Source organism: Rhinolophus hipposideros (genome assembly GCF_964194185.1).
Source record: "Rhinolophus hipposideros genome assembly, chromosome: 18".
In the NCBI taxonomy this organism is placed as follows: Eukaryota; Metazoa; Chordata; class Mammalia; order Chiroptera; family Rhinolophidae; genus Rhinolophus; species Rhinolophus hipposideros.
The window spans coordinates 22,453,963-22,742,320 of record NC_138064.1 but is presented as its reverse complement, the minus strand read 5'-3'; the positions used below and the strand labels follow the sequence as shown (position 1 = coordinate 22,742,320).

Here is a 288,358-nt window from a genome sequence, read left to right as displayed (position 1 = left end):
AGACACTGCATATAAATGTCCTGAAATGTTCTTATTCTCACTGTGTTCATTCAAGCAGTCCCTGCTCCTCCAGAAGCTCTATTTTCTAAGAAGCCTGTCTGAGTCCTCTGTTTTGTGTCCTCCTTGCCTGCTGCTCCCCTGAGAAGTGGTGGTATCCCGTGCTGCTAACTAGAGCTCAGGAACAAATTTGGGGTTTACTTTCTATGGTGTCAATGTCCTGAATGGTGAAAAGGTCATGGTTTGGACTTTGGGACCACAAGATAGGCAGCTAGAAAGTGGTCAAATTCTTATCGAGATACTAGCAAAAGACTGCCTGCTCCCAGGTCTCTGCTGAGGACTCAGCTGATGGGGATTGTGAAAACCAAGAAGCCTCACTGAGGCCTATACAGGCTGTGCCTAAGAGATGCACAGATCATCTTGGTATTTTCTGTTTCCTGGTCCTTGCCCTGAACTTCTATATTCTGGACTCCACGCCAAGGGAAGAATGGCCCAGACCCACACTTTATCTGCTGAACATTGTGTTGCCAACTGAGGACCCAAATAGCTACGGGAGACCATAATGCGGGAAATAGAAGAAATATAAGAGAGCATCGACTTAGCACTTAGAATGTGCCTGGCACCATGGTAAGCACTTTACATTTTATTTAGGCCTTGTAGCTATTCCACAAGGTAGATAATATTGACTTTGTTTATACATGAAGAACCCTGTTTCAGGGAGAAGGTAAGAAAATGCTCATAGCTACTCAATGTCAACCCAAATCTTTCTTACCCTAAACCCCATGGTATAGCCACTGAACACTTTTACCCTTGAAATATTGTTACTTTTCTTAAAATAATGAAACAGAAATATATCTGAACACTTTTTTAATATTTCTTGATATTTTCTGCAAGTACTACCGCTTGGGATAATGCCTCAAGTCTCTCACCCAGTGTTTCTGCCAGTAAATGGTGGAGAGAGAATTTGAACTCAGGATTGGCTGTCTCCAAAGCACCCGCTCTTTCTCCTACACATTATTTTATATAGTAAAATATAAATGATTTCTATATTAGCCACCCCTCAGTTCTCTTTAATTAATGTATATGTAATTAAGGGCTGATACTGTTTAGAGGAATCATTGGGTTAAAGTAGATAAAAGCAAATTTTTTGTGTCTTCCTAACCGTAAGGAAATTCCTGGAAAGTTCTGACCACCTGCCTTCATGCATCCCAGTTATTGCTCATTCTGAAAACATGATGCCTTGAGTTGGGTCTTGGAAGATATTAACTATTGGCAGCAGAGTTGGTGAGGTGTTTTTGGCAAGAATCTGTACATTCTCCCATAACTACCCTAGTCCTTCCAATTTATTATATTGATATTCTCAGGAGTAATTATCATTCCTAATACATTGGATCTTGTCCAGGCCTAGATTCTTGGACTTCTCTGAATCTCTTATGATGGCTCCAGAACCAAACTCTATTAACTGCTAAGGACCACCCAGGAGATCAGTAGCATTTAAACTGGATGTAGCCATATCAAATTTCCCAAAGCTCCTTCAAGCTAAACTGGGTCACCCAGGACCACACAGAGACAGGACAGGAGACCTAATAGGGTTCTGGTTTGGACTCAACTTACAAAGAATGTGTGATGTCTTCTCCAGCATTGAGAAAACAAGCCAGAAAGGCTAGAGCCTATTCATTCATGGAAACAGTTTGGACGCAGTATATCTTCCTACCATTTGGCTTCAATGATGTATATGAGCATCAGCTGTCCTCCTCTTAGATCACAGCCTATGAATCCTAAACTGAAATTTCTAAAAATTTTGCCATCGCTAAATCTGGCCTACTTCATAGGTTGAAGAAAGCCTTAACTTTTTTTCCTTTGATTGTCTTTGATTCTTAATAAGCTCATAATATTTTACCATATAACACATGGCAATTTGTAGGTCAAATATATCACCTATATTACAGATATTGACATTGTCATTCACTTTATTTCTGCCCATGAATTTTGGGAACAACACAATCAGAAATATCTATAAGATAAAGATAATACCAGGGTGAATCCTGTGAATTGTCAGCAGTAGGTTGGCACATTTTTTTGTTTGTTTGTTTAAGTCTGTGCAGGTACAGTTGTTTAAGTTACATTTAGTTGTATGTTTTTGTTTTACATGAGCAAAAGTGGAATGTGATGAATGAGCATACTGAACCATTCCCTAGCTGAGAATTTTTGACCTTCTGAGTACATATTTGCACTGCCATATTCCAAGTCTTTCTATTAAATCCCTTGAGCAACCCCAAATTGATATTATTATTTAAAAGAAATTTTTCTTGTGTAAAGAGATACGAGTATAGTTACACTGCAAGTCACCATATAATCTGACCTAAGCATAGACATGCCTCCAAAAAACTCAGGATGCTGCTTTTCCTCCAGCTATCCATCAACCCAAATGACTGGGAATGTAAGAAAATTCTATTCATGATATTCCGCTTTCCTCCAAAACCAAAAACAGAAGGTTTCATCAGTTATGAAATATTTAAAATTTCATCTTAGATAAATTGATGCCCAAGTGATAGTTCTAGTGAAAAAAGAAAATTCTGCTAGATTTATTTGTCTATTTCTTGCATAAGAGGAGGGGTTAACCCAAGAGTCATTTGTCAACCACCATGTGGAATCACTTATGCCAGACCTAGCCATCAATTAAACTGGAAAGCATTGCCCTATACTTTCTAGATTGTAGGGGAAAAATGCTTATACAAATGAGAAAGAGGGAGCAGCAAGACTATACCTGGTTGATCCAGTCCCCCGAGTTCCTCCAATTCTATTACTATAGATTGTCTTTCATCACCTCCTGGATTTTCACCTACAACTGCACTGCAATACCAGCATCCAGTTACATATCCACACCACTGGTTAGCAGACAGACTAAGAAATCTCTCCAATTTAGTCATTTATGTGTCAGCAAGCAGGGAGCTCCGCTTCCTTCATTGCCAGAAAACTTACTTCTGCAGCATTGGAGTGATGGCCAGACATTTACAAGCCATTTTCTTTGGCTGACAATTTTGTTTTTAAACTCTTAATGGAGCATCTGCAACTACTGTTTTATTGAACTAATTTCAAATGCAGTTGTGTTTCCAGTAATCTATGACAGTTTTAAAAGTTTGAAGAGACCAGGAGTTGGAGACAAGAGTAGAGCAGATGTGTTTCATTGGGATTTGTTAACATCTTACTAAACTATGTTATAGAGATATTTCAAGAGGCAAATAACAGGTCAAGAAATGATGACTCCTCTTTAAACATACATAATTCCATGTCAAGTGATAAAACACACAGGCTAACAAATTCCTAGTTCAGTATACAACTATGATATATATATATATATATATATACATATATATATATATATATGAGAGAATGATTTTAAAAGCCTGGAAAATGCCACAACAGATTAATTTTAAATACAATACATTCATTCATTAACACATATATGCGCACACACACACACACACATATACACACACACACTATTCAGCACCTATTATATGCCAGACACTGTCTTAGATTCATGAAACGGACTCATCAGTGACTAAGGTATCTGAGTTCAAGAAGCTTCCATTCTGGGTTAGTGAAAGCAGACCAAAACAAAGATATTAAAAGTACAGGGATTGGGGAGGGATGTCAGGTCACAGAATTTCAGTGGACAGTATACTATTTGACAAGGTGATATTTGTTCAAATATGAAGGGTGTGGGGATTAACCATTATATTTAAAATAGGAAATTATCAATTAAATATGAAGTCTAAAAATTTAATTTGGTAAATTATACAACAATCTGATAAACAGAGCTAATGACTAATGTTAAAATGTCAGAGAGGAAGAAAAATTATAAAAATACACTCCTTCTCAACTACTCACTTTGCTCTTCCCAAATGCTTCTTTTCTATAATTCCCTTATTCATTTCCTGTGTTGCTCTCTTATTCCTTCACTGACAAATTCATGTGCTTCCTTTCTATATATACATGTATTTTTTTAAAAAAAAGTTATATGAATAGCTAGAAGTGTTTCTAATAATACATGACTATTTTTCCAGGAAACCAACACTCCCTCTTAAGTTATTCTTTCTGAAAACACTTTTTTTCCTCTGATGTGACCGTCATAGTAAAGTCTACACACATCATAGTAAAGTCTATTAATGATTTGAATTTTGTTTCTGAAACCCTTGCCCTAAACTAAAAGGTCATAAATTGAAAACAAAATCCACTAATTTTAAAGAGAAATTATGAGGTATATTAACCCAATCTAAAATACTCAAACAAATTTCAAAGATTGGTACATATATGTATCAAATCAACAATAAAAACAAGTTTATATAAATAATAAAAGTATGAAAGTAAAATACAGGTTGAACATAAATTGTAATAAAGTTTATTATATTCATCAAAGAATAAAGACATTGGATAAGGGGTAACAGTTGGTGCTTATCCTAAGATAGGCATTATCCTAAGACAGGCTTATCCTAAGACAATCAAAATTGGACTTGCTGTATATATTAGTTTTTAGGATTGCCTTAACAAATTATCACAAGTTGGGTGGATTTAAACAACAGGAATTTATTCTTTTATGGTTTTGAAAGACAGAAGTTCAAAATTAAGTCCAAAAGCCTTGACAAGGTGTCTCAGGCTCTGATGGAGAACCTGTTCTATGCCTCTTGTCTAGCTTCTGGTGATTGCTGGCAATCCTTAGCATTCTTTGACTTATAGATTCATCAATCCAATCTGTTTTCACATGGTGTTCTTCCTCTGTGTCTCTGGGGCCAAATTTCTCTCTAACAAGGACATCAGTCACTGAATGAGGACCACCCTCTATTTGAAGCTCATCCTACCCTGATTACATCTGCAAAGACCCTATTTCCCAAAAAATGTCATATTTACAGGTAACAGAGTTTAGGACTTGAAACTTATCTTTTCAGTGAACACAACTCAACCCATTGGATAAGGATTTTCCTTGAGACTATGACAAAATACAGGTTAAACCTGAGAATAGTTCAAAATACATGGAAAACACTTGTACAAACCAGATTGAAGATTCAGAATATTTTACTACCTGGTATACTAACCTGGTATACTAACTCAGAGCAAAAATATTTTATTTCATCTTAAGGTGAGGCTTAATTTGAATTTATTCCATATGATATTCTTTTATTAGAAATTATTATATTAAGTAAGTAAAAATATGTTATTTTGAGAAAAGTAAGATGTTATGGTGAAAGTGGTTCATTAAACAGTCATAATGTGAAGTAAATATGTACATCAGATTCAAGAGCAATTCAACTGTGATCCAGATACATCATATAGTTTTGCAATAATGTACTAAAAAAATATTTCTAATGTATGCTATTGAGTAGGCTCTTAAAAATTCTTAAATACCTCTGTAGTCTAGTATTTCCCTAAAAATGGAGGAGGAAGAAGAAAGAGGTTGTTGCAATGTGGATGCCACAAGTTTATTTTCTGACGAAGTAATTCGCATACCAGCTGTTATAGGTTGAATTCTATGTTCAACCTCGAAAATATGTTGAAGTCCTAACCCCCCCCAGTACCTCAGAACATGATCATAATTGGAAATAGTATCTTTGTAGATATAGTCAAGTTAAAATGAAGTCATTAGGGCCCTAATTCAATATGACTGGCATCTTTATAAAAAGGGAAAAATTGGACAGAGACCTTGTATAAAGATTAAAGCTGTAGGCTTTTATCTCATCATGTAGGCTGAGATTGGGGTGATGCATCTACTTTAAGGAATAACAAAGATTGCCAGGAAACCCCCAGGAGCTAGGAGAGAGGCATGGAGCAGATGCTCTCTCACAACAAACCAACCCTACTGACACCTTGATCTTGATCTTCCAGCCTCCAGATCTATGAGACAACACATTTTTAATTTTTAAGCCACTTAATGTGTGGTACTTTGCTATGGCAGGTCTAGAAAATTAATATACCAGACTGGGTGTAAAAAGGGCTAAAATTTATGTGACATGAAAATTTTGAGTTATTTATTACATGCCATGGACTTTCAAAGTTGGTCTTAAACAATGGAGATATCAAATGTTGAATGACCAGTGTGTGTCCTATACTGGAGTTTCCCTCACAATCCTTTCCATACTCCCAGAGGAGTGTAGCCTAATTGTTGCTCCATTAACAATGGGAGATGAAAATCAGGTTCCTATAACAAGAGTGGTTAGTGGATTAAGTTTTGTCTGTTCTCTTTTGCTTTGTGTAATTGACTCCAAAAAGTCAATGAGAGGGAACTGAAATGTCACATGTATGTGGCAGTCACTCTTCACTACCTGCATAATACCCATATTTTTAACTATTTCCTTTGTAAGAGAGGATAAGGGGAGGCAATGTACCCAGCTAAAAATACATTCCTCAGCCTCCCTTGCTCAAAGGATGGTCAATAAGATGTCAGCCTATATAAATGGAATAAACAGTTGGATGAGATGTCTAGAAATGTTTATTAAGCTGACAGATGCCCTTTACACTTCCTCCCTTCCTTTCTATTTTCCCAAAACATAGTTACAATGTCTTGAGGTCCAGCAGCCATTTTGGGACCATTAAGAGAAAGCTAAGAGATTTGTCCCAGAATCCCTGACATGCTTGTGCTATTAAACAGATATCAGTAAATGCCTTTCTCCATATTTTACTGACAAAAATAAAACCATAAATAAATTACTCTAGTCATCAGATTGTCACTAGTAGCCAAATACAATTCTTAATTGATATAGAAACACAGTATGCATGCCCATGGTTCCAAGGCTACAGATAGCTTAATATAAACTTGTCATGTTTTACCCTAGCATTCTTCATTTTTGTCATTGAAATAATGTTTCACCATGAGAACATTACTACACATTTCAAGACATTCTAATGAAACCACAATAAATGTGTGTTTTTTTTATTTTGAGGTTTACTTTCATTTTATCTGGCAATTACTTCAGAAATAAAACACACACACACACACACACACACACACACACACACACACAAAACTTTGAAACTTTGACCTGCTTTAAAAGTTTTCATTAATCAGAACAAGTAGTAATAATTTTCAACAGCCACAAAATGAGTACTACCTACTTGTTTTATGTGAGTTTAAGAGAGTTTTAAATTTTGTGGGCTGCTAAAATATATGAAGGCTGGCAATGGTCATTCACTGATTCACCGAGACCTCTCCAAATAGTTTCACTAGCAGAGGAGCAGAAATGTGGGAATATAAAAAGGAAGAACTTGAGGGACCTTTTATTCTTGGGTATATTAGCCACTCTTTTGGAACCTAAGGAATGTCTAGGGCATAATTCTAAGAGAGTATAGGTAGTTGTAATATGGAAAACACTTTACAAGATACGCTAAGAACCACTGACTTGGGGACTTACCAGGTTTGTTTTATTTATAGTCCTATCTATAAGAGAATAAACAGAAGCCACTCATTGTTTTTAATAATTCCTGTTTCTTTTCTCCATTCAATGACAAATGAAAGGAAATAGAGGAAAAGGAGACTGTCATCTGAATTCCTTCTGAATTGAAGTTACAACATTGCTAAGATTACATTTGTATCATCTTTAACATCATAAAATTAAAAGTAGTCAAAATGCCTTTTTTAAAAACAGAAAAGTGCAGTTTTAAGAGATTTTCCCATGCTGTCCTAGTTAAAAGGGCTTTAAAAATCTATGCTTTTAAAAGCAATTTCCCCCTAAAAATTTCATTTCATTTAAAACATCTTAGTTCAATTCAATTACTTGAATGACTTGGCGTTGTTTCATTGAGGGTGTCATCTTCCATGTGAAAAAAACAAGTTGCCAATTATGAGCAAGTACCTGAAATGCTTCAGATGGTTTGGTTTTTCTTGGTGGCTACAAAAAAAATTATCTCTTTTAGTCAGCAGCCAGCAATGCATGCAATGGAAAGATATGGCTTGAGTGGATTGATGGATGCATAAAATGTAGTGTACTGTTATCTTAAACTTACAAAGAAATCGGTCTTTTTAATAAATGAAACTACACTGTACATTTCTACCTTATACAAGCTATTTATTTATTATGTCATCCCTGCTTTTACTATATGTTAATGTTAGTTTAGGTTTTATATGTTATTTGGTATGATTTGGTAGGTTAGTTGGGTTTGGGGATGTTCAAAATTTTTCCATTTATATTAATGGTAATTGCTCCTTCATGTTATGCCATTTCAGCTTACAAAAGCTTTCTTAGGAACACTTTATTTCCAGATAGCACAGAAAACCTGTATTATTATCAGTGAAAGTTTAAGAAGGTACTAAGGTATAGAAAAAATATCCATTTGAAATAAACAATGTGTATTATGTTACACTTGACAATTAGGTCACTTAGCAAAACTATAATATTCAATGCCAATCATTTCAGATCTATCACAAAGCCATTTTAAAAGTTGAACAACTGACAAAAGTTTCCAGAGGTATTCTGTGCCTGAATTATGTGTTTACCTTAGAGAATTTTATGAAGCCAGGTACAGGATATCATAACAACATCTGCTTGAATCAAAGGGGTTTTGCTTCTAGATTTACAAGACATTTGGCTTATATTCTTTGACCCTCTATCTCATCAGTTCTTTCTAAGGAGACCTATATTGCCACAATCTTGGAAAATGGTCTACATGGTTAGCGAAGGATGAAGACTAGTGGCAAACATCCAGTTTTTCTCTTCTGTTCTTCCAATTCCTACTTAATTTTAGCTCCATCTGTAGTCATGAGAATCAGCCTAGCACAACTACAAAAATAAGGTTGAGTAAGCACACCCAGAGCCTAAAGAAATAAAAACAAACTTTGTAGAGGAGAGTATAAGTAGCTGTAAGCTTAGAAATCATGTATACCTGTATTTTCTCTTGAATATTTTTTCTGTTTTTCTTAGCCAATTTATGGGAGAGAAGTATACTGAGTTTACACATTAGAGTAAAAATGTTAAACTTTCTTTCAAACCAAGATGTAATTTGTTAAATCAATTATCCATTGAATAAATATTTATTGAAAGCTTATTCTGAGAGACACTGTGATAAATACCAGGTATATGATATGAACCAGACAAGTCTGGTCTTGTATTCTTAAAGCTTACAGTATGATGAAAATATACAAACATAAAAATAAAAATTAAGTTAAACATAAGTGCTACAACAGTGAGAATATAGGATTCTATGAGAGAATTTAGAATAAGACATTCCCATGGGCATATCTAGAACTAAATACAACCCACTGTATATCAGTTTTAACTCAACTCGAAATTTTTCCTGCTCGTATGAAAGTATCTAGGAATAAAAATAAATAAGGGTGAAATTAGTGTAAGGATAACCTTGAACTTGCTATAATTCACAGAAAACTGTAGATTATTAAACAAGAGTCCATTAACAAATTTTCTCTTTTATTAATTGCAAGGTGGTATATTGTAACTATATTTATGATGCCATCTTTCTAAATATGAAGAGATTATTTTGAACATTACCGTAGACTACTGTTTTATGGAAATAATCAAGACATACTCTTTTATACTAATAACATTTTATAACAGTGCAACTCTGCCTTTCTTGGTCCATGTCTTAATTTGGGTGCACTTAGGGTGTAATTCCATGAAAAAATAAAGCAAACAAAAATCTATTAATATGGTTGGAGATGGACAGCTACAACGAATGTCCATCTATATAAAAAGTACTAAAGACATTCTATTATTCTATGAAGTGGTCAAATTTTTTTGTATGGTCATCCAATAGACATTTTCAAATTGCTCACTTAAATTCATTGTTAAGAAGCTATACGTAATAGCATGACACTGAGTCTAATACTCAAATAATAGTAATAAAATGGAGCACAGTACAAATTACTTTTATAATTCACCAAATACATAGTGTTTCTATGAGAAATAGCCAAGAAACCGTTAGAAAGCTTCCATTCTGATTTCACAATGTAATTTCAGGAATAGAATTTCTTTTTGCGGTACAATCCTTAAATATGCACTGCAAAAAATCATAGCTTTGAGTTTATGTCTTGAAAAACAACAATCATGTTGAATGGACAGTAACATTTAATTCTATTTATGGATCTATACTGTTATCAGCTGGTTTAGAAAAATTTTCCACAGGAAATTTATTCTAGTCATTAAGATAGTCAACAACTGGGACAGATGATAAAAGATGCTCAAAGATTAGCCAGCTGGATTTCCAAAGTTTTTCCATAATTTGAGATGCCTTTCAATTTTAACAGTAAGAGTTAAGTCTACTGAATTTTAGTCTTGAGTCAGGCCAGTATTACAATGGTACAAATTTAATAAAGAACTACTTTTCTGAAGACTTATTTCTTCCTTGTTTTTCTGCAGAATACGTGTCTACTTTATCACTGGTGAAAATTTAACTATAGAGGATCCATGGAACTGACAGGGATCACAGTCCCCAAACCACAGAATCTGAGCAAATGTTTGCTAAACTCGGGTTTATATCAGTCCAAAATAAATACTCTCTAATTTCTCCATCTAGTCTTATCTTCTAAAGGGCTTACAATTCTGACAGCTGCTATAGCTACAGCTATAGCCCAGTCCATTCTAGAGCAGATAACACCAAAAAAAAAATAAAACAAATAATACAATGTGGTTTTTTTTTTTGATGTTCACAATTCCCAAGAGAGTAGTTGTCAACTGGCCAGGGAATGTGTCCATGTGGGCCAAACCACAGAGAAATACTCTTATCTAGTGTATATTTATTTTACTATTTGGCATATCATAAATATGATCCAAATTTCCCTTTCTTCATGAAATGTTAATATATGTGTTCTGATCTAAGGCCAGAAATCTCAGCCCTACCAGTGCTTTTAAAAGATTAGCAAAATAAAAAGTTCCATATTATATCCAGATATTTTGACTTAATGCATTTTTTAAAATTCTATATTTATATAACTAGCCTCGATAATATTTAAACTATGCATAATATTCAAAAATAGGAGAATATTCTTACCCTTTAAATACATTTCAAAAGAAAGAATTCTAATTCTTAAATTAAGTAATGTACTTTCTGTGAATATTTATGTCTAGTATATGGCACATAGTACATGCTGTAAAAAGATTGCTGGATTTATTGAAAAAACAAATTAAGTATATTATTATATATAAATATATAATCATATTAGGATAATGTTATGTGTGATATTCCAAACTTTCATATATCCAGCCCAACGTAAAACCCTTTTCTACTAATCCACTTTTAAAACTCCACTTTCAAAATAAAGAAAAATAAAGGATGCTCACATAAATTATTTTAATTTTTTTGCTGTCTTCTATTTTAAAACTTAACATATTAAGAGTAATTAAAATGTGACTATTTATAATTTGTAGCTTAAGGAATTTGACTGAGCACACGTATTTGCTTTCCTTTCCTGTTTCAACCCACTTAAAATGACAGCAATAACAACAAAAACAATAATAAAGAATATAAGTACACTCATAACAGTGAAAGACATGGAAGCAGAATGAGTAGTATACTAGAGAATTAAAAAACAGAAAGTAGATGAAAATTCTTCACGTGGCAGTTGGGCAGCCTAGCTACCCTAACATAACTTGCCCTAAAAATAACTAAAATTGCTGGTTACAATGTACATAACATCAGTTAAATTTGTGAATGTGCTACAAAAAAGTAAGGATTGTTAGAGGCCAAAAATGAAGTGAGAGAAACTAAGTAAATATTTTGTTTTTACTTGAAGATATTTGCCAAACCCAGGTAATCTCGATGTCTAGTTTTCAAGGTTTCACAGATCATGGGAAACATGAAATAAACCCCAGAGACAAGCCAATGTGGAAAGTCTTATAGATGATTTTCCTGCATAAACTGGAGAAGACATGGTGCCATATTCATACATGTATGTGTATATATATATATATATATATATATATATATATATATATATATGTATATACAGTCAATTATAGTTGACATTTAATACTATTCTATTTCAGATTCAGCTGCACAGCACAATGGTCAGGTGGTCAGGCATCTACACAATCTTTGAAGTGATTAAGTCCAGTACTCATCTGGCACCCTACATAATCTTTACAACATTATTGATTATATTCCCTATACTGTATTTCACATCCCCATGACTATTTTGTGACTTAACAATTTGTACTTTCTAATCCTTTCATCTTCTCCCCATCCCCCAACCACCCTCCTGTCTAGCAACCATCATTGTTTTTCTCTGTATCTCTTAGTCTACTTCTGTTCTGTTTGCTCGTTGATTCTATCCTTTAGATTCCACGTGTAAGTGAGATCGTATGGTGTTTGTTTTTCTCAGTCTGACTTATTTCACTTAGCATAATATTCTCTGGGTCCATTCATGTTGTTGCAAATGGTAAGATTTCATTCTCTTTTATAGCAGAGTAATAGTCCATTGTATAAATGTACCAGTTTTTTTATCCAGTTGTCTATTGATGGGCATTTCAGTTGTTTCCATATCTTGGCTATTGTGAATAATGCTGCAATAAACATAGGGGTGCATATATATTTTTTCAAATTAGTGTTTTGGATTTCTTTGGATAAATATCCAGGAGTGGAATTGTTTGGTCAAAACATAGTTCTATTTTTAATTTTTTGAGGAACCTTTCATACTGATTTCCATAGTCCACCAACAGTGCAAGAGAGTTGCCTTTTTTCCACATTTTCACTAGCATTTGTTGTCTGTTGATTTACTGATGATAGCCATTCTGGCAGGAGTCAGGTTGTATCTCATTGTGGTTTTTATTTGCATTTCTCTAATGATTAGCGATGTTGATCTTTTCATATGTCTATTAGCCATGTGTATGTTTTCTTTGAGAAATTTCTCTTCATGTCCTCTGCCCATTTTTTAATTGGGTTTTTTTTGTGTGTGTTTTTTTTTTTTGTTTTTGGTGTTGACTTGTATGAGTTTTTATAAATTTTGGATGTTAACCCCTTATCAGATGTATCATTGGCAAATAATCTCTCCCATTCAGTAGGGTGTCATATTCTTGGTTAGTATACAGTTAGAACACAACGTCCTACTCCCCCCCCCACCAACCCCTACACCTTCCACCGCCTACAACTTTGCTGCTAATGTTAAAAAGAAAATTGCCTATCTTGAAACTTGGTGCTGGTAGAGAAAAAAAATTAACTCTCTTAATAATTTATAAACACAAATACACTCTCATGTGTTTTACAAACCCATGCTATTCTACCTGAAATGCATGAAGAATTTTAAGCCATGAATTTATTTTGAAATTGTCCTAAATTTGTAGTAACTATAGGCACTGGCAGAAACAACTTCATATATGTTCTGAGGGACACCAATCTTAAATCAAAGCCTTAAGGAAATACCAGATAAACTTCCAAGAAATTTGCACTCATACTCAAAAGTCACCATACGTGTAGGAAATCAAGCGCCATGAAGGAGAACCAGCAGAATTAGCGCCGTGAAGGAGAACCAGAAGAATTAACACATAGTGGAATCAGATCCTCAATGGATCAAACAAATGCTATAAATATATTTTTTTAACAAAACAAGAACAGAATCCATGAGTAAAGAGCAAAAGCCTCTAAAAACAATAAAGTAGATTGAAAAATAATTAACTTTAATTTCTTTAATAAAAAAATGGATAACAATGGTTGACTTTTGCTTCTGGCCATTAGAGTATAAGGAACTAGCTTTAGCATCCCACCTTAAATAAATAAAAAAAATTACAAAATACATTAAATGCTAGTTTGCAGACATTATACACTAGATAATTCAGATCTTTGATCCTAGAGAGAAGGGAAATTATAATAATAAGGAAAGATCTATGACTGCCTCGCCTGTAGGCAGTTTCCACCTCATAGTACAGGAAGGGGAAAACCCAAACAGAGCCTTGTGGTGTTACTGAGTTGAAGAGAAGGAGAGTGAAATTTGGGGAGGACAAAGCAGCTAACATTTATAGGAGAAAATACGAAAGAAAAAGGAGCTGCATAGAGAGAAATCTTCAGAGAGTGAGTATTTGGTGGAATACTGATCTGTGCATACCTGACATGAAACTGCCTGAGATAGAAGACATAAGAACGGGAAACCATTAGGCCAAATAATTCCTGGAACTTTATACACAAGGCTGAGAATAGTGTTTCATTTATCCAGAGAAAAAATACCCCATAATACATGAAGCATAGGGAAGAAACACCAAAATTTATATATAAAAATATTACACTATACAATATTATATTATATAATATTATATTATTAACATAATATATTATATTGTATTATATTATGTTATATTATAAATTATATCATATTAAAGAAAAAACACAAGATCTCAATTGATAATTCATCACCAGTTAGTGATGCAAAGTATTTGAAAAGTGTAATACCTATCCATAATAAAACCTGTCAGCTAAGAATAAAGGGGAATGTCTTCACCATAATAAAAAGCATCTATGTCAAACCTCCAAGTAAAATAATACTTAGTGAAAGATTAATGCCTACACAGTAAGACTGGGAAAAGACAAAGATGTCCTCTCAGAAAATTTTTATTTAACATGGTACTGGAAGTTCTAGCCAGTACAATAAGGCATACATACATACATACATAGAAAAATGCATATACATCGAAAAGGAAGAAAGTAAAGTTGTCTTTACTTGCAAATCATATGGGTCATCTATATAGAAAATCCTAAGGAATCTACTGCTCTCAAAAAAACAAAAAACCCAAAAACCTACCTTCTCAATAAGAAGAAAGAAAAACTATCAGTTAATAAGAAAAATAGACAAATTATAGTATATAAGTTCCATATACAAAAATCTATTTCTATATATTAACAACAAATAATTGGATATTGGAATTTAAAAATAATAACATTTACAACATTATCAGATCAATGCAAATATTTAAGGATAAATTTACCAAAATATTGAAAACTATAAAATGTTTCATGAAAAACTAAAGAGCTAAATACATTGGAAGCCTCAATATTGTTAACATGTCAGTTCTTCCCAGTTTGATCTTTAACTTAACCAACCAAATTAAATTATATTATACCTTTTTAAAGTAAAAATTAACATGGTGATTCCAAAATGTATATACACATGCAAAGGACTGTAATAATCTGCTATATTAGTCCATTATTTGAAAATTGAAAATAAAGTTGAAGGACTTATAGTGCATGATTTCAAGACTTATTTTAATGCTGCAATAATCAATAGTGCAGGATTCTTATAAGACCAATGGAAGAGAAGAGTTTAGAAATGGACTCATATATGTGTGATTAATTGATGTTTAACAAATATATCAAGGTGACTCAATAAGGAAAGGATAGTTCTCTAACAAAATGTGGTGGCACTATTGACTATACATGGGGAAAATTAACCTCAATGATTTGTTAGCTAATGTTCATAACAGCTTTACTTATAGGAACCAAAAATAGAAATAACAAATGTCCATTAACCATTGCCTATATAACAAATTTTGTGTTATCAATACAATGGAATGCTACTCAGCAACAAGGCAGAATAAACTATTGATGTATACAACAACGTGGCTGAATGTCAGCAGCATTATGCTAAGTGAAAGAAGCAAACACAAAAGACAACATGGTTTATGATTATATTTATATGACATTTTAGAAAAGATAAACTCTACAGACAGAAGCAGATCAGTAGTTTCCCAGGGGCTGGATTGGGAGAGGGTTGATGACAAAGCAGTATAAGGGAAGGGACATTTTGGAGTGATGAAAATTATATATATTTTGATGTGGTGGTTATATGACTATATACATGTTTCCAAACTCATCAATTTGGAATGATGACTTTACTTAACGTAATTATATTACAATAAAACCATTATTTTTAACCATTGGGGGAAAATAATCAGGCAAGTCAAACCATCAATGTGAAACCAATTCAAGTGACAAAAATTAAGAAATTATTTAATACTAAGCATTACAGAATAGGTAGATCAATGCAGTCCTTTTATATTTTTGGTGGAAGCATCTTTGGGTTCCACCACACTGTAAACACTTTTGCATTATCTTTTGAATTTGAATAATCATATATCTTATAGCCTAATAATTTCACCATATAAGTGTATCCATGTTAACTCTTACTTGTATGAACCATGAAACATGTACAAAAATATTTACTTTATCACTGTTTGTAATATGAAATAATGAAACTATTAAATGTATATCACCAAGATGACAAATTATAGTACAGTAACACAGGGAGAATTATACAGTAGTAAAAATAAGTTAACCAAAGCCACATGTGCAAACATAGAATGAATCTTAGGAACATAATGCTAAGAAAAGGTTAGTCTCAAAAGATTATATATACACAGTAAATAAATTAATATAATCTGTAACATCAACAGACTAAAAAAGGAAAAATATCACATGACCATATCAATAGATGCATGCAAAGCAGTTGACAAAACCCAACACCCATTCATGATAAAAACTCTCAGTAAACTAGTAACAAAGGGGGAATGCCATCAATTTGATAAATACATATGAAAAACCTACAGCTAATATACTTAATGGTGAGAAAGTCTCAGCTTTCCCACTAAGATTAGATGTCTCCTTACCATTTCCCTCGACATTGTACTGGAAATTCTAGCTAATGCATCAGACAATAATTAACAAACAAAAGGTATACAGATTGGAAAGGAAGACCAAAACTGTTTTTGAGTTCAGATAAAATGATCATCTATGCAGAAAACCTTAAAGAATCAACAAAAAACTCCTGGAACTACTAAGCATTTACAGCAAGGTTGCAGGATTCAAGATTAATTAATATTCAAGAGTCAATCACTTTCATATATACCAGCAATGAATAAATGGAATTAAAAATTAAAAATACAATACCATTGGAAGTGGATCTAGTCAAGATGGTAGAGTAGGTAAACTCCGTGCTTGCCTCCTCTAATGACCACATCAAAATTACAGCTAAACTGCAGAACAACCATCATTGAGAATCACCTAAGTCTAGCTCAACTGAAGTCCTACCTCTAAGGACATGTAGAAAAAGTCACCTCAAGGCTAGTAGTAGGGGCAGAGATGTGGAACAGGCTGCTCCCACATCTACATTTGACCATTAAAAATCAGGAAGGATATCTCAGCTGCAGAGGTCCGCCTGGAGAGCAAGGGGTCCCAGCCCCACACCAGGCTCCCCAGCCCAGGGTTCCAGTGCTGGTGACAGAAGTCCGCACAACTGCTGACTGAAAACCAGTGGAGATTGTGGATGAGTGACACCAGTGCAACTATAGTCCCAGGCATTCCTCTTAAAGAGCCCACACACAGACTTACTCACTGACAGACTCACTCGCTCTGAGCTCCAGTGCTGGGACAGCAGATTGAAAGGCACAGGGGACATACAGGGAGAAACTAATTCTACTAGCTTCGGGGTGAAGGCTGGAGGGGCAGCTTTCTTCCAGAGAGAAGTGCTGATATAATCCATTTTCTTTGTTGAGCCTTCCCCTAACCCAGTCTGCACACACAATTGGCCACCATATCTGAGTCACCATCAACCTGGCTAACATCTTTCTTCTGTTCTGCCCTGCTGATTCCCTGAGACCCACCCCACCTAACTATTGGGTCCACCCAAGCCACTTCTCCTGTTTTTTTCCCTATAAATGCCGTACCTTGGCTGACACTGAGGACTTTCCTAAAATCTCTCAAATATTCATAAAACCCAAAACAGGCAGCATCTGGATTTGGCATGCTCTTTACCTCTTGCTGAACAGCCCAAGTCCAGTAACAGTGGCAGCTGACCTCCGTTCATGGCTTGGCCTCTCAAGGTATCTTCAAGCTCAACACAGATGGCAGCCATCTGCAAATTGCTTTGTGGCTCATGCCAAGTGGTCCTGAGCAGGGCACAGGCTGTGGTTGAACTTGGCCTACAAAGGGGCCCCTCCCATGAGGCCCTGAGGCAGGAACACCTGTTGGCCATGTTCAGACCCAGTCGGAGCTTCACCAGGCTGCCTCCAGGGATGACACATCCAAATGGCAGACTGGGCAGGCACCAGAGCCCTGCTAAAGTGAATCTTGTTAAGTAGGGTCAGCCCCTGCATAATAGCTCCTCCACTGTGGTCATGGCCAGTCCCCATAATTAATGAGCTTGCAGGTTAACCCCTCCCATTATGTAACCAAATATTTTCCTTCTTCAAATCTGAATCTTTCCCCTGACTAAAGTATTCATCAATTTCCTCTAAATTCTGCCTCTCATAATATTATATATAAAGCTTAACTTTTTCTTCAATCTTTTCTTTCATAAGAAAAAAACCAAGTTTTTTTAATCTTACCACAAAAGTCATCTTTTTTTCTTACATGCTAAACCAAAGTATTTTGCCAAAAGTAAAGACCTCTGAGTAAAAATATACAAGTGGAATTTGAATTAAAATATTACGAAAGAACTAAATGCTCCAATCAAAAGCTATAGTGGCTGAATGGATATGACAAAAAGACCCTTATATGTGCTGTCTACAAGAAACCCACTTCAGATTGAAAGACACACACAGACTGAAAATAAAGGGGTGGCAAAAAACATTTCATGAAAAAAAAAAAAAAGCAAAGAAAGCTGGGGTAGTAATACTTATACCACACAAAAGATATTTTAAAACAAAGGCTATAACAAAAGACAAAGAAGGACTCAGTAATCCCACTTCTAGATAATTATTTGAGGAAAACTAAAACACTACTTGGAGGGGACATGTGCATCCATATGTTCATTGCAGCACTGTTTACAACAGCCAAGATGTGGAGGCAGCCTGTCAATCAATAGATGAATGGATAAAGAGGGTGTGGTAAGCAATGGAATATAGTAGGGCCAGGGAAGACAGTGGGCTCTTGCCATCTCCAGCAGCATGGGTGGACCTAGAGGATATTGTGCTGAGTGGAGCATGTCAGATAGAAAAAGACAGATGCAATGTGATTTTGCTTATATGTAGAATCTAAAGAAACAAAATAAACAAACAAAACAGAAACAAACTCATAGATACAGAGAATATTCTGATAGTTGCCAGATGGGAGGAGGGTTGGGGGTGGGTGAAAGGAGAAGGGGTTAAGAAGTACAGACTGGTTGTTACAAAGTAGTCATGGGAATGTAGGGTACAGCATAGGGAATACAGTCAATAATATGGTAATGACTATGTATGGTCCCTGGTGGGTACTAGACTAGTCTGGGGAATCAATTCTTAAATTATGTAAATGTCTAATCACAATGCTGTACACCTGAATTAATATAAAAGAATACTGAATGTCAACTGTAATTGAAAAAAATTTTAAAGGGTGGGAAAAGGTGAAGGGGAATAAGAGGTTCAAACTTCTAGGTATAAAACAAATAAGTCATGGGGATGTAATGTACAGCATAGGGAATATAGTCAATAGTATTGTAATAGCATGGTACAGAGTCAGATGGTTACTGGATTGATGGTGATCACTTCTTTAGGAACATAAATGTTGAATCACTATGGTGTACAACTGAAATGTATATTAGCTATAAAAAACTTAAAAGAAACATGATACCATTTACATTGGCACCCAAAAAAGGAAATACTTAGGTATAAATTTAACATAATAGGTAAAAGACCTATATGAGATAAACTATAAAACTTTCATGAATGAAATCAAAGAATTTAAATAAATGGAGAGGTATTCTGTATTCCATGAATAGGCAGAATCAATATTGTTAAGATGTGAGTTCTGCCCAACTTTTTCTATAGATTCAATGCAATCCCAATCAAAATACCAGTAAATTATTTTGTGGATATCAACAAACTGATTCTAAAGTTTATATGGAGAGATAAATACCCAGAACATCCAACACTATAGTGAAGGGGGGAAAAATAAAATTGGAAGGCTGACAGCACCCAACTTCAAGACTTACTACAAAGCTACAGTTTCAGGACAGTGTGGTATTCATGAAAGAATTGACAGATTGACCAATGGAACAGAGTAGAGTTCAGAAATAGACCCACATAAATATAATCAACTAATCTTGGACAAAGTAACAAAGGCAATAGAAGGAGAAAAGAGTCTCTTCAACAAATGGTACTGGAACAACTGGTCATCTATGTGTAAAAAGAAAATGATTCTAGACCCAGACTCTACACTTTTCACAAAAATTAACTCAAAAAAAAAAAAAAAAGAAATAATAACAGACCTAAATGTAAATCGCAAAACTGTAGAATTTCTAGAAGATAACATAAAAGAAAACCTTGGGTATGGTGAGGACTTTTCAAATACAACATCAAAGCCATTATTCATGAAAGAAAAAATCTATAAGCTCAACTTTATTAAAATTAAAAACTTATGTTCTGCAAAAGACAATGTCAGAGGATAAGAAAATAAGTGACAGACTGGGAGAAAATATTTTCAAATAACACATCTGATAAAAAACTGTTATCCAAAACTTAAAAAGAATTCTGAAAAGTAAATGATAAGAAAAACAACCTGATTAAAAAATGGACCAAGCGCCATTAGAGACACTTCACCAAAGATGGTATACACCTGGCAAATAAACATATGAAGAGGTATTCCACATTAATGTGCAGTCAGGGAAATTCAGTTTTAAATGAGATATCACTACAAATTATTAGACTGTCAAGAACAGTCCAAATGCTTGTCTTGATGGGAATGCAGAATGGTACAGCCACTTTGGAAGGCAGTCTAGAAGTTTCTTTAAAAGTTGAACACATTCTTACTGCACAATCCAGTAATCGCTATCCTTAATATTTACCTAAAGAAAATGAAAATTTAGATCCATATAAAAACCTGCACACATGTGTGTGTGTGTGTGTGTGTGTGTATATATATATGGCAGCTAATTCATAATTTCCAAAATTTGGAAGCCACCACATGTCCTTCAACAGTTAAATGGATAAATAAACTGTGGTGCAGCCAGACAATGAAATATTATTTGGCACTAAAGTGAAATGAGTTATCAAGTCATAAAAAAAATTGAAGGAAACTTAAATGCATATTATTAAGTCAAAGGAGCCAATCTGAAAAGGCTGCTTACTGTATGATTCCAACCATATGACATTCTGGAAAAAGTAAAAATTATGGCGACAGTAAAAATCAGTGGTTGCTATGGGTTGGGAGTGGGAAGAGATAAACAGACAGAACGCAAAGAATTTTTAGATGAAACGTGATGATGGATACATGTCATTATACATTTGTCCAAACCCATGGAATTTACAACACAAGGAGTGAACCGTATTGTAAACTATAGACTTTGGGTGATTATGATGGGTAAATGGAGGTTTATCATTTGTAACAAGTGTATGACTCTGGTGGGTGTGTTGATGGAGGAGAGCATGCATGTGGGGGAACAAGGGGTGTATGAGAAATCTATGTGCCTTCCTCTCAATTTTGCTGTGAGCCTAACGTTGCTCTAAAACAAAGTTTTGGTTTTTAAAGATAAGGCTTAGGGACATTAATGTTTTAGATTAAGAAAAGACAAGTAGCAGAACACAAAATTAAAACTTACAAGTAGCTGCCTTTTTGGAACAGGGCTGGAGGTAGAAAGACGTGTGAGTCAGAGAACTGCTGTTTTTCATTATAAGCCCTCCTGTACTAGGTGATGTTTTTCCTATTAAAATGAACCACTTTCATCTAGATCAAGAAATGAATAAACAAATAACACAAAACCAAAATAAAATGACTCTTGTTCAGAATTTTTATCATTCATGTAACTTTTGGCTACTACAGCCTTACATTACATTCTCCACTCAATATTGTTTTTAATCCTGTGTCGAGATATGCTATCCATATCATGAAGTATAATGATATTTATCTTTCTTTGCATGAAGAGAACCTAAATAAACACCAGAGCTGAACTGTAGGAAGGTTTTTCAATAGCTTGTAAAATATTTTATAATCATCACTGTAAGGGAGCTGAGTTGTCAGTGTCAATCATGGAGGAAGAACGGAAAGAGGCAACTGAGAGTTCCTGGAAGCATTCACAGTCATTTACAGCCAGAGCACATCTGAAATTTAGAGATCCCTCAGGGCTGCAGAGATGGCAGCTGAGCCCTCTAAACGGCACTGTCCCCTAATTGGAACATGAGAGACAAGGACGCTTTAGGTCTGAGGTTCACTCAATGAATCTCTCAGTGACCCAGGACCAGCCAACAGAGAATTGAACTCACCTGAATCAACCCCATTCTGTTCCTAGTTAACCTTGCACAAAAATTCATGAGGTTTGTTCCTTTTTTTTTTTTCAGGCCTCACAACTGAAGAACATCTCTGAGTACAAAACACCTTTTTCTCCCCCTTGTCTTCATGTAGAAACAGGGATGACAAGTTGTGAACCTGTCCTCTAGCGAGGTGGTCGAGGCCTCACTGGATGGCTTGCCCCTTTGCTATCAAAAGGACACAGCTGTCTAGATGTGGTCAAACAGTGTATAATCTCCCTAGGAGGCCAAAAGTATTCTCTTCCTCCTACAAGCAAAACATGTAAAAGGAAAGTTCCAATCTTGTCTTCGTATTGCTAGTTGTAATTCAGTCTTCCTTCCAATTCTCTTTTCAAAAGACTACTCCCAGTACATAGCAACTCAGAAATATGGAAACCCAAAGTCACACCTTTCAAAAACTAGCCCCTGTTTGCAGGCAAGCACATAGTGTAGTAGGGAATTGTACCAAATGGATGATTAATATCCTAATTTTGACTTTCCTATATCTTATTTACTGACTCACCACGTATTTCTATGTCCTGTCTTTAACTGTATAATCTCTAAAGCCTTACTTTTCAGAACTGAATGTATCTTGTGTTTTGTATCATCTTCCAAACTACGCAAAGAGAGATGAGGAAAAAATTTCACAGACTAGGTTTCCCAAAAAGAAAGGATTAGTAAGAAATCATTGCCAGTGTTGTGATGAAATCTGTTTATAGTTTGGAGTACTTAACATACTGTAAAACATTAGGATAATATAATCACTCTGATGATAAAATACCCACAAACACATCAGAATCACCTCTCACCTCAGTGTAACTGCTGATACTTTCCATTCTCACGCAGAGAAAATTTCAAAGAGCGGTTTACCTAAATCTGAATTGTGACCAGTACCCCTTCACATTCAATGACAAAACTATGTTATTGAAATCTGGATTTGCTCCAAATCTCTCAGGCATTTAAAAGTGCTTGCATGTATGGAGGGTATGGATACACTTGTACACATGTGCAGATGAAATTAACATACCCACAAACATACACGCCCCAAACGCTGGCCTCCATGAAATTCCTGCAGCACACCACATGTCCCCTTGGCTCGGAGCTTTGCACTTACTGTTCCTCTGCATGTCATGCTGTCCTGAACACAGCAATATGGTTCATTCCTTCCACAACTTTATGCTTTGTTCAAATGTCACTGTCTTAATGGGGTGTCACCAAATTTAAATTTCCAACTCCCCCATCCCAACACTCCATATCCTTTTTCCCTGTTTCATATTTCTCCACAGTACATAATACCTTCTACTGTATCTATAACCTACTTATTTCTTTTGTTCTCTAACACTAATATGCCTGGTACATCAAGATGCTAAAAAAAAATATCTGAATGAATAAATTCAAAGATGATTCAAATGATGTTAGCTTGGTATCCTGATAAACTTTTTAAAGTGTTAATTTTCCACTAGAAACACGCATTTTCTTCTCTCTTTTAGTAAAATTATATGTTCTTTCAAATATCCAAATGTGTCTGTTTTTTTCTCTCAAGGGACTTCTTCACTTCCCCAATTTTCAAATGCTAACATCTTCTAGTCTGTCTTCATCCAGTGTTTATTTGACATTTCCTAGTTCACTGAGGACTGCCTCAACAAAAAGGGGTTTTCCAAGCAAAAAAAAAACCCACAAAGATTAAAAAAAAAAAAAAAAAAAAAAAAAACAACCCTGCTACCGGAAAGAAGAGAATTTGCTGCAAGAGATCACGTAAGCAAAGTGAACAAAATGGAATTATAGGCAGTGGTCCACCCGGAAGGAGAAAGAAATTAGACTGCCCAAGGAATCCCTTGCTCCCTGTCCTCAGATGAGATGTCACTGGCAGGGCTCCCAGCTACCCCCACTGAAAGGGCCATAATTTTCCAGGAGAGCCATTTGGACACATGGCGACTTTCCAGTCACTAGAAAAGTTCTCCGGCAAACGTTCCTGAGAAGATGTCTACACTGTAGGTATGATTTCAGAAGATGGATCTGCCTGTATGATTTCTTGCCTGCACTTGGCTGGGACTTGTTTCCATCTATTCTAATTTTTTTCAGCCTAGATTTTTATGAGTATTGAATAATACGAGTATTTTCAATGTCTCTAGTAGCTGAGATCTAGTCTTAAGACAAAAGACTGCTAAGACTGAAATATAAATAGAGAAGAGTTCAGGATGACATCATGTTGTATGCACACCAGAAGTGACCACAAATAACCTACAATAACCTTTAAAATTAGTTTTTTCCTGACTTCATAAAACAATATTTTATTTGGCAGGCATATATTGGCAAGCTCTTTCAAAAGCTCTATTTGTTTTCTGTATCCAGGAAGACACAACCAGTGTTTTCACATAGGTTTCCTTCTATGCTGTGGTTTTGCCATTTTCTGCTTCTTTATGAGTAGCTGCTGCAGAATATTTTTCTTTGGGACATTTATTAAGAGGAACAAGGATATGAATGAAAAACCATCCTTATAACAATACAGGGTGGGTTTCTGCTTCCATATGTAATGCTGACAAATCTAAAGGACAGAAGTAGAATATATCAACGGTGATATGGTTGCTTTACGCTGAGGTTATATAATAACATGCAGCTGCATAAAAATATATTATAGTACATTGAAGGAAATCGGTTCATGTGCCTTTGATGCATTAATTAAATCCAAGGTTAGAAAGAGAATGTAAAATCATAACATAGCTCTGAAAAAGGTATAAAATTATCCAAGCCAAATTAGTGTGCAGCAGACAGTAGGAAAACACAATTTCAAAGTCATTGCATAGGTTAGCCAACTGTTCTAGTTTTTTTTTTTTTAAAGTTCCCATTATAAAATAAAATATATTTTTTTCTAAATATTTTAACATATTATAAAATCCTTTCTGAATCTGATTAATTTCATATCACTCACGTTTTCAAACTTCTACTTTTTCCTAGAAGACAAAGATGAGTAAGTAAATCTTTTCAAATATAATGAAAACAATATCAGTATTCCCCAAATAAACTGTACTTCTAGAGTAAGTCACTATATTTCATTTTCTTCTTTTGGTTACTAGTATTCTTTTACTCTTACACAGGCAAAAGAGGGAGGTTCCAATAATTAACCTTGTGCTGTTGACCTAACCAAAATTAACTGGCTATGCAACAATTTAGTTGTCCATATAAAAACAGGAAGAGAGATTTCCCCAAGTAACCCTTATTCACCATGAGAAAAACAGCTGGTGCGCTCTCTTTCTATGTAAGCCTGTGGGGCATGGATGAAAGGATGTATATTTCTGATATCCTCTCTTGTAAATGGGTGGTTTGTTCAGTGGAAGTATGCCAACACTCAGTTCCTGAGAGGCGGGGGCCCAAGAAAGTCTGGTCAAAATATTTAGAATTGTAGCTTTATAAGATGAGGTCTGTGAAAATGAACAAAGTTTCCTCACCAGAGTTACAGGAATAATCACTGTAAAAGAATCGTGGAAACCTATACCTTTTCCTCCCACAAAAGGAGGGACAGATTAATAAGAAACACTGCCTGTCCAACAACAAAAATCAAAGTTTTAGTACCAGACTTCTTTGTGTCCTGTTTTCCAGTAGTTCTGCTACATTTCCCACAGTACACTGCTGGGATTTTTTATTTTTTATTTTCGCTACGCATGCTCACACATCTGTTGCACATGTGTGATCAACTGACGAGATTTTTGAGCCAAATGTCCTGTTAAATGGACAGAGTGGGCAGAGCATTCCTTTGAGAGTTAGATTCGGCCTCTGGTGGATTGCCTCCAAATGCAATGGTGTAATAAAGAAAAGAAATCTGCTCATTTGAATTGCATTGAAATGAACTGTGTCCTCCCCTAAAATACCATATGGTAATGATCCCTGGAGGTATGGCCCATAACACCTAGGTCTGGCAGACTCCATTGGAAGGCTGTAAACGTCCCTGTGTAGTGAGACTGTGAAAGGCAAGATAGTTGACAAGAAGCATGCAGGGTAAAACAAGAATCCTATCTGATATCCTTCAATCAACTTGAAATGAAAGAAAGTAGATTGAACAAAGAAATCCTAGCAAGTCGTGTTAGAGAAATCCTTCTTCTCCCATTAAAAAGCAGTTTTTGGATCTCACCTCCAGGAAAGTGAAACCGTATGGAAAGAAAGCTGTTTCACCTGAGCAGTAGCCAGAGTTTCTTTGCAGCAAATTATCTCAATAAGACTCAAGCGTATGTCTGCAAAGCAAAATGCCGTCTTCATAATCAAACCTCCACCAGAGCTGAGAGCAGATGGACCCAGTAACCGGAGATGCCGAGTCCTGCCTCTGCTTTGGCTAGCACTCTCAGTGAACCTGATCTTACCACAGGTAGTAGCTATGACCTGCATGCCATTCGATGAAGTCTCTCATGGGGGACACACACACAGACACACACACACACACACACACACACACACACACACACACACACACCAGTCCTTTTTAACGGGGAAATTTAGGTAACATTGGTGGTAAGATAGTGAAACATCTGTATGCCAAACAGAAAAGAATAGCTGATTTTATCCCCTAGGACAATAAGGCACTGTTATAGAAATAAGAACAGGGTATTTAACTACAGTCAAACCTCAATAGCCATTAGTGCTTTTCACTTATATCAACAGTTCAATTCTGGTCTTTTCTTTAATCTTTCTTGAAAAGGGATAAATTTTCCACTGATTTAGTCCATAACCAAATATATTAATAGAAATTATATGGGAAATTACCTCAAGGCATGAAGTTATTCCTACCTGAATTTTTTTCTATTCTAATAAATTAATCATAAGTGGTGTATGTCTGTTAATGGGGTGAAAGAATTTCTGAAACTATAGGTTCTACATCCTCATTTTTCTTTTTCGAGAAGTTTTGACAACTAAAAAACGTCCATCCACATACCCAAATTTAAGTATTACATTTTATACTTGTCATTCTTAACTTTCCTGGAAATTTAAGTTTTATTTTTTATGTCAAATGTGACGTTGTGTTTTGATTTCCATGATTCCTTTGTGATAATTTTGAGGAAACTCAGTTAATATTAATAAAACAGATATTGTATAAAGAAGTGATAGCAGCCAGTGCATACCAGGCAGTTTTATCTTAAATTAGTTAATAGTAACTCATTTAATGTTAACCATATTCCAGTAAAATGGGTCTTATTATTAGCCCTGTGTTTTACAGATGAGGAAATTGAGATTTATCAGCCTCAGATCAAAAGTAGACAGTGTAACTGAGGTGTAATCCCATCTTGTGTTTCCAGAGCCAGAGTACTGAAATGTTTATTACACCATCATGTTTGAAGGGTTTTGTTTTGTTTTGTTTTGTTTTGTTTTTTGAAATCCAGATTCTAGAATGATCATTTCAAACATGTCTTCACTACATTCTAAGACCATCAAAAGGAAAAATTCTATTTACCTCAACAATTTCATATTACAGTTTTAAAAATCGTGTAACCAAATATTTTTCTTCTGCAAATCTGAATCTTTTCCCTAAATAAAGTATTGATCCATTAATTCTAAATTCTGCCTCTCGTAATAGTATATGTAAAGCTTAACTTTTTTTTCAACATTTTCTTTCATAGGAGAAAAACAAATTTATTATTCTTACCACAGAAGTCATCTTTTTTTTTCCTACTTTCTAAACCAAGGTATTTTGCCAAAAGAAGAGACCTCTGAGTACAATTACATAAATGGATTTTGGTTTGAAATATTTTCAAAGAACTCAATGTGTTTTAATTGAAGTCTTCATGTTGATAAGGTTTCTTCTTTGTTTGAGTCATTTTTACTTGAGGACTTACTCTATGAATATCGGGACCAAAAAAAAAAATGGCTCTTGGAAATCATGTAGCAGACAACTGACATTTCCAGTGATATCTGTACTTTAGAATAATCCTCATAGTATCAACACAGATGTTTCTTTTTTTCATTAACTATAAGATCTTCAAATTTGATATCGAAACACCAAATAAATGTCAGCCCCTCTTTGTTGTTGATAAATAGGACATTGGATTCTGAAGCATTACTCAAATCCATATATTACAACCCTGTTTATCATTTCAACAGAGGAGTTCTGAGTGAAAAGTATGTGAGAAGAATATTTATCTTATTTTTACAGATCAAAAAGCTGATGCATAGAGATTAAATCATATTTACAAGGTCAATGAAATGATCAACAAAATTGTGATGAGCCAAATCTGCATTCCACAAAAAGTCTAAAAATAAATTGGACTTCCAAGTGATATGTAACTAACATTCTAAAAGATCTCATAAAATTAATGTATTCATATATGCAAGCCTTTCATTTCAGCTCTAATTTAGGCTATCAGCATTTTATCAGATTAACAGAAAATTCCCAGCAGTTTGTCAACTGATCTAAGAGCATAAAAGTCCAAAATACATACATATGAGTATATGTATTTTTTTAATTTGCAGGATGGATATGTATAAAATGCACAGTATCATCTATGCTAAGTAAACCTAAAAGTATTAAATTTGCTTTTAGATAAGGACAAGACTACAGAAATACAAATTCTCATATTAGCTCAGTTCTAACATCTATTTTTTGGCCATTTTAATAATGCTACTGTCCTGGATGTAAATTTGGGCATAAACGTATTTCTTTTTGGATGTTTGCTATCTTTCTTTTAATCATTTCAAATCTTAATGATTCTAATAGAAGCTTGATTTATTCTTTTGGGCACTCACATCAATGATTCCTGGTTCTTGCTGAATTTAAGTAAAATTGTTACATATGTTTCAGTTACAGCAAATATCATTCACTACCTATTAGCATCTCCAAGATTTTGAAAAATAATGTCCTGATCAGATATACAAGGGTTGTCTAACAATATTCTTGAAAATTCTTCCTGAAATTTCATATTTGAATTAAAGTTAAGAAATTGACATTTATAGCCTCACTCTTCCTCTCTCTCTCTCTCTCTCTCTCTCTCTCTTTCTCTCTCTCTCTCTCTCTCCCTCTCTCTCTCAGAGAGAGAAAGAGAGATTGAGAAATAAGAAAATAACCAAAAAATAAGGATATTTGCACGCTAGCTTCAGATGGATGTCTCAGAGACTTTTCAGTTCATCTGTTTTTTCTCCAGTAAGCATACAATGTGTTATGTGTGAAACCAAGAATTGGAGCTCAGCAACACTTCTACTTACTTTCTTTTCCCCTCCCTTCTCTTCCCAAAGTTCTTTTACTTCCTAATATGCCAAATCAAATGCTAAATCAGGAGCATAGCCTACAATTAGCTATTTCAATTAAAATACAGAGTTCAAAGTTGACTCCAGAGTGAGTAACTGGTTTTGAAAACCACAACCAGCAGGGAGCTGCCAGATTATTACAACAGTTTATTTAACCTCAAAACATCTGATCAATTTTATTATCTCAGCAGAAGGGAGATATGCTGGAGAGTAGGGTTTAAAATATACTACTCATTCTAGATGAATAAAAATTCTTCAATGCTATAAATATCCTTTTGCCATCACCTTGAGGAGAAAACAAACTAAAATCACACGTTTTTCATTCGAAAGTCAACAGAAATAAAGAAACTGAACGCAAAAGCATCATGACATCATCTGGGGCAGGAGTGTAGGGAAGGGGGCCAGGAACAGACAATTTACAAAATTACAAGGTTTAAAAACATTTAAACATCCGGCTCATGATGTTTGGGGTTTTTATTCATTCAGAAAGGAGACACAGAGAAGGCCGCCAACCTCACCAAAACAAAAAATGTCATGTTTCCAGAATCCTGATTTGGCTGCCTCCACAATGCCAAATTTATTATTCTAAAATGCTCTATGGATTGAGGGATGAAGTAGATTAAAATCTCATTATTCAAATGGGATGAACGACCCTCAGAACTCCCGCGTCCATCCCAGCAAGGCCAGGGCGCACAATATTATAATACCCTCCTGCCCTCCACAAAATGGCGCCACTGAGGATTTCTCCCAACTCCATCTTCCTGACCCTTCCATCCCCATCTGCCAAACCTCCCTTACAGATCTTTGCATGCATTCTCCCCCACTGCTTCTGCAAGCCCATTGCAACCTATCACATGAAGCAGGTTGATTATTTCACCTTCCCTACTCACTTCAAAGAGGCAATATTGGGTAAGAACATTAACTCTTTAACAGTCTTCCTGGATTCCAATCCCAGTTCCACTATTCACTAATAGAAAAATCTTGGGCAAATTACTTTATTTCTCTGTGGCTCAGTTTCCTCACCCATAACCTTATCACTTTGCTGCGAGGACTGAGTGGTGGTTATGTGTCAAGTGCAGAGAACTTCCTGGCACATAGGAAGTGCTATGTGTATTTATCATTTGCTCAGGATGCAGTCTTTATTTCGCTTTGGCTCTGGACCTTGTCTGTTAGACAGTTCTCCCCAACTCTCAGGCCCAGCTCCCAACTCTTGGGACATCTCTTCAAATAGCTTGAGATGAGAGGTCAAACAGCTAGCTACCTGGGTTGTTCTTGGGTGCTGACTTTGGGTCATATTATAAGAATGCTTTAATATAATCATTTATTACTCATCTGTCCGATAATTTAACTGGACCTTGGACAATGTCCCAGATAGACCCAGAATACAGGTAACTCCCAGTTATAGTTGTCTCCAAAATAGATCATCATTCACAGCCACACAAGTGTAGCTAGATACTAAATCCCATCACTGCATTTGAGGATTATAAGTATAGCATCTTGTCTGCCCATTTCAGTAACTGTCGACTTGAAAGAAAGGAAAAAAAAAAGCATTCAAAGAACAAATCAATTTACAAAGTGTTCATGGGAAATACAACATTCATTTTTACAGAAAGACACCTCAGTATCCCAAACAATCATGAAAACACTGTTTAAATGCATATTCTGTCTTTGTGTTTTATTTTCTTTCATATATTTTCCCCAATCCTATTTCACTCTTCCTTGTAGAACCATGCTACCGTGTTTCCACGAAAATAAAACCTAGCCGGACAATCAGCTCTAAGGAGCCTTTTGGAGCAAAAATTAATATACAACCTGGTCTTATTTTACTATAAGACTGGGTATAACATAATATAATATAATATAATATAATATAATAATAATACCGGGTCTTATATTAATCTTTTGCTCCAAAAAAATACAGTAAAGCTGATTGTACGACTAGGTCTTATTTTGGGGGAAACACAGTATTATATTATATTATATTATATTATATTATATTATATTATATTATATTATATTAATTATATTATATTTATTATATATTGTATATATTATATACATTATAGATATGATATGATGATATGATATGATATGATATATGATATGATATGATATGATATGATATGATATGATATGATATGATACAATATGATATGATATGATACCCGGTCTTATAGTACAATAAGATCAGGTCTTATATTAATTTTTGCTCCAAAAGACGCATTAGAGCTGATTGTCCTGCTAGGTCTTATTTTCGGGGAAAAACGGTAACATATTTAATAGACTTGAATTCCCAGGAATTCTTGGATAATACATAATGTTTTGTGTATATGTGATGTAAAGTATGTTGGTTTATATAACCTAGCAATCAATAAAAGTTATTGATTTATAAAGAATTTGAATGATTCTGTTTATTACTTTTAATCTTTCAGCCGTGTTCTTACCATATATTCATGCTATTTTGTATACATCTAGTTTGTTGCTTTTAATTACTGCAGAGTACTGTAATGTGTGCCCATGACATTTTTTTACCTAACCACTCAATGCTTGCCATTTAATTAACAACAAAAATCTTAATACCCAATAGTTAATCTCATATTAGATCATCCTGCTCTAAAGTTATGGTGATTCTGGTAATTCACTGAGGAAATTTGGTCTTCCAATCTTTTGCATAAGAGTTTTCCGACTGAATTATTGAGACAAATAATTCTTTCACTTTCTAGTAAAGATACACTCAAAGAAATTAGCATTTTTGTTATGAAATTTGATTTTTGGCAACCAAAATGTTTTGTTGATAAAAGTGAAAATCTTTCAGAGACACAGAAAAATATAAAACACAGACATCTTAAAAGCTTTGTGGAAATAGGCCATGAATAAAAAGTAAATAATAAACCAGCCAAGATTTCAGCATCTACAGCATTTTAATTATAAAAATGTAGGATATGCACAAGATCCCAAACATGTTTATCCTAATTCCTGCCTGGCAGCACGATTTGATATAATGCAATACTGGAAACAATTTAAATACCTATCAATAAGAAACTGGGGATTTTGTAAAATTTCCAAAAAATAAAGTAATTCTGTAAGTTCTGACACAGAAATATCATAAAATTACACTGTTGTTGGAAACAGGAAGCCACAGAAGAGTATTTTTCAATGATTCAATTTTTAAAAAAGAGTAAAGAAAATATACATGTTTAATAATGTGAATATATACAAGACTGTATAGAAAATATCCGGGAAGATTTAAATTGCACAGAGGGATAGCAAAGCCTAAGAGAAGGAGAAAAGAAATGTTACCTTTTAATTTTTGTCCTTTAGTACCATTTACATAGCTTTGGTTGTTGACAAGTATTAACTTCATACTAAACTTTTTAAAATATAAATAAAATAAAAAGAATACAAATAAGTCTGGCTTTGAGAAAGATGGGAGGTTGGTTTTATTTACAAATACAGTAATGGAGGAGCCAACCCCGTGACAGCATCATTTAGGCAAACAAAAGCAGATGTAAGAAAGGAACCAAAGAACAGATAAAGAAGTCAATCCTACCCAGAATCTCTTACTAAAAGGCAATGTAAAATCTGCTTCCACGTTGACACATCACTTACAAGGTTTTTTTTTGTTTTGTTTTTTTTTAATTGTAATGGGAAAAAAAGAAAAAACTTCAAACTAAATAGAAGTAACAATTTTTAATGAACTGAGAGGTTCGGGGAAAAAAAACAACTCTTTTGTGGCCATTGATGCTGATAGCAGGGTAACCAAAATAAAATAAAATCGGAAATGTTTTTTCAAATATTTAAGATGCTAAGAAATTAATTTTTCATTAAAAATATATTTGTAATAACATACATGCACTCCTTTTTCCTTGATGAAAATTATGGAAATACAGTTGAAAATGTATTTTGTCAATAAAAACTTATCTCAATTTTTCATAAATATTTTACTTCTGAGCTTTTAAAATGATATTTTAATGTTGAGTGCTTCAAAATAGATTATAAATTACTTTTAGGTTTTTTTCTCCAAATATTCAAACATAAAATGTTCAATCAAAAACAAAACTTGAAGACTTACGTCATAATTTGACTATATTTCAAATTATTTACACAAACTGGGAAAAACATATGAAATTTCTAACTGATGTATGAAAATAAAAAGAGTGGTAAATGCAGAACCACCCACTGTAGAATGAGTAAGAAGTGCTTTTTTGCTAAAAATATTCATTTTAAATTTCCCTGAGACAGGTAAGCAATTTTTTTTTTTTTTTACCGAAGAATTAAACATTGACTTTGTTACTATATACCTATATTCAAACTAGTTATCTAGTGAAATAGTTTATCTTAAATGTCTGGGAAAGCTATAACAGAAAGTAGCAGACTATCAAGAAAATATTGCAATTATATCTGCGGCAAATAAAACAACAGATCTAATAAAATTTGGTGAAACATACTCAATGTAAAACCAAGATGTTTTACACTGATAGCTATAACCAACTGATCTGGATTCTATTTCTACACAATGTAATTTAGTCTGACCACTTCATGTGTACAAATAAAAATATTAATATTATACACTATATAGTACACTATTTTTTAGCAAAATTTGTATATACGTATCAGAATGTTTCATAAGATTTTAATGAGAAAAATATTAAAGAGAATATGAAATGAAGTCCAGGTATTTGCGCTTGAATCTTGCTTTCCTGCTAGTTTGCCAGAAGCAAGGCAACTGAAAGAAAATATTTATGATGTTATACTCCCTCTAGTGGGCATTTTAATACGGACAGTTCAGCAACCTCCCTAGGTAACTTCAATTCACTTTGAGCCTCAAGATTCGCGAGATCCTGAATGGGAAGGGTTTTTGCAGATTGTCCAGAGGCAGCCAGCTCACGCTTGATCTAAGGTTCATTCCTCCAAGACAGCTACTGTTTCTATCTTGGGATCATTATCACTAGCTAGTTATGTTTATATTGACTCCAAATTCCACTCAACAACGGGCACTTTTGGACCTCGTGAAGAAACTGGGAAGAGTTTACTCCCTTTCCATTTTGCCCATCCTTAAAGTATATTTAGAAAAATCTCATCATAAGAGTAGTCACTAAACAAGTGAAAAACAACAGCATTAAAAAGCCATTTTAAGTACATAGTGTTTCAGGCAGGTCTAACAAAATAAAAATGTACTATTAATAATCATAAAATTACAAACATACAATGGTTATTTTTCTCATTATATCATACCATTGCTCAGCATATCCTAAACTGAGTGTTGTATCCAATAACAGATAGTTATGCAGACAAATATGCCCAATAAATGTTTGTTAATTTGCACTTTAAAAAATGTTCCATTTACTGTGTATGAAAATATATAAGTCATGTCTATTGGATGGCAGATCTAGTGCAAGCGACTATTTTTGCTACCCCACAATGGAAGAGGGGCTCTACATGGAACCTGAAAGATCTTAAGGGATGTACAACCCAGAGGGTGAAAATAAATATATGTACAAAGTAGCAGAACTTAGTCACAGTAAAGGGACTCAAGGTGTACGTATCCTACATCTGCTCAAGTTCATCTCCCCAATTTCAAAACCTTCATACTGACATCCCAACCATTGTGTTGTTACACACCCCTTGAGCAGGAAACTCCTCCTGTTCCTTTGCCCCTTTTAGCTAGCATAGAACCTACAATTCAGTAGGTATGTAAGTCATGCTGACTTGAAGTTGATAAAAATGAAGCCCCAGGCCTTAATGCTTGAGTTCAACAATATTCACTCATTCCCATTCTACCATCTGACAGGTTAATTTGCCTTTCAGATTATCTGCTACATTTAAAAGAATTTGGGAAAGGTACAGAGAGAAATGAGACAAAGCACAGGTCTTAGGGTATGTCATGGTGGGGAAATCCTTGGCAGACATGTCATTACCAATGTAGGATGGAAGAGTGGTATTGACAGAAAGAGGTAGGAACACCAAACACACGTGTCTAGGGCAGCCCAGATCCCCTATCCCACAGAAAAGGAAGTTCAGCCTTTTTCAAAAGCCAAGTGCTACTTACCCCAGAGGAGAATTACAGGAACATTTCTGTAATAATACTAATTTTAACTACCCTAGGTCTCCTGGGAAGTATGACTGTAAAATCATTACACAATTGCTGCGGTGAGGAGCAGGTATGAGGCAGAGGGGAGGTGCTGGGGTATGCCCAACGGTAGCAATTTCCTTTGTAGATTAGATTGGTTGGTCAGGTGTTGATGTTTGTACAACTAGACAACTTATATGGGGGAAGAGAAGAAATGGGAGTGCAGGAAGGTAGACTCTAAAATATCAACTACCATGGGACAAATCATACATAAACTTCTATAAATCCCTTAGAAACTGCCATTTGGAGAGCAACATGTCCTCTCAATTAGATTTCCCTTCTGTGTGGGAAAGGAATTTGGTTTCTCTGAATAAGCACTAGATTACATATTTGTCTAGCATTTAGAGGCCATATTGAAAAATATTTATTTTTAAATTCTAGAACTACCTTGAGCTTGAAGAAATTACACTCTGAGGAGGCATGGGTAAAACTGAGAGCAGAAAAGCTGAGGAAACAGAAGTTTAAACTCTTTTGCTAAACCAGAGAAAGTGCCAATAAACTGAAAAGATAGATATGCTGATTTATTAGTTCATTCACTCAGATATTGAGCAGCTACTATATATAAGGTGTTGTGTTTAATGACTTGAATATCAAGACAATGAGTGAAATGAATTAATGTGATCCAAACCAATGAAAATTTATTGTATTTCCAGAAATAGCATTATGAAAAATTATGAACTTAATGTGAGAAAATTTTCAATAGATATTTTATTTGGTTGATTCTTTAAAATGTATTAATGATCCTAGTTAAGTAAAAGAAAACCAAAAGGACAACTAGGTAGAGCTAAAGACATGAGTTTGAATTATTCGCAGTTGATAACAGAAGGAAAGCAAACACTCCATTTTTCTCTAGGAATAAGATCTATTTCTATATTCATTTTAAAGTATCATGGCTTATTAGCCTATTGAGTTGGTATTACCATGTTTCCCCAAGAATAAGACCTAGATGGACCATCAGCTCTAATGCATCTTTTGGAGCAAAAATTAATATAAGACCGGGTCTTATATTAAGACTGGGTAGTGTATTATATTATATTATATTATATTATATCCAGTATTATATTATATTATATTATATTATATTATATTATATTATATTATATTATACCCGGTCTTATATTAAAATAAGACCAGGTCTTACATTAATTTTTGCTCCAAAAGACTCATTAGAACTGATGGTCCAACTAGATCTTATTTTTGGGGAAACATGGTATTATTTAAATGTATTACATCCTTGTAAACCTGGCATACAATTCTAAGAAGTAATCTATTGAGAGGTCTACTTCCATGTATATCTGGGTCTGGGGGCTTAACTGTATTCTGTGTTCCTTGAATATGCGTGACTCCATCATCACCCCAAATATACCTGACAGCCAATGTGCTCATCAATAATACCACAATATAACTCAAAAGCTTCTTCCCATGTCATTATCTCATGGAAAAATTTATAAAGCACCAGTCTCTGAGTGGGTTGTGAAATGTCAACAGTTTTCTGGTTGAAAAGCAACAGAAAAGTATCTCCCTAACAAACATCATGCATCTCAGAAGAAACTGTAATATAGTGTGGCCAAAGTGATCGTAATTAAAAACACACTTTCTATTCCTAAGGTCAACTGAAGACATATGAAAGGGCTATGTGAATTTATGCTTTTATTTTCTAAGCACTATTTCAATCATAAAACTAGACGAGAATTGATGAAGTTTTCCTTTTTGCTATAAGAAGTTCATTTTCAAATTGGAGAGAATATTCTGCAATGTATTTACGTAAAAATACTTGATGTGTGCATAAATCCATTTATATTGATAAATTCTCAATAATCTGACATCTAAGCTTTCACATTTAACTCCTAATTCCCCACTACAGATGGACTATACTTCCTTCTCAACCCCTTCCATTTATTTTATTCTCAAAACTCCATATGCTATAAATATGAACCAGTGTCCTTACATCTACAAGCACCACTTTAAACTGTGGCAAATCACCTTTGTTAATTTGAGAGTTTGTCCATATGTTATTTTTAAATCTAAGTAATCTATGCAGAGACTATGGGAATCTTGGAGAAGAAGGGAAAGTTTATCGTTTGATACACCTACCTATCATTAGTCCTTTTTACCATACCTCTCCTATATGCCAGCTCGTGCTTCTCTGCCACACCATAGGAGCACAGTTCTTTAACCATGACCTTCTTACCGTGCTCTTCTGGGTTAGAAATGGATTAGCACAATGATTCTCAAGACAAAAGAGAGAAGAGGAGAAGGGAGTGGTAAGAATCTTGCATTGTTCTAAAAATTAAGTTTTAGTACTATAATGTTCTATCATGAAAAAATTTATGTATTTTTTCATAACAAAAACATCAGAAAAAAATCTTCAACTCAAACTTCTTTGCTGGTACATTAGCTTTTTGTTGCTGTAATAAATTACCACAAACTTGGTAGTTTAAAACAGCACAAATGCATTATCTTATAGTTCATAGGATAGAATTCTATCACAGACCTCACTAAGCTAAAATCAAGGTGTCAGCAGGGCTGCATTTCTAGAAGGCCTAGGGGGCTAATCTGTTTTCCTTGCCTTTTCCATCTTATAAAGGACACTTGCACACCTTGGTTTGTGGCTCCTTCTTCCATTTTCTAAGCCAGCAATGTTGCATCTCTCTGACCATACTTCCATAGTCACACCTCTTCTCCCTCCTCCTGGTCTGCATTTCCACTTTTAAGTACCCGTGTGATTATTCTGTCTACCCACTTAGTCCAGAATAACTTAGTTAAGGCTGGATGATTAACAACCTTAATTTCATCTTCAATCCTAATTCTCCTCTGCCCTGTAATATAATATATTCATAGGTTATGGGGATTAGGATGGAGACATCTGTGGGGAACCATTATTCTGCCTCCCACAGCTGGCGAGGATAGTCATAGCATGGTAATTAGTAATCATGGAAGACGATTAAAAGGAGATACAAATGCCAATCAAAAAAATGGTAGGGCATGAAATATTTAAGTTCATTAGAGGGGGGATCGGGTTAGGAAACTCGGATAACACTAGCTTAGTAGTAATATTGACTGTTCGGGAGGTGGTTTGATAGGGTGGAGAAGGCAGTTATTTATTTATGCAGGAGCCTAGATTTTAGCCTCCCATCTTCATCTGAGGAGTTCTGTGCCCTCATCACAGTCACTCTGTCTGGAGTCTAGTTTGCTCTGTGAAATAAGCAGTTGGGTGTCATGATACCTAAAACAACTAAAGTGATCTCAAAGTGAAAAGAAATACTGTAGCTTCAGATATTTCCCAGGCCAGGAGTGTGCATTTTAAAGAAAATGAGACCTTTAAAATGAACATCGGCCAGTAGTTAGGAAAGATATTACTTTGCTCTAAATATTGTACCATTTGAAGTATACCTAGTCCACCACTGAGAAGGTGTGCAAAATTACAGAGAAAGCAATTTTGTACCTTTTGTTTCAGTTGTTTCCTTCCTTCTAGTGATAGTTATTGACCCACCCCTCTTCATTTTCTCCTTTGACTAGACTCTGAAAGTCTCAGATAGATATCACAAAGGAATGGTAGCAGTCCAGAAAGCTACTCTTACAGAAGCCAAGCAATAAATGGAGGCAGAGTGTGAGACAGTGATGGGTAGTGGGACTGATGGATAATTGGAGTGTGTGCCCATGTAACCTCAGGTGAGATCACTTGCCTTGCAAGAAAAAAGGCCCTTCCTTGCTAGATAGCTACATTTTTATAATGAAATTTCCCAACTTTCAAACATAAGAAATTATTTCATATTTTAATACAAACACACAAAAAAAACGTTATCTGTAGTTAAATCCTGCTGGAGAGTTTCCAGTGTTAAACTCTGGTGAATTGTCTAGTCCATACTCATAAAGCTAAATGCTGCAAAATGACACTCAACATCAGGGGTGTACATAATACTGCTCTCACATGCTTGTGAGAAAGAACATACTCTTGTACTGAGTAAAGGACTGGACTATCCAGCTTTAAGATATGAGATGAGTTCATACTTTCGAACATGTCTCCCTTTTATTTTTATGATTTTATATGAATCATAAAAGACTTTAAATTCTCCCTTTACTGTCAAAGCATAAATCGAGTCCTTTCAAAAAGCAATTCTGATATAAGACCGGGGTGAGAGGAAAAATTTAGTTTGTGATCCTCACAGTAAGATTATTCCGGTCATTGCGGAGAGCCCGAACGTATTGAAACACTTGTAATAATCAAATGCTGAATGTCATGTTTTCTATGTCAATGTCAGTAAAATAAATAAGCACGTCACAATTTTTGTGACAAAGGAAAGCCTTCAAAACACACACACACACACACACACACACACACACACACAATATGTATGTGTGCATATGAGAAATGTATACAGATTGTGTTTCCCTGAATTGATCTCAATGCATATGAGATCCAAACAAGAAAAGCAAATTCTACCACCAGGTGGAGCTTAGCTTCCATTAAAGCAGCAGATACATAAAAAAAGATTTCAAAAGATTGATTAAATTCTTTGCATGTCTTAGGAAAAGATAGAAGTAAAGGGTAAAACATCAAAGGAGCTTGAGTGTTTTAAAAGCCTGTTACAGATGCCGGTTATAAGGACTTTAAGCTTCTTTATGAGAGTACTCAACTGATTGGGTACTCAGTGGCCCACTCATAAATGATTTGATAACTGATTTCCTTTCTGTTCTTTTCCCTTTCTTCGTATGAGAACACTGTTAAATTCCTATACATTTAGACACTCACCTTTAAATACAAATCACAGACACTGCTATAATAGGGCTGGAGAAGTAAAATTACCAAAAGGAATAGCTTATATTATGTGAAGATTGAACTATTTATGTCACACTCCAGAACATGTATTCTCTATTAGAGGAAACAAAATTCAGTGCATAAAGCTCTAATGCAGAGTCTGACTATTCAGCTGATAATACAATTACCTCTGACATATTCGCAAAGGAGACAACCATTTCATGATTAATCCCTACCAAATCAATATTTAGGTGTCTACAAAAGGCTCACTGTGCGTTCAAAGTGTTTCTAGATCTTGTAGAGCAGCCAGGTGTAAACTGAGATGTGGTTTGTCCTTAAACTGAAGAGAAAATATGTTACAAAAATCAGTATGTAAACTAATTGTCAAGACATGAATTTACACCTTGTATGTACAATAAGAATAAAGAGAGGTCAGGGAATGTATATTATTTGAGCAGAAACAGAGATGAATATTGTAGGAAAAATGGGGATGGAATCAATAGAGGACAGGTGATACGTTCCAGGTGAGAGCAAGGAAATGAGTCAAAGTTCAGAGCTGGTGTGTGGTGGGGTAGGGCATCAAGTTTCATTCCACTACATGTGCTTTTTGGCCTACAGGGTAGAACTAGACTGCAAATAGTGAGGTACACTGAGATGGTGGGCCATAATAAAAGACAAATGAGGGATTTACTTGCTAGAGAAGTAAGTTGAGACTTATTGAAGACTGTGGGTCAGGAAGATGGAATGAATACATTATCTATGTGGCTTATAATGGGAAAGAAAATTTGAGAGGTTCATTCAATATTAAGCCTGACTGCCTTCTTTTATACCTTACCAATGTTTAATATTCTAGATTCAAAGAAAATAGACATGCGTAAAACGCCCTCTACTCTAAGTTGTCTAGTGGTAATATACCGTAGGTTCTATAATAGTGAGAAAGTATTACATACATATAGATGTAGAAGAAATCCAGATCTTGGGAAATGTATCAATATTCACACTATTTTGTGTTTAATTTCTTGTACATATGAGCATTTCTCTTAGAGAGAATGGATGACAGTGCCATCACCCATTCTGGGGAGTGTCTAATCTTAATACAAGAAAGAAGCTAAATTCTTTAGGTGGGGATGTAATAGAGAGCAGGCACTGCTGGTCCAGGCATAGTTGGGCCCAAACATCCAGGAATCTGGGAGAAAGCCAAGTGGAAACAGGCCAGACGTGAGTGGCAAAACTACCTTTGCTTCCCTTTGGTGGCAGCACATGCCCCTGTAGCAACAGAAAGATGATTGCAGTTTCAGGGAAAGTAGAGGCTCTACTGCCTTGAACTGCATGCATCTGAGATCAAGCTCTCTGAGTGAGCTGGGAGAACATCCAAGACATACCCTGAAAGCAAAAAACAGTCCTTTCTCTGGGGCTGCAGTGAGACATACAAGGACAGTTAAGACTGGAGATGGCTTTCTCAAGAGGGTCATCAGCAACAGACATAGCAGCATAGCAACGATGAATAATAAAGGATAAAAGAGGTACTTATTCTAGAGCATGCGTGAAATTGCTGGGTAGAATGCTGTGAGATTAGTTACCTGCAAAAACCAAGTAGGTTCATATTTTATTTATTCTTGTTTAAGAAAAACAAGACTGTAAAGTTATTTTTATATCACAAGCTAGTGGGACCACCAATATTAAAGTTATATAATCACTTAAAGATTGTGTTGAATCTGCATTGCTAATGAGCAGTTAATTATGTGTAATTACTATGTATAATATATATTTATTACATATAAATATATACAACAGATTTTCTATTCTCCCAATTTATTTTAAAATAAACTTTACTAAATCAGTGATACCTAATTTCTGTAAGTTCTTGTATGTGCACAGTTTACAATGCAATTGCTTTAAAACAACTCTTTCAAGAAAATGTTGACATGAAAAAAATGTGTATTTTTCTCTTCATATTTTTTCTCTTTCACCCTACACACACACACACACACACACACACAGAGAGAAAATCGAGAGGAAATTAATGATGATATAATGGTGAAATTAAACGTATAGGTTATCTTTCTAAGAGGAAGTTTTACATTTAAATTTTAACTCTGGGTCGAAAAAATGAAAAGACCATAATTTTCAATTCATATGCTGAGATAGTTGTAAAAAAGAGAAGAATATGTATAAGAAAGCTCTTGACGAAAAACCCCAATTTATTAAGCTGCATTCACTGTATCCTCAGATTTATGTAGATGTGTAAAGAGAGTCATTAATTTTTTATTAATGATAAATAATTTATATATTATATCATGTTTCCCCGAAAATAAGACCAGGCTGGACACAATCAGCTCTAATGCGTCTTTTGGAGCAAAAATTAATGTAAGACTGACCCCGTCTTATTTTACTATAAAACCCGGTCTTATATAATGTAATGTAATGTAATGTAACATAACATAATATAATAATATCAGGTCTTACATTAATTTTTGCTCCAAAAGATGCATTAGAGCTGATTGCCTGGCCTGGTCTTATTTTTGGGGAAACAGGGTAGATAACAGGGTTGATATTAATATTTAGGATGCTAAAACTATAAAACAGTGGCTTCAGAGTTGAAAGTCTGTTTATATTGAACAAAAATTAAAAGTTAGTAAAATAAAAATAAATTCCATTTAGGCAACATACATAGGTTTTGGAAAAAGTAGTATTATGCATGACTCCATAATTAACCCAAATCTTTTAATATCCATTAAGATTCCCAAACCAGAGCCAAGTACATTCGGTCTATAAGAGTTGCTTCTCACTGCTATCTTATTATAGCATACTGCACTTATCTTAAATTCCTGATTTATGGTAGAACTTATGTATATCCCCACTGGGATCCTCAAAACTCTTAATTTGTTTACATACTTTGGCCTCTTTCCAGATTTATGTGAACAGTAACTGATCCAAGAAACAAACAGGCGGAAATGTCTTTGAATAGCATTCTTTTACTATCAGGTCATACATATCTCCATTCAGTAAAACAGGCAACTGAATTCCTGAACTGGGCAGTTCAGCAATACATTTTTAAAACTCAGGGGGGATTAAAGAGAATGATTTTCTATTCAAACAAGAAAAGAAAAAGGAACTATGAACTTAACAGGGTCTTAAAAACACACACAGGATGGAAAAGAAATTCCTCTAAACTATTGAAAAAAATTAGTAACATGCAGATTTTATCATCTACTTCCTGCTCCCCAAAGGGATGTTTTGTTATCCACTTAGACTGAAGAGCTTGCTTTCAACCAAATTAAGGGCTCAGATGTAAAGAATAGAAAAGAAAAAAAAAAAAAAAAGAAAGAAAAACCTGACATACCAACAACCCAACCAATTTCAACAGTCCATTTTATAATGAGGTAGAACAAAGAACAAAATGGATAGCTCCAAAATGGCAAAGCTCCAGAAACCTCATTCAGTTAATCTACTAGATGTTTTGCCAAACCTTATCCAAATAACCCAATTATTACAGTCTACAGACTAAGGGAAATTCTTACAAAATTGGACTCCATTTGGAATCTCAAATCATGTCTCCTCTTGGGTCAAAACGATCACTATGCTTGCCTTGTTGAAGCTTTTCCCTCTAAACTTAACGGCAATTTTGCAAAATAGAAAATGAGGGACTACATCCAGGTAAAATTCTGGATGTAGATATAAATTAGATTTTTTTAAACCTTAAGTAAAGAACGGTACCTCCTCTTTGTAATCCAATTCCCTGAAAAACTGTCCAAAGTGGAGTCAGAAATTCTGCATTTCCAAACTCAGTTTAGCTTCCAGTGTACTGGATGATTATGAGCCCTTAATCTCTGCATCTGCCTTTTTTGCAATTATCATATAACAAGGCTGATACAGTACTACCTCACAGAGACCATGCAAGGATTAAGGTTGAACTAGAAGAAAAAAAAAATTGCATTTGACAAGTCAGGCTTCATCCATGCTGCTAAATAGACCCAGATGTTTTAACAACTGTTCAGATTATTTGGTAGCTTCCTAAGCAAAGAAGAAATTTGCATAATGCATTTCAGCTGTGAAGACATTTTTAAAAATCAAAGATTCCAATATATCAAATGGGAAGAGAAAAACAATGTGGCTCCACTCAGGTTGAACTCATCATACTGGACACCATTCACCCCAAAGTTTTCCCATCGACCAAACACTGTGAACATATGTGCCTAGGAGAGTCTCAAGGCCAGGCAAGACTTCATACTACTTCCTCAAGACCTTCCTTTCTCTTATAAATGGATTTCAACTTCTCTTCATGTCTTTTGTGTTGCTGAGACACAAATGGCTATATGATAGCAACTCTGATTGATCAAGAAAGTATTTGCTCCCATTTTTTTTAATCTTACACTTTTGTTATTCATGTATGTCTGATCATTCATTGTCTGAGGAAATCCCAACAACTTTAGAACTCACAGAGATGGCATTGATAATAATTGTATTTGGGTATCAGTCTTTGTAGATTTTTACTGACACATACAGAACCAAGGATTTTCCAAAATATGTGTTGGAAGTAGTGATGGGCAAAGGAAAGGAAGAATATAGAAGCACAGGTAACGGGCTTTACTATTTTCTTTCTCTTGATACTAAAGGAAAAAAAATTATACTTTAGATTCTCACCTTTGAGGGTCATTCTTTAAAGAACCTTAAAATAGTATGTTTTGTAATACTGTATAGCACTGTACTTAAGAATATAAGCTCTAAAGTTAGATAACCAAAATTGAATCTCATTTCTCCCACTTGCTGTTTTGGTGACTCTTGAATAAGTTATTCAAAATGTATGTGCCTTGCTTTCCTCATCTTTTAAATGGAGACTGGTATACTACCTAGCACATAAAGTTATTATGAAGAAAAAAAGTTATGTACATGTAAAGCACTGAGAACAGTTTCAGGAACATAGCAAACATTGAATAAATTTTAGTTATTTTTATTATCTACTATTTTAAATGACCATACTTTAACTCAGTATTATTTCAGGCCTAAGAAAATTTAATCCCTTTTGAAAACTTTTCTAAAATATTCAGGTCTACTTTTGTGTTTTAACTATTGTATATGGAAGGATGCAATCCTCACAACCTTCTAGAACTTTAGGACCATTGCTCTGACCATATTTCTCCTGATAAGCATTGTGCTTTAGCAAACTGTACCTCCAGATACATGCTCGACTTGTGAGGGCAAATACACCGCAGATCTTTCCTTGGGTGCCAACTAGTGTGCAATAAAGAGATTCAACACTCCTGATTATTAGAAAACAGTGAGCACTTGTTTTAACTCACCTGTCTGCTGGAGGTCAACTGAACTGGGCTAGGTGGCCCTGCTAATCTCTGCTGGGCTTGTTCACCCATGTGTTGATTAGCTGGAGATCAGCTAATCTGGGCTCTTGTTTTCCATTTGGAGGCAGCAGGCCAAGCTAGGCATGTGCATCTGATGGTGGTGGCAGGAGTGGAAGGCAGTGAGCATTAACCTGAAAGGTCTCTTAGGTCTAGTCTCAGTGATGCACTGCCATTCTGACTCACTCTGGTCAAAGGAAGTCACATGATGACTCCCAAAGTCAAGAGGTGGACATATATTCTTCCTCTGGAAGCTAAGTGGAGGGAAAGAATATTTCTGAAAGATAAATCAACCCACCACACCCATACAGACATTGTTCAACAATCACAACACTCTTCCGTTGTGTCTGAGTATAGCTTTTATATCCTTAGCCACCACTATAATTGCTAAATGAGAAGGAAAGAAGAAAAAAATCTAATTGAGACTTTGGGTTATGCAAATATTTAATATATATTTATAGGATAATAGATCTGGATCTCAAATTCTATCAATACTATAAAATATTACATTGTTCTATTTTTCAGAACAAATATTATATTTACTTATTCAATTGTGACTGAGTTAGTTTGAACAAATATGCACATATACAATAAATATCAATGAAAATTGCCATTGTCTTTTAAAATACCAATAATTTACTTAGTTATTTATCAATTACTTACTTTGTTTTATAAAGAGAATATATTGAGAGTCTTTAATAGTAATGTGCTACTTTTACTTAAAAAAAATCCATACATTTTTCACAATTTTGAAACCAAAAATGTATAACATAAAGTTACAATGCCAAAACCACTAACACAGCCACTTCTAGTTCACTTATTTTAAATTATACTAATAAATACTAAAATGATATGTATTTTTCATCTATTCTGTTTATTTTTGAATTAAACTTTTAAAATAACTTCAATTTTTCTTCTTCCAAATGGCTTTCTTAATATTTTAATTAAAATATTATGATTTATGCTTCCTTGACATAATTAATTTAAACAATAAAAGGAAGTACAAAATGCAGATTCACTGTAAGAAAATGTTCCACTGCAACTTGATTTTTATAAAATGATCATTGTGTGTGTGTGTGTGTGTATATATTTGTATACATACAGTAAATATATACATACGTATACATGTATACATATATATATAAACACACACATAGTAAAATTTAATAGTTATAATTATAACAAACTACCATGGGAAAAGAGATTTCCTGTTAAACTAATGCAAAATGCTTAAAAAGTAACTACAGTAAGAATGATTCTGGGTTGAATATAGGTGTCTGATTTTTATCTGTAAATAAGTATATTTGCAACAAGTTATCTGTCACATCGAACACCTTTATATATATATAAAGAAAAACCTATTACCTCTTACCAGTATAAGTCATTAATCAAACCACTGATCACACTGTTAAATTCCTAAAAAGGCTATCTTTAAATTACACTCAATTAATGAGCATACATTTAGAAAGCAAATAATCTTTTCACAAAATTTTTCCCAGGTAGAAAGCAATTTCAGCAACCCTGAGGCATAATTACTATTATTTAAGGGATTTTAGAAAACAAAGTGAAAGACAGTTCTCATGAAAGTAATTAAGTTTACAGACACTGTGATGAAAATGTAACTGTAAAGTTGCCTCTGGATCTCTTAAACAATAAAAACAACTAATTTCTCTTTCTTTCTTGGTCAATAATTCTCTCCATTCCTTTCACCCTTAGCTACAATTTCTGTATGTTGAAAGATGGCTGGACAGGCCAAAGCTTCCGGACTTTCCTCTGGTGACTAGGCGAGCTGCCCTCCTAGTCTTTTCCTCCACAGCTCATGCAGAGCTTCAGGCTTATTTCCCACAGCCTCTCTGCTGGATGTCCCTCACCAGCAATCATGGTTACAGGGAGATGAGCTTAAAACATTATCAGTGGTCCTGAGTTAAAGCCCTGCCTTTTGTTATTAAGCAGCCAAATGGCACTGGGCAAAGCAGTTCAGATCCCTGCACATCACTTCCCATCGAAACAGTAAAAGATGTGGGGAGATTGCTTTATGTTATTTGCAATGTTGTGAACCACTTGTAAGCCATAAAGAAAAATAATTTACATGTTATGATGATGGTGGTGATAAGTTTGAACACAATTTAATATTTTATTAACTAAATTTCATTACACTAAGTGTTTCTAAAGCCTAGGGTAAAGTCATACTAATTACTCCTGAATAAATTCTTGTCTGGTGTAACATTTCATTATTAAGCTGAACTCTTAAGAACTTCGCCAGTATTCAGTCAATAGAATGATTTTGCTGTGCCACTAGATATGCCCAGTTACCTGCCTTGTACTTAAAGACACTCACTTTCTCTTTAAAGCTTGATAGCATTTCCCAATTTGCATTTATGAGCAATTTCAAATTCTTTTTTTTTAATTAAAGTTTGTTGTGGTGACAATGGTTAGTAAAGTTATTTAGGTTTCAGGTGTACAATTCTGTAATATATCATCTATATATCACACTGTGTGTTCAGCACCCAGAGTCAGTTCTCCTTCCATCACCATATATTTGACCCCCTTTACCCTCATCTACCATCTCCCTCCCTGCTTACCCTCTGGTAACCACTAAACTACTGTCTGTGTCTGTGAGATTTTGTTTCTTCATTTGTTTGTCTCATTCCTTTGTTGTTTTCAGTTTTGTATCCATGAAACTTGAGATTATTATGCTAAGCGAAATAAGTCAAACAATTTCAAATTCTTAAAACATTTTTACCTGAAGCCTTCTTCAACAGGCACAAGGTGAGAACCTTTCACAACATAACTGACCCACTGACATAGACATTCTAACCAAAATCCACACATTGCCCATATATTATCACCCTCAAGATTTGAATGAAATGATTTATTTCTTAACATTCTTAGAGAGAGAGAGACAAAGTAACAAGCCCAGGAACATAGGTCCAAACTACAATGAAGGAACACATTTCATTCAGGACAATTAATTATAATAATTACTCCATGTCCACTATTTTCTACCCACTATTACTTAAATGTAAAATATAAACTCTCCTACTAATATAGATATTTGAGAAATATAGAAAAAAAATCATTCAGTAGGTTAGGAAGAAATTCCACAAGGTAGATATTTTATAGAAAATGTTTCATGCAACTTTTATAGTTACCATATGCAGCCTTAGCGCTGGAATAATCTGATCCAATGTATTTTTAGAAGGTAAATGTAAAAATGGAATAAGAGGCCTCTCTAATGGCTGAATGTACATAATTATAAAATGTAATGTACGGGGAAATCATCAGCATTTAAGATATGTATACACTAGTGGAAATTTGAAAGAATCAGAACTTGATTTAAAAAGAGAGCAGTATTGTTTAAAAAAAATAAATTATTGGATGTGGAATGACTCCTTGCCTTTTAGAAGAGGACTAAAACTTGGGATTCACCAAAGTAAGTTCAATTTTATGAAGCTTTCCCGTCTTCTTTTAAATTTATTCAGAAAAATCAGAGACCGTTTTAAATGAGTCAAAATTATATTTCAGAAACCGAGGAACACAGCCAATTTTAAAACAGTAGAAAAGCAGGAGAAAAACATGGCCTCTTCTTTAGGGATCAGGAAAAATGTGAAGACAATGATGAAGATATCTGAACCAGAGTTCCCTGCTATTTCCTTCTTTTTTTTTTAAGTGCGAAAAAATTAGAACACAAGTCAATATCTCATGGTAGAGAAATATTTCAGAATTAAGAATAATTCTGAATCTGATATATTAGTTTCACCTTAGTGTGATTTACTAATTAAATGGAGATAATAGTTCAAGTTTTCTAAATTCTCAATTCTTGAAGGATTAGCGCACCCATCATTATTTCTATTTGATCTTTCACTCCTTGAAGAAAAGATTATGTGAAGGCTATTATTTTCCATTTATCTATTCCTTTCTGGTTTAGGCAATTTAATTTGACATGCACAAAAGTGAATATTTTTTTCATAGATATAAACACAGATACACTTTTATAACCTAAGCACCATCTTCTAACAATTGTAAGACATAGAAGACGAACATTCTACCATATACAATAGGGAGGGAAGCACAAAAGAGATACTTAGGTAAGTGGTTCTGAAAACGCAGGAGGTAATTGTGCTCTTCATGCTACCAGTAGCTGACCAACCAGTCCAGAATTTCTTTCTTTAATTAATGTAGCAATAATAGTGGCACCTTGCGTTAAACTGTCCTGTAGCTTCTGCTCATCCTGAAAAGAAAGGATAAAACAATCATTACTTCTGAAAGAAAAGATATCACACATTAAATTTTGTAGTTATTTTTCGTTTTCAAATTTATGTATTTATCTTAAAGTAACCCTCCCGCACCACCTCCCCCTGCAGCTTTATAGATATATTTCACACACAATACTGTGTAAGTTTAAGGTATACAACATAGTCATGTGATGTATGATATACCTACATATTGTGAAATGATTAAGACAATAGTTATAACCTATCACTTCATAGAGTTACTGTTTGGTGAAGGAGGGTGTGAGAACATTTAAGATCTATTCTCTTAGCCACTTTCAAACATTGTTAACTATAATCACCATGCTATACATTAAATTACCAGAACTTATTCACCTTATAATTAGAAGATTGTACCCTTTGACCAACATCTCCTCATTTCCTCCACTCCTCTGCACTTAACCATGACCATTCTACTCTGTTTCTATGAGATCTAGGAACCACTTTTCAATGTCCACTGGTCTCTGGACTCAGCAGTCTACAGAACTCAGGCCATAACCATAGGCATGGACTTGCTCCCCCAAATAAAGGAGAAATGCTCCTGGAAACACTTTTCATTGACGACAAAAAAATATCTGCTGAAGATACTAAGAAAAATACTGACACAATTTCAAATGCTAAGAGTATGAGTCAAAATATTATTTTCTTTCAATCCAATATCTGACCAACTTTCATTCTTCACTGAAGTGGGAATATTTCACCGATGATGCAAGCCTTTTCTTCATCTTGTTTCTGAGCGTCCTCCAACAACAGACTTTGTTATAAACTGTGAGCGCTGGTGTGTGTGTGGGGGGGGGGGGCAGTAGGGAGAACCTGCTTGTTTATGAAGCAAAGAGCCGCCAAATTTGTGAAATGAATTATCTCACAAGTTGCTAAGATGTGGTTTAGCCTTTGAAAGCATATTGCCTATTAAATATGTTTATGAGGCTTCTTGAAGCTATGAGGGGATGATACTATGAAGGGAAAGTGGAAACAGAGCTAATATCTCTAAGGTCTCTGTGTTATGAATTGTGCTACGTTCAAAAAGAAAGATCTGATAACCAACCTCCAAACTTGGCAGCAACATTAATGCCTTATCCCAGTGTTCAATATATCACTAGGCCCTACTACTTCTACCTCCTTCATGTTTTCTGAATCCATATACTCCTCTCGAACTGCTGCTGCTAGCATACGAACTCCCTCCTGAATTAGTGGAACAATCTCATAAACAGTCTCTCTAAAGTCTTATATACTGTTCTACCCTATTTTCTACACAGCAGTCAAATACTTTTTTAAAAAATACAGATCTGATCACGTCACAATCCCACCTGAAATCTTCTGAAGACTCTCTTTAAACTTCAGGATCAAGTCTGAACTCTTTACCTGGTAATGAAAAGAGTCTCTTATCCTTCCAGCCTCTGCCTTAAAACCATGCAAATCTCCAGGCCACACGGAACTATTTAAGATCGCCCAAGCAAACCATTTTCTTAAGCTTTCATCCCTTTGTACCAGCTAATCCCTTTGCCAGAAAAGCTGTCCCACTCCTTTCCCAGCTTAGCTGACCACAGTTACTCTTTGTGGTTCCAACCCAGATATCAGTGACTCCTGAAACCTACGCTGGCTCCTATCCTCCCCTCAATTTGGGTGAGGTGAATGTGTTTCCACAGCTGTGCTAGAATTCCTCTAGCACTTTGACTTCTAATAGTCTTTATAGTTGACCACTTATTCCAACAGATGATTCTTCTTGATGTAAAGAATTTTTCATTTTATCTTTGAATATGAAACACTTAGCTCAATGCCTAACACATGGTTAGCACTCCATAAATTCTAACAAATTCAAAGCAAAGGAGGCTCTATGATCAAGATATCATCACCCTTTCAGTTTAACCCATTTGTTAACAATGACCACTATTTCCTTACTTTGTGTACTCCTATTTGCATATTTAGCCAGAAGCCTTGGCAATAGTACAAAGAAGAACATCTCTAAGCCTTACCACTGTCACCACACTTCCACCAGCCCCGGCCCTGGGCTCCTCATCTATGAGGATGGTGATGAGAGACCACCTCTGTTAAGCTCCTCTTTTCCATCCATTTCTCTTATTTAGTTCTAAGGGATGAAGCTGGGGAAGACACACAAGAAGCTGATGGTGGCTACTTGGCTTCTTGCATGTGGGTTTTAAATGACATTTCAAAATTGGATTTCAAATGTTTCCAGAATATCACAAAATTTAGATCACACAAAAGCAAATAATTCTAAAGCCAAATATATTTGGGTTTAAAATGTGATTCACTTCTATAGGAGTAAATATCACCCATGCCACATCATAAACAAAGAAATATGTATGCTAAAACTGAACAAAATACAAAACTGCTATAGATACGTATTTGTCACTCTTAATGATGAATTAATCACAATGTTGCAGGGTTAATACACATGTACTCACAAGTCACATTTGTTAAATTAAGACATGCAACAGATGATGATAATTAAGGTTTTCCCTTCAAAAATAAACCGAAAAAGGCTATCTGTAGTCCCTCTTTAAAACCAGTTTATACTTGTCAAAATGAAAGCAGCCCAGTAACAAACGAAGATATGAAAGATGGGGGGAAAAATCTGTTTAAGATTCTGGGGCTAGAAAAATCACATTTCTGTATCTTAGAATAAATCTTCTATGCTTATTTTGATAGCTCCATAATTCAGATAGCTGCAGCTAATAAAGAATTTAAGTAAGAATCTTTTTAATGATTCATTTACTTCTGTAGTTTTTTTGTAGGCATCATTTGGAAAGATTATAATTCAGTGAGAAGAACCTATGTTATTGCTTTCCCTTCTGCCTCAGCTCTATTGATCATTTTATCATTGAAAAATATGAAAATTTAACAATGTATTACACAAAATGGTGAGACACACACATACTCAAAAAATTCTGGTATGTACAGAAATCAACTGGTCAAATAATTTATGGATTTCAAACTCATCTCACAATTCCCTATCTCTATAAAAGTATTGATAACACAGATTTAAAAAAAAATGCAAACTCAAATAGATCTTTAAAATGCATTTCTTGATGCCCGGGGATATGCAAAACAGTGTTTTTAATCCCTGAGGAGACTGGGGAACAAAAGGGCATTGTATGTGGTCATTTTATCACCATTCACACATACATATATGTATATATACATAAATTCCTTTGTGTGTTTCAAACATTATGCAATGTTTAATGTTAACATTAAGTAAGCAAGGTCAACATGAACACTGAAAAATTCTGTTAATAATATGCACCCTTGATATGATGTGATGCAAATGGCATTTATCGTTGTGGTCTTCCTCTCCAAACCCATAACTCCAGTGTAATCATGAGAAAAACATCAGATGAACTCCAGTAGAGGGGACTTCATATACTTGATCATTACTCTTCAAAACTGTAAAGTTCATCAAAAACAAGGGAAGTCTGAGAAACTGTCACAGCCAAAAGGAGACTAGGGAGACATGACATCACTAAAGTCATATGGTAACTTGGAATAAAAAAAATAATACACTAGGGGAGGGGCTTATCACTTTGTCAGGGGTGTAAATGTCTAACTCTGACATTTCTTTGTACACCTGAAACCAATCTAAAAAAAGCAAATATGTGAACATCTAACTAGGCTATGTCAAATAAATTTGGATATAAAGAGGGTGAATGAAAGGTACAAAGAGGTACAAAAAAGGCAAAATTATGCAAAATCTAATAAAGTGAAAAACTCACCTTGGGTATGAAAAACAAATGTCATAAACAAAACAAATGGCTTTTAAAAAATAATACATTAGGTAGAACACTAAGGAAATCTGAAAAAACTATGGACTTTAGTTAGTAGGGGAAACTGGGTGCAGGGCTTATGGGAACTCTGTATGATAATCTCAATTTTTCCATAAATCTAAAAAAAACAAAGTCTGTTATTTTTCAAAAAATGTAAGCATGTGTACAACTGCAGAGTCCATAATGGACAAGAAATATGCTGGGAACAAGAAATCATGACTAATTTTCATCATGGCATATTAATATGACAGCTAGATCTTATAGTAGGCATTGAAAGAAAGTGGGTACCCAACTTCCACAATAAAACAATAAAAGGAAAATTTACCAAAACTAAATTTACCAGCAGTTTATTAATTATCTGTAATGCTAGCAATTTCCAGGTTTAGATTTTTTTTCTAGCAAAAAAAATCAGGTACCTTGATTTCTACACACTGGGCATAAACAGCATAAACTCTAAACCCAGTACACCAATGTTTATACACCCACACATAAAAATCATACATTTGTTGAATTTAAAGAAAAATAGGTAGATATGTAATGATATATGATGTGTGGAAGTCTGCATTATTGTCATATTTGTAATTACCTGTTTTATCATCCTGTTCACTTCATAACAATGTCAAACTTTATAGAAAAATGTTCAAAATTATAAAACAATAATAACATAACTTCTAGCTGAAAAAATTACCACATGTATACTTTTCCTTGAGTACAACTGGATTATATAATAGAAACCACTCAAAAGGGAAAAACAATATAGTAGTCATGTCTTAAAATACTGACAGGGAAAGTATCAAAATACTAACACAAGAATAATTTTTGGGTGATGAATTTATGGTTATTTTTGTTTCCTCTGTGTTTTGTTACATTTTGAAAAGTTCCATAATGAACAAAATGTATTCTTCTAACAAGAACAATCAGTTATTTTAACACTTAGTTTCAAGACTTGTTAAATTCAGGAAACTAAATATAATTTGTTTTCAGATAAAATCAATAATGAAGAACACTGTCCAAATTTCCAGGGAATATTATCTCCTTAAAAATCTTCAAAAAACTATACAAAATAGAACACTTTTGTTTGAATATTCTAATTTTCAAATGAAAAGTTCAAGAAAAAATCATATTAATAATTCACAAGGTCTTAGCTATCTGCTTAGAGTTTAAGAAAAACATCATGGAAATCCAGCTAAAAATGACAACAAAAAATATGTACGTACTTAATTTTACTCAGTATGTTAACAATTACTCATTGAGAGCTTAACATTTCTAACAGCTGAATTTTTTAAAATATTAGGAAGAATATCAGACAAATTATCAATATAAAATAGCTATTTTTAATTTTCTGTATCTTCAAAGTAAATTACTTAGGATTAGAATTCATCATGGATTTTATCTAGAAAATTATCATAGTGAGCTATTTCTCTATTCCTTGTAATTTCAAGATCAGGATAAAATATACTATGGTTAGATGAAATATGCACAAAAGTTCTTATTATCATTATCTTTTAAACATATAAGATAATTCAAAATTTACTCACTAGTAATTAAGTCTTATCAATGGAATCTGGACTTTAGTTTTCTAGTACATGCGTGTGTTTTTCTTGGTTGATAGGTAGGTTTCCTTTTGAGGGTTTTTTTATATATACAGATGGTGCCAAAAAGATGTATACACATTTTAAGAAAGGAAAAAAACTTTATTAAAATTGTAATACTCAATATATATACATAACAAAAGATGAATACAAGTCATGTGTGTATGTGTACATTTGTGTGTGTGTGTGTGTGTGTGTACCGGAGGTGCCAAAAACTGTATACAAGTGGACACTTTGGTCAATATTGCTCAAGCAGTAGTTCGCCGTAATCAGAAGTGTCTGGACGCTGAAGGTAACCACTTTGAGCACCTCTTGTAATAGCAGAAGTCAAATGTGACTTTTATTCATCTTTTGTTAGCGGTATATACTGAGTATTACAATTTTAATACAGTTTCCATTTCTTAAAATGTAAGTACATTTTTGGCTATATATACACACACACACACAGACACACACACACACACACACACACACACACACATATACAGTCTTCAGTAGAGGAGTGAAGTCTTGATGCAGAATTCTCATGGGACTTCTAAGCCTTTGGCAAGATTTGGGAAATCAGGGGAAGTAGGAAATTTTTTTATTTTCACAGAAGATTAAGAATGACAGCAGCACCTTCATAATTCATAAAAACTCTTGTTTTGCCTCCTTCCCATCATCTGCTTCACAATTTGAACAAGTAAAGCCTACAATTCTTGAAGTAAATTACTAAGAAGTTGCACCTTTTAAGTGTGTACAAATAAATGGTCAGTTTTCTATATTGCCTATATCTTCAAAATCCCCTACTTAATAACAGTCCCTTTCAATTTTCTCAAAGGACAAATTTTGACAAAATTATTACCAGTGTACATAAATTTGCAGAACTTTTTAAAAGATATATTTTAAAATATTAAATCCTATCATTTTATTACACAGCTCTCAGTACTTGCACTAAGCGGTGTAAACAAATTTATGGTATGTTATTAGAATCAAATTTACATGGATTTTACAGAACACAGTCTCAAAGAATAGCAGGAAAAGCTATAACATCATGATTGTCCAAATCTTTATAGACAACCTGAAAGGAAATCTTTTAGAGATATTCATCCTCCATATACATCATTTCTAAAAAACACAATGTATTCTGTTAAAAGGAAAGCTATAAAGTTAAAACATATGTATATATATTTAGGCTTTAGATATCTCAGGAGATTACACAGCCCTTCTTGTAGGGTAAACATTACGATGTCTCAGCAAATCCCATACCTCAATCTTAATTTAATTTCCATGAGTTACAAAGCTGTCCTGAAACTCAGATGCTTATGTTTTGATATAAATATTCTTCCTCCATCCATCTTTGTTTTGATGAACTCATGCAAAAATTATCTAAGTAAATGTCACAAAATTTCAAAGATTCTAAACAAAGTGTACTATCTATAGCTATTTGTCTACTCTATCTATACATATCACAATATCCATCTATCCATAAAACATACAATTACAAAAATCCTTAGTTGTAGACTTTATAAACCTTTTAACCATTTTGTTACATTTATAAGATAATATCAAATAAAATTTTTTTTTTAAATAAAACTATACATTTTGCTGATATGGAAAAAAAAATCTAAAGGTAACACACTGTCCCCTAGTGGAGATGAAAATAAATGTTTGGTGTTTGTAAATTTCCAAAACTACAGGAAAAAGCAGTCACCTATTAATAGATTTTGAGAAAAACAGAACAGTCATCTCCAAATAAAGCATGTTCCTCTTTCTCATTTGAGTGAAACAACTGTCTCCCAAAACCTAAACATTAAAATACTCATGAAAATGCACTTGGATTTACTTATTAACATAATCATCACACAGCAGTTTTCAAGTCCTGTATTCTCTGTGTCTAGTATGATGCCTTCCATATACTGTAGGAGCTCCGTAAGTATTTGTGGAATGAGGTAAATAAGAAAAAAGAACTGGTCAGTAAAACTCTGGGGGGCAGCACTGCTACTTTGCTAAGTAGGAAAGACCAAAAACATGCAGTGCTCAGAGTCTAAGTGCAGTGGGGTAAAACAGGGGCAGCCAAAATCACCAGACGTCTGGCCTGAGAAACAAGCAGTTCATTATTGTGTCAATTATTTCTAGATCTGGGACTTGTCACACTGTCATACTTTATTTTCATACAACATCATTCATAGTATAAATTCCACAACTTAATAAAGTGAAAAAGCGGTCTCAAACACAATGTCCCTTTTAATTAGCAAAACTGTTTTGATCCTACACAACTCACCCAACAGTTACCAAGTCCTGCTAGTTTCCTATTGTGACATCCCTCATTATTCATACTCCAACCACTCACAATCTACATCCACACCATCCTGTATGTACCTAGCTTCCTCTAGGATGCCCTAACTGGCTACTTCTCTTTGCCTTTGGTTACTGTTCGAACCTCATTAGAACAACCATTTTCACACTCTCAAATCTACAAACTTCAGCACAAATTTAATCTTAGCATTCAAGGCCATTCACAAACAACCTAATCAACTCTCTAACCACAGTTCTCACACCTTTACTATACAGAATCCACTTTTGTGGCCACACTGGTACAATCGTTATTATTCCTTCTCCATTCTAATGGTTTCCCAATAATTGTCTTTATACTTCACATCGATTTTTAAAGACCTGACTGGGATGGTTTCCTCCTATGAGATCATCTCTTTCTACTGAACATCAGTAATTTACATTACCACAGTTCTCATAATCTCTTACTAACAACTTTTTTAGGTTTACATATGTATCAGTCTTATTTTCTTAGCTAAATTGTAGATAGTAAAAGACAACTCTGTCGCATTAAATTCTAACCTCAAATAAAGTACTATACCCATAGTAGGTATTCATTAAATATTTTCTCACTGCATTAATTTGCTAATTAATTCTATAAAGATCTACCTTTATATATAAATATTAAGACATGTTTGAAACATCAAAGTTTTTAGATAAAAGATACATCATTGTGGAAATAATCCCCTAAAAATAAAAATAAGATAAAAATCTTGTATCTGTACTTGGAAACTAAAACAATGTCAAAAGCTAGAATTCTGTGCTATATGATTCCACCTTCTATGAAAGAATGCCTGGTCTGGGAGATAAGTGTAAGGGACATTGATAAAATTACACTAATATGCCCCCAAGTTAGGGGGATAAAGGCACATGATGAGGTGGCATTCTCTTAGATGAGGGGGCTGCATAAGCAGAAAAGCTACATATTAGGTGTTGGAGGACAATGGGCACTGTTTCTAGAATGCCTGAGAAATGATAAGTGAAACAGAAAGATCATTCAGAAGAGTTTCTTCTTGAGTAGATGGCCCAGGTGTTAGTAGAAAAACTATTGATATTTTTCCTGAAGCAGAAATACTGGTTAATTTTCCACATAAAATATCGTTTCAAATGTTTAATTACAAACTTAATGCAAGGAAAGAATTAAAATGGGCAATTCAAACATATCTTCTTGGTAGCAACACACATGCACGAAGAGAGAGAGAAAAAGAAAGAGAGAGAGAGAGAGAGAGAGAGAGAGAGAGAGAGAGAGAGAGAGAGAGAGAGAGAAAGAGAGAGAGAGAGAGAAAATTACTGTTAGAATGGTTTTGAGCAGTTAAAAAAGAAAAAGATTACTGGTTAGTGACCATTAGACTCTTAAATATTAGTTACATGGGTGAGTAGTTAGTGTCCAAAGTCTTAATCTCAGAGTTTCACAGAAAAGTATTTATCATTGAATTGAAAATTCTAATTCCTTCCAAGAAGGAAGCTTTGAATCACAACCTACAAAAAAAGAGTTCTATCCTGATCAGACCAGTGCTAATTTTTGTTAGTCTTAGCTAGCAAAAAACTAGTCAGGCAAAGCTTTCTCCCAGAATTGAGAGCAGATACAGTTCTTTTTCCTGGAGAAGGCCACAGTTGGTAGATTGCCTACAATACTTATTAGAAGGTAGAAACAAAACAGCCAATATGTGAAGCAATTTTCAAGGTGGGAAAAACTTTCTAGAATCATCAGAATTAAATATTTTCTCTGAACTGACACTATGAAGTAAAGACAACATTTTAGGTATTTTCTTATTTTCAATTTCAGAAAGATTTAAGAAGATGATTCAACCGTAGAAGCGTACACAAAATAGGAATAATTTTGTGACAAAATATTTCATGTATATGTTAAATAAATGTATTTTGAATTAAAAGCCTCATTGGGAGTGGTATAAAATCTGTTTTTTCTATATAAAGCTGAATTAGATAAGTAGAAGACAGACTTGAAAATATCTAGAAGACAGAAGAATAAAGAAATGAAAATAATAAGAGAAGGATCAAGGCTTTAATTAAAGAACTAAATTATACAAGGGAAATCTGTGGAGGAAACACAATAGATATTGCAGAAGACATTATAAAATGTAGAAGAAATTTCCCTGATTTAAATAAAGATCCAAGTCAGCAGATAGACAGGTATAATTTGTGCCTTGCAAAAATCACTGAAAGCACTTTCAAAAGAAGACATATTCAGATGACACATTCAAATTTAAAGATAGCACACAACACTGATTATTTTATTTTAATTAGATAAGAATGGCTGATGTGTTACTTTTTTGAATGCTAAATACCTCCAGAAAATGGGATTTAAGAAAAAAATGTTTACTCAAGAATCCAGGCCAACTGTCAAAAAAGCAAAAAAGAAAACATTGTGAAATATTCAAGGCCTCTGAAAACATACCCATGAGTGCAGTCGTCCTTAAAAAAAAAAAAAAAAGAAAAGAAAAGAAAAAAAAAAAGAGTATTTAAAAACTTAACTGATACAACAATGGAATAAGTGAGAGAAAATAAAAACGGGGACTCCTTTCAGTAACTTAACTTCGGGCACATAGCTAATACCAGGCTATCAGCTATATATTAAGATGTAAATCATCAGATAAAAGGTCTCCTCTCCCCCTTTATGGAATATGTAGTCAGTCAAGAAAGATAAACACATAAACATATAAATGAATCCATAATTACAAGAAGTAAACAACAAACCAACTTAGTATCAAAAATAAATCTAGCATTAGAATTTTCATGCACAAAACATTTTTTAAACTACATAAAAATATCGAAATAAATATGGAATTACAAAAATGAGCAAGTAAGACTAGACTATAAAAATATTTACATACTTAGGGCTTAGGCGATTGGAGCTCCATGCTCCTAGTGCTGCTGATGGCTACCAGTTCAATTCCCACATGGGCAAGTGCCAGATGGCTCAGTTCGTTGGAATACTGGCTCTCAAACACAGGATTGTTGGTTCGACTCCCCGACTCCAGCAAGGGATGGTGGGCTCCGCCCCCTGCAACTAACAATGGCGACTGGACCTGGAGCTGAGCTGCGCCCTCCACAACTAAGATTGAAGGGACAACAACTGGACTTGGAAAGAAGTCCTGGAAGTGCACACTGTTCCCCAATAAAGTCCTGTCCCCCTCCCCCAAATGAAAATAAATAAATATTTACATATTTAAAAATAAAAAATAAAACTTTCACAAATGAAAATCATTGCTGAATTTAAACAAAGAAAAATCTCAAAGTATGGGTCAAACAACAGATTAGACAAAACTGAAAAGAGAATTACTAAAACTGAAAACAGAGTTGAAGAAATTACTGAGACGTCAAATCAGAGAGAACAATAGAAAATGTAAATGTAGGATGAGATTTGGCAGACATGATAAAATTTCTAATGTATATTTAATCAGAATCCCAGAAAAGAAAAAGGAAAACAATAGGAATACGGAGAAATAATAGAGCAGTTATTGCTAAAAAATTTCCAGAAGTTATCAAATACATGAATTCATTCATAAAGAAAACCCAATGAATTCAAAGATGAAAAAAATAAAATAAACAAAATAAAAACTCAACAAATAGGGATGGCGAGATGGCTCAGTTGGTTAGATCGCGAGCTCTGAACAACAGGGTTGCCGGTTCAATTCCCACATGGGCCAGTGAGCTTGCCCTCCACAACTAGATTGAAGACAATGAGCTGCCACTGAGCTTCCAGAGTGGAGGTCTAATGGCTCAGTTGGTTAGAGCATGAGCTCTCAACAACAAGGTTAACAGTTCAATTACTGCATGGGATGGTGGGCTGTGCCCCCTGCAACTAAAGACTGAAAATGGTGACTGAACTTGGAGCTGAGCTGCGGCCTCCATAACTAGATTGAAGAACAACTACTTGGAGCTGATGGGCCCTGGATAAACATACTGTCCCCCAATATTCCCCAGTAAAAATTAAGAAAAAAAACCTCAACAAATAGACATAGTGTAGGAAAACCGAAACACTAAACATAAAGAGACAATCTTAGTGGAATTAGAGAGAATAAACCAATAGAGGACTAACTAACTTAACAATAGTCTTTCTTACAGAAACAATGATAATAAGAACACAATGACATATTTGTGAAGTGCTAAACACAAAATGCAAAAACTAATGCCCTACAAACCAGCAACAAAAACCTGTCAACCTAGAATGCTTATATCCTTCCACAAATACTCTGGCACTAAAGAATGTACCTCAAGGGCACAAGGAAAGTAATTTTTGAAGAAAGCTCTAATATGGCAGGAAGGTATGGTAAATAAAGAAAAAAGCATTAAAACAAGTACATATGAGTAAATCTAAAAAAAAATTACATCTCCAAAAATAATAAAAGTAACATTTAAACACAGAATAAAAGAACAAAATAAAAGTACTTGATAAGAACAGTAGCATAAAAGGTGAAAGATGAATAATCAAACAAAATATTCTAAAATACATGAAACTGTTGGGAGTGTAATTAATATACTAACTTCAGATTTCCATATAAATATGCAAAGTCAGATTTCAAAAGACATACTAAATATCTAACAATAGAATGTGAAACTTCCAAATCAGTAGAGAGAAAATGGATTTAAAAAACCAAATGGGGTTTTCAGGAGGCTAAAGCCAATGGGGGGCTCCTTTAATATTTTCTCCAAAAGCTTTACTGAACAAGAAGAGCAAACAAAACTATACACACACACACACACACACACACACACAAACACCTTCAGTATAATTTGAAGACAGAATTTCCAAACTTCAAAATAACTGTAAGTTAAAGGAAAAACAAAACAAAACAAACAAACAAACAAAAAAATCACAGGAAAATTGTCAAATTTCAATGAGCAATTTTTCATACTCCTCTGCCCTCATAAGCCTTTATGGCAACTAAAGGCAGTCTGAGAAAAACTTGGAAACAAGGAACAGGGGAACTACTGCTGAGTATAAAGTTGATCTAAAACCATCACCAGAGCCTGCATTAAGTGTGAAAATATTAAAAAGTGTGGAGGTATAACAAGAATGGCCATAGTAAAGGGACTTACAACTATGCTTGATTTGAAGTGGCAGTCTTCTCCTGGGAGAGACAAACACAAAATGGAAGAGAGAAGTAATCTTTGGCAATTGAATAGAAAAGGGAAAAAGAAGCAAAAGGGGAAGTTTTAGAGTCCTGAAATGCAAAGGAGAATTAAAAAGTTGGAGGACACACAACTCCTTCCTTTACCATTAGAAAATAACTAAAGAAACTGGATTTTGCTACATTGACAGGAGAGGGCGGCATTGAATTAGGTATCTTGTAAACTAGCCAAACCCACAAAGATGAATAGGAGAGAACTTAGTACGTCTATACAGAGAATTACACAAAAGAAAGAAAGATTCAACCACCTCAATTAATGAACTACCTTCCAATCCTCCTCCCCTAACCCCAAAGAAAGCAGCAACAACAAAAAAATAAAGCAGATAACACTCCAAACTGAATAGATTTTTTACAAATTTCTGACTTTCAGAACAATGTTAATCTTGCACACATTACAAAAAAAAAAAAAAAGAATGCACCAGGATGCAGGAGTAATCCAAAATGGATTAGTGACAATATCAAATGAACTCAAATGTATTATAAATAAATAACCAAACTGAAGAAGGTGGTAAAGAAAATAACTAACCCAATTAACTTTGAAAAATAGTATTTTGATTCTGTACTTTAAGACAAAGATCTGTATACAATCATTGTACTCTAATTAATAAATTTGTTTTCCCAGAGGTATGGGTTAGCAATTCTGAAATACACTTACGTGTATTCCAGGATTGAACAAGTAAATATACTGCTGATAATGAAAGCCAGATTCCTCATTTTTGGAGAAAAGGGTTACATAAAATGAAAAGGAGAGCCTAGAAAGATCAAATCATGTTGGACTGTATATAGAGATGTCAGTATGAAGTCATGGTTTACTTCAGGTAAACAATATATTACACACAAATAAACACAGACAGACATAGAAATAGGTATATAAAAATACACATATTTCCTGGCAATATCTGCTGAAAGGGCTTATAAACACTCCAGGAACAATGAGCACCTTTGTTCTCAGATCTTGGTTTCTAAATACCATTATCTAATAAAAGAAATTTGGGTTCCTTGAAGAAATTGCTGATTCCAAGCATGCGGGGGGGGGGGGGATGACAAGATGAGCCTAAAACATCTATTGTGTGAAAAAGGAGGTGATTAAAATCTGATATTTTGAAATACAACAGAAGGTATTAGGTTGGTGCAAAAGTAATTGCATTTTAAAAGGTTAAAAATAATTGCAAAAACCGCAATTACTGTTTCACCAACCTAATAACATGAACAGGCTCATAACGACCAAATTTGGAACAAATGGAACAATAAATAATGAAATTATTCAGCAAAACCTATAAAATAAGACTAATATCCATGAGTACATTTAGATAGATAGCTAGATAGCTAGAAAGATGATAGATAGATAGATAGATAGATAGATAGATAGATAGATAGATAGATAGATAGATGAGAGAGAGAGAGACAGAGAGAGAGAGATAGCTCTTTTATTAGATAGATAGGTAGGTAGATAGATACTGTGTTTCCCCGAAAATAAGACCTAGCCGGACCATCAGCTCTAATGCATCTTTTGGAGCAAAAATTAATATAAGACCCAATATTATATTATATTATTATATTATATTATATTATATTATATTATATTATATTATATTATATTATATTATATTAACCTGGTCTTAATATTAAAATAAGACCTGGTATTTTATATTATATTATATTATATTGCATTGCATTGCATTGCATTGCTTTGCATTGCTTTGTATTGTATTGTATTGTATTATATTATACCCGGTCTTATATTAAAAGAAGACTGGGACTTATATTAATTTTTGTTCCAAAAGATGCATTAGAGCTGAGGGTCTGGCTAGATCTTATTTTTGGGAAAACACGGTAGATGGATAATACATGATAGATTAGATAGATGATAGATAGATAGGTAGGTAGGTAGGTAGATAGATAGATGATAGATAGATAGATAACATACATACATATACATACATACATATGTAATAGATAGGATAGAGAGGGAGAGAGACAGAGAGAGGATGGGGGGAGAGACAGAGTGACAAAGAGAGAGGAAAAGCTTTTATTGTAGAATTCCAAATAATAAATTTGGAAAGAATGATAGAAATAGAAAATCACCATGTGACAAGCACCACCATATAATTGCTTCCAGCCAGAATCAACAACAAATACTAACATTAACATGCAAAACTATGATAATAACTGGTACATTTACATAGTCTCAAGGTATCTCCTCACAAGACACTTATTAATTATAAAGGGAAAAATAATAAAATTTCAGTGAAGAAACCTGGCAGGCACCACCTTAACTAAGTGATCACAATAACATCAATTGTAGTGAGACACATGGACATCATATAACCCCTGATATAATGCACTGAGAAGAATACAACATTATTTCTGCAGTGTTCTTGCCAAGAATGCATAGCCTGGATTTATTCATGAGAAAACATCAAACAAATTTAAGTTGAGAGACATTATACAATATAACAGGCCAGTATTTATCAGAAGTGCAAAGACGTGAAAGACAAAGACTGATGATATGTCCCAGATTAAACAAAACTAAACTAAAAAGAGATGACAACAAAATGCAACATATGTTCCAGGATTGGATCCTGACCAGAAAAAGATAATAGTGGGAAAACTGACAAAATGTAATAAGATTTATAGATTAGATAATGTTGTCGCATTAAGGCTTATTTCCTGATTTTGTTACTGTGATGATGTAAGATGTTCATATTGGAGATTCTGGGTCAAGGATATACAGGATTGCTTTGCATTATTTTTGAAACTTTTATTAAATGTATTGGGGTGATGTTGGTTAATAAAATTATATCGATTTCAAGTTGATTAATAAAATTATAATAAAATTACATAAAATTATATAATACATCATTTGTATATTGCAAATGTGTGTTCATCACTCAAAGTCAAATCTCCTTCTGTCACCATATATTTGACCCCCTTTACCCTTTCTATCTTGTCCCTACCCCCCTTTCCCTTTGGTAACCATTATACTGCTGCCTGTGTCTATAGTCTTTGTTTCTTTGCTCGCTTTCAGTTTTATACCCCGCATTTGAATGAAGTTAGATGGTTCTCAATTTTTTCATTGCTCGCTTTCAGTTTTATACCCCGCATTTGAATGAAGTTAGATGGTTGTCAATTTTTTTTTGTCTGACTTATTTTACTTATCATGATAGTCTCAAGATCCATCCATGTTGTCACAACTGGCAGTTTTTCAGCTTTTCTTATGGCAGAATAGTATTCTATTGTATACATGTTGCACATCTTCTTTATCCAATCATTTATCCAAAGACATTCAGTTGCTTCCATGTCTTGGCCACTGTGAATAATTCCGCAATGAACATAGGGGTACATATATCTTTTTTTATTATTAAAATTAATTGAGGTGACAATAGTAAAATTACATAGGTTTCAAGTGTACAATTCTGTAATATATCATCTAAATATCACATTGTGTGTTCACCACCCAAAGTCAGTTCTCCTTCCATCACCATGTATTTGACCCCCTTTACCCTCTTCTACTATCCTCCTCCCCCCTGACCCTCTAGTAACCACTAAACTCTTGTCTGTGTCTATGAGTTTCTGTTTCTTTGTTTGTTTGTCTTGTTCTGTTGTTGTTTTCAGTTTTATATCCCACAAATCAGTGAAGTCATATGGTTCTTGACTTTTCTATCTGACTTATTTTGCTTAGCAAAATAATCTCAAGATCCATCCATGTTGTCTCAAATTAGCACTACTTCATCTTATGGTAGAGTAGTATTCCATTGTGTATATATACCACATCTTCTTTATCCATTCATCTATCAAAGAACACTTTGATTGTTTCCATGTCTTCCACCGTAAATTAAGCTGCAATGAACATCAGTGCACATATACTTTATGGGTGAATGTTTTCAGATTGTTTGGGTAGATACCCAGGAGAGGGATTGCTGGGTCATATGGTAATTCTATTCTTAATTTTTTGAGGAACCTTCATATTGCTTTCCATAGCAGCTGCACTAATCTGCATTCCCACCAACAGTATATGAGGGTTCCTTTTTCTCCACAGCCTCTCCAACACTTGTTATTATTTGTTTTGTTGATTATAGCCATGCTAACTGGTGTGAGGTAATATCTCATTGTGGTTTATATTTGCATTTCTCTAATGATTAGTGATGCTGAATATCTTTTCATATGTCTATTGGCAATCTGTATGCCCTCTTTGGAGAAATGTGTATTCAGGTCCTCTGCCCATATTTTAATTGGATTGTCTTTTTGTTGTTGAGTTGTATGAGTTCCTTATATATTTTGGATATTAACCCCTTATGGGAGGCATTGTTTGCAAATAATTTCTCCCATTCTTTGTTTTGTCGGTGGTTTCTTTTGCTGTGCAGAAGCTTTTTAGTTTGATATAGTCCCGTTCATTTATTTTAACTTTTACTTTCCTTGCCTTTGAGGTCAAATTCATAAAATCCTCTTTGAAATCAAGGTCCATAAGTTTAGTATCTATGTTTTCTTCTATGCAATTTATTGTTTTCGGTCTTATGTTTAGGTCTTTGATCCATTTTGAGTTAATTTTGGTACTCAGTAACAAACAGCATTCTAGTTTCATTCTGTTGCATGTGGCTTTCCAATTTTTTCAGCACCATTTATTGAAGATACTTTCTTTTCTCCATTGTGTATTTTTGCCTCCTTTGTTGAAAATTATTTGCCCATGTATATGTGGGTTTATGTTTGGGCTCTCAATTATGTTCCATTGGTCTGTGTGTCTGTTTTCTGCCATACTATACTGTTTTGATTACTGTTGCGCTGTAGTACAAGCTGAAGTCTGGGAGTGTGATACCTCCAGCATTGCTCTTTTTTCTTAGGTGTGCTTTGGCTATTCGGGGTCTTTTGTGGTTCCATACAAATCTGATGATTTTTTGTTCTATTTCTCGAAAAATGCCAATGTGATTTGATGGTGATTGCACTAAATCTGTATAGTACTTTGAATAATATGGCCATTTTAATTATGCTGATTCTTCCAATCCATGAACTAAAAATACATTTTTATTTATTTGTGTCATCTTCAATTTCTTTTAATAATATCTTATAGTTTTCAGTGTATAGGTCCTTCACATCCTTTGTTACGTTTCTTTCTAGGTATTTTATTTTGTTGCAATTGCAAAATGATTTTTTTTTTCATTTCCTTTTCTGAAATTCCATTGTCACTGGATTTTTGTACATTGATTTTTGTATCCTGCAATTTTACTGTATTTGTCTCGTTTCTAATAGTTTCTGGTGGAATCTTTAGGGTTTTTCTATATAAAGAATCATGTTGTTTGCAAAAACTCACAATTGGACTTCATTCCAAATTTTGACGCCTTTTATTTCTTTCTCTTGTCTGATTGCTCTGGCGAGGACTTCTAGTTCTGTGTTAAATAAGAGTAGTGAGAGTGGACATCCTTGCCTTGTTGCTGATCTTAGAGGAAAAGCTTTGTTTTTCACCATTCAGTATAATACTAGCTGAGGATTTATTGTATATGGTCTTTATTATGCTAAGGTACTTTCCTTCTATACCCATTTCACTGAGTGTTTTAATCATAAATGGATGTTGTATCTTTGTACTATTTTTGATTTCTCATTTTACACAAAGTCAATCCAATATACATTAAATTACCATTGACCCAAAGTCAATAGGAAAGGAAAAAATATGCAAAATATGCAAAATTCAATACACAATCAGTAGTAGTTTGAAACAAGATTATACCTTACAAAATCAGTAGGAAAAAAAAGTAATGAAAATGTAACAAACCCTATAAAGTAAATTCCATTACTTAGACACTTAAACCAAGAAGGGTTGAATAACTGTCAAGTCACATAGATAATGAGTGAAAAAATTAGACTTGAAACCAAATTCAGAATCTATACAGTCAAAGCATTTAATAATATTAAAGACATCCTTATTTAAGAAAACATAATCCTAAATTACTATTTAGATCCATTATTTTTTTTTGCTTACTTTAATACCAAATTAAAAACATAATCCCTTTTGAGATTTTTAAATTACTCAGCATCATAAATTGTTGTGTGGCTTAACCCACATTCACACCTCATGGTATGCACAGCCTGCCTCCACAACTGCAAGAAATAAATTAATGAATAAATAAGAATAAAAAGAATAATTACCAATTTATATTTTATGACATGAATACAAACTGATGAGATAATTAAATCTCTTGGGTCAATAATAATAAAAACTCTAATTTGTAAATTGGAACACTAATTCCAGAATTTGTAACATCCACATGAAAGGTAGAAGCACGTGTTTTTCAGTGCCTATTGGTGGAGAAATAAAAAAAAAAAAAAAAAAAAAATGGAGTTCTGTAAAACAGATGTAAGGGACATAAAGCAAATATTTATTGAGTCAAAATGTCATTTTCTCTTATAGTTTATATCATCATACAAATACATTGCAAGGTAAGCAGGAAGCCTTGTCAATTTCAGGAACTGTCATGCCCTAAAATTATAAGTCATAGGGAACAACAAATACCAGAGTCAAATTGCTGAACTATAGGCAAAAATAAAAATTTAAACCAAAACATACATTGATTTGACTGCCATGGTTGGTTGAGTTTGGCATGATCCCTGGCAGGATCTGTTTTATATTGAGAAATGATGAACGTTTTCTTTCTCTGCCGACATGTTTTCAGTGAGGTGTAGAACATAGGAAAGGCTACGCAACATTTTAATTATTGCTCCAACATTTTAATAAACTGAAAATGATCTGGGGAGAACACAAATAAGCAGCACATTAGAAATCTCCTGTGGCACCCTGGAAACCTTACAAAGGAAACTCTAACATGTTTTCCATTCACTCAGCCTAAAGCATAATTCTCCAGTTTCCTGGATATACTAATTTCATAAAGAATAATTTAAGTGTTATATAGAACACACACAATCAAAAGGAAAAGAAGGGCTACGAAATCTTTCTTCCTTTTAATTGTTTATTCATTCTGATTGGGATTGGAAGGCCTTTAAAAGACAAATAAATGCCTGATGGCTATAAATAATTAAAATACTAGCAAAGAGGAGTAATAATTACAAGAAAAAAAAATATGTCTGGATTATACATATGTCCAATGAAAAGAATGACAGACATTAGTGAATACTGAACACTAAATCAAAAAAGCAAAAAATGATTGATAATCTTCATAGGGATATGTTAAAAGACATTTAAAAGTAAACCAGTTCAAAGACAGGAAGTTCTTATAAGTAATTATATACATCATTCTTATAAAAACTATAGTCTACTAATAGAATGAAATAATTATTTCCATAGCTTAAAATATGAATGGAAAGCATACATTAAGAAGTCTATGCTCAGATTTGTTTTGTTTGGGTTTACATACTTTACTTAGAAATAAGTTCTCATCATTATAGGAAAGATGAAAACAAAAACATACTCTCATAGATTACCTATAAAGACTATAGTTAACAATGTCATTCTTCTGGATATATTTCTGATTTTAAAAATGAGTCTGTGAAGTTTAGGAAAATAAAGGTAGGGGAGGTTTGTCTAATAATTATGGGAAAAGCCTTTGGGTTTGTCTTCATGTTCTCAATAATCAATACTGGAGAAACATCCTAATTTACAATAATTATTTTCATTTTGAAGTAACAATGTCTCATATGTCCCTTGTAGCATGTTATCATTCTACTTTAACTAATTAAGTGGTGGATAGAAGAAATAAAGTGGTTGTTTTACAAGGAAAGCAAAATAGATTTGTTTACTCAAACAGGATAAAATTCCTTCTTCTCAATTAGACACATCTTAGACATATGATTTTTAGAGAACAGTGCAAAGAATATTCATTATCTCCTACATTAGTTTTGTTGTTTATTACAATAAAAATAGGCTTAATATTCTAAAAAAGGAGTTATGGGAAGATTATAAATATACTTGATAAATGCTACATTTCAGATCACACCAGACCGCCAACCAACCACCTGCACAAATGACACACCCAAAATGCAGACTCTGTAGGCATCCGAGCCACACTAAAGCAAATCCTGTGCCTTCGGGTCAGCCCCTGCATAAAAGCTCCTTCAATGTAGTCACAGCTAATCTTCACAACCGATTGACCCACAGCCTTAAGATCACTCCCTCCCACTGATGTGCAAACAGGAATCAAGGCTCAACTACAATAGGAAGGCACACACAACCCACAGGTTCAGGTTGACTGGGGAGACTATGTCACTGAGCCCCACACAACACCTACTGCATAAGGCCACTCTGCCAAGACTGAGAGACCTCATATATAGACAAAAATACAGGGAGGCAGCCAAAATGAGGAAACAAAGCAACATATTCCAAACAAAAGAACAAAACAAAGATCCAGAGAAAGAACTAAACAAAATGGAGACAAGCAATCTATCAGATGAAGAATTCAAAACACTGGTTCTAAAGATGCTCAATGAGCTGAGTGAGAACTTCAACAAAGAAATAGGAAACATAAAAATGAAGACAGAAAACATAATAAAAAAGAACCAGTCAGAAATGAAGGATACAATAACTGAAATAAAGAATATAAAAGAGGGAAACAGGTAAGAGGAAGCAGAAGACAGAATCGGTGATTTGGATGATAAGATAGCAGAAAACAGCCAATCAGAACAGCGAAAAGAAAAAAATAACTTTAAAAAAATGAGGAGAGTTTAAGGAGCCTCTTGGACAACATCAAGCACACCAACATTCACATCATAGGGGTACCAGAGGAGACGAGAGAAAGCAAGGGACTGAAAACCAATTGACCCACAGCCTGAGGATCAATCCCTCCCACTAATGTGCAAACAGCAATCAAGTCTCAACTACAATAGGAAGGCACACACAACCCACAAAAAGAACACCCTTGGACCACTTGGTTCAGGTTGACTGGGGAGATATCATTTGAAGAAATAATGATAGAAAACTTCTCTAACCTGGCAAAGAAAATAGACTTAGAAACCCAGGAAGCACACAGAATTCCAAACAAAATGAACACAAAAAAGCCCACACCAAGACACATCATAATTAAAATACCAAAGGTTAAAGACAAAGATAGAATCTTAAAAGTTTACATGGTGACAGATAATTAATAGAATTAGTGGGGTGTTCACATTGTAAGGTATAAAAATGTTAAGTCACTATATTGTGCACTTATAACTAATACAATTAATATAATTTATATTAACTATAGTTAATTAAAAATAAAATATAATCTCTTATTTCCATTGTGGGGTAGGGAGAGGAAGCACAAAAGTAAGAGTAGTTCTTTTTTTTGAAAATAAAGCATGATCTTTTAAAACTGTGAGTAAACATAGAGTTTTTAATTACTTTAAATATAGTAATTATTCAATTTCCTTTCTTCCAGTTATAAAACAGTACCCAAACATAGCCTCCATCATTTACTCTGGGGCCATCTATGTAATGTACAATTCATCTAAAACTAGCTCATTTCTGTCACTCAACCAAACAGAATAATTTAGAAGCTTGTTAAGAATAAACACAATGAATGAGCTAGACAGTAATTATCATAAATTTCAAGATAATGTCAGAAAGGTAATAGCCATGATAGGATAAGCTTTCAAGGAAGGGATTTTAAGTAATAAAAATTATAATGGTGATCTCTTTGGACCCCCTCCCCCCAAATGTTAATTCTAACTACATATTTAATGAAGAAATCAATTACTTTGTAATTTTATGAAGTAGGCTATCTAATGAATGATGGCTTAAAAATGTAAGAGTAGAATACAACTTTATTTTTGCAAGGATGTCTTATTTTAATAAATCATTGAGAAGCTGAATCAAGGTGGTAGACTGAGGACACATATCTTCCTCAATTTAGATCCCTACATATGTGTATTGGTGGTGATGGTGGAATTAAATGCACTCTGAAAGTATACATATGCCCACACAAATGCATATATGATGACAATAGAAAGAAAAAGGATAATGTTATGATGTGACTAGGAATTTTAGAGAATATCTGAGAACTAGAAAAAGATGGGATCAGACTGGAAATAAAAACCATAGGCCAAAACATGTGCAAGGTAGGGCTCTGCATAAGACAATCCTGAGTTAATTTAAGGTGAGGATGAACAAATTCCAAGAGCAGAAAAATATTCTGGGCCAATCTTCAGGTTAACTATTTATTAACTATATTTTCAAAGGGCGAGTGTCAACTTCCTAACCTTGACCCCAGTCCTCATTCTGCTAAGTTGCAATAATTGCGGAGTTCCCTGGAACCTTCTTTTTTTCCCTTTTATATACTCCCAAAGAACACATCAATTTATGAGATGTGTGACAAATCTCTGTATCCTATTTTAAAAATTAGGTGCAAACCGAACAATATCTGGAAGATATTCCTAAGAGTTTGGGACTTAAAGATAAGGAGGGTCCCTATATTCACAGTGGAATATATTTCCTGATTTTGGTTCTTTTAATTCATTTTAGTGACATTTCAAAGAAAAGACATATGTATTTACCTATTCAGCCATTATACTCTACAGATCTTCTCAGGCTAGGATTTTGTCTTCGAATTAGTTTGTTTCCAGTACAACTTTTGATGACTTGGCCATGTTACTGCATTCACAGTTATTAAGTATCCATTGTATATATACACAGTGCTATATAAGGAACTATGAGGTACACAGAGTGTATTAACAGGTAGTTCCTATCATAAAGACATTTATAATCGCTTGAGATTCTTATGGTAAAACATATACCAAAAAGTTAAAGAATAATATAAAGGTTAACATCTTAATATTCTGATAATGTCCCAAAGACTGCTTAAGAAACAAGCAGAAAGTCAAGGAAACTGAAGCTTCTTATTCTGCACTTCAAGTAGATAAGACTCCAGTTTCGTGTTTTACATAAGAGGTAATCCACTCCATATTAAGTTATTTTTGCAAAATGCATTTCATTGATATAATTTCTTTTAAAGACAGCAGCAGAAATGAGGAAATAACTGGTTAATAAGTAATATGCAGAAAATGACATAAACTCATTGGAACACTTCTTTCTTACAATGGTCAATTAAGCCTTCCAAGACTTGAGCTGGGAATTCAGAAGTACAGGCAGTAGAACGCCTTAGCACCACAGAAGGGGGAATACTGTAGACACTGGGGGCCTAAAATATGTGCCATATTCTGGTGACTGTGAAGACAACAACCCTAACTAATAAAGGCAACAGAAGACACCATAGTGAAAGGGTTGGAATATATTAGTTTATGAGTCTGAAACAAGGGTAGAGAACCTAGACCATATATTCAAGATCATACCCCTGATGATGCCTCGTCACGTGATTTATGCAACAAAAGTAGTATTTTTAAAAGAATCATCTGGAGGAGAAATCATCAAAGAGAGATTGGAGCAGGGGTCCCCAATCATAGCATTGTTGTCACTTTGGGCTAGATAATTGTTATAGGGGACTGTCCGTGTTTTGTATGTTTATCATCAATCCATAGCCTGTACTCAACTAGATGCCCATAGCACCACACCCTCAGCTGTGACAACTTAAAATATCTCCAGATATTGCCAAATGTCTCCTGGGGGCAAAATTGCCTCTAACTGCAAACAACTGGATTACAGGTAGGGAGGGTAATTATTTTTAGATATAAAGTAAGGGAGACCTTAACTAAAATAATGAGGGCAAGATCTATACAAGTATCAAATACATAATGAAGAAAGCATATACACAATTCCCTTATCGATTCAAGTGTCTAATCTTTGTAGTGGGAAAATACTACTCAAAAAGGGGGCATTAGAGAACAAAGCATATATTACAATGAGGTGAGGGGAGGTGTGGAAAAGAGATATTGAGTGGATGATTTCTTCTAATGAAACCTAGTGTCTACAGGGAATAACAGTCAATAACTTCAATAAGTTTTTCTGAAGTTTCAACAAACAGGTAAAAATAAAAATAGAAGTAAATGATACAGAAATGGTTTGAGAATATGGGCAATACTGATATTTCTAAATTTGCTTTTGTAAGTTGTGACTGAATTGCAGCCAGACCACATTCAAATTTACTGGTGAAAATATTAGAAATGTTCCTGAAAAGTTGCACAAAATTAAATCTGATCATAGAGCAAAGGCATCATAGAAGTGCTACATTTAAGTGAATACTGTATCAAACTTTCCAGAAAAGTAAAGAATGATTTTGTCGTGTAATCACTTACTAATATGCCTGCTTTGGATTCTGGATTTTTATATTGTATTTCCCTAAAAGTGGAACACACTGTTAAAAATTAAATAAGTAACATTAAGTGTACTTGGCCAACTTCTCAAAAACATTTTATTCCAATACACCTAAGCAAAGATGGAGAATTTGGTGCCTTTTGATGATCATGTTTTTATCATTAAGGTTGGGTGCTCTTGGAAATGCTTGCAACAAAAAAGAAAATCTGCAAAAGGATGTTTTAAACAGGCATAATTTAAAATGCACAGCCAGAAGGTCTTAATAAATCTAAACAAGTATAGTGTCAAGCAAAAGGTTAATATATACCTCTATGAAGACCTCGGTTTGACGTCCTTGAATATTTTGTGGTTAGGTAAGACTTTGCTATATAAACTATATATTGAGCTTTGTGCCTTGTAATTATGTTAAGTGTTATTTGTGAAAGTTCCTTCAACTTCTTTGGAATTTTGCTTCCTCAGCTGGCAGCAATTACAGATTCAAAGACCACCAGAAATAATTCCTCAGCCTGTTTCAGGACCCACAAGCTTGTTATGAACACTGAAGCAAGCATACAGGAACACTACACTCTGATAATAACAAGGCCATAGAGAAGGTTATTCTTTTGCATTAAAAAAAAAAAGCAAAAAAAAAAAAAATTGTGCTCATAAATGATTCAAAAGCCAAAAGAGAAATGGTAATTCTACCAACATATGCAACTTTATCTGAAATCGGAGCCACCTTACTCAGGATTTTGAAAGTAATAGCTCACACAAATTACGATTTCTTGCCCAGTCAGTACATTCATCTAACAAAGCAATTTCCATATGAGCAACCACAAACATTTCTGTCTTCAGTTGTTAATGTCCCATGAAAAACTATTTCCATACTATTTTTAACTTGTATATGGTAATGATTATCTGTTTATCTCTGAAGCATGAAAACTCTCACAGTGTTCTTTATAATGTATAATATTTATGCCATTTTCCCCTCCATGCCCTTGGAAAGATGAAAGTGTGCACATCTTCCTCCCAGGAACAAATGTTGAGAAGAACATTGTTTTCTTTTCAAGCACATTGCTTGTCTACGCTTTGTATGCCAACTTCTGACATTATTAGGTGTACTTCTCAATAGCTTTTTTTTTTTTTAAGATTTTATTGGGGAAGGGCAACAGGACTTTATTGTTATTGGGGAACAGTGTGTACTTCCAGGACTTTTTTCCAAGTCAAGTTGTTGTCCTTTCAATCTTAGCTGTGGAGGGTGCAGCTCAGCTCCAGGTCCAGTTGCCGTTGCTAGTTGCAGGGGGTGCAGCCCACCATCCCTTGTGGGAGTCCAACGGCAACCCTGTGGTTGCAAAGAGGCGCTCCAACCAACTGAGTCATCCGGGAGCTCAGCGGCAGCCGTTTGGAGTTAGGAGCATGGAACTCTAACCACCTGAGCCACCGGGCCGGCCCCTTCTCAATAGCTTTTCAATTTCACCTTCTTAGGTAAAAAATGCAATTGTCTGATACCTGAAGCCAACTAATATGGAAGATTAGACTAAATGACAAATGAAATTCATAATTCACCTTGACCACATATGTATAAAATTAAATATTAACTAAGTTACTATAAATTAGAACTTGAATTTAAAAAGCACAGGAATTGTTTCAAGATATTTAAATGGGAACTGAAGTAAGATTTCTCATACAAGTTTTACCAGATGTTTTAATTAACTCATTTAATATGCTTCATAGCCATATGATATGAATATTCTTTTATCTTTACAAATGAGGAAGATAAACTTTCGAAAAAGTGTCTCATCAGAGTTTACAGAATGACCAAATAAGTGATGGTCCTGGGTACTAAATCCAGTTTCATCTGAATTTCAAAAACAACTTTTATGATTCGATGTGCGATCCTCTCTGAAGTTCCAGGACTCAATTACAAACTAGACTGACTTCAAAACTGTAAAAACTGAAAGAGTTACAAATTAATACAATCACAAAACAACACCTGGTCCTTATTCCTAAGAAGCTCATAGTTTAGTGTTGCAGGCAAATATTTTTATTTCCATGGTGTCTTTTAGAGCTATCTCCATTGAATCAAATACATGAAACATCAGCACTTCACAGAGGTTTCACGGAATAAAGTAGGTATCCATTGCGTATTAGGGTAGAATGAAGGAGGGTAATGTGTATGTGTATATGTATATATGTATACACATATATAAAATCATATTAATATTACATATCATAAAATAGAACTATATTACATAACATTATATTAATATTAAATATTATATAAAATATATAACTATAGTAATCAACATTAATTATACTCCTCAATATTATTTAAAAAATATATAAACATGTATATACACATAAGTGTATATATATATATATATATATATATATATATATACCCACTACCCTCCTCTCCCTCCACCCAAATGAACAAAAGATACTTACTTTCTTTCAAGAAACTTTCTCTGTGAGGTGCTGATGTTCTATATATTTGATAAGTGCACATATATATTTAGACACACATATGTATATATCACATACAATATAATTACACATTATATTTATATATAATATGGCGTATAATATATATATATGGCGTGTTTCCCTGAAAAAGAGACCTAGCTGGACCATCATCTCAAAGGGGTCTTTTGGAGCAAAAATTAATATAAGATCCGGTCTTATTTTAATATAAGACCAGGTCTTAATATAATATAATATAATATAATACCCAATCTTATATCAGACCGGGTCTTATATTAATTTTTACTCCAGAAGACTCATTAGAGCTGATGGTCTGGCTAAGTCTTATTTTCAGGGAAACATGGTATGTATGCATATACCTTATTTTAAAATTTATGTCTTGGTTATTATCTCTAAAAGTGTTCCCTATATCTTAGAGACTGAGCTCTATTATTTGGGCTGAGTTTGAATTCACTAAGATAATTTATTGAAACACTGTACTACAGAAAACAAGATACTACTTCAGAAAGGAAAGCTGAGATGTGCAACTCTAGTGATCTGTACTGTAAACTTTTTGATATGGTTAACCATGGGAAAGGTGTGGAATAGATGGATAAGAAGGGACTTTTGCTCTTTATTAAATACACTTCTGTATTTTTACATTGTTTTACAAAACACATGGGATTATGTATTAACTTTATTTTTTATTAAATTTATTGGGGTGACATTGGTGAATAAAATTATATAGGTTTCAAGTGTACAATTCTATAATACATCATCTGTGAATTCCATTGTGTGTTCACCACCCAAAGTCAAATCTCCTTCCATCACCATATACTTGACCCCCTTTACCCACTTCTACTCCCTCCACCCTTACCCTTTTGGTAACCACTAAACTGCTATATGTATCTATGAGTTTTTGTTTGTCTTGTTAATTTGTTGCTTTCAGTTTTATATCCTACATATGAGTAAAATCAAATGGTTCTCGACTTTTTCTGTCTGATATATTCACTTAACATGGTAATCTCAAGATCCATCCATGTTGTCTCAAATAGTAGAGGACATGAACAGAAATTTCTCCCAGGAAGACATACAAACAGCCTACAGATATATGAAAAGAAGCTCAATTTCACTAGCTATTAGGGAAATGCAAATCAAAACCACAATGAGATATCTCCTCACACCTGCTAGAATGTCAATTATCAACACGACAAGTGTTTGAGAGGTTGTGGAGAAAAAGAAAACCCCATAAACTACGGGTGGAAATATAAATTGGTACAACTGCTATGGAAAAAAGTATGGAGGTTCCTCAAAAAAAATTAAGAATAAAATTACCATATGACCCAGCAATCCCTCTTCTAGGTATCTACCCAAAAAATCTGAAAATATCTCTAAAGATGTATGTACCCCTATGTTCATTGCAGCATTATTCACAGTGACCATGACATGGAAACAACTGAAGAAACAACTAGTCTTCAATAGAAGACTGGATAAAGAAGATGTATTAATAGTACACACATATAATGGAATATTACTTGGCCATAAGAAAAAATGAAATAACCTTACTTTTTAATGATAATAATACCAAAGACATATGGCTTTCAAAATTACATATAAAGGTGGGCTGAATTTTAGAGATAGCTATACAAAATCTCCCTTTATTGGCATGCGATTAAAAACACTATTTAACTTTTTAACAATATTTAAATTTAATTTTCAATCATCTTAATCCAACAAGGGGTTTAATGTTTCCCTTCAAGTCTGACAATATACTTGAGTTTTTCATTAGAGTATCCACTGCTTGGGAGGTTCTATTTTTTTTTTCTATAAGCATTTTATACAGAAAAATAAACATAATGAACAATTCTGAGCCAGATTTAAAGATAACCATGACCTTTGCTTTTCATTACCATACTGCATGCAGTATACAACCTATGATGAATTGTATAGTGCATGCTTGCAATTATAATCTTGCACAAAATATGAACATCGAGTGCTAATTACACTATTAATGCTTTATGCAAACTTTAAAAAAATATCCTGTAGGAAAAATATTTTACAACATAAGCTTTATTCATTTTTGAAGTGACAAAAAATCGACAATGTAAATATTAAAACAACAATAAAACCAACATGCTGTAAAAATAAACAAATAGAACATAAAGTATGTCAGCTATTCATATATATCTGACATATTACTCTAACTGAACCCTTTATAACTAAAGATATTTATGTGAAAACAAGATCATCATTTCTAGAGAATGTCTGCTGTTAATTACCGCCTACAATAATAATTCAGATAGAACACATCATTTACAGCTTAAATATCTACAATTTCTTAAGACAAGAATTTGGCTATTGAAGGGTAGAACTGGCAAAGGTCCTATATTTTGAGGTGAGGGAGAAAGTTAAAACCACCCTTGAGTATAACCTGAGAAATATAAAAAATAAATTTGAAGTACTTTCAAAAACTATTAAACAAGAATGTTTTCAAATCATTCAAGAGCTTTTAAGAAATCATCAGAGGGTATCCAAATTACTGCAAGTTCACATTTACCTGTATTAACCTGCATTTCATGTTTTATCTTACATCAATGAGGTGTGTAAGCTCATTATAACTGCAATCTTTCACAGGCTCCCAGACATACACAGAAAGAAAAACTGCAACTTAATGGCCCTAATATACTTTTCTAGTTATATAAGTATCTATATAATATGAAATTATTTTAAAAAAATAAAATCAGATTCTTCTTTAAAATTGTGATGTACTTTGAAAAATGGTAGAGAGTAAAAATCATTAGTTAAAATATCCACGAAACATTCTAAAGGAGTTATTTACTCTCTTTATGAGTGGCTCATATCATATGAGAAAGCCATGAGGCCATTCATTGAGTAAGGAGGATGTGGAGTATTGGAAAGAACATAAGGATAAAGAAATGGGTGGTCTAGTTGAAGATCTACGCCAGAAGAACATCATGACCTTGGATATCTCATTGAACTCTTCCAATTATCATGTTCTTTTTCACTTGCAAAACAAAGACAACAAAACTTGGCATATCCACCCCTGAACCTGCCCTACCCACACCAGAACCTTTGCTAAGGTTTAAATGTGAGTTTTGGGAAAGTCCTGATCAAATATAACATTTTATGCAGTTAACTTTCACATACGTTTTATCACTGATTCTCTTTAGGCTACTGGGTGGGAAAAGTTAAATTAAAACACTTTATATCATGAGTTTTTCTCTGAATAATAGTATTAATACTAAAATAATTTAAAATAGAAATATCATACATAAATCAGATGCTTTTTGCTTTCTTTTGCAAATAGACTGCACTTGTCTTCAGATCTTGGTGCCTAGCATATATTATAGAAAACATTAATAAAAATTGGTTGATAAAGGAAGGAAAGAATGCAACACTCTTCTCTTGTATTACCCAGACTGAAATCTGCTATATGGCTTAAGAGTTAATATAACTCACATATTCAACAAATTAGATACTTGCCATAATTTTGTATTTTGGATTTCCAAAACTAACCATCTATAGTTGTATTGTTTTTACAGAGCAGAAAACCTGCTACAAAATAAAGAGAAGTGCCATGGTTAACAAATTCAGTCTAGTTAGCCATACATCCCACAGGCATAATTAAATTTAAGGTTACTATTATTTTGCCATCATAAAATTATTTGTAAAAATAATCAAGTAGAATTATTGCTCTTGAGAAAGCATAAGCAATCCAAAACATTACTATATAGGCTAAAGCAACACACACACACACACACACACACACACACACACACACGACTCATATACCATATTTATGCTATTTATTAATTTAGTATTATAGGACTGGTTTTTAAGAAATATTATCTATCTTTTATTCATATATATTACTATGTAGAGACATAAAAACTTAAATGTAAAGTTGAATAGCCTCATTTTAAGAATCAGGGTAGAGGGGCAACAGCAAAACCGTCCTTCTCTGGCCCTTTCTCCACCCACAGAAGTCCCAAAAAGGTTCTGTCAAATCTTTGTGTAGAGCATAGTTTGAAAACTACACTCTTATATAATTCTTTTTATCTCAGTCTGGTAAGAACACCCTTTCTAATTCACAGGGATATATTTATGAGGGATAAATATTTCCCAACATCTCCTGTACAACTGTTTCAATAATCCAGGATATATCTATTTAGAAATTTCTGCCATAATCAACAAATAAGAAGGATTTCATTTTTCTTTTTTTTCTTTTTTTCTTTTTTTTTTTTTTTTTTACATTTGGGGGTCATGAACTGCTGAGAAATATTCATTCATTTCTTAAACAACTATTTTTAAGGATCTAGTATGCCTCAAGCACTAAAGACAGGTGTGAAACACTTCAAAAGAAAAATGAAGCAATGCACCACATTTTGCATGTTAATGCCTAAAACGTGTCAATCAACCTGAGATTAAGAACCTTTCCTGAATTGATCCTTCCCACTTATCTGCTTAGCGCCCTGTTTCCTGCATCTTCCCTCTTCCACTTCAGTTAGGATCTTACACCAAAAGTCAACTACAGCCCTCAGAACAAATCAAGTTGACCTCCTGTTTCTGCAACTAACATGCCATTGGAACACATCCATTCACTTACTATTTGTCTTAGCTGCTTTTGCACTACAACTGGAATGCTGAGTACACACAAAGCCCCTATTATCTTCTTTCACCTTTTACAAGAAAAATAAAATTATTTTATAACAACTTACCAAAAAAAATATTTTGAAACCCAGGCTTTAGGTATACAATTTCTTAAATATTTAATCAACACTCGACATCTGAATTTTACACAAAATAACGAGAACCAATATTTCTATATTTTTCTTCTCTAATTTATGTAGATGAGTTCAGAAGTAGTCCCTAAACGAGCTAACAGCTGTACAGAACTTTTGATTTACTTTTCTACAAAGACTAACAAATCTTAAATATTAAACACAAGAGATTAGAGTGAACTATGTAAACATGAATATTAAAACATTTCAATTTAAATGGCATACTGAAAGGGCATCCTATATATTCTACCATTCACCATAATTCTTATCCTTCCCAGGCTGGTAATTATCAGAGTGTTAGGAAGATTATTTATTTAACTGCATTTGAAATTGCTTGATAAGAAAATTTCCAGCAAGGCATTTTATGATTAATCTCAGGCAAGCTTGGATTTTACTGAGCACAAAATAGGCATATACACATCTGCCAAGTTCAAACATTCAATTTGTATATTAATTTAAATACAGGATCTCATTTTGTGTGAAAAAGTTTCTAATTTCAACAATAAAGTTCTATATTAAAGAGATTGTATAGTAAAAGAAAGACTTTACACTTTGAGATGATTGATAATTTAAATATAAATGCTGGTAAAACTTCTGAATTTTAAGCTCCTCATGGGCAAATAATTGTTCCAAAACTGTCCCGATTTCTTTAAAAAAAAGTAAAACTGTGATAAGAGTTTTCTTAGGTTCGTATTCACACACGGATATTTTAAATTTATTTAGCTACCTTCCTAACCTACTCAATATGCAACATCTACATTATAAATATAGATCTCTAATAAATCTCCTCTTGAGAATAATGTATAATTCAAAATTCTAGCCTATGTTAAATTCTAATGAGGTTTTAAGCATTTAGATTTTAGCACATTAATGCATTATAAAATCACCACAGCAAAAAGTAATGAATCTCAACCCTAGTTCACCTATAATTTATTTTCTTCATGCTCAGATGAGATTGCAATAAGATCTTCCCAAGATGAATTAAAGATGAATAATAAATGCCTGAAATTTATTTTTTTTAAATATACAGTAAACATTTGTAACTGGATAGGTAGGTTTGGTAGTTTTATACTCTATTTTAGCTCACGGTTAAAAAATAATGTTGGACAAAAATAAAAGATATTCCTTATTTTGTAATCGGCTGAGTTGATGAATACATAACACTAAGAATAGTGCATCACATATGGTAAGCAATATAAGAAGTCCTTATCATGATCCTTACTATCACAACCATCACCACTATTCAATCTAGAAATCAAACAAACAAAGAAAAACTCATCTATAAATAATTTTCCTCTCTAGAAGTGCAGCACCTGAAAGTAAAAATGATTGAAATGTATGCTTCTGGAGTTCTGGTCAAGATGGCAGAGTAAGTAAACCCTGTGCTTGGCCCTTCTCGTGACCACATTTAAATTACAACAAAACTACAGAACAACCATCATTAGGAATTGCCTGAAATCTAGTGAAACAGAAGTCCTACAACTAAGGACAGACAGAAGAAGCCACATCGAGACTGGCCAGAGGAGCCTAGACACAGAATGGGCTCGTCCCACAACCGTGTATGACCATTAAAAATCTGGAGGGTTATCTCTGGAGGTTCCTTTGGAAGAGCAAGGGGGTTACAGCCACACCTGGCTCCCCAACCCAGGGTTCTAGTGTCAAGAAGAGAAGTCCCCACAACTTCTGGCTGTGAAAACCAGCAGACTGTGGCTGAGTGAGATGAGGGTGGCTGCAGTCACTCTTAAAGGACCCCGCATAGACTTACTCACTGACGGACTCACACACTCTGAGCTCCAGTGCTGGGGCAGCAGCTTAAAAAGCACCAGGAACATATGGGGAGGAACTGAGTTGTCTAGCTTCAGGGAGAGGGCTGGAAGGACAATTTTCTCCTAAACAGAAGTGCTGGTAGATTCCATTCTTTTGTTGAGCCCTCCGCCAACCCAGTGTGGCGGCCACCATATCTGAGTCTCCATCAATCTGGTTAATACCACTGTTAAGCTCTGCAGTGGTGATTCCTTGTGACCCCACCCACCCAACTTTTGGGACCACCCAAACCACTTCCAGTGGCTTTTCCATACAAACAACATGTCTTGGCTCATATTGATGACTTTCCTAAAATCTCTCAAAGATTTACAAAACCCAAATAAGCAGCATCTGGCCTCAGCATGTACGGCAGCTCTTTCTACTAGAGGTACCATAAACATTGAAAACAGTGCTTAATTGTTAGACTAAAATGGGATGTAATAATAACTAACAAGTAAATCAAAGGAAAGTTATGTAATTAAAGATACTAAGAATTATCTCTAAAATCCCTCAGAAATACCATAAAAACAATACTAAACCTCTGTGTTTCTCTACTTGCAAAGTGTGAAGAAGGAAATAAAGAAACTGTCTGAACATTTTATTGAGTATAAAGGTGCAGGACCCCCTTCCCAATCTCTAAGCCATAAGCCCTGGAACCCTGTTTCCTCATGTATAAATTTCTGTATAAAGACATTTTCTAAGAAATATGACATTACATGTATTGTATGTTTGGTGATAAAAGAGAGTCATGGTCAATTAAGTGTGGTAAATGCTGGGTTAAACTGGTTCTTTACTATCTAATTATCCAGAGTCTTCTATAAGTCAATATAAGTTTTGAGTCTCCAGAGTAGAATACAGTCACATCATTTTGCAAATAAATCTATGTAAATTTTGCAAATAAACCATGCAGTCATTCACTCCTTGGGGGAGAAAGAAAACAACACATTGAGAATCTATGCCTTAGGTGATTTCATGAGTTTCCAATATGTTATGTCATTTGAGCCTGACAACAACCAGGGAAGAAGAAAGGGCAGATAACGATCCAATTACTAGTGATAAGGAAATTAAAATTCAAAGAGATAATGCAAACAGCAAATAGTGAGATAATCTGATAATTATCTTAGATAATCTGAATCTCAATCTAGCAATATAGTTTTATTAACTGAGACAAAATTTCTGATCTCAAGGAGAATACCACCTACAAGAAGGATAAACTTGCGTCTCTTCCAAATATGACATTCTATTCTACTCGATAAAACAGCCATAGTATAGTTTACTAGATGTCTAACTTTACAAAACTTAAGCTACTTGGAAACATGCTTCACAAGATAAGCCTAGATGTGGAGGCACACGATGTTAAAGCATGTGCCAAGTAAAGTTTTTGATATCTCAGTAACTTTTCCGTGATCTAGATTCAAAGTTGTCTTGGGAGAGATTATGTGGTAGCTAGAAGACAGAGGAAAGCAAAATAAAGACATCCAAAGATAAAGTAACATTTCTGAAAGGACAATCAGCTGCTATCTCTCCAATGACAACCTTCATGAGAGGCTCTTGAAAATTCTTGGGAAATTATTAACTGCACATTTGCTTTAAGAGTCAAAATGCATTTTGTGCATACCTCATTGTAAATTGTAAAAGCACATATAGTCATTTATTCAATATCTTATGTGAGAGACCTGGCCCCAATATCAAAAATTCTCCTGAGAAATTTCATTATGGTATTATTTGCAACACAGAGAAAATGATTCATATTTTGTTAAAACATAATCCCACACATGCAGACACGCATGCATAGATATACACATTTCATTATGAATTTTAAGAACTTCAAGAATATACAGAGGATTGGGGAAATGTCTTCACCAAGATCCTGACGTATAAAACATGAGTCCCCAGACTGAAATACCCTATTATACTGTTGATATACAAATCACTCATGTGCCAGTATATTCATAATCCTATTATTATATTTAAAAATAATTATATCCCCATTTTTGAAACCCTAATTTACATCACTAAACTTACTTTATTTGGGCTTCTTTGGTTAAAATTGCTGTTGCTTAATCTGCAAGGATTTTTTTTTTTTTAAATCTATAGTACCCTAAGGCTTTCATTTAAGGTTATCTTCACAACTACTCTAAACAACAACAAAACCATGATTTTAAATTATGAGATTATACTCTAGTGATTTTGACATTCCATTATGTCAAATGGTGGCTACACCACCACCCACTTTATCTTGTTCATTAATGTATGGTATTTTGTTCCAAAACTCTTCCAACAATAACAACCTGTAAATGATCCTTAACCATTATTGAATATTGGTGTACCAGATTTTCTATTTGCTGCCATATTTATCACAAACTTAGTGGCTTAAAACAATATAAATTTATTATTTTATAGTCCTGTGAGAAAAGTGACACAGGTCTCAGTAAGCTAAAGGCTCTAGGGGAGAATCCATCCCCTTCCATTTTATAGCTTCTTACCCACATTCTTTGGCTCATGGCCCACTACAGTCCTCATAGCTGGCAGTAGCTGGTCAAGTCTTTCCACTTCATATCATTCTACTCTTCTGCCCCCACCACCACCTCTACTTTAAAGACCCTTGTGATTCCATTGGACCACTCTGATTGTTTCTGATGATCTCTTTATTTTAAGGTCAGCTGAATAGCAACGTCATTTGCATCTGCAACTATAAATTCTCCTTTGCTATATAAGGTAACATATTCACAAGTTCCAGGAGTTAGGATCCAGACATTTTTGGAAGGCCAATATTCTTCTTCCTAGTGGGCCACAAGCTTACACTTTATATGCTTTGATCAGTATCTGTGTTTAGTAACAGAGGCATTTCTATTTAAAGAACATTTATTTCATGCCTATAACTCCTCAGTCTCCATGAGTAGAGTACAGTGACATCATTTTGCAAATAAATTTGACCTTGCAGTCAATGTACTTCTTAGGGGGGGTTTCAAATAACAAGTAAAATAGTAAATGGTTTTATAGAAAACTGAGGACAAAACCTTAAGCAACTTAATAAGATCTTGAACATAACTTGTGATTTTAGAAATTTTAATAGAACCCAATGAACTTCACAATCATCAAGTTTGAAATCATAAAACGAAGGTGATCTCACAAGTGTCATTCCCATCCTCTTTTATGAAGAAGCAATTCCTTGGCTTCTGGAAAAGAATTTGCCTGATGTACACCACATGCTTCTCATCTGTTAATACCTCCTTTATAAACTTCCAAGGAGTCACCCTTTAAATGAAACCTTCTATCAGTCACTTGATATGTGTGTAATATGGTGGCTACACCACCACCCACTTTATCTTCCTACTCACACATGTCCACATTCTTCTGTGTTTGTCTCTACCAATCGTGATCTTTATATGACTGATACCATGTAGCACTAGTTGCTTAATTATCTGTGTTCAAGAATTAATCAAGGAACAGAACTTCCCTTTTGAGAAAAATATGAATTTTCCATACTGAAAATAACTTATACTTTAAGCTCTTTGATGGTTGGAGTATCTCTGCTTTATTTTAGTGCCTTTCAGATCCATAAAATAGTAGTTCAAAGAATAAACAAAAGCATATTAAGAGGTGTCTCAAGTCTTCTACCATTTTTGTCCTTACTTGCCTAGCAAATCTATTTCTCTCATTATATAAATTTTGTCCTACTTAAATTCCAACATTTGGCTATATTTTATTTATTTATTTATTTATTAAATGCCAACTATGTGCTTGTCTTGTCATACCCTTTATTAATACAGTGGTAATTTAGTTCCTGCCCTCATTCATATAACTTGTGGTTTTTCCAATTTTTTCATCTTACTGCATTTAGATGTTGATATTTATTCCATGAAGCATTTCTCAATCACTTCAAACAGATATGATGTTTCTCATGTAGTTCGTAATATTATCTATTCCACTTACCATCTACACTGCTTCATATAGCAATTATTTATATCTGCATCTCATTTCCCCCAACGTAATTTCTTATATAGCCCCTTGTAAGTTATTTTACTCACATACACACACAATACTTTCAGCATAGCTGTATATACCCTTAAAAATATAATTCTGCAAAAATGTAGGAAGAATATGTTTTCTCCTCTTAAACTGTAATTCTCATTTTCATTGAATGTAATTCTTTCCCCTTTACCAACAGTAAATAATTTATGAATCTCAACCAATAAAAAAGTAGAGTGTGATGATAAACTAAAGTACCATAGATAAATATACAGTGCTTATTATTCTACAGGTAGATAATACTCATCCCTATATACCAAACAAGTTACAATGCACAATTTTCTCCTCCCAGGTATGACCATCACAATCTGTCCTTCCTAATGACCTCTTAACAATGACTGACATTTGGAGCAATCATTAGACTACCAATTGATTAAGTCTATCACATCTTCCATCACAAGTGAGAGAAAAGCACTACAAGATATAGAGTTATAAACAGAATTCAAAATAAACTGCAAGATATATACCGTATATGTAAATCAATAATTTTTTCTGCAAAGCATACAGAAGTGTTTTGCATAATATTTGATGGCGTTAATACAAAACCAGCACAAAAATTTTGCATGAGCTTGATAGGAGTAGCCCTTCTTAGAGTATGTTTGAGTCTAAAAAAATTAAATTAGATCACAAGAGATATGTGAACCAGATTAAGTACATCATGCCCAAGAGAATGTGGCTAGTTGGCAAGTGAACTAGAACTTGATGTGGAAACAATTGTCATGTCTTACTTACTTCTAACCTTTACTAATAAGTAACACTGTCGCCTCAGGAGAGAATATTAATGCAGACCTCGTGGAGTAGAGAAAAGTTCTTTGTTTTGGGGAGTTTTGGGGTCATCTGATATTTTAAAATGCTCTTCAGGGCCTTCTTAAATAAAGGGTGTAAAATACAATAAAAAATAGTTGATATGTTACATTGAAACAAGTGAATAAGCAATAAACTACATGCAAAACATTTCACTTCATGCACAGAAAGAAACAATTTCAAATGGTAAACAAAAATAAAATGCTCTCTAAGTTTTTAAAACATTTTAATGAATCTTTAAAGCTTGAAACCATTTATATCGAGAAAAAAGAATATTGTATGTTAAGGATAAGTAAAGCCTCAAACTTAATTTTAAAGTTAACTAATGAAATAAAATGGAAGACATTTTCTGAAATTGAAAATGTCTTCCATTTTATTTCATTTAATCTTCAGAAAGGAAGAAAACTCTTTAACTTCTAAGCAGCCTCTTTATTGCTATAAGCTGCATTTTGTAAGAGTCACTATAATTATGATATCATTACTGCAAGTAAAGGAAAATCAATAGCAGACTCAAATCAAAATTTCATATATTCACCATAAATCCATATTTGAGAAGAACAAACATGAAATTACAGTTAGGTCTACATATGGCTTGTTTCACCAACTCACCAAAAACCAAGTCACTGGTGATTTGGAAGGAATGGAGGTAACTTGGAGTCACCTAGGATAGAGCCCAGGAAACTAATTTTAAATGCTTTCCAGAAAGGCTATGAACAGACTGAATTGGCTCCTCCTGGTTCAGGTCACAGATACTATAAAGGATTTAAATAGTGGAAAAGTTGAAACATTTGCACTCTATCCTGCCACAGCCTGGAAAGTCAGACCCAGTCTATGAAGGCATTATGGAATGCAATATCTAGAACAGCACTCTACAGGGAATGTACAGGAAACATGAGTACGTCTGCTTCATGCCATAGCCAGTGGTTTCTCATTGAGGTCTTAGAAACTGTGATAGTAAACATTACATGCTATGTACAGGTAGTGTGTTTAGTATTGAGGAAATCAAAGCTGTTATCTAGTATTTCCATTTCTTCAAAATTTCGCCTTCAAGTGTAATAACATTTTTATCTAAAAAGATAGTCTGTAGCATCCTTATAAACTGAATTAGTTCTTTAGGTTACCAGCAAATTGATCCATAAAAATTACAGTTAAGTTCTAACTACATTTATATAATCATTTAGCCTCTTAAATGTAATCTGATAGAAACTAATTTTACTCATTGGTACTACATCCAATAAAACTAGTGTTCGCTATTTGATATAGTCAGAGAGTTTTTGTGCCATAATTACTTTTTAAAACTCTTTACTCTTATACTTGAATGAAGATTTTAACTAAATGTGCAAAATGGATGGTTTTTTAATGACAGTAGATTTATCAAAAGTCCTGTACTACACAATTTCAACAGAATATTTAGGGAACTAGGATTTACTTAGTAGTTTTATTTCCTTTCAATTTAGGGATAACCAGTAACTTCCTTTTTACTTTAGAATTTAAAAAATATATTTTAACTATTAAAACATAAGCCTTCCTGCCTTATTAAGCAGAAGACTGATAAGATGAATAGAATGGCTACTCAGCGGAGAATGCTAAAGTAATTCTAGTGAGAAATCACCATTGTCGAGGATACTAAATATTAGGATTAAACCTGAATGAATCCCTTGATACACTTTGAAACTATGAGCCATAGCTTTTTAATAACTTTTCATCTTACATTTAAACTCTGGTACAGAAAAGGAAGAGCATTCTATTTTATTTTTAGAATTAAAATTAATAATTAAAGGAACATCATAACCACAAAAGATAAAAAAACAACAAGAAAAACATGAGTTGAAAGCCAAGGTCAGCTACATTTCCTCAGTGAGGGCCATATGCTGTAACAAAATACCAGGGGTGCTATTTTTCTAATCACTTATAAAAAAAAAAGTACGTAGTTGTTTTCTTAGAATTCTGTTAAAGACACCCAGGAGGATACACAAAATGGTATAACAACACAATGTAAGTGAGGTAGTATTGTCTCTTAAAGTCTGAATGAGCCAAAGATAGTAAATCATATTATTTGTCAATTTGTTGCCTATTCCAGGCAGAGGATATTTTGGTTCATAACAAATATGACAAATGAGCTTCAAAAAACTAGAAACCATTGCCTGAAACCATCAATTTACCAAAACCCAACTTGGGAGCACTCAGTTTTCATTTCATTTGCTTAACCATCTACACAAATTTCATGTAGATTTTGAAGTAATATATAAAAATTCATATTTTAAATTATACATACACACACACTCTGTAGTGGGTGCACAGAAATATAACCATTATTTGACCTCTAAAAGTTTGATTTTATTTGTGCAGCACCAATACAACTAACAATACAAATCTTCTCATATATATATATATATATATATATATATATATATATATATATATATATATATATAATTTTCTTCAAAATATATGCAGAAATATGAATTGGGTTTATTTCCTATCTTAAAGGAGTATTTAATTAATTAATATATACATATATGCTTCCTAGGGAGTTCAATGAATTTTTCAGAAAGAAACACAACCAATGTTGTATGTTCTTCAGCATAAATTCTACCCTATATACATTATGGTGTTTAACTGTGATTGCCTTAGTTATCAAAATAATTGACATTTTGAATTTTACATATTTAGAGTTCCAGCTTTTAGGGCAAAAGAGCACTTTGCTGGTTGTTTGCCTGACTTTTATCCATGCTTAGCTTTAAGTAAAACTAACAATGATAATATAGGTTTATCCAATAGAATAAAAATTAAAGATTTATTAGCCCATCAGAAAGATTCATTGCCAATTTCTTATCAAAACAAAACTTCTTCATATATAAATACCTGTGAGGTATTTAAACTAAATTTATAGTATCAACATAAGTCAAGGGTCAACAAATAACAGTGAGTCGAATCTTGCTCTGTGGCCTATTTTTATTCAGTCTATAACCTAAGAGTGGTTTTTATATTTCTAAAGGGCTGTAAATAATGGAAAAAAAATAAAAAATAAAAAATGTAAGACAGAGACTATTATGTGGCCTGTGAAATCTAAACTATTTACAATCAGATCCTCTGCAGAAAAAGTTTGCCGACTCCTGGTATAAGTAATTTACTATACATTTTTTTAATTGAACAACTTTGTTTATCCAACTTTCAGGATGTATTTACTGTATAAAACAAAGCAAATTGCAGGTAAATTGAATGCATAGATACAAATATTACTGTCATATTTCTTAAACTTTTCTCACACAGAGGTAATTTGTTCATTACATCGTGGGTAGCAGGCAGGTCTTATATAAGATGCTTCATATTAATTTAGTTATCTCAAAATGGTCTCATGTCATTGAAATTATGATGTCCATTTTACAGAGGAGGAACCTAAACATCCGGAAGACTAAGTAACGTTTCTTTAGAAAAATAAATTGTATTCACTATGTACTAATATTTTGTTTTTAAGTAGCATTATTTCCCCCTAATTTTGAACTTTCCAACCTCCCCCATTGTGATTGAGAAAAATAATATAAATGGAGCCATTTCAAAATGGAGTCAGAACAACCATCCCAGAAAGATTTTGTCTGTCTTACTCCTTGAGCCTTTGGAATGTTTGAACTGGGCAAACCCATTTGTACTGGGCCAAACCAAATTGCCTTACAAACATCTTTTGTAAAGCTAACAGGAAAGCAGACATCCTGACTATAAGGAATGAAAATTAAAAACGTTGTTTAAAATTAGCACCACCATGTATAGCTACAGAATAACTTAGCTTATTAGCACCAATATAAATTCCTTCCTTAGTCTATTAACACAAATAGAAATCTCTTCCTTCTATTCATGTAATTATAACCCTTCCCTTTCTCATAAAAACCTCTTATCTTCACCCATACTTGGAACACCCTTTCTGCCTCAGTGAGAGCTGCCTGAATAGCTATTCTTGATCACAAATAAATGCTTGTTGTCTCTCATTTTGGCTTTTTTTTTTTTTTTAGGTTAAAATGATATATTCACCAGGTAGAGGTGAGTAGCAACTGTTGGAATTAAATATCAAGCATAAACAATTTCTTCTAGTATTGTATTTTAACTTTTATTAAAATAATGCCAATTTGATTTGTATTTTATATAGCAGAGCATAGACATTTAACCACTCAACTCAAAATATTAAGTATAAACTGATATTCAAAATAATTGCATCTAGAAAAGCCTGGCACTAGGTAAACTGTTTGAAATTTGATGGTGTGTGGCTCTCAGGTGATATAATATACTCAAGTAACCAACAATAACCAGTGGGAAATAACTTCAGAGTGGGTAGTGGCCTGTCTCCCACTGCTTGTAATGGGGTGAGCCACAACCAAACAAAAGCACAATTCAAAAGTTTCTTTTACCAGGAATTTAATATAAATACCTTTATTGAGCTCTGGTTAAGTTTTATAGGCTTGATTCCCACATGAGTTATATGTTGAATGTGAAAGAATGCTTATAAAAAGTATATCATGTTTGAATACTTGTAGTAACAAGATCAAACTTTTGTCATACAAACACATACAAACACAAGAGTAAAAATGCATGTCTCAGTATTAAACATATAATCACTGATAAATTTATTTCTTTTAGACTTATTACCCAGATTCACACTGGAGAACACATTTCACATATTTTTTTGTTGTTGTTTTTAAGACTTTGTAACAAATCATGGACTCCTTTTAATATAATTCTCTTTAATTAATACATTTAAATATTATTATTACTTTACTAGTGATTCTTATTTTTTAAATTTGAAAAATAATGTTATTGCACTTGAATTCTAACGTCCTTCTGCTTTGTGTGCATTGTTTCATTTTTCTGTTTTACCAAGCCACAAGACAGCAGCTATCACTATCATATATAGTCTACATATATCGATCATCCTCTCATTTTAATGGTGTAAAAATGCCTGCAAATCATATTCCTACAATAGCTAAGCAAGGTATCAGTGGACTCACCCATGGAACAGGCTATAGACCAGTTCTGATATTGCTGAATTTAATGTGGTGACATGAGAAGCTGCTTACTAGGCACGTGCAGGAGAAACACAATGATAGAGTGAGGAAAATTACAATTTTATAAGACAAACAAAAACGGATTCTTTAACCTCAGTTAGTTTGAAAAGGCATGCTCTCCGGAATATAAGGGGAACTCAAGGCAAAGGGGCAGCGTAAATAACTATGATTACGGTCAACAGATAATGTTTAAATTTCTTAAAGACTAAACCAGTGTTTATACATTAACTAAGCAAACACAAATGAAGCTACACCCTACATATTCTTACTGAGTTATTGAGAATAGAAGCAAAAAGTAATTGCTATATAATTTTGCTATCTGGAATTTAAGTTTGTTTGGGTTAGTTTATTGGAACATTGGCCAAGGTTTAGATTTAAAACTAGCTCTAGGGTCAACATTCATTCTCATTTTATTTCACTTGGTCTATCTCAGTAACTGTCACTTCTCTGAATTAGACAAGCTTTTGGACAGTTTTTCCCACACTTGTACTTTGCAGCCAATTTCTGTGCTGAGGAGCAACATTGGCAGATTTTTCAAAGGGCTGTGCCAAGGGTTTAATGTTCTTTCTTTGGCTTACAAGTGAAGGAAAGGAAATCTAAATATGCTCTCAGTCTGCAGAGTCAGGTGGCAGAAGTTTTGACCACACACAGAATCATCCCTCTGGTGACCTCTGTAAATTCACTTGATTTTTCCCACTACATCCTTTCCCTTAGGGATGAGATGCTGGGATTTTATGGATGGCACCTTAGAAGATCATAGAGGCACTAACAGACACAGCATGACTTATGAATAAATTCATAAAATGATAGGACTACATCCAAGAAAATTCTATACTATGTTATTTGTAATATTTTCACTGCCATCAAGATGGAAGCTTTATGGCAAGAAATCCAGTCCTCACGACAAATGATCAGAACAGTATTGTTTTGTTTTTCTTTTCACTTTTTTTGGAGGAGTGGGGGTCCTAGAATCCTAAGAATCTGATAAAAGCTATGGGTCTCTGTTGTAGAAAAGTGCTTGCATCACTAGACACAGAATTTTCCATATAATTTTAAGGGGCTCATAGGTCACCTGAAATGAAGCCAACAGCTCAACTGAAGAAACTATGATATAATTCAATCCTTTAATTTTATAAATAGCAAAATAATGCTCCAAAGAGATAAACGCCTTGTGCCTAACACAACACGGCAAGTTAGCAGCAAACACAAGTTTTTTTGTTTTTGTCTTTGTTTTACTCTACATCTAATGCCCTGAAGAGACTCTTAAATTAATTCTTTTGATAACAAAGACTTCAAAGCAAGTCATAGGAAGTTTCTGAGAAAGAGAAGAAATACTTCAAGTGTTTATTGGAAGCATTGGTAAATCTTTCAGAGCACAAATGCTTTTTTTTTTTTCCTAAAGACACAAGACGTGAAATTCATAAGCTATGCTTGTTATTCTGATTTGGAGAGCGAGAAGTAAGGAAGATAGGCAACTAAAGTTAAAGTACCTGAAAGGAGATCTAAGAGTTGTTCAGAAGGTTCTTACATGGAAGCAATATGATTCTGCAAAAAGTGTGTATTCATTAGGATAATGTTAAGTCTTCCTGAACATTATCATAATTAATAGAAGAATATTAATTGTATTTCTAAAATAAAACCCAGTTCAGCACCCCCTTGTAGCTGCTCTCTCAGTGTCTACTCCAGGTAGACACTATCTCCAAGCCTGAAACCCTGGTCGTCCTAAGCTCCTCCCTCTTCTTTGCTCCTCTCACTCCCTGAGACCTATCAATTTTACCCCAAGTGGACGTCTCTTGAATCTACCGTCTGCTCTCCTCACCATCTTTCCTGCAAGTCTCAAACTCCAGTCATGTCTTACCTAATCTTGCTTTCTTTCTACTCACATCTCTTTCTACCTTTGTTTCTTTCCAATTCATCTATACCAAGCTGCTCTGAAAGGGATCTTTCTATAAACCAAATCCAATCACATTACTCTCAGGCTTGATCCCTCTCAGTGGCCACCCATTACCTACAGACTCCCTTTGAAAATTTTATTGAATTTCTGAAATATTTTCAAAATGTTATATGAGAATCACTTTATCATGATGCATGTTTTAAAATAAACAATGCTTATTTTAGGTAACTGTATTAGCAAAGACTGTAGGATACAAGTTATCCCAGCTAGTCTTTAAACTCATTGTGTAGGTAAAAAAAAGTTTTTTGTTCCTTTCATTGAAAAAGGATAGATGTTATTTGTATGCTGTATACTTATTATGTAAGAAAAAAAGATTTAGAGTATATTTCACATTAAAATTAAGACTGAACTTTTATTCTATCACATAATTTAAAAAAGATAAAATACTATTATACCCTGAAATTTGAATTTAATATTTCAAGGTTAATAAATTTTTATGATGATATGTCTATGTTCAAAAGCTAAGAAAAAAGAGAAAACATCCTTGAATACCATTTGCAAGGACTCCTCCACAGTGATATGAATCCTAGGAAAGCGTCACCTATCCAGGTGTTTTAGAATCACCAAATGGGTCATGCCAACTTACCAGCATGTTACCCCAGGTCCTTCTGAACACTTTGCCCTTTACATAAATCAACTAACTTAGATTCCATCCCCTTAAATATGCCAGGTTTTCTTCCTTAGTGTTCCTCTGATTTCCCTTTTAAAAATACAGACATTTCTATTTATTCTTTACACCCCAAAGTAGGAATCACCTATTCCCGGAGGCCTTCCTTCTCTAAAACACTTCTTCCTTTTTGCCATCCTTCTATTTTAGTAATTACACATTATTGTCACCATACATATTTGTCCTTCTGAACTCTTTATTTCTAGGTAGTAGGAAACACAATATCAAACATAATCTGGGGCAATACATATTTATGAATATTCATAAATGAAATGAAGAGTTAATTTAGGAAAATAGTTCAAGCAATCGGAAAATAGAACAGGTACAGGTGAAATTTTTCAAAAGACAACATGGCTTTTTATCTGATGTTATTCTGTTGCCCTCTCCTTTACAAAGTTTTTTTTTTTTGTTTTTTCATTTTGTATATGTGACATGTTACACGCACTGTGTATATTGCAACTGAATGTACAGAGGCACAGAGTAATCTGGTGTAATATTAATGTGACAACACAAATTTTTACCTTTTAAAAATCTCTTAATAAGTGACATGATGTTCTGAAAACAGCATATTTCTCCTTATACATTCAACTGTATCTGTGTCAGATGCTGCCAGTGATCCACTAAAGAGCTTCTCTCCCTCCTCCATAAAAGTAAATCATGACTGACACATGCCTGCTGGCTGGAACTGCATTTCCCAGCTCCCTTTGCTGCACTTATGGCCATGTGATTAATCCCTCATCGCTAATGCAGTGCACACAAGAATGATGTGAGCAACTTCTATTTGACTTCTTTGAGAGGAAATCTTTGGCCCAAGGCTTCTGTTCTTTACACTTCGGTTTAGAGTAGTGGCAACTAGAGACTTTAAAAGTTATACATGAAAAATGGCAGAAGCACCACCTGCATGAACTAGAGCTGCTAACAGACCTGGATGACCTTTTGGTGGACTGTCACTTAAGAGAGAAATAAACTTCTGTCTTGTTTAAGCCATTGCATTTTGGGATCTCTTTGTTAGAGCAGTTTAGCCCTTTACCCTACCTGATACAGTATGAGGCATTAGAAAACTACCAATCTTTGTATATTTCTGTATATCATTTTTATCCAATTTAAACAAATCCTCAAAACAGACTTTTTAAACTAGCAAATGCTCATACTTAGAATGAGCAGCCCATCTTCTGAATTATTATGCCTTTGGATAGCAAATTTTATCAAACATGATATAAAAAAATTAACTTTTGTATCTACATTTATAAGTGATTTGCTGACAAAGATAAACCAACTCTTTTGCAGAATTGACATGGTAAAATTTCGTTTTACAAGGCCTTTCAGTAAGGAAAATGCAAAGACACTAAAAGAGAACAATTTGCTGCAAATCCCAATATGTTGATGTTTTCCAAAATTGAGTTACATTAAAAATTTTTGAAGTTTGAGTATAACTTCTAAATTATTAAACAAAACTAATGAAACTGTCGGTTTCTTTTGGTACATGTGGACTATTTAATTATTAATGGGATTCTAGCTATTCAGAAGACAACTATGAGTAAAAACAGAAAGTATAATTATTATTTAAAATCTAGTTTCTGCTCATTTTCAAGTTGACTTGATTCAGAATAGAAAACTCTGGTCCATCTCAATCATACATATTTTATAATTTATTATAGAAATGAATACTGTAAAGTTTCTCTTCTATTTTTATTGCCAAAAGGCACCCACTTAAAAAACAAAGTCCATTAGGAAGAATTGATTTTTTATTCAGAAAACATTCAGAGAGAGAGAGTTCTTTAGTGTTACAAATAAATGGATGAAGAGATAATTATTAGCTGAATCCTTTTTTTGTAGCATTTTAAATTCAGTGAAAAAGACATAATTGACAACCCTACAACATCACTTATGGCATTATTTTCATGGATTTAAATAACCTGACCTCCTTTGTAAAGCAGACCTTTGCCTCCTTGGGATGTTTATCATCCATATCACTGCTGCTGGTCCTGCACTGACAGGGTTCCATCAGAGTGCTGAACCATGAGATCTTGTAGTTTCTTAAGTAAGTAACCTCACCGAGTAGGTCCAAAACTGGCTCTATTTCAATCAAATTTTACTCCAAAGTAACAAATGGTACAATGCTTCCTACTTGGAGATTGGCTTGTTAAGTTATGCTTCTTAAAGTGGACATCTCTTTATTTCAAGGAGAAAGTGCTAGCCCTTAGACAGGTGCTCCCTAAACTTGCTGCCACTAAGGTGACAGAGTAGCTCTAGGAACCTCCTGGCATTCTGTTACAACCCATCAGTGTCCCGCCTCTTGTCTAAGCCCACCACTTCTCTATGCTCTGTCCTATGGCTTTGGGTATCCTTATGCTACTGAGCATGCCGTCTCCCACACTGTCACCTTCTTAACTTCTTCTTAACATCAGCATGTTTTACCACCTTTAAAACAATAAAAATCTCTATACCTACTAGTCACCTTCAGGTCCATATCTTTCTCCCCTCCCTTTTCACAGGTATTACCCCTGTCCTCAAATTCCCCAGCTCTCACTTAGACTTCAACCTACCGCCATTTGAGTTCTTTGTAGCAATTACACAGTAATAGCCCTTGTCAAGGCTAGCACTTTCGCCCGTTCTGCATTTGAAAACAAATGATTTAAAAAACCCTGCTTGACACCATTTTAGAACCTCAGCGTCCTCTGCACTAACCAGCTTTGAGCACATCATTTACTCTGTAATATATGGACATGGGACAAGGGGTTAGTTGTATTTACATAATTACAACCTAATGGTGTAAAATGTAGCAGCCTGCTGTTTTTAGTATCGGGTAATGTTAACCAATTCTAATTTTCTTGAAATTTCCTTTTACCTTAGTTTCTACATTATCATAATTGCCTGATTTTTTTCCTGCCTGTATGGCTACTTCTCTGCAGCTCCCCATTCCTTTACCCATGCCTTAAATGTCACCATCCTTGGGACTCTGCCCTAGGCTTTCTTCTCATTCTTCACTGTCTGCCAGCGGCACACTATTGAATCTATTAGGCTTCAATTGCCTAAACATTGATAACCCCTACATCTATATCCTAATAATAATGAAATTGATACTATTTCTTTCACTCTTACATTTGACCATTTAACACATTTAGTCCTTACAATTCCAGGAGGAAAGTACTATTTTTATTTAAATTTCAAAGCTGTGGAAAGTTATGTTCAGAGAGCTTTAAGCAACCTGTCGATGGCCACAATGTTAGATAGTGGCAGAGCCAAGATTTGAACGAGATAATCTGGCCTCCCAGTTTCCTTGGGACACTTCCAGTATTACCATGCTAAACCTTTACTATTGTATAGCTCCAAGTCCATTAGGCCATATCCATACTGCTTCTTGGATGTTAGCTCTTCATACATAACTACTGGATACCTCCACCTGAATATGGCTGACTTCTCAGCAATGCAAACCACATGACCTACATAAACAAGAGACCTACATAAACAAGAGAGAGCCTCCTGTGAGACCAACTACACCAGCCCATGGCCAAATACGATTAAGATGATCAAGCTGGAAGGAAATGTGTTTCTACTTCATTCAGATAATTATGATTTAAATAAAATGCTTGTAATTCCAATTTTTACAAATGAAAATCTGGGAAAATGTATAAATTCATGATGTTAAATATCAGCCCACTTATTTAGAGGAAATAAGTTAGATGAAAATGCAAAATACATATAATATTCAATTTAGTTTAAGAACGTGACTCACTCAGAGCTGTTTGGACCCTTCAGGCCACACGCCAAGTAACCAATCAGAATACAGCAATGCCCAGACTAAAGGCTCTTCCCAAAGGGAGATATGTATTTGCCCCAACTCAGGAAGAAAGGGTAGTAATAAAGATGTACATTTTACGTACCACAGATACATGAAAAAGGGATTTAGTTACGGTACCTGGCAAAATGACATTTTACCTATAACAGGTATACACATGATAAAGACAGACATTTTTACCACTTTATGTTAAACAAGACCAGAGACAGTTTAGGCCTTCTATGTGACACTCAATTGAGCTCTTCTGCTCAATTGAGTTGCTTTAGTCTCTGATTCATGATGCCCATAATAGAATTTATCACCTATACCCTGGAACCTGCTCCCCACCTTGGGTAAGGATTGCAGTGAACCAATGGTCCAGCCAGAAACATGTATCATGTTTGATTTCTCTTTGACAATTTCCAAAATGCTTTTGTAATATAATCTCATACAGTATTTTGAGTATAGCAGCCCTGTGAGGCTGTATTACCCTTATTTTATAAATGAAGACACTTATGCTCAAAGAGGTTAAATGCTTTGCCCAAAGGCAAAGAAATAATAGTTACAATGTTTATTTTGTGGTGCCTCACTTAGTTAACATTTTTATACACATTAACTCATTTAATTATTAGAACAGTCCTGTGATTAAACACTTTTTTCTCAAATAATGTACCTAAGTGCATGGAGAGATGAAGCCAGTCATTTGAGGATTTGAGTCAGGATTTGAACTCAAGTCTGTCAGGCTTAAAAGCTCCTCTGATTTACTTCTGTCCTTAGTAAATTACAGAGTAGGATCTAAATCCAATTTATTTTCCAAGTAGTCAATCATTTAACTGACCAGATAGCACAGTGATGGGACATTCACAACTTTAATTTGGGGCTAAAAAATTTATAAGAAACTGTTTCACTATAGACCTTTTACTTGAAAAGAATTTTTAAAAACTTATGTACACTCTTAGTTTTGTAGAGTCTAATAAATCTAGCTGCTGTTTAGTGACTGAGAAATTTATAATGCATTTCAAAGTTATTATTAAAAATAATTTTCTATAACAGTGCTGGAGTTTTATTTGTAGGAAACGAGACAGAACATATAGAAAACCTAACATAAAGCAGACCCTAGAAGCTACTTTTCTTTAGAGTGATTTTATAAGTCTGTTATCTGCCTTATTTTAGGTATCCGTCTTCTCTAACCCTGCCCAAAAAAGAAAAATCTAGTAATTCTGGATATTTTAATTAATAAAGTCTGTAAGTTTTATTTATTGTTATATACGATAAAGGAAGAACACCGAGATAGTAAATGATCTGTTTTAAGTCATTCAAATAAACCAGCAATAATACTAGGTGCATAATATATTTAAATTTGTCATGTAAACTAAACCCAAATCCTGATTTTTGACATCTGGGGAAAAAAATCCCATGTCTAAAGTATGTTCAGCCTTCATCATTTCCAGGAACTAGATCAATGCCATAAACATATTCCTGCCACTGAAGAGCAACATAAGACTATATGTGTCATAGCTACATACAATCTACGTTCGGGACCATCACACATAAGGAAAATTTACCAATTAACTAACTTCCTATGTTTATTGTCACACAGAACCCGCATGTAAATGTAAAATCAAAAATAGTCTTTTCATTTGAAAATACTTAGAATGAGGCTTTGAAAATGTCCTAATTGATTTCTTCCACCTCACTCTCTCCTTCATCTCCTACCTACACCACTTAGAATGCCATAAAAATCATTAGCGGAATTATTAAAAAATTATTAAAATATAGCTCATGTTGATAAACTTGGTCAGGTCCATTTCTACTGAGGTCCTGCAGGTGTCCTTGTAGAGCGTACTGAAGACTAAGGAATCCATTCATCTTCATATTTTAAAATCTTCAGGCTACACAAGGCCATGAGATTTTAGTTACTTCATCCTCATTCCTCATTTAAAAAGCTCCAAGTGCCCATAGTAAATTTTCCTTAATTAAAAGTGCAGAATTCCCCTGATCACATTCTGTCTACACATGAACATATTATGATTTCCCCTTCACTTACTACCCCTTAAACATTATAATATGCTCATCTGTACACAAAACTAAATTTCTGCTCAACGGGCTTTGCTAATTTACAAGTTTCTACAAGTGTTTTCATTTGTAGAATCTTAGAAGAAAGGAAATGTACTAGTAATAAATATCTCTCTATTTCAATGGTTCTTTTAAAGTAGCACTGGGGTGTACAGTCACATGTCTCTAATACTGTCATTATAATCTAACCTGTTTTTAACGGACCATAAGGAAAGGAGATTCTACCACTTCTGTTAGTTACCAATTGGGGAAAAATACATCAGCCTCTCTAGAGCCTCCAGTCTGTCCTTCCCATCTAACTTGCCAAGTTCAAACAATCCCAACTACTTTACAAGAATCCCAAGTCTCACAGCATGAGCTCACTGGGTCTCCCTTGGTCTTTGACACCAAACCAGAACCCTCTGCGAGAAGTGTTCTGCACCTTTCCATCTCCTTACCTTTGTCAATGCCCTTCAACTGACTTTTTTCAACATACTAATACAACCCTAAGCCTCTTCAAGAAAGCTTCCTCCATCTTTTCCAACCTACTTTCATCACCAACTTCTCCTAATTTGTAGAAAATCTGTTAGGCCGTAACACAAACTGGCACTTACTTATATGTCTTATATGTCTCCTAACTGATTGCATTGAGTCAATGCAATCTTGTCATCTAATTTATAAACTATAAGCATAGGAAATGTGTCTTATATTTTTTTGGACATTTGCTAACATGCTGCTTATACAGAAGGTGATCAAAACATCCAGATGTATTAAGAGATTAAAACATTATTTGCCTCAGGTTTTCCATGAAGGGCTTACTTAGGCAAGCAAATTCATCTTTGAGCCACTGATACATTTGTATAAAATCAAGGGTAAGAATAGTTACATTCACTGACTTCTTTGATTTCCTTAAATACACCTGAATATCCTACCTCAGGGCTCTTCCCTCTGCCCCTTTCTTCTGGGGAAATACTTCCCCATCTGTTTATCTAGTTAATTCCTATCGACCTTTAAACCTACCATTTTCACAGAAGCTTTCCTTCTTACTCTTTTCTCATCTCTATTTATTCAATGGCCACCTTCTCTGGTAAAATGGTACCTTGCTAGAAAGCGTGGATCACATGGTGTTATTCCACAGTGCACATCTAGTAATTGTGTAAGTATGTCAGTATTAACTACTGAATATGTGTTTCCCTCTCTTTTTCCTCTTGTTTTTCTATGATTTGTTTGTAATTAAAATCCCAGGAGTGACTTTTCTTATTCCTTGATATGTTTCTTACCTAGCTTTTGACGATGGTCACCAACCACCATGCAATAATTTGAAGTGGAAAAACACAAAAATTATACTATTTACGTAAGGAAAGTGACAAGATCAAGCAAATAATACAAATATAGGTCCACCTCCCCTTTTCATGAACTCACTAAAGAGAGGATTTGTGGTAAATGCTGTTAGCTGCTCACTTTGATATCTAAAATTACTTCTTACAATTTAGTTCACTATAGACAATACGGTTCTATTTTCTTTTTTCTAACCTGTTAATGTAAATGTTTCAATTTTAGTGAACAGAGAAAACGAACTACACAATGGAATATGAAAAGGCAAATCTGGAAATCCTTCTTTGTGCATAAACCATTATAAATATGTACTACATTGAAATAGATTTCTGTGACAGAGAATACAAAAATGATTAAATTGATAGGCATTTATACTTCCATACCTAGCATCAGTGTTTTCAATGTCATTAAAAGTGAATAATTATCCAGACTGATATAAGTTTTTAAGAGTGAACAAAATATACACACACACACACACACACACACATCTACATAACACTGAAATAAGAATTGACCTCAACATTCTAATTGAAATGAGATAACACTTTAAAAAAAAATGAGAAGACACATTATCAAAACAAGAGAGTTCTAACTTCAGTTAGTCAGAAATAGTCAGGTGTTTATCTAAAAGTCTAAAAAAGTTAGTAGGCTATACAAGCAAATCATATTATTCAGTTTAGTCAGAGTGAAGGTTAAAGTTGACCAGTACACCCAGGAAGACAAAAAAAGGAAGGAAGGAAGGAAGGAAGGAAGGAAGGAAGGAAGGAAGGAAGGAAGGAAGGAAGGAAGGAAGGAAGGAAAGAAGGAAGCCACACTATGTGACTTTATTTACATAACTGCTAATGAAAATAAATTTTCTCAACAAACAGGTAGTGAAAACTACCCAAGCAGTTACAGTTAGATTTGGCTGACAATGCTTGGCAAAGTAATGATCTCTGACAGGACTTCTCATACAAAATCACAACCCCACACTGTTAAGGATTTGTAGTCAATGCCAAATATATGGCAAATTTTGTTAGGGAAATTTCAGGCATGTAAAATTTAAGAAATTAAAATCCAACTCCCAGAAACATGACTCTTGATATTCCTTAGCTGGCAGAATTGCACAATTTATTACACAAGTAAAAAAAGACCATGGAAATTTCGTCTTATTTCTACATTAATACCCAGTTTATATTCTCTAACTTATAAAAGGCAAGACATCATTCAAATGGATAAAAATATTACTGAGGTACATTAAAAAGTACATGTATTACATTTATTAAAACATGAAGTAAGGATAGGAAATTATAAAGTAGAAAAATTCAACCCATTCTTATTTGAAGAAATAAAAATTTTGTTGAAAGATAAAACAAGCTTCAGCTGTGCACTTGTCTAACCCTACAATTTTGTCTAATATTTTTATAATTAAACATCATCTAAAATTACTAATCATCATCTAAAACTGAGATCCAGGAAGGTGAATTACACATAAATGGAATATATCTCATAAACTGGTAAAATAATTGCCTTTTATAATGCATTCAACATTCCTAGGGAAGCTTGCTTATTCAGGCAACAAGAATGTAGGCAGCTTAAGGATGGAATACGAAGGCTTTAAAATTCAAGGGGGAAAAAAAATTCAATGACATTTAATTGAATGTCCAGCTAACTCACAGTGTGACTTAGTTGCCTAAGAATAACTAACTGGTCCTGAATCTGAGCTCTTCCGGCCCCATGTTGCCTAACCATCTCACTAGTACCTCTCTCAAAGACTATATCAGGCAAGAAAATTATGAAATTCATATGCTTCTTCTGAACAATTGGAAAAATGAAATTATTTCCAACAATAGTTATTTTGTCTATTTAGATAATGGAAAACTTAGATCCAGAAAAAAATGAGAAGCACTGTACTTAGCGAAAACAGAAACAAATACAAATGCTAATATTAAATTATAAGCAAATAATTTAGACATTCCTGGTAGACACGATAATATACTGGTTTTAGGAAGCTCTAAATTTCTGTGACCAGCAGTTGGCACTTATAATTAGTACATATATTAACGGGAATTTTTAGGCACTAAATTAAAATAGGCTATTATAACCAAATAAATTATGGAAGTATAAATCACAAGCATCCCATAAAGTAGGATATGACTATTTCTGTTAATTTATGGAATTGATTCTTTATCTAATATCTTCGAGAGCCCTATTCACCCATATTCTCCTATTTCTTTTACAGGGGCAGAAACCAAACATTTAAAATTTTACACAATTAATTAACAAACAATTAAGAAACAGGCATCCAGAAAAGAAATATTGGAACGCAAGTACTTTAGAACATTTTTACATAATAGATTTTTAGTTAAAGACATCATTGTTAAATCTCTTACTGTTGTGTATCAGGAGGCATCTGCACAGCATTAACAAACATTTAAAATGCTACTTCCACTTTTCATGTACTAGCACTGACTGTCCAGTCCTTTATAATTAAAAAGCTAAAATCTGAACACATTTATCCGTAAAGATATATGGACCCCTATGTTCAATGCAGCATTATTCATGGTGGCCAAGACATGGAAACAACCAAAGTGTCCTTCGATAGATGATTGGATAAAGAAGATGTGGTACGTATACACAATGGAATATTATTTGGCCATAAGAAAAGATGACATACTGTCATTATGACAACATGGACAGCTCTTCAGATTATCATGCTAGATGAAAGAAGTCAGACAGAAAAAGCTGAGAACCATATGATTTCACTTTATGTGGACGTAAAACTGAAAGCAACAAATGAACAAGACAAACAAGCAAACAAAAACTCATAGACACAAACAACAGTTTAGTGGTTACCAGAGGGTAAGGTGGGTAAGGAGGATCAAACATGTGGTGACAGAAGGAAAACTGACTCTGGGTGGTGAACATACAATGCATAAATATTGATGATGTATTACAGAATTGTTCACTTGAAACCTATATAATTTTAGTAACCAGTGTCATCCCAACAAATTTAATTTAAAAAGCTAATTTATATTAAAATTTAAACAATTAAGTATAAATGTTTCATATACATTTATATTACTTGTCTCTTTTATGTAATCTTTGTTTAAAATGTATCCTTCAGATTTACTTCAGCCACTTTCTATAAATGTCCAAAGAAAGGTTTTACCTTTAAAGACCCTTCTGTTTCAAGTAACAGAAACTCCTATATCACGTAAGCTGGCTCAAGTTTTAAAGAATGAGGATATTATGATCACCTCAAACTCCAAGTGTCTTACAGTCAGCACCAGGTTCAATGTCTCAAGGACATTCTCCATCATTTTGATCATTGGCAAGGGATATTGGATTATATTTTGTTATTTTAAAAACATGTTTAAATATGCTTTATTTTCTGAACAACTTAAGAACTTTCTTTTCCAAAACCTTCCCAGAATCCCTGTACGAACCAACAAATTTAGTTCTTAAAACATTTCTCCTGAGATTATCTTCAGACCAGTATATCTGTAGAACAAAGGTTGAGTTGCTTTTCCTTCAGACACATGACTTTATGCAATAGGATAGATACTGAATAAAACCTGGGTTTTGTTAGAAAAGAATGGGATCATGGTTGCTGAGTAGTCAACCGTTAATATTAACTACTCTTTTTTCTAAATAATTTCCATACACAGCCTTATTTTCAAAACTGTTTCAAAACCTACCCATATATTTCTATCCATTCCCTAAAGGAGAAGACTCAAAATCTCATCTGGTCCCTGCATCAAGTTCGAAGTCCAGGTTCTCCAGGTAATAGCCATTATCTCTACTAGGTCCAAATTGCTTAGCAAACTATATCTAAACGATAAGGTATCTACTCCCTCACATTCACACACCAATCAACAGTAGAATTAAAAGAAAAAGAGCAAACATAAAATGCCAGAAAGGGGGTTAATAAAAAGCAACCCAAAGTAATGAATGGTCCATAGCAAAGCTCCAATTTTCTTTCTTTCTTTTTTTTCTCTTTTTTTTTTTTTTTTTAAGGAGGGTGCAGCTCACAGTGGCCCATATGGGGATCGAACCGCAAAGTTCCAATTTTCAAACTCTCCTTCAACTTAGATTTAAAGCCAAATACAAAAAGGACCTCTCTGAGTACAGCCATATTTTTCTTCTCTCAATTTTTAAATAGGCCAATTTTGGCCTGTTTGTTTTTTTATGGTAGATTGCAAAAAGTGCCAGTGTGATCTGGTCTTGTTCATTTTCCCCACCATTTCCCATCATGTTGCAATATCTACAGGCTCATGGTCAATTTTCAAAGGCACAGCAAGCAGCTGTCCTCAAGTTTTTGGAAACCAATTCAGAAGGATCGCCTACATCCTAGTTAGGCCCTTGTCTCTTCTCTCCATATCCTCCACTCAGTACACCTCAGACCCTTTTTCTGCCAGTAACCCACTTTATAAACTGAAAACTACACCAAAAAAAAATGTATTTGGCTTCCAATAACAAATATTCTTTATCCAAATCAGGTTATCCAAAAAGGACATCTGTTGATTCACGTAACAGAAGCCAGACATAAAAACCTTTTATAGGGTTCATCCATCTTGCAGTTTGGGTTAACAAGGTCCCATGTTCTCTCTCTTTCTCTCTGCTTTATGATCTTTAATGTCGGCTCTACAGACAGACTGGTAGCAAGATGGCTATACTGCGTTTAGAAACTACATCTTGACACAAAAGTGAAAGGAAACCTTCACTGTCTCATTTTTTCTTGCGACCAAGGAAAACTTTCCCATAAGCCTCCAGCAGAATTCCCTTTGTCCCATTGCCTAGGATTAGTTTCAAAGTCAATTCTTTAATTACCAGCACAGGAAAGAGTCTAATCTAATCATGACAATCCTAACAATTTAAGATAGATTTGATGTAGGGAGCAAACCACCATGCCCACAACAAATACTTTGCTCACTGTTCAAGTAATTGTAGACTTCGTGAACATAAGAACAATTTTGTAGCAAAGGCCCTTACGTTACAGGGCTTACCTGCAAAATAGACATATGCCTCCATCATAGTCTTTCCACCAGAATCATCCAAGTATTACTAAGTAGTTCAAATCAGGATAATATTATATATAATTATGGTGATTGTTTATTACGATCTTTTAGGACTAGATAGTCTCTCTGTTATAGTACAAAGCCATGGCAGGTTCTGAGAACCCATTGGACTTGATAACAAATAGACATCAGTTTAAATCCCAGCTCTTGTAGTTACTTACTGTTTGATCTCCTGAAAGCTGCTTAAGCTACTTGAGGCTCCGTTTCCTCATCGGTTAAGTAGGGACACTAACACTAACTCATCTCACAGGGCTATTGAGAGTTTCAAGCAAAATAATGTGTGCAAAGTACCTGTACAGTACTTTGCACATACTAGACAATAAACTTCTATTTTATTTTCTTTTCCTTTCCTGAATGTGATTTGTTCTCACAAATTCCTTCAATTTAAATCAATCCGTTTTATCGTGCATAATTACTCACATATATTAGATTTTCAGGTAAGGTACTAGGGTATCCAGTTAGCAGGTTAGGGCCCTATGATTACTACGTTATTTCAAACATATTAAAAATATTGTTGTCTAAAGCATCTTACTGAAATACACTTTTTCAAAGTACTGTTACATATTATACACCAGAGGCGCAAAAAAAATGTATACACATTTTAAGAGATGTTATCTTAAAATGTGTATGCAATCTTTGGCACCCCCTGTATATTTTATATATACATATATTTAATATATATATCATTTAAATTGTGCACAATTTTTATAACAGGATAGTAAGTCAAACGGGAAAAGTTAGGCAAAACACATCTAAAGTTCACAATTATTTAGTAAAAGATTATTAAAAAAAACATATTATGTAGCTCCCCAGATTTGTAAGTACTAACTCACAAATCTACATTATTATATCATTTAATTAATGTCAACATGGGATTATTAAAGCAACTCAAGCAAAAAAAAATAATAACGTCAAGTTTTCCCACACACTTACAGTGATTTTTCAATCTACTGTCAAACATTATCCATTTTTCCAGTAAAATGTTATAAATGGCTTGCTAAAACCATATATACAATATTCCAATTTAGCAGTAATGTATAAAATCTACACTCTTGCACTGTTTCATCCCATATTCATTTGATATTTATTTTTAGAACAAGTTTGTTTTTCAGTTAACATTTTCTCGATATCCCACTTACCTGAGAAGTATCACAGTTGGTAAAAAGGTAAATGGCTTCGTGTCAACTAAAAATCTAATATAAATACAACCACCAAATTATTCTTAATAAAAAAACTCAAAATACTGTGTGGGAAATAATTATTCTTACTGCTTCTCAATGGCAAAGACACCTTAAGAGATACAATTAAAATACACATGCTAGTTATTAATGTTTTTAATGTAAACAAATACAGTTTTAAGAATATTGAGTAAAGACAAAGTCCCCCAATCTACCTCACTCTCATACTATACTCATTGTTAGTTACGTATTTTTGTTCTTTGTCTTTTATTTTTAAGGTTTAGATGGATTGAGGTTTTTTTCTTTTTGTTTTTGTTTTCATTGATCCATTCCTTTATTCTATATTGGTTTTTCATAGCCAGAATCATATTTTTTCATATAATTTTGATTGTGGATTACTTGGCATTAATAAATATTTTCCATGTTTCTCATAACTGTCACTAGCAATTTTTAATAAATCCATAACCTATAACTGATGTTATATATCAGTTTAATAACCATTCCTTAAGTGATTTAATAACCATTCCTTAAGTGATTTCCAATGTTTGGGAAATTTTTGTGCATTCGTATAATTTTCTACACTTTTGATAACTTAAATGGGATAGAATGTCAAAAGTAAAATAACCAAGTCTAGGTAATACAGATAATTCAAAACTGATAAATATTTCCAAGGCTCATTTTATTACCCCACACCTTCTCTCCTATAATTGTCTAATTGTGATATAACAAGGGTGGTGGCAGTAGGAATAAAAAGAAAATGTTGTGACTTAGTATGTGGTACCTGTGGGACCCCTCTTATTATGGATATATATAAAGCTTATACTCTAGATAATTATTTATTTAGTTTTGTCTCAATTGATCATTAGGAGAGTAACACTAGTTTCAATATGAGAACCATTTGAAATGTTAAATATTGTATGTTCCACTAGGGATTGAAAAATCAGGCAAAATAAATTCTCCAGGTGTCAAGTTACATAGGAAATATCATTGATGGCTGGTGGCATGGCCCCGAGGCCTTGGAAAATTGAAGGAGGGAAAGAAGGGGCAGTCACAGTAATGAGCTGGCTGTGGTCGCAATGAATAAGGAGGCGACTGTAAAAGAATACGCATATTATTTAAGCAAAGAATTCCACTTCTAAGAATACACTATTTCTCTTTTACAGAAATAAACACAGATAAGCATGATAGCATACACTCGTCTTCTCTGTGGCATCAATAAGTTTACAGCAATTAAGAAATAGTTTACAGCAATTAAAACAAATGACAGACTTAAATATATTAGCATGGAAAGTCCTCCAGGATATAAAACTCCACATGTATACATACATACATACATACATAGGGTGCCAAAAAAAGTATACACAAAAATGTATACATTAAAATGTGTATACAATTTTTTGGCACCCTCTGTACAGACATAAGTATAGACAGATTTGATAATGGATATGAACATATCTAGGTAGACACCCACTAAAATGTTAGCAATCATCTCTGAAGAAAGAGAGGGATGAAAGGGAATTCACTGGTTGATACATAATGCATTTATTATTTTTCAACAAATATAAATGTTTAAAATGATAGCTTATTCAGTCAAATAAAAATAATGAGCATCAAAGAAGTCAACCTCAGCATATAGTTCCAAACAATTCAAGCTTATCAAACATTTTGACTCCTGGTTTTCTAATAATAATAACAACAAGAATAAAATGTACTCTTGGGGTTCCCATATACCCTCAGAGGACTCCGCTGGACAAACTCAGCAAGAGAACGGACTCAGTGAAGGGAAATATCAAAGAGAGGACTTGGCCCCATAATCAAGCGTTGCAATGAATTTAGGAATTTTAGTTTTTATAACTTACGAGGTCTGTCAATTAAATTTGCGAGCTCTAAAAAAAGAGCTACGTACCTCATTGTTGAACATCAATCACTATGGTCACCTTCGAAGTAAGTACTCCCCTTGGGAAGCTATGCACAGATAGCAGCAACTACACAGTCCACCCTTCAAAGCAATTTGGGAACTCTTTTTCTGGAATGGCCATCAGAGCTGTCATATTACCCTTGATGTCCTGAATGTCATCAAAATGTCTTCCTTTCAATATTTCCTTTATCTTCAGGTAAAGAAAGAAGTCATTGGGGGGCCAGATCAGGTGAGTAGGGAGGGTGTTCCAATACAGTTATTTGTTTCCTGGCTAAAAACTCCCTCAGAGACAGTGCCATGTGAGCTGGTGCATTGTCGTGATGCAAGAGCCATGAATTGTTGGTGAAAAGTTCAGGTCATCTAACTTTTTCATGAAGACTTTTCAGCACTTCCAAATAGTAAACTTGGTTAACTGTTTGTCCAGTTGGTACAAATTCATAATCAATAATCCCTCTGATAGCATAAAAGGTCAGCAGCAGCACTGCAATAACTTCGTGAACTTCATTGTCAGACCTTGTACTATATGAAAAGTTTGCTGAAGTATTATATCTATCAGAAAAGATCTAAGAAAGATTTTCAATTTTCTAATCTCAGCCTATAATTTTATTATAATTTTCTCATGTACAAAACGTTAAAAATGCACTATTTAAGTGAAAGAAAGCTCCTCTTTCATTTTGTCATAATTTCCATTTTTGAGAAAAGTTTCTGGAGAAATAATTTAGAGGTGATGTCATAATCAGTCAATAAAAAGAGACCCTTCCCTTTTTCAATTTCATAATGATAGAGTTAAAAACAAAATTTCAAATAATTTTCATTTGTACCATGAAATAATATTCAGTGACTTATAGATTAAATAATAAAGATAAGGTTTTCTTTTCTCAGGTATTACCCTCATGCTGCCTAGCTTATTATTTTGGCCTATTAAGCATATGTACCATGTGGTTTCCTTTCTGTTCTATTTGTATGTGTTTAATTAGTCATGGTACAGTGAAAATATGCACTCAGTCTCTAAGGCAAATTTCTAGGGGATTTTCTGTTCCTAAAACTTGAACCTCATAATAATATTTCTGGATCATGGCCCAATAAGTGCATTTACAGATTTTTGTTTAATTTAGGTAGAAATACTTTTTATGAGCATTTTAATAATCAATGCTAGCATGAGTATTACAACCGAAGAAAATATGAAATGGAGCATTTCCCTGAATCCTTTTCAAAACCAAATTCTGCTTATCATTTTTATTAATAACCTAGCTATTTCATTTTTTTCTGATAACCTTAAAAAGATATAGATTAATTCATTTAACAAAGAGCAAATATTTTAGTGTTCAGCACACTTACAGATACCATGAAGAAAATACAGATACGTAAAATGCCAGAAAAACACATAATGCCCCCAAACAAAGAGAAATATGCCTCCAATTTGATAGATACGTACATACTTCAGTTATTTGGAGGGGATATGGGAGAAATTAAATAATTCCTTAAGAAGTGGGGAGTTGAAGGAGCTACATGGACTTGATGAGAAGATGGAGAGGCTAATCTTCAGAGACCCAAAAGCAGGAACATGTGAAGGAGAGTCTGGAGATGAGCACGGCTGAAGCAGACAGTCATTTGGAGGTTAACAAGACATCGTTAGAGGTGAGGCAAGTGTGCATACCCAGGATGAGCATTCAGGTTGCCATGTGATCTAGTTTAAGATCTTAAACGAAGAACTGCCTCAATACCAGAAGATGTATGGATTTTAATGAAGCCATTAATTCAATCCCTGAATAAGCTTTGTTTTGTGATCTTTTACAGCGGGGTCAAGAACAAATGTGTGGTAGTGAGGCAAACAGACGACACAGTAAGGGAGTGATATAAAATAGAGGCTCATCTATTAAAGTGCATAGTCAATGATAGCAGCATGGATTCAACACCATATTCACTAATTGAAGCATTGTAATACTGGGGGTACCCAAAAAATGTATACACATGACTTGTACTCATCTTTTATTATCGGTATCTATTGAGTATTATAATTTTAATACTGTTTTTTCATTTCTTAAAATGTATATACATTTTTTGGCACTCTCTGTATATATGCACATACATGTGCACACATATACAGGCATATATGTGTGTGTGTATGTGTATACACACACATACATGTTCAAACAGTGTATCACACAATATTGTAGCTGTTAATAGTGCAGGCTTAGATAACAGGCTGGCTTTAAATCTATTCCATATCTGCCTCTGCTGGCAGCATGATCTTGGGCAAGTTACAGCCCAAGAGACTCTCAGAGCTGTTTTTTGTACCATGGTGATAATCCCCCTGGTGGGGTCACTATAAGCATAACATGAGATAATGAACCTAGAGACTTAAATTCAGTGTTAGAACACAGTAGTCTAGAACACAGTGTTAGAATTCAGTGAATCATGTTATTCATTATTGTCAGCACGGAACAGCTTAACCTTTTGTTTCCTTCTACCTGCCCCCAAAAGAAAGGAGAACCTGCAAGTCAGATCATTTCAGGGACTTTGCTAAACCTTTGTGTTTGCACCTTATGCCTCCCTGTTTGGTCCCAGAAAGACGACTGGACAGTCAATGACGAGTAAGATTCCTCACGGAAGGAATAACTCAAGACAGACGCAGTAGTGGGGACCAACAGGAGAACCCACGGAGTTCACAGAGGTGGGCACAGCCCCCCACCTTCCTCAGGCTAAGGAAAGCCTCAGCCTCTGTGGCTGCATTTCTTCCTGAAACCTGCAAGGGAAGTGATTCAATGAGGTGCTCTCCATCTATTCATATGCATATAGGTTTTGTCCCTTGGGGAAGTTTAGACTTAATGTCCAGCTGTCTGCAAGCAAGGGTGATTGACTTAAATCGGTTTTCTATTATGATGTATAGAATTCACAAATCTTGAGATTGACAAGCTTTATCTCCTTTGCTTCCCCACCTAACTAATAAAAGTTATTGCACAAGCCCGACCAGGTGCCACAGCCCAGACCTTGAGGCTGCCAGTCCCTTGGCCTCTGTATTTAAAATCTCTTCAAGGCTGCTGTCTTTTCTTAACCCTGTGCCACCCTCCTCGCTCCCCACAATTCATGTTGCGCAGGACGCAACACATTATCATCACCATCTGCCCAACTTCTCAAAAACAGTATCATCTATATTAAATTGCATACACTTTTATGCTCATTTCTTTCAAAAGAAATGCCTCATTTTACAAAGATAATCTGCAGAGTATTATAATTCTGGCAGTTTTCCCCTCCAAATGTATTTTATAAATAATAATTGACTAATATGCATCAGAATTTTTAGCTCTTTAACAAGTTCCTTAACAAGTTCCAAGATAGAAAGGACAATTATTTCAGCTCTTCTAGCCATAATAAATGGAAAAAAAACCCCGACAAGGTTAAAAACAGATTGAATGATTCAATGACTGACTCCCATGCAGACATTCAGTGTGTTGTGACATCATTCAGCATCTCCTGGCCCCTGGTGGAGAGACACACATAACAGTCTTATATAGCTAGACTTCAGTGTTTGCCATTTCTTCTCTGTGGCTGATATAGGTCATCTGGGCCAGAGTATATCTCAGCAACAGTGTGGCTGAGACTATCTCACTAAGTCTCAGGGACAACCCGTATATTAACAAAGGAAGATAGCCCCTCATGGTGAATAAAACCACAGCAAGTGTAGAAACCTGAGGACTCACAGAAGCTGGTTAGGCACAGGAGGGCCATTTTGCTGTGACCAGATCTCACTTGATGCTCACCAAGATATAAGGTACACAAGACGAATTTAGAATGTATATTGATTTCTACCCAGACAACAATATTGTCTGGAAGATTGTGGCTGCATATTTACCATCTGGCAAGTGGGAAGCATTTGCAATGGAGAATCTAGACGTTTGAGCAACAGCTATCACATACCCACATGCATGGAAAATCTGAATCAGCAACAAAGCCAGAAGCATACGTCCTGCCAAAGAATGAAGATTCATCGTGTTGCCAGTACCACACAGGTTGAATTAAACATAAATGCAAACAACTGGTACAATTTCATACTGATATTCTGCCTGACAGCAACATCAAAGATCAAAATATAGCATAATGTTAGATAATTAATCAAGGGTGTGTATATAGTTCATGTGAAGAAATGAACTGGAGGCTAGTGATCACAGAGGAATGAGTTTTCTGAGTGGGAAAGAATACTGTACAGGAAGAAAATAAAGAATACCAGGAGGATACTCAATGAAAATATCCAAGACAAATAGCTGGCTTTGGAAATCCTTTACAAAGATACAATTGCTAGAGCCTGTCAAATCTGAGTATGTTGATTTCCTTCTTTCTCAAGTCTCTTAAAATGTGTTTATCACTACTCAAGCCATTCAGTAGTAAATATCCGTAAAGGGACCTTTACTGATGTTAATATATATTTCCAAATCTCTCATGCAATAATTCTTTGGTTCACCATAATCTATCGAGATCAAAAAAGTGAGTTCAACCACTAAAGGCTAGACTTTTAAACATGAGGCTAAAATTAAAGTTCATCCAATCATATAAATGTCAAATCATCCTGCAGACACATAAACCAGATGTTTATCTTCTACATGTGCATATACCCTCATAAGGGTCTGTTTTCACTGTTCTCAGTGTTTCATTCCAAGTAGTCCAGGCAGGGCTAAGCTAGAAAGCTACTTTTAGTTGTTGACTTTTAATAGAAGACACCTCTGACTTGGAACTACTCCTTCACATAATGTATAATGCAAAGAAATTGCGGTTTGAGTCTCTCTTAAGCATCGGGAACAAAGACTTAAATACAGTGCAGTTTGGATCACCGTGTTACAAAATGAATCAAGGAACTTAATTAAACAATACGCATTCCTCAATAGGTTTATTCCATTTGGCTTCCTCTGTATAACCGACAATAAAAAGAAATCTTCCAAAAACACAAGTCTGATCATGTTATTCCTCCAGTTACAATTTTTCAAAGGCCTCCCTTGTCTTTGGAAACAGCAAATTTTTTATGTGGCTTTTGGCGCCAACTTCAATCTGGCAATCTCATAGCGTAGCAGAGGTTTTTTGAGCACTTTCAAGAATGAGGACCCTTTTCAACTTCAGAATTGCTCAGACTATATACCACCCAGAATGATCATAGCAGAACTTTTCATATTTATAGGTTGAATAATGCATAATGACAATTATTAAGTTAGCAATATTGCTAAATTATCTCTATCAATTTTAACACCTTTATTTATTTGAAAATATGATGGTTGTCTACAGAAAACTCTCAGATTCGTGGCTCACGGTTGAGAAATCACTCCATGGTGAAAAAAATAAGAAATTAGCAATTTCCTGGGCACGATATATATTTTTACTGTTGTAGCTCCATTGCTTAGTACTATGCTTGCAGAAAAAGTGCTCTCAAGATGTACCTGCTAAAAGAATGAACTACATAAAATCGTTCTGGTCTTAGTTACCAGGCTTTGAGGCTTTGTATCAGTTGCTTCATCTAGTGGACTGGCTCTCCCAAGGTATCCACAAGGTTCCTTCCCTCATGTGCTCCTTCAAGCCTCTGCTTAAATAACACCTTCGTAATGAGGCAACCCGCCATGTGAGATTCTCAACACCCACTAACTTATTCCATTTCATTTTTTTCCCCTAGCACTTATTTTCTATCATTCCCTAACTTACTGTGGCATTTTCTTTAGTATTATTTTTTTTCTCTCACCCCACGAGAACGCAACCTCCACAAGTACAGAGATTTTCTGTGATTTGTTCATAAGTGCATTCCAAGCTTCTAAAACAATGCCTGGTACAGTAATTTAAAAAACAATAATAACAAATCTTTCACAGATCATGCCATCCCATTGGTTCTTATCCTTCATCTAGTAAAAAAAAAAAAGGGGGTGGGGGGATGAAATCTTTCCTACTCAGTTTAAAGAGTGGTTTGAGGATCAAGGGAAGGTGATCCAGTCATTATTCTAAAATTTATGTAATTAAATTTGTAAATCTTTTCTCACGGGATGGTGCAGGTAAAGAGTGTGACAAAAAGGAGGTGTCCCCTTTCACCTAGAGGCCTATGACATGGGAATTATTTGCCTCCTCAGCCAACTACAGTTCAATTCATAAGCCTAATCTTACACATTTCATTGACATAACTGATAGTTTTGATGATAAAGATAGCCTACATGTTTTAGTTACAAATTATAAGCCATCTTGCTTCAATTTGGAATGTTTCGTTTCCCTAAAATACCTTCAGTTTCCTAACTGAGTTGTGCAAGGGTCTCTATAATTCTAGGTGTGATGGTTAATTTTATGTGTCAACTTGGCTAGGCTATGGTGCCCAGTTGTTTGGTCAACCACTAGGCTAGATGTAGCTGTAAGATTTTTTTAGATGTGATTAATAGTTACAATCAGCTGACCTTAAGCAAAGCAGATTACCCTTCATATGGTGGTGGGCCTCATCCAATCAGTTGAATGCGTTAACAGCAATAGCAGAGGTTTCACAAAGAAGAAGACATTCTGCCTCATGACTAAAACACGGGATTCTGTCCTGAATTTCCAGCCTGCTGGCCTGCCCTAGATATTTAAGATTTCTCATTTCACACAATCATGGCAACCAATCTCTCTCTCTCTCTCTCTCTGTCTCTCTCTCTCTGTCTGTCTGTCTCTCTCTCTCTCTCAATTGTGGTTTGTTTCTCTGGAGAACACTGACTAATACAACACAGTTCTAGGCAATTGAAGTTTTAGAAATTATGCTAGTGGCATGCCTGCTTAGAGAGGCAAAGACAACATGCACTGTCTGATACCTTATTCCTTAAAGAAACTCATTTTCATGGAGACGTACTTCGGTATTACAAAATGCACAGATGTTCAGTGCAAAGTTTGAGTTTTCACAAACAAAGGTAATTGTGTATCCAGCACACTCATCAATATACAGAACATTTCCATTACCCCTGTTTTCTTTCTCCACTGTTCTGATTTCTGTTACTACAGAGCAGTTTTATCTGCCATAGGACTTCACATAAAAAGATTTATACAGTATGTACTCTTTCATAAATTATTTCTAATGCTGAACATAATATTTTTGATATTTGACTATGGTGTGTGTATCTGTAGATTGAGTTTTTAACTTTTATGTTTAGGTTTCTGATCATCTTAAATTTATTTTTGTGGAGGGTGGAAGTTGAAGTTAAAAGCTGTCTGAGAACTCTTTCCAATTGGTGTAGAACAATTTGTTGAAATGATTTTTCTTTCCCTAGTTAAGTCACCTTGATGCTTTATTTTAAAAAAAATCAACTGACTATATATGTGTGGGTTTATTTCTAAACTCTCGATTTTGTTCAGTTCCTCTATCTTTATTACAACAATTCCAAGCAGTTTTGATTCTTTAGCCTTACAAGTCCTTAAATCAATTGGTGTGAGTCATCTAATTTTATTATACTTTTAAAAAAATAATAAAAGCTATTCTACACACTTTGCATTTCCATATAAATTTGAGAATCAGTTTGTCACTTTCAAAAATAAATGACTGTTGCTATTTTGATTAGGATTGCACTGAATTATAGCTCCACTGGTTGGAAACTGTTATCTTTTCAATCTGCGAGGTGATATTTATCTCCACTGATTTAGGTGGTATTTTGCAGTTTTTAGTATAGAGATCTTGAACATTTTTCTAAATTTATATTTCTAAGTCTCATGTATTAGCATGCTACTGTAAGTGATACTGTTCAGGTTTTAACTTTAACTTCCAATTTTGTTGTTGCTAGAATGTGAAAATAAAATTTTCTGTATTTATCTTATATTTAAGGAAACTCAATATCTCTCCAAAGTTAACTATGTAACTTTTTCATGAAATGTTTAAAACCTTATGGGATTAATATCCTATATGCCACAATGTAGTTGCTTTACTTCTAAGGGAAATTTGCTTCAATAAAAACAAACAAACAAACAAAAAAGCTCTACATTTATAATTTGCAATTCACTAATACTCTCACCCATAGGTTAAAATTACACACTTTAAGATAATAATTCCACTATATTTTAAGTTGCTGCTCATATAAGCACGGGAAAAAATTAAATAAATGCCCTAGTATAAGTGTCATACATATAAAAGAGGTTAAATATCCATTTTTCTATAAAAAGTTTTTTAAAGTCAATGAAGTAGCCTTGCTTTTGCAAAGGCAGGATAAAAATACCTCCAGACACAATTTCTCTGTGCTCATCCCTTTGCGTGAGCAGGGCCAATTCATTTAGCATTGTTTCTTTCCCTTATGCAGGATTCTCCCCCCACTCTCTGCGGGGAATTAGAACTCTCCTGACCCCTTCACCACTAACACCAACCTTCTCCTTCTTTAAACAAATAACAGTGAATCTGACTTTTTATACATGGCTGCTGATTGGTTGATTTCACTCAAACTTAAATATCTCTATGGTCAAAATTTACGGATAATTTAAGCTTTAAAGATAGAATTAAGCATCTGTTCACCCATGACAAAATCATCATCATCACCATCACCATCACCATCATCATCATCATCATCATCACCACCACCATCACCACCAAGCAGATGGAGAGCTAAAGTGATAGAAGAGGACAAACAGGCTTTCAAAACACATTGTGATTCCTCTGTTAGCCCTGTAGAAAACCTAATTGAGGCCTTTTAAGCTATGCTGTAAGCAAAGGGGAGTGTAAAAACAGGTCTTTATTTTCTAGATCCAACACTCCTGTCCTGAGATAACAAAAAGTATGGGGGCCTCCTACAAGTGGAGGAGACAGGGCACTTGATCTCTGGCTCCTTTTAGAATACAGAGCTTATACTGTCCAATGGGCCCTCATGGGGCTTCTCTCTTTACAGACCACTCCTACTCTTACTCCAGAGATTTTACACACACACACACACACACACACACACACACACACACTTTTGTTAGTACTTATTTCCCAAGTCTCCAGCTCTTACCAATGTCTACCCCTATCCCTTTGCCTCTCAACATTTCCCTAAATTTGACTACAAGACTTCTAGCAAAGTTGCATGTCACAGAGCTACAATCGCTCTGTTGACACAAACCTAACTACATGGCTGTATCAGAAAAAAGAAACAGTTATTCCAAATATTTCTGCCCCCAGAATAATCAAAGTAACAAAGAAAACTAATTTTCGATTGACTTCTTATATCGTTTTAATTCTGTTCTAATGTTTTTATGAATAAGTTTTTGTTTTTAATTACTTGAGTTCTGTGAGTATAAGGTATACTTTCTCTGAGGGGTCAAATAAAGAGTATTGAAGACACAGGTAACCAGATTGAACAGTATCAGTAGTCTGATCTACCTTAATATTCTGAAACTTGTGCAAACTTTTAAAATTATGCTCTGTTTAAAACCTTTGTTTTGTTTTGTTTCTGGTGTTTTATTTTATTTGGGGGGGGAGGGGCGGGTGATTAACCTACCTAAAGGATTTGACATATTTTCCAGGGACTTCTTAGGGAGATGGCATTTGACAATCAGTAAAGTGGAAAATCTGCAGTTTGAAAAGAAAGCTTCCCAAGTTATTCTAATAGATTCCTGCACCACCACCATTACTACCCCACCTCAACAAAGAATCATGGAGGCAAATTTTTAAACAAATAATTTATAAAAAGGCATGGAAAACACTGTTTACAATGTTCTTTATAATATATAACCAGGAGCCCAACCCAAAACAAAGTAAGCTACACAATGATTCCTGGAAGCTAAGATAATTAAGATACATAAGCAGATAATTAAAGTGAGAACTATTAAGAAACATTGTTATGGCTCCCTAGCACTCTCTGGAATGTATCCCACCAAGTAAATTCTGGCAATGAAACAGAGCAATTGTCTAAGAATGATTCTTCCTGGAACCAAGTGTGTCCATAGACATTTTGCTTTTTTCACAGGGCTAATTTTTAAACTTACTTAAGCTTTTACTCTACTTGTCTGCAAACTTAAAACTTTTTCCTAATACAGCCCCACCTGCAGCTGAACAAGGCAGCCCAGGTGAGGAAACAATCTATCTGGATCTGTAACTGCACTGAGATAAGCATTCCCAGAAGAGCAAAGAAGGGTCTCGGCCTCCCACATTTAGAATGACACAAACTAGTCCTGGGAAATTATCAGTCTTCTTCCGGCCAGGAGGAAGGGTTTGGGAAAGTACAGCGATAACCCTGATGTGATCAAGCAATTTTAACCCTCATCTTTGGGACCAGGCTGTGAGTGTTCCGTTATAAAAAGCCTCTTCCCCTCCATAAAACTGTATCTCAGGGAATGTCTTCAGACAATTCTTTCCAAGGCCCCTCCCACCCCTGCACATCCATTCTTGCCACTCCATGGGAACAGACCATTTGCTTCAGCTCCATTTCTTGTTCTTCATCCTCTATAAACACTGACGGCAAAGACTAGTTCTGGGTCTCCAAGCAGAGCAAAGCCAGGGGTCCTTTGGTTGCTCTCTGCTCCACATCCCATAGTTGTGGAAAGACCTTCCCAACCTCCATGACCAGCAGCACCTCATCTCCAAACAGCCGAGGAGAGACTATCAGATCATAAAGTAATCTGAACAGGAACATAGACTAGTTTGATTTTCAGGATAAATCAAAAGTCCACTAAATGTAAATAACATAACATACATGGTTTTCAGTGTGTGTGTGTGTGTGTGTAAAAAGTTAAAAGTCTCAGTGAACAGGTGAACACTGAGGTCAAATGCAGTTCAGTCACTTATTAGCCAAGAGTATAGGGAGTTCCTGAAGCTTTGGGGCCTGGAAACCCTCCCCAGTATGTGGGGGTGGTATTAACAACCATATCATAGAACTTTTCTGACATTTCGGTGAGAGTGTATATGGAAGTTCCTAGTGTACACAGGGTTCAAAAAAATGTTAGTGTTCTCCCCATACTCTGAATGGCTAACTTTAACAGAAGCGCTGCATTTAGCAGCTTTACTCAGCTAGGCATGGACAGAAGAAGAAAATAAGATATACAATCAGAGTTAGTAGGGTTATCCTAAGCTACAATGAGAGAAGAAACACTGTAGATGCTAACACCAAGCGCATTCAAGAGAAATGCAGCGGGGTTTTCTAAGTAATGTGGCTGACTGAACTTCAGCAATGCAGAGACCGAAAAGACACTCAAATTGAAGATGCCAGAATCCAGAATTTAATCACAGTCAACATAAGAGCCATGTTCACTGACCAGGAGAGAAGATCTGTTCACATCAAACTTTCTGGTCACATCCAAGAAGCCATACTCTCAATTTCATTTCCCTTGAATACCAAAGACAGCAAATATCTAGATTCCTTGAGTGAGTTTTGCTGCTGTTTCCATAGAAATGTGTCTCCTTGTAACCTAGTAATACATATTGTTTTAATATACAAAATATGCGAACCCTGTGGATTACTCAAATGCTGACAACGTTTTAGTGAAACACAACAGCCACTTTGTTCATCTGACAACATAGTTGGGAAAACCCTTTTTAGAAAAGGCAGAAACCTACCCAAACCCGGGTCAAACAGAATAAAGTAAACATGATCAATGTGACATACCTACATCGTGAATACATCATTATGAATCTGAAGAAAGCTGGAGGGCACAGAAGGGAAAAACTAGTTATGAAAGCAAATCACACACCTGGGAAGGAGAGAGGCTACTGTTAAGAGTGGGGGTTGGGGACTAGGCTGATGAGAGCTTGGTGGTAGGAAGCTTTCCACTGTGTACAACTGTGTAGGATTTAAGTTTCAAACCATGTGAATCCACTTTCTCTCAAAGAAACTAACTAAATAAATAATAAACACACACATTTGTAACCCTTAGTATTATCTCATATGCAGAAAAACAAAAAAACAAAAAAACAAACAAACAAAAAAGAAAACCCTACTTTCAATTCAGGAAAGCATATGCCTTCCTTTCCTTAGATGTCAAATTAATAATATTCCATTTTCTATTGGAACATTCTAATTTTTTTTTCATTTGAAATTTGTATAATAGAATGAGAACTGCAGAAGTCTCAGCACAAAAGACCCCGCCCAAACCTCTGCACTATAGGATGACCCTAGCCCTCCACTGAAATGCCAGCCAGCAACACAACAATACCAGTAGAACTCTACAACAATACCAGGGTTTGTTCTAGCCAATGCCCAAGACTAGGCCCCAGAAATCCCTTTAGAGCATTTACTAAAAAGGACCTATAATTGTGCATCCTTACTCCTACTCTGTTCCTTTGAGATGTATATGTATCTTCTACAAGGTCTTTCTCAATGACCTGAAAACCATTCTTTTGTGTAGTCATCAAGGAAATAAAGGGCCTCAGTCTCTCAGACTCTGTGGGAGAACAGAATCATTACTTCAGTATGGGCCACCTAGCAGACCCAGCTAGCCTAATCAGATTTTTATTGATCAACCCTTTGTCATTTTTCGCTTGAGCCCCACTCTCTGTCCCTCCATGTTCCTTCAATTTCCTTTTAAAAGGCCCGGTCACCTTTGCACCATTCAAAATGGAGCTCAGCTGTTTCCCCTACTCTCAGCAGTTACTGCAGAAAATCTGTTTTCACCACTTTAATGGCTAGCTTTATCTTTGGCAGTAGCGCCTTTGATATTTGTAAAGAATAGTCCAAAAATCCTAATTAATTTCTAAAATCCAGATTAGCATCATAGCACAAAATATTCCAAATAAAATGAAGAATAAAAGAACTAAAATATTTAATGGATGTCCTTAAGTCTCCTAGCAAGTCTATGAACACACACACACACACACACACACACACACACACACACACACACACGCAAGCTCGCAAGCACGCATGCGCGCATTTAGTGGGATTCTAAGTTCTAACTCTGTAGAATGAGCCCAGAAAAACAATACATTAATTCTGTAAACACAAAATAAAAATTTTATATTACCACTAAATAAAATTCTCCTGAATTACATTTCCATGTAGAATTTGTACGTTTCCTGAGTACAAATGCTCCTCAACTTATGATAGCGTTACGTCCTGATAAACTCATCGTAAGTTGAAAATGTCACAAGTTAAAAAATGCACGTAATACACTTAACCTACAAACACCATAGCTTGGCCTCGCCTACCTTAAACATGCTCAGAACACTTACATTAGCTTACAGTTGGCCAAGTATCTTGAGTTTCAGCTCAAGAACATTTGCCTTTCTCTTCGTAGCAGGGACAGGAGACACAGATAGATATTTTGTAGACAGGGTGAAATGTGAAATCACAAAACACAATGTCCAAAAAACATTGGCAACACAGCACACTGTAGTGTATGGATTGTTTACCTTCGTGATTGCATGGCTGACTGACAGCTGTGGCTCGCTGCCTCTGCCCAGAGAGTACAGTACCTCAAGTCACTGGCCTGGGAAAACAATCAAAATTTGAAGTATGGTTTCTACTGAATATATACCACATCCGCACCATCATCAAGTCAAAAAGACGTTAAGCTGAACCATCATAAGTCAGGGGCTCTATGTGCTCCAGACATAAATTATTTTTTAAAAACTTCAATAAAGATTTTTCTCTAACTTGATGAAGTATTTTTGTCCTGACGAGAGAATTCGTTATGGTGTTTCTGGTTTCCAGATTTTGTTAATTTCATGGACCCAAGTCAATCAGATATTCTACTCTAATTTATTCCAAAATCATTACCTTAACATCTGTAAACTTCCAAAAGAAAGTTTACTTCTATAGATGTTACTCCTTTTCTACAAATAAATGAATTTCTACATCACATGATTTCTTATGCAATAAGCACATTGGCTATGCTTAAATACTGACATATCCTTCATCTTTATACTGATTTAAAAGCATGCCATCGTGTAGCTATAAATTGTTAAATATTATGGATGTTGAAAAGCATTTTCTCACATTAGATATTGGAAATGTTAATCTACAAACCTCAAATCTACATAGCATTCAGAAACTGTTACATCAAGATAATTATTTAATCACGATAGCTACATTCATAATGATTGTCTAAAAATAGTATAAACATAATGTACATTAATTTTCCTCACGGCATTCACATTCCTGCAAATTTAAAACACTTAGGAAGTTCTAAAATGTTCTAAGTTGCTGCCTAATTTGATTTTTAGATACCACATAATTAATCAATCTTCAATTACCTTATGGCATCTTAAAATGTTTCAAAGTCAATTAAATTTTTTTGCAAAAATTTTGTAAAATGTATAAGAGTTTTTCCAAAATGTATCATGGACATTTGAATGCCTTATATTGTGAAAGATTAATAAATTGGCATATCATCAATTCCCTTAAGCAACAAAACAAGTATCTGACAACAAATGTTCACACAGAAATGTGGTAAGAAAGAATGCAGAATCTGAAACAGAAACATCTAGTACATATCAAAAACTGTTGTTGCTTAACAGTTCACCAGAAAATGGACTGTGCCGAAATCTCCCAATCCAAAGGTAGTTTTATTCTTGTTTTATAGTTTCTGCTTTTATTTTTCTTTCAACATTTTTCTCTTACTATTTTTGAGCTATGTCTAATAAGGAATACAAATAATTTCATCAATACATATAAATGCATTAAGAAATAAAATTCACTGCAAGATAAATCAGTTACAATTATTAGGATAGATTATTTAAAATGAAAGAAGAAAATATCATGGGAATACATACATATGTCACACACATACCCCATTTAGTATATTTCTATTTCATAAAAGGTAGCATTTAAAGTTTCTAACAGTTTGTTGCCCTTATGCTAAAATAAAATATATTAGTATATTGATTTTATATGCAAAACTTTTCTCAGTTACTAAATTTAAAAATTTGTCTATAGGTTCTCAAGGTTTCTAGGTAGATAACCATATTATTTGCAAAGAGTGATAGATTGATTTCTTACTTTCCAATCCTTTAACCTTCTATTTCTCTCTCTTCTCTTACTGTACTAGTTAGTATATCCAGTACAAGGTTGACCAGAAATCGTGATTGTGGCTATTCTTTTCTTATTATTTTAAGGTAATGTTCCTAACACTTAATAAGTTTAGTGTCTGCTTTAAATGTTGCTATATCACTTTATGAAGTTAAGAAATGTTACTTCTACCCCCTGTATGCTTAGAGTTTATCATTACTGAATGATGAATTTTATAATGTTTTTGCTCCATATTGAGATGACATTATTTTACTTCTTTCATTTGAATATACGGTAAATTACTAAAGTGAGCATTTTCATAATAAACTATTTCTGAATCCCTGGGATAAGGCAAATGGCACTCATGTTTATGAATAATATTGGCTTATCCTGCATGGGATGGTGGGCTGTGCCCCCTGCAACTAAAGACTGAAAACAGTGACTGGATTTGGAGCTGGGCTGCACTCTCCACCACTAGATTGAAGGGCAAAGACTTGGAGCTGATAGGCCCTGGAGAAATGCACTGTTCCCCAATATGCCCCAATACAAAAAATTTAAATAAACAAATAGAATAATATTGGTTTGCAAGTTGGACTTTAACATTTACCTCTATAAATTTAACTTATAATAACATAAATACTATATAGCTTAACCACTTTTCTGTTAATATTTTGCCCACTGTAACAAACACAACAGGAGCAGCATAAACAGAAACCTTCAGAGAAGTACAGTACTTTAAACAAGTACTGTAAAGATACTACTCAAATCTATGATGTTCTGATAATACTTGCAAGTATGTGTTCATCAGTGCATTACATATTAGTCAATCAACAAATAGTTATTAAGGACCTATATTTTACCAGGCGCCGTACAGGGAATAAATCAGTGAAACAAACCAAAACACACACACATACTTTTCCACAAAGAAGCCAAAAACACGATGGAGAAAAGAAATCCTCTTCAATAAATGGTGCTGGGAAAATTTGAGAGTCATATGCTAAAGAATGAAAGTAGACTATTATCTGTGACCATATACCAAAATTAACCCAAAATGGATTATAGACTTAAACATAAGACCTAAAACAACAAATTACATGGAAGAAAGCATAAGTAATAACTTATGAATGTTGGGTTCAGAGAGGATTTTATGAATTTGACCTCAAAGACAAGGAAAGTGATAGCAAAAATAAATGAATGGGACTATATCAAACTAAAAAGCTTCTGCACAACAAAAGAAGCCATCAGCAAAACAAAGAGGTAACTAACCAAATGGGAGAAGATGTTTATAAACAATGCCTCTAATAAGGGTCTACTATCCAAAGTATATAAATAACACATACAACTAAACAACAATGACAACAACAAGAACAACAAAACAATCTGATTAAAGATTGGATTGAGGACCTGAACAGACACTTCTCCCAAGAAGAGAAACAAATGGCCAACAAACACATGAACAAACGCTCAACTTCACAAGCTATTAGGGAAATGCAAATCAAATCCAAATGAGATAGCACTTCACACCTGTTAGAATGACAATTATCAACAAGACAAGTAATAAACTGTGGAGGGGTTGTGGAGAAAAAGGAAACCTCATACACTGCTGGTGGGAATGTAAACTGGTACAGCCACTATGGAAAACAGTATGTAGCTTCCTCAAAAAATTAAGAAGAGAATTACCATATGACCCAGCAATCCCTCTTCTGGGTATCTACCCTCCAAAAATCTGAAAACATGTATTTCTAAAGATACATGTACCCCTATGTTCATTGCAGCATTATTCATGGTGGCCAAGACATGAGAACAATGAAAGTTTCCTTCAATAGATGATTGGATAAAGAAGATGTGGTATATGTACAATGGAATATTCTCAGACATAAGAAATGATGAAATACTGTCATTTGTGACAACATGGATAGATCTTGAGTTTATCATGTTAAGTAAAATAAGTCAGACAGAAACTGTTGAGAACCATATGACTTCACTCATATCTGGCATATAAATCTGAAAGCAACAAATGGAGAAACAAAGAAACAAGAACTCATAGACACAGACAACGGTTTAATGGTTACTAGAGGGTAAAGAGGGAGAGGGGTGGTAGAAGAGGGTAAGGGGGGTCAAATACACACGATGGAAGAACTGACTCTGGGTGGTAAACATACAATGCAATATATAGATGATGTATTATAGAAATGTACACTTGAAATCTATATAATTTTACTAATCAACATGACCTCAATAAATTTAATTAAGAGAAAAAAAGAATTACACATATTTATTAATAGATAATATGTTTGAGAGACCAAAAAAATACTATTTTCAAAATACTAAGGTAACTAGTTGAAAATTTAAAGATGAAATTAAAGTTCAAATGTCTGTTATTTATTATACTCTGGCAAGTATATGTTTATTTTATAGTTCATTAAAAATCTCTAATATATTTACCTAAATTACAATTTCACAATTTTCTATCAGTACAGTCTACATTTTCCTTTTTAAAATAAAATTTTTAATAAATTTGGTATTTTGGCCAAAAACTTTTACATGTTTCTCATTTAAAATGTCATAAGCATAAGCATTAGAAAATACATGAAATTTAATATCCTAATAATATAAACTAATTAAAACTGAGAAGGCTGTAAATTTGCAGTGATTTAATCTCCATATCTAAGGCAAACTGGATACTTGATGAGAATTATACAATTCTAAAATGTCCATTTAATACATACAAAAAAAATGAAACTAGACCACCTTCACTGAACTCTCTGACATTGATCTTAGTAATATTTGTTTCTGATATATCTCCTCGGGCAAGGGAAACACAAGAAAAAATAAACAAATGGGACTACATCAAACTAAAAAGTTTCTGCACAGCAAAGGAAACGATCAGCAAAATGAAAAGACAACCTACTGAATGGGAGAAAATATTCACCAATGATACATCCAATAAGGGGTTAATGTCCAAAATAAAATAAATATGACATAATAAAAGTATATGACACAAAAAATCAAAATTTCATTTCTTCAAGCAAAAGCAATCAAAGAAAATGAAAATAATCACGCAAATGACAGACTAAAAATAAAAGGATTTCAGGCTCCCTATAAAGTATAATTATTCAAGATACGACTCAAAAATTGTGAAACTACAGGAAATAAGGGTAATCTAGGAAATAAACATATGATTAGGAAGACATTAATCACATTAATGGATTTCTGAGTACATCCACTCTGGTTGGATCCTGTAATCAAAGGTAGTATATCACAGTGCCAAAATACAGAAAAACCCCACTGGAAAGGACAAAAAAGCTGGAAGACATAATTCTGCCTGCAACAGTGGCATAGACAGAAAATACAGATACACAGACACATAGACAGACACATATACAGATACTGTGTTTTCCTTGTACTTTTCAAAGAAACCACTTCCTGGTCAAGAAAAGCAAACATGTATCTCTGGCTGCACACTACAGGAAAGCATATTGATGGCACTGCTGGCATCTGCACCACGGACCCTTAAATGTTTTACATAGAGGCTAGGCCCCACATGTTTTCACAGATTAATCCTTAGAGGTTACAAAATCAGAGCCTGTAAACTGCTTGGGTCATACCAAAGTTCTGGGCCTTTGGAAATAATTGAATTCCTTTATCAATGACTTCCTCATTGTTGGATTTTTCTTTTGTTGTTGGTGGTAGTTTCCATGCCATCCTTTGCATTCTGAAACTCACCCACTGTATTTTACAAATATATGCCTATATTTGTATCTTCAGTGCATTCGTTCTATCCTTCTATAAAAAAGGAAAATGTTCATAGAAAGTTATAGAGATGTTCTATGTACAGTATAAATTTTTTTTTTTCTTCCCATCCAAGGTGTCAAAATAAACCAAGAAAGTCAGGAAATGGTGATCATACTATGAGAACAGCATTTCACTATTTTATAATTTAAAAATATAAGTTTCCTAGTCTAGCTTTTTTATTTTTCTATTGGCAAATATAGTTTTAAAAAGTAAAGAATAATAATAATAATAATAATATAAACAATAATAGTACAATAAAATTTCCATTTAAGTTTAGCATTTAAAATTAAATGAAAGTTCATGGTGAAAAAAAATCTCTTCTTTCATAAACCTTTTAAAGTCAGGGATCTATAACAGTAGACACAAATTTAGTAGTTTCTGTAACTTTTCTAAGATTTTTAAAAAATCATAACTTGGTAAGCTTTTTAGATTTTTAAATTTCAGTCAGTCAAGAAATTCAACTATTCACAAAACCTAGATGAGATAGCTCTCTGCTATTTTGTCTTAGCACGTATGCTTTCTTTTATTATTATTATTATTATTAGTTTTAGGTGTACAAAACAATGTAATAGTTAGACTTTTACACCCCTTACAAAATGATAACCCCCATCCCCCAATCTACTACCCCTCTGACATTGTATATAGCTCTTACAATTCCATTGACTCTATTCCCTATGCTGTACTCCATATCCCGTGACTATATACATATTAAATTATAGTTGACTTTCAATATTATTCATCTTCAGCTTCAGGTGTACAGCACAATGGTCAGGAGTCTACACCGTCCACGAAGTGGTCTCCCTAAGACAAGTGCCCATCTGATACCCTACAAAATCTTTACATTATTGATTATATTCCCCAAACTGTCTTTCATAGCCCCGTGGCAATATTGTACTTTCTAATCTCCTCACCTTCTCCCTCATCCCCAGGCCCCTCCTAATCCCACCCATCAGTTTTTCCTCTATATCTGAGACTATGTCTGTTTACTTTGCTCATTTATTCTGTTCTTTAGGTTCCACATATGCCTTCTTATTCAGTCAAGTTCCAAAGATAGAATAGTTGAAAAGATCTGTAATCTCAAGTGTGTTATACAGGGTTTTAGAAGGCAGAGACTTCCACAAAACCAGCCATGCTGGCAGTAGAAGGCAAAATAGCTATTTCCCATTACTTATTTTCATCAATTTACCACAAGGGTCATATTTGCTAACCTTTGGGAAACACATATCTGTGGAAATAATTAAACTCCAAAATACAAAAGTTATGCATTTTTAACACCCAATTAATCTGATATAGTTCTTCCAGTAAAACCTTTCCCTAAGGGTAAAAGTCAGATCTCAGCCAACATTTAATTTACTCCTGATGCCTTGCAAAGGGCTTCTCTTGCATAAACTTTAAAACAAAAACAAAACGTGTTCCATTCTAAGGCACTAAAACAATCAGCAAAAAAATGAGGAAAGGTAAGAAAGGTAATTCACTTGTGATTTACATGACTTGAGAAAGTATATTTGTGAAGAAGATCCATGTTTTATTGATATTGCTGGTAAAGCCTCATGCTCTTTTAGTTTATGAGAAAAATGAAAACCACAAAATACAAGCCACAACTTTAAAAAAATACGAATGAGGCTTTCTGAAATCATATTGACTGGGTCATTTGCTGAAAATTAGTAAGCCCCTCCCCTACTGTGTTTACATAGATCTTCAACTGGTAATTTTCAGGCTAAATGCAATGCTTCCATTATTGGAATTGCTATCAAGGTTCAGATAAATCTGTCATTGCATGTTTTAATCTTTGCTCTATGATTAGCATATTTTGGGAAAATTATGTAACATCTTCATCTAAAAAATTGTTAGATTTAGGGATCATGCCTATTCTCTTCATGGGACAGAACTGAGATTTCAGTAAATGAATTTTTAGCAACTTCTTATGTTTTAGCCTATTTTGTCAGACAAAGGTCAGAAAAATACTAATAATCGGTAGTAATGCTAGGCCTTTTTAAATTAAAAAAGAGAGACACAGAGAGAGAGAGACCATCCTCCCTGGAGAGCATAAAAGCTTTAATTGCATTAAAACATCTTAAATATGAAGTCAAAAGTTTAATAAAGGGATAACTGGATTAAGATGGTGAAGAATACAGCACAAATTATTTTAAACTCTAGTACATATATAGAGGGTGCCAAAAAATGTATACACATTTTAAGAAATGAAAAAAACTGTATTAAAATTGTAATATTCAATACATGCCTATAACAAAAGATGAATACAAGTCATGTTTGACTTCTGCAATTACAAGAGGTGCTCAAAGTGGTTACCATCAGCATAATTTTAATAGATTTTTCCTCTCTTAAAATGTGTATACTTTCTTTGGCACCCTCTTTTAGCAAAACTTACTATTCCTATTTAAAATTCAAATCTAAACAGATTTAATCAGGCTCAGACATCTACCCGGTAGACAAGCAAGAGATGACCTGACTTTTCACTAGAAAGAAACTAGAAATATATACTATAATGCAGATGGGTTAAAATACATCAGTACATCAGTACATTAAATGCATCAGTACATTAAATAAAAGAATTTTATATGTAGCTTGGTATTTGGTAGTTGGTATCTTTTCACAACAGCATATGCTCAATAGAGAATCAAAATCTTGTTTTCTGTTACCTTTATAGTAAGAACGTAGAATAAGCTTGGCTCAAACCTGCAAACTGAATATAAGGACATACCACTAGGTGGTATATATATTAGTTTAATGGTCCCTATTTTAATACATTTCACATTGCCCTAATTTCAGCTTGAAAGCCTATAAACAAAAATTAAACTTCCTTTCTTTGAAAACTTTCAAGAAAAAAGGTCTTTGTGGTAAACAATAAAAAAATGTAAAGCATGTCCAATAGTAAACATTAATTTCTTGTGTTCCTGAAACCCCTTTTTATAAAAATCTGTCCATACAGCGGAATGTCTGTGGCCTAGTTACAAAATTTACTATGATTTTGAAACATTTAGGCCATAAATACAGATTGAGAACCACATTTTTAAAAAAGAAAATAGAGTAAAAACATAAAAGATTAAAATGTATATATATAATTTTAGCTGAAAAAAGTGGTAAATTAGCTGTGGTACTCTCAACACTATTTCCTTATATTCTTCCTGATACAGGATTTCAGCATAATATAGTTATTGAAAACATATAAAATATAAACAATGACCAAAGCGTAATAATAATAATTATGAATAGTGTCTTTGTAAAACATCTGTGTTTTTTATGTCATTAAAATCCAGATTCTAAAAGAGTTACTGCAGATACATTTGTTATTAAACCAACTCATTTCCTAATAGCATTAGTATATAATTGGCATTATGCATTCAGTAAGAGGAAGTTGAAGCTTAATTAAAATATATTTTCCTTACCAACTGTCAAAGGTGAGTAATGAGATGAATTGAAAACTAATAAACCTCACCATTTTCTATACACAAACATACATGCCAAACATTACTAATCTCTCCCTAATTCTCAGTGTGGAAGGTCCCTTTCTATTTCCACTGTGATCATAATCAGAAATGCTGATAGGATTTTCAGAGACAATAAACACATGCTCTAATTTTACAAACTATTATCTTTTCTTAATATTGACTCTCATTCCTGGAAAAAAGTCCTTAGACAGTTCAGATTTTGGAAACATTACCCTTAATCTAAATGACATGGAATATCTAACAAGTCAATAGGCCCCAAATATTTCAAAGTATTCAGAATTATTGTCATTGACATAAAACGTCAAAACTTAAAATAATTATTTTGGCTTCACATTTCTCCTATCTAGTTTCACTTCCCACCCTACTTGATGTTTTCAAGTCCTCTAGCATGCACATGATGTTCTCTACTTGATTCAGTTAAACACTGCAATTTTCAAGTTCTTTGTACAGCTGCTTCTGCAGTTTGGATAATTAGTGGTCCATAAAATGAAAATAAACAGTAAAGGTATCTCCCTTCCTGTAATGTTATTTAAGGCAAGTCTACATAAAACTGCTGTGAGCAGGATATATACAACACATTTTATTTCAAAGGGCTGAAATAAAGCCACATACATTGGAAAACTCTCCATTTTTCAGGAACTGATTATTCACTTTGGTCTTTCAGTCTGACAGGCTTATTTTTCTCTATTTTATTAGTCAAAATATTAGAAATTGAACAAAGACTAAAATTCTTATTTTCAGCTCTTCATCGACATTAGTAAAACAGCAGGAGTTTTACTGGGGGGACAGTCTAGAAAATCAGATGACTCCCAGTGAAGTTTCTCAGTGTTTTCTGTAAGTTCACAAACATGTGTTCCCTTAGGATGACCAACTGGATTCCAGTAATCAGATTCATCGGCTTCCTTTTATCTTTGGTCCTCTAGACTTACTGCCGCAATTCTGCTTCCTGGAAACTCTTTTCCAAGTCTCTGAGACCTAACACTCTTGGGTTATAGGCTCTTAATGGGTCGCAACTTTCTCAAATACAACACCACCATTTTGTAGCAATTATTTTGTAATACTAGCTTTACTAACCTGAATGGAAATAATATAGCCTATCTATAAATATATGTCCCCAATGCATTTGATATGAATCTGACCTGAATCAAGCTCCTTAAAAACAGTGGTACAGATGACATAAAAATAAGTTTCTATGTCTTTGGCTCTCCACCTCCCTGCTAAACCCTCTCTAGCTGTTCCTATTCTATTCACATGTCAAGAGAAAAATGACATGTACGTGTGTAATCATATGTACATATATATACACACATACATAATTGACATGCATGTGTTTTTACATGTAAACATTTCTAGCTCTACTTAGGTTACAAACCCCTTAATTAGCATGGAGTGGGTAGCAAGAAATATAAGTCTCAGCCTACATTAGCACTCAGGTATTATTATGGTCGGCAGTATCTACATGGCTCCCTATGATCACCACCCCCTGGTAGTCAAGTCCTGTGTAATCACCTCCCCTAGTATGGGTGGAAACTAGTAATTTGCTTCAGTTGAAGAAAATACAATAAAAGTGATGGGATGTCACTTGGTGATGATGTTACAGAAAACTGTGACCTCCATCTTAGTAGTTCTCTCTTGCTGGCTCTGATGTTGTGAGATGCTCTATGGACAGGCCCCTATAGGAAGGAAGAGAGGCAGGCCTCCACCCACGAGCTTGTAAAGAACTGAGGCCTCAGTGCAATGGCCCAGAGGAACTGAATCCTTCCGAGAACCAGCTAAGTGAACCAAGGAAGCAGATCATTGCCAGTGGAACCTTGCGATGACTACAGCCTTGAGAAATGCCCAGAGCCAGAGAACACAGAAATTATGAGATAATGAATGTTGTTTTAAATCACTAAGTTTTTGGGTAATTTGTTATGCAACAATAGCTAACTAACACATGATTCAAAGGAATTAGTTCATTAAGAACTTTCCATGGCCATTTTCATTCATAAAGTTGATTCTTTTATTCAAAAATAAAATTAAGGGGAGATTTGTAGCAGAAGTTTGTATCTAATATTCCATTTCATTTAGATATGTCTAAGTATAATAGCTTACTGCCACTCTTTCTAATGAGTTTGCCAAGTAAGCTAACCAAAATCCCTTGAAACAGTTTTGTTTTCCAAACTTACACAATTTTGAAGAGATATTATCTTTTATGACCTTCATATTTTCCCAAAGAATGACGAAGTCTAAACAATAAAAGCCAAAACAATACTGAACATGAAAAATATTTAGTCTCATAAACATCCCCACATCAAAAAAACCTGATTACTCTGAACAAGGTATTATGGGTTTCTGTAAACAGATGTGGGGCTGCATATTCAGTGTGCATGCCATATGATTCGGTGTCATGGAAAGTACCTGGTGATTAATAAATAATTCCCAAGTAGCTAAAACCCAAGTAGTTGCTTATGGTAGGAAATAGAATTTTAAGTCTCACCTCCTTCAAGATTATCGCTAAAAAAAAAAGAAAAAAATCTGTGTTCTGCTACTCGATAACATACTCTCAAATGACTACCCACACTCAAGGGATAACTCATATGTCTAGAAGACACAAAGCAAATGGGGTGCATTTGAGAGGGAAAGATTGATGTCAACTCTGTCCTACAAATTCAGGTCTTTTGGCACAAAGGTATCCTAGTGGGACCTGTTTATATATTTATTAACGTCTCATTATGAACTTGCATGGAGTAATTACAAAGAGATTCGTAGTCAAGAATATTTTCGAATGTCCTTTACAATACAGGCAAAAAGTTTAAAAATACGACAGTATTTAACTCACCAAAATAGAGAGATCTAGTCCATACTTCGTGACAGGTGAATTAACACAGCTTTGTCTAATTTAACACTGTTAACCAAAAAAACTCCATTACATCATTCTGTATCTCATTTTGGAATTGTATAGAAGGATTCTCATAAATCTTTTACAAATAATTATTTTTTAAAAAATTACAGAACTGTTTTGGCAATTGTCTTCCTTTTTGGTACGTCTTCAAGAGCTACACTTCTAGGACCAGAAGAAAAAGTAGCATTCAGGAAGAGGGTAATGGAGCACCTCGGTTATACCCACTGACCTCTTCAAGGCTTGGTTTTTGTAGCTGGGCTGATGGGTACAATCCTGTTCAATGGTCCCATTTGTGAAAATACTCAATAAGCCAAACACTGTTTTCAAGTCCTATTTCCCACTATATCAAACCTTGTGGAATGACAATTCAAAGAAGAAGAATAGAGAAAGAGAAAATAGATATACTAAAGTGGTACACACTCCCTGCCATGCTAACATGTTTAACATTTTCTTTAACCTTCCTCTGATGGATGTTAATTCCCTTTTATGGACTGAATATTTGTGCCTCTGTCCCCCAACTAATATGTTGAAATCCTAAACCCTAATGTGATGGTATCAGGAAGTGAGGCTTTTGGTTGGTGACTGGGTCATGAGAGTAAAGCCCTGGTGAACAGGATTAGTGCTCTAATTAAAAATGACCTCACCAAGGCATCACCCTCTCCCAACCATTGGAAGATAAAATGAGAAAATGGAGGTCTGAAACCAGAAAGAGGGTCTTCACCAGATCTTAAACATGCTGGCACCCTGATCTCAGACTGCCAGCCTCACGAATTATGAGAAATAAACTTCTGTTGTTCATAAACCACCCAGTCTATGACATTCTGTTATAGAAGCAGAACGAACTAAGATATCCCCCTTGTTGTCTTCTACTTTATGAAGATGTCAAAAAACAAACAAACAAAAAAAAAAACCCACAGTACTCTCTCTGAACTGTAATAAAATATATGAACTATAATGGATAAGTTATCAATGAAATAAAAGAAATAATAGTATAGGTAAAGTTTATGATCACATAGGAGGAAATGCTCAGTTCCAGCATTTTCCTGTGTCAGAGTGAGTGATGGCCAATGGTGTCACCTGACACAGGCTACACACCTCTGTGTCTTCATCTTCTCATCCAACAGAGGCTTCAATACAGATATGCTGACCTCTGCATTTTACAAGTGGAGAATATGAGGCCTAGAAAACTTATATTACATTTTCAAGGTCTTATAGCTAGTTTTTAAATTAAAGGGGAAGACACTAATTCAGTACAAGAAATAATCAGTTACAATTGTTTTGGGGAACTCTTTAACCATGAACACGAATGCTTCTATCTCTAAGGCCTTGTGCATGTACAATGCATAAATTAAATAGAAAACTGCTTCATGACTTTATAAATTTTACAGACTTTACAAATTTTATTGTCGTAAAAGTTCAGGAGCAAAATTTTATTTTAAAATGTATACTTGCAAATAATTGCTTTAAAATACAAAATAATCATACAAATATTTTAGACTTCAATAAAATTAAGACTGCAAACTCTAAGATACTGGCTTGAATAGCTCATGCCAGAAATACTAAGTTTCTGTAAATTCACTGCTATATGACTAGATATAGATTTTCAAATAATTAGTACCTGTTCCTAAAACACATAATTTTATATCTTGGACTTTAGTGATGACTTGCATAATAAAGTTGGAATAATAGATGAATGAAGAGTAATGTTTTATGCATAGAATTATTTAAAATAATACTTAAGAGGGGACTAAGCTCCTATATATGGATTAAATTATAAAACCTGGTTTTAATATAATTCATAATTATGTTTGTATGGTTATTTTAGAAAAGGGATAGGACCTGATTTAAATTCATTCAACAACCTGTGAAGGCAAACTTTATGTGCATTTCTTGTCTAGAGCATAAATTTCAAATCTCTCTTGATTTATTTACATCTTGAGGGACTGAGAAATGAATGATAAGGTCAGAAAACTTTATATTATATATAAATGGTCAAGCCAGTCAGTTAGTTGATTTGTAAGTCTAAGTTTAAGCTACCCACAAAGAGCTTGTTTTACATTATTAATTTTTTGAGGCTAGTAGAATATTTTAAAGTCAATTTTGGGGAAAGAAAAGTTAACTAATACTTTACGACATTGATATAGCTAAGGAACTAGCATATTCAATAATTTAGTAAATTATATTTCTATGATTAGAAAAAATGTACACATGGAACATACGGAGTTAAACAAAGCATTTGTTAGATACCCATATCAGAAGAGAACATATGAAGAAACTGAGTTGAAATATTGTTCAATTAGATGTATATGTCAGTTATCGAATTATCAAAGAATTACCATTAACTGATCACAAATAACATTGTAGATACTAAATGTTATTTGTAGACAACATTTTCAGATAGTAAAAACAGAATCAATCCTTAGCCTTTCCCAAATCAGTTTTTCCCTAAAGATGCATACAAATATAGACCACACCTAATTTGTAAATTGTACGAAGAAAGAAACTATAGCTAATTAATCATATGCTATATAGTACGTAAAAAAGACTAGAAGACTGAAACACTAGGAAAAGAAAAAACCTGATACATTTAAATTCACCAAGCACAGACAGTGTTACACATGTGTAAAAGAACTCTACACAAACACAAATAGAAGCTCAATAGCATCATGTGTTTTTAAAACAAAGGCTTTCATAATTCTATTTAACTATAAACATCATATACATTAACATTGAAGTGCAACCCCCAAAAATCAAGACATTATCAGAAATATATCATAACAAAGCAGGTCTTTTTTAACCCAGAAAGACCATATGTATGTCACAGATATTGAAATTAATTCATTATGTTCTCTCTTCTGAGAAGGGACTATCAATAAACTGAAAAACCTATCCAAAGAAGAAGCACTCAACGCTATGTCTTATGAAAAATGATTAAAAATCAAGAAAGGATTCACTGATCAGATACTTAAAAGGATACCCTAACTATCTATGAAAACACCCGAATGGCTATCACACAGATGGGTTAGATTTAGGAAACAAAGCCCAATGTACAAACACTACAAAAAGCTGTATCTCGCAGAACCATGGAAAGCACGAACCAATCATCTTTTCACTCAACAGGGAACAGAAGCTCCATCTTACATATTTTCATACCCTTAGTGTTGACAGAATACCTGTCAAGTAGGCACTCAATACCAGAGCTATTGATTAACTAAACAGAAAAAATATTCCTGACGTATAAAAAGAGTGTGTTCAGAGGTAGCAATTTCTTTACTTAGGGCATATTTGTGAGGAATGTTTCCCAAAGTTTGTTTTATGGAAATTAGCCCCATGAGTTACCTATGATTGAAGGGTTACAAGAGAAAATGGAAAATGGCATACCCCTGTCGCCAATTTGGAGATGTGAAATGCTCATTAATATGTAAAGGATTTGTTTGAAGCCCTTCATGAAAGTAGTCTGTTTATTCGCTGATGTTTCCCCAATATTTTAACCATCACCTTTTTAAATGATGTATCGGGCGAACATCCCAGTGTGCTTTGGTCATTGCTCTCTAAGGTGGACTTACACATTGGACAGTGTGTTGGACTTTTGAGATCAACTCATACCTGTGTCTTTGAGGACAAAGGCACACCCTGTATTTTAAACATTTTCACAGATGTGAAACATCTGCACTATTGTATTTTTAGGATGAGACAAGCAACACCTAAGTGTGCTATCTTTGCTTTCTAAAATGATGAGAAGCTTGAAGGCCTTGTAGGATCATCTTCTTTCCACTTTTGGAAGCTTACTAGAGCTGGCTCAGCATGTCCAACTTTGCTCAAAACAACAAAAGTCAGATGCCAAGCAGTAGGCTCCTTCTTTCCCACAAGGCCACTTTTCCAAACAGGTGGACCGCACAGGTGCAGAATCACGTAGATACTCACTGTACCCATCCCATAAATGTGTAGAGCGTGCCAGGGGTCGGAAAATCAGCAATTTTATTGTAAATATAAACTCTACAAGAGTTACTAGGTTTAGCAAAGAAAAACAGAAGATGTCCCATTCTATCTGAATTTCAGAATAACAAGATATTTTTTAATGCAAGTATGTTCCATATAATATTTGGGAATACTTATACTAAAAATTGATATTTTTCTGAAATTGAAATTTAACTGGGTATGCTATATTTCATCTGGCAATGATACTCTACACCAGAATGTCAGCTGTAGTGCATACAGGCCTTTTTTTGCTTAGCCTAAATCACAGGACAAAGAGAATTCCAGGGATTGTGTGTGCGTTACCATCGGTCAGCTTTTGAGATTTTCCGCAATGAACTCAATTTTATGTCTGCATCATGTAGTATTAGTGTGTGCCTATGACTCCTCACATGGCACAAGAGAAAGAACTCACTTATTTTTCCCACCATAATAATCTAGAGAACAACCAAAGAGAATCTAATGAAGAGGAAATATTCCTGAAAGAAGATTCAGATCTCAGTTCTTCATTCTTACTCTGACAGTTATTTGTCCTTTGGTCAGTTTGTTATCTTTGTAGGCTTTGCTTGCCTGACTCCAATATCCCCTACAGCACTAACATTTTACAACCCCAAGTAAACTAAACTTTGTCTTGTTCTTGATGACTAACCATGCTTTCATATTTTGGAAGCAGAGGAAACAACCTCAACATTAAAGAAAACCAAGGGACTGGTTAAAAGATGATCCTTATATTTAATTAAGATCCATTTGTTTCAAAAGAAATGTTGTCACCTTCAGGCTAAAAAGGTACCTTAAATATTTCATCAACAATAGCTGTTATTCATCAACCATATAACTTTAAATACCTGTTATTTCCTGGACAGTCAGTACCAAATAACATTTTTTCCAGACCATTGAAAAAGCAGTTGATTATTTCACTTTCTTGACTCTTATGTGGTACCTCTATGAAACTATAAAGCATTCTGCACATTCCACAAAAGGTATCTATGCACAAAGGGCAAATCCACCGTCTCTAACAGATTGTCCAACAGTTTGATTTATATAACACTATTTTGCACAGTCTATAATGCTAATCCATTTTGCCTTCAGCTTAACTTGCTGCGATTAAAAGACAGTGACAATCAGAGTTTTTCTCTAGTTAAATACTATGCCCTCTTATAATCTGAATGCCAAACATTGCTTTCAAGTGATTAAAAACTTGATCATCAACATCTTTAGCATAACATAAAAAGAAATAAGTGATGTCAAATTATATAAATGGCTGAGTTGTGATCTTAGAGTTGCCAGTTAATTCCAAAAATCCAGTTAAATTTGGATTTCAATTTTCAAATACCAAATTTGGGACACACTTAAAATTATTTATTATCTGAAATTCAAATTTAACTGGCATTCTGTATTTTTATTTGCCTATCTGGCAATTCTATGTGGACTATCTAACATGAGACATTTGCCAATTATCATCCTTTTTCCCCCTAATCATAACACCTGTTTTGATTTTTATTTTTACTCCAGATTTGAGAAGTTGTACCTACTACAGAATATAAATAAATGAGTAATTTTCCAGCCAAATTTATTCTTATTAATAGATATCTGTTAACTTTTAACAAAATCAGGTTCCCATCATTAAAATTATACTCTACAGAATATATAATCTGAAGAGACCAACATTTTACCTACCTGTGGATAATATATGAGAAGGCCACATAATAAAATATTTCTTTTTTTCACTTCCTTTGCAAATTCCCTAATCTGCATTAGGTTTTCCATTTTCTGACCAAAAGGTACAGATTTACAATCAAGAAAATGCACCTGAAAATTAACGTAAAAGGCAACAATTAGAATGCCATTCCCTTCAGTTTCCTTTAAAAAACATAACATTAAAGAAGCTCAAAACACACACAATTATATTTTTATCAATTTGCATTAACTTTTGGTTAAGCATTCTAAGCCATAAGTATTTAATAAGATCAATAAATCATCCTTTATAAATACAGATGAAGTAAACAGTCATTGACAATATAAAGTTCTATTTGAACTTGTGACAGTCACATGTATAAAAAATACTACTATCATTTGATCAATGCATTCAACTTAGTTCAGAATTTGTAATTTGAGACTAGGCTACAAATAAATAAATATATTTATTTATTTACATATAAATAATAAATAAATAAATAAATATGTTAGGAAATTAACACTATCAGTAAAATTCAAGGGAGTGTTCATCTAATTTATGTACATAAATCTGTCTACAAGAACTCTTTTCAAAGTAATTAACAATTGTAATTCTAACAAATAATTTATTTCTTAAAGTAAATCTAGAACAATTTTATGTAGTGTTTTTTAGCAGTGTAAATAGTGTTTTTCTTAAAATAATTAAATTGACTATTTTTTAAATATTATTTTTCATTTAAATTTTGTGGAGCGCAGGTGATCTTTATTCATTTCTTCAAAATTATTGAAGGTTTCAGTGTTGTTCATCTTTTATGGAATATAAAAGACATATACCCTCAAAACAAACAATTTAAAATGCAAATGTACACATAAAATGAATACTCTGAAATATATTTATTCTTTCACAATACCAAATTTTAAAAACTTTCAAGAATTATAATTTGTTCAATTATGCATATTTATTAACTAGGAGCATTAAAAAATATACTCTACCCTAAAACTTTTATACTAATCTCTTCCCTTCCTCTCTGCTCATTTATATGGAAATGTGCTCCATAGAAAATACACAACAAAATATCTTATGTTTTTTCTGTAACACAAAGGAGATTTGTTTTTCTTCCAACCCATCACATTACATTTTGCTCTTCCAGGGAAAAGTACTTATTAGCATCTATTTTTAAAGAGAATTATGAGATGATATGTAATATGTATGTATATGTATTAAGTTAGTAATATTCAATAATTATTCCTTGGAACTTTATATTAAATATAGTTAATTGAAGACAAACACATATAGCTGCTTCTTCCTGAAATTCAGGGTGACAATAAAGACTTTTTTCTCTAAAAATGTTCAATCCATAAAGAAACCAAAACAATAGACAAAGAAGAAAAGCAAAAAATAATAATAATAATAAATGGGAGATGAACAGCAGAAGAAAACATTTCAGGTTTTTCTATCTGCTAACTACCTCATGAAAAGATACCCCATGAAAAGATGATGTGACCTATAACCTTAGGCTTGCCTTCTCCTAGATGTTTCCCTGAAAACTTATAATGGTGAAATTTCAGCTTTTTTACCAGGTAGCATTGCTTATGGTAAAAGTAACTCCTGACTGGTAACCCACAGCCAGGCTAAAAGAATTGTGAATGAACTATAAATACTAGATCTTGCTTCAATACAATTTAGTAACTTGCAGCCAGGTGTCCCCCTAGCTGGGACCTGGAAGCTAATGCCTATCAGCAGTTGCAAAAGATGTCCATTCTTATTTGTACCTTAAGGCTTCTAAAAGGATGGCTTACACATCACCTTCTGTGGCCTCCTCCCCTCATCCGTGAGAAGACAAGGTGGGAGAAGAGGTGTGTGTGTGTCGAGGAGGAAGCTCCTATACTAATGTGCATTGATGAACTTAAGAGCTAAAGCTGAAATGACATGGTCATCTCTGCCCTGACTTTTTTTGTGTCCCATAGTCTTTTACAAAGTTGGACAAACTAGTGCCACAAAGCCTCTTCGAATCTTACAATTTTGAAATATCTAGCTGAACCTAAAATTGTTGGTAGTGGTCTTGCAAACAAAAGCAGGTTATTTCCCCAAACTGAAGGCAATTTTGGAAACTTCAATCATGGTATGGACCTAGAACCAGGGGACTGGCTGAGGGTAAAATTCTCCTGAGCCCCTATTGCCAGATCGCTAGATGGCCCCATACACTGTTTGGCAACTAACTCTTCTAACCATGTAATTACCTGTACTGTTTAGATGCCATGAAATGCCGGGGGACACCTTGTCCTATATACCTCATGTGGATGTAATGCCCTGGAGTTTTGCAGTGCACAACCTGGGCTACTTTATTGCCAGCCGAGGTAAGTAACTTGACAGACATTTCTTGTTTGATACAACTTAAGTTTTCCTCACAAATTTTGAGTTCTGAAAATTCTCATACTAAAATAAGGGGCATGGGGGAGAGCATTTGTGGGGGAAAAATAGCACAAGGAGCAAAAAACATAAGACTAGTTTGTAATTACAGCCTTCACAAAGATTTAAAATGCACAGAAATGGAAGAGTGAACATACTGGTAACACGTTAAATGGAGTAGGAATGATGAATATTATAAAACGGAATGGAGTTCTGTACCACAAAGCTGCCCCTGAGGTTGGCCCAGCAAGAAGATCAACCTGCCAAGAGCTAGTGAAACTCTATGGGAGATCAGAGCTGGGAGCAGGTCTGATAATTTCCGTGAAAGTGTTCTAATAGCGAGCATGAAACTGCATTTTTAAATGTAAGTTAATTACATTCACTATTAATTATAGAAGCAAATAATAACTTTGGGAGCCTAAAAATGGTAGAACTAAAACTCTAGACAAGAATAACTCATGTTGGAATGAGAATGCTCAATGGATAATTAAAGTGTGCTGTGTCTGTGTTTTGTTTTGGAGAAGGACAGAAATTAGAAACTTTACGCATGTCTAACTTATAGCTAATTATGCATATTTTAAAAGTAATGGTATTAAGTTAAAACTATATACAACTATACTTTATAGTTTCTGAATTTTCAAAGGGAGAAAAGGATTATGTATATCAACGCAACAAAGCATAACAGGAAAGTAGCAAACAAAACAATTGGCCAACGGCAACAACAAAATAAGTTTGTAGAAGGAATTCCAAATCCAAAACTAATAAAAATAAATGCAATACATTGAACTCTTTCATAGGTAACAGATTTAACAGATTGAAAACAACTAACAATATGCTAGTTATCAGATAAATATCTAAAGAAAACTATGCTGAAAAGTACAAAATAAAAAGATGAAAAAGGCATTCCATGCAAATACCACCAAAAATAAAGGTTGTAGCGATATAATACAACACAGTAGGGTTTAAGACAAAAACCATTAAAACAGATAAAGAGAAATAGTATGTAATAAAAATCAAAACTTATCATAATCATAACCTTATTACCAAGAACATAGGTTTGAATGCACAAAGCGAAAAAAAATGAATTGTATGAACACAATTTCCAAGTCCGTACACATAGAGGGCTGTTTTACTGCATTTCTCTTAGAAACTAATATATGAATCAAATAAAGATTTAAGAAAACAGAATGTCATAAAGACTTCTGATTCAGTGCAGCAGCTAAGTTGAAGATTGGTAAGTTTCTTTCCAAGTTTCTAATTCTATTCCTGTTATTTTGGTTGTTCTTATCCAGGCAAAGTTGCCTACAAGCTGAGGCCACTTCCACATTACATGGACCCAAATCTCTTATTCACCAATCACATGGAAGCTAATTTTTTGTGACAGAGACATATGCCATAGCAAAAGCATCTAGGTTGCACTGAAGTACATGGTACGTGGTACAACAATTTTTAAAAGTTCTCATCAAGTCATGAGTGGAAGACTTTCATTCCAGCTATAGATCAAAAAGATACAACATACACTAGCTCCTTGGAAAGAAAAACGTAACGGCCCTTAAAAAAATGAAAAATCAGCAGGTCAATGCTGTTTACCACAGACTCCATGAGTTAAGGAAATGGTGCATAAAGGTGAGTTCTAGGCAAGCTATTTATAGATCTACAAACTGCCTCTGTTAGCCCACCAAACCTAATACTTCAATTATAAGGAAACCTGAAGACATGTAGTAATAGAACACAGGCGATTAATACAGGTCCTTTGCTTGAATACTTAGTATGTGCTAAACATTGTGCTAGTCAATATAATTAAATTTTAAAGAAGCAGACATGGATATTAACCTTACGCAATGTATAATCGGGTTGACAAAATTCAAACATGAAGAAGTAGGATGCATCTCAAAATGCTCTTTCACCCGGATGGGGAGGCCTGATGACATACGGAAAACAGAAAATAATCTCCAGCAGATGTGTAATTCCTTATATCAAAACCATGAAACTTAAGCATATACTTTATATTGTGCTACTAATTTTGAACCTCTAAAACATACCAACTACTTAGGAGTTCCAGGAAAATCTTCAGTGAGTATAATAATGCAATCAATTTTAATTTTAAAAACAGGGCAGGTTTATACAACCACAGCAGAGGGTTGCAAAATGATCATGATAACTCAAGAGAAATGTAAATGTTTTTGCCTTAATAAAACAAACTTACAGCCTGGACAGGCTTGCATCCATTGAAAAGTAGCTAAACATTTCATCTAGGTTGAGTTCTGCAGATTTGCTTATAGCTAACAAGTAGATATTCTTTGATGTCTTTTTTTGCACTGTTCACTAATTTGCTACATGTAAATTACAGTAAAAACATTTCCCACTTAGGATACCATTTCTAATTGTTCTTTTTCATTCATACATTCAAAAAAGATACTGATCTCTTTCTAGCCCCCCCAAAAAGAATATCTATATATTTTTAAAGGTAGCAAATTCACTCCTATAAACTGGTAAACTGCTTAAACATTTAACATATGGGTAGCTTCATGGCTTTGTGGGTGGGCCAAGTTTCTGGCACCCAGAGTTTGGAAAAATTTCTCTGTGCCTCATGTCGTCTACATTCAGTTGTACACATGCTTTCGATTTGTCTAGTAAACATTTAATATATCCCTGGTCCCAGATGAATTCCAATTGATTCTTTTTAATATTTTAAAATGTGATTTTTCACTTCTTTCTGAGGACAGGTACATTAAATAAAGGACAATAATTAATATCACACACTATATTCTTTAAAACATCACGAATGATCCATAACCCCACATCTAACTCTTCTGTTTCATTCCAGAGCCCATGTTCACAGGAAGGCCATGAGTCAGGATTCATGATAGGAGGAGAAATAGACTTGTTGTTTATTTGACTAAGAAGAGAGTCAATTTGTGAAGCATAAGTATATATCCACATATGCAATACTTAACGCCCACCAAAGTGGAAGGAAGGGCAGTCAAAATGAAAGTTATGGTAATTATCAACTAATTGAGTTAAAAAGAATTGGTAGATAGAATAGAGGTTCTCTGAACCCACACAATGCATACTGCAAAATTATCTACATATGTGTACAGAAAAGTAAATTGTGTGAATTAGGCCGAACATCATCAAAAAAGCACTTTTCAAAAGAAATATGAGGGAAATCTAATAACATGAAACTGGCTAATACTAAGCAGATCAAAGTAACAGTTCATCTTAAGGATTATAAAAAATGAGAAAAACTTTCATCTAACTTCAACTATTTATGAATTATATGGATTCTATTAATGAAAATTGCTTTAATTTAATTAATTGTCCTTTTAAAGAGAAAAAAGAACAAGCTTTTAATATTGAATCACTTCATTTTAGAACAAATTTAAATCAATGCCACTATGAAATTCAAATCATACTTCTAATGAATAGAAACTAATTAAGTTATAAGCTATCATGGAAACTCAGAGCAAATGCTTAACAACTCATTTGTAAATCTTAAAAGAATAAAATATCAGCAAAACTAGTGGGTTGAAAAATAATGGCATGTAACAAAAGATAGGAAATAAATGCATTTTGCATTAAAATATAAACCATATAAAGTTTTAAATGTTTTAGATGTTTCTATTGATTCAAAGAATTAAAAAGATTTAAAGATTTAAATGTTTCTATTGATTCAAAGAATTTAAAAAAATGAGTTCTATAATATCACTATAAATGTGATATTTGTGTACATTTTTTTTCAGATCCTTATTTAAAAGATTAAAGAAGTAATGAAACCAGAACTTCACATTTTAAATAGTCAATACAAAAACCTAACATTTTCTTAAAACGTAAAAAAACATAAAAATGAACATTTTTTTCATATTACTTCACAAAGTGATTTCTCCTATAAGAACTAAACTTCGCCACTGTTGTATTATAGCACAATTAGCTGAAGTATTACATGTATCTATACAAATTAGCATCTGTAGCCTCTGTAAAAAATTTTAGAATCGAAAGTTAAAAGCAATCCAATGATTAATATGAAGCATTGATTTGTTTTGCTAGCATTATTTAAAACATATAACTCTATATTTTTTTCTGAGAAAATTTGTCAGAGAATATAAATTACGGAAGTTAAGAAGTTACAAAAAGGAGGTATGTGATTTTTCACTGAGTTTAGTACATAATCTTTATACACGTTAGTGACTTATTAAAAATTTCATTTTACATGATCAAATTTATTACTGCTTAAGCAACAGTCAATAATTACTACTGTGGTTCTCCACAGGTCATTTAGATAAGTATTACGTGGTATTTTTTAAAAATAAATAATATTTTTGGAGTTCACAAATAGACACTATCTATTGAAGCCAACCACTAAACATTAGTCTTAGAAAAAACACAACACACAGAAATTCCAATTACAGTGCTTCTAATAACAAATTGGAAAATCACTGGTATTTGTTTTGTTGGGTTATTTTTTAATTAAAATATAATACTAGTTGAAGTTTTTATTGCCATAAAAAGTTATGTAATAGAACGAACATTCTACATTATGTAATAGAACGAAGCCAATATAAAAGGTGGCCAAATAAAACAGTCTAGATTTGCACTACTAGAGTATCCACTAGCCATATAGGGCTATTTATATTGAAATTCAAAGTTTTTAAAATTAAATATAAAGTAGTAGCTATACTTCAAGTGCTGAGAGCAACAGGTAGCTAGCAGCTACGATACACAAGAATATAGAAATCAAACATTTCATCATTGCAGGAACTGCTAAGAAGCGTAATTATCTAGCACAAAAGAAGTGTATATAACATCATTGATGGTCATACATCCCATTCGTTTTTTTTTTGGAGGGGTCATTAATTTATGTGTCTGTATTACAAAAGGAATTTTAATTCCTGCCTAAATGTTCTGTTATGACTTCAAGTCCCATTGTAAAAAATTAGAAATGGAATAAGCAAAATTATCTAGAGTCTGAGCTAAAACAGACTGAGTTTATTTCTTATTTACATTTAAAAATATATATACCTGAAAACGTGGGTGGATATGAATGTGTGAGAATAAAACTCCCAAATTGAGAAGGGCCCAGCTTGTCGCTGCCCAAGTGGGAGTAAAAGGGACTAAATTTAGCTTTTTACCAGAAACAGGTAAAAAAGTGTGAAAACTATGTGAAACAGAGAGTTTTAAGGCATGATACACTAAGCAACTAAGGGCATCTCTGAGAGAAGACAAATAAATGATGTGAGCCCTGTATCTGCCCCAATTTACTGCCTTGGCACATGGGGAAGGGTAGTGGATGCTCAGGTTTCAGCCACCCAAAATGATCAGAAGGAACAGTGCCTGACACACACCTAGGGTCAGAAATAGTGATAACAGCCATCACTTAGATCAGAAAACATAACTTATAGGGCATTAGGTAGAGGACTAAGAAGGTCCTTGCCTCAGTTGTGGGAGATAAATACATCACTTAAAATTGACAAAGGTGTTCAAATTAGCCGACAAAGATTAAAAGGGGTATTATAACTGTAGCCCACATATTCCAAAGTTAAGTAGAGAAATAGAAGACATAAAAAAGGACCCAAGTCAAACTGGTAGAGATGAAAACTACAGTGCCTAAGATGAAAAATGCACTGTATTTTTTTTTTTTTAACTCAGGCCTCAGCATGTCTGCCCACAAAGAATGGTACAATGAGGTAACACTTTCATTTCATATGTGTCGAGCTCAACTGAATGACCAGCAGGGCTAAGAAACATCTGCTTGGCATATGCTTTCATCATGGTGTGAGATTAAATGGAGTAACACAGATGAATGAGTGAAATACCGTGTTTCCCCAAAAATAAGACCTACCCCGAAAATAAGCCCCAGTTAAGATCGTCAGCCAGATGGACGCATTTAGTAAGTTATGATGATTTTCCAAAAGAAGATGACATGACAGATTGTTGTACATGAAAAAATAAGACAGCCCCTGAAAATACGCCCTAATGCGTCTTTCGGAGCAAAAACTAATATAAGACTTGGTCTTATTTTCGGGAAAATACAGTAGCACATTCCGTTGATATATTACAATCATAGCACGTAAGTCTGAAAATAACCTTTGTTTAATATTATATTTATGACAAGGCCATTTTCAGGCTTCTAGATCCATTTAACTTCAGAGGATAGGATGCAAGGAGAAAACCCTTCCTCAATTGTTAATATTATAAGTATTTAATAGGTCCATCAGTTTATTGCACAATCCATATAAAATGCAGAAACAGACTAGGAAAAGAAATCTCAACTATCTTCCATAATCTTTGATTTCAAACTTTTCTCTTCATCAAAATAACCTAATATTTCTTATTAAATATATAAATATATGTTATACACATGAACTAAAAGATAAAATGAATGCTCATCACTGCAAAAATTTACTTGCTTAATATGGTAGTGATCCATTTAGAATTTATTTTGAAAAAATATAAAGGAATGTCTCCTCCAAAAATGTTTGACAATCACCCCTTAAATTCAATTTATAGGAGAGAGAGAAATAAAGGCCCACTTTTAAATGAGAAACACTTCAAAGTTTATGCTGTCTTCAGAGTAAATACAGAAAGTAATTTAAAAAAAGACATAAGTAGTCATTTATGGACACAATAAGTTACACTTCCTAACATGAAGCATGAAGATATGATTCGCAAGAACTGAAAACAGACATCTGTACATTAGATGATTATAGCTGTTGTATGAAACAAATTTTTTTTTTCTAAAAGGCAAAATGGAAAAAAAAATTGAACTATACCAAAAAGTAAGGAAGAGAGACTAAATGAAGACAGTAAAAAAAAAAAAAAAAGAAAAGAAAAAGCCCAAAACGTCTGGTAGAACTAGCAGTATTGTTCTCCTTTATAGCTATTACTTGAAATGAAATTTCTACTTATTTCCTCAGACCTAGTTTCCTTCACTTCTGCAAGTCACCACAGAGCATTTCTTTCTAGGGGGCTGCAATGAAACAAGGTGGAATAGGAGACATCATGTCCTCGAATGGCAAGGCAAGTTCAAGTCAATACATATTTCTGAAAGCCTACCCATGTTGTGCGGGTAAAGGGGGAAAGACTCTGAGCATGGGGATGTGAAGGAAAGATTCCAAGAAGAAATATTGTCACTCAAATTTTAAGGATAATACGAGGGAAGCAAACACACGAGAAACATGGTATTTCAGATAGAAAAACCCACCAGAGGAAATACAGATATGTCAGGTAACATGGTGCATGCATGGAAGGAACTACAGTAATTCAGTATTACCAGAGGGCAAATTGCTCAGTGAGAATACCAGAGTAAGGATGATAACATTTAGCAAGATCAAGACCAAGGCTTTATGATCTGACTAAGCTTTGTCCAGCAGGGGATGAGGAGCCTCTGTAAGGTTTTTTTTTGTTTTTTTTTTTCTCTGTAAGGTTTTAAGGAAAGCAGCTTGATAGATTTGCAATTAGCAAAATCTGTCACGGTGGCTATGATGGGGTCAAAACTGAACCAAAAAGAAAGACTGTTGCAAGGGATAGTTTCTAGAGGGGAGAAGATGAATTCAAAAATTTTAAACTTCATGCCCTTAAATATTCCTGTCAAAACTTAGAGGAGTGATGCAGAAATAAAAACATAGCAGTTGGTACATGAGTAATACTTTATGTCATGAGACTTGATGAGCCAGAGAGTATAGGTCTATTAAAGAAATGTTTAACAGATGTTGCAGGTAAAGGTACTAATTAATTGTGGCAAATAGATCATTTACGAATGAAAATTAAACCGAAGTTCAGGAAACTATGGCCCATGGGTCAAATCCAGCCTCCTGTTTTTTGTAAATAATGTTTCACTGTAACACAGCCACACCCTTTTTAAAAAATCTTGTCTATGACTGCTTTTGCACTGTAACAGCAGAGTTAAATAATTGCAATAAAGACATTAATGACCTACAAAGCATAAAATATTTCCTATCTGGCCCTTCAAAAGAAAAATTCGCTAATCCCTAATATAAAGAAGTTATCTCATATGGTAATCTCATACAACCCAGCAACACCTCTTTTGGGTATCTACGCAAAAAATCTAAAAACATTTATCCATAAAGATGTATGTATTCCTAAGTTCATTGCAGCATTATCCACCATAGCCAAGACATGGCAACAACTGAAGTGTCCTTTGATAGATGATTGGATAAAGAAGATGTGGTATTTAGACACAACGCAATATTACTCTGCCATGAGAAAAGATGAAATACTGCCATTTGTAACAACATGGATGGATCTTGAGATTATCATGCTAAGCGAAAGAAGTCAGGCAGAAAAAGTTAAGAACCATATGATTTCACTCATATGTGTGATATAAAACTGAAAGCAACAAAGGGACAAAGAAACAAGCAAAAACACATAGACTCAGATAACAATTTAGGGTAAGTGGGTAAAAGGAGGCCAAATATATGGTGACTAAAGGAGAACTGATTATGGATGGTGAACACACAATGTGATATATAGATGATGTATTATAGAACAATACTCTTGAAACCTATGTAATTTTACTAACCAATGTCACCCCAATAAATTTAATTTTAAAAAAAAGTTTCTCTGATCCAGGCAAATAAAATGACCTGAGTTATCTCTCGCAAAATGAAGAGCATTGTACTAACTGGTTTTTAAGATGCTTTTCTCCTCTAACAATTTGGTTTCTCTTACTTGAAAAGGGCAAGTATTGACATCCCTAATGAACATCATGTGGTAAAGTGAAATGAGCATGAGACATATTCTTAAACTGAGGATAATAACATCTATAATAATCAACTCTCAGGATTGCTCAGAGGATTAAATGAGATCACGTATTTTAAAGAAAAGAGCGCTGACTCATTATCTGAAACATTCAATAAGTATCTGTTATTATTAACATTAACATAATTATACTAAGGATATTCATTAGCAGACCACAGTTGATGGGGGGGTGTCTGAGAATTATAAATGTAGTGGGAGTTCCATCTCCTATAAATCGGAAGAGCAAGAAATACAAGATCACAACTGGATTATTGTTAGTTAAGCAAAAAAATCTCAGAACTCTGTCATTTCCACAAATGTATCAAGTTAAAAAAAAACAGAAATGTATAGTTTTCTCTCAAAAGATCTAGAAATGGAGATAACACTCATAGTATTCAGAAGAGACATGCAGGTGACTGTAAGCAGTGCTGTCATTCCCAATAAGAATTCTACAACAGCGATACCAGGATTATCTTGGAAACACTTGCAGCTTCCATCTTACCAAATACCAGTGAATCCAGTACCCCAGCATGTAAGTAAAATACATATAAGCTTCAAAAGCCCATAAAATAAAACCTCTTGTGCCTGGAAAATCAAATTACACTGTACTTGTCAAAAGTATCACACACAAATTTATTACCAACAGTGTTCAAGCCAAAGCATGTTTGAATCAAGAAGCTTTTTGCACTGATTCCATCACCTTTCTGTACTTTCAATAAAAGAACAGTTCAAGCTTTCCAGAAAATTGCACAAGGAATCTATTTTTAGCTGGCTATAGATTTTTATCCTAAAGCAATAGTGCTTAGGCCTGGTAATATCCTTACCATCTTCCTATCTACTAATGTTTTTATACTTAACCCTCTTCCTATCTGCTCAGTTTTGACTCATGAACAAGGGTTTATTTTTGGTTTTGTTTTTTATTTTATTTTATTTTTTCAGACTAGGAAGCATTCGTACAGAAAAAATTCATAAAAAATATGATCAAACAAACACTAGATAAGACTTGGCAAAGGCACTGTAATATGAAAGATATATTTTTATATTGTTCCTAAACCTGGAATTCTATTAAAATTCCAACATTAAGGAGGCCTTGGAGGAGCGCAGCCTGCCTTTCCAAGAAGGCTTTTGGATAGAGTTTCTATAAGTACAAATAAACAAACACACACACACACACACACACACACACACACACACATTCACATACAAATGAATTGAAAGCTTTTGAATATAAGTGAAATCATTCCAATTATCTCTGCCAACAAATTTGGGATAATCATCTGCCTATTCAACCTTCAGAAACAAATCAAAAAATAGCCTCTAACGTCCCCATCTGACTATCATCCATCCAGTCTCACAAGATACAAAATTGGAGGTTTTATTTCCTTTCTCTCATTAAATCAAGTGCCATTTTTCAGTGTTTCTATCTCTTGAATGTATCTTGATTCCAGCCACTTCTGACCATTCACTCAAAACTTCTATAGTCCTCGCCACAACCATTATTTCTTGGACGACTGCACTAGCGTCCTAACTAAACCAAAAGCATCAAAGAATCTCTCTGATCTCTAACCTTTTCTCTGTGCAGCATCCAGAATGATGTGTAAAATACAAATCTGATCACATCAATTTCTACTGGGTCATGCTGCTTTATAAAGTTCAAACTCCCAAGGCCAATCTGGACCAAGACCTGTCTAATTCAGACCTCAACTCTCCCCAATGTGTAGTGCATTCTCTGTTTCAGATCCACTGGCCCTTTCCACTTCTGACCATTGTAATGTGTTAGTCTTTCCTTGTAGAACTGCTGTTCCTCCTACTACTCATAGAACTGGACCCTGCTCAGTTTTCCAAATTTAAGCTTTCTCTCCTATCCTTAAGAAGATCTCTCCTGGTCCTCTAGTCCAAGCTAAATTGCCCCTTTCTCAAGCAGATCTAGCTACAGTTACCTTGGGGTGGTGGATAGAATGGACAGTGATCAGGGAGACCCCATGAAATCTCAGTCACTGATTCACCTGCCAGGCTAACTCTGGTCATTTTATAATTAAGTTCATATTATTGAGAATCTTCATTTTGGAAAAAAACTTAAATGACATAAAATCATTCCCTTATTTAAATGATCAAAATAAAACAATCTAGAAAATTAGCTTATATCAAAAGCCTCCTTCTTCTAAAGTAAGATGCAGTTTCAAAAAAAAGTATTAATTATTAAATAAGCTACCTGTATGTCTAAATACCTATCACACAGAGGTTCAAAATATGTTACATGAATCTATATTAAGAACCAGTTAGGTAATGAAGAGAAGAGCATAGTTCCCTAAAAAGTGCTAACTAGATAGCTCCTGAAGTGATTTTAAAATGAAGTGGCAAGAAGAAGCATTGGTGTGAGCTCTAACAATTAAGGAATTATTTTCAGAAGATAGGACCCGGGCTAGATGTGGAAGGATAGACTCCTTGGGAGAGGATTGGGGTGGGGTGGGGGAGATTAATCTTGCAACTGTTGTTAAAGAGAGAGAAAAAAAGAAGGAATGAAAAAGAGGAAGAGCTAGACTTAACCTAGTAAAAACCAGATTTTAAAAAGAGGAAGATAGATAAGAAAGGCACACATACAAGACAAACCATAATAAAATAAAATAAAATAAATCTCATGAATCTTGTGATAAGGATTATAGAAAGGTCTCAAAAATGGCTCAAAAAAGTAATACCATTCCATCTAATTCCTATGTAATATGACTAGAATATGACTGAATTGTTCTATTATATCCACACATAAAAGGCATGCAAAGTGGAGCATAGCACAGGAAAAAGTCTTGACAACGTATTGTAATGGAGAATATATTCTTGGAAAGAGAAGCTACTTACATGTCATCAACAGCCTCCTACTCTGCTTCCAGGTAAAGATTCTGAACTAAGGTACTTAGACATAAAAAAAAATCTTGGCCAGGTGAATAGACATTTGTTATTTGCAGACCTAGTACTTGCACCCTAACTAGACTCCAGGTTCAGCATCATTATAAAAAAGATCCCCCAAAACTTAAATCACAGTCTTTCTTCTATTCAACATTACTTTTCCAACAATATATTTTTCTCTGTGAAGTAAAACCCTTTTAAATAGTATAAGCAAAGTCAGGCTTGGCCTATTTATATTAACGCATGTTATATTAATGTGTTATTGATTATAGAAATACAACATTTAATTTCAAAATAATAAATAATATTAAAATATACTTGGTTCTATCTTTATATAAAATACCCTAACATAATTAAGCTAAAGGCCATAACCATTATGTAAAATAGAATCCAGTGCACAAAAAATCAGATGAGAGAAATTCCTAGGCCTATTTTTTTTGATAAATTGAATGACCAAACCAATTGTTTAATTCCTTCTCTAGGACTAAAATTGATGTAAGCTGCCTAACAAATATGGCTAGTCCCTAGTTCCTTTATTTTGCCTCTTATGAATTTCATGTTAAATTTTAGACACTGATTTACGAGGACAACACTGGCAAATAAATTCACAAACAATTTTGCTCATCAGACCAACCTCAGTAAACTATTTAAAATAGGAAAATAAACAGTGATTCCAAATCCAGAGCTTAATCAAGAAAAAAATATTTATGCAACCTAGAAAAAGTCTGCTGGAATTCATTCTATTCGCATATTCCGATAGAACATCACCCTATCTGAAAACAAATAACCTATATTCATGAAAAGAGAGAATACTAGGAAGGTGGGAATCATGTCTTCACACATCATCAGTTACATGTCCTTCACAATTAACCTTGGGGGATTTCTATATCCCGTAAGACAAACTTTCCAGTAACCTTTAGCTATAAGGGAAGAACTCCAAGAAGTTAAAATAACAGTCAATTCTTTCTATTCAACACCTTCTGCAAGAATGACTTCATTCTTCATCTTTGTGTTAGCTATGAATCCCTTCATGACTGAAATTGCAAAACAGTTCTAAAGGTATTTTAAACCAGCATTTATTTAGATTTTATTATTGATGTAAGCAGGAAATACCTGAGACTTATTATATTAGCAGGAAACAAATGAAAACATTTGTAGAATTTATGAAAATGATTGCATCTCTACCACTGAAGCTGCGTACAACCATGAAAGAGAAAACTTGAATGTACTTGAAGTGAAAACATCACAAAAATTCACCATACAATAAAGTGTAATATTCTGAAGAAAAAATCAAGGTATCCATAAAACTACAGTAGCAACATGGTTGAAATTGGAGTAGAGAGGGATTTGGACCTACTCTCAAGTCATTCATTGCCTATATAACACACAAAAAAATCCGTTCAAAAATATATACAAATAAAATTGGGACCAGAAATACATATATGAAATATATACGTATATAAAATATATATGAAATACATATATATGTACACATATGTCTGTACATATATGTACATATATACATATGTGTGTGTGTGTGTGTGTATATATATATATATATATATAGTAAAAAGTAACTAATATGGAGGCAGTGAGAATTACAATACCCTGCTCTCTTTTGTTTGTTTTATAAGTACTTGTGCCTTAAAAACACATTTTCTTAGCTTAGTGATAGCAAAATTAATAGGAGGAAGCATACAGAACTAGTTAGGTAAGGTGACAAAGGTACAAGTCTGGGATCTGTTAAGAAATTTAATAGGATCACAGATTTTTAAAACTTAAATTCAATAAAGGCTCAATACCCTATGAAGCTAAAGTAAGAAGTCATTAGCACTTAAAAGACGGAATTTATGTTTCTCCAATTGTCATTTGTTCTTTATTAAGAAGACATATTAAATACATATATGTGTATATGTATATTTTTAATCTTTTTTCATCTTATTATTTAACACATTCATGAGAGCATAAAAGTAACAAGTGTGTTTGATACATTGCATATTGGATTGATTCTGTTCCTGGCTCTGCTATTGGTGAGCTGTGGAACCTTATGGAAACAATTTACATCTCTGTGACAGTTTCCCCAGATGTGAAAATATCAAGTGTCAATGGATGGTGGTTTTCTATTTTTTTATTTGCTGACATGTTCAAATATTAAACATTTTGAAGTTTTTAAAGATCATATATTCTGATCTGTTATGTCAATAAACTACTTCCCAGTAACTAGAACTACATAAGGCACTTCTAAAGGTTTATTTATGCTTTCAAAGCATTAAAATTCCATACTACAATTTATGTTTTGCTAAAGTGAATTCATGGATTCCTATCTCTCATTAAGCACCAATAAAATTGTCTACGTTGTCAGAGGAAGGTAGAGTTTTCGTATAATCATTCATATAATTCCAGTAAAATTATTTTGCTGTAGAAAAGTGACAAACTAATGTATCAAGTAAAAGTAAAAAGTCTACTTCATATCTAGGTTTTGAACTTCTATTTAGATTTGTTGCCAATTTATTTCTGCTTTTAAAAATTAAACATTTCTTTGGTGCTTATTATACGAATCAGCTAGGCTCACTGGAAAGAAAAAAGCTTTAAATAAGATTATACTGTCCATTATGTCATTTGATAGTAGTACCAAAGGATTTTTTGTGGAAATCCTGCCAGATGCAAATAAATTAGAATCTTTATTTTACTTTTTGGATCTGTAAAGGTATTTTTTGATAGTTTTCCAACTAGTTATACATAATCTTGACTGGAATACAGCTACAGTTAGTTTTATCTCCTGAAACTCTCTTCTCCATTGCTAGGGGGGAAATAAGCAAACAAACAAACAAACAAAAATAACAGCTCTCTGATCATTAATTTCTAAGCCAAGAATCCAGCCTACAATTCAGACTCTTAGCACTTTCGAGTCTTGTATAATTTAGATAAAAGCCTAATGCTCTACTGGAGTGATTTTTATATCAGAAATTTTATGAAATTACCTTTTACTATTTTCATACGTTTAACATATTACTTTATTTTTCTAAACATTTGTTCATCATTATTTAAGTAGCAAACAAAAACGTGCTAGAAGTAGAAAATAGAGAACCTCACATGTCCCACAGTGATAGCTATCATGTCAGATTATTCTAAAAAGAGCATCTAGATACTCCTCTTCAGAGTTGCAATCTGGAAAAGGTACTGGCAGTACTATATACCCCCTGGTAGCCACAAAGAAGAGAAAGTTAACAACAGTAACTTCCGTTAGCTGTCAGCTAAGGATAAAACATTTGGATCCATGATGACTTATACAACAGACTAAACTAGACCAAAGAGCATCAGAAATCACATCTGAAAAGGACTCTCAAACAGGATTTCTAATAATTTAACGTTACAAAAGAAAGCATTGGTTTTTAATGTTTATAGGGTTTTTTGCTAAAAGACATAAAAAGGGATCTAATATTTTTTTTTAATTCTTTTATGCCAACCAGTCTCAATGAAAAAAATTTAAAAAGTTTGTTGTGTTTTTTTTTTCAAGTAGGGGATATTCTCCTAATACAAGGTGTGCTTGTTATCGGAGTATGTGTTTCCAAAGACTCACAGTTCAATGACTGCATATGATAAGAAATGTCATCCCAACACACACACAGAGTCATTAAGAAACAGAAGACTTATAATATGACCCCATCCAACTATTTCTACCCACTCTAATGGTGACATCTATTTCAGCCCAAGTAGTCAACAATACCATGGTAATATGCTAACTAAAGCTCTTTCAAATTATCTAAACATCTAATCAACTCAGCAACACACTTTGAGATTTTAATGAAGAAAAAGAAATGAAATTGATTGCTAAGGTGAATTAAATTGTTTTCCAAATCTGTCTCATCAGCCAAACAATTGCAGTAATAAGGGCAAGCAGTTATAGAAATCATAGCAAGAGCATAAACTCAAGAATCCATAATGAGAAGCGTCTTCTGGGTTTGGTTGGATTTCCTCAGTTTGATGAAATTTGGTTAAATAGAAAAGCTGAATTCCAAGAAACGAAGCATAGTTTGAAGAGACAAAGCTACCTTAATTCATTCACTTACTGAAATCACAACAACAGGGTACAAAATGGAAAGATCACTCTCTTTAAGCACATCCAGTAGTTTCTGGGTTTCTTCAAATTCATAGGCCCTAACCTGAAAGACCAGAAAAATAAAAGGAAGTGAAAAGTTCTTAAATTTAAAATTTAATTCAAGGAGCAAAATGCAGAACTTTTAGATAATCATTCAAAATATTTATCAAACTCAATTTTTATTTCATGCAATTTTAAAGGACAACCATAAGTTTATACTTATTGAAATTTGAATGATTTATTAATTGAAACCTGTGTCATTTTATCTGCTTTATACTACATACAAGACATAAAATTGAAAATATTTTCTAAATAAATATCACTGTTTTCTCATTATGGGAATTAGTTATTAAAAATGTTATTTTCCTTTTTCAAAGGCTAAAAAGTAAAATTTCCAAATACATATCAAATAACACAACTCATCTATCAGAATCTTAAATTCGAATATTTAAGAATCAGAAAAATATGCTATCTTCCACACTACATTTATACAGATTCTCTAGTGCTTTCAATCATTTGCATTTACTACTTACATTCACACAAACAAAATTATAGCATTGCTCTAAGATGATTTGTTGAAGATCTCTGCCAGTATGACCCAGAGCCCCAGATGTGACTTTTACATGCTAGGAGAAAAAAAAAGAGAGGGAGAAAAATAGTTTACAAATTAGCAGAAATACCAAATCTGAATATAAAACATCTTTGTTACAAATGAGCACAAAATTGCTATAGGCTCGTAAGCCAAGGACCACATATAAAAATTAAAAATTCAGGCTTAAATTTATGAAGCTACCAAGAAAGACATCTGAACTAGTCCTTGAATAATGACTATTATTTGAGCAAATAAGCATATTAGGAAATTGTTTCCGATAAGAAAAAACTACATAGAAAAGGCACAGGATATATTCAGGTATAGGTAAGGAGCCTCGTTTTTCTTATATAAAGAATATATTGTAGAGAATGTTGGAATAAAATAAAACGGTTGGTCACACAGGGATTGTTGGCGGATTCTGTAAGCATACTGAATTACTACAGTTACAAAGAATAGGTTTAACAAAACCTGGAATGACTAGAGGCAGGGAAAGTAATAAGAAATTATCATAATAATATAAGTGATAAAGAGTTGAGCTAGGGCAATGATAGTAAGAGAAGAGATGAAAAGACTACTACTAGATAATCCCAGAGTAGATTTAGAAGGAATGGTACAAACAGTACAAAAACTTACCCAATGAAATTTTTATTCCATATTGTTCAATATTCTAATTAATTCCTATTTTTTCTATTACAACAATATAAACAACTTAATTACTAAACAAAGGATCTGTTAAAGTGATCTCTGTTACATCAATTCCATAGGAAGTCACATTTCAGTGGTTAATACTGGCATTCCGTTTAGAATGCTTTACATAGAATTCGAAAATAAAATGCATGTTCCTTAATAAAGTATGAAACTCTAAGAATAGTCGCTCTTCAGCAGAACTCAGCTTCTATTCTACATAATGTTGATGAAATATTTGAGAGAAGGAAGTAAAGGTTTTAAGGTCTTTGCTTTGCTATAGGAATTAGCTGACTCATAAATTTCAAGAAATTTATTTAGGTTTATAGTTCTCATTGAGGACAAAGTTCAGAAAGAACATTATTTTCAAAAAAGAAAAAGTCCATAGTTGTCAGCCACATATTGACAATGAAATAGAGAAGAAATCAGCTTCCATCGCGCCACATCTAGATACGACAGGGAGACAATTTGCCAGGCGGTTCTCACATATCCAAACATATTCAAAGGCATTAATAGCGAATTTACTCCAGATTGGGTTTTCAAGGATGTCCACAGCACACAAACTTGCAAACAGATAGATCTCTTCCTGGAGCAACTTTACTTATTATGTTCCAGAAAGTAGAGACATTTCTCTCCCTTCGATCAGATTTGCTTGGCATTCCTGAGCAATACAGACAATGTCTCTTGTGAAAGGGAGGATCGGCTGGTTTACCAGCAGCTCCAGTGGAAGCCCAGCGCTTCCCAATATCAAGGTTCTTCTCCAATGCACCCCACTGCTTGGCAACACCTAGCCCCAACTGCCTTTTCTTGTGGGACATGCAATTCAGAACACCAGTGGTACACTGTTATTCTCCTGACTGCTTCTATTGTAGAACATTGTCTTGTCTCCGACTCGGAAGTGTCATGTTTTTTGCCAATATTTAGGATATTGGCAGGTATTTTCGCATACAAGTAGATAATCTTCAGATCCTACCAAGTTTCTGACTTGACAGATATAAAATAAGATAACCACAGCTCCAGATCTTCAACAGATCATCCGAACTTCAACAAATGTGTGTCTAAGTGAATTCTGAATTTAAAAAAAAAATTATAATTTTCTTTTACATGTACATAATAAGGTCTATGATGAGAACATGAAGGATATTCTGATTTAGCTTTTTAAGTATTAGAATTGATAAAATTCTTGAGAACAGGGTAGGGATATTTGAGGACAGAAACTCATGTTTCTTTACACCATTAGCAAAAGCTTGATATTTAGGTTTTTAAAACTTACCAGTTTTTTTTTAAGAAAAAACATCCTCCTTCAATGATATAAGTTATATGTTCTTATAATTAAAAAAAAAAAAGGAAAGGCTTTTTTAAAGGGTTAAAAAAAAATTCACCCCAAAATACCACTACCTAGAAATAATTACCCTGAACATTGGGTATCATCCCAACCATTCTTTATTAATAATATATGAAGTAAACTGGTAGAACAAAAAGATGAAGGAACAAAAACATTCATATATTTTATTAAAGTGAGATCACAATATGCATGTCATTTTAATTAAATGATTTAATATTAGCAAAAAAACTAATATAGTAAAATTGAAGATGCTGCTAAATTTCAGATAATTCTTCACTTCTAGAGAGTTCAGTTAGTTTCTAAATGTTAAGGAAAAATATCGTGGATAGGATTAAGACTTTGGACTTCTAATGGCAATGAATTTTATTTGTAAGCTAGTATTAAATGACTTCCTTCTATGAGAGAAAAAAGCACATTTTAACTTCTACCCGCAGTCTAGTTCTAGTCAATCATATTATTTTTACTCTGACAGCTTTATTAGGTTCAGATCCTATCATATATTCAAAATCCACATAATTTAGACAATCTGTATTCCAGGAAATTCACTTCTTAACAAAAATCTCTCCTTTTCTAAATCCCTTACTTTAATTAACTTTATTTGATGAACTTCATCCATAAGTAGCTTTGTTTGTTTGTTTTTTAATGAAAGCCTCAATACTTTCAGGTTCCTTGAGTTTTTGCTTTTATACTCGATGGCTAGCTAATCTGGAAATAAAAGTTTGGTTCACACTTTCCCTCATAAATCTGTAGTCAGTTCCACTATCTTCAAACATTGTGCACTATCCTGATGCTTTTGATACTCCATTTGTCGTTCACCCATTCTCCATTCATCACTTTATTGGGTAGACAAGACGTTTTCAGAGACATATATTTTCCTATTGTCTTTATAACTGATAATTTGACTGGTGGTAATATTCTTGGATGCCACTTTCATTTCCTCCAAAATTTATCGGCACTGCTTCGTTATATTTGCACAGTGAACACTGTGGAGATGCAAGAGGTAAGGCAGATAGATTACCCTTGTTTCTATATGTTTTGTTTTTGTGTTTTGCACATAGGTGCCTACCTGAAGAATTCTTTATATGGAAGTTCAAAATCCTAATCAGAATCAGAACATGTTTAATTGTCAGTTGTTATTCCTCAGTTTTTCCAGAAAACATGCCCTTTAAGTCTTACAGAATCAATTTCTCATTTCAAGGAAATTTTCTTCTAGCTTCCAGAAGAATTTCTTGGCTTGTCTACTTGACATATACACATTACCCATGTGTTGGATGCCTTTCGCGTCATTCACATCGATTTTCTTTTAGTTATCATTTAATTTTTACTTGGAATACACTGATTATTTATTTGGAATACACTTGGAATACAACGTGATTATCTCAAGTTTCTATGATAATAACCTGACTTTTGATGTCTTCTATTCCTAATGGACTGCTTAGTTCCATAATACTATTGTTCTAGTCTTAATTTTGTTTCCTTAGCCATTCAATCACTCTATTAATCCCTTGCAAGCCACTGTGAATTTTTACCCTTTCTTGAAGTTAGACTTTTACTGAGCCCTTCTGTAAAACCAAAGGGTATCAGAATATTTCAGGGGGCTAAGGTGGAACCTTGAGGTTTCTTTCAGAATTTTAAAATCTGACTTGTATGTGCTGTGATTATTTTTTTGCAAAGAATCATAGAGCTATCTAATTATTTTTTGATAAGTTCGAGAGTTAAAAATGGTAGGTATTGGTATAGCTTACCCTGCCTCTGCTGAGGTACCAGAGAATTGAAGAATTTGATCTGATTTTCCCTGGGCTTCACTTTAGTCCCTCAATTTGCTTCTCCCTAACTTAAAAATATAAGAATTATCTGGATTTAATAAATCACCTTTTGCCCTAATACACTGTCTTGAGGATCCATGGGTAGGGTTTAGAAGACATGATGAGTCAGGTCACCACCTTGCTTGTTTCTTGACTGTTACTTTGTAAAATTGATGCTTGAAGTTGAGTTGGGTCTCTTACCTTTGTTGGTTGTTGTTACTATTTTTAATTTTGTTGGCTTGATTTACTATTAGTAAATCAAATTTACTATTTGTGGTTGTTTGCTTGTTTGTTTGTTTTGTAAGCACTGGAGGAGGAGATTTTATAAATTATATTTACCTGGTTGTCACAATTATTTTTAAATTTTTCAAGGAATTATTTTATTTTACCTGTCTTAGTTCAGGCTACTGTAACAAAATACTATAGTTTGAATGACTTAAACAAACATTTCTGGAGGCTAGGAAGTCTAATACAAAGCATTGGTAGATTCAGTGTCTGGGGAGGGCATGCTTCCTTGTTCAAAGAAAGCAGTCTTCTTGCTGTTTCCTCACAGAAGAGGCAAGGGAGCCCTCAGGGGACTCTTTTATAAGAACACTAATCTCATTCATGAGGGCTCCATCCTAGTGACCTGCTTATCTCCCAAAAGGTCTACTTTCTAATATTATCACTTTGCAGGTAGGATTTCAACATACAAATTGGGGGAGAGAACATATTCAGTCCATACTTGTATAGAGTACGTTCTAAAAAAAAAAAAAAAAAGTAGACTATTTACTAAATATTAAGAGTATTTTAAGATTAGTATTTCTACAACAGAGCCTCATTTCATTTTTTTAATTAGGATGTGCAATTTAATATAGATATACATACATATTACATGAATGTGTGTGTAATTACTATTAGATTAAATCTAAAATTGTGAATTTGTCATTAAAGTCATCGATAATGTACTTATATTCTATTCAAATCATAACCATCCAACTCCACTTTTCAACACAAATATTCTTAAACTCTAAGGCCATTTTCCTATACTGGCACTAACACTGGGCTCATTCTTGCCTGTGATGGCTTCAGCCATATTGACTTCAATCTACACTTGTTACCTTCTTAAAGCTAATATATGCAGGATATATATAGAGAGAAAGCACAGTGACCAGCTACAGTGTTAGTTATTGTTGTTATTAGTAAAATATATTTGCTCTACTATTATGTGATAAATTAAACACTCCAATTAAAAGATTAAAGTCATTTGTTGACCAATACCCACAGTCTAAAACAGAAATGCACCCACAATGTTTTTACAAAAAGTATTAAATGTTAGCATATTTGTACCCCCTTTAAAAAAAACACACATAAATGAACTTGCATTATTTTCTTCTTGAAATTGAGACTCTTAATAATTGTTTCCAGTTAAGCGTAATTCTTTAATTTGGTCACACTGCTCTGTTTTCCTCCCAACTGGAAAACAAACAATATTTTCCATGCTTGAGTAAAGAAATTGAGATTTTTACCTAAATGTAGCAAAGGACTCTTTGACACCTTCAATAAACAAAGACTGCATTAGACAATGCTATTAGGTTGTTTATGAGAAAGCTCTACGGCATCATCTTATGCTGTCATTCCAATGTTTCCATACTCAAACACAACAAATGGAACAATCTGCTGGCTAGAACACTGTGCTCTGTAAATATTTTGGTTCAAAGAACATTTAAACAAAATTTAAAACAACTTTCCAATGTGTTCAGTAAAATTAAAGGATACAAAAAATAAATAAATAAAATATGTTCCTTACATCATAAGAATTCAGAAAAGATTTACTATTAACTAAATGCAAACATCTGCATAGTCAACATACTATCTAAGGCAAGGATTTTAGGAAGGGAGATGAGTTGTCAAAAAATGTTTTCCATTTCAAGAGGAGTTAAGGCTTCACTAAGGCTAAAAGGCTTTGGTTCAACTCCCATGAGTCAGAGGTTTCAAAAATGTGTTTCTCTTTTTATGGATGGAACATGTTGGCTGGATCATCTCTGATTCTGAATCCAATTTTTCACCTCCCTCCCATTCAAACACTGGCACTAATGTGGGTATAAACAAAGGAATCGGAGAGAGATGCACTTTCCACTCTGTAAACAACACTAAGAACTAAAAGTCTGGTGGTTACCCAGGGCTGGGGTGTGGGGAAAATGGGGAGACTTTGGTCCAAGGGTACAAAGTTTCAGTCATGCAAGATGAATACATTTTGGAGATCTAATGTACAGCATGGTGACTATAATTAGCAATAGTGCATTGCATACTTGAAATTTACTAAGAAGGTAGATCTTAAGTGCTCAAAAAAGAAAAAAGGAAGAAAGAGGTAACTATATGAGGTGATGGATGACATAATTAGCCTGACTGTGGTGATCATTTCAAAGTATATATGTATATCAAAATACTGAGTTGTATACCTTAAACATATACAATTCTTATTTGTCAATTATATCTCAACAATGCTTGGGGGAAAGTCTTTCTATATTGCAAACCCAGATTTTTGAAGGGAACCTTCTGTAACTATGACTGCTGCCAATTGAAGGTTGGGATTGGGCCGTCAGCTCATTAGTCACTGTCTTTATCAGTTGAGGTGTCTCTGGCCTGTGGGTGCTGTGTCTGGACCTTCAGCCAGAGGGCAACAATCCAGAGCCTCTCCATCTTCATTTTCAGTAAACTTAACCTGACATACACTATCTTCAAATTTTAAGTTGCCAGTTAAAATTTACTTCCTGATTATTTTTAGACTTTGGTGGAGATTTTGTCCACCTATCATTGAGCATTTACTACATTATTATTTTTTTTTTTATATTTTGTTAGAATCAGCTTTAAAGCTCCTTTTTGTAGCTAAGAGCACAGCCTCGGGAGTCAAGCTCCCTGGGTTTAAATCTAGCTCTGCAATAAACTTGCTGTGTGACTGTGGGTCAATTACTTAAACCCTGTGGCTCAGTTTACTCATCAGGAAAAGAAATGCTTCAGAACTGATAGGAAGATTAGTGAAATTAATATGTGAGATTTAAGAATTTTAACGTTTCCAGGAATTCTTCCCTATAGGTTGGCCTCTTAGAAAGCTTGAGTGAAAAATGCAACACGTATAAGGCAAGGAATCTTGGTAGAGTTTTGAGGGGATAAATGAATCAGGTTACTACTGTTCTGCCATGTTCTTTTTATAAGATATTCATCTCCAACCAAGAGCACTGAGTTGGTAGATCATATGAGTGGCCCTCTGCTTCCTAAGCTGCCACCACCAGACTCAGGCCCTCGCCTGTTGGACATACCAAAGAAAGTCTTGATATCCTCCCAATCCTAAATTCTGGGTAGGCAGAATAGCACTAGAATAAAGGTTCTGCCATGGAGAACTGGTGTTGAATCCCAGTCCTTTATCACAAGGGAAGGGCTGGTGCTTCCTTAATTGTGTACCTCAAAAGCCACACTGCACAAAGACTGTAGTCGAACATTCAGCTTTGAAGAGCCCTTTGCAATGCTCCATAGTGCACTCGATGCTTCTGTTCCCGAGAACATGGGCTTTCCCAATAATCTGTGTTCCAGAAAATCTAAAGCATAGTGTGAGTGCTGTCATGTGAGTGCTGTCATCTTTGTTTGCCGGAATATATGTAAAGCACTAACAGCCAGCCTTTCACATTTTGCTACATTGGATGCTTGCTATTATCATTCCACTCGCTTTCATTTAACTTCCACTTTTAAATGACACTTGAGCACATCACCACATCGCCCCATTATCCCTTTGCATTTTATACCTGCTTTCACTGAGGCTTTACCAGTTGTCAGAATCTGGGCTAAATATTTTAGACAATTATCTTACAGAAATCACATAGTATACGTATCCATACACCGTGTTTCCCTAAAAGTAAGACCTAGCCGGACAATCAGCTCTAATGAGTCTTTTGGAGCAAAAATTAATATAAGACCTGGTCTTATTTTACTATAATGTAAGACCAGGTCTTATATAATAATATAATATACAATACAATACAATACAATATAATACTGGGTGTTATATTAATTTTCACTCCAAAAGACACATTAGAGCTAATTGTCCGGCTAGGTCTTATTTTCAGGGAAACACAGTGTTATCATGTTTCCCTCATGTTATGGATTTCAACTGAAATTGAAATAACCTGCATGAGTCCTACAGCCAGTAGGGGCAGTACTCAGACTAAGGTCTGTTGGACCTCTAGGTCCACATACTTAACCTCTAAAGTACAGGGGGTGTCAGTTCACTCCAGGTGACTATTACGCCATCATGGAAGTCTCAAAACCTTTATTCAGAGGCTGAGGAGAAATACCTCATCTGGGGAAAATCATTTAAGTACTAAAAAGTAGAAAAAGTTGAAACCATATAATTTCACTCATATGTGGGATATAAAACTGAAAGCAACAAATGAACAAGACAAACAAACAAAAACTCAGACAACAGTTGAGTGGTTACCAGAGGATAAGAGGGGAGGGAGGGTGGCAAAAGAGGGTAAAGAGGGTCAAATATAGGGTGATGGAAGGAGAACTGACTCTGGGTGGGGAACACACAATGCAATATATAGATGATGCATTATAGAACTGTACACTTGAAACCTATATAATTTTACTAACCAATGTTACCCAATAAATTTATTTAAAAATAATAAAAAATAAAAGTTTAATTGCTGCCATATACAACCCCCTATCTCAGATCATTTTTCTGAGACAGGAAAGAAAGTATCTTAGAAAGGTCCTCCAATTCAGATTCTCAGATTTGATCCTGGAAAAGAGGAAAGTGCTCTGAACCACTCACTGCACTCAATACATGCCAAGCAGCTGGGGATGGTCGCAGGAGTGATAACTGTAGTAAAACTCCCTTAAGAAAAGTGCTCCTTTGTGCATCCCTCTCTCACACTGTTAAAATTCCCTTTGAAGGCCAATTATTGTTCTGATGCAAAACTAAAAGGATTGTGGAATGGGAAATACAGTCTCTAATCCTAACAAACCTAAGAGCTATCACAAAAAATTCAAGGCTCCCATTTTATCACACAAAATTATACATCCAAAGCTCGATGGGGTCTAAACAAAAAATAAAGCTATGAAATGCACATCTGCTCAACGTTATTTTTTCCATTGAGTTTTACCACAAAACGGTATACTACTTATAACTAATGGACAATATTGTAGCAAATGAAAAACAAACTGGAAGTAGGTAGTATAAATCATGCTGGCAGGCATATTTTGTAAATATTATCCATTTTGTCATTTTGTGACAGGATATGTTAAAAATGTATATGCAGCATTATGACCTCTTTATGTTTCTTATAATGCATAAAACATTTGAAAGCTGAGAATGCTCAAGCTGACAAACAAATCTATCTGTCTTAATTTTTAAAAAAGTAACAAAGAGTATCCTATCCACTGTAGATTAGTTTCATTCATTCCACCAGTAAATATTTATTGACTGGCTGTGAGCCAGGCACCAGAGTGTACACTGAAACTCTAGCAACAAACTAACCAAAGTTTCTGTCCTCATGAAGCTTACATCATACTGGGGAGAGGAAAAAAAGCTCACACCTGTGTTTCTCCAATTTCAATATGCATAAGAATCTCTAGGAATCTCATTAAAAATACAGATTGTTAATTCTATTAGATGTGGGGTGGGGTTTAAGAATTCGCATTTCTAACAAGCTACCAGTTGATATTGTTATAACTAGTCCATGGATCACACTTTGAAACAGTAGGAGCTTAATTTGAACCCATGTTCATCTAAAAGTCCTCTTTCATTTTCAATAAATATGTATTTACTCTGTGTAGCAATCAGAAGATAATTTAAACCTTGACTGATCCCCAGCTACTGCCTTTCTGAGTCATCTTAAATAAATTACCTATATCTTTATTAAATCAATATGGCAAACATAAGTGACAAAATTAAAGAACTGATTCCTTCAACTGTTTTTCCCCCTCAAACTCTTGCCAAATTTACAACATAATCTAATTTACATTTACAAAATTTCAGCTTTTTCTAACTATTACAGACACTGCCCAGATGTATATGTAAGTATAGTTAGAGTCTGTTTTCCACATACATATGCCCTAATAAAGTATGCACAAGTAAACTGTATTCTAGGCAAAATGTCATTAATTTGAAATTACTACTTAGGATCCATAGCAATAAATAATGTTTTCAATCACTTTTATAGATGACTTAAACAGTTTACCAAAGAGTATAGTTTATTACATTTACCTATGCATTTATTAGAAATAACAAACATAATATACATAGCTTTACCCCTTCTATCCCACAAGCCATTACAAAATTGGAGTCTGCATGACATGAAATAGGTTATATTAGCAGTTCTCAACTGTGGGCAACATTGTCCTTAGGGGAAATTCAGCAATGTCAGGAGACATTTTCAGTTGTCACAAATAGGTTGGGGCAGACCTACTGGAGCCCGGTGGATAGAGGACAGAGATATTGTTAAATACTCCATAATGCACAGGTCAGCCTCCAGAACAAATAAATGATCTGCACCAAAATGTCAACACCATAGCTATTGCAAAATACTGGGTTAGATGGAGAGTTTTCTAGTCTTTTTGCCTTCAGAATTTAATTAGCAATAAATAACTAACACCGTAAACAGTGATGTTCTAGCAACTGTAAAGCCTTCGTATAGTAGGGATCCTTTTTACAAGGGGAATTCCAACATTGTATTTTATCAGACAAATGTTTTAATGTAACATTTAAATGAATTGTACCACAAATGTGACAAATGTGTTCAAAATGGCTAGATGACGTATCTCACAAATAGAGCCTCAGCTCAATCAACTCCATCTGCTACCGAGTTTTTATACTGTCTCTAATTTTAAATTAAATAGGAAATAAACAAGACGAAAACTATAATCAGCTATAAACATGGAAGAGTTCTTTCACATGCAATCACAATAAAATTATGTACTATATTAACTATTAAAGAATATTTGATACCATACCAATACTCGTCCTATCCATATACTGCCATTTTAATTCTTCAAACCCTACACAGTAAGCAAACCATTTTTCATTAATACATTTTCCTCTCAAATGATAAATATAATTGCTATATTTACATATGGAAAAAAATTTGTCTCATACAACTTTCCATTAGGAGTTACATATTAGTAACCTATTGAATATATATTATTTAGCGTATAAGTCCAAAATGCATTGGAATATTAAAGATAAATTACATCTTGAGCAAAACACACACACACAAAAAAAAAAACCCACCTTAATCATGTGACTTATTTCAGAAGTGTGTGAACATGTATATACACCTCAGGATATTTTTTAAGTAGTACATTTCTAGATAATATAGCAAAGTAGATTCGTATCTTGATATAAAATCTTATTACACATTCTAAAGAATAACCCTTACAATGTTGCTTATGGGCCTATTTCTTCATCCCACTGCAATATCCTCTGCAGATCTGATTTTTCCCTTACTGTCACTCTCTGTCTCCTTTCCTGCCAGAAAGCTGCTGGCCACCAGCTTATCACTGTTGCTCATTCCAGTTCATCTAATCTCTGCAACATCTGCTATTTCCCCTTCTCTTCCCTCTGTTTGTGAAAACAGTTTTCTTCTGGTTGGGAAATTAATTAGAACTTCCTGGATATACTTTGTGTTCTAAGTGTCTCAACTGTTCACATGATTGATGGACGCCCAGCAGCTACCCCTTTATCTCCAGAAACATATCTGGCTGATGTCCAGGTGTAGAGGTATTCCAGAAGCTTTCTTATTCATCACCCTATCACCATTAACCACAACTATTTATCTGGCTCCCAGCACATGTGCAGGGGATCAATGATAAAAGAGATGGTGACAGAGACGTGCCTAAGAATAAATAACAATAAAATCATGTGCAGAATGACACCACGGTTGATGAGTAGTTTAGGAACTCCAAGAACCAGAAAAATGGGAACGACTTCAGGGAAAGAGTACTTTTAAACTGAGCCCTAAATGAAACATAAAACTAACTGACAAGTAGGGATGGCATGCAATCTAGCAAAATACTGAGTGACAAAGAATGAGAAAACTACATAATTTCAAGGGATGAGGAAGAGAATAGGTTGGACCACAACACAGATAACATTGTGAGTGAAAGGTTCAGTACAGATTTTAAAAGACCTGAAATAATCAAGTTGTATAGACTTTGTTTGCCTTACATACAGTGAACAGTCATTGAGGGTACACAGTAGCAATGAAAGAGAAAGAGATCTTTAAGCAGACAGGTACTTATAGGTTCTGGAAATAAGTTTTCAAGTAACAAGAAGCCATGGATAATTTTTACTGACCACAACATCAAAGGGGTATATTTGGTTCAGTTTCCCTAGAACAACAAAAACCCTGAAGCCATTATTTAGCTAAAGCCACCAGAACACAGAATAATCTACTTTTTGGTCTTATAGAGTTATACTGCATGCAAATAGTTGTAATGAAATGCATCTTCAAACTCAATTATTAGAGGAAACGTATTAATTAATAAGTATAAAATGATATTTTAAAAACATGTTTCCTATATTCGGAACCAAAAAAAATTAGTAAGAGGATGTGAAATCACAGTAAATAAGCTCTAAAACTGTATCTTAATTTCCATAGCATGAGAAAATTAGTATATACATATGTACATATTAATCAAAATCAACTGTTGACGGTCAAAAAGTATAATCTACATACCAAAGAGCAATTCTTTCAGCTTTTTATAAGAATTTTCCTTCTAAACAGACTTACCATGTGTGCAAAATCAATTAATTTGCTGAATTAGAAGATAAAACCTGATTTTGAGCAAGACATGCCCAAAGCTAGGGCATGTATTTTATTTGTTTTTAACTCAGCTTACCAGTTGTCTAGAACTTGTGAACAAAGACCTTATTCCTGAATCGACTAAGATGTCGAATATCATTTTTACAAATTAGTCAGCTGGTTCCTTTAGGAAGAGTAACAGTTCAGTATGTCACTGTGTCTCAAAGATACACACAGATATAAAAGGTGAAGATGCGAGCTCTGACAATTAAGTTCATGAACTTGTTGCTACGATGTTGTTAAACTTTTTTTTCATATCAGAGGGATTATTCATTATGTACCAACTGGACAAACAGTTAACCAAGTTTACTATTTGGAAGTACTGAAAAGGCTGTGTGAAAAAGTTAGAGGACCTGAACTTTTCGCCAACAATTCATGGCTCTTGCATTGCGACAATGCACCAGCTCACACGGCACTGTCTGTGAGGGAGTTTTTAGCCAGCAAACAAATAACTGTATTGGAACACCCTCCCTACTTACCTGATCTGGCCCCCAATGAATTCTTTCTTTACCTGAAGATAAAGGAAATATTGAAAGGAAGACATTTTGATGACACTCAGGACATCAAGGGTAATACGACAACAGCTCTGATGGCTGTTTCCAGTCCAGAAAAAGAATTCCAAAATTGCTTTGAAGGGTGGGCTAGGCACTGGCGTTGGTGCATAGCTTCAAAGGGGAGTACTTCGAAGGTGACCATAGCGATATTCAGCAATGAGGTATGTAGCACTTTTTCTAGGATGAGTTGATGAACTTAATTGTCTGACATATACTCGTATGTTGAGTATATAAAGAAATAGTGGAGGAAGTGTCCTTTAGGGAGGATTATCCTTACTCCCTCATTAACAATCATATTCTAAAATCATGACAAGCAATTATAACTATAAACTCTTAATTTTATTAAATACAGCATGAACATAATTAATACCATCTCAAGCAACTAGGTGGCCCAATAATTTTGAACCTTTTCTTCACCTCTGGAAAACTGATCAGAAAATCTGGCTAACTTCCCAAATAAATAGAATGGATTTAATTGTACAGTCTTCACCAAGTTTCTGTAATCTTGTACATACAACAAGACCACATACCCTAACTGAATTAATTGTGTTGGGATTGTTCAGAATCAAAGGTCCAATAGGAGTGTTTACAGTGTTATTTTGGTTATTACATTGTACTTTACAGTGTTCAGCTTCAAAAAATAAAAATATAATAATTCTATATCTCTAAACTAAAATATCGTTATGTGTCAAAATAAGCATAAAACGACCCTATTTTGAATGGGTCTTACAATGCTCTGATGGCTTAATTTGTTCTGCATCTTTTATTTCTGCTTTTCTTCTTACTTCATTTGCTACTTTTGATGCTTTGTTTGACTAATATGTCATAGACCAAATTTAGTTGGGTCTATAAGAAAAGGCAGAGATCTGTACACTGGACACAACTTTGGGACCTTTAGGAAAAATAAACTCGGTATCACAGGCAGCCCAACAAAACCAGAGCAAGCCTTACACCCAGGAAAACAAACGATTTTCAGACATCTCCTGCTTGTCCTTCATGGACAATAATTAAAGACAATAATTAAATTATGTGCTCCAGGAAACAGGAAGGAGTGGATAAACAAAATACATTAAAAGCCCCTATAGTCCCTGTTTGTTCAGAATAGAGATCAGCATTCTTTAGGAGCTCCTTTTACTGTATTATAGGAATAAAAATTGGGTTGAAAACATATGTGTTTTAGGGGTAATATGATATCTGAAAACATTTAAATGCTACATGTCTTCTTCCATATAATGTTCCGTGTAAAAAGCAGCAGCCAACCTAATCTTTTTATAGATGTAAATTGGATCGAGTCATCATTTCCAGCTAAAGTCTTCTATCAGTTAATTTTGCTCTTAGAACAAAACATAAGTAATAATAGTAGCAGTGGTTGTGGTAGTAGTTTTATAGCATACAAGGAGGCATCTAGGCCTGCTCCATCTCTATCCCCGCCTTCTGCCACTCCACCTCCACGGCAATCACTTCACTGCAGCCACAGAAGTCTTATTTAAGCCACCATGAATGAAGGTCGATGTGCTTTTCACACACTGTTCCATCTGGATTTCTTTAAATAGCCAGCTCCTGATTATCCTTTTAGACTAAATAGAACATCTGCCAAAAGATTGTAGCTCACTACTCTCCACTCCTAATTGATATCATTTTCTAGGGCTCTCCTTACATAAGAATAGATTATTTTTTTCCTTCGAATAATTAACACTATTTGTAATTAAGCATATTTTCGTATTTCTTTACTGTTCTATCGCCAACTTAACAGTATGTTTCTTAAGGACAGAGAACTATACTTACTTAGTTCATCTCCCTATGTCCAGTGACTAAATCTTGATAAGCTTGTATTATTTGGTAAATAAATTAGTGAATTAAGGAACTAATGAAAAACTGGTCACATCTTCCTACTTATGAATTCCTTACTACTCTCAACACAGTATGCAGCATAAACTATTCTTCAGCATTTGTTGAGAGTTGGGAAGAAGTAGGCATGGTGTCCTCTACCACTGTCTACTCAGGAGACTTCCATCTCCAAAGTAGGTAGGTTCTGTGAAATACTTCAAACTCCTTAAGAAATCAAAGAAGGAATGTAACAAGTCTGTTAAAAAATGCTTGAAATTTAAGTATGAGTATGAAATTTAAGATATGTGCATGGGTATACAAGGTGGAGGGGTATCTCTTACCCAATGAGTTCCTTATTTTACTTTTTAACAACCACTTCCACATAAAAGGTGTGTGTCATTACATTAGAGTTTAGAAATTCAGTTCACCCCTAAGGTATATCTCAAAATCCAGCAAAGCATACCCAATCTCTTCCTTTAGTTTCAATGGGGAACATTTTTTCTTTTCATGCCAGTGAAACAATCCTCCCATTGTGTGTTGAGCAGCTCCACACCCACACTGATCTGCCCTACAGGTGCCTGGATTTCAATAGCGGTGACTTCATCCTTTTTATATGTTTTTTTCAAGTGAGACAAAAGCTCTAAGACATAAAAATATTAGATAATGAGGCATTTTGTGTTTGTAAGTTATGGGCTAAAAAATTTCACACGATAAAGTTGCCCTTATAAGAGGAGAGAAAACTTATATAAAACTAAATAACATGGATTTCTAGGAAAAACAAAAACAAATACCTCTCAACTATGCACAGAAACCTAAAAATTATACACAAAATCCTGCAAAAGAACCTGAAAAAGGAGGCCAACAACACAAAAGTATGGTCAGTAAAATAAGATGTTATAAAATCCACAGGATGAGATTTCTGCTAGAATAAAGTATTAGACAAGAGTCAAGTCCTGCAACAAATCAAGGGAAAGACTGATAAATGTCTTGTGGATTGTGCATAGGGAGGTCACTGAGGACCTTGCTCAGAGTAGTTCCTGTGGAAGCTTAAGATAGAAGTCAGATTGCAAGGAACTGAGGAATGAGAAGGTCAATTATTGTAAAGAAATGTATCTTCAGAGTAACCTTGGATTAAGAGGGAATTGTTTATTTGTTTTGTTTTAATTAATGGACGGAATTTTAATATGTTGTAATGTTTATGGGAGTAGGGGATGCGAAGGGTGGGGAAATAGTCTTAATAAGATGGCTACACATGCAAGTTTCCTTAGAGATTCAGTGCCAGGAAGATTGGTACATCCCCTACGGGAGTATGTAATTCCACTGTGAAGTCGAAAACAAGACCATGTCTAAGAGTGGAGGTAAAGATGGTAGGGTTAGATCACTGGTTCTCAACTGAAGGTTATTTTGCCCTTCTTCAGGCAATATTTAGCAATGTCTGGAAACATTTTTCAGTTGCTTCAAGTAGGGGCTGGGAGTAACACTGGCTTCTAGTGGGTAGAGACCAGGGATGCTGCTGAACAGTATAAATGCACAGGATAGGCTCTCACAACAAAGAATCATCTAACCCAAATACCAGTAGTGCCAAGGTTAACAGAGTCTGGGAGAGACATTTGAGGAGGTTTAAAATATTCACTGAGTAGAATGGGAAGCTGACTATAGAACGGTATGGTTGCTTTAAAACATTCAATGTCCACTGGAGAATGTAGACCAGTGTTTTCTAATGGCAACCATGTGCACAGTTGTATAATTTTTCCCAGGAGTATTAAGATTGAGTAAAGGCTTAGAGAAGTGAAAAGTTAGATTAATACCTGGATGAAGTTTTACCTAGTGGGTGCTTTCAAAGGATAAGGGAATTGAAGATATGGCAGAATATCCGTGACCCAACGAAGTGATAGATCATGGAATCTAAGCTAGGTGAAGAATGGTATAAACAAAAGGTAGATGAAAGAAGGGCGCGGGGGGGGGGGGGGATTGGATGCCTGAACTTTCCTATAAATTTGAAATATGTGCAGGAGTAATTTAGTAAAAGATATGGAATGACAAAATATCATGGTCAGAAGTTGAGGAGCCTTATTATTTATTATTCAGTGCACTTAAGATAATGGCAATATCCAGACTGGGCTCAGTGGGTAGATAGATGAAGTGCACTGAAAATAAAGATCACTAGAAGTGAGAAGGATAAGGACCTCAGAGGCCAGAGTGGTGAATAAATCACACAAGACCAGTAATGAACCAGGGTCCCCCTAAATCCTATGTCATTTCATCACTAAACATGCATAGATAAAGCAGCAACAAAAAATGAGTATTGTAATAATTGTAATCAAAGGACTCCTGGCAAGGTCCAATATTAGAAAGACCAATCAAGGAATCAGTCACACAGAAGTCCAACAGCGAGGTGCTCATCAGTAATATAAAAGCAAAGCACTCTAAATGGAAGCTTGGCTGATTGCCTAGAGTCCCAGTAATATTCTTTCAGGGCTCATGTCACTGGCTTCTCTACATGGATTGGCTAAAGAATGAAAGAGATTATCCAGGAGTAAAAAGATTATTTCTGAGCCAAAAGGGTGCTTCAGTAGGTCAGACAGTGGGGGGTTAACTACAATTAAATATTCTGCAAGATGCCACAGTGGAATTGGGGTACAGAACTTAGGGATAGATTCTTAACAGGTGGACTTGAGATAGAAAGCAGAGAACAGGTGCTATTAGGTTGGTGCAAAAGTAATTGCAGTTTAAAGGGTTAAAAATAATGTCGAAAACCACAACTACTTTTGCACCAATCTACTAAAATTCCAAAGATAGAGGGGGAATACCCATCAAATCAATGGATAAAAGCAACACAGAAGAGGAGATTGCAGTATAAGCTTTATGCCTAAGAGACAACTGAGATGGCTAATATCTTCTTTTTAGCTTTGGGTTGTTGCTCTAAATGCTACTGGTAGAAATTGGTACTGATCACCATCAAAACTGCCTAGAGGAGCTTGTTTAAAAACTTAGATTCCACAACTTATCCCAGACTATGATTCACTAAATTTTGTTCTAGGAATCCATGTGTTGAATAGTTCATGTATCTGATACAGGAATGAAATTTGGGAACTAGTAGTATCTCCTATTTAATATTGTCACAACTGTCTCCACTCATCCTCAAAGTGTGATCGTCATAGTTCATACTCATCAGAAACTTACTACAAGGCAGATGCATTTCTAAGCACTTCAAACATATTTATTTTATTCAACCCTCCCAACACATTTACAATGTAGATGTTATTATCATTTTCAATTTTGATGAGGAAATTAGGCAATAAAGCTGACATTTGCGCACAGGAAGTCTGATAAAAAGCTTGTTCTCTTTCCAACTGTACTATCATGATAAAATTAGCTAACTAAAATGAACCTTTTCCTTCTCCTTTTAATTACACTGTTTTCATATATATTGTTAAAAAGTCGTCACATGTTCATCATAAACTCTGATTGGTGCTGATACATTTTAATAAAAACAAAGAAATTAATTAAAATTTAGTAAAATTGGTTTGGCAAACAAAACATTTCAAAACGCAAAGTTGTCATAAAAATCAATAATGGAAGTCCTTATTACATAGTACAAGTCGTAAATTATTCCTACAGACTCCTCACACTTACTGTTACTTCTTCTATTTCCTTGGTCCTAATATTAGATATGAGTTTAACCAGGAAGTTGATCAGTTCAAAAAATAAGGGGGAAACCAAAGGAACACACATTCACCTCTTCAATATCATGAAACTTGATGCCTGCATACTTACACTTAATTCATTTTTCAGCATCTCTTCAAGGCGATGACCTACATGTTCTTCATCTTTTTTTGTGTCCATAACCATGCAAATCTGCTGTGAAATTCTTTCTGAGATAAAAAGAAAATTTAAAAAAAAAAACAACTTAAGTTTCAAACAGAATATTGAACACAACTTTATTTGTTTGATGGACTGAACAAAGTTTGTTGAAACCTCTGCTTACCTGCTGTTCATAACTATTGGGGACAAGAATAAGGAGGTTTTAGCTTCCAAGTAGAGTGACTTGGACTACACATTGAGATGTCCTTGACTCTTTTAACCCCAAGTCAATAAACGAATGCATTTTACACTTTGTGAATAGCTAACCAGGATATGTGCAAGCAACAGAAATAAGAGAGCTCAGGATATACCCGAAAGGCAGTAACTAGAGGTGATAGCTATTTGGCTCACCGATTCAATCCTTCCATGTTTATAAGGCGTTTCCCAGAGTCTGATAAAATTCTATCTCCTAGACAGATCCACTCTTTAGGCTACGTTTCCTGTGTGCAGCTTACTGTGCCACCTGGTGTCCTGGTTAAGTACAGCGTTTTCCTTGGCATGCCTCTAGATTCAGTCAATTCAATACAAGTTCCTGCCTGGCTAACCATTACAACAAGTGAAAATAGCCAAATGAATTTGCTTCAAATTTGGAAGACTTATTTGACACGGTCTTATTTAACAACATAAGCTATACAACATAGTGTTATTCACTTTTGTAAACCCAGGAAGCACCCTCCCAAATGATGTGGGACTCCACAGACCTGAAATACTAAAAAATTGCTATATTGCTGCCAGTTGAGGAGACATTGCATGGTTCTTATATCATGGATAAAGGGGGGGGAAAGTGTAATTTTAAACAGGAATCCCAAATGAAAAGTTAGTTTAACATCTAACCCAGCTGCTTCTTACATAGGCAATTCTACACATTATGCTTTAAAAACAAAAAAACATTGATCTGGCAATAGTTAATGATTCTTCCAAGCAAAGCAGCAAAGCTGGGAAGACAGACCATTTAAAATAATAACATCACCAGTTAATACTACTCCTATTACTAAGTACCTCCCACTTACCAAGAGCGATATGCTGTATTAGTGCCAATCCTCATGATGACCCTGCAAACATTATTCTGAATCTAACAGATTCAGAAACTTGACTTCAGAGAAATAAAGAAACTTGTCCAAGATCACAGGGCAAACCAAAGATAGTAGTAGACAAAGGATTCAAATCCAAAGTAATTAGGCTTACAAATACAGTTATCCTACAGCACTATAACGAAAAGAGAAAAAAGACATCTGACATATATTGAATACCAAGCATTTTTATATAAGAAGTCGTAAAGTCTTGGTAGTCCTTATATCATTTAATGCCTCAATATAAATATGTATTATTAGCCAAGTGCCATAATTCCTGTTTTTACTCACAAGGATGTTTAAAATCCAGGTCTTTCCAAAGCTCATGCCTTTTCTATCATGCTGCCTACTCTGTAATAATTTTGGTAAAAGAATACAAAAGATATTCTTCATTCTCTTGTACCCAACAATTTAAGAAAACTATATATAAATATAGTAATTCAAAGGGATTGAGAGGACACCTCTACTCTAGATACAGATCTGTTACACTTAACTATACTAAAATTATTTCATTTCTTTAGGACTCTGTTCACTCATCTATAAGATTCCCACCAATTTTAAAATGTCTATGATTCTAAGTTACATGATCCTAATAAAATTAAAATATAGTTTAGAATATAAGTGAATGGTCCACATAGTAAGTGCTACGGAACATCATTGTTCTGAGAAATATAAACTCTCAATGGCAGATAAATCTTTATAATAAAAATGAGCTAGGAGCTCATCCTTGAATAGGTTTTCTTAGGAACAAAGATGAGGCTTTGAAAGTAATTAAGAGGGATAAGATAAAAAAAAGTTTTTAATGTATTGGGGTAAGAAGAACAGGGGCATAAATTCAGTGTGGCAAGAGACAAGGTAAGTACCCAAAAGCCACGGAATTATTTACTAATGAACTATAAAGTGGGAAAGTCTGTGAAACCAGATCATGGAGATTCTATGCTATCTTGCATATTATATTGTCCCGAAATTTTTAGATCAGAAGATAACTATTACTTAAGCAGTGGCTTGAAATTAAGTTAATCTAAATTTATGCATTGTAAAGTTAAATGTTTAGAGAAATTTGGACTTTGTAATGTCCTAGCAAAAAATCGGAGTTACATTTTCAAATGCTTCTCACACACATACAAAAATAAATTATAATAATTTACTTTTTATTATATGGGAATAGTAAAAAGACCCTATATTATGGGATTTTTTAAAAATGTTTTCTGTTATGTGGAAATAGAAGACTCTTCATTATGGGATTTTAATGAGGATTAAGTGGTTAGTATGTGTAAAGTTATGTAGAGTGCCTGGTACAAGTAAATCCCCAATAAATGTTCATAGAATAACTCTTTGTGTCATTATGTCATATACATTCAATAAGAACATAAATTAAGATCCTTTTGTCTACTCAAAATACAACCCATCTCTAACTTCAAACTGTCCCTTATGGTCTTAATATTTCAGAGTTTGCTAAACCAATCCCTATCAACTTTGTCCCACTAAGGCTTCTTTCCAAATCTCAAAGTTTCACCAAATATGTAGTAGTTATGTGTAATAATGGAACACACATCTAGATTAATAAATACTCCTATGTTTCCATCTCTTAATTCCTTTACAACTAAAAGGGACACCTTCTAGTTAGGATCACTGATATCTCAGTTTGTCCATTAGATCTAGGTTGAAGCATCGTATGTGATATTTATTAATAATTCTACAAACATGCACTGACAATCTTAACTGGCAATGTTAATATACTTAAAATCTTCACCAAAAAAAGACAACATCAATGGCTGCACTTGTGCCATCCAGCTGGAAGGGCAAAATGAAAAAGAATGTAGGTAGGGGAACAGGGTTCAAATGAACTGAACCTCCTCAATTCGTTATTCTACTATTCTCCCCACCATTCACAGAGAGAAGAAAAAATATATATGTAATATGTAAAAGTCTTTTTTTTATGAAGCACAAAACTCTTTCCAAGCAAAATATAATCAATCTTTATTATTTCTCATAGTATTTAGCAACGTCCTTGAGATTAATGATGAAGTCAAAACAAAAATAGGAGCTTTTAGAATTCTTAATCTGCTGTTCTAACTGTTAATAAAGCATGTCTTAGAAATTTTTAGAGGTTAAAATAAACAAAGCAAAAGCACTGGGGAGAACTATAAAATCATGGTACTTCCCATAATTATAAAAACTCTAACACAAGAATCTAACCTCTGTTCTCTCCCCAGAAAAGACCTAAGGATAACTTAGAAAAATATTGGAATTAACATTAAATCATACCTGACCTGTCAACTTGATCACTAATATTAACCTCTGAGTTTTCATTTCACATTGTCTTCTTTTTTTAAAATAGCTTTTGAAAATCTTCCTAAAGACATTTGTAGCACATGATGAAATACTTTGATAACTAAACCATTAGGGTACATCCCCCCAAATAATTTATAACATGTACTCTCTGATTTAGAGTGAATAACTTTTCATTTATATAGAGCATATGAGTGTCACACAGCTCAGTGTGACTTAACTGAGAGAAGATTCAAACTGGAAGATGATTTGAAGTCTACAGGTTAGTATTAAAAGCTGTAAGCGTTAATTAATTAATAAGCCCACATTTTTCAGTTACTACCTCAACTCCATGCATGAAAACTTTTAAATGGTCAAGGTATTGTGTACAATTGTCAATACAGTGGTCCCCCCTTATTTGCTGGCGATATGTTCAAAGACCCCCAGTGGATGCCTTAACCGCAGATAGTACCAAACCCTACATATACTGTTTTTCTCCTATACATACATACCTATGACAAAGTTTTTTTTATAAACTAGGCACAGTAGAGATTAACAATAATAATAAAATAGAACAACTATAATAATAGACTGTAATGTTTATGTTAATATGGTCTCCCTTTCTGAAAATTGATCTGGTAACTGGTACTAAGTGACTAACTGGTAGCATATACGGCATGAATATCCTGGACAAGGGATTAATTCATGTCCCGGGCAAGACAGAATGGGACAGCAAGAAATTTCATCACATTAATCAGAATGGCAATTCAAAACTTATGAATTGTTTATTTCTGGAATTTTCCATTTAATATTTTCAGACCACAGTTGACTGTGGGTAACTGAAACTGTTGATAATGGGGGACTACTGTAATTAATAATTATGCCAAAAATAAATAATGCACAACTTGATTTTACTTCACTAGCTGTGATGAAGAATTTTATGTTAACTTGATGGAGCCATGGGGTACCCAGATATTTGGTCAAACATAATTTGGGTATTTCTATGAGGAAATTAACATTTAAATGGGCAGACTAAGTAAAGCAGTTTGTCCTCCCCAGTATGGGTAGGTCTTATCCAATCAATGGAAGGCCTGAAAAAAACAAAAGGTCAACCCTCCCACCCCCACACCACCACCAAGTAAGAGAGAATTCTGCTTAACTAAAACTCTGGTTCTTCTGGTTCTACAGCAGCCTACTGGCCTTTGGACTTGAACTGGGACATTAGCTTTGCAGATTTTGGACTTTCCAGCTTCCATAATCTATAATTACATAAAACAATTCCTGTGTGTGTGTGTGTGTGTGTGTGTGTGTGTGTGTGTGTGTGTGTGTGTGTGTCCCATTTGTTCTGCTTCTCTGGAGAACACTAATGCACTGGCGCATTCTTCAAAAGATAACTAATAGTTCCCAACTACTCATCATAGGATCCCCCACCTCCTATTTTTCTATACAAGGCGATAAATGATTACGTACAACGCTTTGGGCCTCACACCTTACTACTCAACCAGATCACATCACCTACAATTCCTGGACGTAGCATGATCCTTGGACTAATGTGCATGTTCTCCTGCCTGCAGTGCCATTTCATGCCTTGTTCTAATTCCCCAATAAGGCCCACCTCCAGCATGGTCTGCTTTAATAACTATAGGCCAGATAGACATACTTTGTATTTTGCACATAGATGTATTTTGGTAGGGGTTGGGGACTGGAGGAGGAGAAAATAGGGAGGAAACAGAATCAACAAGGAAGACTTTTTTGAAAGAACAATACTCTGCATCTCCAAACGCCCAACTCTGATACATAAAGATATCTCTCTCTCTCAAACACACAGCCAGGATCCTGCTTACTTCCAGAGGAATCCCAAATCACTGCACTCCTGAATCTGAGTGTTCCTGGGAAAGGTCCTTCAGTGCAGAGTTGTAGAAAAGAAATCCACACAGAGGGTGACCGTGACAAGTCTGTTCGCAAAGCTGTTGTTCAGGCAGTACACACCAACACAGTCCCCAGTTCCTTACAGCCAGCAATCATCCTCAAGATCAGGGCCTTCATTCTGATTCTTCAGTGCTCAGGCCAGTTTTCCTTAGTGTAAGCACGACATATGTTTTTACATTCATTTACTTTTAACCTACCTACATCGTTATATTTGAAGTGAGCTCTTAGAGGCAGCATATTGTTGATTCATGTATTCATATCCATTGTGAAAACCTTCATCTTTTCATCGCTATGCGGAAACCATTTACATTTAATTATCAATAATTTGGGATTTAGGTCAATTATTTATTATTTACATTTTTGTTTTCTCCCTCTGTTTTATGTTTCTCCTCTCTTTCTTTTGGTTTATTTCAACTTTTTTTTAGGATTCAATTTTAATTTACTTCTTGTGTTTCTGATTGTATCTCTTAGTATAGGTGTGTGCGTTTTTTTTTTTAAGTGGATGGTCCAGGGATTTCGATATACATACATACTGAACCCTTCAGAGTCTACGTATGGTAGAATGAAATATTTTACCACAGCAAGTGTAATGTAGAAACCTAACCATGGTATAGTTTCCAATACCCTACTGCCTTTATGTTGTAGGGTGTTGTCTACATAGTAACTGTCTCATATACAGGAAACATTATCAGAAAATGTTCTTGCTGTCTTTCTTTTTCTTAATGGAAGTGTTTTAGTCTTTAGTAAATTTTAAAAATGCATATAATACTTATCTTCCAGCAAGCTGTTGTTTGTATAGTAAATGGAATGACTCCAGACCCAGACAAGACGGGGCTGTGCTCAGCTTGGGCACAGAAGGACCTCAATTTGTTATCTTTGCTTTCAACCTATGACTAGTTAGAAAAAGTAAAGAGAATTAAAGGAGTCTATTCTATTTACCAATTCTGTTGCTCTTCCATAATAACAAATGTACCAAGATAGTTTTCTGGCATCATTTCCTTTATGTCTAAAGAAGTTTCTTTAGATATTCTTTTAGAGAACATCTGCTGGCAAATAATTATATTTGTTTTTTTTCACCTGAGATTGTCTTTACCATCATTCCTGAAGTTTTTTGTTTTGGGGGGGTTTTTTTGCTGGATATTTAATGCTGAGATAATAGTGTTTGTTGTTAGCACTTTAAAACACTTATTCTACTTTCTTCTGGTCTCCATGGTTTCTGGTGAGGATCTAGTCATTCAAACTGTTGACAAGTTTTTATCTAGAATTTCTTTGATGCTTTTTTTCTGTACTATATTTCTCCTCCCCTTCCAGGATTGAGAGGACCTTTTACTTTTCCACAGATGCTGGGAACTATTCATTTTTCCCACAATCTCTTTTCATTCTGTAGTTCAAACTGTAATAAATCTGATGATCTCATTAACTTCACTGATACTTTCTCTGTCATCAACATTTTTTTTTTTTTTTGGTTACTGTATTTTTTTCAGTTCTAAAATTCCCATTTGGCTCTTTATATTTCCTATGTCTTTGGTGAGACTTCCATCTTTCATTTCAAAAGCATTTCTCCTTACTTGTAGCATTTTTATAAAAAGCGCTTTAAAGTATTTGTCAAATAATTCCAACAACTATGTCATCTCAGCCTGGGTATCTATTGATTGTCCCTTCCCAAGTGAGTTTAGATTTTCCTGGTTCTTCGTATGCCAAGTGATATTGGATTCTATTCTGTATATTTAGGTGACATCCTTTCTTTCCACAATCTCTCCTGTGCATTTCTCTAAAGCGTCCCTTTTCACCACTCCTACCAGAAAACTGGGGCTTTATTTACCCCAGTTGGCACATATTTCCCATGACTGTATCTGTGTCCAAGTAAGCAATAGGAGGACAGAGAAAAGACCAAAAACAATGTTCACCCTCCCTCTTAAAACCACAGCAACTTCAATCAAAGAGAAATTTTCACTTCTCTCAGAATTTTAGCATTCTCTGGACCCCCACTGTTGCTGCTAACAGTAGTGTGCCACTACTGTTACAAGACTGTTTAGGGACTGAAGTATTGGATCAGGAAAATATTTTAAAAGGGAGGATATCTTCACCCTCTCTTAACATTACAAGACCCATTTTCTGCTCCTCTGGTCAGAATTAGGGGGCTTCTCTTGAAACTCTGTCTACTCCAATGTCCACTTCTGGATTTTGGGGCTGCTTTGGACCCAGGTCAAGATACAGCATGAGAAAAAAAATGGCAAAAGTCACTGCCTGTTATGTAGTATTTCAAATTCGGATCTTCTTCATTAATCTACCTGCTGCTATTTACTTTGAACCCTCAAATAGTTATTCTGTGTATTCTGTTCAGGTTTTATAGCTTCAGTCATTAGAAGAAACAAGGTGGAGTTTTCTTGTTCCATCTTACCCATAACCAGAAACCTACTTATGTCTTTTTACATAAGAACAAGTATGATAAAAATCTATGCCTAAATAAACATAAAAGCACACATTTAATAAATATTTTTAAAGCTTCTAGGTGAAAATACTACATTCTACTGAAATTGGCAGCATTTTTCTTTTCTTAATGGTATAAAAATGGCATCACTTCTCATAATCAATGACACCTGAGAGTCAAGAAACATGGCAGAAATGAAGTACCTCTTTCACGCCTCCTTAATCACACAGGATCACATGTGGTTGACAGTTGCTTCTCTAACAGAACAACATTATCCATCTTACACCAAAAGAGTAGGAACAATCTAAACTTTTGAATTTAAAAACCAAAGTCACACTTTCTCATTTGCATACTTATATTAATCAGGCATGAGTTAAGAATACTCGACAACAGAACCCTAAATCAGATGCTTAGAGACTGTCAACTTACCATAAATGTCTCAGCTGGTTCACTGGTCCACAATGTACAAGAAGACACCACTTTCAAATACCAAAACCAATTAATCATTCACTGAAGCACATAAGGATATAAATTAGAGGGGACAACTGTTCAGAGGATCTGTGTCTTGTGCAGGACCCTTCAATACTACCAAATATATATTATTAGTTCAAGGGGAAAAAGTGAGAAAAGACATGGAGTTTCTTTTAACAGAAGATGCTCCTCTGCCTCTCCTTATTTCTTTGCTCTTCAAGGAATTGTAGTGACAGAGAAACAGGAACATTATCAGAATTCCAACCATCTACCCTGAAGCGTGCATCAAAGGACTCCTAGCGTGATATCTAAAATGTCAGAGGTTGAATGTGTCACAGCTTCATCTGTCAGACTCTTGAAATTCTCTCAAGTTGCAGTTAAGTTGTAAGTACAATGGAATTTCTTCAGAGGTTTCAATCCCCCAGTTTAATGTGCTTTGCAATCTAAAACTTAGACACCTTTGATTTGGATATATGGTTTAGCAGGATATTTGAGTCTTCATGTACAATGTGTTTTTAGAAGTGTTTAATTCCTCTGTTATTCTACCTTAAGTCCTTTACAGGCAATGAGAGGAATAATGTATAAATCTGAAAGTTTCTGAATGAGAACAAAATCTAATTTATAATATAGTCATCCTTTAAAAGTTCCTCTAATTGTCCTTGAACATTGGATCTCTTGGCATAAAGTATACTGTCTTCTTTCAAGGGTTAAAAAATAGATATAATTGGGGGTCTTTGCATTTAACTTCACAAAATGGTAATATGTACAATTTCCAATATGTGCAGTTTCCTCTTCACCATCTGACAGACCCACTGACATATTAACAAGGAACAAAGAATATCTAGGCATATGCCTCCATCAATGAATCATTAGGAGGGACTCATGAGTGCTCAGGATGGTGCTTCTATTTTACAAGAAACTTTCAAATACTATGGAGCAGAGCCAAAGCCAGAATTTTAGTGTTTTTAGGTAAATAAGCAACAGCTGTATCAAATCCAACAGTAATCAATTTCAAAAGATGTTTCCAGCCTTAATCCATTCAAAGTGAGGGCAGTTATCTTCTAGTCTCCTGTGGAGTTCCTTGAATCAAAAGTCAATCTCAAGAGTCTATTTTCTGTCTCACATGAAAGACTTTAAAGTAGTATTAAAGAGAATCAAAACTGTTGAGCCTTGAAGTCCCTGACTTATTTTCATCTGTAGAAAGATGGCTAAGGTTTCGCTGACCACCTTAATACAGAAAGCTATTAAAACAGGAAGGGGGATGGTAGGCAGTCAATAGAGCAAAAGCAGCCAACAAGCCATGTCAACAAGACAAGTGGACAACCGAGGTGGTAAATAGAAACACACAAGAAAACCAGACATACCCACATTAAAATGTCAAAGTGGACTTTTGAGAAGTTAGCTCTATTGTTGACTATACATGTTTCAACTGGAGGACAGTGGTCCACAGGCAGATTCTTTTTAAAAGATGTTTTATATCAGATCTCAACCACATTTTTAAATGAGTCAGGGGATATACGATTCAGTTTCCTACCTTACAACTAAAAGTAAGGAGCAGACATGTCACATCTTGTTTCCTGCACATGTTTTTACGTGTAAGCACATTACTGTTTTCAAAATAAATGATGCAGTACTTTTTTTTTTCATTTCAAAGTATATATTCTTTCTGAGTTAGTTGAGAGAGAAATAAATTTGAAAGAAATGCTAGTGATTCATCAGTAGTTTTACAAAGTATATTACTGCTTTGAGTATAACGTCATGTTTAGAGTTTATGTTGTTGTTTTCTTCCCTAACCTACATGAGAGTAAAGTATAACTAGCTGGCTTTTTGTCTGTTATCAAGTCTTATTTAGCTAATGGTGACCTTATAAGTTTTTGAACATGACCGATTTACTTGATTATGTTTGAATTAGCATCTAACTAATGACAAATCAAGACAATTACAAAATTAAACACAAAAGTGAATTCTACTTTCTCTAATCTTGATCCAAATATTTAACTCTCCAATTTACATTTTTTTACAATAAGATTTCAATGAAACCAAACTGCTATTAAATCATAGTACAGTCTTCCTGTTCTTATTAAAGCCTGACGCAAATGTTCTTACAGATTCACGTAAGATACAGTCACAGTACTACTTTCAAGAGAGTGAAGAACAAAAGCTATATTATGTACAAAGAAGTTATGGTATTAATGTGAAAATTTGGAAAATTAAGTATCATAGTCAAAAACCAGACATCAAAAATTACACTTTCTATGCAAATCTTAGCTGTCACTTTGCATTGTCCAAAAAGCATGGTTAACATAAATGGCGCCATCAGTGGGTATTTTACAAGAAAAACCTGATGAGGACATACCACATGTGCAGAACACTGTCCAGTTACAGATGTAGAAAACCTGATTTAAAGTTTTCTCATCTTTTCAATTTGATTGAAAAGATTTAAAAATATTTTTCACTTAAAATTCCATGGTTTTAAGTGAAAATATTAAAGGATCACTAAAAAATTAAGGCATTAGTTTCTTTATATGTATAAAACATACACTGTAACATGAATCTTTCTAATTCTTAGTAATACTGAATCAATTTTATTCACATGTGATTTTATTTTATTCCTTTCAGACAGAGCCAATTTAAAAGTATATTCAGCTATTTTCAATGTATAAGCACAAAGGGATTCAATTGTTTTCCTACTGGTATAATTTAAAAAAAAACTGTATGAAACATAAAAAAGCAGGCATATAGGGACTTATAGCTTAACTGTTCATAAATACTTAACATTGAAACAAATCACTGTATCACTGATGTTGAAAATAAAAACGTATTTTCAGAATACAGTCTAAATTTCTGAACCAATAGGGGATGTTGTATTTCTGAGAAATCGAAGTCAATTAACTTCCTTTAAAAAAAAAAAAGTAAGCTCTAAACAAATGGAAAAAAATTAAGTAATGACTGGCAAAAGATGAACTTTTACGTGAACATTAATATTTACTATTTCAACTAATATTAAATAAAGTCAGTAAAAAAATAAAATGATTTTCAATTTTAACTATTTTATTTTTCCATATTTTTTATAAACCACCCTATGAAAAGAATCACCATGAAGCTTCTTTACAGCACAAGTTTACTTAGGTTTGTAATATCAAAACCAGGAAAGAATAAAATAGAGTGAGTTTAAAAACACCCTTGAGCCACAAAATTAAATAGATTAAAGGATTTGAAGGAGGATGATGGCAGAAAATAATTACAATCTTTTATTTCGAAGGTCCATAGAGGCTTTTCTTCTTAGCAGACTACAGAATATTGATCCTTTTGCCAGGATATGGTCAGCATATTAAATCAAATGTGGGTTAGGACTGTTTGTATGGCGTATGTAAGTCTAGATAAAGTATGTTACTTCTGGCATCTGTTATCACTTTAATCGTTTGGGTAGGTTTGAGCATGCAGAGCAGGCCTGGGTGGGCTCAACTTGCTTGTGTGACAAAAGTACAATCCCTCTTTGTTAAGGGGCTGTTTACAAACTTATCAATCAGCCCAGTGTCTTGTGCCAATTAATCACACTACTCCATAGAAAAGTTTGTTTTAAATTTCACTCGTAGTAGAAGCCTAAAAGGAATAAGCATTAAAGAAAAATGACCAAATCTAACTTTCTGCCTCAAAAAAGGAATAGTGATAATGCTTAAATAATAGTTTACATAAATTTACATAATAGTAAATTTATGGTGAACTGTACATTTTTCAATGCGGACAGCTGTGTAAAAGACAGATCTGAAAGTACTAGATATGAGAGATATGAGAGGTCTGACAATTAAGTTCACGAATTTGTTGCAATGCTGTTGCTAACCTTTTTTGATATCAGAGGGATTCTTCATTATGAATTTCTACCACTTGGACCAACAGTGAACCAAGTTTACTATTTGGAAGTGCTGAAAAGGCTGCATGAAAAAGTTAGATGACCTGAACTTTTCACCAACAATTCATGGCTCTTGCACCGCGACAATATACCAGCTCACACGGCACTGTCTGTGAGGGAGTTTTTAGCCAGTAAACAATTATATTGGAACACCCTCCTTACTCACCTGATCTGGCCCCCCAATGACTTCTTTCTTTACCTGAAGATAAAGGAAATATGGAAAGGAAGACATTTTGATTACATTCAGGACATCAAGGGTAATACAACGATAGCTTTGATGGCCATTCCAGAAAAAGAGTTCCAAAACTGCTTTGAAGGGTTGAGTAGGCCCTGGCATCAGTGCACAGCTTCCCAAGGGAAGTACTTCTAAGGTGACCATAGTGATTGACATTCAGCAATGAGGTATGTAGCACTTTTTCTAGGATGACTTCGTGAATTTAATTGTCAGACCTCATACATGTTCCCAATTATTGAATAGTTTACTGTAAATACAAATGCAGGCAAATATACTGACACTAAAATAAATTAAGCTTAAAAATAAAACTTATCTAACAATATTAATAAGATAAAAGTCAGATTTTGAGACTTGCTATAAAGCATCCTTTGGGGATTTTAGTCAAAGCTTGACTGAAGTCAGTTACATCAAAATTCCCACACTAAACTAAAGCCATGAACTTTCACATGAATCAAGAGGGACCAAAATACACATGCTGTTCCAGTGACAAGTAAATTTGGGACTACAAAATGTTCTTGCAAGACATGACCCTTAGCAAAGAAATGTTTTAAAGAGTCTGCAAAAACTAAGTAAACTAAGTAAATGGTTACATAAAAATACAATTTTTTGACCAGCGATAATTGGTATTCAAGTGAAAAAGCAGCTCAGAAAAGGATGGCTTACAGAATACTAAGCACTCATTTCACGCCATGAAAAACCGTTGAATCCTATAAGAGGAAAAACTGTTATGGCTGGAGAAACGTTAAACGACCAGAATAACAAAACAAAAAACAAAAAAAAAAACAAAAAAGAAAGAAACTAACCAGTAGCCAACCAATCATTTTATAAGTATTATTCTGATTTTGAATTTGAATTTTTACACTTTTTCTGGCCATATCTAGAAATGAGCCATTTCAATGCTATATGTTTTTCCCACACTCTAGAAGACTACTGTGTGCTTAGCACAGATCGGACAGAAAACATCAGTCTCAATTGTGTGATTATTCTTCATCAAACCAACTGAAGATACAGGTGTAACCAAACAGAATTAGGGGCGGGCAGGCTGAATTTTATAAGCCATTTGCTGTACCCACCAGAGAGAGACAGTGAGCCCAGAATCAATTTTAATGGTCAGCATGAGCAACCACATGCCTAGCGGTGCGAAGTGGCCAAGTCTCAGAGCTGAGTGAGACGTAAGGAAAAGGCAAACTTAGCTTTTAATTGTGGATCTTGCTCTTACTGTGTGACCTAGAGGAAAGCACCTAATACCTCTAAGTCTCAGTTTTCCCACCTGCACATGAGAACAATAATATCTACATATCAGCATGATTGTAAAGAATAAATGAGGTAACATATACAAAGCACCTGGCATGAGTGCCATGTGCTTGAAATCCTGGTTTTACACCCTGACAAAATGACAAAATGCATAATCAAACATTAAATCATCTCAATTTTTAAAAAGAAAATAACAAAATAAATATAAGAATAGGTTTACTAGATCCGAATATGCACCTGGTGGAAACAGGTAGAGTGGTAAAGTAGGCGGGAAAGGCACCTGTTCCCATAATTGAAGGCCCTTAGAGGCTAAGGAAAGAAATGTAGCCCCACCCTTAACATATTACTCAATTCAATTCACCTCAATGTTAGAGGATACAAAAGAAAAAAGAATAGATATTTTTCTTCCTTCAATGAATCACAATCTACAAGAGGTTCTCACCAAGTTATGGGCAAGGCCAAAATCCAAAAAGGTCTTAAAATAAACTCTTCAAATTGTTTCCATATATAAATTTGGTGGCAAAATCAGTCCTGAACTTGAACTGGCTAGAGACTCTACAGTCATTATTCTTGCATTGAATGTAAACATTCATGCATTCCAAGCTTCATTATGCAGTGAGATCCCAAGTCCCACGGGTGATGTGACAGAATATATGACATAATGTAGCACCTTTGGAAAATACCAAGCATTCCAAATTCCAAAACACATGTACCTCCAGGATTTCATACAAAGGAATCTAAACAATCTCTGCTTAAGGAATAAAAGGGAGGATAGCTATACGAAGAGGTCAACTGCCTAAGGTAGAAACCTGTATTGAAGAATGTTTTTCTATCCTTCTTAAATTCGTATTTGCTGAGAACCCTTGACTACTCCACAATATGGCAACTATAATACTACTTAAACCACTGAGTTCTTGGAAAGGCAAGAAACAACACACAGAAAGCTTTTACACAATGCCTGGCACAAACTAAGTACCAATAAATGTTGTGTAATGGAAGTGCCTAGAAAAAATACTTTGAACATTTACTAGGAAAAGGCGAACAGGTGAATATGCAGCTCAGATAGTTCGTCAGCTTTATGCCATATTATATTTGGGGATTTTATTTTTAAAAATCCAAGGGTTTTCTTTTTCCTATGCCCAGAAGTATTTCTACTATTAGGCCTTAGAGGTAGTATGAGCACAAGTCATACCTGAGAAGCAGGTGACAATCTCAGCTGAGCAAATGAGAATTGGAGCTGAGAGAACACAGGAAGACTTCAAGCTCTTAATGCAATAAAGATATGATTTGTGGTATATGTACACAATGGAATACTACTCTGCTATAAGAAAAGATAAAATAGTGCCATTTGCGACAACATAGATGGATCTTAAGATTCTTATGGTAAGTGAAGTAAGTCAGACAGAAAAAGTAGAGAACCATAACATTTCACTGATATGTGGGATATAAAACTGAAAACAAAGGAACAAGACAAATGATAAAAACAAAAACTCATAGACACAGAAAATAGTTTAGTGGTTACCAGAGGGTAAGGGGGTGGGGGGAGGGAGATGAGGGTAAAACAGATCTAATATACGGTGATGGAAGGAGAACTGACTCTGGGTGGTGAACACACAATGTGATATATAAATGATATATTAGAGAATTGTACACCTGAAACCTATGTATCTTTACTTACAATTGCCACCCCAATAAACTTTAATTAAAAAATAAAAAGAAAATTTAAAGATATAGTTTGGAAAGAAATTAATTATAAAAGACTGTGGAGAGCAGCCTAGAGGAATGCTTCTGGAATTTAACAAACTGATCAACCAAGTTTTTGTTAAAATGCAGGTTCTAATTTAATGTGGTGGGGCCAGACGTTCTGCATTCAAGTTCTCAGGTAATCACCATGCGGCTGGTCTAGAGGCCCATACTGAGAGTAGGAAGGCCCCAGAGCAGAGGTCCTCAAAGTATGCAAGCAATATCAGAATCTCTTGGAGAGTTATTAGAAAATAACAAATCCTAGACTTGTTAAATTTGAAAATATGCAAATCCTAGAGCATACAGAAGCTCTTGGAGATTGTTGACTAAATCAGCTGTTAACATCCAGTCAGACAGATTACTTTCCCCGAGAACATAAGTAGAATCCCTTTTAAATGCTTTAAAAATAAAGGGAGCACAGTAGACCATGCTACCTAGATAAGAAAAAACGATTCCCCTCTGCAAACAATTCCAAAACTATAGCCCTGCGATTACACTTAAAATGTAGGTTTTTACATATAAGAAGCCTGCTCTAATAACATATAGGTGCTAGTGTATAGAATCCTCAGTTGAACCACTTACCAACTATTCACAAAATCGATAATTTCCATTTTACCTAGGTAATAGAGATATGACTTTGTAAAGAAAGCAAACTGAGTTTTATATTTCCTTGTGTTGAGAATGTAACTCAACCACATCATGGTTTAGCCAACTTCTACAGAGTAATGTTTAAACATCGCCTAGCGTGTATGTAAATATATGTCAACATTTTGATTTATAACTCTATGTGATCTGTTTACATACACAGACACACAGATACACAAATTACAGTACATTAATGGTTGGAAACACAATATTCTTAAAAGCCAAAAAAAAATTCAGGGTGAAATATAAATATAGAATGTCATGACCAGAGAAAAGATTTCAGTTTTCTAAATATGAAGCCAATTGATTGTTAAATAGGTTTCCCTAAAACTGATGCATTCAGAATTCAGATTCAGTATTTATTTTCCACTTCGAAGTTTGATTTCACAAGTTCATTCTCAATCAAAACCTGAACACATAATTCTGGCCTTAATCGATTTTTGAAGGAGTCAGTTACTAACATTGTAAATCACCACACTTCCTTCAGGATTGGGGTGGACCCCTCTGATTTTTGCTAGGACCATATACAGAGGGTGCCAAAAATATGTACATGCATTCTAAGAAAGGAAAACAGTATATACTCAATATATACTCAGTAAACTGTAATACTCAATATATACCAATAACAAAAGATAAATACAAGTCACGTTTGACTTCCGCAATGACAAGAGGTGCTCAAAGTGGTTATCATCAGTGTCCAGACACTTATTACAGAGAACTCCTGCTTGAGCAACGTTGACCAAGTGTCCACTTGTATGTATTTTTGGCACCCCCATATTTGTCAGGAGACATATTTGGTCACCTAGGGGGGCGGTGGAAGAGGGCTCTGGCTTCTAGTGAGCAGAGACTAGGCATGCTGCTCAACAACCTACAATGCAGGAAACAATCCCCTCAACCAAGAGTTACCTAGCCTAAAATGCCAGTACTGCCAAGATGAAGAAACCCTGATTTAAGCAATGGAGGCTGCAAAAAACACAGAATGAATGTCCCGTGTGCATCATCATTACACTCCTAACACAGTGTTAAGCACAGTAATAAATAATTGCTAATTATTAAATTAATTGTTTCTGTGTAGCTGAGATCTTAGAGTCATAGTGATGAAAAAAGTGAGGTAAGAGTTATATTACCTTTGTGATATCCAAAATTACAAAACAAAATTACAGTCATTGTCATAACCAGAAAGGAATTAAAAATAATCCAGTCCAATTTCTCTAGTCTTTTAAAAAAAAATTCTCATATGGAAGGTGCTATCTAATGTACATATATGACACTGAAGAGGAAAGAGGGAGGTTCAGGCCTCTTAATAGTAAATGTAAAATATAATATCATTATACATTTATTGAAATGTTTTTACTTCTAATGGTGCGAATATCCCATACTTTTCTCAAATAAAGCATTTCCTTTATAAAAAGTAAAACCAACATAACATAAATCATAATAAGTATATTTCACAAGCAGGAAATAAAATAAAACATAATTATTTTTCAAAAAGGAAAATCAGACTTCCATGGCCTACAGGCATTTATACTTCTGAGAATTCTGGGACTTAACAAGTCATGAGAAATTCTGAATTGGCTTACATTTTTGAAACACAAGAACTGAGAGTCACAAGGCCAAACATACCCTTAATAATCGATTCAGCTGCATACAGATCTCGTTTGTAGGTCACCTAAAGGACAGATAAACCTCATTAGACTTAACAGAGCAGGAAGGAATGTGAAAGCAATAAAATTAAGCCCCCAAGGAAATTCTTGATTCTGGAGAAACTATAAACACATAATACTGACAATTTCTATATTATAACAACATCAGCAAATTCAAAATAATGTATTCTGTGTCTACAAATGGTTGAAGATTTGTTTTCAACATATTTAAATAAATTGACGTATTATATGGCAGTGTTTACCAAAATCTTATTAATGTAACTGAAGTACTATGTCAAAGAAAATGTGGTAGTGTTTAAAAGTATTAGCATTATTATTACTTAATAGTAAGGTTATGTCAAAAGGAAGAAAAGGTAAGTATTTACCAAATTGCATTTGTTAGTTAAAAGGAAGAACTTTCAAAGATCAATTCACATTAAGAAGGGACTTCTTCGGAATTGAGTATTATCTGTACATAGCCCGATAAGGTTCACCCTGTGAGGTTTTTATTAATACATGGCTCTTGTAAAAAGAGCCTGTAGGTGCCACAATGTACATAAGGACAATCATGATCTTTCCTTAAGAACACACAGCCTCCTTGCAATTATAACCTGCTCCTTGTAATGTAACCTGACGTGGTCCTAAGGCAGAGACTTTCCAGACCACAGCCAGCGAGCTCAGGTATAGAACATGTCAGTAGCATTGTATTGCACTGCAGAATTAGTTTTCCTATATCACAGAACTGAAAAACATAGTAAATAATGAACTGTATTAATAAATACTGTAAGGCCTTAGGTGTTCATCCTTCAAGTGCCCAGATGATTATGATTATGACGCAAATGGTTTAATGACCCACTTTGAGAGGTGCTCATCAAATTAGCACCATTACATGTCTACAGTTCAGACTTTTTCCATCAAAATTATCTCATAATTAGACTTATACAGAAACTGTGTTCAGCTCAAGTGGCTCAGGACACTTCTCTCCAAAAGAGATTCTTCTGCTATGCCTTTATCCCGGCAGGTAAATCCTGGCCCAAAACTATACCTTACAATCGAGAGTTAAAGTAGCAGTTAACTTGTAAGATAGATGGACAGTTGCTCAAGCATTCAACCAATTTATTTAAGTCAAATGTAACACTGCTACATTACCTCTAAAACCAGCACTTGCCAACCAAAACTAGTTCCATAGTTACTAATCCACAGTGTAATTCTAATATTTGGGGGGGGTGGGGGGGAATTAAAAGACAGACATTTAAAGGTTCATACTATGCATTTTACTAAATTAAAGAAATGTATTGATCTCATTCATTCAACAAATGTTTATCAAGTAACTACTGTGTTCTAGGTCCTGTTCTAAGTGCTGGGAATAGAGCAATGAAAAGAATAAGCAACACTCTTAACATACGAAGGCTACATTTTGGTGGAGAAATATTTCTTCTAAGAATTGAATAAAATGTGTTTTTCATTTGTGTGCTTGAAAATCAGTTAACTAGATATCCGCAATCAGGACTTAATGTTTGCATTTTAAGTGAGAAAATGTGTTTTTTCCCTATTAGGTTGGTGCAAAAGTAACTGCGGTTTTGCAATTATTTTTAACCTTTTAAACGACAACGACTTTTGTACCAACGTAAAAGAATTGTCTGCTGTATAGGGTAAACCGAGAAGATGCTTAATTAGTATAATTTATTTTTTATCCCTTCCTGCTTTCTTTGAGGGGTAAAACTGCATTCCAAAGTGAAATATAATTGTGCAAATACATTTTTTTCCAAACAAATCTTAATGATGGGTTTTTAAAGTTAAGGAAAACTTGGTCTCACATACTAAAATTATTTTTTTTCTAGCATACTTGCAAGACTTAACATTTTTGCATCAGAGTCACTCTCATGAATAAAATACATATTTTATCATCTAAAGGTCCTTTCTCCACTAGTATTAAATTATTAGCTGCATAAACAAGAAAGACTCACAAATTTCCTATTGTTCCTTGTATGCTATGGATATCTACTATATACTGTATAAAGCCTTTGATTTTTATTAATATCTTCTATGTAAGCCTTACTGAATACCTCAATTACAATTCTCAAATACTGATTTAATGAGAATAAACTACAAAATATTTCTTACAAACCTGTAAAATACTGTGTTTAAAACAGCTTATTTTTTCTAAATAAAACACTTTACATAAATCAAAGGAAATAATAATGGAAAATGTAGCTCTGAATTGAATTACTTTTTCTGTCAAACTCTTACAGTAATATGGGAAGGCTTTTCTTATTTCTAATTTCAAAAACAGTTTAATAATCAGTTTTGAAGTTGATTTTCTTCTGTCAGCATGATCTGTAGTTTTTCTTTGACCGTGCACAACACATTACGGAAGAGTTACTTTACAAAAAAATCAGCTCTGCAGTGATGGAAGTGAGCCTCAATCCTCTGATTTCCATGTTTTCACACTGTGCCATTTGAGCCTCAGGGGCCACCTGGAGACCAGAGGAGGTGCCCTGTGCAGCTGAGACTCTAAGCCCCACATATACCACTCAACTAGTCAAGCTCAATTTCTGTCTGTTTTCTTTGACTGCGCTTCTGTGCAATATTTCATCTGAGTAAAGTGTTTAGCTAACAGATAGATATATAGAGACAGGGATTGGGAGAGGGAGAGGGCGAGGGATAGGGAGAGGGTGAAGAAGAGGGAGAGGGAGAAGGAAAAAGATGGGGCAGGTGGAGGCGCGTGGATTTTTTTCTTTTCAATGAAAGGGAAACCTTAAACTGAGAGCCACAGAGATAACTGTCCTCCAACTCCTAGAGCAGGTCTCTCTCAGCTACCTCAAGATGAGTTCCAGAAAACATTGTCACACCTACTTTTTGTTGCCCCATCTGTGTTGACACTCAATATCATAAATTACAGACTTTTCAGAGCCAAGTTGGGTTGGCTACACTGAACTGTTCTCTCATTTTTCACCTTCTGAGAAAATGAATATGTAATTCCAATAATTAAAAGCCAGAAAAAATCTTAAATTTTAAAGATAGAAAATGTTTATTAGATACAAATTTTGATTTGGGGTTATTTATTATATTTATTTCCATTTCCTAAATTACATCTACGTAGAAAATATTATTTCTTCTAGACTGTATAATGATATGAAAACTTCTAAAAAGAAACAATGGCACCATATTGTGTTTTTGAGGTTAAAAAGCCAAAAGTGAAACTATTTTGTTTCTTTTGTTCTTAACGAAGATGCCAGGGACACTAGGATCTAAAAAGTCAGCCTCAAAAAGTAGGAATCTTCAAAAGGCAGCCATTCCAATAATGTGATTTAAACACTTCAGAAACTCCTTCTAAAGAAGCATTTTCAGACAATGGGACCCAGTTGAATTTCTCAAATAACAGGTTATAAATCTTTTATAAATCTTTCATGCCTGGAGGATGGTTTTAACAGTTAGAAACAAGAAGTCTGTTCAATTGGGTCTGTATAGTGTAGTAAGTGACTGAGTATTTAATTGTATTGGGACAAAAACTACAAATTAAAGCAATGGAAGTTCTTCTGTAAACTAGATGAAATTTCACCAAAGTTAGTATGTATCCACTAAGGCCTGCCACCACCACTCAGGGAGAGTACAAGAGCCAATCCCTATTCCCCGGAGTCAGTCCTGCACACTTCTGTGCTTGGTCACTCTTTGAGGAGAGGTGCTGGTCATTCGTGGGGGTGTCCTCTACCCTGCATGGTGACTTGAAAAAGAAACTGTTGCTTCCAGGCTCCAGAAGAGCTTTGGTTTAAAAGCAATTTCAATACTCTTTATTTATACAAAACAGTAAGACCACAAATTAATTAAATTAGAAGCCTACAAAAAGGACAACTCAATGCCATCAAAGAGGCTAAATAGGGTTAAATAACTTCCTCGGAAAACATCAAAATTATAAAGGTAGATGATGATGAAACAGGAGGCAGTAGAAGGAATGAGGGAACCTGCAACAACGGTAATATTTGAACTCAAAATAATTTCATCTCAATCAACAGAATCAATGTGGTACCTAAAGAAAGACCTCGTAAGTGTCATGTGAAAGATTTTTTGCCCAATCCATTCTATGACGTGCCCGTTTAGAATCCAAGATCCCACTGAGGCACATCATTATTCAAACATCATTCATAAGAGTGGGGATTCCTCTCACCCTCCCAGTTTGGAAAGTAATACTAGGAAGATCATCCCTCTGGGACTCAGAGTATGTCACCCTTTGGCATGTGTGTTCGTTTCCTAGGGATGCCAAAACAACTGCAAACTGGATGGCTTAAAACAATAGAAATTTATTCTCTTGTAGCAATGGAGGCTAGAAGTTTGAAGTCCTGGTGTGTGCAGGGCCTTTCCCCCACAGGAGTGTTTGGAGAAGAAGCCTTACTGGCCTCGCCTTAGGTTCTTGTGGTTGTTGGCCATACTTTGCTCTGCTTTGCTTGTAGATAGATCACTCTGTTCTCTGCCTCCATCATCACTGGCTTTCCCCATTATTCGTATCTGCATCTCTTCTCCTATTCCCATAGGCTGGATTTAGGGCCTGCTCTACACCAGTATGACCTCATCTAAGACTTTTCAAACAAAGTCACACTCACAGGTGCCAGGGATTAGGACTTTTGGTGGGGACCAGTTCAATCCACAACAGTACATAAGAAAATGATGGAACAGAGGAACAAAGAGAAGCACTTGGAAAGACCAGTCAGTGCCTCAGTGCACTGACATGTATTGTACATAAAAGAGAAGCAGAGTGCCAAGATGTGAGGACTAATTCTGTGCTGCTGGAGAAAGCAGTGAAATATAAGATTTCACCGCCAAAAAATATTGAAATGAAAAATTCAAACAGTACAGTGCAACTTTCCTTTTATCTGCAGACCTCAGGATGCTTTACAAGTTTGCAGAAGGCTCAGAATACCTACAAGAGGTAAATAATCACAGACACTAAGACATCAGTAATGCAGCCAGAAAGTGTCGTCAACATGTTAGTCGCAATGTAACATCACAGAGTTTCCACTTTGTTTTATGTAGCCTGCACATGAAGTCTAGCAGAGAATCAAAGGGGGTTCTACAGAAATGTGAGTCTGGAACTTTAACAAAGCATCTAATTGGTAATTACCCAAATCCTCACAATTAATATGTATATTACCATCTGAGCCACAGATAAAAAAGAATAAACAAAATGAATAAATTGAAAAATGAAGGGCCTGCTGCATTGATGACATTTTGGATATTCTTAAGAGAGCCATAATACTGCATGAATTTTCTCTACCAGCCAATAATCGAGGCATGTCAATATTCTGTAATCTTAGAACAATTTAAGTATGTATGAGACGATTCCAGCAAGCATCAAGGCCTGTCACGTTACTGTGCAAAATACCTAATCAACTCATAGGGCTTCCTGTTTTGTTTTTAAGTCAGTGAGGAAATATGCTTTTGGGTTCATATAATCTTAGTGTAAGGAAGAATTTTACTAATCAGATTTAGGTGGATGTTTTATAAAGATTCCATCTAATATTTCAAAAACAGCAATATACTTACTTCAAAATTATGCAATGACCTTACAATTCTATTTCAGAATATTATTGTTCAATTCAGCACATTCCTACTTAATGAAACAAAAGAGAGTCACACTGTAAAACACCCCGTGGCTCAAGGAAGCTATAGTATGACCACTTCATTCCCTCCACAAAGAAAGAAGTTTGTCATCCTTGCCATAGGGAAAAGTCTTAGCCCTGAATGAGGGCAGGGAGTGGATCCAGCTACCCACCCCACGGTCATAACTGTGCAGATATTCTTTCCACTCAGTTAAGTTGGAGCTCCCATCCCAGGGCTTGAAAGGAAAGGCTGCCATTGTGGAAAGTGGTGTCACATCCTCAACTCACTGGAGTGTAAGACAGCAGAGTAAATGGATATATGCAGCATACAAGGAAAAACTTGTGAACAATATTATTGGCTAAATGGAATTTGTTTGAATAAGTTATGTCAAAGTGAATTTCCTTGAAACCCAGCAATAGAAATGATACCATACTTTGGTGTCTTAGAAAACCCAGTGAGACCCTTTTTAACTCTTAGATATATGGACACACACACACACCTTCTCTTAGAAATATTGTTTCAGTATGAAACCAAGTGCTTTTATACTACTCCATTTTCTAAAGTGCCTGGAAAATGTCTGTGCTTGCAGTATGTGTCTTCAGGAAGGACAAAAGCACAGATGAGACCCCGAGCAAAGTACCAACTCCATTACCTTCCAGAGATCAGGTGATCCTTCCACAAGTTTGGCTTTAATGTGACAGTATTTTAGAGCCAAATGCAAACACTCAGTTCCAAATTCCAGGTCATAGTCACTACACTGGGTAAGAAAAAAACAAAACAAATAACAAGTTAAAATATAATTGTAAAGAAAACTAAAACATGTATTTAATAATCTGTTGTATAGAGAAAAGGAAGGGCCTAGAGAATGTACAAGCTCTTTAATTAGCTCCTGATTAATCAAGTTACAAAATAATTTTCCCTATGCCCTAAAAGCCAATAGAAAATAAGGATGCTGCAATCACAGTCTTGAATTTCCTCAACAGTTTCAAGTGTCAGATAAATATAACACTTTATTTCCTTCACTCATAAACTACCTTTCCAAATACGTTTCTAAAATGCCTGAAGGTATGGCTGAGGATTACCATATCAGAATTTGATTTAACAAATATATGTATTCATAAAACTCTAAATCCCCCTATCTTATATTTATATCAATCTATATTTGCAGGTCACAATTCTCTTATTCACCTTAATATTTTAAATATCAATGTATCTTTTTGAAAGGATTTATGTTTTTATTCTGAACATGGAAACAGATCAGTCATTATGAGAAAAATGTAAAAGCTTCTCATAGATTTAGTAAAATATAAAAACCATTTTTAAGCATTTTAAGAAGAACCACACCAACACAATGTAATTCAGCCGAATAATACTGATTGCATATCATGTCGAAGCTTTGTATTAAGCACCAGCATAAATGAGATATGTTGTATCCTCAAGGAACTCAAGTCAAAAAGGGGAGGCAGATCTATAACAAATATTTTGCAACAGAATGTGATAGATGTAGCACTAGAAAAGTACCTAGAGGTAGATAAGGAGATAAAATATTTAATTCTATGTGACAGCATCAGGGAAGGCCTAGCGGAGGAAAGGGTTTCTGGTCTCATTTTAAAGACTGAATAAAATCGGTGGAGAGTGATACCCTTAAGGCAAAGGCACCACACAAAGATACAGCGGTTTCAGACATCTGGTAGATTTGCATTTTAGAAACAGTTATCCATGTACCAAAGACTGCTAGAAGGCAACAAATACAATTATGACATTTAGCGTCCTTTGCCAGTGCTGTTTCATCATACAGGAAGTTACAAAGTCCTAACTATATTTGTTCATGAAGTTCACGGACAAGAAACTATAACAATCAATTATACACAGAGTCCCAAATTGACCAGAACGGTCTCCATGTCAATCCTCTATTCTGATGTACTACATACCGTGACATATTTCCTATTTTCATTATTAATGCGGTATTACGAGCAGTAGTTACATTCAAATAAGTTAAGACAAATATTGGTAAACCTCCACTTTGAACTTCCCACATCTGCACAGTCTCTCATCTAATCGTATGTGAGATGCATATACAGTAAACAGAGTTTTCTCTTTAACACGTAGTTAAATCCCAAAGATGGCTAGCAATCAACCTTTTCCTAACTCTTTCCAGAGACAAGATATTGAACACATCTGTGGAGGAGTCTTGAAAGTGCTCACAAACGGCATTCTGAGAGGAGCCCATAGGAACAGCTACTTCCTTCCCATATCAGCCGGTGGGGTAAGAATACTACTTGATGCCGTGCTCCTGCCAGCCATGAGATATACCAGCCAAGACGGCAACGGCCTATAAAATGCATAAAGTCTTTAGGATTCCAGTCCCCAGGGTTAATGGGAAGCATGGAAAATTATGGGTCACGTATATATGAAATATATACCAGAAACAGAGGCTGAGTAATCTTGGCAGAAAGAGCAGTCTGAATTTGTCATTCATTGTATGGACTAATATTACAGCTATTTAGGGAAGTTTGGGTCATTGTTTGGCAATAAAACCTTGCTTTCACAGTAAGTTAAAAAAACTCATGCTAAATGGCAAAGGAAAATCTGAATTCCTGTTTCTCCAGAACATTGATGATGATTTCTACTTTTGTCTAGGGTATGTAAAGCTGGGGAAAAAATTAGGCTCACTTCAGAACAAAAAAAAAAAAGCGATAAACTTTTTCTTGAACCCATCAGAACTGAGGTCACAGGAAAAACAAGTAAGCCTTAAATCTAAAAGAGCCATGCCTCCCCCCAGGAGAAAGAGGACGCTGTCACTGGCTCAACTACAGCCGAACACAAAAGGAAAAGACTGGGTGCCATACAGGCAGGTAAGAAGTCAGCCAAAAATTTCAACAAATTGCTAAATACTCAGTGGAGGCAACTAGGAGAACATAGACCCTCTGAAAGCCACACTCATAACAGGAGTTTAGACCTACTTGCAGTCTCCTCTTCAGCAAATTACTACTGTGTGCTCATGAAATGGTATAGTATTGTTTTGAAGTTCACTGTAATTAGATGTACAAGTATGCCTAACCTCAAGGCAATCATGAAACAGACATCTCAAAGATAAAAATACGAATTCAATAGTGATAAGATGGAATCATAAAAACTAAGAAATTAATACAAAGGCAGGCAGAGAAAAAGAACAGACAACAAATAGCAGTTAACCAGCAAGATGGTAGATTTTAATGAAAATGAACATGTAATTGCATAAAATATCAACATTTGTTATCCCGCAGGGGGGTCATAGTGATATTACTGGTCACATGAAACACACAAACACACACACACACACACACACACACACACAGAGATGCTGAGAACTCTGTGCCTCCCTAAACTTGGTGCCCAAAACAGTGTAAAACAATGTTCTCCCCAGGGAGAAGTCCTACGGACACATTGTCAGAGGTCCCCAAAGTATCATCTATCCCAGTCATGTTATAGTGAAGCTCACAGTCAACGAGCCCCACTACAACACTCACCAAGTCCAACCAATCTCCAGCACATAACAAGAGCAGAAAGCCAAGATTTAACTGAAAGCCAAGGAAAACCTCAAACATGATAGATTAAAAAAGAAAAACAAACAAAGGATTTTGGAGAAACTAGAAACTATGCAGTTAATAAAAAAGAATTAATACGCCCAGAATAATAAAGTATTTATACTTGTAAAATACGACAGGATAATATTTAAAAGACAGGAAAACAAACAGGAGAGAAAAGAATAATCAATGACAACCACAATGTCCAATGTGAGAGAAAATAAAAAATACAGAAGGAAAGAACAGAAAAGGGCAGGACAAGAAAGCAACCAAACAATTCAAAAAAAATTGCAGTAATGAAGAAAATGAGTTTCCAAATGAAAAATTCTTATAAAATAAAGAAGCTAATAGATGAAAATACAGCAAGCCCAATTAACATCAACAACAAAAAGTCTCTTATAAAGAAGCAGAAATCCAAAGTGGTCGAGACTTCTTAATTGCCACAATAAAAATTACAAAAACAATGGAACAGTTTCTTCACAATTTCGAAGGTAATGATTGTCAATATAAAACTACGGTCCCAGAAAAGCTATATATCATATTTGAAGACAGAATATGGACTTTTATAAACAGTGAAGGTCACAACAGAATTTTAATTCCTATAGGATCTTTTTTTATTGAGTTTTTTAATAGACGTTGAGTTGGGGGCAGTTTTAGGTTCATAGCACAGTAGAGCAAAAGGTACAGATGTTTCCCACATATCATATACCCCCATATACCCACAGCCTCCCCTACTATCAAAATCCTACACAAGAGTGGAACATTTAACACTGATGAACCTGCACCAATGAATTGTCATCACCCAAAGTCCACAGTTTGCATTAGGGCTCACTCTTAGTCTTTTACAGACTATGGGTTGTCATAAACGTATAATGGTATGTATCCATCATTATGGTATCATGCAGAAAGCATTTCCATGGTCTAAATATTCTCTGTGTCCCTCCTATTCATGGCCTCTCTGCCTGAATCCTCAGCAACCACTGAAGTCTTTCCTATCTCCATTGATTTGCCATTTCCGTAAATCATATATCTGGAATCATATAGTACGTAACCTGTTCAGATTGGCTTCTTTTACTTAGTATAATGCATATAAGGTTCCTCCATGTCTTTTGTGTCTTAATAGGTCATTTTTAGCACTGGATAATATCCCATTGTCTGGATATACCACAGTTTCTGTTGGCATTCACCTACTGAGGGACATCTTGGTTGCTTCAAAGTTTCAGCAATTATGAAAAAAGCTGGTATAAACATTCATGTATAGGTGTTTTCCATGGATATAAGTTTTTAACTTATTTGAATAAATACAAAGCAGTGCAATTGCTGGGTCATAAGGTAAGGGTATGTTTACTTTTGTAAGAAATGGTCAAACTGTGTTCCCATGTATAGGTATCATTTTGCATAATCACAGGCAAGGAATGAGAGTTCCTGTTACTTCACATCCTCCCCAGCATTAGGTGTTCGTGTTCTAGATGTTGGCCATTTTAATACATGTGCAGTGATATTTCATTTTTTGTTTGAATTTGCATGTGATTTAGAACATCTTTTCAATGTTAATTTGTCATCTTTATATCCTTTTTGGTGAGGTGTCTGCTCAGGTCTTTTAACCTTTTATTAATTGAATTGTTCGTATTGTTATTGTTGAGTTCAAGAGTTCTCTGTATATTTTAGACAATAGTCTTGTATCACGTCTTTTGCAAATATATTCTCTCAATTTGCAGCTTGTATTCTCATTCTTCTCAAATGTCTTTTGCAGAGAAGTTTTAAGTTTTAATAAGTCCAGCTTCTATATTTGGTGTTATATCTAAAAAGTTATCACCATACCTATGGTCATCTAGGTTTTCTCCTGTGTTATCGTCTAGGAGTTTTATGTTTTCCATTTAGGTCTATGATTCATTTATTTGCACGTGGAGGTCCAGTTGTTTCAACAAGATTTATTAAAAAGACGATCTCTGATCCATTGTATTGCTTTTGCTCCTTTAACAACGATCAGTTGACCAATTTATGTGAGTCTATTTCTGGGATCTCTATTCTGTTTCATTGACTGACTTGTCTATTCTTTCACTAATACCACACTGGCTTTATGGTAACTCTTCAAGTTGAGTAGGCTCAGCCTTCCAACTTTGTTCAACTCCTCCAATAGTGCATTGGCTGTTCTGGGTGTTTTATCTCTCCATATAAATGTAGAATTGGTTTATAGAACAGTATAAGAATTGACATCTTGGATGTCAGAAATGTCCAACAATGGCAGCATTAAGGGGCACTGAGGAGCAGATTGGATCAAAAAACCCAACCCAACCATATGTTACCTCCAAAAGACTCATCTCCGCTATAAGGACAAATACAGACTCAAAGTGAAAGGGTAGAAAGCAATACTCCAAGCTGGAAAGTGGCATCCAGAGAAAATCAGGTGCAGCCATGCTTATGTCTAACAAAACAGACTTGATGATAAAAAAGGTAACAAGAGACAAAGAAGGATATTTCATAATGATAAAGGAGATGATACAACAAGAAGACATAACACTTATCAATGTATATTCTCCCAATCAGGGAGCACCAAAATACATAAAGCAACTACTAACCGAAATAACGGGAGAAACTAACAAAAACACAATTATAGTAGGGTACCTAAATACACCATTCACAGCTATGGATAGATCATCAAAACAGAAAATCAATAAGAAAATATCAGCCTTAAATAAGAAAACAGCTATGGATAGATCATCAAAACAGAAAATCAATAAGAAAATATCAGCCTTAAAAGAAAATATCAGCCTTATATTAGACCAAATGGACATAACTGACATTTACAGAGCCTTTCATCCTAGAACACCAGACTATACATTCTTTTCTAGCACACATAAACATTCTCAAGGGTAGACCACATGTTGGGACACAAAACTAGTAAATTTAAGAAGACTGAAATCATACCAACCACATTCGCCAACTACAATGCTTTGAAATTGGAGATCAACTGCAAAAAGAAAGTGGGAAAACCACAAATAAATGGAAATTAAACAACATGCTACTAAAGAAAGACGGAGTCAAAGAAGAAATAAGAGGGAAGATAAAAACATACATAGATACAAATGAGAATAAAAATATATTGTGTATTAAAATTTTAATAGTTTTTTCCTTTCTTAAAATGTGTATACAAAATGTTTTTGGCACCCTCTGTATGCATATATGTATATATATGTAAATACAAATATATACATATATACATATATATGCATGTATATGTATATATACACATATATATACATATACACATACATATACACATACATATACACATATATATACACATACACACACACACACACACTCACACATACACACACATATACAACAAAAACATAAAATGGAGGAAAAGCCTCTTGAATAAATGGTGCTGGAAAATTAAAAAGCCATGTCCAAAAGAATGAAACTAGACTCCTACCTGTCACCATATACCAAAATTAACTCAAAATGGATCAAAGACCTAACCATAAGACCTGAAACAATAAATTGAATGGAGGAAAGCATAGGTACTAAACTTATGGACCTTGAGCTCAGGGAGGTATTTATTAATTTGACCTCAAAGGCAAGGGAAATAAAAGCAAAAATAAATGAATTGGACTATATCAAACTGAAAAGCATCTGCACAACAAAAATTACCCTCAACAAAACAAAGAGGTAACCAACTGAATAGGAGAAAATATTTGCAAACAACACCTTCAATAGGGGCTGATGCCCCAAATATGTAAAGAACACATTCAACTTAACAACAACAAAAAAACCCAAACAATCCAATTAGAAAATTGGCAGTCGACCTAAACAGACACTTCGCCCAAGAAGAAAAACCACCAACAGATATATGAAAAATGCTCAGCTTCACTGGCTATTAGGGAAATGCAAATCAAAACCACAATGAGATACCACAATGAGATACCACCTCACACCTGTTAGAATGGCTATTATCAATAAGACAAGTAATAATAAGCATTGGAGAGGTTGTGGAGAAAAAGGAACTCTCTCTCATACATTGCTGGTGGGAATATAAATTGTTAATAGCCACTATGGAAAACAGTATGGAGACTCCTCAAAAAATTAAGAATAGAATTACCATATAACGCCTCTTCTGGGTATCTACCCCAAAAGTCTGAAAACTTCATCTGTAAAGATACATGTATCCCTTTGTTCACTGCAGCATTATTCACAGTAGCCAATACATGGAAATAACCTAAGTGTCCTTTGATAGATGACTGGATGAAGAAAATGTAGTGTATATATACAATGGAATATTACTCAGCCATAAAATAAAATACTGCCATTTGCGATAATGTCAATGGATCTTGAGATTATCATGCTAAGCGAAATAAGTCGGAATAATTCGAGAACCATATGACTTCACTCATATGTGAGATATAAAACTGAAAGCAACAAACGAACAAGACAAACAAACAATAACTCATAGACACAGGCAACAGTTTAGTAATTACCAGGTGGTGGGGGGAGAGGAGTGGTAGAAGAGTGTAAAGGGGGGCAAATATATGGCGATGGAAGAAGAACTGACTGAGTGGTGAATGCACAATGTAATATACAGACGATATAGAAATGTACACTTGAAACCTATATAATTTTACTAACCAATGTCTCCCCCAATAAACTTAATAAAAATTATATATAAAGAAATAAGAACTGACATCTTGATAAATTGAGGTTTCCAATCCATGAACATGGAATCTCTCTCCACTTATTTAGTTCTTTGATTTTGCTCATCAGAGTTTTGTAGTTTTCTTCACATAGATTTTATACATAGTTTGTTAGATTTATAACTAAGGATATCATTTTGAGGTACACAAATGTAAATGCTGTTGTGTTTTTAATTTTAAATTCTACCTGTTCATTGCTGGTCTATAGTAAAGCAATGGACTGCTGTACATTAACCTGAATATTGCAATATTTCTACAATTACTTATCTTTGTAGGAGTTTTTTTCTCGATTATTCCAGAGTTTCTACATAGATAATTATGTCATCTGCAAAGAAAGTTTCATTATGTCCTTCCCAATCAGACTACTTATTTCATTTTCTTGTCTTATTCATTAGCTAGGAATTCCATTTAGATGTTTAAAAGAAATGGTGAGAGGGAACCTTACCTTGTTCCTGATCTTAGTGGGAAAGTGTCTAGTTTCTCACCACTAACTGTAATGTTAGCTGTAGATTTTTTGTAAATGGTCTTCACCAAGTTGAAAAAGTTCCCCCTCTATTCCTAGTTTGTTGAGAGTTTTTATCACAAATGGGTGCTGGATTTTGCCAAATATTTTCTTCTGCATCTATTGAAATGATTTGATTTTTATTCTTTAGTCTGTTAATGTGATGTATTGCAACACTTTTTTTTTTTTTTAAGTTGAACTAACCTTGAATACCTGGGATAAATCCTACTTGGTTGTAGTCTGTAATTCTTTACATACATCATTGGATTCTATTTACTAATATAGAATTTGCTAATGCAGATTTATGTTGAGAATTTTTACATTTATGCTCATGAGATTCTGGTATGTAGTTATCCTTCTCTGTAATGTTTTTTTTTGTCTGGTTTTGATATTAGGTTGGTATCAGAATGAGTTATCAAGTCCTCCCTCTGCTTCTTTTTTCTAGAACAGATTCTAGAAAACTGGTATAATTTCTTCCTAAAATGTTTTTTAGAATTTACAAGTGAATCCATCTAAGTTTGGTGCTTTCTATGTTGGAAAGTTATCAACTATTGGTTCAACTTCTTTAATAGATACAGGTTTATTCAGATTGTCTATTCTTGTGTGAGTTTTGGCAGATTGTGTCCTTCAAGGGATTGGTCCATTTCATCTAGGCTGTTAAATTTGAGGACATAGAATTTTTCATAATATTTTTTAATTATTATCCTCTTAATACCCATTATTCTGTAAAGGGGTCCCTTATTTCATTTCTGATATTAATAATTTGAGTCTTCTTTCTTTTCTTTTTAGTGTGGCCTATTGATTTTACTATTTTCAGAGAACCAGATTTTAGTTTTGTTGATTTTTTTCTACTGATTTTTATTTTCGTTTTTATTGATCTCTGCTCTTTTATTTCTTTTCTTCTGCTCACTTTGAAATTAATCTGCTCTTTTTTAAATTTTCTAATTTGCATGTTAGATCACTGGTTAGATTTTTCTTGTTTTCTAATATATACATTCAATGCTATATATTTCCTTTTAAGTACTTCTTTTTGCTTCACGCCAAAATTTTGATAAGTTGTTTTCACTTGTGTTTAGTTGAAGATATATTTTCAATTTCTCTTGAGATTTATTCTTTGACCAATCTGTTATTTAGAAGTGTATCGTTTAATCTCCAAGTATTTGGGCTTTTCCATCTGTCTTCCTGATATTGATTTCTAGTTTAATTTCATTGTTGTCTGATAGTAGACCTTGTCTGATTTCAATTATTTTGAATTTGTTAAGGTGTGTTTCATGACACAGAATGTGATCTATTTTGGTGAATGTTCCATGTGAACTGGCAAAGAATGGTATTGTTGGATGACATAATTGATAGGCATCAAATTGATAGATGTAATTGATAGTCATCCAATTGATAGATGTCAATTATATCCAATTGATCAATTGTACTGCTGAGCTCAATTATGTCCTTACTGCTTTTCTGCCCACTGGATTTGTCCATTTATAATAAATGGGTGTTGAAATTCCAACTATTAATTGTGAATTCATTCATTTCTCCTGGCAGTTCCATCAGGTTTGCTTCATGTATTATGAGTCTCTGTTGTTAAGCACATAAATGCTAAGGATTTTTATGTCCTCTTATAGAATTGACTCCTTTATCATTATGTAATATCTCTCTTTATCCCTGATAAAGTCTGAAGTCTGCTTCATCAGAAATTAATATAACTACGTGTATCTTTTGCTTAGTGTTAGCATAGTATATCTTTCTGAAACACTTTAATTTTAATATGTATGCCTTTCTAATTAAAATGAATTTCTTGTAGATAATATATATTTCAACCCTTTTTTTTAACCCACTCTGACAATCTCTACCTTTAAATCGGTGTATTTAGATTATTAACATTTAAAGTAATTGACATAGTTGGATAATATCTACCATATTTTTACTGTTTTATGTTTGTGGCCCTTTGTTCTTTGATTCTCTTCTTTATCTGCCTTTTGTGATTTGAATTGATCATTTTATATGACTCCTTTTTTTTTTCCTTTCTTAGTATATCAGTTATACTATTTTATTTTTTTTACTTTCAGTCGTTGTCCTAGAGGTTACAATATACATTTACCACTCATCCAAGTCTACTTTTAAATAACACTGTTCATAGGTAGTGCAAGTACCTTAAAATAAATATCCCTAATTCCTCCCTTCCTTGTATCATTGCTCTCATTCATTTCACTTATACATAAACATACAAAGGTATATACAAATATGCATATATGCATGCATAAGCATACATTAAATATACTGTTGCTCTTATACTTGAAAGTTATTTGTGAGATCAATTAAAAATAAGAAAACTAAATCTTTTCCTTTTACCTTTACAAATTCCTTCTCAATTTCTATTTGTAGATCTGAGTTTCTGACTCACATCATTTTCCTTCTCTCTAAAGAACTTTTAACATTTTGGAAGGCAAGTATACAGGCAACAAATTCCCTCAGTGTTTGTCTGAGAAAGTCTTATATTACTCTTTCATTTTTGGATGATAATTTGAAAGAGTAGAAATTCTAGGGTTGTGTTTTTTTCTCTCTCAGTACTGAATATTTCACTCCACACTCTCTTCTTGCTAGCATGGTTTCTGAGAAGTCCAATGTAATCCTTATCTTTGCTCCTCTATAGGTAAGGTATTTTTCCTCTCTCTTTTTTCAGATTGTCTCTTGGATTTTCTGCAGTTTAAATATCATATGCCTAAGTAGAGTTTATTTGGCATTTATCCTTGTTGGTATTATCTAAGCTTCCGGGATCTGCAGATTTTGTATCTGACATTAATTTGGGGGAAATTCTCAGTCATGATTGCTTCAAATATCCTCTTTCTTTCGCTTTCCTTTCTCCTAGTATTCCCATCATGATTATGTCGTTGTCCATAGTTCTTGGATATTTTCTTTTGTGCTTTTCAGTCTTCTTTTCTCTTTGCTTTTCAGTTTTGGAAGTTTCTACTGAGATACCCTCAAGCTCAGACAGTCTTTCCTCACTGTGTTCAGTCTACTAAAAAAACAAAGGTAATCTTCATTTCTATTAGTGTTTTTGATATCTAACTTTTTTTATTCCTTCTTAGAATTTACATCTATCTGATTACATTGTCCAATGACTGACAATATACTGGCTGAACTCAGGTCTATGTGCACCAAGTTACAAATACTCTAGAAGATTCCTTGACCTTTATCTTCACTTAAACAACAAACATCTGTAATCAAACCTGAAAACTTGGTTTCACCTCCATCTGTATCTACTCTGATTTTTTCTTTTTCTGTAACTCAGTCTCTCCAGAAACATCCATCATTTCTCTTACTCTCTACTCTCATTAAAGTTGACCTGTTATCTCACTGAGGCAACCAACCCTGTTGGTTTCTTGGTTGGAAAACCTCCATTTGATCTGTGTTAGAAAACCTCAAATTACTCAGACTGCCCTGATCAGCAAGGAGACTGTGGTTGAAGGCATGAAAAATTTTATTATGAACACCTCAACTACCTCAATCTCTTTTTCCATCCATTAGATCTCCTTTACTGTAGATCTCCAACTGTAAATCAATCATATAATCTGTTTTATTTCATGAATGTTAGTTCATATATTATCAGTTATAAATGTACAGTTTCAAGAAGCAAATATCCATATAAGAATAGTTATGAAACAGTTTGCCCCATATACTTCACCTTAATTTGTCTTCCCCAGAGGCAATCATATTCCTTCTAAATACACACCAATCTCAGTGGCATGTAAGCAATAAACTTTTCTCACTCGCACAGCTGTGGGACGGCTAAGATGACTCTGCTTCCAAGCTGCAGGGCTATGGGTTGCACTCTGCAGACCAATCTGGAGATGTAGCAACCAACCAGAGTATGTTTTCCTTAAGGCAACAGTAGAAGCACAAGAGGGCAAGCAGAACAGCACAAGCACATTTAAGCCTCTGCCTGTATCACATCTGCCAAAATCCCAAAGCAAGTTCGGAGGCCAAATTCAGAGTCAAGGGGCAGGGAAATATACTTCACTTGTCAGGAGGCCATGGTAAGAGTGCAAAAGTAGAATACTGTGGCAGAAGACTGAAGAACTGGGATCGACTAGTCTACCTATCACAGCGTATCTCTAAATAACAGACTTGTGATGATGCCTCTTGATTTTCTGAGTTGGCCATCATCTCTGGAAGAAGAAAAATTTGTCTTCTTTCCTCCAGCCTCACCACAACACACTTTAACACTTACCATTCCCCATCCCTTCTAGATCATAATTTTGGTTGAATCAATACTGAGTATTTACATCATTGACTATGCAAACACTACTCACTGCCAAGTCATATATTATAATTCCTTTCCTCCACGAGTCTTTGTTTTCCCTGGAATTAGGATTTATCTTTTAAGTGTTTGGTTTTCTATATACATATGACTCATTGAACAGCAAATACTTAGCAATTTGTCTAGATCTACTCTCAAGATGTCCAGACACATAAGACATTATACCATTTTTTTTATTCCTGAAGAAATCACCTTTTGAGTTGTCTGATCTTTTTCAACATGGACTGGTTGTCCTCTGCCAGCCACATAGCTATCATCCTAAAAACTCCCCATATCATCATCCTAAGAATAATCTTCATCTCTCTCCTGTCATGGATCTCCCATCTTCTGTGTCCCATACAATCTTTTTTGATTTGACTCTCTCATTTCTGCGGAGCAAATCCTCTAATAGCTTTCTGAGAAAGGTAATATAAGAGATAACTTTTTAAAAATTCTTTTTGTTGCATATGCCTTTGGTATTTCCTCCCCTCTATTTTCTTTTTTGGAAACTTTTGTTATTGAGTATTGGCTCCCTTTGATTGTTCATCTAATTTTCTTTTCTACATTTTATTTTGTTACCCTGTGAGGGAGAGTTCCTCGAATTTATTTTTAACCCCAGATCTTTTTTATTCTCTAAATTTTTATTTTTCTAGCATTCTGATCTTATTTCATGTTTCAATAACTTTTATCTCTGTAATGACATTAACTTTATAAAAGTTTTCCTTTCCCTGTATATTTGCTGCTTCCTCCATATTATTCTTTTGTTTGTTTTGGTCTCTACCTTCCACAGTAAGTGCATTCTTTAGATGGTATGCTAATACCTGTCAGCTTATATTTAAGAGTGGAAGATTAAAAAGCTATTAAGCAATGAGTACAGAGGTGGAGTTTCTGTAGGGTAAGCTTTACTGCCGGGTGATGGGGTTGAGATGTTTACTGGAGAATCTCTGAGAACAGTATTTTTAGGTATTTCTTCTTAGATTGAACAGACTCCCCAAACAAAACTCTTTCAATTTCTGGCCAGGAGGGAAAGCCAAGCCACCAGGATGCTGCTCTTGAGTGGGAGAAGAGGACATGAGCTTCCGCATTCAGCAGACAGTATGCACATGGTTTGTTAATCACTGTTTTGGGCAAAGCACTCATTGTCCTGACTGCATTCAATAGAAAGCACTTCATCCCACCTTCCTCTGTAGGTGAGGGGGTGGGTAGGATCATAAAGTACAGAGGATGATTTGAAGATCAGACTGCTTCTTAAATAGTTTTCAGAAAACCCACCTTATTTTGTCCCCCTTCACTCAGTTCTAGAGATACCTGGTGCCACAACGTCCTGAACTTTTTGGAATTCTACTGTAGACAATTTTAATTCTTAGCTTTACCTTCAACTCTTTTATAATTCAACCTTCTGAGATCTACTGTGTCAGTTATTACTCATTCGCCTGCTCTCCAGCTATTTGTTTGCCATCAACCCCTCTCTTATTCGCTTTATTCTTATGGGTCCATATTGTTTTTAATCCCTTTCTAGTAGCTTTAATGAGGTTTGAAGAGTGGGTAACATTAGATATATGTTCACTCTGTTATCTTTACCCAGAAACAGGAGTATGCGCATTCTAATTAGATAAATAATTCCAAATTGTCTTCTATAAAGGTATTTTCAATTTATAGTCCCATAAACAATGTATGAGAATGTAGCAGAGTTGTTAACTTGAGGTAAATGAAAAGGAGTCAGAGGGACTGAAAAACCTCTGGGGGAAAAAATATTTTGTATATAATGCGGTTATTTTTCTGGGAAGATATTTCACAACTTTCAAAGCTTTTATAAACCAGACAATAAAGTTAGGAACCATTGTTTTATGGTAATTATGTGATGGTCTATGGCTACAAGTAATCCGATTACATATCTATCCTTCCAGCTTTAACATCATTCACAGTATTATTTCTGCAAGGCAGCCTGGGAAGCTTGCCCAACAAAGAACAATATATACATTAGAGAAAAATTAAATCAAAGGCATGCATGCACAGGTTTCTCACTGCATTTATAGATCCATGCTCAGAATGTTTCAAGTAGAAACAAAATAGCCTACCTTACAATTAGGTAAACAATGAACACCTGCATTCAATTTATCATCTGAAAATCAAACTAGCAGCATTTTGCATACATTTACATTGTTTGACTTTTGCAATGTATTTTAGAATTGCAGGATTGACTGTTAACCAAGAAGCTTTGTTCTTACAATATATCAGGTCATTTTATGAGTAAATAAATAATCTCAGAGTAAGTCCATATGAGACTGATAACATAAATTCAACCCTCACTCTTCAGGAAACAAAGTACAAAAGACCTGGTGAAAGACAAGATTTCTTTGGGTACAAATTTTTAAATAAGTTTACAAAGACTTACTTTTACCACTAATTCAAAAACCGTGTTTTTAGCCATTTCTATTGACCTTCACAATCAAATATTGTCAAACACAATTAAAAACTAAGAGTTCCACGGGAATGTTTTACTCTTTTCTCGCATGTATCTTCTTGGAAATAGTAAATTCATCAAAACTTAGCAATACAATTAAGAAAAAATTAAGATATTGCCCAGAAACACACTGAGTAGACATATCACACATATGTAATCAAGTTCCAGTGTAAACAACTAAGGTAAAAACTGAAACCGTACAGCATTATCCAATCCCAGAGATAAGGAAGTTTTAAACACATGCACAGAGCACTGTCATAAGGTTGTTGCCATAATCTCAAGAGATCATAAGAATCTCAAATAAATCCAGAAAATATAGAGAAGGGAGGGCCCAGAGCCAGAAATTATTTCAGTAGAAAAAGGATTGGTGATGTTATTACCCAGGTTGGAAGCTGTAGAAAAAAGAGGTCTATTGCTTAGGCTCAGTTACCCATTGATTAGATATAAGTTACCTGTAGTACATCTAATAAAAGTACTGATAGGAATTGTAAATATACACCCAACATTTATGGGAGAAACGTGAAAGAGAAGGGTCAGAGAAGTTGGGGAACATCTATCCATTTACTAAGAAAATATTTATGGAAATTTTGCCAGGCAACACTGTGCACTGAGAAGGATGAGAAGACTAGGGAAAACCACACAAGCTAATGTAACACAAGGACAGCCATATTGGAGATGTGTTCACAGACTAAGGGAACTGAAGAGAAGCAATGAGGATTTCATGAAATCAGCTCTATTATTCTTTTTAATTGACACATTATAGGCTGCACAGATTTTAACCTGAGTTCAGTGCAAGCAAGTAAAATTACAACAATCTGCTTTAAACCCAAGTCTGACCATTATCTCAAATCCTTTATTGATCAAAAGTATAGTTTTAAAATTATAACACCTTCTACACAACTTGTCCAGTAGCCTCTTTTTGATCCACTCCTTACATTAACTTTAGTACCTTCAGCTTTCTCTCTCATTTTCTCATATTTCACATATTTTCAAATCTTTCTTGCAAGTCTTTCACCTTTGCTGTCTAATTTCCCCAGCATCAACTTTTGACTTAAACGTTATCTATGAAACTCTGTGGCTCCTATGCTTCATAAAAAACTCTGTGTCTACATCCTTAAATTATAAGTCATAACTAAGAGAGCAGGAATTAAAGTTGCCTGAACACTAAATCATTAAGATGAATACTAACTAAAAAAAAAAACTATTGGGCAATAAAATGGAATGAAGGGCTGATATGTGCAACATGGATGAATATCAAAATCATTATCCTTAGTATAAGAAGCCATACACAGAAGACTACATATCTAGGATTCCATTTATATGACATTCTAGACTAGCAAAAACCACAGGGGACAGAAAACGCATCAACGGTGGCAAGGACCTGGGGATGGGGAAAAGGAACTGACTGCAAGTTTAGCCATATGATTTGCCTTACCCAATAGAATGAGGTAGAAATAACAGTGTGCCAGTTGCAAATCTAGGTTTTAATAAGCTTTGCGTATTTCCACTCTCTTGTACCTCTGCCATCTCCATGAGAAGAACATGTATAGACAGACTGCTAGTCAAAGAAGAATGAAAAGATAAAAAAACAAACAAAAACAGAGCAGAGCTGACCAGTCTACATACACCTGCAGTGCAAAATACAGCTACCCCAGAACAGAGATACTCAGCCCCAGCCATCCAAGATCAGCAGAGCTAGATAACCCACAGATCCATGAACATAAATTGAATATCACTGAGCTACGGTCTTCTGGGAGAGTTTATTACACACTATTTGTGTACCAATAGCACACTCATGTAATTGTTGAAAAAGTTCTTTGAAATTAGGAAAAACACTAGGAAGGAGTCAATGAATAAGTAACCTATAACATACTAAAGTCACTCGCCACAAAGAAATAAACTACAAATATATGCAAAAATAGAAATGAATGTCAGACACGTCTGAAAAAGCAAGTCATAGAAAAATTGTCAGTATGATTCTATTCAGAAGAACATTCAAAACCAAGCTATTTTAGGAACAGTTACACATGTGTTAAGACTATAGAGGAAGGCAGGAAATTATTACCACACCTTTAAAGAAAATAATAGGAGAGAAGGGAACCCAATCAGGAAGAGGGATGCACACGGGAAGGGACTCGCCGAAGATGTCAAATAATGTCCTGGCGACGTTCTACCACAGAAGCTGCATGGTGAGGAAAACATGAAATACCTATTCAACTTTAAATCAGCCTATCAAATTGGATATAGTACATGCTAAGGAATGTATTATAATACCCATACACACAAACACCTTGCTGAGGAAAGAACAGACCAAGACCTGTATGTCCCTCCCTCACCAGCAGAGAGCTAAGCTGGGGTCCCTGGGCGGGATGCACTCCGTACCATCCTGGTTGCAGAATGGTAAGAAACCATTTAGTAGTATTGTCAGGGGATACTGGGAGGTTAGCCAGCAATACCTGGACTGCAGCATCCCATTCTGAGGAACTTAACAAATCTCCTTAGTGACACAAAGTTGAGATATTTCATTTGTTTCAACAAATATAAAACATGTGAGTGAAAACAGAGACCAATACAGGTAGGTCACTTTTCTAGTCCTCTGCACATTCTATAGATTACGCATGGATCAGCAGAACATGCCATTGGAAAACACCAACTCTTCCGTGTCCTTGTACATCACTTTGGGCACCAGCCTTTGATGTACTTAGACCCTCGTGTTCAAGAAACTACCCTGGCCCTTGCCACTTCTAGTGCAGATGGAGGCAAATAAATTATGCACCTCTATTTACAAAGTCTAAAGAGACTTTCTGTATTCTTCTGTACACATTCGCTAACCTCATTTTCCTTCTGTTCACTGTCCATGATATAACAGTCATAAAAGACACTGAAAATTCTAATTTCATCCTTCTTTTTATTATCTCAATAATGAAATTGCCTGAAACAATGAGAGGTTTTCAATCTTTGCCTGAATTTATCTGCTTTTGTTCCCATGATTAGGACCTGATCAAATGAGACAATGTACTTGAAAAATGTTTAACTAGGGTAAACTACAGATGTTGGGTGCTTGCCCTGGCCTCACTTTTTTTTTTTTTAAGAAAATGCACAGTCTACAATTCCTGCTAAGGAAGCATCAACCTTGTTTTATTTCCTGTCATTCCGTCCTTCCTCAACCCCACTCATTAGATTTTGCTGATTGATCTATTGGTGGGCACCTATCCCCAGAGCAGCCAATCCTTCAGACAATCAGTTGCTTAAATCTGGGTGAACTGGCTGATGAAAAAAAGCAGAGTAAAGCAGGTTATATCTCCAAGGAATTTGAACTAGAACTCAAAAAAAAGAATTTGCAAACAGGGAAAGAAAGTCAAATATAATACCATGCCCTCCTCTTGGAGCTGAAGAGCTATGGCAACTAAAGCTAAATACATTACAAGGAAACACAAAATATAAATTAGGCAGATGGATAGAAAAAAAAAATGAATTAATCATAAAGCAACAAAAACCCTTGAGAAATAACTCAAGTCTTAGCAATTTGCCAGTTACCAACCAATTATATTTTTCCAATAACTTACATGTCTTTGTTGGAAAACTGAGTCTCTCTTCCTTGCAAACACAAGGGAGGTTGTGTTGACACTGAAAAGTTCCAGGCACAATAAGAATCCTCAATAGAGGCAATTGTCTCAAAATTCTCCTGAAAGACTGATGACTGTATAAGTACAAAAACATCACTGATGATCATTTGTAAATATGGCAAATTATTCAAAATACCTTTTCCAAACCAAAACGACAAGGAAGTAACAGACTAAATAAAATCTGTAAGAGTGGGAGTACCTGGGGGAACTCCAGTCAAGATGGCACAGTAGGTAAGCACTGTGTTTCCCTCCTCTCATGACCACATCAAAATTACAACTCTAGAACAACCATCATTGAGAATTGCTTGAAGTCTTGCTGAACTGAAGCTCCACAATTAAAGACATGTATAAGAAGCCACCTCGAGACTGGTAGGAGGGGCAGAGGTACAAAATACTCAGGGGGGTGTAAAGCATAAAGAATATAGTCACTAATATGGTAATAACTATATATAGTACCAGCTGGGTACTGGACTCTTCAGGGGGATTACTTCTTAAATTATATAAATGTCTAACAACTAGCTTATACACCTGAAATTAATGCAAAATAATACTGAATGTCAACTGTAATTGAAAAATGTTAAAAGGTGGAAAAGATGAAAGAGAATAAGAGGTCCAAATTTCCAGGTACAAAACAAGTAAGTCATGAGGATGTAATATGCAGCATAGGGAATATAGTCAAAAATATTGTGATAGCATGGTCAGATGGTTGCTGGACTTATCATGGTGATCACATATTTAGACATATAAATGTTGGATAACTATGGTGTACCCTTGAAACAAATATAATGCATGTTAGCTATATTTTAATAGAAATATTAATAAGTAAATCAATAAGAGTGATACCTAGTACCTTTCACAATATATTTGAAATCACCAGAGTCTCAGCTCATCATCGGCATGAATACTGACAGCATCTCCTACCATGTATAATGGTTTTAAGACACCCTATATTGTTGGACATTCACAGGATTCCATTTTTAACTTTAAAGTAGACTTGGAGAATGGAATACATCTACCATACAGTGAACATCAAAAGAACTGGCACTTACTCCTTTTAGAACAATATTTTAGCAATATGTAGTAGACTTGGCAACACATTTGGTAGTAGTCTGTTCAAAATACTATTAAAATTATAATCTTTATGCTCCAAAATCATGTTCTCAAAATACCCTTTCAGCAAAGATTAGAATATGTTTTAAGTAAAAAAAAAAAAAAGAAAAAAGAAAAAACGGAAGTAAAAAAAGTTCAGTGACAGCACTAAGGACAAGCTATAAGACTCCTACCCACCCCAGCACTCAGTCATCTAAAAGAACTGCATTCCCTCCCTGATTAGTAATTATTATTCCCTGAGTGTTGACATTTATTCCCCGCTATTCAATGTAAGCAAGAGTACATTCCCTCTCCCAAGGGATTACCATGATATTAAACAAACATCTAACAGACGTGGGCCTAGATTAAGTATTAAAAAAAAGACAAGGAAAGAAACAGCTCTGATTAGTTTTCATTGTGAAAAAAACATCAAGAGGAGGAAACACTGTAGATTTTAAAGAAGGAAATCTCTCTTCAAATGCAGATGTCGTGAGATCAAGAGAGAGCTTCTGTCCTAGAAAGCCCATCACAGAGGTAGTTTCTCCAGGGAATCCGCAATAAGCAGAGGATTGACAAGCCATCAAGTACATTATGAGCTAAAATTATCTTAACTTTTAGGCATTGAAACCACACACACAAAAAAATGAAGTAATATTCCTGGAAAAAAATCTATGTTAAATACATTTAATCAATCCTGCATGTTATGTTTTGAGGTTAAGAGACAGAGAGATTCAAAACATATCTAAATAGTTCTTGCCAAATGTTGTGGAATTTGTTAAGTTGTGTGAATTTTTTTTTCTAGAAAGTATAATGCTTGTGAAAGATCTCAGGGTGATTACACTTAAGACTAGAAGCTATCCTGTGATCATTCAAATGCACAGAAAAAAAGGTATTACAAACTTCCTCATTGATGTAACTCCACACTGGGCCAAATGCCATCACATTTGCCCCAGCCAGTACCATTTCTGGGTGCCTTGACACAATGTCAAAGAGAAAAATAGGAGTTTAAATCTTGATATCTTTCCAAGTTAGAATAGTGTGAAATGAACTGGAGTAAGACTTTCCAGTTCAATTTTCATCATGTTTGAATTTTGTCCCATTTTTCCTAAAAGAGTAAAAATATCTCACATCATCCTTTCAATCATCAACCTGAAAGAAATTTCTCCTTTCCCATGAGTGGGAGTTCTCCAATTCACTCTCTGAAACTTTAATTATTTTCAACTGGATCTCAACCTGAAGAAAAACAAGGGAAGGTGGCTGGGACTTAAGGGTATCTAGTAAGAAGGACCCTTAACATTTTTGTTCAGAGTACATCAGTGCAGACAGAAAAATGCTTAACTCCAAGTCAACAGATGTTGGAGAGATGCGTATGTTTTCCCCAGGATAAATGCTCCTTCTTTCATACATTCAATTCACAAAAATATTCCTAAATTAAACGGAGATTTTCTTCTTGAAATTTATGCTTATTAAGAAAATGTATATATCTATATCTATCTACATGTAGATATGTTTAGATTAATATATATATTTAAATGTGTACATATATCAATATACGCCCTAAAGAGGAAGGAGTTCTTTGATTTAACAATAAAAGTGCAACATGCAACACACACTCACCCCCCCTCATTTTGCACAGCAGTAGAAATTCACCACACATGACTAAGGTGTGTCCCCTATCATTAATTTGCCTACAAAATGCTAGGTCATAATCCCCACCACACATTGCCTTTGCCTAAGGCTAAGATAAACTCTTCATAATGTTAGGTTTTTTTCTCAGTTCTCCGTACAACTCAGATTAAAGACGCTTCTTGTTTTAATATCTCTCATAATAGTATATTTTAAAGCTACATATGTATTTCAGTTTGGAGGTAGGTGACGTTAATGAAGAACAAATCCAGTAACTATGGAACCTTTAGGGAGAAAATATCCTCCAACTTACATAAAATACTTTGAGTTTTTTTGTTTTGTTTTTTTTCTTTCTTATGGTTCCCCTTTTGTGATTTATTATTTATATTATTTTATTCAGTCTCCTGAAAGACTCAAGAACCGTGCCTTAATTTTTAACCAAAGGATTAAAAGTTTGTTATACAGTTAGTTGGTTTTTTGTTTTTGTTTTTGTTTTTGTTTTCGTTTTCTTCAGATAAATACCCAGAAGTGGAATTGCTGGATTGTACGGTAGTTCTATTTTTACTTTTTTGAGGAATTTCCATACTGTTTTCTACATTGGCTGCACCAATTTACATTCCCAAAAACAAGCTTCCCTTTTCTCCACATGCTTGCTATTTCTTGTATTTTTTATAACATCCATTCTAACAGGTGTGAGGTGATACCTCATTGTAATTTTGATTTGCATTTACCTGATCATTAGTGACGCTGAGCATCTTTTCATGTACTTGTCGTCATCTGTATATCTTCTTTGGAAAAAATATCTATTCAGATATTTTGCCCATTATTTAAATCAGATTGTTTATTTTCGCTAGTGAGTTGTATAAGTTCTTTATATATTTTGGTTGCCAACCCATTACCAGCAGTATGATAACATTTCCTCAATCTGAGGGTTACTAAAGGCAGCAGCTGCTTTTTCATTTTGTTGATGGCTTCCTTTGCTGTGCAGAAGCTTTTACACTATGATACAATCCATTTATCCATTTATGCATTTTTTTGTTGTTGTTTTCCTTTCACAGTCAGTTTCAAAAAATCATTGCCAAGACCTATGCCAAGGAGCTTACCACCTGTTTTAGTCTAGGAATTTTATGATTGCATTTCAAGCCTTTAATCACTTTTAGTTAGTTTTTATGTATGGTGTAAAAGTGTTTTATTTTTTGCATATGGCTGTTCAGGTTTATTGATGAGACTGGTTTATCCCCATTATACATTCTTGGCTCCTTTGTCATAAGTTGACTACATATGCATGTATTTATTTCTGAGTTCTCTATTCTGTTCCACTGGTCTATGTGTCCATTTTTATGCCAATACCATACTGTTTTAATTATGATAGCTTTGTAATATAGTTTGAAATTAGGGAACTTGATACCTCTAGCTTTGTTCTTCTCTTTTAATATTGCTTTGGCTACTCGAGGTTTACTTTGTGTGTGTGTGTGTGGTTTCATACAAATTTTAGGATTATTTGTTCTATATCTTTGAAAAATGTCATTTGAATTTTGATAGGAATTGCATGGAATCTGTAGACTGCTTAGGGTAATAAGAACTTTTTAATATTGATTCTTCCGATCCATGAATACAGAGTATCTTTCCATTTATTTGTGTCTTCTTCAATTTCTTTCATTAATGTCTTGTTAATCCTAAACATGTGGATGTGTGCATGCACACATACAAAAAGCCATGGAGTCTATGGTCAGATTAAGCTTTAATTTATATATTTTCATAAGGAATCTCTTTAGTTACTAAAAGGTCTAAATAAAAATTCTCATTTTGTTGCAATCACAAAATACATAAAAAGGAAAAGTCCCTAGAAATGATAATGTCAGCCACAAATAAAAGAAATACTGCATTAAAATATGTGGGATACTCAGATTAGATTAGACCAGAAAATGTTCTTGCTTGTTTCAAAAGTTCTCAATAGCTTTCCCTGAATTTAACAATTCAGAAAAGGTAAAACTAAATCACTAAGGATAAGCAGCTAAAAATTATTTTATTCCCCAAACTTTCTCATAAATGATAAATGATAAGTGCTATGAAATCATGTTAAAGATCACAATAAAATGCACTCATCCATTACCAACACACATACGCACACAAATTAACAACTGTCATGTCAGGAACTGTGCAAAGCAATAAGAATTAATTACATTCTTAAAGTTTTATAGCACAAATAAAAATCATGTGATTTTGTAAACTTATGAACACTTCATTATTATCCACACTATTTATATAACACCACTTAACAAAAATAAGTAGATTTCTATTCTCCAAAAGAATATTTAAAACAAGGTTGCCTTTGGACTCCTCACCTATCCATATCTCCCCATTTACCTTTTATTGAAATGCAAAGTTAAAACAAGTGAATAAAATTGTCTACAAGTCTGTCAGTTTCTTCTATAGAAATACACTCGTTTCTCAGAGTGTTACTACCTATGATCCACAGAAAGTGTCCTTATGCAGATAAGTTCAGGAAATGCTAGTTTAAACAAAGTTCAGCACTTTCATTTCAGAGATATTAGTTTACTAGTATGCATTTTGAATATTCAAATGGGGGATATTATTTCTAGAATTTTCCAAATATTTCACCATGAGACCTTTTTCCAAAACTTAACAATATCTTCAGGAACAATGTTCCATGGAACCCTGTTTGGAAAATTATGATTTAATCCAACCCACCTCAGCTTTTCCACTCACTCATTTTTTCTGCAGAATATGCTCACAGTCTCTGTCTCCTTTGTTTCTCTCCTTCTCTCTGTTTCTGTGTCTGTGTTCTTCCGTCTCAGTCTTCTGTCTTTATCTGTCTGCTTTTCCCTGTGTTTCCTTCTCCTTTCTCTCTCTGTTTCACATATCTGTATCTGTTTCTCTTTCTTAGTCTCTCTTTTAGTCTTTCTCCATCTCTCTCCATATTTATGTCTATCTGTCTCTGTGGCTGTTTCTTTCTCCCTCCCTCCATTTCCCTTCCTCCCACCATCTCTCCACTTTCCTCCCTCCCTTCCTCTTTCTCCCTCTGAAATCTATTTTTTTCTTTCTTTCACTCGTATACGTATACATATACATACACACACACACACACACACACACACACACACACACACACCTTACAAAAATCTAACCATTGTTTTCATGGCAACCATAACATCTATACATTAATAATGAATTCATACTTAACAAGTCGACCTTTGATTAAATATCCTAAGAATGTATTTTCAACTCAATAGATCCATGGACAATATGCTTTGTTTTATTTATGTTTTAGTCATTAATACTACTGTTTCCAGAAATATCTCTTAATAAAATTTAAATATTCTACCTATTTAATCAAAGGGAATTATACCAGTAATTCCATCTAATGTGAAAATAATTTAGTATTCTAATGGGAGGAAATATGCTAAATAAGCAGATCAGGAATATCCTATCTACTTACTGGCAATGAAAAGGTCAAAACAGGCACAAACCCATGTTTTAGAGAAAGATATTTTTTTAGTAGAAAGTTCCCTCATCAATTAGAGGATATAAATAAAGAGATAGAAATTATAAAGAACCAGAATCCTTTATTAAGAAGGAAATAATGTGGATTTTTTTAATACAAAAAAATTTTCAGTTAAAAAAATGTGTAGGACAGACAGATACATCTGTAGGCGGTACTCAATTCTCAAACCACTAGTTTGGGAACTCTGCTGTAATGTCACTCTCAGCCCTATAACATTTATAAAATATGTGGAATTATCTCATTTTATATACAGTAAATCCTCCCTTAATGCTATCCATAAGTTTTTGAAAACCATGACTTTAAGCAAAATGACATATAACAAAACCAATTTTATAAGAGGCTAATTGATATAAACAAGAGGTAAGTTCCTATGGCATATTTCTGGTCACGAAATCATCACCAAACTAAATAAAGACCCAAAACACTACTAATATTAAACACTGAAATAAATATGAGTTATACACACATTTAAGAAAAATTAATAAAATAAGTAAGGTAATTATTTTCCAACCCACTTATTCCAGTTCAAGGTTGAGGGTGGCCACTGCTATCCCAGCAGCTCAGGGAGAAAGACAGGAACCAACCCTGGACAGGACATCCTTCCATTGCAGGGTGCACTCACTCACACCCACACACTTGCTCAAACTGAGACCATTCAGACACACCAATTCACCTCACGTGCACAGCTTTGGGATGTGGGAGGAAAATGGAGGACCTGGAGAAGACCCACGCAGACATGGGATGAATGTGCAAACTCCACACAGACAGTGGCCCCACCCTAAAACTGATTTTTTTTTTCTCATCAACATTATAACAAAATGATATTGAACAAAATGACATTATTCAAGGACCTGGTGTATAGAAATTTACTCTTAAAACATAAACAATGTGCTGCTGGAGTTGGAATATTTATTCAGGTTATTTCCTCCAGAATCCAAATGATTTACTTTAATCCTCTGCATCATTAAGATATAAAGGTTTAGATTAATCATTGCTAAATTCACTTCCATAGGAAAACATTATTTCTCAAAGTAAGCCCTTCATTCTACATGCAATTATCCTAACGTGTTCTTTAATAAATGCTTGTAGTAAACTGCTGCACCAAAATGAGATACACTAGAGAAGATAATCAATTTCAACTAAAAGTATACACCTATATCCATCATTTCATCCAGGTTGTTTATTCTTCTAATGAATGGAAAATATTTTTACTGAGTTTCTATTATATGAATATGACAAAGACCCTGCCATTATATGGGGATAATGGTAGCAAACAAGTACACAAACAAAATAGATAATTACAAATGAAAATAAATACTCTAAAGCAAATAAAAGAAGTAAGAAAAAGCACAGACAGGAAAAATTCACACAAAGTTATTTAAGCTGTGACCTAAAGGGTGAAATTAAGCCAGAGTATAAGGAAAAGAGCTTACGTCAGCTGAGAAAAAGATATGTGGCCAGTCATGCTTGTAATGCTGCTAAAACCACAAAAATATGACAGGTCCAGCACCTATTTTGCTCATACCAGGAAGTTCATGGCAAGAATGGGGGGAAAAAAGAGGTTAAGAATAGTTAAAAGAAGACTAGCAGAAGCAACATCTAGTATTTGTTGAGCACTGAAGAAGATTGAAATATTGGTCATAATTGTTTCATCTCCCTGTAGAATGATATACATATTCCCCTTGCCACCATCTCATAAACATGATGTTTACCTAAGTACTGCGCTGATGTTGGATTGATCACAGACTGAGACATAGATTGCTTTGTCCAATGGAATGTGAATAGAAGTGGCAGTGTGCTAGTTCATGCCTATTCCTTATCAAGAATCGTATCTTTCCACTTGCTCTCTTGTAATTTCTGCCATTGCTGTAAGAACTCCCCTAAACTAGCTGCTGCCCCTGTAGCCTGGGTTCCAGAACAAACACTCACAGAGTAAACCTGAGCACAGCCCTCAGCAAGGAGGCATGCATGACAAGACCAGCTATAACTAGAGACGCCTAGTCAAGCCCAGCCTAGGTCAACCGACAAGTAGGCAACATGCAATACATGATTATTGTTTCATGCCGGGCAATCCTGGGAATATTTGTACATAACAGCTCGCAAACACTTCTAATAGCAGGCACTCTACTTGGAATTTTACATGGGTTAGTGCATCCAAACTTCCCACTGACCCTTTGAGATACATACTACTTTTAGCCTTGTACTATAAGAAAACTGAAACTGAAAGGTTGCATAATCTGCTTACAATCACACAATAAGTGGGAAAATCAAAAATCCACTCATCCATTGTCATTTCAAAGTCCTATGGCTCTTTATGAGTGTGATAGTATCCCTTCCACTTGGCTTCAGTCTGCTAACAATGTACCAATAAGTATATCCTTGTTCTATGTGTAGTCTAGTACTGATGAATGTAAACCATTAAAAAAAACTAGAGACTGTGTTTTCAGACTTGTTGTTGCTGTTGCTGCATTGGTTAGGATCAACTTTACCTGGCTGCAAACGAAACAGAACGCTACCAAACCTAGATACAGCTTTAAGCGGTATCACCGTTTTGTCTTCCAGAAAATACAGAGTCAAGAAGCAAGCTGCTACACGAGAAAAAACATTTTTACTATTTACAATTTATTATTAAAAATGTAAATTAAATTCCATTTTTACAAGAATATCTTACTGAAAATAGTACATTATTGTCAGGTGACTTTTATAAGTACAGAATTTTATAGCGACAACATCCTTTTGGAAAAAAAAATATGATGGCGAGATGTTCTTTGTAGAAATAAAACAGAATTTAATAAATTCCTTCATCTGAATCAATAAAGCTATGTATAAATACAAAAAGTGAAATTTATTTCAAATGCAGCATTCAATGTACAGTTCAACTTCTTTTCACATAATATAATGTTGCTTTATATATCACTAGGACATGATACAACATGATGATTTATAATATGGTTGAAAACAAAGGGCATTTATGTATCCCACAATCCAGGAGAATCAGGTATGCAATAAGTAGTCTAGCCTAATTCTAATGAAAAGAAAAAAGTCTGTGACTCCCTGGTACTCTTAATTCCATTTAATATTTTGTGGTAGGGAACACACAGACTGCACAAAATGATGTAACCTATCTATCAGCCTAAGGCAGCTTTGGACACTTTTTTAAAAACTTACAGAGTAACTTGAGATTATTTTAAGAGAAAGGGGGAAAAATGTGTGGCCGAAATACCTTAAAATTTAGTTATTTTTAGAAATGGAAGATATAAAAAATTTCCTTGCAGTTTTATTACTACCCTAAAGACTATTATGGCTAAGAAAAGGGTGTGTTTCCAAAAAACGAATTTAGTGTCATTAAATATATAACTTAATAGGATGTTTCCCAACCTTCCTCACTGAACTATAGCCATCAGAAAATAATAGAGTTAGTCATCCAATTTATTTCTTCTATTTCTTCTATTTCAAATACACTTATTCCCTTAAAGCATGGACTATATCAAAAACATACTCAACAGTGAGACTAAACCACAAAGTTAAACCAAAAGGATGAAAACCATACTGATAAAAAGACAGACAATATGCTAATAAAAACGCACTGCTGAATACACTCTCAACTAAGCAGCTAAGGAAATAGTCTCTAGTCTTTTCATCCTGGGTTACCAAAACTTATTAGAAAAGACATTTATATAAGTAATTACACTTTTTATAGTTGAGCGTCATCTAAATGTACAAGAATAAAGCATGTCATTGCAACAAACAGTTTCAGAAAATATAACAGGTACTGTAATCAGGCTGCAATTTTCATCTTGTTTTTGGCATTAGATATCGACCCTGTGCAGTCCCTTGACTTCTTACCTACGAAATGGGATTATCACCTGGCAGTTCCTCTGCCTGCCATCCAGTGGGTACTCATTGAACTGGTTTCCTTTTCCCTTTGCTTGAATGAAAAATCCCATGTTAATTTAACAAAGAAAGTATATCCTTGGGTGAGACCGAAGAGGACATTTTAAATTACAGTTTCAAATGACTTTTTAATAGTCTGAAAAAGACAGGTGTACCTCTCCCGGGTCAATCCTCACAACATACAAACTCTCAACTCCCACGGAAATCAGGTACAGATGAAAATGGCAGCTCACAGTGCAAGCTTAGACACAACAAACACCCACAGGAGAACTTCAGTCATAGCACAGGGCAAGCAGCTCCAAATTAAGTATAGGGATTTATCTCTTGTTCAATAAACACATTCTACTCTTTAATGGCTATGTATACAGTTTAAAGTAAGAAATATGTCATCGAATAGAAATATATGGCTAAATATGTTTTTATTCTATAAGCTAAAAGATCAATTATTACTGGAGCTTTCCATACAAAGGCCAGTATTTTTGCCATTGCAATGTACCTCTGCACCCCCCCTTGCCTCACCCCAGACCAACTCCACTAATTCAAGTCTAAAATCCCTTTCAAAGCAAGTATTTCTTCCGCAACACAATGTAAAATATCCTTGTAGTGATTCATCTGGCAAACGTCTTTACCACTGTAACTCCTCATATATACTTCATCAGCATCATTCCATCAGTTCAGTCTGTTTGGGCTGCATTAATGTCTCATACCTATTTATGTTCATGTAACAAACCAAATGACCATTGGATGTCTTTTCAATCTCTACTCAGTTTTTTTTCTGTTTGTTTGTTTATTTTGGGGGTTTTGTTTTTTGTTTTGTTTTTTTTGATAATCATCCTCTTACTCACCCCTTTACCAGTTTCTGAATCATAAATTCTGAGGTAGGAAGAATTTTAGATCACATCATCCAAATCCTTCATTTACAGACCTGAATATGAGTCCAGAGAAACTAAAAGCGTATGCCCATTATTCTTCAAGGTCACTGAGCTAGGAATAAAATTAGGGCATTTTAGATTCTCAATGTCATCCGTCATTGAGATCTCTCACCCCTTCCGTCAGCCTTGAGGAAAGGAGGTATGAAAGTTAGGATGCCAGAGAGTGGTAGGGCAGGCAGACCCAGCAAAGGGAACACCCACCAGAGTAGGGGCTCGAGCAGGCACCTGCTAGACATATTCAATCAGCATTACAGTATAAAGATTCGTGTTTGCTATGATGACCTCAAGGCACTAAAACTCATTACTGCTTTAGGTATAATAATATTAAAGGACCAAATGATTTGACCATAGATATAATGGTAATAATACCTTGTTGGTTTGACAATTTATAGATCCTATCCACACTCAATAACAAAATACAACTGGAACAAGAAAGAATTACACAGAAAAAAATTCTAGGTCACTTCCAAATCTATCTCAAAATTAGGACACTTAAAGGGAAAAAAATAAGTTTATATAAATAACTACATGTATTTACTTGGGGAATTTGACTAAGGATTGAAACAAATAGAAACAAAGAACAATAGAATTATTCATAACGTAACTTTTATTAATTTTCTACTATTTCTACATATTTTCTTCTCAACAACCCAGTAAAGAGTATATTTTTATCCCCTTCGAAAAATAGCAAGACTCAAAGAGGTTTGTACAGCAAGTTACTAAATAATGAGGAGGTTGCAGAAACTAGCCAAAACTCAGTTGCCTGCTTCCACATTCTTGCTCCTACAGCATGATGATTGAGACAGATTTAAAATAGTCACAAATTCTGGGCGCGGGAGGGTGTCTGAATAGGGAGGATGTCTGTTTTCATTCTGTGTAAATATATAGGCTGGCCTATAACTGCTCTGACCTATAGAATATGGCAGAACTGATGGTGTTCCAAGTCTGGTCTCGGCTGTACCAAGACTGGCAGCTTCCACCTCAGGCACTTGGAACCCAGACTATCTTCAAGGTCACTAATCCATTCTTCAATTCCCTGTAGATTACAGCCAATAGATTCACTATGTTTTTATCCAGGCTATTGTATTTTTCGGTTCTGATTTCCATGTGATTCTTTTTTTTTAGGTTTTCCACATTTGTCTTGAAATTCCTCATCTCTCACCCATTGCATCAATCTTTTCGTACAGATTCTTCAACACATTTGTCATAGTCATTTTAAAGTCCTACACCGCTGTTTCCAACATCTGGGTCTTTTTCTATTGACCAATTATGTTCTTAACATGAGTTATGTTTACGTGTTTTAATACTTAATAGTTTTGAAACATATACAAGGCACTGTAAATAATACGTTTTATAAACTATGGATTCAGTTATTTTCCATGGTGTTTTCTGGGAAGTGGTACTCCTAAAATGTGTTCCTTCTAGAATATTGATGAAAAGCCAGCAATGTTTACCAATTCCTTTGAACACGGTAAGACTCAAACTCCAAACTCCATCTCCCCTGGGGTGAGCAGCTGCTGAAGTCTCTAACCATCCTGTGCAAGTTTCCAGTTGATGCTTTCCTCTGAGTCCCTTGGAATATTGCCCCATACATACACAGTTCAGGAGTCAGCAAAGGCTTGGGGAGATTTTATATGCACCTATCAGACCTCCCCCCTCTGGGCTCCCTACATTCTGGAATATGACCCCCAATTCCCAAATTCCCTTGGCAGGCCCACATTCTATCCTCTGGATTCTCAGGACAGAAAAAAAAATATATGATAGCTTTCTGCATTGCCACTACAGGGACTGAGAAGTGAGCTCAGGAAAAAAAAAGCTATATGTATCATTCAGCATTCAGTCAGGAGTCATAAACTGCATAATAATTTGAACAAGAAAGATATAATTTATAGTATTATTAACTATGCACCATGGTTTCACTAAGAATAAATAAAACAGAATAAAAAATATACTAAATAAGAGAGGAAATACCCAAGGAAGAAAAAAATGGAAAGAAGTAGGGCCCTCTCTCCAAGGCTGAGATTCAAACCTCACTGGAGAAGACATGACTATGGCCCACTGGATGGTGAAGTTTAATGTCTTGATGGGCCCAGAGATGGTACAAAATCAGCAGGCCAAGACTGGTATGTTAGGAACCATGGGGGAGCACAAGGTGGGAGCCTCACACTGGATGGCCAGAAGCCTAAGGCTGATGCACGGAGAACTATAGACACGGAATGACAAGCTGGAAGCCTACTGTTGGAATGCCAAGAAACCAAGGCTGGCAGGCACGGAACCACCGTCCAGGACTGGCAAACAAGAAAACCTCCACCAGGTGTCAGCAGGCAGAAGCTGGCAGGCAGAGACCTAGCAGACCAGAACTGGCATCAAACACTTGCTAAAGAGTGAATGGCATTGAGAGCCACAGACACATGCTGATGGCAGTTGTGGAGTGAGCAGGAACAAAAACATACCGGAACCAAGAAGAAAAACCCCTCCTCCGGCAGCGTCTCTTTAGCACTCTCCACTGATGGAGCTTAAAATTTTTTGGCAAAGGAAAGATGTCCAATGGATCCAGCAAGGCAGGGAAAATGAAGTTAGAGCTGACTGGCACACCATATAAATGTGTACTTTACCCACTATGACTCCCTTCTTCGAAGGGTTGAATCCTTTCTAATTTTTGCTTACTTTTGGTCACTATTCACTGCCATTATACAAATATGAGATATGATATATATATGATATATATATGATGTGATATATGATATGATATATATCATATCTATATATCATATGTATATCATATATATATCATATCTCTCTGGATAAATGTCTTTGTCTCACTCAATAGATATATATCAGAGTTTATAATAGTTTATATTTTTATCCACTCAGAGGTTGGTTGTTCTAGCTATTCTGTCATTACCAGGAGACAAAGCCCTGAGAAATGATTTGATACAAAATCTAGATAATAAAGTCAGTCCTCACTAAAGTAGTCCATAGAACTACTTTTTCTTGGACCTGTGGAGAAACGACTTATAACGAAACAACTTTTACCAGAGACTAAAAGATATAAACAAACGTTAAGTTCCTACGTCATCTCATCAACATTATAACAAAATGATGTTATTTGAGAACCTGCCATACTGTAAGCAGGGAACTAGTACCTCTGTTTTATGTTTCAGACTATCTTCTGTGAGGTTTATGAAGTACATGGCCATCTTGGCATTCAACAGTGCACACAAATTTCACTAACAAAAAATTCTTGTACAAAGTATTCTCAGTGAAAAAATTTATTTCCACTAGTCCTAAAAAAATTTAGAAGAAATTGAGTTTATTCAAAAGCATGTGGAAATATCTCTTTTAATTGCCCAGATAATGCTGAACTATATCTCTAGCTGATGTTTGGAAATATCAGGCTCTTTCTCAAGATAGTAATGCCTGCAGATAATCATCTCCATAAAATAATGTCAAACTTTGAAATCATGCATAGGGAAATGATTAAAATTTAATTTGTTAAAACTCCATAATGTTTAAATCCATGTTGAAGGGTACATAGATGGGTTGAAACCCACAGTACTATTTCAGAACTGATTATGTTCTACAAAAAAGATGGTTCCTAAAGACGCCAACTTTAATATTAGTAGATAGTTAATAATTAATTATGTCATGATACATGACTTTTCAATATTCTAGGCAGCAGACCAATAAAACAAAACCCTGCCCCAACCATTTAAAAGCAAAACTTTCTCTCTAACTCTTTTGGCAACACTTTGTGAAACATCCAAAAAGAAAGCTATCTTTCAAACTCAAACAACTTTGCCACCAAATACCACATACATTTATTACTTTTTAAGACACACATGTGCCTTCTAAAAATGTATTATTTTCCTAAGCAAGGTAAAACAAAAAAAAAGTAATTTAGCAATGGTGAAAAACTGTCAGAGTTGCTTGTACAACATATAAATGGACACAGCATGGACACAACCCCACAGTTGAATGAGATGATGGATCAGTCTGGGGAGCCGGCCCACTGTATATGATATGTGATAAGGGGTGAAATGAAAGATCAGAGAAGACAGCATTGACTAATTAATCACACCAGACAAGCACATTCAGCACATCCTCTCAAGGGAGCCCTTGAGAGGAAAGCCACGGGAGGTCTGCGGGAAACAGCTACGTCTGTGTAGCTACTGCCGCAGTGGGTCTCCCAGTCCAGTATCTGGTGACGAACCAGGGCTAGTGATAGTCAACAGCGCCGGCTAGCAGGAAGACGAGCTAAATGGTGGAGCAAAATGGCAAGGACAGGTTAGAACCCACCAGGCATCCTTGTGTCTGTTGGTCACCCCATCTGACAGAAAAAAAGATCTTTTAGAGAAGGTCTGCTTCACTTCAGCCATCTAAATCTCACTCTTCTTGCTCTTTTGGCCAATCTAACTGAGAAAAAAAATAGGTTCCCAATTTAACCAAGCTGACACAGCAACACCCTCCACAGATGAATTGTGTGCCGTAGCACGTAATTCAGATACACACAGCATTTTCATTAATTCATCAGCTTCACACAACAGACACAGTATGGAAGAAATGTGTAAATCAAGTTATATGAATTTTAAAATCCATATTCATTCATGATAAGATATAGCCTCAAAATAGCTCACCATAGTTTCTCCATCATTCTGTAATTTTTCTAAAGTAAAAGAGCCTCAAATAGGAGTTGAGGTTATTGGATCTGCCTAGGAATCGTTTTGTTTTGGCCATAAACTGCTAAAGCTACTATGCTGATGCTAATGAATACATTACACAAATTAACATAAAGGGCCAGAGGACTAAATGAGATCAAAATTTATTTCACCATCAGATTCTGGATGAACTCATAGCTCACAGGATTTCCTTTAGCATTCGAGTAAACCAAAACATTTTTCATTTGGAACCTTATTTCTTCCACCTAAATAACGGCATCTCTGCTAGTACACATAATAGTCCATGATGTGATTATGGAATTGCTTGGTAATCTGCAGCTCTGTCATCCTTGGAGGAGAAAGAATTAGAGGATTGCCTGGGTACTAGTGTCTGCCAGCTCTTGCCACAAACAAAGCCTGGAATTTGACTGTCAGTTATGTATAATTCTTCAGTGTCCATCTGTGTAAATTCAAACTCCTGCCCTCTCCTGACTGTCCTCCAAAAGTTAGTATCTACTTTGAGATGCAAAGTCCTGTGGTAAAAGATCAAGAAGAGGAAATTCTATGTACCCAGTTCATTTTTATTTATTTTAAAGAGCAGCTTTCCTTGCCAAATTCTGTAACAAAGAGATCAGGATTTTAGAAGATAAAACAAAAGGCTCCTAACAGCTCCAAGAGGTCCTTTTGACTACCTCATACGACAGAATAGTGTTTCCATTGTATGCCTCTACCCATGCATTCCATTCCCCACCTTCAACTTTCTTACCAGAAAAGCACAAACATAAAAATATTTCCAGTAATCTCCCAGACTGAACAAAAATTTCCCAGGATCCTATTTTTCCAATTCAATGCCATGAACTCAGAACAAACCACAGGAAGAAAGTAACAACCCTATTATTTTTTTATGTCCTCTCTGTAGTATGATCTGTGTCCTCGGTTTGCCTCATCTTTTGTTTGCTTTCTGCTGTTCTGACAGACACTTATAATTGAATTGCATCCACATTGCATTTTAAAAATTTTTTATAACATGGGTAAAGACAGATGTTCATATCTTATTAAGGCACAGTTCCTAAAGAACAAGTGTGAACTAGGTAAGATTATGAAATATATAGATAGTCTTTGTTTTCTAAGGTTTCTACACCAAGTCCAATTTTCTACTCCATAGTACATACAGGAAATAGATTCATAGCATATGAGCATTCCATATTTTATACTATAAAAAGTCAGTATAGTTTTTTAAATTCTCACAATAATATGTATTAAACATCTAGATTTGAGTCCCTGTGCTAGATAATGATGACAGAAGGAATAATAAAAGGGAAATATGGTCAGAGTCAGGGACATCAAAGAGTGCATTGTCACTGAAAATAGCTAAAACAATCTTGAAAAAGATCAAAAAAGTTGGTCTTACACTTCTTCATTTCAAAACTTACTACAAAACTACAGTAATTGAATAAGTACAGTAATGGCATAAAGACAGATATATAGACCAATGGAATAGAATAGGCAGCCCAGAAATAAACCCCTGCATATACATTCAAATAATTTTTAACAAGGGTTTAAATAACATTCAACAAATGGCACTTGAAAAACTGAACAGCCACATGCCAAAAAAGTGAAGTTGATCTCTTATCTAACACCACATACAAAAACTAACTCAATATGCAACAAAGACCTAAATGTAAGAAGTAAAATTATAAATTCTTAGAAGAAAACATAGGGCAAGTCTTCATGACATTTACTTGGGCAATGATTTCTTGGATATGATACCAAAAGCGCACAGGCAACAAAACTTTTAAAAATAGATAAATTAGATAATATAAAAATGAAAGAATTTTATGCATCAGAGGACACTATCAACAAAGTGAAAAGGCAATCCATGAAATGCGAGAAATTGTTTACCAATTATGTTTCAGATAAGAGGTTAATATCCAGAATACATAAAGAACTCCTACAACTCAACAATAACAACAAATGTAATGGGTAAAGGAGTTTAATAGACATGTCTCCAAAAAGGACACATAATTGGCCAATTGGTACACTAATGGTTTCTTTCCTAGAGATATAAATTTTTGATTAAAAACATAATATACCAATAAATTTGAAAATATCAACGAAACAAATTAAGTTGGAGAAACTGAAAACCTACATTGTTGTGGGAATGCAAAGCGGTGCTGTGAGATATCACCTCACACCAGTTAGGACGGCTATTATCTAAATAGAAGAGTGTATTGGAAGGAAGAATACAAACAGCTTTGTATAAGCCTATCTGGATATATCACATATCACTTTTGGTGTACGGCAATTTCTGTCAAATAAAAACATTACAGTGTGTCCTCAACACCTTATTCACTGGATCTGGCACCGTTTGACTTCTGGCTCTTCCCCAAAGTCAAAATGATTCAGTACATCAAGGCAGCCACAACAGCGCAACTAAAGACACTCATGAAAGAGGACTTCCAGAACTGCTTCAGAAAGTGGCAAGAATGATGAGATAAATGTGTTCAAAGCGAAGGAGAGTATTTTGAGGGGAATTAAATGGCAATGTGTCTTTTACTGTAATAATTTTTTTTATTTAAACATTCACTTGTTTGATCACACCTTGTACAACCTACCAAGACTGAATCAAGAAGAAAGAGAAAATCTGAACACACTAATTACTAGTAAGGAGGTTGAATCGGTGATCTAAAACCTCCCAACAAAGAGCCCAAGACCAGATGGTTTCACTGGGAAATTCCACCAAACATTTAAAGAATAATTAATGACAATCCTTCTCAAACTCTTCCAAAAAATAGAAGAGAAGAGCACGATTACAAAGTCATTTTACAAGGCCAGCATTACCCTGATACCAAAATCAAACAAAGACACTACAAGAAAAGAAAATTACAAGTCAATATTCATATTAGCCAAGGTATAGAAACCACCTAAGCACACAGGAATGGATAAAGAAAATGTGACACACACACACACACACGCACACAAACCAATATTGTTCAATCTTAAAAAAGAGGGATATCCTGCCATTTGCACCAGCATTATGAAACTGGCTTCCCTGGGGAGAAACATCACACACATGTTGTTGCATTTTCATGCTGGGGGGAAGGTAGTCTTTGTGTTACTGTTCAGGGGAGGGAGAGAGCCTAAGGAAGACTGCACACGGATTTCCTCCAGACTCTGCCTGTATGTTTCTCATATAATCCAGCTGTTCATCCTCACTAGTTCACTGTCATCAATTTTAACCACAAGTACAAATACATGCTGAGTCCCATGAGTTCTTCTAGCATATCTCCAAATATAGGGGTGGTCTTGGGAACCCCCAGCACTGCAGCTTTTTCAAAAACCTAGAATTCTTACCTGCTGATATGCTTCGTAGATGACATCAAATAGAAAAGCCTGGGGCATTTCACTTGCTCTGTGTCTGGCACGTTCTAGAGACTGGTCTAAACAACCATCAGCAGATGGACAGATGACAGTAGATACAAGAGGTCGAATTGCTCCTGCTGCCTAAGTAACAAACAAAAAAAGAGGCAAATGACCCATTCATTTCACCTAGAGAATATTTTTTAGTGAAATTCTAAATTCTATATCGCATTTTTGAAAGCAGATCTTATTCATACCTCAAGAAAGTATTTGAACAAGTATAAATCTGGTTCATAAATCAAATCCTTTCACATCAAAAACCAATTTCATAATATTATAGTTCCATATACTAAGAGGTAGAAATGTTTTCTTTATTATAGGTTCAAAATCCTTTTCATCACAGGCCACGGTAGTCAAGAACTAAAAAAAAAAAAGGAAGCAAAGATACAATTGGGTATTCCCTGAATGTGGGAGGGAGAAAGAGAAAGACTATTATGAAAGAACTAAAACGGATTATGCATGAATTACTAATTAGCGTGCCTTCCAAAGATTTAATTTCCACATTAGATAATTAAGGAAACAGTCATATTCCTTAAGATCCCCAAAATAAGACTCAACAACAACCCAAGTAACAATGAATTTGTTTTGCTCTAATTCCTGTGAAAAACAGCTCACTTCAAACATAGCATCAATACAATGTTCCCTCAGGCAAAATATCTATTAATATCAATTGCTCTAATGAAAGCTCTGTCTCATCAATTGATACACCTTCATACACCTTCATAGCTGACAATTTTTGAAAATTGTCACCTTCGTCTTTATGAAAGATACACCTTCATAGATGACAATGTTTCCCTTTATCCTTAAGACGGTCTCATTGTAACATAGTCTTAAAGATCATTACCAGACAGCTACCTTGGTGAAGTAGCCTTAAAATACAGTTCCTATGGCAGACAATTAACCAAACCTCCTTATATAGACACCAAATGTCCTATCTTTCACATAATTATTACATGCGGATTAGACCCCAAATGTCCTATCCTTCACATAATTATTACATGCAGATTACAACACATGAAGCTAATACGTGAATACGAAAAATCTGGTCTTAAGACCAGTATCTGAGCAAGATAATCAATCCATGAATTAGTTGACAAAAGTCAAGTGATTGGCTAAAAAGCAAAGCTAATGTATGAGCTAAGGAGATAGTTTACAAACTGTGCCACCATTTCCATGGACTCAAGTAAAAATGTGGAGCCTCAGCATAAAAGCCAAAAGGAGGAGATAATCAGGGTAACGGGGGGAATGATGTCCAAGTAAGTGAAACATAGGTGAGGAACAAGCCCAACTGGTCAAGCTCAATGCGTATCAGCAGAGGTTAGACGACAAGACAGGAAAGAAATACATGGACATGTGTGTATACACACACAGTGTTTTAAAAGAAAAAGTTACATTTACACCGCAACTATTTATATGCAATTTTATGCCAGGCCATGTAGTAAAAATGTATAAAACAACATGAGACATATAAAATGTCAGCATAAGGAGCTCCGCAGATTCTCTCCCAGCAAAACAACTACAACTAGTGGAAAGTATTTAAAAATCACCTATTTAAGAGCTTTTGAAACTTGTCCTAAGGGCGTTCAGCAAATTAAGAAACATTTATTCAAGAAAATCTACTAAATCTTGATAAGAACAAAGAAAGCCTGTGGTGCTTGAGTTATGATCTGTTTCTTCCCACATTCCACACCCAGTTTAGTGTGATTAAAGTTCCTCTCAGAATAAGTATGTCAGAAAGGGGGTGGGGGGCCTCTCCCCATAGCTCCCAGTGGGAGAAGTAGAATGCTAACATTTCCCATCTCACGCAATTCCATGTCACAGAGGCTAAATTATACACAAGTGTGCCTAAGAAGTTAAAGACTCCCTTCCTCCACCTACAGGGCAAGGATCTGCCCCAAGGAATGGTAGGCAGAAAATACTGAGGCCTGAATCACCTTTGCCCCAGATCACACATAGGCAGAGGTTCTACACCAGGAAAGGAGAAAAGAAAAGATGGGAGTCTTTCAATGTCCCCATGCAGCACCTTGCTCATGAAGTAAGGGTCTCAGTCTGAAAGAAAGAAGACAGCATACCCACCCACAGCTCCAAAGGAATGGAGAAGTGATTTTTCACAAGACAAGAGACAGGTTTTAGGAACAGAGAGCCATGAAGCTCTCCCTAAGGGAATTGACTTTACTTGGAAAAGAGTGTAAGTTGAAGCCTAAGTGTACTCTCAAAAAGAAAAGGATATTATCATGGTAAGAAATTAAGAGGAGGCTGGTAGCTACATGACACGAGAAAAACTAAACTGCAGACTCACTAGTTTACCAGACACAACCAGGGAATGAGACAGCTAACAAGAACACCCTTGGAAGGGGAGCAAACCTCAAATACTACCCATGCAAAGGGCCCAGAACTTATTTGGATTTGACTGTAGAGCAATTTATGCCCCGGGTGTTGTTGAAAAAAAAAAAAAAAACTCCCCAAAAAAGGCAATTCGGACATAAAATGGAGCTTATCAGTTGGGTGTGATATCAACAGAGGCAGACAGTCTAACAGATGTCCAGGAAAGAAAATCAGAGAACCCTGCTAAAACCACTGTCGTCTCAGGGTGACTAAACACATGCACAACACTGTACCCAGTGACATCAGAGGCCTCACCCTGTAGAGGAAAAAGACTTCACTAAAACAGACCCACAAAGACGCAAACAAACAAGCAAACAATAACAAGTCCTGGGAGATGGAAAAGAGAGAATCAGTGTCTGAAATTGACAAAACGCATTATCTAGTTTATCAAAAAATAGAGACGCAATTAAACAAATGTGTGAACTATACAAAAGTAAAAAAGAAAAAGAAAAAAACGAAGCAACAGGAACTGCCTGTGAGAGGGCCCAGATGTCACACTTTATAGATAAAGGCTTTAAATCAGCTATTATAAATATGTTCTAAGAACTAAAGAAAAATCATGGTTAAAGAAGTCTGATGAAAATATTATGAATACTAAGACAGATATTTTTTAAAACTAAATAGAAATTCTACAGTTGAAATGTATAATAACTAAAATGAACAACTCAGTAGAGGGCTCAGCAATAGATTTGAAATGGACAAGAAAGAATTGATGAATTTAAAGTTAGATCAATAGAGATTATGCAGGACAATGAAGAGAAAAATAAAACTAAAGCAGTCCTAAGAGGACAATTTATAGCTGTGAATGTCTATATAAGAAAAAATTCTCAAATTAAAAACCTGACAAATATATGATCTCACTTATATGTGGAATCTAAACAAAATAAATGAACAAACCAAATGGAAACAGACTCAGAGATACAGAGAACAAACTGATTATTGACAGATGGGAGTGGGGCCGGGTTGGGGGCTGGGTGAAAAAGGTGAAGGGATTAAGAAGTACAAATTGGTATTTACAAACTAGTCATGGGGCTGTAAAGTTCCCATGCATAGGGAACTTTTCCATGTAAAGTTCCCATGAATTCCCTACAGCATAGGGAATACAGTCAATAATATTATAATAACTGTATAGTGTCAGGTGAGCACTAGACTAATCAGGGGGAATACTTCATAAATTATATAAATGTCTAACCACTACACTGTTCACCTGAAACTAATATAAAATTTTGAATGTCACTGTAATTGAAAAATAGAAAAAATAAAACATAAAAAACCTAACCTTCTACCTTAAGACACCGTAAAAAGAAAAAGAAAACTGAAGCTCAAGCAGGAATAAGAAGTAAATAAGATCAGAGCAGAAATAAGTGTAATAGAGAATTAAAAAAAAAAAAATCAGGAAACAAAAACTTGGTTCTTTGAAAAGATAAACAGAATTGACAAAGCTTTACCTAGACTAACCAAGAAAAAGTCTCAAATTGGTAAGCTCGGGAATGAAAGTGGTAACATTTCTTCCAACCTTACATAAATACAAAGGAATATAAAAGAAAACTATGAATAAGTATATATCAACAAGTTAGGTAACAGATGAAATCACAATTTCCTAGAAAGATACAAACTACCAAAACTAACTTAAGAATAAAATATCTGAATAGACCTACAACAATTAGAAAACTTTTAAAGTTTCCCACAAAAAAAAAGCCCAGGGCCAGAAGCTTCATAGATTAATTATATCAAAAAGGTGGGGTTTTTTTTCTAATACTAATTCCTCACACTATTGCAAAAAATAGGAAAGAACACTTCCCAACTCATTTTATAAGACCGGTATTACCCTAATTCCAAAACTAGACAAGGACATAACAAAAAATAAAACTATAGACTAAAATACCTGATAAATCCAGATGCAAAAATCTTCAAAAGAAAAAAAGATACTAACAAACAAAATCTGGCAACATATAAAAAGTATTATGCACCATGATCAAGTGAAAGTATCCCAGGAATGCCAAATGGGTTCAACATGACAAAATCAATTTAATACACCATATTAATAGAATAAAGGACAAAACACATGAACATCTCAATAGATGCAGAAAAAACATCTGACAAAATCCAACACTCCTTCATTAAAAGAAGCATGCCATAAATTAGGAACAGAAGAGAACTTGCTCAACCTGATAAAGGACATCTATGAAAAACCCACAGCTGATATCATACATAATGGTACAAGTCTGAATGTTTTCTCTTTAACAGGAAGACATAAGAAGGATGTCCACTGTCACCACTTGTGTTAAACACTGTCCTTGAAGTTCTAGTCAGAGAAATCAGGCAAGAATATATAATAAAGGGCATCCCCCAAATATAAAACTGTATTGTCAGATGACAAGATCTCGTATATAGAAAATCCTAATGAAGCCACTAAAAACTATTAGAACTAACAAGTTTAGCAAGAACGCAGAGGATAAGTTCAATATATAAAAATCAATTGTATTTCCATTTACTAAAATTGAACAAACCAAAAACGAAATTTAAAAAAAAAATTGTTACAATAGCTTCAAAAAGGATAAAATACTTAGGGATATATTTAACAAAACTAATGCAAAATTTAAACTCTAAAAACTATGTATCATCTCCTATGTAAGAGCCAACATCTCTACCTCCTTTCTTCTCACGTACTTCTCTGTACCAATTGTCTTCTTTCTCTCCTGCCTCATCATTTTTATTCCTCTACTGAATTGCCGCCATTAATAATACAAAAAATCTGCGATATCTCCCATCTTTAAATCATTCCTCTTTTGATCATATGTCTTCCTCCAGAAACCAAATTTCTCCACACATGCTCAAAGCAAAAGTCTTTGAAAAAATTATATGTACTACTTCATATCTCCAATTTCTCTCTTCTCCTATGCTCTCTGGAATCCACTTCAATAAGGATTTTATCTCTACAGCTCTACAAAAGTACATTTACCAGTGTCATCAGTGACCCCCACATAGCCAAAACCCAGATAGCTCTTTGCCCTGCTGAGATCATTTGTTCACTTGATTTTCAGAAACTATTCCCAAACAAACCCTCTTGTCTTCCCACACTCTAAATCCTAGAACCTTATAGTATTCTCATTCTAAACAGTGAAATATTCCAGAGCTCAGACCACAGACTTCTCTAGCTGCACTCATTCCATAGAGGACCTCATAAAGTTGCATGGCTTCAAATAGCATCTATGTGAGAACTTCCAAATCTATACATGAAGCCTAGAACTTTCTCTTGAACTTTGGACTTGTACATCCAAATTCCATTTTTAATATCTCCACTCATATCAAAAGACACATCTCAATTGTAACATAATGAAATCAAAGTGTTGATTTTACCCATACCACAGACCCCAAACCTGCTCCTCTAGAGACTTGCCTATCTACATAAATGTCAACTCTATTCTTCCAGTCATTATTACCAAAAACCTTGAAGGTCCTCATTGATTTCTCCCCAACCCCCTTACTCCATATCGAATCCATAAGCAAGCCCCATCAACTGCAAAATATCCCAAATTTGCCCACTGTTCACTGTCGCCACTGCCACAATCTGAACCAAACACCCACCCTGCCTCTCTCAGACACCAAACAAAATCAAAAGCCATAAAGGAAAACATTAGTAATTTTGAATATATTAAAATAAAATTGCTCATTCATCACAAAACAGTATTTATAACTTAAAAAAATGGGAGAAAACAGTTACAAAGCATATAACATATTACTGGCAAAGTATTAGTGTCCAAAATGTGTAAATAACTCCTACAAATCGTTATTTATTTTAAAAATAGAAACAGGGGCAAAAGACTTACATGGGAGATTTATGACGACACACAATGCCCATAAATATATGAAAAAATGTCGAATCTATTAACTAAATGCTAACTTAAACCACAAAGAGAAAGCATTTTCCACTAATGGGATCAGAAAAAAAGATGTCTAACAAAATCAAGTGATGGTGAGGATGTGAGGCAACTCAAACTCTTGTTATGCATACTACTGAAGAGAGAGTAATTTAATACAGGTTTTGAAAATAATTCAGCATCTGGTAAAACTGATAACCTGCATATATCTTGACTCTAGAAAACTCCTTGCACATGTTCACCAAAAGATATGCATAACAATGTTCATGCTAGCAATGTTTGCATTAGCAAAAACTAAAGAAAACAAATGTCCATCAACTGTAAATAGATGAATTGTGATTAGTAATCATAAATGAACTATAGCTGCACAGTCACGTGAGTACATTCCCCCAAATATATCATGTAAAAATAAATGCTGTCAAGATATATGCAAAACATAAGGAAAAAACTCATACAAACATATGTGAATGAAATGTCAATTACACCTCAAAAAATAAAGTATGAAAAGAGATCATAAAAACATAACAAATGTTGTTTAGGAACACAGGCTACCAAACTGAAAAGAAAAGCAAGAGAACAATAAAAAATCAAGTCCAGAGTAATGTTTCTCCATTCGGGAGGAGTAAATAAGATCAGGGCAGGGACCAATTTCAAAGTGATTGGTAAAATTCTATTTATTATATCAAGTGGTAGATTTGAAGACATCCAAAGTTCTCTGTGTGTTTTCAGTATTTTTAAAAAGAAAATTTCTGAAATTTGCATTTGTGGACTCTCATTTTGATTAATGAAAACTAACTTCTCAAGAGCAGCACTCATCGACATGCTTGAGATATTATTATGGCAGGATGGGTAAACTCCAAGAATAAGTAAGTTCTTGGCTATGGAAACCAAAAGATCTAGTAGAAAGTGGTATAATATGAAGACAATTAAAAGCACAAGGTGACTACCAGCTTTGGGGGTCTTACTCAACAAAAGGCCCATGAAAAAGGTCACAAGTGAAAAATCACGCATTTGCTGACCCTTCTTTTCTGTGACTACCATTCGCCCAGCTATCTGGTCTAAACAGATATAGAAAAAAGATGCTAACGCCAACAAACATGTACCATAGCTATTGGGTTGGTGCAAAAGTAACTGTGGTTTAAAAGGTTAAAAAAAAAAAGTTGCAATAACCGCAATTACTTTTGCACCAACCTAATATTTCCATGGTAAGGGACATTTGTTCAGAAATAAACAAGCAATGAATCCTCACTTCAGAGGTCTATCTTGAAATTCAAAGCATCAAAATCATGACACAAGTACGAACAAAGTTGATGAGTTGCCTCCCAAATACAGCAATCTAGGAAGTTGGTTATAGGAAGCATGATAACCAAGTTATCAAATGCACTGTCTCCATGAGAATTAGCATAATAAACCCTGAATGGACGCTTAACAGCACAGCACCACAGTGAGTACTTGCCTTTCAAGCTAATCTATCAAAGTATTTCCACATGTCAATGCATGGAAATACAAATCACACAATGTGGGATAATGAACCCACCTCTACTGTTTACTTTTAAAAGCAAAATTGAACAATACTCATCGCCCATCTACACAGAAGGTGTTAACATGCATTCCTCCTTGGGCATCTTCATTCAAGCTAATTATGACAACGTTCAACAGAAATCCTCCGACCTTGCAATTGCAATTTGGGTTAGCTGAGCTGTCTTTATGGAAAGACTACTTAATAAATATTTACAGAATTACATCTTCAAAGCTAATCATTAGCAGTTATGAGATTTTGAATATTTTTTATAATAGAATACTTCCAATCTCCTTTTTTGACAAATTAAAAGAAATTATTATTTTTTCAATATAGAAATATAGGTATTTTAGAAAAACCTCTGTCCCAGTTATAAAGCACTCCTAAAAGTGATTATGCAGCAAAAAGGAATAAGGAAGCCGCCATCTTAGATACTAAACTTTAATTCCTGGACGTTAAACGAGTACCATTTACCTTAAATCTAATATAATGAGGAACATTACACTTGGATATGTAATAAACTTTATTTCACTTTAATCCCTAGATATACTCATTTTGCCTTGACCTACCCATTCTTCAACTTCATTTGAAGGTAATTCATAGACAGATATACAGGGGTAGGTAGTTTCAAGTAGTGAATCAAAACAAAAGGTTTTCACAGTATCTTCCCCAGCATCAGAAACAGATCAAGTTTCACCTCATTCCAGGGCAGTCAGGGAATAGTTCAGTACCTGCCCTGGGCATTTAAATATTTGTCAAAGTAAGCCTAAAATTTCCCACTGAATCAGAACTCACTGCTTTTTCACAAATAAAACTGCTTCTTTAGAGCTAGGACTTAAATCAATTCCAGTGTCTCTCCAATAGAGAATGACACAATCCAATGACCCAGGAGAGCTCATCCATCACCTGAACCCCACCCAGAACGAAACCCCGGCCTTCAGTGCACTTGCTCATGATCAAAACTACCCAACGTGGATCTAGTACAAGTGAGTATTAACCACGGTCACTTCTATCTCATGTCCAATTTCCAAATCTAGAGTCAAATATCTGCCAAGTGATTTTTCCATTTGTTTTACAACATACCCAGAATATACTGTACAAAGTTGTAAAACTGAGTAGTGGCAAAGTATAGTCTTGCTGATGCACACATATTCAATGTAAGAATTTCCAAAGTGCTATTAATCATTGATAAATATAGTCATGCTGCAAATCCCAAGGGATGACATACAAACACACCCACACACCACATGTCAAAATTTCTAGTTATTATGTAAAGTTCACTGTTTCGTCTCAGAAGATAACTCAAAGATTTTCTAAGGAAAAATCAGTTCATGTTTAATGAAGAAATGTGTACGCTTCCTATACAAGAAACGAAGTCCACATACACCTTTGATTTTAAGTGTTCTGTAACCATCTACCTCAACTAAAGTTCTTTCACTGTTCAAGAAACAAAATATCCAGAGCCATTTTTAACCTGACATTACACCCAATTGCTCGCTAAATTATAAACACAATTATTTACCTTAAGAAAAGGAAGAAAAGGAAAAAGTGTGATCATTTCACAATACATGTAAGTCAAGTCATTATGCTGTACACCTTAAACTTACTTAGTGATGTATGTCACTTACATCTCCATTAAATTTGGGAAATAAGAAATAGGATACATCACATGTAGTATTATGACTAATTACGGTCTAATCCTGGAAATGTATTATCCACCACATCACTGGTATGGGCAGTGGGAGTGGGGGTGTGGACAGGGGTACTGCTAACCATCACACAGCACACAGGATAGCCCCCCACAACAAAGAATTATCTTACTCGAAATATGAGTCATGCTGAGCTTGAAAAACCTTGTGACACAACAATATTCAAATATAGAAACAAACTAAAGTGTAGAGACTGCTCTCAGATGCAAAAATCCCTATTGCTTTAAATATTGGAAAAACAATCCAATACAAGAGGTAAGTGTAGGGGACCTTGTTTTATGAGATATGAGTGAAGATGTACCATGAATCAGTGCTCAAAAGGGCCCAGGCAGACCATTGCACTGTACACCTGAAGCTGAATAATATTGTATATCAACTATAATTATACATATATACATATACATATATCTATATAGATATAGATATAGATATAGATATAGATATAGATATAGATATAGATATGTAAATGGTCACGGGATGTGGAGTACAGCATAGGGAATAGAGTCAACAGAATTGTAATAGATTTATATGATGCCAGTGGGGCAAAGATTGGGGAAGGAGGGTTATCACTTTGTGAAGGGTGAAATGTCTAACTAGTACATTGTTTTGTACACCTGAAACTAATAAAAATAAAATTTAAAAAAAGGGCCCAGGCAGTTAGAACTCTTAGATAAATACAATTCCTATGAGTAAGTTTGCAGAGTTGTGGCAAGTAAATTAGTGTCTAAACTCTCATCTCCCCTTGGAAAGATAAGGGGGTGGGGGATATTAGGAGCACAGGGATTTCAGGAGAAGATATGTTGAGGCCTACTGTCAGAGAAAGGGAAAGAAAAATAAAAGCACATAAAATACATGTGTCTTGCTACCTCATGGCTCACACACTATCCCAGGAGTCAGGTCGAATTAATAGCTTCCCTGAACATTTTTGACCACCTCTACTTTCCTCTCCATCTCAACTGGCATAGATAGGCCATCATCACTCAGTTGGGTCGTTACTGTAGTTCAAAAACTAATTTAATTCCCTCAAACTCTTCCTCTAATCCACCTACCAAACCAGGAAGACAGTCATCTTTCTAAAATTCAAATATGATCATATTACACCCTGCTGAAAATCAGTGACTCCTTCTTACGAACAGGATAAAAGTCGAGGACAGAGATCCTGGAAGATTAATGAATTCTGACCTGCACATGATCCCACAGACACTGAAAATGGCAAATCTACGTGGTTCTGTTGAGTTGGAAATTAAATATAAAAGGTCTGGAATTCAGGAGATAGAAATTTGAACAGTGTGTTTGTGAGAGTTAAACTGGGTGCACACACAGATGCATTGTGTCAAATTAGATTTAAATATTGAAAAATGTAAAATCAACAACATAAATAAAAGGAAATCAATCAGATTTGAAAAAGGACCAAATGAAACTCTTAGAAATTGATTTTTTTTTTTAATCTTTAAACGTAAGATTAGGTAGAGCTAAAAAATGAATGAAATAGAGCACTGATGAAATAGAGCACTGAAATTACCTAGGAAGCAGCCCACAAAAAGAGATGGAAAATAGGAAAAAGGTGACATGAGAACAGGATAAGAAGGTCAATCTTAAACATAGTGATCTCTAAGGAGAGGAGAGAAAAGCGTATGGTAGGAAACGGAGCAGAGTCAATATTCAATATTCAAGGTGATGGTTGATAATTTTCCAGAATTTATAAAAATATATAAATCCTAAAATTCATAAAGGACAATAAATTCAAAGCAATGGGGAAAAAAGAACCATGTCTAGGTGCACCATAGAGACACATGCATAATATCTATGAGAAACAAATTATATCAACCAAAGAGAAAATTGTATCCTTTCAAAGGATGCAATTATACTGGTTAAAAGACTTCTCAAAAGCTGAACAAAAGCCAGGAGACGATGACAGTATATTTTCAAAGTATTGGAGAAAAAATACCTGTAGTCTTACAATGTTAAAGATAAATAACACTAAAAGGATTTCACTGCTGTTCCTATTGAGGTCACCTCATGCTGTGGAACACAAGAATAGTGCATACACAGAGGAAAGAGAGAAACTGGGTCCTGGTGATACTTTCACATTCCTCTGTGCAGGCAACTCTGTCAGCCTTTATTTTGGACACATTAGTTTTTTCGGGTAATACATCTTCATCAACTTGGTTTTGTTTTTAGCCAAAATGTAAGTTAAAATATCAGAGTTATCTTTAGCATGTATATCCCCCTAAGGGGCTATCCCAGTGTCTAGCTTACTTAGAAAATGATTTACTGAAAGGGACCTTTTGGTAGAGTTTGAACATTAAAGACTGAAAAAACAAGAAAATCAGTCAGAGTCCATAGGACGCAATTTAAGAGAACAAAGGAGAATGAGTTCAAAGGAATACATGGAAAATAAATTGTGAAGTGGCTTTGACTAAGCAAAGTCATCACTCTTTTCTTGCCTTGGGAGAGCATTTGATTCAGGCCGATCTTTTGCAATTTATTGGCCAGAGGTTCTAAAAGATGCCGATACTTCCCACCAATGTAAGAACTTCAACTACTAGTACAAGTCTCAATTAATTGCATTTGTGTTTTTTTATGATTAGAACAGTATGAGAGTTGGCAGTAAGTAGTTCCTGTATATCCTGAGGCTACTGGGTCACTATCCTAACCATTGTAAGGAAATTTTGAATAAGCAAAATATATTACTGAGTGCCTCCACTGGAAAACTATGTATTGTTTACAGCAGACCCTTCCAGATTAGCTCAGGCTAACCTTTCATTGCCTTTAAGCTCTTATACAACTCTCGGAAGTTCTAGATAACTGATAGCAGTGCAAAATCATCTTTTCCTATAAACATGCAAATAATTTGTCTAATGGAGGTCCAATTGACATCCTTCCCCCTACCCTTGGAAAAGCAATTTTGTCTACTTGTGAATTCATTTCAACATTCCTTTATTCCAATACAAATTTGCGCTTCTCGGATTATAATATCTAACCTGTTCCCTCATTAACGAGTTAAGTAAAATCCTTAATCCATGCTCATCTTGGATTTGTATGATTTTAGACCTTTTTGAAAAGTATACCTTAACACCATCAAAAACAATATAATAATTTTAAGAGTCCAGATTTCTGAAGCTTAATTCAAAACAATTCAATGGCAAAGTTTTCGCTTTAAACCAGTTTTGTAAATGTGATCATCAAGTTGCACAAATTTCATTAAAATATAATTTGTTAGTTTTATGTAAAATGCATAATGTGATTGAATCTTACAGATTACATTCTGATTAACAAAGTTAAAGTTAGAAAAAGTCTAAAAGAAATTCCAACAAATCTGCAAACATACAACACTAATCGCTGTCCGTTGTAATATGTTTTATGAAGTCACCTGTTCAACAATGATATTCTTAGCATAGTAAGTGGAGCAAGATAAAACGTCTCTTTTGCCCTTTCAGAAATACTACCAAAAGAATCACTTTATAGACAATCTCTTAGAAATAAATCTCTCTCAAATATAATACTCAACATCAAAAAATTCCAAATGTTTATAAATGTTATAGTGAGAGGGAGTGATATTTTTTCCAAAGGTAACAGGCAAAGAGCTCTATTTTTATGTGTATTTAATATACATTGAATTTCTATCTGCCCAAATTACATGGTCGCCCCTAGGAATTTTTCAAATTTGTAAAATTTCACTCAAATTCCAAAAAGTTGTACATCCTTTGCTCCTTTATTCCTCCCCACCACCCTTGTAACTGATCATATTGACATTGCCTCTACCACAGCTGAGGAGCCTGGAAAAGAGGAAGGGGGGTCACAGGTGAAGCACATGAACCATGAGAACGTGTTGTGGTCATCTATGTTCTTAGACCACAGCTTTTACTACACCAAAATACCGTTTAGAAGTCACGTTAAAGGTGAAAAATCAAATGCTTCATCTAATCTATAGAATTCTTATTCAGGTCTAAAATTAAATTCATATTGCAGCAAGAAGAGATAAAATTAGGGACAATTTCCTGACTATACGATTGAAATACACTTACTTAACATAGAAGTCATAGACTGTCTTCGCCAGATGAGCATTTTATAACTCCCTGACCTCCAGATGGCTAGGAAGACTTAAATGATTCCTTCCATTGGCCTACAATCCTCTGTTACTTAGATGTTATAATTCCTCTTTAAATAATACCTATTTTTTAAGTACTTAACACTTTACTAAATAGTTAACATGTAAATATTCTATCCGAAAAACTACCTTACAAGTATTAGCATCTATATTTGTGCAAGTAAGGAAAACAGGCCCAAAGAGATTGAGAAACACCAGACCACTAATAATTAGAAAAACTGAGAATTGGGACAAAGTTTGTAAGACTCCACAAATTACTTCTATTATACTTTATCAAGTGTGTGCAATATTTTTTTTCACTAAGTCTCAAATATGGACTGCAAACTTAAGTTTAATATCTATTACGTTATTCATAGACTTTTACCTAGTAACATAAGGGGGATGGGGGAAAGATGTTCTAGAGATTACAATAGGCCTTTTGCAATCCTGTTTATTTTGGTGAAACAGAAATGAAAACAGAATTTTGTCATCTTAAGACGACTCGTTTTAAGGGGTGTGAAAAACTTGCCTGGCTGTTTTGCTAGAAAATAAACCACTTCTGAAAACTAAAAACATAAAATTTGAGAGCAGTGAGCCAGATTTTTGTTAATTATATATATGACTTTTGAGTGCTTTCTTAGACATTTTTAGATAACTGCATGTTTCATTTCATTCCTTTGAGGTCCATTCACATCTATACTCTAAGGACATCATTACTACATTCTTCTCCAAATAGCTCATACTACATTATGATGATAAATGACTATAGCAAAAGATAAATTCCAGAAAAGTCTCACAATCTATAATGCTATAAACGTCCTAAAATAAATTACCCTAACATCTTAGGTCATCATGCTCATTTTAAGTAACTTGACAAATTTAAATATAGTTCCATCAAAATTCAGCAAATGAACCACTCTAGCTGGCCCTTTTTATCCATTCTCAGAAGCATAAATACTTACCCCATGTTCCTTAGCAGCTGTGACAACTTTAAGGAGGACGTCTTCCTCAACAAAAGGTCTCACCGCATCGTGGATAATCACGACTTCCGGCTTCGAGAGCTGAGAGTCTGGCTGATCCTGGGCCAGTGCTTTTAGTCCACTGAATATTGACCTGTGGCGGGTCACTCCAGCTTCGACTAGTGATATGCGTTGATGCTGGTACCTCTGAATAATACCCTTCATTGCTTCCATGTTCTCTCTAGTTACTGCCACGACAATGGCCTTTATCCAATATACTCTGAAAGGAAATTATGTACACATTTCACATAAATTGATTCTTAGACAACTAAAGTGAAGCTGAACACAAAAAATTGAATTTTTAGTAGGTACTAGTATATCTTCATAGAGAGATTAAAAACTAAAGTTAATAACTAAATCAGTTTTATGGATTTTTATCAAGTCTAGTAAAGAGGTTAACAAAAATAATTAGTGAATATGTCACACTACATATCTATAGAAATGCATAGATATATAGTACTTTATAATACACAGTGTGAAATATAGGTATATATGACAGACATTGGAAATTTCTGACTTAAAAGTTAAATTTGAATAATGACAATATTAATCAATAGATTGAGAAAAAAACATAACAAGCATATGCTTTTAAACTGATTTTTCCCAAATAACTTTTTTCTCATCGAATAGGAGCAATTCAAAGCACTTTTAAATTCCAAAAGTCTATCTCTTTCAGGAAGTCCATTTGGCACAATGCTGGATAACTAACACGAACATTGCCTACATCAAGGTGAAATAGTGAAATACTGTAGCTTAAATAGGGAAACTATAATAATTAAATTTGTATAAATATAAAGCAGGTTTGAATAAAATGGGAAAAACAATTCAATGAAATATAAAATTAAAGGAATCAAAGTGTTGATTCAGAAACGCAAAACATTGTTTTTGTCTGTTGTAGAACATTTTCTTAATGAAAGAGCTATATGTGTACATTGAGTGATGATTGTATTTAGGAAGTTTGGTAGACTTCTTTTGAACACCAGTGCTAACTGAGGGTAATGTCTTTGCAGACTGTGTTCCACAACCCACAGGCCCAAACCAGGAAAACTCCCTCCGACTCATTGTATCAATTCTGAATAAAGGTCACTTTGAAATGTAATGGAATTCTTAAAGCCTATGAGATCCTATATGTTCATGCTATGTAGTTAAAAACCTTAAACACAATTTTACAGAGATTGGAAAAGGAGTCATGAAATTACTAAATAGTGAAATTAACTCTACTTTATTGAAAAACAAAACAAAATAAAAAAAAAATTGGGTTGCTTTACTCAATAATTATCAATCTCGTACCTTCCATTATTGAACAAACCCTTCCCATAACGCAAACCTTATTCTGCTTGTGGCTATAACAATACTACATGATGAACAAAACCAAGTGCTACTTTATAGACACACTGTCTTTTCATTCCTTTAACAAATTTTTATTGAGCACCAAATAAATGATCAATATTAAGTATACAATGGATATAGTCGCTGCCTTCACAATGCTTACAGATAAAGCAAATAAGAACACCCGCAAATAATTGCAAGCCGTGACCGAGTGCTGTGAAGATGTCCACACTCCAGGATTGCAGCACTAGAATATTTAACCAGGACAAAAGCCTAAGATGATGCTGCCTAAGGAAGCAGAGTTCACTATACCATCCAAGTGCTGAGGGGCAGAAAAATAGGCAAAGAGGTTTGGAGGAAGGGAGAGAAGGCTGATATAAGTGAAGGCCATGACAAGGTACTGATGGGCTAGGAGGAAATGGAGTGGAGTTCTGCGAGCAAGGGGAAGATAAGCCCAGGAAGAGGCTGGAGGACCAAGCGAGGCTAGGCAAGAGGACCTCCCAAGCCATGCTAGGAGGTCCTCCAGGGATGAGGACCGCCCAAGCCATGCTAGGGGTTTAAGTCTTTAATCCTGGAAGTAATAGGAAGCCATAGAAAAGCTGTATGTAGGAGAGGCCACACTAAAAAATAAATAAATAAAAAGAATATTCACCTCCACCAATGTTCTGTGACATGACAATTGCAGAATAATGGCCCCCAAAGCGTGTCCATCTCCTAATTCCCCTAACCTGTGAATACGTACCCTTACGTGCCAAAGAAACTTTGCAGATGTGCTTAAGGATCTTGGATGGAGAGATCATACTGGACTGTCTGGGTGGGTCCAATAAAATCACAACAGGCCTTTTAAGTGAAAGAGAACGGCAGACGAGTCAAAGGAGAAGCAACAATCAGATACAGACCACAAGTCCAGGAACACAGGTGACTGCCTAGAATCTAAAAAATGCCAAGTAAACGGAGTGTCCCTAAAGGCTCCAGAAGGAACACAGTGCTTCCAACACCTCTATTTTAGCCTACTGAGACTGACTTTGGACTTCTGACCTCCAGAAGTGTAAGATGTGTGTTGCTTTAAGCCAGTCAATTCATGGAAATGTTTACAGCAGCAATAAGAAACTAATTTAAGAGCATAAATTGTACTCTGGCTGCAAGGTAGAGAATAGATTGGGTAGGGAGAGAAAGGATGCTGAAAGACCAGGTACGAGGCTGCTGCTGACGACTGGGAAAGACAGTGATGGTAGCCTGGCTACCAGATGGAGCTTCTAGAGGTAAATTATAGGTAATCGACATTAGCCAGTAAATTGGCAAAATAAGTCAATTATCACATAATATTAAAAAATAGCTAACATCAATTAAGTGCTATGTCTTAAGCATTAGAAATGTTCTAACTCCTGTAATCCTCACAACACTCTATGGGAAACAAATAGTATAATATGGGAAACAAATCAGAAAGATATCTGAGATACAGACACATTATACTTTATTTTCCTACACTACCATCTTATGCCAAAAAATACTAGAAGAAAAAATGCTTTTACCGTTTTTCATGATGGCAATACAACATTCCACCTTCGAAAATATAGACTCCATGAGAGCAGGGACAATCTCTTTTGCCCTTTGCTTTACACCTATACCTAATAATAGATACTCAATTATCTCTAGAATAAATAAATGACTTTGGTCTGTCTTATCTACCAGAAGCATGACGTATTACAACACTGTATAGTTTCAAAGATTATGAAAACACAGAAAGCTCTTTTTATTATCCTGGTTAGCTATAAAAATCAAGAATGAAAGCAGCCTTCCCTATGCAAAGTGATTTTGTTGATTGTTTTGTTTCAAGGTGTTCGATTCTTTAATTTCTAGATCCTAAGGCTCCGAAAGGGCCAGGATTATGTTATGTCAGACACCTGGGGGAATTTTAATCACAAATAAAGACAATGCAATAATCCACAGAACTCCAAAGAATAAAACTAGTAATCAGTACAGGCAATAAAAAGGACCTGGAATAAGACTAAGCGTGGGTTGCTCTTTGTTTTATAGCTCATTCACCCCCCACTCCTTTTATTGCAAATATAGCAATCGATGGAACTTACGTTGTACTTACATGGTTTAGAATTTTTACTGTACTTAACTAAGTCCTTAGGAAACGACAGTGACAGTTCCTCAGTGTCCCCTAAATGTGGGGTTTCCCAAGGTTCTATCTCCATCGTCACAGCTGTGATTCAGGCAGTCATCTCTCCCATAATTTATTGCATCAGCCTCTTAGCTGGTTTCCTTCTTCTCATCTTATCCCAATACAATCCAGTCTCACCACTTCTAGATGATTTTTCTCAAGTGCAAACCTGAGACCATCCCCTGCTGGCTCTTAAGCAGGACAGTTTAAGGCTCCAGGGTACTTCTCCCTGTACCACTTAGTCTTGTGCATGCCCCTGTTACTCTACTGACCACATTCTCTCTCATCCCCGTTCTTTGCTTGTTGCTACTTCCTTTGCCTTTCAACACTATCCTCTCACTGGCCCATCTCCACCTGCTCCAGCCTGAGTCCTCTTTCTTCAAATTTCAGTTCGGATATGGCCTCCTCCAGAAAGCGTTCCCTGTCATTCTGGGCGAGGCATCACTGCTCTTGGCTTCCAGACGACTCTTAACCACCAGAGAGTCTTATCAAGTACTATACTATATTCTGTTTTATTTTCTAGCTCCCTCAGTGGACTGCTACCTCATAGAAAGCAAAGACTTCACCCCAGGACTTGGCACCTACTCAACTTTCAGTAATATTAATAGAAGCAGCAACTAAGACGTATGGGTTGTTTGCTAGGTGCCATGTACTGTGTAGAGCATTTGCCTGCGATATCCTGCACTATCTCAATACACGAGCTCTATGAGAGAAGTCTCTGTTATAATCTCCATTTTACAGAGGACACAGGCAGTGTGACCTGCCTGTGATCAAGCAATTAGGAAATGAAGGGACCTGGGTGGATTCCAGGCTGGCTTTGGAGCTCACATTGTTAACCTCTGTGAACGCAGGAGCACTATCTCTGAAACAGAGGTCATAACATTCAGGAAAGAAAAGATTATGTCTGGATCATTGTGCCTTCAGCACTTCATTTGGCATCAGTGTTGAACATATAATATTGCTTTACTTGTGGTAAAAAAAAAAATGGTCAAATGTCTTGTAATTTCTTATAATTCAAGCAAAAGTTGGTATTCCTTCATTCATGTCTTCATTTAGTCATTCAACAAACATCAAGCATCCAGCATTTGCCGCGCACTATGCTAGACACAAGTGATATAACAGTGAATGAAGACTGGCAGAATTCCTGCCCTCAAAGACCATATGTCAATAAACATCTTAAATGAACAGAGAAGAGAAAGCTTAAACAATTAGAAAGGAATAAAAATTGCTCTTGAGTTTGTTTATAGAAAAGAATTTCTTAAAGTAATCAAATATTTCAGTTGTTTATTAATACAACATCACACTATTTTTTCTTTAAGATAGAGAAATTATAAAAACATGTTCAACTAAATGAGTGAGCAGGATTGTTCAATAAGAGCTTAATTACTACCCTAAGCTATTCACTTCCATTGCTTTCCATACTATGTTCTAACAGAAAAATAAGTGAAAAGCAACTACATAACATTGCTGTTTTTTGATCAAAATTATGTTGAATTAAATGTTAAAATATGGAATTAAGACAGAGAAATGATGGGACATTGCCTGACATAGAGTAGTCATTCAAATATCTGTTCAATGAGTTAATGAATTAATGAATGAACCCTCAAAGGTAAATAACAATTTTACTGGAACACTTTAAAATAGCTATAAAATAATTATCTGTTTAAATAATTACAAACAGATAAACTTGTGGCCTTAGGCTATTTCACACCATTGTACGAAGCTATACATGGAAAAGTGTTTTAAACCAGTGATTTTCAAACTGCATATTTCAGGACCCATTAGTGTGTCATAAAATCAATTTAGCAAGTTTAGACTAACATTTTTTTAGTAAATGAAATAGAAGTTAATAGAAAAACTAGAATGCATAGCAAATCATAAGGATAGGTTTTTTTTATGAAATTCTTTCAAATATGTGTGCCTTTATATATTTAAGTATATGTTTGTCATTGAGTCACGATGTAAGGTGTAATTCTTGTAGGAGGTCACAATAAAAAAGTTTGGAAAACACCATTTTAGACCCTTCTTAAGAGATAATGGGCTTAATATGCTATTTTGTTCAGCAACCAAGCATATACTCAGCACTTGCAAGGCTTTATGAGTACTGTTTGTATTTCAGAGGATTTATTCACATTCTTTTCTAGTTATAGAATTAAGAGCCTTTTACAGTATTAAAATTTAATAATGCAGAATCATGAAAGTGAGAAAGACCTTAAGTACCTCACACAGTGCCTACTAAACAAATATTAGCTGAATAAATGGATTTGGTTGACCTCCTGAGTTAAAGGCAAGTCCACACTGAACCCCCTGGAGCCGGATTTTATCCAATTCTCCTGAGTATTTCCTTCCTAGCACATTCCACAGGCAAATACAAAACGAACCTCAAGCTCCATTACCCCCACAGACATTTTGTAGAAGTATAATAGCTCAGATGTTATTTTCTCCCAGAACAACATAAATATGTACAGGAATACTCTGCTCAGATAGTTTAATAAGATCAGTTGAAAGATTTAAACAAATGTTTTCTAAAAAACAGATGTAAAATCGGGTCCTGTTAACACATCTCAAGAGCTCTTACAAAGCTTGGCTCCAAGGGATAGGGGCAGCTGCAGCCCACTGCTTCAAAGGTCTTCATGAAAATTAGGCCTCTGGATTGTACTGTGGCCCTAATTTATTATGTAAATTGCCATTTCTCCATACCCACCATGATATTTTAGCAGCAAAATATTGAATTTGTGTAAAAGGGTCAGCTTCTGATTGTCTTCACAATGTCAAGTCTCCTTACTATGGCCCATAAAGATTTCCAGTTGTCAAGTCCAGCCCACCAATCCTAGTCTTATCTCTTGTGTTGAATGAGCCTCAATGAGGGCAATTGGGAACTTAACATACATCTACAATAATCTGATCTATACAAAACATAGTCCTATTGTATTCTCTGTACAAAATATAGGGCTATTCCTTCCCTTGACTCAGACTTGACCCTTTTACTGATAAAGCATTAAGACTATCTGAGCATTCCTATATCTGAGCAATCACGCAACTAAAAGCATCCTAAAGGCCTATCTATTTCTGAATCCCTAATCCAATTAATCACTAAAACCTGTCAATTCCTGTCCTCTAAATATTTCTCCTGTCGTTCCTGCTCCATTCCTATTTTCAGCTTAATTCAAGCAATCAGCATTGCTCATTTGGATTAACATTTATGTATTTATTTCTATTCTATCTTGTTCAAACAGAATTACAGTGGTTTTCAGAAACATAGGACAGAAAAACAAAAATGCAAAACAAGGAGAAAACAGAAAATTATATATAATCCATAAGTTAACACATTGAAAAACACAGCAAGAAGTCTTAAACACTAACTAAAAATGGACTTCCGCTGATTATCCAAGTGATAAGACAAGAAAGCAACCCAATCTCAATCACAAAATCCAGTTTCCACAACAAACACACGTGAATAGACAAGAGATTTTTTTTTCTTTCAAATTCATCTAGAGTCAATCAGACTCAAGACTAATTCACATTAACCAAACATAAAAGGGATTGATACATGAATTAGAATGCCAATATTTTAATATACATTACCACCACAAGGTCTAGAATGCTTTTCATTAGTGGGACAGCATATTTTCCACCTATAAAAGATTTGTATGGGAAGCCAATTTATAATAAGGTTTTTGATGAGCATGGTACCATATCAAGGAAAAAATTATTGTAAGCAGTGTTCCCCACCTAGAACTGGAGAAACCTTAGGAACTCTGGAGAAGGCTGTGCCAGACTTTGTTCAAATCTATTATCAGAGGAATTCACACCCCACCCAGCCCACCACCAACACTAAGAATCTGAATAAGAAAGGCCAAAATTTGCATCTGTAACTTGCTTTTGTTGTGATTATCATTTTAATCTATTTAGCTATTTCAGGCTGTCTAACTCTCCTTAATGACACTTTCTCCCCTTAGATATTTGAAAGCAGAAATTATATTAATGGCAGGAATTTTTACTTCTTACTTCAGATCTGAAAATACATTGTTGAAACAGTGAAATTTAGATGTATGTGATCAATTGTGAGTGGATTTTACAATTTCACTGTCAGAACTTTATGTCCCTGCCAACAATACCACTTCCACATGATTTCTTAGAGCAACATTTCCTCTCAGAAACTCAGATCATAAAGTAATAGTTAGGTAAGGGGTTCATAACCTTTGACCTCAGTTCCTTGTTAGTAAAAATGAGAAAAATCAAACCTCTTATATAATCTGTGGTTATATATATATAATCTGTGGTTCAATAATCTATATTGCAATTTCTTCTAAAAGGCCAAAACGTAGCTTTCAAACTCCTAGAAACTTTCATCAACTTCTGAAGGCCCTTGTTCCCAATACGAACTAGAAATTAGTTGTTATTCGTGATTCTTTGTTATACCCAAAAGCACAGACCTGAACTACAGTCGTGTATCTTAATAGGATGTATATCAACATATATAAACATGTGCATATATACTTATACATGTCTACACATATATACACATAATGGCTAATTGTAATAAATATATCTCCACACAGCTAATTTTGACATACTTTGAGCCTCCATTTGTCTAGACAGAGCCTTTAGCCAACACATCCCAGACTTGTGAGAGTTCAGAGATTCTTTTGAATCTTATTTAATCTGATAAAACAGTTATCTCAGAAATGGCAATGGCACACAAATAGAACTTGTCTAAACTAGAAAACTGTATTTTTCCAATTCTGCCAGCAGGAACACAGGAAAAAAACAAACACAATCCGAAGTCCCAACTCACAAGCTAGATTTTCTCTCAATGTCTCCTCCAACTTCTCTATCATAGACGAATAGGTGCTTTATATGTAACACATTGTTTGAAAAGTAAAAAGAGTTCCTTGAGTTTACCTGAGAGGCTAAGGATCTCATCCTTGCAAAATGCAATCTGGCTCTTAATTCCACTATTGCCATATAACATTTCAACTGGCCAGGGGCTGTGCTGCTCCTGAACCAGAAGGAAGCCTCTCCCAGGGTCTGACAGGGATCTAGAAACCTAACTGTTCTTTTGAAGGTTTCAACCAGTTGTCCTTTCAGCTCTCTGTCTACCCCACCTTCGGAATTACCCTGAACCTTTCCAAGGTCCTATGACCAATCAACTTGCTTCTTCACAACTGTTCTACTTTAGGGCCGATGTTTCCACTTTCTTGGCCCTGTTATTTCTGATTGGTTAGCACTCCTTTCTTTCTTCCAGTTTTATTGATATATTTTATCTGCTCTACCTCCTTTTGCATTCATTTTTCCCTTGTGTGGCTGTACATTTTTAGTCCTTTTGGGAGGATAAATGAAGGAGTGGAATAAATACGTTTTGATGACATTGTTTAAAAGCAAGACCGGTCATGTTTCTTTACATTTCCCTATCCCAGTTCAGAAATTCGGGAGTACCCCAAGCTTCCAGGGTACTCTCTTTCTCTCTACTAAACCCTAACTAGTTTCTTGTATATTGGTTCGAAATTCCAAAAGAGAAATCAACCCATAATGGCTATTTTTCAACAAGTATCTTTAATTTCTTAGTCAAGAAAAAACTAAGAAAAAGATTACTCACAACTCCTCAAACCTTCCTGGCAAAAGGTTAAGCAAGGAAAAATCCTAACTATGAAAGGCAAATAAAAAGAGCTTTGAAGTCAAATTCTGTATATCATATACTCAGCTCAGAAAGAGCAAGGAGAGCTGACACCTTCTTAATATAATGTGGATGACTGACAGTTGTGACATCCAATTACATCTTTTATTTGGGACATTAAGAGCTGTGCTTCCCCTTTAATAAGTAATTTCTCCGAAGAGCAAAAAAGTAAGAATTTTACAAGACTATATACTTCCATTTACTTTCCTTACTTGAACTTGCATAATTTATCTTTTTGGATGAAATAACCTAGGTCTTTTAGCACCATGCTGTAGGAAAACTATCAGCAGTCTTCAGATCCCAACATTTACCAAAAGAGAATGGCTTTCATTTGGCAAATAGCTAAGAAGCACCCATAAGCACATACATCTGTAATGAAAGGTTTCCAGGAATTTCCTGACACACCCAAAATATCATATTCCGTTAAGTTCTTTAGGAGTTGTAATATAGTGACAAAAATGAGCCCTGACATATTTCAAAATGGAAGTTTCGATTCGTGACTATTAGGATTTTAATGACTGCTGTCAAGTAACAATAGAAAACAAGTGTTATCCTATTTTCCATTAAACAAGGCCTTTGCAGAATAGTATTCTTTTTCTTTAAAAGTGGGTTTTTTTCAGTATCCACCTATCTCAGGTTGCCTCAGAAGTTAAGATGCAAAACTGTAAATTAATAGAGAAGTGTTGGTAGGAAGGAAAGTTAAATGCAAAAATGGCTACACTCCTCTGCATCTAATTACTAAATAGACAAAGATTATGCTGGCTAAGATCCATTGTGTTTCATAAGATTACCTGCATAAATGAGCTATGTTGTCACACGTCTATGACATTAGAATATTGTAGGTACATGATTCACACAATGGTTTCAAGGAACCTCCGCCCCCAACTACCCAGAGAAATGGAAGACTACAGAAGGGAGAGAGGAAGCACCTGGAACTGTTTCAATGTTTGTATGAGTTTCAGATGTATAATTTATACAGGCCAAATTACACAAACCAAGGGTGATCAGGGTTCTTTACAATTCCATTTTCCAAATGACAATATTCAGAAGGTAAAATAACCATAGCAAAGCAACTTGGGCCCTTTGGCTTCTGGGGTGTGTGAAAGCGCTGGGGAGGTTTCTTTTCCGGATAACATGCTCAGGTCCCTTGACTACTAGAACCTAAGTAGCTTCCTTCTCCTTAAAGCCTCCTGCAAAGGCTATCCTAAGGATGCAATCTAGAAACGCAAACGGTTCAATCCAAGGTTTTACATACTACTACAACTCCAAGAAGTTTAACTTCAAGTTTAAAGTCCTCATCAACACGTATGTGGACCTTTGTATCCCCTGTTACCCACCCCTCCAGGATCACCCCATGTTCCATCCCATTACTCTGTGCTAAAAACAAAAATAAAATTAATAAAATAACATACCCCCTCCTTTTCATCTTCTTAACCCCTCACTACAGCTCCCCTAGTCCATATCACATTCCCTCTATCTCCTTCATTTCCCCAACTAATCAGTCCATTTTCCTAACAAGATAAGGGATATTTTGGCCTAAATATCAGAATGTAGCTTTCTTAAATCCATTTCCACCATTAAAAGGCTTGGCTTCAATCCTGCTCCTCGGTCCACCTTCAAATATAACCTAGTAAACAGCAGTGTATCTCCTATGAAATGCTCCGTTAATGTATGTGTATGAACGGATAAAATGAATGGGGCCCACGAAACTGGCTAGGCAAGTAAAAGTCATCATCCAAGTGCACGAGGTGGGGACGAGAGCGCGCCAGAGCGCAGGCGCGCGCACGCCGGGCGGGAGCGAGAATGAGAGTAAGACTTGTTATGAGAGTAAGAATAAGCGAAAGAATGAGGTGAGGAAAAATAATTAAGGGTATGGGGGAGGAGAGAGAGAAGAGACGAGCAGGGACTGGGAGACTGAAACAGCTTGTCTTCTCATCAGGCCCCACAGGGGCTGCAGTTAGAACTAATGCCCCTTAGTCCCAACACGTGGCCCTTTGGTCCAGCTTCACCGTGAGCCCGGCTTTTCCCCACCACGTCCACTGCCTGGGCACGAAGAGGGCTCCGTGGGGCAGCCCAGCCTCCTGCCCATCTGTTAAAGGGCCAGAGCTGCCCATCTCTGAAGTACTGGCGGGAATGGAGCCCAAGCTCCAGCGACAGAGCGGGTGAAGTCGGCCCCCAGCCCGCCGAGAGAAGGCGGCCGCGCGAGAGCACAGCCGGGGCAGGTGTCGCGGGCCGCCCCGGGCGGGCAGGGCGGAGGGCGGGGAGCTGGAGGCCGGGATCGCGGGGCGCGCCGGGAGCCGCATTACCTCTCCAGGGCCTGCAGGGTGTAGCTGATGAGCGGCCTGTCCAGGATGGGGCAGAACTGTTTCGGGGTGGGGACGCCCATCCTCTCCCCGCTCCCCCCCGCCGGCAGTACGGCAGCCACCGCCGGCACGCAGCGCTGGAGCTCGGCCTCTGCCCGGGGCCGGCTGAGCAAGGCGGCCGAGGCCTCCAGGTCCGCGCCGCACACGCCGCGCGAGCGAGGCCCCGGCTCTGCGGGCCCGGAGCAGCGCGGCGGCCCGGGCTCCATGGCGGCGGGCGGCGCGGCGGGCCCCTGCAGCTCCGGATCAAAGCGCCCCGCGGCTGCTCCGGCCCCCGGGGTCGCGAGGTGGAGGGGGGAGGAGGGCAGGGGTGCAGAGCGCTCCAACAGCGCCCACCCAGGCGGAGCGGACCAGTCCGTCGCGGGTCCCCAGGGAACTATACGACTTCCGATCTTTCCTCTTGGCGTGTCTGCGGCCTCTGCACTGAGCTCAGCGCCCCCGGGAGGGCTGTTTCCCAGCTCTTCGCATCTCCGCTGGCAGGCCCAGCAGGCGCTGCAGGTGAAAGTGTCAGCCCTCATATATATGAGGGTCTCTTTAAACTTAGCAGCTGGGAGTAGGCGGTAGAGGTCAGGACATCCTGCCATCCCCCTCCCCTTGAAGAGGTTTGCAACAGATTTGAATTCAAGTCACACGATGAGACAGAGAAATGGGCACCTTGATTATCTTCCATCAAACTCAGGAGGCTTCGGGTTCCACCTCGGGTAAAGAAAGGTGGATGGGCAAATGTTACCATGAACCATCAATAAACCACACTCCCGAGGTCCCCAAATTGGTCTGCAATTGGAAAACCAACTGGGGAGATCCAAATGTGCTGAGCCTATGTCCCAGTGTAAGAGATTGGTGCTCAATTGGTCTGGTGTGTGGCCTGGGGCTCAGGATGTTTTTTTAAGGATCCCCAGGTGATTCTAATGAGCAGGTACGTTTTGAAACCACAGAGCCATAGCAATAATACTAATAATTGCCGAACAATTGCACATTATCTCATTTAGTCTCTGGGAGAACCCAATTATTACCGTTTCCCTTTTACAGAGGGAAGCAGGGTTATAATGTTTTAATAACTTGGTTAAGATTGCACACCTCCTCGCAGAGTTGCCTTAAGACCCTTGTACAGAAGTACAGAGTTGAAGAATTCCAGACCTGAAGCATATCTGGCCCTTATTTAATACTTTCCTTGCTGACAATGTTTACCAGAAAAAGGTAGTGAAGTATATAGAGTGTCAGAGCATATTGTATTACTTCCCTGGAAAGTAAACTCCATGAGAGCAGGGGCCTTAGTTTTTTTGTTTTGTTTTGTTTTTTTGGTGTGGGGTGTGTACCCAGCTCTGGGTATATAACAGAAGCTTAATAAATATTTATTGAATGAACTGCTGATTGAATAAATTAATGTTAATTGAAGTATATATAATAATTTGCTAATTCATATTTATTAATTTTCACCCATCAATACTTAACATAAAGTTTATAAAAGGAATCTATCTTTAAAGCACTGAAAATATCAGGTTATAATATTCCAATTCAGCATTTTTACCTGTTTTTCTCAGTTTAGATTAAAGCATACAAAATTAAAATATAAATTTTCTGCTCCTGTATTTTTATTTGAACTTATTTATTGCAAGCACTCTCAGTTTCACTTTTGTTACTGTTATTATAGTTGACAATTAGCTACACTCTAGTGTATGAGTACTTACTGGTTTGTTAATTCTGTTGTTCTCTATCTCTGCCTGGTGTCTCTCCTTTCATCTTGTTATATGTGCTAAGAGCTTGGCATTTATTACCAGTGAGAATATTTTCTCTCTGACCTCCACCATCCAGATGGTGCACTTGCTGGGGTGCACTTTGCTCTCTGTCCAGCGGTGCCAAGTTCTCAATGGAGTTTTCTGTGTCTATCCATTTCCTCCCAGAGATGGTAAAAACAGGACCTCTCGTTCATGTTTTCCACTGGTCAGAGAATGCATATGTCTGCTGGGTAGCCGAATGGGCTATAGATGTGAGCCTAGGGAATCAGAAATGGGAGAACACATGGTTCCCTGTGCTTTGGAATGGCTGTTTCTAATTCTGGGTGTTATCTTTATCTTGTGAGGGTTACAGCTTTTTGAACTCTTCTTTGGGGATTTATCTTGCATTTATCCATTCTTATTGATTTGAGTCACTATAAGGTTCCACTCATCGAGGCCAGACGATGGAGACTTTGAATTAGAAAAACTTTTAAATTGAAAAGAAAAAAAATTTTAGAGAGCTCTCATATTATAACAGCTAGTCGTTAAGATAACCTTACTAGATGGAAAGACAAAAATTAGAATGAAAATCAAAGTCCATTCTCACCCCTTCCTATTTGTCTTTAGACATTTACAGATATTATTTAAAAAAAGGATATTGGAAGTACAGTTGTCCTATACTTGTGGAAATAACAGGAAAGGGGAAAAAAATGGCAAATATTACTAAAGAAAACCTAAAAATGAACTTGGCTTGGCAACTGTCAGGTTGGAAGCTCCAAAGTATGGCCAGAAAGCAGTATGAGCTCAATTCCATTTACGGCTGGGTCCTACCAAACTGCTGCCAGACCTCAAAAAATTATAACCTAAAATTACAATGGCAATTATGAGAAACATCTCAATTAGATGAGATCATTTAAAAGTGCACTTAAAAGCAAGGGCTTCTGAATCAAATATACAGAGTAAGATACCTATATTTATTTGGTATGCAAGAGCCTCTGTAAGGCTTCAAAAAACATTCTAAAATAGCTTCATTGAAAGATTTGTTGCAAAAGGTTAATGAAAAATTAAAGAGATAAAAGGTACCTAAAATAAAAGACTGTAAGTCTGACTTTACCCCTCACAGACAATTGATTGTCCTCCAATATCGTCTACTTCCCAATCTACTCATAAGGACCGTAATTAGAGAATTTCTTAAACCCTGGGAAGATCCTTAAAAGTTTTTTTGTTTGTTTGTTTCTTTTTTTGTAAATGGATTACCTCCTGAACCCAGTGAGAAAGGGAAATAAAATTTCACATTGTCCCTTTCTTTCCAGACCAATTGGTTATGGATTTCTTCCTTTCCCAGGGATAGTGATTGCCTGTGTCCTAAGGTTTTGTCTTGGCTTTCTGACTGTGTGGGACATGCAGGCTGTCAGACGGAATGACTCTGGAAGTTAATAACCTTTGCACCCTTTTAAGTCCATTTGAGTCTCTGACATTATTTAATACTGCCAGAAATATTTACTGGCTGAAACTTGACAAGGTATTTGAAAGGATTTAATAACTATGATCAAAAATTTGGCCAAATTGGAAGCTAAAATTCAGAACCTGGTAGGAATTTGAATGGGAAAAGGGGCCTCCTCCTATGATGTCACTTACAACAGATTCTTTGGGAAGTTGAGAGCAATTGTCCTTGTCTTACATATCTTTCCAAAACCAGAATTCAGTCTAGAAGCAGTTCAAAGCTCACCTATCTTTACCGTCCCCAATTCCTAAGACTGAAGAAAAATAAATTAGGAAAGGAGGGATTTTTTTGAAAGAACAAACTGTTCTGGTTCCAAGATGGCCTTGTTAAGGACAAATACCAATCATAATTGTCTTCACAAATATTAATAAGAAAAAAGTTTTGGCCATCTGAGCAGATACATTTATTACCCGTCTCATGGCTAAAATTTTTAAACGAAGGGTAAGAGGTCTCTGTTTGTATCCATTTGTATGTTCATGTGTATTGTGTGGTATTTTCTTCCTCCAGGTGGTATGGCTAATTTGTAAAAGAACTCCACTTAATTAGTTTAAACAAACACTTATACATATTTTTAAAAAAGAATCTCAAAAATATAGTAGAAACTAACCAAATGCTTTTCAAGTTCACTGAAGTAATCTGGAGAAATATTTGACATTAAGTTAATTAAGTTTGTTGGTTTAATTAAAACACATGTCTTTAGAATTTTTATCATTAAGTATAACAATAAGTTTATTCTGTGTGGGCTTATCAGTCAAATGCATTCATGTTATCTCTGTTGCAGAATTTGTCAGCAAGACAGATAACTCAGTATGATGAAATTTTCGTAAGTAATCTAAACATAATTGTTAAGAACATGTGAATTAAATAGATGTAAACAAAATGAAAAATTTTTTAAGTGAACTCTTTTCAATAATTATATTTTATGTGTATTTAAAAATAGTCTCCTAAATCTCTTTGGTAACTTGAAACTTTAAAGTTTTGCTAAATTAAATTAAATGATGGCAATTCATTGAATATTCAGGTCATTTCCAAATAAGATAAAATAATGAAATGTTAATCACTTAACATAGGTTTACCTACTTATGTCTTCCTATTACTTGGCTTCTTATTACAGTGAAACTAAACAAGTCTATTACTAAACAAATCTGGTGCCTCACTGAAATACTATACTACGAAATAGCATATTTCTAGAAATTATAGAGTGTATTTATACATTTATCAATCTAAAGAATACTGGTGTAACAGACAATTCATAATCACTTACTTTTTAGTTTTCACTACAAATTAAGGTTCCTAAGGGTTAAAAAATTCTAATTAATATGGGAGGAAGTAATACATGTTTTCGGTAATAGAAGGTATGAGTATAAGGTATGGAAATACATTCTGAGGGAATTAAAAGAAAATGGTTTGCCCTAAAATAAGTTGGTTATTTCTGAATGGGTAAGAGAATAAGAGTTAAACTGAAAGGAATAAGGAAAATTGTAGGTTTGTGAAAAGAAACCTGAGGAAAAAAATCTATGTATGATCAAGCTGGATAAGATTGAATGTATTTGTTAGAAGAGTGTTTTTTTAATAAGCTTTAATATCAATATTGTATTAAACCTAATATTCTTTCATCTGCTAAAAGAGCAGTTTCTTGTACTATCAGTCTGCTCCTGATAAGATACTGTAAATTTTTCTGCCGAGAAAGCAAAGATTCTGTGTTTTATCAAAGTAATTTTCTGTGTTTCATGTCATCTTAATCACATGTTTGATTACTTAAGAAACCCGAATTTTCTCAATAGTAAGAGCTAACCTTCTGTGTTTAAAACACCCTCGCTTACTTTCATGCAGAGACAGCAGCAACAAAAAACTGTGACTATGTTACCTGACAGTATAAAAGAACAGCTATAATTAAGTTAAAGCCTGAGAAATAGGGAGAGTATTCTCTATCCAGGTGGGTCCAGTATAATCGCAAGGCTCCTTAGAAGAGGGAGGTAAGAGTTACAGAAGGCAATGTGAGCATGGAAGCCTTCTGGTGTGATACAGGGCTAGGAGCCAAGGAATTTAGTAAGCTTCTAGAAACTGAATAAGGCAAGGAACCAGACTTTCTCCTAGAAATTCCAGAAGAACATAGCCCTGTCAACCCATTTTCAATCTTCTGACATCCAAAACAATAAGATGATAGACTTGTACAGTTTTAAGCCACTAAATTTATGGTAATTTGTTACAGCAATAGGAAACATACAGCTTCCTGTTCAGGAAAAGCTTCAAATTTACATGTTGACTGTAATTTCCAGATGTAGTTATACATTGGTAGAAATACACTGATGTGATTGATGAAAGAAAACACTGTTCATTCAACTTTACTTAGGTCCCATAACTAGATGCTTAGAGCACTATAATTTTTTAATAAACCCTTTAATTATCTTCTGAATAACAAAACATATTCCATTGTACCCTGAATGTTTAAAGAATGGATTCGTTAAATACAGAGGATGCCAAAAAAAATGTATACACATTTTAAGAAAGGGAAAAAAACTGTATTAAAATTGTAATACTCAATATATACCAATAACAAAAGATGAATACAAGTCACATTTGACTTCTGCAATTATAAGAGGTGCTCAAAGTGGTTACGAGCAGCGTAATTTTAATACAGTATTTCCCTTTCTTAAAATGTGTATACATTTTTTTGGCACCTTCTGTATGTACCCCAATTTTATAACCTCACTTTAGCATGTCTTTACTTTCTAATGCATATAGAAGTGCCCATTAAATGGAAGAATGGCTTAAACTCCCTTTTCTGTTTGTTTGTTTGTTTCTATATGTCAGTGTACCCTAGAAGATTTATCTTGGGGATTTATTATTATTATTATTATTATTATTATTATTAGAGAATTTTAGATCAGTTGGGTTCATTTTTCTACTGTTAACTTAAGTATAATTACCACTGTCAGTCATCGCCCTCATCCCTAACCACACTTATTGTTTTAAAAGCATTTCTAGAGTTAGTTAGGATGTTGCTCACAAATGTTAATAAAGAGCTTAATGGTTTATCCTTTAACTCTGTTGAAACTTGAGTCAAAGACAATACTGTTTTACCATGGACCAGCCACCATTTCTATCAGCCTATCAATTCTAATCCCTCTTTTGCCATTGTGTATCTTACGTAAATGGTACAGTCTACTAACCTCTGACCTTTAACTCACTTTTATAATAAGAAAGGTGACACTCCAATTTGAGGTCTTTCTGTGGATAATTCAAACTAAACAGCATATGACAAGATTATTATCTTTCATTTTCTTAATATTTCCTGCAAAATTAATTATCTGCTGTCTCATCTGTCCACTTTGCGTTTCCTGTATAGCTACAAAGGGAAGCAATGGTGAATATTTAGCCTTAGGATTGAATGATCAATTTGACATCATTAATGCTACCAAAGTTTTAAATTTTCATAAGAACTACTTGGGTACAATTGTTAATATATGTAGTATTTCTTATATGTATTTTCACAATATTACTATTTATCTATTATATCACATGTTAGAAAACATGTTACTAGCAGCTAACAGAAATTTTGATTCAGTAGATCTGGAGTAGGCCCAGAAATCTGCATTTTTAATAGGCTTCCTTAGGTAATTCTAATGTCGGTGTGGACCAGAATTAAAAGAGAATTACACCCCAATTCACTTTATATTCAATATAAAGCAAAATGCATGCAGTATGTTAAATATGCCGTATAAAAATTGCATAAGAAATCTACGAAAACACTCTATTTTGTTTCTCTGTTAATTTCTAAGGATGGAAACACAAGGGGGAAATGTTTAAATGCTAGGAAAAATAAAAAAAGATGGTAGAGAAATGGAGAACTGAATTGTCTCCCTGGTATTTCTAAATACACATCATCTCAGCGAGCCACCATGTCCTTGACCACAGCTTAAGCAGAATTGAAATTGTTGCTTTGAACTCTGCTCTGAGCAGGGAACTAAAGGGTGCAATCCCATTGAGGGGTGCCACAGAACTCTAGAAACTAAAAGAAGGGAATTACCTCTATGCATAAGGGATGTGGAGAGGTGAATCTCTGAAATAATTGTTTAGAAAACAAATGGCCATCTAGAGTTGGTGGTGGGCAGTCTTCATAAGCTATGGAAAGAAAGAACGTACAAATTATCAAAGAACAGCAATAGCTAGAAAAGGATGATTAGACATTCCTACAAGGAAAGATATTGGCAGCAGCTATTCCTATGCATTTGAACTGTACCTCATTACTAAAACAAGTTTTAAAGAAGGAAAGAAAACTAAGCTTTAAGAAGAAAATGCTCTCAGAGAATCCAAAGTCATATCTGTTTTCCGAGGAATAAGAGAAGAAGAATGTGGCCATTCGACATAGCATTATGACCACAATCACCAGCACTACCACCCGGCCAGAGTAAATATAGGAGGTGAGCGGTCCACTAGAGTTTGAATGTGTTCAAAATTGCCCTATAATGCCTTATCCAGGAGGGTACCAAGTCTTGATCATAAGCATATCTAAATAGACCATGGTGGAGAAGGGTACAGAGAAACGAAGGTGGTATGCGTGAAGGGAGAAAAGACTGAGACACTGGTAATGCAGTCTCTTCAGTGATAGCCAAAGGATATGAGGATATAAGCAAGCTTTTAATTTTTTTAAGTGCTTTATTGCTCTTTAGCATGGGGCACTTACTGTGCTAGCCAAAATTAAACCAGGAGGACAGGGGAGGAGGAGAAAGGGGGGAAGAAGAGGAGAAGGAGAAGAAACAGAGTTTCAGCAGATGCTGTATAATCTGTTTAGGAGAAAAATAAACTAAACTGGTCTGGACAAGAAGCACTTAATGGTGACAGAAAGACAATGTTTCATGTAGAAGTAAATTGTGGCAGATTGCAAAGAGGAAGAAATGAGGTCACTGTGTTGTTTATGCTGTATGTGAACAGAAGTAAGTTAAATAGAAATTAAGTACTTCCATTTGTGACCATGGCTACCACTGATGGTCTTACGACATAAATGAAAGGATGAATAAATGAAGGAATGTTAAATGTGCCAATGAATATAAACCTAAATGCATGAAGCCCAATTTACACTTTGCCTTCAGAAAAATTAGAATGCTTAAAACTACTCCAAAAAAAGTTGTTTTGACTTAAGTTCTCACTGACCCTCCTCACCCCAACTTCATATTTCTTCTACCTCTCATCTTTCATTCCTTGAAAGAACTCAAGACCTTGACAAAAGATTAAAAAGTAAAAGAAAAAAAAAACTTCCACTTTTATCAAATATTTCCTTAGCAATTATTCTCTCTTAACTTTATAAAAATCTATGATCATTAACTGCTGTAGTACAATAACAAGAATATGCAGAAAACTAACCAACATTGGTCCTGGGCAGATTTTCAGATCTCATTGTGTTTGTCTTTGGTCTCCCTGGACTCTTGCCTTCCTGGCCCTTTTTTCTTTCCCCCTACTATATCCTGAATTGGGTGTCTATCAGCTCTACTGCCAGGAGTTCATCTGGGCTTTTTCCTGTGGCGTTGGCTCCTGACTGGAATTCCGTATCTCTTTGGCATTGGTAGAATAGAACCCCTGTTTGACTGTCAATGCTTGAGTCACCAGAGGGCTGATCTCTGATTAACTGGCTGGATAACTTCTCTGAAACGACTATAATCACATAAAAACAGATGTTACCACTTGATTGGCTTTAAGTGTCAGTCCTATGAATTCTGATTTCTGGATCTCTCTGGAATATTCTATAATCTGACCTTGACTCACTTCCGATGTTCACCAAATGGTGCTGCTAAGATCTGGGACTGTTCGAGTTATGATACTAAGGTCCTACTGCCCCTGCTAAACCTGGCTCTCAAAGTGGTGAAAATCCAACCATCTCATTTATCCTGGGGAATCACAACTAATAATAGTTGTTTGAGATATTTTCATTTTAGTAAATATCAGAATCTTAATCTAAAGACATAACATTCTAACCCTAGAAATTTCCAAGGCCTAAAAATTATAGCAATAAGTTAAGAAATATACCTTACACATGAGGCCAATGATAGTCTAACTTTTAAAAGAATCCACTTACTATTCTTTATTTTTGAATGGATAGCCAAAGATAAATGTGCTATGAAACGGCTAAATCAGAATAAGGTGTAGAGAACAAGAACTGTATTGTTTCACAACTTTTTTCCATTGTCTATTGCTGTATAACAAACCATTCTAAAACTTAATGTCTTCAAATAACACCATTTTATTGCTCACAATTCTGTGGGTCAGGAATTTGGGAACTGCTGAATGAAGCAGCTCATCTCTCTTCCATTGGGGTAATGGGGGTAATTCAAGTGGAGCTGGAGAAGGATACAGGATGGACTCATTCATAAGTCTAAGGCCTTGGTGCTGGGTATTGTCTGGGACATCTCACTTCTCCTCCACATGGTTTTTCTCCACTAGGATAGTGTTGTCGTTAGATAGTGGGTGGGTTGTAAGAGAGCAAAACAGATGATATCAGGCCTCTAAAATTCTATGTCGAGAACTGGCTCAGCATTACTTCTGTCTCCTTATATTGGTCAAAAGAAGTCACAAGCCTGGCCCAAATTCAAGAGGAGGGGAAATGGCTCCATAATGTGATGCAAGGACTGGCACGTGATGCAAGGAATGGCATTCAGGGAATGGAAGAATTATTACATTAATGGCCATCTTTGCCATTTATTATATTAATGGGTATCTTTGACAATCTTCCATAGGCACCAATCATCCATTTTGGAAATTCGCATGTCTTTATGTAAGACCAACAAGATCTACTCAAAAGATACAGACTCCATACATCCGTGGCCATAACAGCTCAGAGGAGGCAAAGGGTCATCGCCTGGCCTTTCTCCCAAGAGAGGAAGAGGTCAAAGAAATGCATGGTGATCTATATGGCCCTATTTGCTCTTTGAAGTCCATCGTTTCTACGAGCTATTCACTAAGCTATCAATAACTGTCCAAAACCCTCTTCTTTACCATCATAAAAGCCAAAACTAGGGTTGAAATATTAGCCAAGTGAGTAAATACCTAAGAAATTGTTTCTGTTACTGAAAACCTTACTTTTATATATCCCAGGTGTTAGACCCACAACTGATTTCCAAGATGTGACAACCTTTTGGTCTCACTTGTAAGTGAAACCCTCCTCAGAACCACACTGTTTGGGCTAGCACTTTATTAGAGAGAGAAATAGCGGTGGTGAGAGGTCTTCATTATTTGTATTTATTTCATTTTGTATTGCAATCATAAGTGTTACGTTTAACTTTAATCAAAGTTAAAACTATTTTGCATGATGGTCTTAATTTTAAATTTGACAAAACTGAAATATGGGGAAATATTTGTCACAACAGAGATGACATGCACAATCCCGTTGAAAGTCTAGGAACAATTTGGAAAGAGTCTATTACTCCCAAACTGAAAATTGTAAGCTCTGAGTATTACAATTTGTTATGGCCATTTATTCTAAAAAGAGCCACCTCTACAAAATGATAAGGGCTTTTTTTCTCTTTTTTCTTCGCCTGCAGTTACAGATTCAGCCAGCCAGGATTTCTTAACAGTAAATCTACACTATCTTGGAAAGGGAGCCAAAGGGTCCAATATGTACTAGAGATGCACAAACTTGTTTCAGCCAAAGGATTACTTGGTTATTTGTTTTTGATAAACAACCTCCTGGTAGTAACACTAGGGGAGAAATCATGTAATTTACCTAACTTCATTCATACAGTCATGGGGTCCTATTTCAACAACCTTGTTTGTCTGAATTAGACCTCTCTTTTGAAATCATGTGTACCAGCCACACTTGCACTGTGAATTGCTTCTTCATATCTTGGGAGTGGAACGTGATTGAATCCTATCTTGTGGGAGCCTTCCCTTTAGTTCCAGATCTTCTGAAGAGCATCAGTAAATGTGTCAGACCCGAACACAGTAGAAGAAACTGTCAACAGATGGAGGAAATCAGATGGAGCTGGGGAGGGAGGGTGACTTTGACTTTTGCCATTGTCTAGTATTTTCCAGCTTCCGATTCCACTGAGAGTGGAACTGACAGCAACTAAAGCAAAAGCAGCTTTGTCCTGAGAAGCTGCAGCTTTGGGAGAGAAAACGCAGGTCCAGGTACTTCTTGGCACATAACCTAGATTGGTAGTTCTCAGTCAGAATCAGGCTACACATCAAAATAGTCTGTGGGTATTACAGGTGCAAATTCTGCGTCCGAATCGGAGGTGAGCGCTTGGAAGTGATTATTCTGCTGAGCACTAATGTTGGTAGTCACTGTACTATTAGGTTTGTGCAAAAGTAATTGCGGTTTTTGCAATTAATTTTACCCTTTTAAACCGCAATTACTTTTGCACCCACCTAATACATTATATACAAAGGTGAAAAATCAGGCCTATTTTAACAACTTGTAATTGATCGGGGTGAATAGAGGGCTTTATTGTGTAACGTTGAGCACTGAATCAAGGAATAGGCCCACTTTTACTCTGTGATGACATAGAGTAGTTGAATCCACACAGAATTATGTCCTGATACCAATAATTCTTTCAGGGCCACAACTGCTTTTGTGAGACAAAGGTTGTCATTGCTCCTTTTTTACGGATGTGGAACCCGATTAGTGACTTGCCGAAGGAAGTGATGGTCTGTGATGCCAGGTCTGTCTAATACTGGCCTCTAAGGAGAGGAGAGTTTCCAGTTTTTTTTTTTTTTTTCCGTACTCCTCATAGTGAGGTTCAGCTCTTTCATGCTGTCCAATCTTGACAAAATATTACAATCAACTATTCAGTGAACAGTGAGCAATCTATCCCTACAGCAAACTTTCCTGGATAAAATGAGATGAGCTAAGGCAAGAAAGTGTTGAAAACTATAGTATGAATTATAGTTTATATAATAGAAATTAAGATTTCTTTTTATCGTGAATGTTGGCTCTTACATCATCATCCTCTAGTATAGATTATTTTTTTCTCCAAGTATTGCTACTTCATTTTGTTACCTGAATTCAACATTTTCTATCACTTCAAAAATTTCATTTCCAAACTTTCTGACCTAAGCCACCACAATTCTTCTTGAATAGAAGTGTAATATAAATAAATAAATTGAAATTGAGCCCTCTATTCATGATGAAATATTCCCAGAAATTGGTCTTTGTTGTTCGACTTTGAAAAAGCTTGTTAAATGTCTCAAATATGTTCAATTGGTTTTTCAAAGAACCTTAGTGTAACACGGAGACCTCTTACAAAAATCATATTTTTATTTCCTCAATAATTGGTTCTAGCTTAATACTCAGAGACCATGTTACAAAATTCTTGAAAAACCATGCCCAGAAAATGTACTATAAACTTTGCCTCTTTAAGTTGAGTATTGCAATGGTACAGACAAAACTTTCATGTATTATTCCATTGTTTGTTAACTAATTTTAGAAGTATGGCATTTTAGTGTTAGGTTTGGGATTAAAAAAATAATGACTGCATATGCCTAAATTACATATTTTAGGTTCTTCAAAGGAAGGATGAATTAAATTTTGTTTACTTTTTTCTGGTAAAAACTATTCATTGAGCTAACATCTAAAAAAATTAATTTTCAACATTACCATAAATTGGAAGTGGAAAATGTTTTTCTGTGAAGGAGGAATTTGTGAAAATTGTTAAAAAGTAATTTAACTGGTGCTCAAGTAAAAAGTTTTTGTGGGAGGGAAAGTGATCTCTTCTTCATGAATGGAAACTAGATGTTTTCATAAAAGTGGTGTAGTTATTACAACAGCACAAATTATAGTAATAGCCAGTTGGGAATTGAATAAAATGTCACTAAGTTTCAAAGGCTCCCCTTTTAATTGAGTTTTGTGTGATTGTCACTTGAATGAAATCAAATCTAAGAATTTCTCCTTTTTGTACTACGGGACAGACATTCATTCGAAATGTTCCTGCTTATAATCAGTAGCATTCAAACTTTTTGATTACCAGTTTGTCAAAAAACTGAAAAGTGCAACCCGGAAACAAACTGGTAGAAGGTAGTATGAAAAACTTGCTTCTCTCTCATGTTTGATAGACACACTTATGACTGGAGTCCCAAAAGCAGAGTTTTTTTTCAGATTGCTGATTATTCACCTATATAGCTTAACAGACACCCAGAGCTCAATGCAAATACCCCCTCCACTGTACCACCCACTCCCGTTGACTGTTCCCCTTTTCATACTTGTTTAGATTTCATGGTGTATTATAACAGTGATCTCCAAAGAAAGGTATGCACTTTCAAGAGTATGTGACATAATCCATTAGGGTACAGGAAGTAAATGTTAAAGCTTCTATTTATATTTGCTTTCCTTTTTCATATTTCTAAAATTTAATTTCTTGGGAGTTTTGTCATGTATTAACATTAGTATAGTAGCATATGTATACTGTTTTAAAATATTGTATATTGCTGGTGCATACTCAAAATTTTTTTAGTGATAAAACTCCATGTCCAGCAAAGCTTAGAACCAATGTTCTATAGTTCTCTATTAATTTTAATACTTAAGTAACGACTGACTCTTCCTGGGCACCTACTATCTTTATGATCTTAGGTGAGTTATGAAATTCTTTTGTGTGCAAAATAGAGCCAGTAATGATACATTACGGAGGATGTAGTGATGTGTGCATCATTTTTGTGAGAAGAGTTTTTTAAGAGCTAGAATGCTATTCAGAATGTGCACCCCTGGAGAGCAGACAACAGCTCACTTTGGCATGCTCCGGACTTTTCACAGTGGCTGGCAAACAGAGTATGTTCGAAAAGTATATGAATGCTCTTCGGTCCCAGGTGCTTCCGGAGCCGTGAGTTTTGCTGCAGAAATGGCCAAGTCCGAGAACCACACCACGCACAGCCAGTCCCGAAAATGGCACAGAAACAGCATCAAGAAACCCAATCATAAAGAAATGAATCTCTTACAGGGGTGGACCCCAAGTTCCTGAGGAAAGTGCGTTTTGCCAAGAAGCACAACAAGCAAGGCCTGAAGAAGAGGCCGGCGGAGAAGGCCAGGGCCTGAGTGCACGGGCTGAGGCCATCGAGATTCGCATAAAGCCCAAGGAGCTCAAGCTCAAAATCTCAAAGGGCGGCAGCCATAAGCGCAATTGACTTGCCTACATCGTTCACCCTAAGCTTGGAAACATGCCCATGGCCACATCACCATGGGTCTCAGGCTCTGCCGGCCAAAGGCCAGGGCTCAAACCAGGGCCCGGGCTGCGGCTGCAGCTCCACCTCCCACTCAGGTTCAGGCTCAAAGGTAGCCAGCCGCCCACAAAAGTTCCAGAGTAGAGGCCTCTGTCTGCTGATGGGGGGACCCCTGGCCTGCTGTCTGCATGGGGCTGCTGTCCTCCTGTGCTATTTGTACAAATAAACCTGAGGCAGGATCTGTCAATCAATCAATCAATCAATCAATCAATCAATGGGAGTCTATATATCATTAATATGGGAAAGAACAAGATATAGTGGAAAACATAAATGATAATAAATGAGAAGAACCAAGTTAAGTCTTGCTCCATCCTTGGCTCTGTAATTTTTTTAAAAAATCATTTATTTTTGTTGAGCTGAGTTTCTTCTTCTGTAAATTAAGCATAATGTCATTTTCCTGCTCTACCTCACAGGGTGGTTTTCAGAATAAAATTTATATGAATTACATATATGAAAGTTTGTCATGAACTCAAAAGAAAACTATGTCAACAGGGTGATTATCTCTTGTGGGTCTGTCAACTTCTTCTGGTACGTTGTACTGGACTGGAGGGAAAGATTCCTCCCTGCTTTATGCTCTGGCTACATTCCCTTCTGTATCTAATACAATACTTTACGCCTAATGAATTCTTAAAAAAGAGCGAGGGAGGGAGGAAAGGAAAGGAAAAAAGCTATCTTAAAGGATGGTGGCCTTCTGTTTTCAAACCTTCCCATGCTTTTGAGCAAAGAGGTGGTGGTGTTTGAGGGGTTCCAACCAGTACCAACTTGTGTCCCCCCAAGCACTTTTTATCAGTGAAAAGGCAAAGCATGTCGTGGAGAGAATGCTTGATTTATACCTGGCTATGCAATCAACCTGCCACCCACAGAAGTGTTGGAAGTTAGGCAGTTAATCAACAAGGCAATTTTTGTGCTCTATTCTCTATTGATGATCCTTTGAGTCTGTTCCAAAATGGTGTTCTTTAGTCATCCTGAACCATAATGAAAGCTCTGTGGATGAGGGTTTGGTCTGTATCTCCACGCCATCTCCAGTGCCTGGCATATGCTGGGTTCTCAGTAAACACTTGTTGGATTAATGAATTAAACAACTCATAGAAATGAAGACTATGGGTACGCAATTAAAAATTTGAGATGTTTATCTAACATTGATTTGGTTGAATTCAGTAAAAATTCCCCCCAATTTCTGCCTTTAAAGAAAAGATGAGAAACACCGGAGTTTGTGCTGAATTCTTTTCCAATGTTTTTAACTTCCCTTTCATATTTAAGTTACATTGTAATTTCTCTTTTATGTTTATGTATATGCATGTTTGTTTTAAATTTGTGTAAATAATTGGCATCCTTTTGATTAAAACCTAGTCCTATCTATGCTCCTATTTTTCTGAACACCATCATTTCATGTTTGAGAAAAAGAAAAAACAATCACTATATTTGAACATAAATACATCCATTCTGAAGAATATGCCTTTTTTTTTGGACTAATTACACCCTTTTTTCCTAAGTTATAACCCAAGAAATTATTTTACACATGAACCAGAGAAGTCACAGTATGAATTTTAGAATTTCACCATTCAAGATATATTTACTTTCAGAAGTTGAATCATGAATTTGAAGATTGCAAAATAATCACGTTGTTGGTATTATTTAAATGTGCTTTCCCTAAAGCTCAAAATTTAGATACAATTTTTCTCTGTTTCCTAAATACCACTTTTCCAATGCAGTTGAATATTATCGCTACAAGGTTTATAGCGTAACATTATTAACAATACTGAGGGACCCAGAGTTGTATCCAGTTTCTCAATTGACCAGTTAAGTTCCTTTCTCTTTTCTCACCCTTTCCACGTCTTGATCGGTCAATTAGTGAGGAGTGAATTGGCCAAAAGGCAAGGAGTGAGGCGTAAGGAGAGATAAAAAGAACTAGTCAAAGTCCTTGCTAGTCAAGAGTTGATTTAAAATGGCTCTTTTCAAAGGGGACTTCAAATTGCAGTCTCCTTACCAAACTGGACAATTCAATTGTTAAGACCAGTTGATTCTCCTGCAAGTGACGTAAACTTGACAGTGAGCAATATGTAGGGGGTCTGCTAACCAAGACAAGAAATTTGTAGCGCAGAGTAAGTGGGGATGAATCTTTTCCTAATCAATCAGGGTTTCATTTCTTAGAGATTGCTTAGCCTGTTACACATTAACAGCACGTTTTAAACATATTTTGTTCATTTTAAAATTGCTATAATTATAGAAAATGAATTTTTCTGCTCACAATTTAATTACAGGAAAAAATGATGACGAAGTCTTAGTTATTGACTCTTTTGTTGTTGTTTTTGTTGTTTTTTTATTAGTTTTATGTCTAAATGTCTAAAACAAAATAATAGACGTTTATCATTTATATTAGTTATTGACTCTTGTTCATATCCTAGGATGCCAGGGATATTTCACAGGCAGATTGGCATAATTCACCTTCCTTTGAATGGATGACTAAATTGGGATTAAGTAGAACTTAATTTAGAGTTCGGTCTATAAATATTTATTTACTACAATACAGTGAGGTTCTTTTTTTTAAGTGACAGATTCTACTCTCATTATTAAATGTATGCAATAAATTAAAGAATGCTTTTGAAGAACGAAAAAAGATTCATGCAGTATCTAGATCTCAGCTAGCAAAATTTAGTTAATCAATAGGTCTAAATTATGTCTGTCCATAATGAAGTCAAAGTACCAGCTTCCCAGATGTTCTTAATGTCACCCATCCCATTATAAGTCCTCAAAGCTGACAGCACCTCCTTTGGGGCAGGGAGGATATAAAAGAGAACATATGCTGGCAGAATGGGGCATAGTCATGTTGGGAACAATAATTATAGTTCTTAAAGCAAGAATATTCAAGGAACATTGTGTAATCATGAATTACTGAAAAATCACAATGATCAACTGACCAGTCTACAGCATATTCCACTAGAGACAGGGCACTTCCTTTTCAGCAAGTACCCTCAATACCGGCAGGCAAGTGGCAGTTGGGAATTGCCAAATGTTCTGCATTTGTTGACTGTGACTGTCAAACTAAGGATCTCTTTTTTTTTTTTTTCCACCGTATAGTATTACTTGTGAGAAGATGCAACATTTATCCATTCTATTGCTGATTTGCATTTGAGTAGTTTCTAGTTGGAAGTGTTCCAAATAATGCTGCTATAAATATACGTTCACAACAGGTATATGTCTTTTGGTGCACATATGTACGTACTTCTGTGGTATATGTACCTAGCAGTGTAATTATTGGGTCATGGGATAAGCATTTGTTCAGTTTTGATACCTACGCCTGACAGTTTTCCAAAGTGGTTAAGCCAATTTCCACTTTTACCATCAATGTGTGAGGAATCATATCTGGTTTGTTTACCATTGTGTCTCCTGCACATGTCATGGAGCTTAGCACTTAGTGGGAACTCAAAAATTTCTTGGCTGAATAAATGCAGTTGATATATCTCAGAAGTGTCTCAATGACTTACATTTCATCAATCTTTTCAGGGTTGTAAGAAGCCAAAACAATTTCTAGACAAAAGCCATAATTTTGCCAAAAGCCAGTCCTAGATAATCAGTTCCTGAAAACAAGACCCCTCCATTGAATGCTGTTTTCTAGCACAAATAGCTGACTCAATGGAATAAACAATATCAATTTCACAACATAACAGAGTATGGATATGTTGGTGCAGGAAGGCATTTTAGTCTCGACTTTCCCAACTCTTCTTTATGCAATTGAGGACACAGAGACCTAAAGAAATCAAATTAGGTGTCCTAGGATTAAGAAAGCATTCTTGGAATTCATAAGTACATATTCTGGTGTTTGTTTTTCCTTTAAAACGTTAGGGTGAATGATTATTTCATTTGTTTAAAGTAGTGAAATAAATAACAGGCCAGAGTTTTTATTTTATTGGTACAATATTCATGTTTTTACTGTGACTTTGTTTTCATTACTTAAATAGAATAAATTATTTTCATCACTATGTAAAATTGCTTAGATTTTATCTCTGGGATAAAATTTGCTCTCTTTTTTACATGATGTGTTCAGAATCAGTTCTGAGAATCAGTGGTGTTTTGGGATGGACTTTTTTGTTCATTTCTTGTTACCAAATGCATCTAATGAATAAAAAATCATGTTGAAGAATAATAAGGCTTGAATTCTTTCATCTGAAAAATAGGTACTTTATAGTGAATGCAATGAAAATTGAGAGAAATTTAATTCAACATTTACTATGTCCCCACTCAACGACTGCAAACGTAGAGGATCCTGCCCCAAGGAGGATTAAGTCCTTGCAGTATTCCAAGACATGGGACAGACTGAATTTGGGTGAAGAGATGTGTAGTAGATTCTGCTAATGACTTCAGATAGTTACCTTTTTTCAGTATCAACATCCTCTGACATGTTACTTTGTAGTTTCTTCCAAAAAAAAATGGAGTAGACTTCCCCATCCTTTGACTTTAAATTCTATATGTATGTGATTTTCTTTGGAAAATGGGATGTTAGGGAGCATGAGTGGCCAAAGGGTTTGAAAGCACCTGTACAGTAGGCTTTCTCTCTTGAGCTTCTCTTGTAACCATGAGGTACCCTAGCTAGAGGCCAGTTCCCTTAGGAAGTCAGAAGACACGTGGAGCAGAGCCCAGCTGCTCCAGCTGAGCCTAGCCAAGCTCAGCTGAACTCCAGTTCACTTCCAGATGCATAGATGAGTTCAGATGAGATCAACCAGGCTTATCCAAACCCCATCTATTAGGTTGGTGCAAAAGTAATTGCGGTTTAAAAGGTTGAAAACAATTGCAAAAACCACAATTACTTTTACACCAACGCCCGCCCCAGCCCAAGCAAATCCTTAAAGTTGTGATTGAAATAAGTGCTTGTTACTGTATATGTGCTTGTACTGTTTTGAAACGTTGTGGGGGTTGTGACGCAATGGTATGGAAGACATAGTTAACTGATACAATGTCATTATATAAATACAGGTTGATAATGACCATGTTTACCAGAGGCTGGTTAAAGGGGCAGGTGCCACAGGAAGGGCAACGTGTCAGTAGGTAAGAGGCTAATCCAAATTAATAGTATAGAGAATCTTCAAAACAGGACTGCAGTTAGGCATAAAAAGAGTTTAGCAGTCACACTCTGTCCTAATAACAAGCAAAAAAGGTAAACACACTGAAAAATCAGCAACTCGTCTTAGATCTGTCAGAGAAATGAGGCCACAGGGTAAACCAAAATGACTTTTATGTTTTGTAGTTCAGAGGTAGGATTAGGAATCCACCTTTGACATCTTTTCTATCCATTTAATCTTATTACTAACATATTTTTTTTGTGTGCCATGTTTTGTCTTTCCAGAGATATGCTAGATCTTATGTGAGAGTAAACTATTTACTCACTTAGGCCATTGTCTAGGCCTATTAAATCTCAGGTCTCATCTGTAGGGGAAAAAGACAACTTTTTCAAAAAAATAAATAATTGTAGTAAGTAAGGCTAAAGAGAAAGGCTGTCTAACCTCTCTCAAGTTTCATCAAGTTAAAAATATGTCAATACTGACAACTTTTTTGATATGGCTTGAAAAGAATTTTTACTATGAACATCCTAAAAGGAGCATAGGACCAAGAAAGAAGGAATAAAACAATCGTAATATAACTGCCTGACCCTATTTTGATGTAAAAAATGTTATCAAAGAGAGCATGCATTAATTAGACTTACACAAAAACCTACTTTGTTTCATCCAAATTGTTGAGATTTTTGTGTTTTACTAGACAATGATTCTTTGTGTTAAGAGCAGTGTGTATATACTGTAACTAGTCATCTGTCTGAGCTTCAAAAACTTGCTTGGGATGATTTTACCTCCATAAAGAACTACGTTACAGAATCAACAAATAGAGTAGACAATTGGGAGTGTGACACTAAGTTGAAAGAATGAGCCTGAAAAAAGTCAGAAAAAAATAAGAAACAGGGAAAACACCAACCACATGACATAGACTTTCCATAAATCTCTGTCAATGCTGAATCCAATCTTTGTGTTGAACTGCCTCTCCCAGCAAACCTCACATATACGTTTTGGTTTTTATTAATTAATTTACAACTATCTATGTTAACATAGCTGGGAATCAGGGATTGTACAAGGCCCACCAT

The 288,358-nt window shown here is 34.8% G+C and overlaps 1 protein-coding gene and 1 long non-coding RNA gene across 4 annotated transcripts; one reads left to right on the top strand and one right to left on the bottom strand.

The window, feature by feature from the left end:
- Positions 1 to 46,080: 46,080 nt before the first annotated feature.
- CRPPA (CDP-L-ribitol pyrophosphorylase A) lies at positions 46,081 to 268,244 on the bottom strand. Of its 3 annotated transcripts, XM_081079469.1 has the most exons (11): positions 267,757 to 268,238; positions 256,218 to 256,494; positions 241,606 to 241,755; positions 204,030 to 204,134; positions 197,763 to 197,808; positions 180,094 to 180,191; positions 161,203 to 161,295; positions 160,641 to 160,733; positions 142,506 to 142,637; positions 125,108 to 125,184; positions 46,081 to 49,876 (listed from the first exon to the last, which is right to left on the bottom strand). In XM_081079469.1, exons 1-11 carry the CDS (start codon positions 268,017 to 268,019, stop codon positions 49,849 to 49,851), a joined length of 1,362 nt encoding a protein of 453 aa, XP_080935595.1. In that variant the 5' UTR covers positions 268,020 to 268,238; the 3' UTR covers positions 46,081 to 49,848. The 3 variants fall into 3 exon arrangements, with proteins under 3 accessions (XP_080935595.1, XP_080935594.1, XP_080935596.1); XM_081079468.1 differs by lacking the exon at positions 125,108 to 125,184 and having other exon boundaries at positions 267,757 to 268,244; XM_081079470.1 differs by lacking the exons at positions 125,108 to 125,184; positions 142,506 to 142,637 and having other exon boundaries at positions 267,757 to 268,223.
- LOC308510287 lies at positions 267,238 to 286,361 on the top strand. Its single transcript, XR_013995324.1, has 3 exons — positions 267,238 to 267,300; positions 271,811 to 271,852; positions 281,821 to 286,361. It is a non-coding gene; the product is annotated as an uncharacterized lncRNA (long non-coding RNA).
- The last annotated feature ends 1,997 nt before the right edge of the window (positions 286,362 to 288,358 follow it).

Bases quoted from the DNA above. Each gene is read 5' to 3' on its own strand.
- CRPPA (XM_081079468.1), bottom strand. From the start codon at position 268,019: ATGGAGCCCGGGCCGCCGCGCTGCTCCGGGCCCGCAGAGCCGGGGCCT. The intron at 241,756-256,217 runs GTAAGTATTTAT...TTTGTTACTTAG, and splicing joins CAGCTGCTAAGGAACATGGG to GCAGCAGGAGCAATTCGACC. The intron at 160,734-161,202 runs GTAAGTAGTAAA...CTGGTCTTTCAG, and splicing joins ATAATTTTGTTTGTGTGAAT to GTTAGGGCCTATGAATTTGA.